General features: G+C 43.4%; 3 protein-coding genes across 3 annotated transcripts; all 3 read left to right on the forward strand.

The window, feature by feature from the left end:
- Positions 1-49,424: 49,424 nt before the first annotated feature.
- On the forward strand, positions 49,425-176,624 carry LOC106639825 (protein groucho). The gene is made up of 13 exons (XM_089594760.1): positions 49,425-50,846; positions 86,759-86,856; positions 92,983-93,046; positions 99,283-99,327; positions 128,344-128,481; positions 138,542-138,815; positions 145,903-145,928; positions 173,267-173,392; positions 173,486-173,774; positions 173,866-174,124; positions 174,298-174,894; positions 175,128-175,410; positions 175,487-176,624. The coding sequence occupies exons 1-13, from the start codon at positions 50,784-50,786 to the stop codon at positions 175,592-175,594; spliced, it is 2,370 nt and encodes a 789-aa protein (XP_089450886.1). The 5' UTR covers positions 49,425-50,783; the 3' UTR covers positions 175,595-176,624.
- Positions 176,625-178,641: 2,017 nt separating this feature from the next.
- Positions 178,642-180,763, forward strand: MBD-like (methyl-CpG-binding domain protein 2). The gene is made up of 5 exons (XM_014353585.2): positions 178,642-178,915; positions 179,108-179,249; positions 179,560-179,613; positions 179,747-179,992; positions 180,183-180,763. Exons 1-5 carry the CDS (start codon positions 178,773-178,775, stop codon positions 180,285-180,287), a joined length of 690 nt encoding a protein of 229 aa, XP_014209071.1. The 5' UTR covers positions 178,642-178,772; the 3' UTR covers positions 180,288-180,763.
- Positions 180,764-203,270: 22,507 nt separating this feature from the next.
- LOC106639799 (RNA-binding E3 ubiquitin-protein ligase MEX3C) lies at positions 203,271-272,700 on the forward strand. Its single transcript, XM_014353573.2, has 2 exons — positions 203,271-204,551; positions 268,132-272,700. The coding sequence occupies exons 1-2, from the start codon at positions 204,197-204,199 to the stop codon at positions 269,229-269,231; spliced, it is 1,455 nt and encodes a 484-aa protein (XP_014209059.1). The 5' UTR covers positions 203,271-204,196; the 3' UTR covers positions 269,232-272,700.
- The last annotated feature ends 15,658 nt before the right edge of the window (positions 272,701-288,358 follow it).

Below are 288,358 nucleotides of genomic sequence, written 5' to 3' on the forward strand. Positions count from 1 at the left end.
TTCTTGGATTGAAACGTTGATTCTTGCTTGCGATTATGCACACGCATGATGCATTGAAAGCCCGCGAGCTTTTTTCATTTCACGGATATACCCACGGACGAGTGTTTTATCCGCCCATACCCTCTGTTTATTTTTTTCTCTCACATGTATCATCGTTTTTATCGTCGCGGCTCTAAGGATTCTTTGCATCCATCAGTACAATTTTTGTGATTTTTACGGGAGATCTTTGTCAGCTTTTGTTAAACAATATTTTGAGGCTCGTTGTTGAGTGAAAGAGCATCTTCAAAGGTTATGATTTGATGGTGTACGAAGATAACGAGTGGGTGAAAAATAATCATTTCGTCGGCAGCTGTTCATCGTATGAAAGTTATTATCAAGAAATAAGTCATCCCTTATGCTTGTTTATCGATACTAACTTGTCATCTCTTTTACTGGCCATCATTACGTATTACCGATTTCCAAACAACTGCATAATTATACTTCATGAAATTTTCAGGGTCAGCAAAACAATAGTTATTATTGTCTCCGATGAAAATTATGCGATCCAGCCAGTAAAAATAGTTGTTTTACAACATAGTAAATTTTTGTTTAAAATTCGACTGTTACACAGGTGGCAAAAAAATTAATTAATAAAAATAGTAATTGAAAATAATATTTTTCGACGCAATCAAAATGTACACTTTTGAGAAATGAATTTTTAATTAATGCCTTCAAACATCTGCCCATGTACTGTAAAATTTAGCTCACTACCCCCGTTTTCTGGTAGAAAACCAGCAGTTCATGATAATCAAAAAACCTCACTCTCAAACCACTCTGCAACGAAAACAATATCTCATCAAAACTTTTACCCGCACAAACACGTCGGTTTTCAAAAAAAACTCGGGCACAAATAAAGCTCTGGCAAAACGCGAGTCACGTACAGCAAATCTTCTATTTCAGCACAATAGCACGTAGAGAGCGTGAAGATAAAAAAAAGGGCGAGGAGGAAGAATAAAAAAAAAAAAAAAAAAAAAAAAAAAAAAAAAAAAAAGATAGAGCAGAGCCGCTCGGAATATTGTCATTCGTAGGAATTTAAAAATACAGAGCGAGAAGGGAAATGCAAATAGAGCGTCTGATTGCAGTGATGCGAGCGAAAGTACGGGGGTGGGAAAAAAGCGGGTGAAAAAAAAAAAAAAAAGGAAGCGCGAGAAAAAGAGCTCGTAAAGAGAGAAGAGGGGGAGAGGGGATCCCTGGCGCAGCAGATTGGACGACGGCAGGGGGTGGCGTGGTGGTGGTAGTTGTGCTGCCATGGCACCGCCGAGATAAAAAGTAAATGAGGAAGAACAAAGGTCCCGCGCGCTTGCCAGCTGCAAACAGATATATATGTAGTGCCGGTAGCAGCGATGGTAGTGGTACAACAGAGTAGCGCCGGCGGGTGGAAAAAGAGAGGGAGTGCGAAACGGAGGGAGGACGCGGGGGATACTGTGGAGGTGTGCTTCCAGTGCCAGACGTGCCGGGAATAATGCAGGCCGGAATAGCGCGCGGTTGCCGCGAAAGCGCTGAGCTTTCGAGGACGTAAAACGAGAACGAGGAAAGAGGGAGAGAGAGGGTGGATGGTAGATGGAGAGAAATGGAGGGAAAATTGAGGAAAATTAATTAATGAAGCCTACACAGCTAATTAAGTTTTCAAAACGTCTGCCTTAATTTATACTCGACCCCTTGGCTACTGCTACTACCACTACTTCTACCTCTCACTCGCTCAGTGGCTCGCCTGCTCTGGAGAGGTTCTCGAGATTGAGACGAAAAAGATGGTAGGAGGCAAGGGGACTACTACGATCTCTTCTAGTGTTTCCGTCCCTTTTCACATGTAAATGAATCTCTGCTATGGTTTTTCATCGATTTTCTCTCTTCTTCTGCTGTTACGCTTTTCCGATGTCGGTGTGATTTTCGACGCGTTCAACTTCATGAAAAATTATAATGAAATAACTATATTGTAAAAGAGCTTATTCTTTTTAACCACTTGTGCGTAGCAGAAGCAGAAAAACAAAACGCTTTTATAACAGCTTTGCGTGTGGTCGAGTTTAACCAAGGAGCTTCACGGATTATCTTTTGACTTGCCAGAAAATGTCAAACAAAAAGTTTTACCTTTGAAATTTTTTTTTTTTTTTCATTTTTACATGAAGAAAGTTTTGCCTCTAAGTGTCTAGCTGGTGGATACACCAAAATGAAACATTAAACCTGAAAGAGCTTCAAAAAGAAAAAAAAAAAATACAAAGTACGTCAACTTTCTCAATTTATCCAGCAAGGGATAATTAGTCACTCGGTAATGGCACTTTGACGAGCGTATTAATTACCATAAAACTAATCCACCACAAGATCACTAATCAATTGCATTGCCAAAAAAAAGAAAATCTCACACCTCACGCGTATATGCACGAGGAGAGAAAAATAACCACCGTCCCCGATTACAGCTCAGCGGAGCATCACCTCTCCCAACCCATTGGAATTACAATTACAGCGATAGTGCATACAATCGAGGACCAACAATGGCACGACTGCGTTTTAACGATTGTGTCGCTGTGCAGTTAGCTGCAACAACAACGAGGAAGGCAAGCGACAAGTGGTGCATTTGCATACATCGATACACGGACGAGTCTGGCGCGCCCAAGCGGTAATGGCCGCGGATTACCATTATAAAGAGCAATAACGTCACTTCCCTTCCCCTTCCAGACACCCTTCTGAGGCTTATCCACACACAACATATACTGCCGCTACTAATACGTGTGTGGCTAACGACAGGGAGGAGGAGGAGTAACCGTGACGGAGTGGTGTACGCGGCTCGCTTATGCGCCCGAGTGGGTGTTGGCAAGCGAGTGTTATAGCAATTTGCCGATAATTGTCCGAGTTATGCTAATTCTCAATCAGAGCTGGGGGGCAGTTGCGAGGGCTCCCGCGTGAATGTAATCACACACAGGTACAGTCATTCGCAAAACGAGGACAAGAGGAGCACGTGGCTCTCCCTCTCTCTGTTGAATGATAATAGCGTGAAAAAAGTGTAACCACAGCGGCATGTTTCTAGCTTTTGCACTTCTCTCTTACACCCTTCTTCACGAGAATACCTCATGTGAATCTTCCGTGTGATTTACGTGGAAATGTGCATTTTTTCCACAGGTACACTACGAGTTTTAAAATGTACTTACGTAGCCTTTTGCCACATAAAGGAAAGAAAAAAAAATTTAGTTTAGGAAGGTCGAGAGCTTATGTTACAAAATACAAGGATGAGGGTTGAACTAATTAACTTATGGATCAGAGCATACATGTCTACCATTGAAAAATGCAAGGGTAGATTCATGGACATGAAACAGACGTAGAGAGAAAGTAAGGTCACGCTAGACAAGGGCAACATGTGCCGATGCTTTTGCAACTCAGCTTTAGGGATGGATGCTACATCCGTGACAAACCGCGACGATGCTACATCACACAAGTGAAACCTATCTTGATATGATGACGTTGATTTTGCTCATGTATAGCCTAAAGTTCCCCTTTTTCATCATCGCATCGCTACCCTGAGATCCGTACTCGTTTTATTTAATCCTCAACAATTTGAACGGGTACAGGTACTTTCTGGCGTGATGCAAATGGTTTTTTATTTTTATTTTTTTTTTTTTTTCCACTACTGGAGTACAAAATACAAAGAGGTGTTAGCTTCCCTGGTGCTCAACAGAGGCGCGAATCTCGTTAGCGGCAAAAATAATTAAAGCTCGAGTGAGAGTGCGGTCCTCGAGACTCGAGGAGGAGTGGTAGGGGGCCCTCCTCTTCCTCCTCCTCGTTTGTGTGTACGGTCCGCAGCCGCCACCCCACCGCCTAAACCATCGTGGCTCCGCACAGTAATCCCGCTCGTGCTTTTCAACAGTTGACGCGACACACTCGACTCCCACTCCTCTCGCCGGTAGCTCTTCTGACGCGATGAACGAATTTTCCAGTGGAAATAAAACAAACTCAAAAAAACAGTGCCAGAGCTGCACTCCAGCTGTACCCGCGATGCGAGAGGCTGGGCGATGATGCTTCTGATAGCTTTCGAGCGTGTACTTTCATGCACGTCCGGAATTTTCCGACAACGAGGTCGGAAGTTTGCTTTTCTGTTTCACTTTTAATACAAATGAGAGTTAAATTATAACGATTTTAGATCAATTATAATTTTAATACGTAATCGATGATGCACTTTTACCGTTCACAACTATATCTAATCGACTATGTTGCATAATCAAGAAGACGACGAGAACGACGCTTCAGTATAATTCGGCGAGAGAATGGTTAGTTTAGTAACTTTTTTTTTTTTTTTTTTTTTTTTCGAACTAACAAATTGTCAAGTACTTGAGCACTTATCTACGAGAGGCAAAATTACTGGTGCCCGCACGTGTACACGTACAAGCAAATGAAACGATAGAGGCTCTTGTGTCTCGAGGGCCCTATAGAAGAACTCTTGGTCATGTCCCGTCCACGCTGACGCCAATGAGGGCTTAATCTGAAAAAATCTCATCTTCTCTCCTTTATCCGGATATACTAGTTCTTTTACTCTTTTTTTTTCATGCTAACTGTTGGCTTATGTATCTAATCTTTTTCGTTTTGAGAATTCTAAACGTATCACAAAAACTTAGATACAGTCTTAACCTCAAGCATATGATTTTTGGGTATTCTTTTTTTATTCGTTAAGTTTTAACTCTAGATTATATCAATACGTGATTCTGTCCCTAGTCCTGACCTCGACATTCTAGTTCCAAAGATTTTATTCTACAATTAAAACAAAAAATGAAAGTTACCTAGGAGATAAAACTTGGAAAATGGAAATCGCACCTAGAGGCGTGTATCTACTGAGGCAAGCACCAGACCCGAGGGATCTGCAGAGCAGGCCCGAGGGTCCTCTTTTGCTTGCCTTGGTTAAATGTGCGCCAGGTACGAATGCTGCTTTTTCTACGAAAGGGGCAGCAAACAGCCTAAATAGAAAAACATTATTTTACAAGATTTTATCATCTTGGAGAAGATTTTTTTTCCATAAAATTACATAGGAGGGTTAATTTAGCCCTTAAACTAATTTTAACTTCAAATAAACGTAAATAAACATTTCATCAACTCATCTATAATATTTTCTAATCAAATATTATTAATCCCTAAAATCCTATTTTATTTGCTCTATGCTTTTCTCATCATTACCGTTCCATCGCTCTCCCTTTTTCACTTCGCATACCTACATCATCAAGCACATGGCCCTTATCAAATTTCTCATTCCCTCGATATCATACGGCTTCTCCTTGTCACAGAGCGCCCCTCCATGCAGACGTATTCCCTTCTCGATGATAGCATACACACACACACACACGCACAAATAAGCAGACAAGCGTGTTATCGAGAGTGCGTGCGATGCGTTTTGAAGTGTCTCTCTCTCGCTCTCTCTCCACGCGACAGAATACTCACTGGCTGGCTGGATAACCCTCACGCATTGGTAATAACCAGTCACGATTGAGGAATTCTCTACTATTGGAAGTTTTTTTTTTTTTTTTTCATTTCACGAATCTCTGATGGTACTATTGCAATACCAATTTATTGAAAAATCGATGCAATTGTTGCTCTTGAGTGCCTCGAGATACAGGGGCAAAGGAGAATGCGTTAAAATTTGAGTGCTCTGGACTGTCATTTCGCAATCCACAAACGTTTTATTCGACGCCAAGCTGCGTACGACCACACGAAAAGTGTGAGTGTCAGTTTTTTAAATTGACTGGCGTTTGATATTTGAAGGAAATATTTATTGTAACATGTTGAAATGACATTTGTCCTAAATAATATCAATCGAAACACGTCGATCCTTTACAAAACGTATAAAATACGTTTCATAATAAACAAGCTCTTATTAAAACTCCATTTTCAAAAAAAAGAAGCCCAACTTCACTCCCTCGTAATTTCCAATGATCATAATCCACTTAACCGCACTAATAAAAACTCCCTGTACAACCATCACGTTATACGTGTACAAAATACACACATAAAAATTGCTCGGAGGCGCCGGGCGATTCGTATAGTCTGCCGCACACCTTGTACACGAATTAAAATCAACCAAGTGCGGTATATATACACACGACTCGAGTCCCGCGGAGCACATTAAATCGAGGAGGTGTACGTATATACACACGCAGGTCCTCCCCGGTCTCCCTCTTACCCCGGCTCGGCTGTTATTACAGAGTGGGTTTATGCAAAGGCAATAATTATAAGATCGTGGAGCAGAACTCTTACGTGTGTGCGTAAGTATACGTATACATGTATGTAAGTGCACACAACCGCGCCACTATACTGACTCCCCGGTGAATTATTATTTTAACATTCGCGTCACGCGGGGCTATAAGGCACGGTATATACGACGGTGGGTAACAGAAGCACGTTAGCCCTTTTTCGTCTCCTCCTTCTCGCCCCTCTCCAACCCCAACTTTCATTATCATGCGAGAGCTGCTTCGCTTTCTCCCCCTACCCCTCGCACTTTGTACGTAGTACGCGTGTATCCGGGGGCCAAGGTGCCTGCGACAATTAAGCTGATTGCTTAAAGGGGAGAGCACTTATTAGTCCCCAGCTACTCGAGCCACAGCCTCTCCGTGTCTGTGTGCGTTTGTATATGTACACACACCTCGCTTCTGCACGTGATCTTCTCCCGCCGGATCGGGCGATGTACCCTCGTTGTTGTGTATGTATATGCTCACGCGTGTGTATCGACACCTACGGTACACTCCCCTATCGCCTAATGATGATGCTGCCTTGATTAATAACGAGGGTAGAGGGATAGAGATCTCCAATAAACGGTAGGCTGTTTACAGCCGTCCAGTCTTCGATCGATGATCGACGACTGAGTGGGAAGCAAGAAAATGTTGCCACAACGACGTATTTATACAAGTATACTCATGTGTATTTACATCATTGGCGACAGAGCATTGTAAGGGTGGCCGTGTGATTGATTCTAAAAAAGTATCTTTACACGTGTCCCTTACACGGTGAATGTTTGCATGAGAGGACAGTCGAGATGTATCTATTAATCCCTTTTGGGTCTTTATTTTATTACGTTCGTCACCGCGGACATGCAAGGATTTCGAAAGGGTAAAATCACCTTTCATCCTGCAAAAGGACGTATAGTACTGGGATTGCACGCAGGTAAGCTCATAAAAACCCAACGTCGAAGAGAAAAGAGAGAAAAAAAAAAAAAAAAACTGACAGTATATACAACGCACGAGCCTTTTGGAGAAAGGAAGAAGAGTTCTAGCCATACATTTTTTAAATTCCAACGAGAGAACTGGAGCAGAGAGAAAGCTCCTCGAGACGAAATGGAGAGGCTTCTGCCGTTAACCAGCCAATTATCGCGTTTTATTAAAACATAATAATAATAATAGCGATACAAAATAATAGCCATAATCCAAAAATGCGAAAGAGAGAGTGGTAAAGAGTAAGGGGAGATACGGTCGCTTTCACGCGTGTGCAAAGCCACGAGGATGAAGAAAATCGCTTAATGGTCGATTCATCTAAAGGGGAGTTGCTTTTATTGGTCATTTCTCGTCTCGAGGCGAGCCTCCATATATCCTCCTGTAGTTTGTACGTGATTAAAGTCCACAGTGATGGGCACCAGTGAGTAGATGTATATGCCCCCATGCGGATAAGCGATATTGAGCTGATTAACCGGGTATTAGTCCAAAGCCTCTCTACGACTCTAGTTTTTATACTTCATTGTTTGCGGATCGGTGTTATCTGGCGGTACAATTATTTTTGCACACAAAACTTTTTTTGTTATTGTTGCTGCAGATAACAGAAGTACAACAACATTTGATGGTAGTGATCGCTATTTCATTCGCATGATAAACTTCTTTCTCAAGCAGACGGCTGATATGCCTATAGCAGAGGAACTTGAGCGAGTCACAATTTTCTAGTCTGTACGGAAAAGCTCGGAAAAATTCAAATATTTTTATACATGGACCACGTGTGCTCAGGGGAGATTCATTTTTCTGCAAATGTGGACGCAAACTGTCTCGCAGCAGCGCGGAATGTACACCATCTGCAGAACTCATGAGAATACTGACTCTTGCAAAGAAAAGAGAGAATGGGAAAACATCACAACGTATAAAAAATGTCAATTATGACGATGACATAATATACGAACTTCGTACGATATTCAATTTAATTTTTTCACAAAGATTTAATCTCAATTATTAATTTTAGTAGGAAAAGATGTCATCTTGAAAAACGAAGTATACAAGAAATATATTGCAGAGGGATCATTAAATTGTTTACTCAAAGCAAAGAATTCAGAAGAAAAACTGTAAGATCAGAAAAAATCTTTGCTTGTATATTTCAATTAGCAAAATAAATGTATGCATATATGAGAGACGTCCACAAATGTAACATGGTACACCAATACTTTTGTGTAAGTTATTATTCATCTTCACACGCACACACTACTACTAGCCTGCTACATGCAACGATTGCACGTACCTTCTTATATAAATATGTTTGCGAGGAGCGCAGAAGTAGTCCCCAGGTGAGCAAAAATATGTACACGTGTATCGAAATCTTGTCTTCCTCTCACTCCCCCGCCCCCCCTCCTCCAAGCGCACACGTACAAATACACACGTACCAGCGTGTTCGTTATAAGATTGCACGCAGCTTGCAGCTTCTCTTTTTGCAAGATCATTAATTAATCGCAACGAGTGTCCCTCCACTCGAATAGCTTTCTTGCTCAACGACGCCGAGAAAAAGGATTGTACGTATATGTATGTAGGTATAAAAGAGGGAGAAAAAGAAGAAGAAGAAAACGAGTCGAGTCGGAGCGTATAGCCTTTTCTCGGGTTACCTGTTCGCCGGTAATGGGGCGATGAGAGGGAGAGAAAGAGGGTTGGGGGGGAGGTCTATAAATACTCACTGGTCGTGTTAATTCCACAAGCCAGCATGGAACCAATCCACTACTGGTATTAACGCTCGGAAATCTCGGGATCGACCCGCACTCACACCACGTGTGCTCCGTGTCCTGTGCTGCAGGTCTGTATATTGCTCGGCAAACCTTTTTTTTTTTTTTGTTTTTTCACCGGAGCGCGGCATTTTTTTTTTTTCTTGACCGTTTTTTAATGTTTTTTTTTTTCAGTTCATTGGTCGCTGGCTACTCGGGAGAGATACCTAGCTGACGTTTTTTTTCCCGTGGCTCGATTGAGTTCGATTTTCTCCTCGATCTCGGGATTATTTATGGAAAGGAATTTATCGCTGACGCGCCGATGGAATTTTCATCAAGTTCCGATATATTTTACCCGGGTACGTTTAAAGCTGCCTCGCAGGAATTACGGGATCTTTTGATTAATCATTGCAAAAATATTGTCAAAAACATGTTAGTCACGTACACACGTACATATAAAAAAATAAAAATGAAATTCAGTGATAAATCGACAGGATTTATTATAAGCGCGTAATCAAAAAGTCAAGCGTAACTCAATTTACGTTTGCTCGAAAAGCTCGGCTGTACACACATTAAAACTATATACGTGCAAAAGTACAGGTGCTCGCTCGTGCGTTAATTTGTCCGCACATATATATACGTGCTCGCGAGAGAGAAAAAGAGAGATGGACGCAGAGTGGCTCGGTCATTCGTGTATACAAAACAAAACATCGAAAGTGTTATTTGTAATTTGACTAACGGTATTAAAGCAACTGCGACGCGGCCCATTTGTCAAGCCAACGAAAATAGTACGGGCGTGCATGCGTATGTATATATAAATGTCCGGAGCGACCTGCAGTTGCTCTTTCTCAGTTTATACGTGTATGTATTTATACCGGCGTAAATGCCTCCACGAGCGAGTGCGTGTTGGTCGGTCGGTCGGTTGCCGGCAATCAAGCTCGCGCCCATGCAGCGACAATTTCGCCCGTGTATAGGCGCGCTACTGGCTTTTACACGAACGACGCGATGGTCGTGGTGGCGATGGTGTTGTTGGTCGCTCGATGATTTCTCGGGGCGAGATGGATGGAAATTGGCTTTTGCTCGCGTGTTCGTTCGACGTGTATCTGGGCGACAAATGGATTGAACAAACACGGCCGGGTGTCTTTTTCGTTTTTGTTTTCGGGGGCCAATATTGATACACTGAAAATGCACGTGATAAAACGTTATCTCCACCCTCCAAAAAAAAGAGGTGTATTAATAAAAAATATATTGGCGCAGTTGCGAAAGAGCTGTTGATCGTTTTATCGATAAAAATATTTATGAAATCCCGTGTGTTGAGAAATAAAAAACGTTGTTTTTAATAAATCCTGGTGAAAAATGTGTGACATGGTACGTGAAAAATTGTGGGTAGTAAAGAAAAGTCCAAAGTGTTGGAAAGACGAGACCTGCGAGTCGCAAAGTGATAAGGAGTACGCATTTTTTCACTCGCACGTCTTTGTTGTCATTGCATTTCAGGAATATCGTAATAAAATTTCTGTGACGCACAGTTGTCGTATAATACTTTACAGCCCGAGTCACCTTAAAAAAGAGATAAAGGACAGCAAGTCTCTTTGTGCCATCCATGACGACTCATCGTGCGTTCTCTCAATCGAGAGGCTAAAATCACACTTTTCGAATGCATCTCCTGCATTTTTCTGTGAGCTCAAGTGGAGGTAAAAATGAGAGAAGTAGGACTTTTATTTGGATATATTATGTATGGAATTTCGATTTTTATAATAAATTTAAACTTAAAAAAATGTTTCTATTAACTTTTTCAATACTTTGGTTGTAAATTTGTACATGTATGATTGAATTACGAGTTAAGTGCATTAATTAGGATCTGTGACTGTATGATTAAAGTAAAGGATGCACATTAAAAGTTTATTGAAATAAAATTTCTCTTAAAAAGGAAAATTAAATTTGTAAAATTTAATAGTTATATAATGGATATTACTTTTAAGTGGCCTTCAACGTTATTTCTTTTTCTCGCTCCATCGGCTTTGTCCCGTGTTATTAAATGCTTTGACTCTAAAAGTGGCTTCTCAGTGCATACTTTTATTTGTCGAAACTTTTATAACATTTTAACTGCTGACGCAAAAAAGTAGAGCGTTGGAGTAATAAATGCAAATTGCACGTGGCAAAGGCTTTTATATCGACGCATTAAAAGTTACGACTTTGCTATCTGAACGTCGCCTTAAAAAGGACGTATACATAAGAAATCAAATGGACAAAAAAAAAGTTTTTATCGTCACGACGACGTGCTTCTTGTTTTTGTTTAATTTTTTTTTTTTTTACTTTTGATGGTTGTTGGCACGTGTTTAAAAAAGGAAAATTAAGGTACCATGAATATTTTTGATGTTGGAATTGGCTTGCAAATGTAAAATTGTTTTTCTATAAAATAAAAGTTTCTTCATTTCGAGTAATTTATTTGGCAAACAAAAAATAAATGCTGGACTGAAAATAACCTGAAATTTTTCGAGACAGCCAACACTCCATGTAACTATAATTGTTCAAATTATACTAATATAGTATCAGGGTCAAGGCTAATAGCGAGCGAATGCATATTTTTCTGTGTTTCAGTATAATTACGAAAATAGTATGGTATCATCGTAACAGCGCGAAGAAGAGCCCAAATGTAATAAGCAACGTCGAGCCTGCAATTACAACTTGTTTGAATAATCGTTAACCTTGGCCAAAAAATTTTTTTTTCTTCGGAGGATCAGGACCCATCGAGATATTTTAACGTTAAACTATCCCTTCTTCGACCCAAAATACACTGTTTTTTCAAATTTGGTCGCATCTGACGGTATAACGATTCAGCACAGTAATGTTTTTCACGTACAACTAGACGAAAGCCCAATCGTATCATGGAATCATTTGGTACAACGTGCACTGTATCAAATAATCGTGCATAAATGTAACTTCAAGTCTAAAAATTTACAATGGAAAAAAAAAAAAATATCGCACGTACACGTATGTATATTTATGAAACGCCGCATACGTCGTCGTCCGCGTCAATAATATACAGCATCAGCCACAGCAGTCACGGATTTGCATGTTATTCCGATGCTTGGGATTTTCATGTGCTCGTCTACGCCGTCGTCCCCCGGAAAAACCACATTTCCGAGTATTTCCCCCCTTGCCTCCCGGTTCGTCTCTGTCTATACCTTTCTCCTTCGCAAAAGGTATTACCGATTCTCTTGCGCTCCGCCGAGCTTTTATTCTACAACTGCGTGCACACGCGCACACATCGATGCGCGTCTCTTTCTCTATTTCTGCAAGCCGATGTTGCTGCGAATACGTGTATCGTTTCTCTCTATACGTGACGTCTGCAGCTGCGAGTCGTCGTTTTGTATGCACGCTACGTTCGTTCGGTGCCGCATAGAAACATGTACAACTGAAATCATTGGAATGCGCTCGGGATAAAAAGTCCTCGATGAATGTCGACGGAAGAGAAGAAGCTGTCCGACTTTCTCAACCCAATAATACCCTTCGCTGAATTTGTTATCTTTTCGATGTTTATCGCAAAATTCAATAAATATCGGCGCATCGTCCGAAAAAGTTGAGACTCGTTTTTCTATGCCAGAGCTCTGGTTAATGGAGTATTTCGCTAACGCAGCACCAAGTCGTCCGTCACCCGCTAAACATCGAGAGATACAGAGGCTGGGAGGGAAAAGTTCCGCAACTGGTAAACGCCAAAGAAGAAGAAGAAGCTCAGGCACCTTATCGGTCCACATCTGTAATGGAGAAAAACGACGCGGGTACGGGAAATCGCGTGTATATCACCAACACATGCACACACACACGTACATATCCATACATACACCACCAGTGCCCGAGAATCGTTTCGGAAGAAAAGTTTTACGATCGGCTCTTCTTCTTCCTTCCTTCCTTCCCGTCCCTCCTCCGTTTTTACACCTTCTCTCCACAGATAGCATAGGCTATCTTTCTTTCCTGTACATTTCATGAGCAGTTCGGGCAACCACGCGGTACATATATACTTCCTCTTTACGAGGGCAAAAATAGAAGATCTAAGCAGACCAAGTCCGCGCCAGATAATAAATCGTTTGAGGCCAGCTATACGAAGCTATACGTGTGTGTGTGCTCGCAATCCGAAAGGGATCGCTGCGAGAATCTGTGCACCACAAAGAAGTAATGGAGACGCGGCGAAGGGAGTGGAAGAGATGTACTAGCTCTGATTGAACTGGGGAGAAGGGAAGAAAAAGACGCGAAGAAAGGGGTGCATCATACGCGCGCACGAGTGGGCTTTTACGCGGGTAGACGAGCATACACGCGCTGCACGCGAGAGTGTCATGTATAGATGCTCTCAAAAGTGTATCTCGTCGTATTATTCACATGACAAGTGTGAGCGCGAAATTTCGTGCGCGTAATTACGAGCACTCGGAACAGATGTGCACATGAAAACGCGTGCTCGCGCGTAAGTGCACAATTTTAATTGCACGAGGCGGCAGTTATCTCATCGCGAAACACGTTTGGATTTACGAACGAGTACGGGGAGTTGAGTGAAAAAAAAAAAAAAAAAAAAAAAAAAGAAAGAAAGAAAAAAAAGAAAGAGGTGGAGAAGTAGAAACGTTGCGGCGTGAATCCCGTTTGTTGGCGTGCCACGCCTCGAGGGTAGGGGATGGCATCGCTTTCGCGCTAATGCCCGAATTTACGATAGGAGGATCCCATTAACTCCCTCCTACCTCCTCGACGCGCGACTCTTAAGAAATTGACTTTCGCCACGCGGACTCCCCCCCTTTTTATTTTCCTCCTGCCTCTATCCTCTTGCGCGATATATATCTTCGCCTCGGCTCCTTTTTCAATGCCTTCCCGCTTGAACCTTTCGTGGCCCCCGTGTATACGTATACCCGCGTACAAAAGCTCCGTAAACGACTCTTAAATAACCAGTGGTACTACGTCGACGGATTATCTCTTTTTCTTCGCTGCGTAAAAAATAAGGGGGAAAAGTTGAGCCGAGTTGTTGCTTTTTACGATTTTTCGCGACTAAGAGGCGATAAGTTCGCGGGTATATATATATACACTTTAATGCGCGGCCTTATGGGCTGAGATATACTCGGCGATACCTACTACTTTTATTGGATCCCCAGTCGTCAATCCAGTCAAGGGGGGAAATAAAGTTGGCCGTTTTTTTCCAACATTTTCACAATCCTCGAGCTTTAAAAAAGTAGATCCAAAGAAAAAAGCTCTCGACAAACAAGCGAATCAGTGACACAACGAAGTAGCACACGTCAAAGCATGATTAAAGTCACAATATACGTACCTTTTAACGCTATATGAACAAAACAAGCTAAGAAAACCACAGACCTATATGTGTATAGCAAATGTATCGGCTTATTTCAGCCACCGTCTTGTTTCTCCTTCCGTGACGCCCGTGGAGCTTCTTTTCCACTGCGTTGCGCACTTTTGCTTGCTCCATCGATTCTATTGATTCGCGCGAGCACAAAGCTTTTTCATCAAAGACTTCCGAGCTTTACAAGGATGGACGGGGGGGGAAGAGCTGAAGAGCCATTTGCTCGACCGAGTTGCCCCCCCCCACACGCGTTCTGCTCCAATCCCTCCACCAATATACCATTGTCCAGATTCTCTTCTCACTTTTTTTTTTTCCTCTCCATTGCCCCAGTCGGTTGATACACACTTTATACCACCCGTATAACGTCCTGGGTGGGAGAAACAGCGTATTATAGGTGACGACGGGGTCTCAGAAAAATAAGAAAAAAATGAATCGTCGCCCTTTTTCCATCTCCCACGTCTATTATGTATATACACGAGACATCCAGAATCTGGAGAAAAATTGCAAGCACGACGCCTTGGAATCCTTGCCCCACCCCGTGTCACTTGGCCTCCTTAGTATTCTTCGCCGGCGTCGAGCAATCATCCGCACGGCGAGGAATGATTTATCACGTAGAGCGCGACCGTCTGCCTGCGATCTTACTTTTTTTTTTTTCTCTCGTCGGCTATACGTATGTATGGGACGCATACACACGGATATATAGAAAAGAGGAGGGAGAAAGAAAGACAATGCCGGCATACGTCCTGGAACGAGGAACGAAAATCTGTTACTTCCGTCCCCTCTGACTCTCGCTCTCTGCTCGCCGTGGCCGGATTTTCTCTTCTTCTCTTTTTAATATTCAATTCGTCGGCTTCCGTATCCATGACTTTTTGACGTGATATCGAAACTGGGATTGGAAATGTTGGGCTCCCATCGTATGGCTTCAAATTTTCACCACAATCGACAGAGATAAGCGCGTGGGTGGTACTGGATATGTTGGAGACATTATTCCAAAAGCCGTTACTTTATGTAAATTTATATCAAAGATGGGTGACTCTGCTGAGTTATACCGAAACTCCAGCAGTGCAAATGAACTATGAGTTATTTTTAATTGGTCGATTCTTGCAGTGTCGCAGGAATCTTGATTTTTCAACTGTTCTTATACTGTAGAAGCAACTTTTTCAAGGATCGTCTGAGTTCCTCCTTAATTTTTAATTTAACTTTTACCTATCAAGATGTACCCGAGTCCTTCAAATCTTTGCTCCAACTAAAAATCGTTCGGCCCACGGCTTACTTGACTCCTTTTATCTTGCACTACAACTCGTGAAGATACCCAGAAAGTTCAACAGCTGATATTTTAAGAACCGATATGCAAAACGAATCCACTGCATTGTAAAAAATAGTAATGATGAAAGATAAACCATCCTCGCAAAATTCCGAATTTTCCGAACAATGGGACCGAAATACCAACAGTTTTGGTTGAATCAGAAATTCTCTGGTCTGATAACAGGGTTTCACACTCGGAGCATCGGTTACATGCTCGCGCTGTTGCTATCGAGCGCACTTCCGGAATCGACTTGGCGGCTCCGTTACCAGCTTCCTATAATTCTACCGTGAACATGCACAGACCGCATATGCATATTAGTTCGAACGAGCGGATATGCTCGTTCGTGCACACACGTATAGGTGTACATAATACACACCTATACAAGGCACCACGAGAAGCGCACGTGTATTGTAACGAAGTGAGCTTCGACAAGAGTGTAGACACACAACCTACCTGTATGCCCAGTCCATGGAGGAGAGTGGCCATTATGGAAAACAATAGCTCTCCATTCTTTTTGCTTGTTTTTTTATTTTTTATTTTTTTTTTATTTCTTTGCGCATCGGCAGTTGTGCAAGCGAGTCGAGCCGATCCTTTTTGCCGATTCATGCTCGCAGGTCACGCTCGGCCAGAGATCCTCTTGTGTATGTACGTATGTACGTGTATACCCACAATCCACGCTCGATGGAATAATAAATCATTTCACGGAACCGCTCGGCCGGAAACGCGTTTCGCGGGATGTACATAAGTGTACATGCATATACATATACATGTGTACGCAGTGTCTGCCCATTGAGCTGGGAAACAATATTGCATATTGTGTACTGAGCCAGAGTGTAGATTTGATGGATATATTTATAAATATATACGGCTCAATGGGCGAGCTTTTGTCCACGATATTGGACTAGGCTTCTGTTTTTCCGTCCGTCAGTGTTGGGTGCGAGTAAATTGAGAAGTGTGAGAAGAATGTTGAGATAATTGCAATGGATATCGTAAAATGGTCCTTTAGTGGATTCGTACAATGGTCCCGAAGGGGAAGGAGTGATCACGAGGAACTTTAACCTCATAGTTCGATAACTCAAGATGTTACAACTCTTTTTCTGCCACGCAATTGAATCACAGTTCAACATCCAGCTTTGTATCTTGTTAATTCATGAACGACAAGGTGCCTGATGAACGGGTTGACCCCCGACCCCAATGTGTCTCGTTTAGCATCACGCAACATATGCGAAGTAAAACCTTATTTACTTAGTTTTTTTTCATCCAACATTTTTTTTTTTTATAGATTATGGGATTTTGATCGTTTAAGGACAGGGTCTATCAGCATTAAAATTATGGGTGGTGACGCAAATGAAATGTTGAGGTGCTGTATACCCAAGAACAATGAAAAAATTTTTTGTACAAAATAATTGGAATATGGATCTTATACGAATCTTTTATGATTATAAAGGTTAAGTAAACTTTTTATCCCTCATAGTACCTAAGGCATCTATTCGAAAAAAATCCTAGTTCACCACGACTGAAAAAAGTTTTTGACGCGATCAAATAAACGTACTTTCTTTTCGAGTAATTATATTTAGATTTTTGTGCTGATTTAGCGTCAGACTTTTATAAATCACAAAATCCCAGTGTAAATTCTCTACTCTCAAACTGGATCACCGATTCCGTTTCTTTTCATCCTTGTATATACATAACGCTCTTCGCTCCGCTCTTTTTTCTCCTCTTCTCATTTTATTGGCCGTGTCCGTGGGCCCCAGCACGCATGTTACACGCAGCCTGCAACCAAGAGACCACTCTTCCCGACAATAACAGCGAGGCCGACGACGACAAGAAGAAAAAAGAGACTCTTCTGATTAAAAATACATTGCGGTCGGACGACTTGTCCTTTTTTTTCCCTCCTCCTCTCTTTCTCTGTCGCCTACGTGCTTTTTTTTTCTCTTTTCGAATTTTTTATTATCCCTCTTACCATCGCTGAATTTTTTGCTGCGGCTGGCTGCTGCTGTTGGCAACGACGTCTCGTTTCACTGCATCGGAAACTATTTTACGGCGCTTTAAAATTTATACTGCGAATCCGAGGCTCCGAGCATCAACCTGAACCGTCGATCGCGCGCCTCACCGTCTCGTTGGGTAAAGAGAAGAAAAAAAAAAAAGGAAGAAAAAGATTGTAAATACCGTTTATATGGATCCAGAGAGGTGAGCAATATTGCTTTGATTTCCTGTGCGCGCCTTGTCGAGAGATACATGAGATAGGCCGGTGACGTTAATTTATTGGGTATCGGAGTGTACACGCGCGCACGCAGAGTTTGGCTTTTCAAACGTGTGTATAATTTTAGATAATCAAGTTTACACGTTGCTGCTCTCGTGAAGACGAGAGAGAGAGAGAGAGAGAGAGAGAGAAAAGGAAGAAAGAAAAAACGTTAATGAGTCGTTTTTAAAAGCTTCATAAATCAGCGTAACAGTTCAAGGAGCTTATTAATGCCACTTTTTTTCCCAAGTCGGGAATTTTTTTTTTTCGGACGATTAATTGATTGTACTTAGGACTGAGCCAACGCGATACGTCATGTGCGAAAATCCAATCTCGCATTAGCATCAATTTTGACATTCATCTACGAATACAGCTTACCACATCCATCCGCAATTTATTATCGGACGAAGAAAAAAAAAAAGTCGTAAAACACGAATACTGTATCGGACGGAATTCCTCGAATCCGTCGATAAAATAAAAAGCTCGAGACGTTCCAATAAAAAACAAGTTATAATAGTCCTCAGAGCCATTTGTCCGCGTTAACTTTAACGACGCAAACTTATATTAAAAATTATCCACTAGCCACGCAGGTCAGGCTTAATTACCTTGTTTTCATCGCTCGGCAGCAGCAATTTACAAAATCTCGAAGCAACGCGCCATCGAAGCTGCTTTGCGAACGCTCTGCTGGGCACGTTACGATTCGGGACGCGAATCAAACTTCATTAAGAGCGACGAGCGGTGCGAAAACATCGGTATGACCCTCGAGCGGGGAACAAAAATGGAGAAACGCGAGCTCCTTCGTTTTTTCGCCCGCAAATTGCTTTTCCACGTGTTTACTTACGTAAGATTAACTCGTTGGGCCGGGAGAAAAAAACCAGACGCGTGATTAATGCTCTTTTTATCAAACAACGGACAGGCACTGTGGCGCAGGAAACTGGCTTTTTACTCCTCTCGCAAAAGTGTCTTGAGAGAGTGGATATGAATTCGATATTAATGATCGAGCAATGAAATTTTAATAATAGGTAGTTTTCACGGCTCGCAGGAACGAGACTTCGTGCGCGCCCTATTGAAATATCACTTCTGGACAGGAGGGGCTAATTATCCGCAAAAGTGCCTACCTGCTCGCGATATCGCGTTTTCTCGAAACTGTGACTCATTAGCGCTGGAGTTTTCGATAGAGCTCTGTACTGCTGCGCACACCGAGACGTCGAGAGGACGATTGTTTTTTATGAGACGAGGTGTACAATTATCGAGCTCGAGTTGAAACGGAGGATAATTCCACTTTACGAGGCCAAGATTCTCGACAATCAGCCCGACGACAATCACGAAAGGAGGAAGAGGCAAAAAACAGCATCAACACGCGGCATTCCGGGTCATTTTTTCCCACGTCAGTTTTCAGTCTCTCTCTCTCTCTCTCTGCCTCCTGGACAACATTTTTTGACGGCAAGCCGAATGCCTTTAAATAGGCATGCGCGCGAGTATGGCAGTAGTGGCAACTGCAAAAACTCGTCTCTCGGACGCAATGCGGCGCATACGGAAGGCAGCAGCGCGTAATTCTTGCGGGGAATCGCGAGAAATTGAACCTGTCGCCGACCGCGAGAACACAGGGACAAAAAAATCGAGAGGAGTACGAGGATGGATGGAGGAGGCGCAAACGTGCCAGCCGGCATCCTGCGTGTTTTTGGATTTTCGCAGAAGAGTCGGTGAGATTTTTTTTTTTTTTTTTTTTACATCTCTCTTGATAACCGTAATGTTCAATAAACTGTTGGCAGCATGTAGAGCAACGCCAAGACTTTTTCCACGAAAGGGAGAAGAAAAAACAACGAAGATCGGGAAAAGTAGAGTTCCAACCCCATCCGGTCGTAGGAAGTCATGAAGTATAGACGAGGTTGATTAAATTATCAACGTAAGTACATTACGCGTATCGGTACACGCCAAGTGGAAAGTAGATACAGTGCTCATAGCAGTGGGACGCGTTATGTACACGTGCACACATACACACAGAGAACTGCCGTTGCTAATGCCACCACTATTCCTGCGGCTCGTACCACTTACTAAACACGCCGACCTTTTTTTTTGTCAGCCCAGAGGCTCGTAATTTTGCTCTCGTACACGTACACTCACGGTGATGCAATGTAGGAAGGGAGAGAGGGGTCCAGAGAGCATGTTTACGAGAAATTTAATTACACGCATCATCCAACAGCGAGTTGTTTATTTCCGATCGTAAACAATAATAATCACGGCGGCGTGCTTCTCATTAACCGTAATTAAGGGACGAGCGATTGTTTATCTCTTTTCGGAATCGAGTATATATACACATATATACGTACGTACCTACCCGTGCGACTCGTCAAAACACAATCGACAGCCTAACGAAGGAGCCTCGCGTACCTCGAAGGCGCCAAATTGCTACAGGATAGCAAAATCGAGTGGCTGAAAATCCAAAACCTCCCTCCACAACCGGGCGCACGAGAGCTCGAAAGAGAAATGTAAAAATGCCCAGATACGCGCGACCCGAGCGCTGAGGATTAATTAAAACCTCTCTAATTATTTATAAACAGTCATTTTCCTTGTGTCCTGGCGCGGCGAAACGCGAAGACAGTGTGTGTGTGTGCGCGCAGGATGTATTGTATATACATAAACACGCACACAGAGTCAACACAGGCGCGTAATGGCGGCACTCGGGGATTGGCCGACTTAGCCGAGACCTCGGCTCCCATTGGCCGTCGGGGCAAAAGAGTTCTCCACATTTTACGCCGTGTACAAGCTGCCAGGAGAGTCCGCGTGGACTCGAGATCCTCTCCACATATAGGTATATCGCGAAGCTGCTCCTTCCTCCACGCCTCCCGGCTTTTTCTTGCGCGCTTGCTCTCCCTGCCCGCGTAATCTGTAAATCCTTGTTCAAAAAGGAGGAAGAGGGGAAGGGGGAAAGGACGCGCAAAAGTTCAGTAAGTTGGTCTACTCTTGGCTTTCCTCCGAATATCCTCCCCCGTCCTACAGCTGGCACAAAAGTATCCTGTGTACATGTATTTCGCCTGTTTCTCGAGAAATCCTCGTATTCCGTATAAAGCTGGCTCCCGTTCTATCATTACACTCTCCGCGGCCTTTCCGAGTTTTGCGGCCGTCTCCTTTTGTTCCGCTTGTACACACACGCCGACGCTCCGGGTAGCTCTTCTCCGGCTCGTTTCCCGCGAGGCGAGCCACCAACCCCGCGCTTTCCGTGCCGTCTTCATTTCGGCGCAGAGAAAAAGAGGAAGGACGTGCCACTTGAAGACTCCTCGATATCTTCTTTTGCTTTTGCTCTCGAGTGCGTCTGTGGTGCTCGAGAAGAAAAAGGAGGACAGAGGGAGCGGGCGTAAAGTCGATGAAAGAAATATATAAGTAATGATAGAGAAGTGTAAAAAATTATAAGAGTAGCTCTCTCTCTCTCTCTGCTGACGGGAGGATGGTTTGTTTGACGCTCGGATTGATGATGAAGTCTCTCCAGGATCGAGAAACGCTTCGAGAGCTCTGCCACGCAAGAGTTAGTATTGAATGGTCCCCTGAGTAACGATCGATAAAATAGGCCTTTTGGATGGCGCTGGAAAAAAAGGCAAAGAGCCCTCGCGCATTTGACTGTCGTATAGGCGTGTATAATGTCACGTGTGTTGATTTTTCTTTTTAATAAAGCTCGCTGCCGCGACTCGTAATAGAGCTCGCTCGCGTATAATCCATGCTGATCTTGTCGGTGTACAAGTGTTCTTATAAACACGATCTTGGCGCGTTAAGGAACAAGAGAAAAAAAAAGGAGCGCGGGGCGAGCGAGTGCAAAAATAAAATAAGAAAATGAAGAGGGGAAAAAAAATAGTGGTCGAGAGATTAAACAAGAAGAGAGGGAGTAAGCAAGACGAATTGGAGATGATGAAGGAGCGGAGCGGCAGATTTCTTTTTTTTTCCCCTGCGTGGTGGGCGAGAGGGAGGCGAGAGCTTTTCTCCGATAAAAGCTCCGCTCGCCTCACTGCTCAATATTGATTCGAGCTCTAATCTGTGGCGAGAGCAGATAATACGGACCGAGGGGGAAGCAGCGATCCGAGGGATTTCTGATGCTCTCGTTGGTTACCTTAAACCGTACCCCCCACCCGTCCTTCCTTCCTACCGACCTGGAGTAATAATTTGATAAGCCGGGGAGAGGATGAATTTCATTTGGATTTTCGTATCTCTAGCCTGGTGATGAAAGTTTGTTCTTTTTTTTTTTTTTTTGTTCTTTCAGTAATTATCGCACGAGTGGACTGTTCGTGGGTTTTAATTTTCTTCGGGAATGATTGGATTTACCGAGGGATCCTGTGATGAAAAGTTTCATTCACCGGGAATCCTATGGCGATTGGCGCCCTGTAGTAGTAAATTAAAATTTTTGAAAACAATTTCCCCCTGTGATGAAAAATCGTGGCAAATGAAACAGCAATACCTCGAGGTATCAAAAATTCATACGTATGTAAATATTTCAAACGACAGCGGTGTAAAGTCGTCCTGGTGAAAAAGCTGCAAGCTCGTGCGAGAGTCAAATCTCGTACTCGCCGAGCCTGGGACTTTGAGTGTCGTGACTTTGTACACAAATGTATACATGCATACCCGCGTGAGTACACAGATAAAGGACATGAGATAGTGTAAGGGGTCCTTTATTATTCTTCCCTTCCTCTTGACTCCGACTTTTCTGTTATTTTGCTTTTTTTATAACGCCCAACTTTGGTCCAGCGTCTGTTCGCCGGCGTAAAATCACAAAAAGAAAAGAGAGAGAGAGAGAAAAAAAGCGCTCGGTTAAGTAGATATCTTCCTGCGGGCGACTACACTGCTTCCCTCTCAATTTTTTGCTCCCCCTCCCGTTCTCGCTCGCTCGTAATGTTTTTTCTTTTTTTTCGTCTTCTTTCTTGTTCCTATAGGCGAGATCTCGTAATTTGCCAAGCTCCTTCGTTAATCTTCTCGAGAAGGAGAAAAAGAAGAAGTCGGAGGAATGGAAAGAGCGACGGGTGTGGGGAGGGTGGAGGGTGAAGGAGGAAGAGAAAAAAGCTCGTCGAATGATAGAGACTTCCGTTGCAGAATTGAAAGGGAGAGGAAAAAATAAAGCGGACAAAGCGCCCGAGCAGGAGAACGCTCGGCTTCCGTCGCTCCCGTCGTTTTCTCGATAAGGGCGAGGGAGAAATTTGTGAGGAGAAAGGGAGCCCGGACTTATTATAAAGTTGACGAAAGAAACTTTCCTTTTCTCATTTTTTATTCGTCTCCTGTTTTTTTTGTCCTTTTTTTCTTAGGAAAAAAAAAAAAAAAAAAAAAAAAACAAAGACAATGAGAAGGAGACAGTGCAAAGAAGGAAAAAGAATGGAGGGATATTATACTGAATGAGAAAATATCGCTGTGGGGTGAGAAGGAGGGAGAACAAACTCCGGAGAAGAAATTATGTAATTAATAAATTATTTTAGGGGGAGGAGGAGTTAAAGTGTTCTTTTTATAAAATTCACTGCAAAGAAGCAAATGCCGACAGATATTAGATCATGTATGAATGAAGTACACAAGCTCCGAAGAAGTGTCGGAGCACATAATTTTGTCAGAAAGTGCTGTACGCTCATAAATTCTCACGTCAACCCATTGTCGTTTAATTTGCACGAAATGCCGGAGACATAACGAGAAACGAAGGGTTGTAAGAAATAAAAGGGACAAGGACTTAAAAAAACGAGGTAAAAGATAAAAAGGATGGAAATGGGGAGAATCCACTCGCGGCGGAAGCGAAATGTAAAAGGATTTCTTGCGACCAAATGAAAAATAATAGCTCGGCACGAGTTTTATCGCGTTCAGTGAACGAGGAAAATTCTATTTCCTCCTCTCCAACTCTCTGTACTCTTTTCCTCCTTCCTCTTCCTCACAGCAAGTGGTAATCTTCGTCCTCTTTCGAATGCCTGGAAAAAACAAAGGCAAGTGCAAATTCATATCGTAAGTGAGACGGAACGAGAATCGCACGAAACCTTTGCTTTCTTTTTCTCTCACTTACTTGTCTTATATTATTGCTTCAGTGGTTTTTTACTTTCTTAGTTTTATTTTATTTTTTTATTTTTTTTTTTTTTTTCGTAGTAATATAGTCGCCTGATAAGTTCCCAAGTTTTTAATATTCAGGAATCTTGAAACACCTTGTCCTCATCTTATGTGTAATGTCGTTTATTTTGGATTGTCTATTTATTTGACACAGTTTTTTTAGCCAATTATCCTATAACATGAGCTTATCAATCAACAGCCGAAGAATCATAAGTTGACGCACAACTTCGAAAATTTATGGAAGAAAAAAACAGAAAAAAAAAAAAGTAGAGAATTCGAAGGAACACGATACAGGGAGAAAAACCGGATTATCTCACTCGAATTGTAAAAAGATGGAAAAAAGAAACCGATGGTAGCGTCTCTACTGTATAGCGCCGGAAGATTGGTTAAATTACAGTCTACACGTTTTAAGTGTACACACTCACAGAGGCTCGCGTGACAAGTGTTGCGCCGCCATGTATACTTCCTTCCTCTCTTAAATCGATAATCAACTTTTTGGGATAATACCGTAGACGCGAGAGAAAGGGAGGGTAGGTAAATAGGGAGCTTATAATTTTTTTTTTTTTTTTTTTTTTTTAAAGGCTGTTCCACCTGGATGTTATTTCGAGAGCGCTTGCGCAAACATTATTATACGCTCTACGGCTTATTACGCGATGGGAGGAGGAAGCCGGAAAGAGGAGTGGGGGAAGATTGCTGAATTGATTTTGTTATTACGCGCCTCGCCGATCGTATACGCAAGCTCGGCCTCTCATCGCGCCTTTCCCATGATAATGAGGTACCCCCGATTTATTCGATCAATCAATTACCCCAACCCCTGGATTTTATGAAAAACTACTGGAACTTAAAAATGCAAAGCATCCTAGTCCAAGGAAATTTTCCACTTTAGTCGATAATTTGTAAATCTTTAAAAAAAAAAAACTTTGGTATATACTATATCTCACCCAAATTGCACGAGAAATAAAAAAGAATTCAATCAACAGAGCTTATCGCTCGTCCCCAGAAACATCGATCGAGTTTTATGATCGGATGAAAAATAGAGGCAAGATACTCGTCCTCGTATCGAAAATCAAACAAATAAAAGTGCACACACCTCTCCCCGATAATTCGTGGCTATCCGCCCAACGTGTATACGTATACGCTCTTATATACGCTTCCCCCGACTCCTCCCCGGCAAAGTATATATACAGGGGCCCCGACACGAGCAAATTGCACGATATCAGAGCAGGCGATCAACGCCGTGCCGTAAAATTAAGAAAACAACTTCAGCGAAAGTGAAATAAGAAAAAGAAGGCAAAATGAAAAAAAAGGGGGAGAGGGAGGGATGGTGATGTGGACCTCTACAGGTATACACTTCGCGGCAGTGGAGAGCAGAGCGGCGTAATTGAAGAATCGCATAATCCTAAGACACGGTGGCGCGCCAAGGCAAAAAGAAAACAGATGCCCACATACCGGAGAAAAGAAGTAGGGGGTGAGAGAATAAGAAGAAGAGGGACTTGCTGTGGACACGCGCGCCTGTGTAAGTGTGCGCGCACCTGCACACAAGCTGACTGTCCGGTCGGCTCTGGCTCTCGAATCGATTTAATGAGTGTAATACAGCGACGCGGGGCAACCACAGCCGACCGGTGCTGACCGCGGATGCTCGTAATAGCTGGCTGATCGCAACATTCCTTATTCCTTCTCCTTTCACTTTTTCCTCCTTTTTTTTCTTTTTTCTTTTCTTTCCTTTTCTTTCTTTTTTTTTTTTTTTTTTTCTTCTCTTCTTTACTTGCGGTCGTTTTGTTTTCAATGCTCAGGTATACAGGGCGAGCTACTGCCTCGCTATACTTACGAGGATAAGAGGGAAAAGATGCTCTTGTTGGGAACTCCTGTTTGGGGTCCATATGTACACAAGGAAAAGTAAGGCTGGAGCATTGCGTTTTTTTATTTGATTTACTAGTGCAATGTATTATGTGTACAGTTTGATATGGTCGCGTACATGCGACTTGGCAGAGAATTTCAAATGTAAAGTGGCGGAAGTTTATGGAAATGTTTGCCGTATGGTAATTTTGGTACGTTAGCTGGAACAAATTTCATTTTTGTCGATTGAAATATTTTGCAACGATCTGTATTTGGTGAATAAACTTTTATAATAGCCTACGTCGAAAGAAAAAGTTATTAATTTCCTTTGAGCTCAAAGCTTCTGAATAAACGAGCCGTGGACGAAGAAAAAAGGATACCATGAAAAAAACTTTCCGTCGATAAAACTGGAGCGAAAAGGGGGAAAAACTAAAAATAGCAACAATGTCAGAAAAACGAGACAAATAAACAGCGGGGCTTCTAGGCTGTGTATATAGAGTTGCAAACAGGGTTTTCTGGCCGTGCTGCTACAATACACACGGCTACGGTGGCCACATAATGTAACCTGGACACGAACGTACGCGAGGGTAGTTGCTGCTGCTGCTGTTGTTGTTGTTTTGCGAAGGAGGAAGCCGAGGGTAAGGCTACAGAACTGCTGCCGCGAGGTGGTAGGCCAATATAATCCTGAACGTGTGCTGTGCGCAGCTATACATGGTCGTTTACCCCCTGCCTCCACCTCGGATATCTATACCATCCAGCTGAACACATACATTATACATACGTGCACACGTGTACTTTCCATCCGCTTCTATTTGCCATCTTATTTACTCGGGTGCATACACATACACGTATACATATATGTACATTTTACCTACAGACTTGCACACGCGCACAGAACGAGTGGTAGTTTCTACTCGGCAGGTCGCCAAGAGCGTCTGCTCTCTTGGAGGAGAAAGAGAGAGAGAGAGACGGATGGAGTAGAGCGGAACTGTAAGTAGCAGAAAATTGAATTGTAATGCCACCCTCGAGTATAGTCGTCGTCGTCGTCGAGCTGTCTATGCACTTTGCCGAATACGTTCCACAAGATCTTTTTTTTTTATTATTGATTTTCCCATTTACGTTATTCTGGCTAGGTTGAATTTCGATCTTGATTATTTTATTCTTCTTGCACTCATGACATGTTGCTTGTAGCTATGTTTTCAAACGTTTCCAGAATACTCAAAAAGAATCGATGGCGTTCGATATAATCGTTTCTTTATGTCCTTGAGTGGGTCAAAATCGTAGGTGGGCATAGAATCCTTGTATAGGGTGCAAGCTTGCATTAGCTCGTGCAGTTTCCTTTGATTAACCCTTGGTAATTTACTGGAAAACACGCGTAAAGTCCACCCAAATGCGAAGGCTAAAAAAAATGATAGGGTTGTGGGTTGTTTTACGAACGCTGTGGGGGATTTTTTGTGTGCTCACCCCGCTTTTGTTCACTCGGCCAAACACGAATTTTCTCTCTCTCTCTCTCTCTCTTACGCGCCCCTGTAAAAGGGGAGGTTTTTTCTGCTGCTGTTTGTCGTATACATGAAATGGTACACTGCAGTGCACCAACTGATTTTTTAATCCCCTTGTCTCATGCAAATCACAGTACAGGAGGTGTGTTACACGATTTTTACGATGATTCGAGGTTGTCGTGATTTTTGGATTGATGTGTTGTGTGACTGATATGCACCACATTTGCATAATGCCTTGGACCAGAGATTAAAAGTACGTGTACCAAGTATAGTTTTTAACTTTTGGTTGAGAAGGACAGTATTCTCTTCAAATAAAGTCAAGTTTGAAGGGTCTTTGGTTGGTTTTGGCCAGGAAATTTGGAATTTTATTTTTTGGGGTAGGAGGGTTAAAAGTAACCCCCATATTGAAGTTGCTACAATTTGTTTTTTATCATTCCTAAGTGTATTTATAGAAATGATGAAAAAACATTCATTTGTTGACCCTTGAAACTGTAGTACCTCATGATTTGCAAAATAATATTTCGTCGAGTGATCAGTAATTAAAAAACAAAAAAGAAAAAAAACTAGCATCGCATGAAATTACGTAACACGCTCCAGTTTTCTTATCTCTCTAGACCCAAAACAAAATACACAAATCGATTAGTTATATTTAAATAGTAAAAACAGTCCGTTGCTATCGCGTCATCTATTTTTGAAACAAACGAGCACCACAAATCTAAAACTAAGTACCAACTTTAATCTACTTCTCGGTCAATCACATCTTTTATATATATATATATATATAGCTGTTACAGTACAACCACACTTCCAGTTAACAACTAACTATAACGAGTTTTAATATGCCGTCATCCAACAACGAGCCGCTACGGCTCGACAATTAACCTGAATCAATAAGAGATCAACCTACATATTAATGGGACTTTAGTGGCGATAATTAATCAAAACACCTCGTGCAGTTGCCTCTTACGCGTATTTGCTCATTAAACGTCGAGCCATCGCCATAATTAAACGCGCACAGTCAGCAGATTCGAAAAAAATAATCGCACGTGCTATAACATTGGCATCTCGTGGAGTAGCTGATCCTCGTACAACTTTCCAATTACCCAACTCGCTGGACTTCCAGAAAGAAGAAGAGGAAAAAAAAAACCAATCACCAGTCCAGTTCTCGAAAGCCAAACAAATCCTGTTTAGCAAATCAATCGCGAATTCTCATCCACTATGAGCGAAGAAATCAGACGTACCCGAGTCACGAACAATACCAATTACCGAATGGAAGGAGGAGGGGCCGGGGAAGCCGCTCATCGCCGATGAAATGGGCGGTAGAGGGAGACCTAATGATACTCCAGCCCGGGCGTTACGTCCAGGCTTAATGGAACAACTGCCGAGCACCCAGGCCTATATATAATATATACCAATTTACCTTCAATATCTGCGCTCTCTTCCCTCACTGGTGCGTGCAACACACGTGTATATGTACGTGTAACAGTACGCGGAAAGGAAAAGAGACGACAAGTGCGTTGGCGCACAACTCGAGGTCCAGTTTAACGCTGACACGACGAGACTGGCGGCCGTAGTGTCACGCGTGCTAAATTACCCGAGAAAATGCGCGCAGTCATGATTAATACAAAGCGCAAGAGATGCGCTGCACTGATCTTTTTTTTTTTTTTTTAGCTCTAGTCGACCGTATCACAATATACATGTGTACAGTGCGCGGAATTGAGTTTGCTTCTTGCCGGGGGTATTTACGCGCCGGGGCTCTCTCGCGCCTAATGACTCTCCTGCTCCGTGACGCGCCAATGTCGGATTTCTCCTTGACATAATAGCGCTTGCTTGCGACGTGACCGTTTCTTTTTCCCTCTTCTCCGCGGCCGGTAGTTTCGTACACACATTTCTCTCCGGCTTGAAATCAATTCAACTCAGTTTGGCTCTTTTGCTGCTGCTTCTGATTCAATTGGACACAGAAGCGCGTGCTTTATTTGCTCGTTTGGTTTTTTTCTCTGCATTCTCTGTCAAAAGTAATTCATCTCCCGCGCCACTACAATTTTTGGACCGTACACACTGCACTAAACAGATCCTGCAAATACACGCACGCGCAAATTAACACTTGAGCCCACGGATTAATTAATCGCGTTTTTTTTTTTTTTTTAAACTACATTAGGTATCCTCGGCAAACTGTAGCACACAGTTGGCGCTTTAGCTCGTAAAATAATCCCAGCATCGATTTGAATCAGGTTCTTTCTCGGATACACTCGCGCACGTATACTTAACGAGGCGCTTGTTATGCTCTCGTCCCGTGAGCCTGCGAGTGCGGATATTATGTACGAGCGTCCGCAGAGAGTCGTCCGACTGGAAACTAGTTGGTCGCTCGTCGGTATAACCAATAACAGCATATATTATGTCCCCATCATTGATAAAGCCATAAATAATAAGAAACGCGCGAAAGGCTACTGCCGCTTTGCACGGATTATCGAAGGGGAATGTGGCAGCCGAGAAAACTTAATCAGCAACAACTTCGAGCCGAGCGAATGTACATATATTTACATGCAACACTTTATTTACAAGTTGCGCTTTCACGAGGGTAGAGAAAATTAAAAACTCGTAGTTACGTTGCAGTTCATCCAACATCGGCTCGAAAGGTCTCAACCAAAGGAGACGATTTAATTTGCCAGTCGCTCGAGCAACTCGACAAACACACATTCGGACGACTGCAGCCACGAGTGATCACTCGCAGCACCGCACTCGCGAACAGGTGTAATACACGCACCATCGAGTCGACGATATCGACCAGAGGCTCTCCTCTCGCTGCTCTCGTGTGTGTACAATTCACGAGTAAGGACCAATCTGTCTCAGCGTTACCTTATGTATGTTTCTCTTTTGCGTGTATTACAAATTTGCATCGTAACACTAGAACAGTGCAGATCAAGTGTTGTAATGACGGAACGCTACGTGTAACCCTCGCGAAAAACATTAAAGTGTGTTTTAATGAATTTCGCGTACATTTCGGTTACTCGTCCAAGAGTTTAAGAGTTACGTTGAAATAACAGTCACGAGAAGGGGGGATTCGTGGGGGATCGCTTATAAAGTGGCGATCGTTTTCGAGCAAAAGGGGGGGGGGGAGGTGGAGTCGATTATACGGCTGTAAAAGCTCCGAGCCGTAGAAAACGGCTTCTCTCTCGTTTTCTTCGCCGGTCGCGGTCGAGAGCTCAATTCAAAAGGTTTCCGAAGTACTCCCCGACGAGGCCGCGAGATAACGTTTACGAGACCCTCTTCTGTCTCTTTCGCCTCAGCTGGAGGTTATTACGCGTTATCGTTTCGCGGCAAATTGCACTAGCCTTTTTCCACGGCCACCTTATTATTTTTCTTGCGTGTTTTTTTTTTGTACGGCTAGAAATTATTTGCAAGTGCATCCAAGCGAGGAAGCTAGGTTTTGCTGTCCGATGGTTTCCACGGACCGAGACAGGTCTTTGAAAAAATGGCTCACTGAAAGTACAGATGAAACGAAAACAAACGTGGAGCTTTATTCCGTAAACTCATACTGAGGCGCCAAATTGTATTGATACAGTATTTGCGATCGGAACGAAATCGTCGTCGATCTCCTAGAGCCGCAGCTCGCATTCCAGGTCGTGAAACTAAAAGAGACGTAAATGTACCACGTGCACCCATAAACGTCATTGGAAACCCAAGTGGAGGAATAACAGGCTCGAGACCATCCTCGGAACAGCTCAGCCTCGTGCTGAGGCACATGTGCAGCTTCTCGATATATAGGCTCAACTGGCACTGAAATTCAATAAAAAAAGAGACTCATCATCATCATCATCATCATCATCATCATCCTCATCATCATCTTCGTCGTAGTCGTTGCTCGCGAAATTGCCAGCGAACAGTCGAGCGTGTACACGTGCACACACAAACGCGTGCCATTATACACTCGAGCGGCAGAAGCAAGTGGCGAACACACACGCGAGTGGTGAGAGTTAGTGCTGGTGTATACATGGATGTGTTATAGTGTGCACGTAACTCGTGTTTACCCGCACGAATGGCCGAATTACGACGATTGAAATTCAATTCCGCGCGAGCGGTTGCCTGGCTAATTAGACACTACCTCGCTGTATACGACGCTGAGGTCTGGGAAAGAGAGTGAGAGAGGACGATGTGAGCGGCAGCGCGTTTAGAGTACCGCGAACGAGCGTGAGCCAATTGTCACTGATACCACTGCCACCTTATACCTTCGAGATTGGCTGCTGCAGCTGTGTAACGTAAATTAATCTAACGCGGCACCTCTCTTCTCAATTGGTTGGTAGCATATATTTTTTTTTCTTCTTTGACAACTCGAAAAAAAACAGACAACTCGAAATTACAGTGGAAAAGTAGCAAACTCTTTTTTTTTCTCTTATAAATTTCATTAGGTTCATAGAACGGATTGCACAGTTTGATATAAACTACAGCTGTTGTTCTCATTCCAGTTAATAATCATTATCAAAGTAATTTAATCATTAGAAGGTCTTTGTGTCGTATACATTTATATACTCGTCAAAAAAACAAAAATTAAATTAAACAATAAAATGTAAGAAAAAAAAAAATTCACTAAATTAGCTGTTTTATAACTGCAGTTTTGATTTATATTTTTTGCTTTTTCTTTATGATAAGTTTCAACTTTCAATGTAATTATTAATCGTTCGTTCACATTAAATTTCGTCGGATCACCATCAGATCCAGCGCAATCCTGTACATATCACCGACACCAACAATAGTATACATTACATAATGTCGACGCGTTTATCCCATTATTCTCCGTGACAAATCAGCAAGCCATAAATTCAGTACCTCCCACTCCCCTATACTTGTCCCCTCGTATAACATCGAGATGCGAATTACCATAGTAGTCCTGAACGCAGGCCTCCCTCCAAGCTAGCGGTGTGTACTCGACCAAGTGCGCTAATCGAGCTCAGTTCTGCCATCGATTCTGCCGAGTTTCAAAATTTTGCCGTACAAGTTCCACCATATCGGTACACAGGGAAATCATAAATCTCCATTCGAAGCGACGATGGCGATAACAATAATAATTTAATGTTCCAATCCACTTCTGCAACATTTATTGCATTTATTTAATAAAACTATTCACCTCGAATTGAGGCTCGCTCGATCATCAGGACATTTAATCCATGTACGCACCAGCGGATCGCGATACAACTTTTCCACGTGAGCAAATAGTTATCGATATCAAGGATACACGGTACAAAAGCTCAGTCATTCCACGAGTTAAATCGAATAACATTGTCTCGCTGAGCTTTTTTTCAAACACGCTTTTTCTTCGGCTCGAGCACCGTCTTATATTTACGATTTGATTTGACTCGAGCGCGCGAAGCTAAGCGATGCTCGTTGTTAAATTGATAAGCACTCGTGTACGTGTACGACACAACTTATCTCGAGCCCGTGAACTTATCGTTCGTCTTGTGTTTATCAATAAATTCCCAATGCAAACGGCAATAACAATAGCCAGAGAAAAGAAAAAATCCTCGCGTCTTACCAGACTTTACCACATCAATGAGAGCCGACGATGTAGCTATGGATTTCGCGAGCCAAAAGTATCAGCATGATCCCCTCGTTTGATGCAATGCACGGAGGAGTGATCGAAGTTGCGAAAACAAAAAATTGATAAGTCGTGAGAGCCGACTTTGTTGCTTCGGGAAGATTAACTCACTGGTATATTTGTCGTTTGCAACGTGAGTAATTCATCGAGCAGGTGAATGTGATAAGCTCGCGTTTTATTGACTAGATTGTTCTGACGAAATAAACGTATACAGAGTCAGATGGAGAAGGTGATTTTTTGCACTTAACGGATTTAACAAAATTTGGGACAAATTTGTGTTTTGTGCAAGAAAAAAAAAATTGTTATATTACACATTAAGTATCCTAAAGCTTTTAAATTAAAATTTATACACTTTATTGAATCATGAATCTTTATCAACTATTCCATTTACTATTAAAAAAAAAAGGTTTCATTAATTACGATGTCTTTCGGTGTTTTTACGAGTATCATTTACATAAACTTTACTTCGTTTTCACACGCACAAACAGACGCAAGATTGAGACTTTTAAATCCCAGTGAGCTCTCAGTATGTTCCACTACCATAGGACCCATGTGGACGAACATTGAGATTTAAAAACGTATGTGTTGTATAAGTAAATTAATTTTGAATTCGAAGCCTCAAGAGTCTCATTATACATGTAAAACTTGAGGGAAAAAGGATTAAAAGATAATTAATGACTTTCGTGTCAAACAAATTTTCTGAAGCAAAACAACAAAAAGAAAAAGATTTCTCGCAAGTAATAGTAATTTTATCGTCACCACTAAGTATAACCCTCGTCGATTAATTTACTCCTCTGTACCGAGGAAACAGTAAAAAAAAAAAAAAAAAAAAAAAAAAAAGTCGATCATCATTGTATGTGGCGAGAGTCGATGTATATTTCGAGCATCTCCTCAGGAGACAAAAAAGAGAGAGAAGACCGTCGTTGTGTAGCGCTATTAATAAATCGAGCTATCGCTACACGAGATCTCGATCGAGGAGATCTGATCTCCCTCTTGTTTCCCTTTTTTTTATTTTTACTCTCTTTGCTCGCTACACGAAAAAAAAAGAGCTGTGTGGTCGTACAACAAAAGAAAACGAAAAAAAAAAAGATTTGAGGCGAGCCAGTGTACGTACACATACATCCATACGTATATAGGGAGACGTGCTCGGATTACCACTCGAGAATAATCATCGTGAGCGTCTCTTTCGACGAGAGCTGAAAATGACTTGTCGCGCCTGTGTGCGTACACGAGAGTCTGTGCGTGCGCTCGTGTGTATGCTCTTTCAATGGAATAAGCCGACAAAAAGTCACTCTCCCGGACATCTGGGTAATCTCTCTCTCTCTTCTCCCTGGCTCTTTTGCTTTCGTGACGAACAACTCGTGAAGATCATAATTGCTTTTTACCCTGTGCGACCCAACTTTTATACTTCATGTACATATCATTCACGAGTATTAATTAATTTTGCTTTTAAAAATTGTTGTTAAAATACTACCTCAAGCGCAATTCATTTGTTTATTTAAATCATTAGGGGCCGCATTCAGGAAACAAAAATAGTAATAAAAAACCTTGGCAATGTATCATCAGACCCCGCAAAAACTTGTCCTGCAAGTTATCACTTGTAAAACTGGGGGAAGAAAAAAAAGAGGTACATGCGAGTATTGTACAGACCAGGGAGTTTTGACCCCCTGGTGTGTGACGAAAATACGTCAACACATGGGGCTATATCTCTCCCGTCCTTATTTCACGCGTGCACGTGTTTTTGCCCCGACGGGGGTAAACTAGCTCCAGCTTCGAAGGATGAAGAAAGAGTCGTGGTAGTGGTGTGGTAGCGGTCAAATCGACCGTTAAAAACTTCTGAAGGCGGGAGGGTTGACGTCGAGTGAAAAGGAAAGAGTACAGCGAGCCAAGGGTGAGTAATTGTATTAGAGATTGAAGAGGCTTACCGGGATGTGCCGAGCGTGACACTTCACCCTCTCTCCACTCGTTGATATTACTTCTTTTGGTCATTTTTTTTTTTCTTTTCCTTTTCTTGTTTTGTTGGCCTTCCCTCTCATACTTGAGTTGTTTTTTTTTTGTTGCACGTGGACGAAAGGTGAACCTGAAAATTAATGAAATGTTTTTTTTTTCATTTTGTACAGCAAGGATTGATCGTTTTATTGATAAAAGTTATTTTTACAACTTTTCGAACAAACAAATAATAATTATTATTGATATCGAGCTTCGGACTTTTCAAAGACGTCTAAGTAAATAAGCAAGACAGAAAATTTCGCAAATTAAACGCGACCCGAGCCTCGCTATATGATGACTGAAGTAAGTTTTGCACAGCAATCCAATACACGCTTTGCGCTTCGATTTTTCAACTACGAGCGACCTCTACCGCCGTAGCCGCCAAGCCGAAGCCGCCAACGACCCTCGGATCAAAAAGTTTCTCCCCGGCGAGCCGAGGCAGCACAGTGTACACGGCAGCTAGACCAGCTTTCCCGAGGCGACTGTACACCCCAGAAAACGGGGTGCACATCCTCTTTCACCCGTCCGCCACTCGACTGTACACAACGATCCTCCCCTCCGGCGTATAATCTTTCTCGCGCCGGAGTACTCGACTCTTTCTCCGCTACACTGCCACCACCGCTCCGCTCGCCCTTTGGCCAATATTAGGAATACACGGAAAGGGGGGAGGAGGAGAAAAAGCGACAGTGCCACTGTACACATACACCCCCGCGTGGGTACACCTACATTTGCGCCGTATACACGCCCACGCCCCCCCCCCCCCCCCCCCCCCCCGAGGGGAGGGTTGAAAAATCGAAGAGAGAGTTTCCAGCGACAGCCTTTTCAGCGTGTAATTTGTTACGGCCGGGGGCTGATGCTTATCACGATTTCGTGGCTGAGCTCTCCCAATGTCCTTCCGTACTCTCCTCGTCGGTGTCGTCAACGTCGGCCTTCGTATAGGGGGGGGGGAGACTTTTCACGCGACGTATAATACACGGGATATATGTTTGTGTTGGGTCGAGGGCTTGTCTCGATAAGTACGCCATTTGACCGCCGGTTCAGCCAACCGAGTTGTTATTTGCGTTAACCCTAATTCGGTGAGTAGATGGGATTAACGAGGGACAGCAGGGTAAGGGAAGGAAGGCGGGTGTTTGGAATCGTCCGATATATATGTTTTATTTTTATCGATGCGCGCAGGTGATAAGGGTTATCTGGTGTCGGGGTCTCGGTCATTTGTTCCCAACGGGGGGTTTTCGACCCGGAGCCCGAGCAATTGGACATAGCTCTTGATCCACTCGGTCTCATGAAATATGCAAAAAGCTCTTTCATGAATAATAAGAAAAAAAATCGATTAGGTATTGTATTTGTAACGATCTCGCGTGCATAGGGTCACAAAGTTTCACTCTTGAATTGATACCTGATACCAGCTGATACTGTATACGATACTATAGTTTTAATGCTATTGAAAAGAGAAATAAAGGTGAGAATATAAATGTTAGTCACATGTGGTGGAATCGTCGTAATTATCGCTCACTCTGTCTTGTTGTTGACTTTTATTATTTATATCACCGCACGATACTATCGACTGGCCTATTGAAGATAGTAGGTATGTATACGTTTGTAAGAAGTTGGGTAGTCATCAGAAAAACAAATTTAAGATTGAGATAATGGCAAAATTTTTATTTTTCTCTAATTTTATATCACACATCTCACGGAGATTAAGAGTGAGTCACTCTGATCAGAATGGGAAATAATTAAGAGGCTACAATATAATCTCAAGATTACCATTGATGAGTTTACAATTAATTTCATATCTTACTCGTGGTACGTATAATCAGTAGTATTTTATTTTCATAGGAAGTGAATCAAACTTTTGGGTAATTTCAGCTCTTATTTGGAATAACGTAACAATAAATAATGAACAATTATTCAATTATGCTTATAACATCATTATGAAGGTCAACAGTGAATGCATGCACACCTTTTTTTTGTTTCAGTAAAATTATGAAAATTGTATGGCGTCAACGTAATGGTACGAAGAAGAGCCACAATATTAAATAAACAACAAAAAGGTTTTAACGTCAGCTTTTCACCGTAATTATTATTTCACCCTTAAAGGATTAAGGTATTTGCATACCACACTCACTTTACTAAAGCCCAATCAATTTTGTATACTACAACCCTCCTGTTTCAAGACTACATTTTCTTTCAATTGGCGCCAAATTATCCTCGTTTACGAGAAAATTAATTCCTCCCCGAAAAAAAGAGCGAAAGAACCGAAATCCTGGACCACAAAAGAACGGATTTTCTGGATTCCAATCGGCGTCAGTAACTCCCACTTGCACCTCGAACCGCCAAGAATGAAGAGGAAGAAAGCAAGGCAGAGAGGGAAAGAGAGAGAGGGAAATACCAAAAGAGCTTTTAGGGGTTACAAGCAAGTTAACAGAAAAAAAAAAAAAAAAAAAAAAAAAAAAAAAAAAAAAGGAAAAAAAAGATCGCCGGGGAGAAAAGTGGCGGAAGCAGCAGCCACTAGTAAGGGAAGTGCTCGGCACCTACACCACGAGTATAACCGGGCGGGCCGATAAAGCCGCACGTGTGTGTATATAGAGAGAGAGAGAAGGAGGAGAAGAGCCGTGCAAAGGTAGAGCAGGGAGGAGGAGAGCGCGGTTAGCCACAGTAGCGGAGCAGCGACTGCCCCTCTCCATCCCTCTTTCCCTCGATCGCTTCCACCCTGTACCTTCTCGCCCATTTGACCAGAAGGAAAGGGAAGCTCTGGTGTGTGTGTGCACGACCGATAGCCTCACCTTTTCTTTCTTCTCCACTGGTCAGCGCTCGCGTGCACCAACCACCGATCCGACAAATGAAAAAGAGCCCTCGAGAGAGAGACAATCTTTGTACCATATCTGAGCTCGTACACAGTGTATACAATATACGTGTGGAACAGGGATGATATCATATTATAGGTAAGCAGGTAGGTATACACCCATACCCTCGCTCTGCTGTCGTATGTCTACATGACGATGACTGCTGTACCATCACTACACCAGTGCGCGAGGATGAGAAACAGAGGGGTGGGCCGAGGATAGGGTAAACCGGCTGCTCGCTGCGGCGACAGCAATTCTCTCGCGCATATACAACCACAGAAGCAGTAGCACCAGGGGCAACCGACCAAGCGCGACCGACAGCTTCGCCAACACTTTCCGGCTCGCGCCTCTCGAGAACTTCCCTCCTCCCCTGCTCTCGATCTTTCGTGCCCGAGTGAGCAACCGAGGCTTCCTTCCTACATGCTGTACGCGCATAAATGCATATATATATACATATGCACGCCTCCTCTGTCTGCCCCACATAATCCGAAGGAAGTAAGACGCTGCTCACCGAGTAAATCTGACCCGAACCGACTGACTGACCAATCCTGTTACCCGCACATGCATACAGTGTGTCTGCAGCTGACTGATTTATATACCCTTTTCCCCGTTTTTATTACACCCCAGTGCCCCTGCAACACGCGCTTGGCTTCTATCGCTTGTCTTTGCCTTTTTTACGCTATGTGCTCCCGCTACCGATTTAGCTGTCGATCGAGAAACGCGGTCTTTACTATGCTGCTGCAGCTCGTGCGAAGGTATAAATAAGAAGGTCGATGTAGTGGGCGATTTTTCAAGATTTGACGACGCTGTCGGTGCGGACTACTCAAAGTGTGTAGCGCCCGACTTTGATACCCCGATGGCCTGCTTTTGTATGTACCGTGCCAAGAAATGCAAGTATGGCGAGGTGGTATATTATGTATGTGAGACGGATCGTTTGAATTACTTTGAAAGCTTTTACTCTATAGTACGTGAAAAATTGTGTGTTGCAAGGAAAAAGCACAAATACAACCAAATTTTAACTATAATCACTGCCAAGTACTTGTCTAACACGTTTACAAGCTCGACTATAACTCAATTATACCGAGGCCTATTGGGGGAGAAAAAACGTTTCAGAGAGCGAGGCGAAGCTTAAAAAACGTACAATGCCGCAGCATCTAATTTTAGATTAAATGATCCGACACCGGATAAGCCGAAGATACAGCTGAGCTATAAGCATCAGCAGTCGTGGACCAACGCACCATCGACACGGACTCCCTTAACTTGATGTTTTGCGATGGGAATCAAGTAAGGCAAAAAAAAATTATTTTTAATTTTGGAGTGCTTTAAAAATCATCAAAGGCTTCGAGAATTTATCTCCAGATGATACGCGTGATGTGATGCAGTGGCATCGAAAAAGGGTTCAACGAACGCATTAACGTCACGTGGGTTGTTTTATACTCGTGTGTGCGTATATACATACGGACTCGCATAAATACCGACTGGCCTTTAATCCGCCGAATCGAAGCTCAAAGTAAGCGAACAGGACCGCAGAGGTAGAGAGAGAAAGAGCTGGGAGCTTATTTTGCCAATACTCGTGCAAAGGAAACGAAAGAGCTTTGCGTGCAGTGTACGTTTGTGCAGTGGTTTTTGTGCTCTTTAGCTTTGAATAAATGCGAAGGGAAAAAATATCAAGGAAACTTATAAAGCCAAAGTGAACGAGTAAGGTATATACGCTATATTGTGTGTATGGGATGCAAAAATCTGTTCGATTTAGCATTGGAATCGATAAATGCGAGAAATGTAGGGATGCCAAATTTATTATGGTAAACAATTAAATTTGTGAATTGATATCAGTCGCTCGTATTTGTAATGAGTACAGTATTTTGGGAAAATATAAAAATTTAAGAAACGTCTGCTCATCCAATACATTTCTTTTACGTTTAACTAATTTCCGGTGTCCATGTATTTTTAATCAAGCCAGTTCGTAAAAAAAAAAAAAAAAAAAAAAAAAAAAACAGCGCTCGAAAAACCGAACCGTCACGATCTGCAAACAAAAGTAAAAAAAAAGTTTGGCATGAAGGTATAGCATATATGTACACAATGTACACAGTCGACGGAGCAAACATTTACAAAATTGGGGATCAGAGCAGTTGATTTATCATCGTCACCGACGTCATCCACGAAATAACGTGTGCTCCGAAATTACATATTCGTACACATGACCACGAGGGGAAAGGTGAAAAACTCTACAGCGGTTGTTTGCGTTTACTAATATACCCAATACTTGATCCAAATCGCAAAGGCCCGTAATTTTTTAGACAAGTTTACGAGTTTCATCGTCTACGCGTGCATCATCGACAGATGACAAAAAGAGGTGAAATACTGGCTGTATTTTTAGTAAAAAGAAACAATAGAAATTGAGGTCTTCGACACAAGTATATTGAGATTATATCGTATAATGACATGCAGGGTACCAACTGTAGTGTTGTGTGAGAACGTGAAAGATCTTTTCTTGCGTTAGTTAATCAAAGAAACAAATGTATTTTTTTTTTTTTTTTTTTTTTTTTCAGTGCAGATCTCAATCACCAGTTGTCAATTTCATAAACGTAAGGTTACATAATTATATGCTCAAACAGAAAGGGAACACGCGAATACAGCAGTACATACAATAGTTAAAAATAACAAAGCTCTCGAAATGAAGCAATTGCGAGAGCTAAATTTGTTTACGCAGGTAGGTAATTAATTACGAATTTTGTACGAATAAATTTGATAACCATTGTGGCAGGATGAAAAATTAATTTCTAGCGGCAACTGATATTTCAACAACGAATTTGGCTATTAAAACAACTATTTATCAGATCGCACGTGCAAGGGTGTATTATAATTGTTACGACTAGTTAATTAATAAAGTGAATTGCCATTATTTGTTATCATCGTTATTGCTGTCATTGTTTTCGCTACAGCTTTGACAAATGCTCAATTTTCATTGTACATTAATTAACTTGCTGATCATTAAATCAAAACAAATATTTTTTTTACCTGCAAAATACTGTTTCCAATGAAATGCTGTTGATTGCATAGCTATTCTATTTTAGTAATGAATAATTTGCAAATTATCGAGGTTAATAATGTTTCAGCTTGAATGTTGCATCAAACACATGGAAAAAATTTAATAAATATTTCTTTTCAGTGATCCGTAAGGTTGTATACATAGAAAACTTTAACTTAGTTTCAACTTTGATGAAATAAATAATAACAATTCGTCCGAAAGGAAATATTTTAAGGCTACCCTTCGTTTTACGAAACAGTTTATAACTCAGCGAAACGGTGTTTCGCGAGGGACTAAAATATTTATACATGACGTGTCAAAGCAAACTCCTGGGGACCATTTCAGAGCAAATTATTTACAGTTCGGTACAGCCAGTAAATAATTTCACGTACAGCTGACAAAAACCGGGTTTTCATACCGACACGTGTGCACACGTGCATCAATACACATAATGGTCCGAGCATAAAAATTCTTCTTCTCTCTCCTTTTTTTTTTGCCGCATCTCCGCGTGTACATGGAAAAAATTTTCTGGTCCTACTCCACGGAGTAAATACAAGCAGTTTGCCAATCGTAAAAGGCTGCACATCGACGAAAATAATAGTAGCAGCCGAGAGTTAATAGATAATAGCTCGTGTACCGCCGTCGATGTATATGAAAAGTAAAATCGGGCAACTAAGTAAAATTACGCCCGAGATACTTTCGTCAGCTTTTGCAGGGGCTTCGACCTGTTCATTTTAATGACCACGTTGAATTACGACGGTACCAGATGCACTACCACCGACGTCGACGCTAAATTATTCGACTTTCTCGAGCAGTAACTTTCAAGTAGACCTATGAGATATTCGTACTGTTTGTCAGTACTGTTTTTCTGAAATTCTTCCATAATTTTTGAAAAGCTATAATTTAATTTTTTCTTTTTTCATAGTAGCTACGGTTCTGTGTGCCATTTTCTTGTCAAGTCAATGGATGATTAACCAGTTTTTTCTTCGACACGCTATCATTTACACGGTCAATGAGCACCTTTGGCCGGAAATAATAAACGTGGTGCAGAGCAGCATGCACTCAATTATTTTAAATCGAGTACGAAAATGTAGAGCAAATTAATAAAAAAAAATCTAAAGTACCAATACTAAATGTCACTCGTGTTCATTCATGATGTAAAGTACGGAATATATCTATCAATTGGATGCACAAATAATTTGAGATATCAGGAGCGAACTAAACTGTGCAATTGTCCTAAATTGCTAGAAGATATATTGTACGTGCTTTTAGAACGACACCTGTGCACAACGGCTGGTAAATACGTGTGTCAAATGGATGACATCAGAAAAAGCAATCGACAAAACTCGCATAACTACACGTAAAGGGGTATTCGCGTTATACGTGACGTACAAGCGTCTATCTTTTGGCACGGCCTAATCGCACAGGTGAGTTATCGCGTACTTTACGTGTCGCTTCGCTCTCCTCTTTTCTCTCGTCTTTTCTCGTACTCTGGTTATAATTAAAGTTTGCATATGCTATTTTAAGAAGCGAGATAAGGGTTCGTAGCAAGTGTAGAGAGGAGGGCAAGAGGGTAAGAGCGGGTTAATGGGCTGAAATGGGACCGAAGTTGAAATTACCGTGAATTTAGAGAAGTATGTACTTCTCACTGGGCTTAAACATTTTTTTTTCTTTCTACAAGACATAAAGAATCCAAAATATTTGAGGATTAAAAAAAAAAAATGACCCTGGCAGGTGTTGAATGAATGAGCGCGCAAACTCGTTTGTAGGCCAAACATCTCTGTCGACAATTCAAGATAAAATTGTGCTTTTAAATACACGTTCAAATGAAAGCCATATTTTTTTTCTTTCTCTCCCTCTCTTTCTTCAAAGGTCATTTCCATTTGAAAATGTAAATAATTCAGCGCTTGATCAACAATTCAAGCTCAGATCATATTATTCCTTATTTTTGAGAAATCGTGATGTTTGTTTTTACCTCATTATCTCTCAATTTACGAGCTTGGCAATTATCCAGCTGACATAATATCGCGAGTAAAAAAAGATTTTTGAAAAAAAAGGCAGCGTCCTAATTTTAACACAGGCCAAAAATTAATTCGATCAAGACAAGCCAGAAAAAAAAGCTACTCTGCATTTTAAAAACGACATTGGAACTAATTGCGATTACGGAATGACATTTTCAACAAACGCGTTGCGCTTAAAGTGCAGCTATTGCGGTAAAAAACCATCAGAGGAGAAAAAACTACATCAATTACGTTACCAGCTAATATCTCATTTGCATCGCCGGTAGAAGTAAATAATTACGCCTACTAGTTACCATTAAAACATACACAGTAGAAAAAAAACAATAATAATAGTAATAAAAAAAAAACACAGAAGACCGAGTGGAAGGCGAGAAGAGCGTGAAATGTTATTAATTTCACATTTTTTCTTTCCGCACCCACTCTGTACTTTTATACAGCTATACGCCAACACTTGATAGCTCAACTAGCTCTATGATACGCCTATACTGTTTAAGGAGAAAAAGAAGCGCGTAGAGCTGTAGGTGTACACGTATAGTAAAGGTATAGTTATACATCTGAAGGTTACGTAGGTGCGGGTGCTACGTGCATATAATAGGCGTGTATACACACGAGCTGCGAAGCATGACAATGGGCTTTTCTAATCCTTCTTGGATTAAGGACCGGCTATAACGGTCAGTTCGTGCTTACATACACAGGGTGTATACCCCTATAACCAGCTCGGCTCACTGCCACACGTACCACCAATACCACACGTGTGTGACCTATAACCGTCGTCAACGCCGCTTTGTATGCCCCTTGTGTGTGTACAACACAGACGTGTATAATACACAAGCTTGTGTCACGTGCAATCTATGTACGGAGGCACTTTTATGTGTGTGTGTGTGTGTGTGCGTGTGAAAAGAAGAGAGCTCTAGTAAAATAAAACGACAAAGAGAGAGAGAGAGAGAAAGGGGGGGGGAGCAGAAGAGACGATAAAAAAGAAGAGACAGAGGAATGAGGTCGAGCAGGCAGGGAGGAAGCGAGACTTCGGGTAATGGGATCGGCGTTCCGTTGTGTCGTGGTGGTGCAGGTGACCCTTCCTTTCAACTCTCTGTCTTTCTATCCTCTTTTCTTTTCTAAAATAATGCTTTCTAGGATTTGCAGATATATACATCCACCTTCGAGGGCACACTTCGCACAGGTACCTCCTCTCTCTCTCTTTCTCCCTCACTATGTTACTGAAATGCTTTCTATTTCTAGGATTCAGCGAATACATATTATCCACCCTCATGTATACACGCGCAAGCTAGAGGAGAGGCAAAGGGGAGAAGAAGAGGAGTGAAAAGATCTGCGCTTCGTCGTCGCCGCGTCCCCGTCGTCATCATCCTTATTCGTTGAGTTGCCGCTTGTACCTCTCTTCCGACTCTCTTCTTCCTGCGGGGAAAGGGAGAAAGAGAAAAAGTATAAGAACTCCCCTCGGCCCTCCACTCCGCCTCCTCCCTTGCTCCACCGGCTCGCTCTTTACTCTCTTTCTCGCTCCTCTTCTTCCTTTACTGCTGGATCTCGGCCGCCTTCGTGTTTTTCCCCATGTAGCCCCCTATTTTTCATGTTTCGCTGCGGCTTCGTATAGCACCTTCATTCCATGGGGGCACGCTCATTCTCCTTCTTGCTTGTTCGGCGAGTCGCGGCGTACGAGGCCGTAGGCAGGCGTGCGCACGTGTGTGCGTGTGCGGCATGTATAGCGCGAATCCGCGCGGACTCGACGAGCAAACGTCAGCGATAGCGAGCAGTTCAAAAATAGCGCGCCAGGATTGGCCGACTGAGAGCATTCATTCGACTCTTTGCCGGGGCACGGGCGAAACAAGTGGGGGATTCCCCGTGCCGGTTGGACAAGTCGGCCAGGGTGGACCGTTCATTGGATGACGCGAAGGTTGGTAGAGCTCGACAGTCCGCGCGGATTTTGACTGTGGAGCGAGAACGCCGTATCTGTGCGTTCTTGTCGCTCTTTCTCCTTTATACATGCCTCTCTGCACCACCGAGAGATCGCAAGAGTAAGTGAGCGAGCGAGCGAGCGAGCGAGCTACAGAGAAGGAAAGAGCGAGAGCGAGAGAGGCACACACAGGACGATAGCGGCAATCAAGTAGGAAACTGCTTGGGACTGTGTACCGCGCGATATTCACATAGGGGCACCCCTTACTACACACCAATGCATCCGTCTTTCTCTCTCTCGCTCACTCTCTCTTGATTCCAGCGAACTGCGCTGAGCCGCCGCTGCTGCTGCTGCTGTTGCCGGTATATATCTACCACCCGCTTTGCTTCGCGCACACATTTAACTTGTCTTTTGTGTGTCGGCGTGTGTGCAAGAGAGCAAGAGCCAGCACAGCCTCGCGCCAGAGAGAGGAGGCACTCTCGCACTCTCGGGGGGCTTTTACGCGTGTTGGCTCGCCCTCTCATCTCTCTGCTATCTCTCTCTTTCGCCTTCTCTTCCTCTACTCCTATACCTCCTTCCACCCCACCCCCCGCACATATTCTGTTTCTCCATCTCTCTTCAGCATCTATACCGACAATACATCGTTGCACCAACACGAGCAGCACCAGCAGCAGTCGTTCACGTTCAGCTTCTATCTCGCCCTCACTTTTGCGCTCGTCGCCGCACTATGAAGGGGTTGACGAGGGGGTGAGGTCGGGAAATACGAGGCGCCATATTTGTGGCATTGCTCTCCTCGCTCTGTGGGACAACTCGTTCCCTCTACCCCTTCGTACCCCGTTTTTCAATTATATATGTGGATGTGTATATACACACACACATATATATATACCCTCGAAATCACAAGTGAGAAGGAGTAAGAGAGGCGGGACGAATTACGTCAGGGAGAGAGAAGAAGGCCAAAAGGGAAGTAGAGGGTCGCTGAGGGGGCTTACGCAGACTACCTTTTCTGTCGAGTGTGACGACAACGATGACTCTGCCATGTTTTGTCGACGGCCATTTTGCGAAAAACTTTGCAACTTGCGTATGCGCACATGTGTACATATACATATGCGTATGGCGTGTGCGGCAGCTAGAGCTGCGTGTTATTTGCACGCTGCTGGGCTCTACGTTCCCCCAGAAAGGAGAGCAGGAGCTCCGGGAGGTAGCCACCAGTACCAGCAGCTCTGTAGATACATATGGGCAACCGAGCGGGGCTAATACCCGTGTATGCTCGTCACGTCGTTTCGCTCTTCTCTTCCTCTTTCCTACCCTCTTTGCCCCGCGTGCGCTTAAGCGGCTGATGCACACAGAAGGGAATGACTACTACGACGAGACGACGACAAGCTACCACCAGCTCCCCTCGCGCATGTGTTTATATACGTACGCGCTGGCTTCTCTCATCAATGCATATATACGATGAAGAGGGTTATTTGTATGTATATCGCGCTCGTTGTCCACGCCAACATGGAAATACTCCCACAATGACGCCGGAACATTTGTCCATACACATGTTTCTCTCTCTCTCTCTCTCTGAATATTCTTACCTCAGAATTTTCTTCTCTCAACTCGTTTGGACCAGTATCTGATGCACCAAATGATTTTATGCTTATCAATGTAAATTATACGCCACAAATTCATCGTGATGATGCACTTACAAGCTGCAAGGACTCGGGTAAACACTTGCATTTTATTTACTGCTCATCTTGTATTGTATGCAGTACCTACTTTGTTGTAACAACAAAAAGAAACTTGGTCCATTCCTCCACTTGTTCCGTCCGATGTTGCTGGATTTGATTGTAATTCGTTCGTTTGAAGTTGGAGAAGATTCGTCTTAATTCACGAGTGGCATTAACGGGCTTGTCGTAATATTCGGTTGGACGTAAATTTAAACCGGAACCGCTTAATCCAAACGCTTGATCATTTGACACTTTTTATTTTCATCCCACGCAACCTCGGAAACTTTTACCCACATATAATCTACTCTATTCGGCCAGACGAAATAAAACATGATAAATATTGTAGATGTGGGCGATATGGAAATATATATTGCCGAAATGAGTAAAGATCCATACAACAGAGGATAAATGAATTGTTTTGTAGTTTATATAGAAAAACTTAAAAGTTATTTTGACGATAATCAAGCCTACAACATCTCGAGCCTTTCAAGTTAAAAGGATTAGCACATTACCTACTGAGCTATGCACAATGATAATAATGTGTACTACTAATATTATCTTGTTATAATTCCATACGATAATTTTCTATTAGTTGCACCAACTTGCAGCGAAAGTTGTCTTTACTTATCGTCTGTAAGAATTGTTTGAATCATGATGGTTCTCATGATGAGAACATTCGTATCACCCACGTACACGGGGGTAAAAAAGCCAAGGTCTCTTGAGTTTGTTAAAATTATCGACAATACAGATCCAGAGAGTCAGATGGAGAATTTTCTCTAGTGAGAAACTTCGAACAGCGTGCCTTAAAGTCCTGGCTAACCACCAGTTTCTTTTCTTCTGAAAACCTTTTTATCCACCTGTTCATAGGATTGGGAGTTCTGAGGTTCCTTTAAGGCTTTTCTTCAAGTACTGACAGTGTGAAGTTATACCATTACTTCCACCATCAATATCCAATTGGTACGTTAGAAATACCATATCTGGCGAGATATCTGGCATCTTAAGCGTTAAGGACGTCTAATAGATTGATTGGTGATCCTTGGCTTACGAGTGCTGAGGTTTGAAGTTTGTTTGTCGAGACATTACTCTTTTATAGATCCTCAAACAGTATCAGATTTTCTGAAAGTCTAGAACTTGGGTGCAAACCTCAATGGAATACACCATACGGTTTTTATTTGACCTTTATATCAATAATTCCTTTTCTAAAGTTATTCTTCAAAGTTAATCTACACCAAAGATTTCAATCGAATGGGTTTGTTGGTAATAAGGAACTCTCAGTCTTCCTGTGATTACATTATGAACTTTGTTGAGCAATATGATGGGAGCTGGAGTCAATACCTAAAGAAAAAGCCCGAGATCCTTAATCTCGTAGTTCTATAGTAGCCCCTTCATACGTACAGGTGTAAAGAAATCCTTTGTATCATGCGAAAGATACGCCTTTTTCACTTTTTTTCAACTCTTAGTATTATGCGAAATATCTTTTTTGGTCTCAGCGTTGATTTGGTTTTTTATTTAGGTATTTTGTCTTCATCGACACAGTGAGAGAGAAACATGAAAAGGCATCGAAGCAAATAAAGATTACCTTTGGAACTTAAGTCTGAAATTTGGTAATACACCAACCAGGGTTCCAGGGTGACTTTCACCAAAACTCCTTTTAAGGGTTTTGCTGGGATTTTCTTGTTCCACGGACATTAGCCTAGATGAATCCTGATCGTGTGGAAAAGTGAAGAACTATTTTTGAGTACCCCAAAGCTGAAAAGAGTAAACGTGAACTTTATCCACGGCCTTCTACGAAAAAGTACCCTTGATCGAGTAGTGTCACTAGATAAGACCCTCCTGTACAAAATAAGAGTGGTAAGGTAATATAAACTCGTTTTGCGTATCGATAGTCAATAACGCTTCGTTCGTATGATGCTTTAACACTTTTTGTACAACTACCCTGCAAATTTCAACGGAAAGGAATTAAGTCTTTCTGAAACTCTCGTTTTAATGAAGAAGTGGTCGAAGACGAGGGTGAAGAAAAATAGGGCAAGGAGAGGAAAAGGGAGCCTGATTTTCGTTGTCACGTTTTGACGCGCTTGGGTGAAGGGGAAGAGGAAGCGAGTGCTTTTACGTAACGGAGCGACTAATTGTAAAGGTGCCGGTTAATACCCATGAAAGTTTGTGCCGGGGTTGCGCGAGCGCTAACCACTGCTGCGCCGTTGTCGAGACGACTATGTATACCCACCCACACAGTATCACGTGCAGTCACAGACCAGAGATATACAAGAGAAACATCGCTCTCGCCACAGAGACGAAAGACAGGGAATCCCCTATCCCATGTATGTACACGGGGTAGAGTGAGAGTAGCGAGACCCAAGCCGAGTGAATCACGGGGCAAGCATGTATATAAATGAAGAGAGAAAAAGTGTGTATACATGTACATGTATACACGTTTGCGCGCATATGAAGGCGGAGGGGACGGGAGACAGGACAGATAAAGAAATAAATATAGTTAAAAGCCTCGAGAGTTCATACGGGCAGGCGCCCATGTGTGCCCCGGTATACATTTATACCAACATATACGTGAACGCACGCACGAGCGCCAAGAGAAACAATTAGAGCTCTATCCGTACACATGGGCGTGTACGCATATATACACTTGGGGCGCGTGTAAAGCGACGAGCCGAGCGAGAAAAAGAGCGAGGCGTCGCGGCGTAGTTAGGGGTGTAACGGGGGCAGAGAGAAAACGAGAGCGCAGCAGCAGTAGCACACGGCAAGGGGGATAAGAGGGAGAACGAACGAGCATAGTGTGTATGTATATGGTGTGTGTCTCTCTGGTGCTTTTATATGTGAGCGCGCGTTTTATAAGCACGTAAAAAGTGCGCCTGTGCGCGTGAACGCCCGTTGGCACAGCATTGGCAGTGTTGGCACTCCGACGAGCGAGAGATATATACACGCATATCCGTGCGGTTGTGTCGGCGAACTAAAGCCGGGTTGCTGCTGTGCTGGAGTTGTTGGCGGAAGGGAGGAAAGAGAGAGAGAGAGAGAGGCGGGGGGAGAGCCATAGCGGTGGAGTTTGTCTCTTCCCCCACTACTCGGCAGCTCGTCAGTCGCCCCAAGTCCACCGACGAGTGAGCTTCGCTCCGACGAAAATTTGTCTCTCGTGTATTTTGAGCAACACCAACGTAGCATTGTAATTCTACATCCATTCACTTTTTTTTCTGTATGTCATATTTAATTTTACTTATTACCACGAGCTTTGACTTTTCTTCTGCAATCAATTTTCGAAGAAAGCTCACTATGATCTTGTGGTCCAGATTTGGTGCTGTGTTTTATTAGCAGTGCTTTCGTACCTGCCCATTGATTACACTAATGCCGATTGTTAAGTGATTATTGTGTGATATACATAATACACGATTTTAAGTGAGTGACAAGAGAGTGACAAGTTTACAATCGAGTTACTTTTAAAAAGTTTGTGTTATTGCTACAACGAGTCATTTTGGAGTCATCAAATTGAAAAAAAAAATTAGTTTAAAAGTGTAGTGAATTTTACATCTGTCATTGAGTCTTTCGTTTACCAGAGATAAAATAATAGGGTAGAGTCTAAATCTCTCTCTTCAGTGCATATACCCTTATGTATTCGGTAAAGTCGCGTTCATACTTTGCCGGCCGAGTCAACCCTTAAAGAGGCGGTACACTCATCCACCCCAATTTCTTAATGAACTCCCTCTAATGCGTAAGATTAAATAGTATTGTATTGTTAGTGTGTTTAAAAGTTTTTTGCAAAAGTAATCGTGCTGTCAGTAACTGCGAGAATATCGACGGATTAAAAAAAAGGTGCAGCAAAGCAGGCTTTGCGGCGAACAGCAGTACATTCGAATGGCGTTCCAACGTGGCAGGAAAAAGTCGCCCAACAAGTGCGACTGGGCTTACGGTCTTGTGCTACGGCAGTTCTATTCTAACAGTGACAGATACTTGATGTAAAAAAAAAAAAAAAAAAAAAAAAAACACGTGAGCTAAATTAAAGATAAAAGCACGTACAAGAAGAAAAAAAAAAGTTTACCCATACGACTGGCAACAGTCAACAGTTTTAACTCTGATGCTCAAGTGACCAACAAGTGGGTATGCTGTGCACTTTAAAAGTGTAGTATACTTAAAGTTGATCGAACCTCGCCGCCGCCCCTTTTTTTTCCTTTCTCGTTGCCCGTGTTGTTGGCAACACGGAGATTTTTCACAGTGAACGTGCACGAGGGTTGTTGCTAAACACCCGACCAGTGCCCGTAACAACAGCAGCATTGCAGGCGTTTAATTCAAACCTCATAAGAACCGACGACGGTTACCTCGTCGTCGAGGCGCAGCTGCAGCCGAGGGTACGAACTACCTCCTCGTCGCCGTCGTCGTCATCGTCGTCGCGCGACAGCCGGAGGAACGACGCTGCAGAGGAGCTGTCCTCCAAATCCAGGAGAAGCAGCGCCGCCGGAGCGGGAAAAATGTATCCCAGCGCAGGCATCAATGCGGCCGCCGTTGCCGCGGCTGCAGCTGCTAGGCATCCGGTAAGTCGATACTGTATACACGAAAACCATGTGAGCCGGCTTGGGGGAGGACCCTCTCGTGGTGGATGATACCCGGCTCGGGTGGTTTTCCATGAAATTGTTCAAGGGGTGAAAGAAGCACAATGGACGTCCTATATCATTGACAGGCCCTCCATTATTTGTATTTTGAATTGGTTGAGCCGATCAAAAATTCTTTCTCGAGAAATTACTTCTCTATTGAGATGTAATCTCACTTGAATCGTAATAGAAACCGACTGCACAAACTGCAAATGTCAATTACTTATTAGAGGACAATCTCCCCCATTTTTATAGCTGATACGAGTTTACAAACGACAAAAACGATGGTGGAAGATGATATAATATTTTTGCACATCACTTGATGCTGTTTGCTTATGCAGATACGAGTTCAACAATAATTTCTACATGAATTAAATCATTTTCTTAAAACGCTAATCCATTACTAACTATAGCGTAAACATTAACGTAGTCGTCACACTTGAAGTACGCTTGTTTAGCATTATTTAAAGTTCAATAGTACATTCGTTCTGCACTTGAAAAAAGGTTACACGTCTATAAGACAGTACACTTGAAAGAAAAATGACATGTTTAAAAAAAACGGAGCATCATCCTTAGTTAATATTTTCAGATTGAAAAATTTTTTTTTGCAGCTTAGAAAAGTTAATACGAGATCCATTTACTTAATATCTTTCACCTTGTTTTTACAAATCAATAAATAATATAAATTAATGAATCCATAAAACTTAAGTCGTAACACTGTAATCAGGTTAATACTGCATAAACTTCAACTAACTCATATACCATAAAGTAAATTAAAAACCTTCATGGCAAATGAAATTTGAATTTTTTTTTTTGACATTTTTACAATTGATGTTATTTTCTACGTAAAGTTTTGTTTAAACAAAATACAATATTCACAAATTTTTCTTTTCCGTGAGTTAAGTGTTTTATTAATATATTAATTTGTTAATCTTCGTTTATTAATTACTTAATTCAATGTACTTATTTTTTTCTGCATTGATTTTTTATTAGCAAGTTCCATTTAACTGAAAATCAAGGGATGATTGACAACCCCTTATTTCACAGGTGATTAAAATTTTTTTTGGACTAAAAAAAAATGTATGATGCAGTGCTATTGTTTGAAAACATGAAGTTGTTACTGATACTAGCAAAAATGTGAGGAGTGTAACTGCTAGAATAAAGTGATTTTCCAACCCCCAACGTATTTGTCCGATAGTCAATTTATATGCCACAAATGTTCAATTACTATTATCACAATCACAAATCACCTAAAAATTTATCAAAATCTTATATCTTTGAATCATACTAAAGCTCACTTCAACACATTTCCCGATTCATTGCTACTAACAAGCCTCATTGCGTCAACCGGTTTATCGAGCCAAAACATCTGAAACATTAAAAATTAGAGCTCTAAAACTAACTTCCAAGCGCGTATACCGGCATCGCGTAAAAGTAAGGCCTCCGAGGGGGTCTCTCCTCGCACCGTCGTACATCTTTAAGAGGCTGCTCCGTTTATAGCTCGGGATAAACACGCATTAACTCACACGTGGGGCTCTCCTCCCCCATGTTTACGCTAGTCGGTAAGTAAGCAGGAGAGAAACGAGGAAAATTTAAGGCTCGGCTATTACAATACACGTATATATACTTGTGTAGATAGTCAGAGAGAGAGAGAGGGAGGAAACGAGCGATGGATATTTAACCACGTGTGATATTATGGTCAGGCCGCCGAGGTAAACCGATACAGTACCTATACATTATGTGCCAGACTGGCTAGCAAGCCGGCGGCTCTCTCTCTCGTGTGCTAGCCATATAACCGGCTACTTGAATACGCGAGCCTGCATGTGCGTATATACGTAGGCATGCACGTTACGTATAGCGACTGGTTGCTGAGAGCGTGACAATTACTCGAGCGCGAGTCCGCGATGTTGCCTTGACACCACTACTATTAGGCTATATATCAGTATTATATTATGTATACTTGTTGGAATTCCTTCTTTTTATATATATATATATATATATATATTCTTTTTCTACGTCATTAGTGGTTACCTTTTTTGTTTCATTTTATATTATTATTAGATTGGAAAATATCACGCTTGGAAATCAAGTTTTATTATTCCTATTGGATTTTTTGTATCAGCGAGCATAGCAACGTTATTATAAATTTATTAGCTTTTTTCCACTCGAATTATTTTTTTTTTTACTTCGTGTATTATAAATTATAGTATGATGGATCATACATCTATCTTTTAGTATTATTCTTTATGTTCAACTGTTTTCAATTGGATTATTTTTCCATTTTTTTTGTATTTTCTTGCATTAAAGAATATTAGATATGTACATTTCATTGTACAAATAAATAAATTTATTTGAAGAATGAAAAAAAAAAAAAATATTACTGATGTTAATCTTGAACTTAAAGAACGTAAAACAACGTAAGAATAGCCGAATAAGAAAACACACTTGTATCAAGCACCAGGATAAAATATGCATGAAGTCATTGAGACCAAGTATTTTTTTTACTATATGTAGCTATATACCTTCAAGTATGATCACAGTCGAGTGCTCAGTTGCATAAGCAAGTTTTATTAATTTTACTCGCGATAAAGAAGTACAAATAGTTGTTTTTCAATATCTGTGTACCATTGACACTGATGCCTTATGTAAACACAGCTATTCACATTATTACCACTATTACTCAGTTATACTTGAGAAGACATTTTTTTATACATCGAGAAGAGTTTCCATTAAATTTTTAGTGATTACTAGAAACGGTTCAATGCTAACCAGTAGATACAATCAAACGTATATGTTTCTAGATTACCTCGAAAATCATAGATAACCAAGAAAATTTAATTTCTACATCTCGACACCGCAAAAAAAAAATTAAAAATAAAATAAAATTCACCTCTAATCTAGATGTGGAAACTTTTTGAATTATACGATTAACATGTTTACTATCGGTTGCTAACTGTAATATGTAATAACCAGGAAATCGTATTTTCAAGCATCAGCGTGCTTTTAATCATAACCGAGAATCAAATAAAGTCGAACGCCAACTCCACGCCCATTACATTCTCGCTCCAACAATATAATTTGCGAAAGTGCTGTGTAAAACCGCTGCACGACGAAAATCGATTCCACTTAGACTCTTTCAACGCGCTCTTCCCGGTGTTACTCTACACTGCTATACATGTTACGTAAGTGTACAAACGAGTGCGTCAAACGCGAGCAAAATTTTTTTTATTTCATTTGATTTTTTTGAGATATTTGTTTTGTTTTTGTTGCGATAACCGATACCGAGTTCCGCTCAATCGCGCTTCAACCGATCGGCGTGGAGGCTAACAGCAACCGCTGCTGTGATTACAGTGCATTATTGAAATTATAGGACACGGCAATTCTCGAACTGAAAATAAAAATAACTAGACGATAAGGCGAATAATTTAATGATAGATACCTTGCTACAAACTATACAAACTGCTGTGCTGACAATGTTTCTGGTTTCTGGGTATATAATACGTATCTTTCCATATACGGATTTCACCGAATTCAACAGTTTTCATCCAATATATCGATAAATCACTTGTGAATAAAAAAATATTTTACCTTGTAATTCATGATGTATATATAATTAAAGGTAAGTCACGACTGTTTTCAGTCGAATCTTTCTTTCATCAACTGTGATCGTGTACCAGGTTTTTGTGCCAAATAATTTCTTCAAAGTTCTACTCGATAGGACGGAACGGTAAATAAAGTGGAATACATTGATTGGAAAATCAAACAAGGGATCCCCCGAGCTATGAAAGTCAACAGCAGTAGCAGCTAACCCGAAATCGTGTATCTAAAGCAGCAGACAGACAGTTCGATGTATGTATATGGACAGACGAAGCGGGGTGCGGGTATACGAGTACATATATACGTACTAGTCGATTTATCCCAGTAACTCAATCACTTGCCATGCGAATAAGGAAGCGAGCGAGCGCACGTCAGCCGCCCCCCCCGAGGCATTTCGTGCACGTACAATATATACACGCATACGCGAGGCATTGTACCCCGAACCCCAATAATGTTACACTCGCCCACTCTCTCCCTTCTTGCAGGTATTATCTGTATCGGGCACAAGGTCACGTGACCATCCAACCCCTGGCCGAGCCATACGTACATATACCAACGCAGAGACAAAGACAGAGGGGGGAGATGGATGGTGCCCAACTTAAGTACGTACACATAGTACGCGCAATCCGGACGAGATCCGCTAAAGTGCTTGAGACACGTGTCTATTGCTCCGGGGGGCGCGAGCATCCATACATACACATAAATACACGTGGAGTCGTACACTAACGCGGGCACGTGTCCATTGAACTGTAATTGGTGCGTGTACTGTCCACGTATACGTTTACGTATAGGGTATGATTCGAAGCGACGATCGTCTTTTTCGATAAAATGAAATGTTACCGAGTAATGAGAAAATAAAAGGGGGAAGGTGACGTTGATATTCTTTCAGCAGTCGAACTGTCTTTGGGAGTAATTTCAGAATAAGACGAGCCGCATAATTACACTCATTCAATTTTCGACTAAGACTTGAAAAAAAAATTAAAATCATAATGCGCTTAAGAGGATCTTGTATTTTTTCTACATTGAAAGAAATGTTTCGAGGACGCAGGACCGTAAATTGAAAAAGAGAAGGAGCAACAAAAAAAAACAATTCAGATGGAGCCGTACTCTTTGTCGAGGAGATAAAAATAGCTGTACGTGAAATAAGAGGAGCAAGATTGAGATAGGACGGCTCGAGGAGTGTAAGACGGCCGACGCACGCGCACCGTGTAATCGGCAGATAAAGCCAAGATCAGCGATAGTCGTGTGTGCGCTGGCGCGCTACAATGTACATTATTGCTGGGGCGATGAATGGCACACGGATTACTTTGGGACACCGAAACGACCGCTGGAGGATCCCCTCGTTTTCTTTTCCCCTTGTCATTCTTTTTTTTTCCATTCTTTTAGCCTCTAGATTGCTCATACATAAAGAATTCATATATGCAAATAGAATCTGCCAACGCAAAGTGGGGTCGATCTTTTTTTTTTCTCCCTTAAAGGGCTGTCGTAACGAATTAGGGAAGTATAGCTGATTTTTTTGGGGATTAGCACGGCTCTCGGTGACTATCGAGAAAAATATTTTTGCCACTCTCTTTCGGTTTTATTTACTATTTATCGTTCAACTGCGCTCTCCACTTTTTTCGGCAAGAAAAGGTAAATGATCGGTATGGAAAAATAAAGCAAAAATAAACATTTACCCCTGCCGCACTCGGTTCGTCGATTAATCCGCTTGGACACGAAAAAGCGCTGAATGACTGCTCATAAAAAAAAAAAATAATAAAAAAAGTCGAATGAATATACAAACAAAAAAAAAAGATGAAAAATCACGTTCAATCAAATCCCAGAGAGTCACTTCCACATAAACCAGCAGTAGTCTATTGCGTGAAAGTAAACATCAGCTGTGTACGAGCGATGGACGGGGAGGCACGTGCACGCGCTGTTACAATAACGATAAAACCATGTTCACGACGCGAGTCAATATCCCTTTCTCACCCCCTTTTGGCTTTGTCTGTGTTTTTGCACCCCTACACGAAATTACTATACGGTCGCCCCAAAGGGGGACGAGGCAGGGTGAGCCTTTCTGCTCGTCACACGCGAGCGCCCCTAAAGTAGGGGATGGGCGTAAAAGAGAGAGAGAGAGAAAAAAAAAAGGAAAAAAAATCCAGCAACATCAGAAGAGAGAAATTTAAACGGCCTCGACTTAGCAGCTTCCTCGTGTTCCAGGAAGGCCCTTCCGCGTACAAATAATGATTATGGTAATAATGATGATAATAACGCCAACGAGGGTCTTTCCCACTAACCCTAATCGTGAGGCACCCCTAAGTGCGACGGCCAGATGTGAATCGGTAAGTGTATATATATGTATATTTGTATGGAAAGGGAGAGGCAGAAGGGCTGTTGCATCGCGATTAAAAAGGGGGGACAGCTAGCTCGGGCGATTAGTACAATGTAATGCACTTATGTTGGTGCGTTTTTTTTCTCCCTCCTCCCTTGCAGCGTAGTGCTTATAGTGGTCGACGAGGTAGTGATTTCGCAAAAACTCCAGCCTGTGGAGGTGATTATTCAACCGCAAAACAAATAGTATCCGGGTTTGTGTACATCGCCCAAATTAAGAAAATAAACAAACGAGGGTCGCATTGCGCAATGGATGAGACAAAAAAAAACTCGAAAATTCGCACTCGATGGTTGGCTTGAGGAGGATGTATGGTGGAACAAAAAAATTCACGAGCTGCGCATTCCCCAAGGCCACACACGAGTACAGAGCAACCGGTTGTGAAACAGCCGGTCTTTAGCGCTTCACACGTAAGAAAAGTACACAGACTCGTGGCCGGCCATTGTAGCGCCAAAGCGAAGAATAACACGAAGGAGAAGGAGAACAAAAAAAAAAAAAGGGGCGGCCAAGTTTGCGCGAGACTCCCCTCGATTCGAGCAAATATTGATACTTTTAATCGGCCTGTTTAGAGCGCCTCGGCCGTGCGAATTTCCTCCTCTCTCTTTTTCTCATCGGCCTCGCGATCCACGTAGCCAGCTAATGCGCGGAACAAATATGCACAGCTGAAAAAAGCCCTCGGCTTTTCTTTCGCTTCAAAGGAGAAATTAGTCGCGCTGTGCGCTCCTTCGGCCCGCTCCATCGGAGCTGAAGATCCGTTATTCTTTATTTTTTTCGTTTCCGCTCGATGAAATAGCCGATTTTCATCCACGTACAAAAAAAAAAAATAAATAAAATAAGGTACAGGAAGATAAAAAAATTTCTAGCAATTAACTTCTTTCGAGTATAGCTACGTGGATACGTGAAATTAACAGCCGGCACATGGATGTATACATACCAGACAGAACCTCAGCTGTACACTCAGTTAAAATCGTTTAGGCAAACACCAACGATGTTTGTACCAAGAGGGCAAAAAAACTTCTGGGAAGGAAAAGAAATAATAGTGGTGAACCCAACCATCCGTTCGTCCCGCAAAAGGACGAGAGGAGGCAAAAACCATCAGCCAAGGCACGGTATCGCTCGGGAGACAACGGAGCAACGTGACTTCCGCGCAGCGCTTTGGATATCGTTCGACATCGTGTTTCGTCCCTTAAACTCTGAGTAACTATCCATATACTCCGGAGAGAAAGAGAGAGAAACTAAACCAGCAACGGAAGAAGAAAGGAGGGGGGGGGGTAGATGAGAAGAACGAGGCGAGAAAAGGAGCCGCAGGCAGCATCACCGTAATACAAGTGAGAGATCCCGGAGAGCTGGGGCGCAAAAAAAATTAAGCTGGCTCAATGGCAGGTGCTGAGCCAATAAGCCGTGAGTGCTTGTCCCTCCATGTGTGTGTGCGTGCGCGTGCGCGCGTGCTTTTGTACACATATATAGGGGTGGGGAAGCCGAGCACTAAACGCAGGCCCGGCTAGAACGAAATCCCTTTTACCGCCAAAATAATCCCTCCGGCTTTCTTCCGCCCCTCTGTACCCCAGCCCTTGGTTGGGGCTAACACAATGGCCGGAAACGACCCCTCGGGTCCGCAACATCGGTCTGTACAGCCACCTCGACCCTCCACCCCGTGTCCACCCTGTATACGTCTGTAGGGTGTACGTCGTGTAGGGCTGCTGTTGGCGTACCGAGCCTAAGAGCCCCGTAAATTGGTCCACTAGGAGAGAGAAGAAGCCCGCTCCCAGACCGGCATGCCCACTTTATCCCCCAGTGGTTTCCCGTCACTCTCTTCTCCGCTACTCCAGATGCACCCCTGCCCTTCTTTGTCTGTTTTTCTCTGCCTTTTTTTTTCATTAGGATTGCTTTGTACGATTTACTTTTTTTTTTCTTTTTTTTTTTTTTTTTTTCATTGATTTATTTTTTCTTCTATGTATTTGATACTCCGACGATGAGTCACGAATCAGAAATTTATGTGCACAAAACGTGCAGGTATTTATCGTTATTGGAAGGATCTGTAAAAGTTGACTCGTTTCGCATCAATCGATGACCATCATAATAACAAGCGCACCATTCGCTTTCAAGTAGGTGCTTCCAGGCAATAATCTCATCCACTCTCCGTAAAATCCCCATTATATTCCGTGTAATTAGTACTTTTTTTTTTCCATACACAAGGTAAAAACCCTTTGAAAGGAGGGGGGAACTGTTACACACCGAGCATGATATCTTCCCCTCGAAAGATGAATCGAGTGTCACTCGAAGCGTCGAAGCCATTGGTCCGTCGCAGTTTCACCCTTCTCTATCCCCATTTTTTTCTCATTCTCTTTCAGGGCCACTTAAGCTCTTCTCTCTTTTACTCTCCGTGGGTATAGATATGTATACGTATACCTTTTTGCACGGCTTGCACAGCCTCCACAAATACTAATACAGAAGAGTGGAAGGGGACTGTATGTAGCGCGCACTTATAGTCAAGGGGTCTCTCTCTCTTTCTCGGCTAAGCATTCGGGCTATTGTACCCGCAGTATAGGGCGCAATTTATGCCCGTGCACGTTTGCAGCGGCACATGTGTACATTGTATAAGGGGCAAAGAAAGTAGAGAGCATAATATTATGTACCCAGTACGTGTATATGAAAAAGAGAGAGAACGAGTGGAGGAAGCTGACTGCGATATAGCTGCGTTTTTTTTATTGTCCTTCGTTTATATTTCGTAGGTATATGTATATTATATACCCGCGTTTAAATAGCTCTCAAATTACAGGCATCTAAGCTCCACTCTCCTTTACACCCCGCTTTTTCTTCCCACCTCCTTCTCGGCGTAACTGTATACTACGTTGGTTCTACTCGCCAGCCACCTTGGTCGAGAAAGAGCTTGGAAGGAAGTGAAATATAAACTCGAGAGAGCGCGAGATATATATTTTAGAAGGGAAAATATTAACTTAGGCGTGCGTGCGTTTGAGAGTGTAGAGCTCGTCGGCTTGCCTTCGCTCGTGTGTACAGCACACGCGGTGTAAAACATGGCATCCAGATGCTGGTGCGCGATGTTTGGGAGTTTTACGATGAGCCCTCCCTCCCTCTCTCTCTCTCTCTCTCTCTGAGGCCCTGCAGCCCGTCTTCTTGATACTTTTGTCGGTAAAGTGCTGTGTTTATCAAGATTGCCGGAGGTTTTCTCCGACACTCCACGTGTTTGCACAAATATTGTCTTTAATTATGTTCTCTTCCATATTTTTTTTTTTTTTCTTTCTTTTTTTCGGTGCTGCCTCAAGTTTCATCGTCGAGTAGGTTTTGTGCTGTTACGACGACGTTTCCGCGTAACTTTAAACCCCCGGCTCATCTCGAGTTTGGAAACTCGCGTAAGCAAGTTTAGCTGGAAGCAAAGGGGGATGCGGGTCTGAAAAATTCTACTCCCAAGGCTGCCGCTGTTGCCCACCGCTGGATACTTGGCAAAACTTGTACTTATTAATTTCGCGGTAAATCTTAATTGCCCAAGTTGTTGAATGCTGACCTCAATCCGTTGTGGGATAACAATGAAGCTTGCAAAGCTTTTCAAGTCTATTGACCCCGTCGTTGTACGTTTGGTCTCGTTCGTCGAGCTCTATAGAATATACCGATGCCAGTCACAACATATTATACACAGAAAGCCAGTCGTAACGAGTGCAAAAAGTATTATATTCCAACGGGGACAATCGCAACAATCATCGTAACCCAAGAGCGTTTCATCGGCCGCGCGATGTTTCGTCAGCTTTTTCGGGCGACACGCAATCTGATACGCATTTTTTTTTTCCACCCACGTCGCACGCGGCAAATAAATTTCATCGACAGCGTTTTATTACATCCACGCGAGAGAGTGTTTTTTTGCGCTCCAGTTTTCTTCGCCCTTTTATTTCCATGCGTGTGTACACGTGTTAACGTTATCGCTTGACGCACCAATCCCTCCACTGTGAAATTCACGGTTGGTCGTTTAGGGGATTTAACGGCTTGCGATAAATAAAAATCCCGAGCGGACGCTAGTGTGCGATCCCAAATCACGTCTCGCTCGATTGGAAATAACAAACAAATTTGTGCACGTGCGTACTTCCTCGAATTCTCATCTGGTTTATTTCAAGTATCAATGTCAAAGATTTTTCTTCTCGCGTGAAAGAAAAAAAAAAAAATGATTATGGATGTACAAGCTCGAACATTCTTCCAAGCCAAGCGGAGACTCGCTACCATTCGTTACGCACCGGATCTCCCAAATGCAGCCGTCATCGCTCAATCAAGCGTATTTATCCGCGTTGCAACAGCAGACAGACAGAGGCAAGCCACCAACAACGCATTATACATACACAAACACACACGTAACGCAGTTGCCCCTCGCTCGAATTACCCGACAATCAAGTCAAAAAGCTGCAGGCTAGGCTCCCCCTCTGATCGTCGATGTATACCTACTGCGTCGTATGTTTTCCCCCCACGATGTGTATACACTGTCACATACATATACGGAGTCACTCCGTTGCGCCCGCACACGCGGACGACACCACCATCTCTATATTCTATTCCGACGCGTCACCCATATATGGCATACACTTACATACGTATGAACACAGTCCGGAAAACGATCCGTTATTGATTTTTTTTCCCCCACGGACTGGCGAAAGCTGACACACACACACACAGTGTATATTGAGCGAGTATAAGCTTGTGTAGGGCTGATGCTCTTCTTTTATCCGCTCCCTATGGCCTATAGGGCGTCACACTCTATACTTTTTTTTTCTCGCTCGAGAGCCCACGCGTTCGCCCAAAATTACACACGCGTGTTTACCCAAAAAAAAGTCTTTATTCGCGAAGCCCGTGGAGAGAGACGTAAGCATCCGAAAGCCCGACTAACGATCCATGAAAATCGATAGCCTACACTGCTGCCGCTCTACTGTATACTCCTCCCCTGGACTTTGTATCCTGCTTACATACTTATACTTTGCACGTTTCTTTCTACCCCACGGCAGATGGGGTGGCGTCACTTTGGACATTACGCCTGTTGATTTTCTTCCAAGACCAGAGGCTGTACCTACAAAGGTTTATCACAGCCAGGCGTGTTTCAATCAGCACCAATCGTACAGTGTACAACGTGTCATTGATGGAAAGCAAAACTTTTCCCAGCTGCATGATAATACATGCATCGCGTGCGCTTAAAAAGCCTCGGGAATTCGTGCGCAGCGAGACGACGGCGAATACATAAATTAAAGCCCGAAGGATCGATTGGTTCGACAGATACAGCTTGTAAATGCACACGCGATTCGTTTGTATATAAACGTACCAACTTGCGTGCTGTTTCTAACGCGATGACGATAATAACGATATTCTCGCCGATCGTTGAGCTTTCCGTTTATCAGAGTTAAAATAATTTATTCATATCGTGTGGAGTACAGCTGTCAACCGATGTCGGTATCGCTACACCTACAGTATCGATTAATCAAGCTCCGTTGGGCCGCTTACGTGGGCCCACCCTCGGTTTTGTTTTCCCTCGTCAGAAAACATTATCGGCATTGGCCCGTGAAACAATAATCGCTATTGTCAAACGCATGGTATACACACATATGCACACGCGTGTGCGTACAACCAACCGAGCACGTCATTGTCATTACCATTCCGTGCTCGTCGGTGGCCGCGGTGGCGGAACATGGCATTTTATTTCCCCCGCACACGCGCGCGCGTACAGGGTATGCGGATAATAAGAGACACATAAACACATACGTTTTTGCTCCCGTATATTTTCTCTGGTTGTTTCTCTCAAGCTTGGTACGAGACCCGCCGCGAAACTCGATTGTATACAGTCCTCCTCCTCCTCCTCCTCCTCCTATCCGGTGGCTAGAAGAGCAGGTAATTAACCGGGGGGAGGCGAGTGGAATATAAAAAAAAAATCGCTCGTTTCGGGCCAACCGAGTGTTTCCGGCCCCACAAGAGAGCGAAAGAGGGACGGAGAGGAGGAAAGGAAGAAATAAAAGAAGCCCTTCGGGGGATTGTGCGTCGGTGCTCGTTGTATATAGCAGCCGAGCGGCAGAATGGCACTAATTGGCATTAGGACTGGCAGTTTGTCGTGCCTCGAACCCTAAGCGTTTTTCTCCTCCCCACCTCCCCCCCACTTGCTCGCTCTTTTTGTACACGTACACAGCTCGAGCTCCCGCGGCTGTTTTCGCTCCCTCTCTCTCTCAATTTAATCAGTAGGCGTCGCGCGTTCCTCTCCTTATACTTCCCCCCCCCCGCCACTCTCTTTCTTATCTTTTTTTTCTTCCCTTTTCTCTACTTGAGCTTCTTAAGATGTGACTGGCGCCGGCAAACAACGAAAATACCAGTGGAAGCTCTCACCCTACTTTATTTTCTCTTAACGAGAAAGTTAAGAGATGTATAGAGAGAGAGAGAGAGAAGGGTGGAAAAAGTCGACGATGGTATACAGGGGGTTGAGGGAAGAAGAAGCGAAAAGAGCCAAGTTGCGTGTCATCAATTACGCGGGGCTTTCCGGTTATTAAAATTTATAAATAGAGAGAGGACCGAAAAGCCATTCGTTTCGCCGTAATTCCCTCGGTATATTATACGCTCTTCCAACTAACGATTGAATTATTCACCGACCCGTTTGAGCCGCCTGTATTTAATTTGTGTTTATAATTAACGCGTCACATATTACGGATACTTTTCTCCTTCTTCTTTTTTTTCTTTTTTTTTTTTTTTTCACTCTCAATGAATACCGATTGCGTCAATAGGATCGCGTACATTTTACAGATACAAAAAAGGCTACTTTTTCACAGTTGTTGTACAGGTAATTTCGAGCGAACGAAATTATTACTCTCAACGCCACTGTTGCAAGAAGTGTACAATACCGATTTACCGATTTACCCTCCCTAATCATCGACGTCGGAGTATAAAATTCACTCGAACCACCATCGCCGATGGCGCGAGATTAAAGTATTGTAAATCAACGCGGTACCATAATGAGCAACTCGTCGTGTCCCACATATATATATACACGGCACAACGTCAACAAAATGAAAACATTCGCGTATCCTTCCCCGGTCGCGTGCATTACCGATAATTACAAGCGCTCGGAGCTAAAATAAACAATCCTTATCCTCGGATGGGATCGCGATGAAATGACGCGAAGAGGAAAAGAGAGGGAGATGGCTACCGTGTACACTCGCGAAGGAGATAAAGAGTATGGAGTCACGGCGCGCGTTTCCTTGCCACTGTATACTATGAGGCGGCGGCAGTATTCTCAATCAAATTAATTGACCGTACGGTGTGCTGTGGCTCTCGCAACCTCACCCTTTTAACGCTCCACGTGGCGATCCGCGATCCGTATCGCGCGAATGTATATATACATATATCGTTAAGAGCGATAATTGCACGCTGAAAAATGCACGACGAGTAAGTATATATATATATAAAATATATTATACATAGTACGCGTATACAAACACCCAACACACTATTCGAAGCTCCTCTTGTCGTGTCGTTCTATATAGCCTCTGATTTACGGTGCCCGCGCGTGGGCGACCACGGGCGGCGATTACATCGGCGATGCCGCCGGTGTGTTTATAACGCGGCCACAATGTGTATTCTCTGCTCACAAGCCCTGCAGTTGGCGTGAATGTTTCCGTGAAAGCGCGTATATAATGTGAACACCATGGGTATATATGTATGTTGGACTTGCACGTGTGTGAGTATAAGTATCCTTGTAACCACTGCCTTTGGCCATACATATACGCGCACCTAACGTACGCGTGGGTTGGCACGCGCTATTTTGCAGGCAGCGAGAGATAATTGAACACGCGAGCCACGCCGAGCTTAATTATACGAGCGTGAGAGACGTGCATTGATCGATTCGCGCAAATAGTGCCGATAGGTACACGACAGCTTCCGATTCACAATCTAGCTGCACCTCGGTAGCGACTACTTTGCTCTCTCTCTTTTTGTCTACCTTATGACTGTACACTTTACGTTAGTTATTTCCTCTCCGACTCGCTCTGAATGTTCACACAGCTTTGCGGTTGTATAATATATACATTGTACGGATGCACGTGTACGAAGCATCATTCATTGTTCTTAATTTTTTTCAATTGACTGGTAACCTACGGCGCGTATAATGTACGTACATCTCCTTCTCTTGCTCGCTTCAAAGAATCGCCGCTACATTACATACATGTATATACTTACACATGAAAGGCTCGCGGTAGAGCGACAGAAAGAGAAACTAGGAGGTCACGCTTTGATTTCTATTCAGCGCGTATAATATCTAGGCTAGACTGTATACAGCTGCGGTGCTTCTCTTCTTCTTCTGTATGGCCTTTCGACGAATTTGTTTCTTTGATGTAACACGAGCGTTTATATACACGGAAAAATTTATGACCGCTCGAGTGACTACCAACTATAACACCACCACCATACCCATGTGGCCACCGCGTTTGTATACGCGCGGGTACGTGGATGTATAAGCTAAATTAATTTATCTCTCTGATTTTCATCTCACCTCTTTGGGTCACTGACTTTGGAAATAATTTTGCATCCATGCGGTTCTTCCTCTTTTGACCCTTACGAATGGGCGAACAATTGTTTGCCCACAATGTATAGAGGGATAATAATTAAATACGAAACTTTGCGTCGTCTACAAACTTTATACCTACAAAAAGATTTAAGATCAAGTTCATTTTGTTGCAATTACTTCAGTCACCTCGTCTGAAACGTACCGGTTTAATGTGAAACATTTCTATCAAACAAAGTAAAAAAAAAAAAAAGGGGGGGGGAGAAAAAGATAGTGGATCGGTTACTCGCTATACCATCAGCAGCCTACAATGTACGTAGAGCCACAGCTTTTGTGCCATCCATTCTTTTCCTCTTGCCTGTGGAGCACCGTGCGATAGAACGACAATCGATCGCTCACTCCCTATATGTATATACCTCCCTCTTTCCGTGTGAGAAAATAGCTCTGTCCCGCAGCAAACGAACGAAAGAGAGACGCAGCCATAGATCGTCAGATAGATGTATACAGATACACAGATGGACGGATAGACGGAGAAAAGAGTATATTTTAGCGGGTACTGCAGCTGAGAACAGCCAATGTAATAATCTGCGGTGCTGTGTGGGTATATTATATACGTATACACCTGCATAATTTCTCGGCACCATATTACACACACACACACACACACACACACACACACACACACACATACACATACCTGCAACGATCGGCGCACCGATGGTCGAGCGTCGAATGGAAAATTGGCACGTAAACGCCGCGAGTATTATTCACCGCTAATGGGAAGATGAATGCCGGAGATATAAATTCACCGGGAGGTAGGGGTAACTATATACCCCGGCTATTATAGGCGCCCTCCCCATCCGACCCCACTCGCTGCCCTTCCTCACTCCCTCCTCTCTTATACACAGCTCCGGAGAATAATTCGAGTTTACGGGCTCGTGCGCTAAGCTGCGATTTCCACTCGCGCGCGTATATATACATCTCCGGGATGCCTTTTGTCTTGGGCTATCTCTCTCTCTCTTCCCGATTTTTGCGCGAAAAACGCCGAAGGATCCGATAACTCAAATTCAATTCGCCATTGACTCGTTAGGAGGGCTCAATAGACCCCTTCGTTGTACGAAAGACCGCTCGATTGTTTGCGCTGCATGAAAGATGAAGCTTTGCATTACAATCACGACTGACCGCGGTAATTTTACCAGATACACGTATATAATATTATATGCGTGTTACCGAGCTCTGTAACGCCTCGTCCTTTTCTTTGTTGCCTTTATTTTTTTTTCTTTTTTTTTGGGGAGAAAAAAATTCCACCCAGTCGTAAGGATAATGCTGGAAAGAAACAATCGCGAAGCGAATACAATTATCGGAAGTATACCACCGCGGCTGTGTACACACGACACACCCGCAGACAGAGGTACGCAGAGCCGCCCACATCGCGAGAGAGAGAGAGAGAGAGAGGATCTTTCTCTTTCATCGGAAAGTGCACACAACGGCAGAAGAGTAGCGAGAGCTGCACCTATAGAGGCTGCAGGAGAATCGAGAACGAGCAGAGAGAGAGAAAGGTGGAATTGGTTGGCCAGAGGGGGAGGTCGGGATGAGAGAAAACGACGATGTAGCCGCTACTGCTTCTCCCTGCAAATATTTGAACGTTTTTCGACGGTATCCATGACGACGTCGTCGAGCCTTGCTGCATCCACGTGTGTGTGTGTGTATATACACATCCGCACGCCCGGAACGAACATTTGGCAAATATTTGCACGGAGCTCTACTGCGGAAAGCAGTAGCACCAGACGACGAGGAGGAGAAGCGCCAGCCTCTCGAAATCCCGGTGCCGAAGACCGCGAATCGGCAGACAGCACAACGAGAGAACCTGTGTCCATGTGTGTGTGTATGTGTATGTATATACATCCATCTATTGGTGTACACGCGTGCAATACCACCGTAAGGACTCTCTGTTGCTTCGCTGGCCGGGTTGGTTGTATGGACTGCAAAGGCATCGAGTACTAAACTGTCTTTCTCAATATCTGCGTGTATACTTGTACGAAAAAGCGAGAGTGGAATGGCACGTTTCAATGGCGCTCCGATTGAGCTGCACCCAAGTGTATAGGGGGTTCGAAATCAACTTGGGGCACGATGAACACTTCCCTCGACGAATTTGTTATCTATGTTATCCGAATTACTACATGATAAGAGCCCCTCCTCCGTCCTGTACTTGGTCCAGCGGGTGATGTTTTGCTTTGGAAAATAAGTAAAATAATACCCAAGTTGTCCCACTCGCAATCACGTGTCGAATGTAATTGGACGACAAGCCTTTTATGCTGTACAGAGAAAAATCTACCGCAGCAGCATCGGTAAACGCTCAAGAGGGAGGGAGAGCAACACGTTATGTACGTGTGCACACAAGTACCCTTGTATTCGTCACCCATTACGCGAGAGTAGAGCTCATTTCTCCGAAAGATATTAGTCGTTATTGTCAGCTGCAGTGTGTCCCGCATATGGCAACCCTCGATACGTATTTATTGTACTTCTTCCCTTGTGTACAATGCGCGCTGCACGGGGCGCCCCACCCCCCCTCGACACGCACACGGTGCGCGTTTACGGCCAATACAATTTAATTTCATTCTATATATAGTCGTATAGTACGAGGTCTCCGTAGAGCAGGTCAATGACAGATCGAATTTAATCTCGTTTTTACATTGGTCGCGCGCAGATGAAAGAACGGCCCTTATCTTCGGGCTCCCTCTTGTTCTCTTTTTCGTGCTCGATTTCCCCCCTCCTCGTTGGCCTTTGTCGTCGTCGTCGAGCTCAAGGACCTTCTACTCGCGTGTGTTCGCCCCAACTCTCTTTCTCCGCCGTGCACTCTCTCGAGCCTCTCGTTTTTGTTCCCCTCCTTTGACGTCGTTAACAACCACTTGAAGAATCGCGCGCAAAAAGCGTACGTATCCATGCATCATGTAAGTGCGCGGAGAGAGAAAGAGAAAACCGAAACACCTACCGAATCGACTTTTGCCATTCTCTTCCGCGTCCCATTGTCAAGGCCCAAGTGGTATACTAGTAAATAACAGCTGGCTGGATCATGGAAAATATAAAAAGAGCGTGTTGCACTAGAGCTAGAAACAATGCGACGAAATGTACAAACGTGCAGCCGTTGTGGCGAATGAAAGATTCTCGAGGCTCGATAATATTGGCATAGAAGAGCAAATCGTACCGAGGTATGGAAATAAGATAAAAAAGAAAAAAAAAGATACGAGAGCAATTTTGGAAAATCGATGTCTGCTCTATAGGCGCAAATGCACACGGTGCATGTATACAGTGTATAGAATAGAATGCAGAGAACAGAGAATAATCGACAGGGGGAGAGAGAGAGAGAGAGAGGTGTGCCGCGTCCCCCCTTGGCTCTCGACGCTATACATAACAGCAGCAGCAGGGTCGAGTCGAGAGTCGAGAGGGTCTCGGCGGGCGTTAAGCTAAATTAACATAAGAGCGTGTGTGCAAACACACAGGAGAGCAGCAACAGCGGCACCGGAGCGTCGAGGGGAAGAAGCGAAGCGAGAGAGCGTAAGCTGCTGTATACACACACATTAGAGAAGAAGAGCGAGAGAGAGAGAGAGAGAGTGCCAGATAGAGATCACGAGCTGTTGGAGAGAGATGGCGAGGGCAGGTCGGGGGAAAGGGTGGGAACACGTGTCCCTCAGTGAGATAGTTAATTACTCGTTTGTGCGCCCATACAGCCGGGGAGAGATGCTGCGCCCGCTGGAGGAGGAAAGGGAGCCCAGAGATTACGTGGTCTCGTGGTGTTGGATGAGAGGGAGAGAGAGAAGGGCACGAGCAAAGGAGCGGGAGAGAAGGCCTGCCGCTGCTGCCGTATTAGATGAGCAAGGGACGCCGGATACGTGCTTCTGTCCGTCTGCCGGTGGATGAGACGGGAGAGTCGTGTGTGGCTTACACGATTTAGATGAAACTCGCTCGCCCAGGGAACAGGGTTCTTTTTTTTTCTTCTTTTTTTTCTATCTCTTTTTCCTCCATTCGGTGGTAAGGTGAGACTTTTTTTTTTTTTTTTTTTTTTTTACCAAACATGATTCATTATTAATTTAAATCGTGAACTGATCAAAACGCAACAGGATGTATGCTTTTTTTTCCTCAAGTTTCTACATTCGATTCCGAGTAAAACGTACTGATTGGTATCGCATTCTAAACACTTGACGAGACAAAAAAGAAGATTAGACAAACAAACGATTCACCGGAGCAGGAATCGAAAAAAAAAACCAGATGAGTCTAAAAAAAAAAAGAAATACAACCAAATCGCCGTATACCTGAGCTTGGCATATGGACGCATATGGACCGCAAAACTATTTGGCAGACGGTATACGGATACCCGCAGCCGAAGAGGCGAAAAACGAGGATGAGGTTAATGATAAACACGAGGGCTACCGTATACACGCACATAGGCGGCGATCCCATCTGCTCTACTCTCCCCTGGTGAGAAAAGGAAAAGAGAGATGGATATACAAAGAGGCCCCCCCGTATAATCTAATGCCCGCGTCGCTCCTTTCCTTTTTATCTCGCACCCCCCCTCCTCCATCACTTAATTCACAGCTTCCATCATACATCCACGTATAAATACGCGTATACGCGCAACAGAGCGGGGCTTTTGTGTGTTTAAGCCGTCACGCATTTATTTCTCTCCTCGCGAGCCGAGCAGTGACTGATTACCGAAAGATTTATCATTTCTCTCTCCCCCACCCTTTTTCTCCCTCTTTTTTGTCCCCTTTGTATATATACGTTTGCGTGTCCATTGTCCGCGGCACGGTCGGAATTCTCGAAAGTTTCATTGGACATTAACGCGCATGCGGTCTGGCGAATGAGTGCTCGCGAGTGTGGCGATTAAATTTTTAGTGCCGAGTAATTCCAAGGGATAGCTCCAACAACCCTTTTTTCGCCGCGGTGCTTTTTTTGGGTGGGGACCAGCAGTGCGGATCGTTATCACTGCTTCAAAGGGGATTCTTTCCTAAATCACGACAGTGATGATGATGATGATGATGATGATGGTAATTGAAGGAGAATATACGATTCTGCAGTGGAATGGGGATCTGCGAAAGTTTTAAGCTGCTCCACATTTTATTAGCCTCCGGCGTTAATTTGTAACGTGCGAAAGCACGCTTTTCAAAAGCACCGGGGAACACACAGGCAGCGGAAAGCTGTAAATTAATAAATGCAAATTGGCCCGCGTTTCGGGGAACAAAATCAGGCTTCCAACACAGCGCCAACAACTTTTCGCGCTTTCGTTTGCTGGTACGTATAGGTGTGTACGGTACACATCGAGCGTTGCTTTCCCCACAATATTGCCCTCATTCTGAAAGAAGAAGGAAAGGGGGAGGGGATGAGGAGTAGCGCATTTGCAAGGCATTTCACAGTCAAAGTTTCAAAGTGCAGGCTGAAGATTGCCGAGCAAGTCTTTCACCGCGAACGCTCGCATCTACGTGCACACGGAGGCTTGTTACACACAGCTGCGTTCAACAGTGGTTGTACCGGGTGATGGCAGGTGATGGTTGGCTAAATAGCACCAAGACGCAGGTGGAACAAAGTCCGGTGTACTCGCGATGCTGCTCCGCTGTTGTCAAGAGTCGCGCTATTGTAACTACTACTCGCGCGTACGCGTCGGAAAGGGAGAGAGGCACTACGGAGTTGCGAATATAATAAGGCCGGGGCGACGCGATTCAGCCACGGGAACAGGTACATGTATACTGTGTACAGTACAACTCGCAGAGCTCTCCGCGATTCCGACGGGAGAGATGTTTCCTGTCTGCCTAACTTCCGCCCTTTCTTGTCACCTGTATTCACCTCGTGCCTTTCCGTATCTCGCGCTCGACTGCTACATGGCGATGGGGGAGAAGGACAAATGAAACATACAGTTTGGGCGAGGTATTTATTACTCCACGGCTCCGCCCACCCCTATCCCCTTGCTGCCGCGAATTTCGAATTTTCGCTCTCGCGAGCTCATGTTTATGTATAGTATCACGCGTTTACCCCCGTAAGGTGACACGTACGTGCGATTAAACGGTATAACTTATTGCCACCCGCCCCGTATTCTTTCGGTGTAAGCAGTTCTGGGAACAATCGCGTTTTGTGTGTGTACTGGGCGGGTAACGCCCGCGCTACGTGACTCGGTCGATCTCGTCTCGTGATGTATATGCTTCGTGCTCCATCAAACACAACGGACGCCTACAAGAAAAAAGCACCGACTCACTTTGTCCATTAGAGCAACTAATTAACCCCCGCCCCCAACAACTCGACATTCGGGGCGAACGCGTCGGGAGCATCCTGTCCGTTTATTTTATTTGTTTATTATTTATTATTATTATTTTTTTTTTTCACGTCACTTGTATTGGCAGAAAAACCGAAAACAAAAAAAAGAAAAGAAAAATGGCAGAACCTCGGTTCGCTCTCGAGGCGACCAATAAACCCTTATCTCGCAACTCAAGCCCCTGTAATAATGAAATGCCGGAGCTCTCACTCTCTTTTTTTTCCTTTCCTTTCTTTTTCCTCTCGAGTGGATCCGACGCTGAAATTGCTGCGGATATTGTGCACACAAGTGTGTACATATACATGTACGTTGTACACGAGATGAGGTTGACGAAAAAAGAATAGACCGGACAGCGAGAGGAGGAGAGAGAGAGAGAGAGGGGGGACCTTGGCCCGGTAACGAAGGATAAAAAAAAAAAAAAAAAAAATAACAAGAACACAGAGAGAGAGAGGCAGGGGGATGGGTCGGATACCTGCATTAGCGCGCGGCTTGTACGCAGATAAGGGAAATGAAGGGGGGGGGGGAGTAGTGGGCCTCTTGAAGTCGCCTCGTTTCATTCGGAGAGCGTCGCCTCGTCGACGTCGTCGCCGGCAGATAGTGTCGATAGTGTCGTGACATCGTCTCTCGCTTTTAAAATTCGCCCTTCGTTCCTCCTTATACATACACAGCCCCTCCTCTTCATCCTCTCTTCATCGATGCAGATAGGTATTTTTTTTTTTTTCTTTCCTTTCGTGGCCACTTTGATCTTTCCATCTCGCTTACTTTCATTGATTTTTTACCCTTTGTTTTTCCCCCAAGCTTATCGTAAAACGTATCACAAATCGCAAAGGCTCCGAAACACCTTGACTATATACATTTTTTTTTTGGTACAATATGCATACGTGAGGCATAATAGATAAAGTATTATGCTTATCCATCAACAACAGCATCTCTAAAAAATTATGTCGTTTTCGCGCTTGCATCGTGAAAGTTATAGAGTGGAAAAACTTGAAATATCGTGGTTATGGAGTATAAGAGCTGACTTTTTGGTTCTATTGGACCGAAGAGCTTTTTTTTATCGGGTTTCAGAGATTAGAAGCTTTCAACGCAAGGATTGTGGGAATCTTTAGCCTCAGGTGTTTCCAAGTTCATTAGTTACAATATCGTCGATCAACTATATGGGGATCAGGGGGTGTTTGGAATGTATTATATTTACAGGCTACGGTGTATGGTCACTGCCACTGGCACAAACACCAAAACCTTTTTCATCAGTCAATTCACAAGTATTGTTCTCTCTCTTGACGAAGAGATGAAAAGGGAAAAGAAAGTCTTGAGTAATCCAAAGAAAATTAGAAAAGCAGAGCCTTGACTGAGAGGTAGGGGGGGAAGCAGGCAGGGGGAGAAGTAAAGCTCGAAGGCTCTCAAGCTCAGCTGCTCGAAGCAGATCTTAACAGCGTGATAGCCTCTTAATTGTCCCTGTCTCGTTCCTTCCATTCAGAGAAGAGGGAGAGCCGGTCGGCGTCACCGCCACCGACCTTTTTGTCGATCGCAGGCCGCTCACGCCCCGATAAGCGAGGGATCCGGTCCACGGACACAAAACAGAAAACGCCAGCCAAGCGTCCTCTCCGAGCGGGAAAAAAACGAGGAATCTCGAATTACTCGGACGCGGAGGGAGGAAGGTGGAGCAAAAACCACGAGCAAACAACTCTCCTCCCATCTCTTGGATTCCACGGATCTCTGGTAATCTTTTCCTCCTCCTTCTCCACACCCTTTTTGCCCCAAACTCTCGGGTGCGCCTGCATTGAAAAACTAAAAAAAAAAGAGAGAGAGAGAAAGAGATCTATGTCGAGAAACGCGAAGAATCCGCCAGATAGACCACTCCCCGTTCGGCACCGCTGCAACGTTTATCGCTCGAGGGGCTTTAGCGGTAAAAAATTAATTGACTGCAATTGGCCAAAGTGAATCGTCAGACGAGCTTTAACAAGCTCTCGTGCCCGAGCGCGCGCCCGCGTTCCTCCGCAACACCCGGACCCATACACGTATAGACACAACGCTGCTCGTTTCGTGCGGCTCTCGTGCTCTTGATAAATGATGATGATGATGGCGATGGCGACGAGGAGGATGATGATTGAATGAAAACAACTGTACGCCCGCGCGCGCTCGCCCGTCTCTCGTTGAAACGACGGATTGGGTTTTTGGTGGACCGAACTGGATTCCGGTGGCTACGCTGCCCGAATATCTGTCGTACTCGTTTCGATCAATTTTTTTTTTTTTTTTTTTTTTTTCACAATCGAGTGCTGCGTTTAATTGCCAGCCAAACACGTACGGGAAGCTCAATTGTATGTCTCATTGAAATTTCCAATGAGCATCAAACTTGATCGTAACATGAAAAAAAAAAAAGTTAAAAAATAAATTCAGCTCGTCGATTTTCCTGCAGTGTACAAAAGGACGTCCAATAGATTTGGGAGAGATAATAGGTACAACAGTGTATAGCAGCGCACTGGATTGATTAAACGGAATCGCCAAATGACTCGGCAAAGCAGTTGCGAAAAAAAAAAAAAAAAAAAAAAAAAAAAAAAGTAACATAAAAACGAAAACAATTTTACATCGATAACCATCGGTTTTTCCGTACAGCCGAGCCAAGCTCGTAAATACACACACGCAAACCATACACAGTAAACATACACGCACGCGTACGTGTACACTTGGCTGTGGTTTTCCATCCATATATACCCCTGTCAGCCGACCCTGGTAATTTGTTACGAGCCGCAAAAGCTCCCCCAACTCTCTCTCTATCTCGCTCTTGCGTATCAGGCAGCAAACTTTTATTATATACGCGCTCGCCAGCCTTTCTCCTGTATATGTACTGTATACGACTCGCACGAGGGCTTGAAAAGGATTCTACCCTTCGCTCAACAGCGGCCCCCCCGGGCGGCTTAATAAGGAAGATAACGAGATTTCCCGGGTCGTGGAGTTCACGCATTATGTCGACGATAAGGGTGGGACTGAGAAAGGGATGGCGATGACGATGTACAGAAGAGCCGGAGAGGAAGGAGGGGACTATGAGCTGTGCGATCTATGTATGGAGAAAAATATTTAGCTCCGTATCAGTGGCTGACGCCCTCTGCTCTGGGGTGTAAATACGCCGTTGGGGCTGCTGTTGTGTATCTCTTTTTCCCTCTTTTTTCCTCGTATTCTCATGCTCTCGGGGTGTGTGAGTAAAAGCAGAGGCGCCGTACGTGACGTGGCGCGAGTTTGCAACATTAAAATGAACAGTACGCGATCGCGGACGCTTTCATCGTTTCACCGAATCGGATTATATCTCGTTTTCCACGATAAAAGTGCAATTGGTTTTCATGTTGTATATATATTTGTGGCATGATCGCGCCAAAAATTATTATCCATCTCCAACGAAAACGAAAAAATATCTTTTATACCTGCGCAAGATTCGTTATTGAAATACCTCGTAAGATTACATTCTCCCTCGCATTTCGCGCCGCATACAAATTTTCAAAGAAAATTATCGGCTGCGCACATCTCGCGAGGAGAAACGTGGAGAAAACGCCAAAGGGCACGTATACAAGCACATCCCTCTTCTCCTCGCTGATGGTGACTCCATCAGGCGACGCGCGATAGCTACGCGCGGAAATTTCATTTTCATCCCTCCCCCCTGCCTCCGCACCCCCCCCTCCCCTTTTATTCACAACAAGTTTGCATGCACACACGGGCGTATATATTTGTATCTACTTTGCCGGGAGCGGCACGCCGCGGGACATCGTAAAAAGGTACTTGCGTCCCGGGAGACTTTGCGTTACACGTAGAATTTATTCGTGTGCGTGCGTGTACATGGGAGGGGAGCATTGTCGTAAGTGTCGAGCGCCATTTATATACGAGCGAAAGCTCGGGCTGTGAGCTTCGTTGCTGCACAGAGTTTGGTTTAGCGATAATTGCAACGCATTTGGGGGACCCACCCGTTGTGTGCATAATCCATGGGGTCTGAAGCCCCAACCCCCCGCCAACCTTGTATTTTTCACGGGCTGGCTAACTTGGATGTTGAGCCACTGCCGATGTATATAATGTGTACCTATGCCGTCCCGAGAGGCTTGTTCGAGTGTAAAGCAAAGGGGTCGCTCGTGCTGTGACACCCGATTGAATAAAAAGGTATAGGGGTACGCGTGTGGGGTTGGTTAGGGAAGATTAAAAATGTGCTCGCAGTGCGTGATTTCAAATGCAATCACCTACTTTGGATTCAAACGCTACCGATGCTTTTTTTTTTTTTTTTTTTTTTTCATTCTGAAACAGTCTGTTGGTTTTTAATAACATCTTATTAACTTTGTGACGAGTAAATATATACACATTGGTTTACCAAGCTAGCACTATTTCTACTACCAATGGATATCTTGCATCGAGGAAGAAGTAACGAGTAAAATTTCGATACTGATATGAAGACGATGTAATATTTTACAAGCAACGTGTACATCTCCTCGATTTATGACGGATCACCAAGTTTCCCCCCTTCCATTATTTTTTCCCTAATGCTTTTGCCAATACAAGCTAGTAAAGATTTCGTCGCGTGTATCACGCGAAAAGGGGATGGTTGACTGGGAGGGGGTAACGGGTTCGCTTTGTTGTACTCGAAATTCCATCGTTTCCGGAATTGCGCAGTCAGGCTCGAAAGGCTTATGCCTCCTCTCATCAGGATGTTTAGTGGCCAGTGAATACAATAATTCAAAAGGGGTCGTGAGCCAGGGGGAAGGAAGGCATCGCCGGGTAGTGAGAAAAGATATAATATATACACACCCTGTGGGGAGAGGGTGCGTACAAATATCGGCCAACTGTCGCTCCGAAGTAACCCTTCGTCGTCGGGCACCGTATCTCCATCGTCTCTATCTCTGCAGCAGCTTTTGACTAAAGGGGTTGTCTCGACGATATATATTATATGTATACGAACCGGGGCAGGGGGAATAAAGTATGTATACAAAAGTGGTGGCGACCACACACATACACACACACTCACTGGCAAACAACAGCAAGAGCACAAAGGGAGCTAAAGCAGGAAGCTACAAAAGCTTGCGCGGCGATAATGGGCCGCCACCGACAGGGGAGGCTTGGAAAAAGGAGAAGAGGAGAAAGGGTGTGTGTGTGTGTGTACGTATGCATATAATGGTAGTGTACTACTGCCACCGGGCGACTACCTAATCTGTTACAGTCATAAAACCCTGTTTTGCTTGCTCTATCTTTCGGCTCTGGTTCCGTGTACATCCGGACCCGCCTATATTTCACACCTCGATCCTCTCCACTTTGTTATCTCTCTCTCTCTCTCTCTCTCTCTCTCTCTCTCTCTCTCTCTATCTATCTATCTCTTAGTCTGCAGTTTTGCGTTTGCATAAGCCAAGCTTCTTCGTCTTGGTCCCACTCGAGCAGGTAGATTTTCGCTCGACTCCTGTTCAACGAGGGTACGGAAAGGATGATTACACGCAAACCGGGACTTGTTACTTGGAAATCGTTGCAAATGAACGTGTATGTATAAATTTATAAAAAAAACGACGAATTAAATGTACTTACTGCAACTGAAGGTCAAATTGCATCGGTTGTATCCTTGGAATAACATCCTAAAATGTTGAGCACCTGAAACAAAAACCAAAAGACAAACGACATTAGTCCAACATCATCACAAGTACAACGCAAGCAAGCACGCACAAAGGGGAGGTGGGGATTGAGCAAAATAGAAAAAAAAATATACATAGGATTGAATAGCAAATCACGTCACACGTATATCAGCTGGTCAGTTGAGAGAACGTCTCTCTCAATTGCCAGAGTGGAAACAGAGTGAGAGAGCACACAGCTCACCGAATGGTCGCACGCAGTAGAAGGAAGAGGAGGGTGGCTCGCCCGCAAATAGGGTGGCGGCAGTGGCAGTAACATCAGCCGAATAATAGCGGCTCGCGTCATCAAAACGGACGCTCCCTCTCCCTCTACTGTATACATCCGTACAGTCGGTTGGTCCATGCTTGCGTGCAGTCCATGTATATGTAAGCACACGTGACATATGTACACGTGTACGGTAGCTTCTACACCTTTGGCTCGGAATATATATATAGGGTTTGCATCGAGTGTGTGCCGAGCGGCGAGAGAGACCGGGAGAAACAGAGAACTGATACACGCAGAAACGAGCGACACATCCACATCCATTGCCGATCATTATATCATGCATTATTTATGCCATTCCCGTTCTCTCCCTCTCTGCGGCCTGGCTGGTACAATGTGGTGGTGGCAGTGGTGGCGCTACGCGAATCAAAATGCATTGCTTATGCAAATAGCAGCTCGCTCGTGTCCTCATCCCTTTCCTTCCTCTCTCTCTCTATCTATCCTCTTTTTGGTCCCCCGAGCGTATACGGGCCGATGAACGAGGCTATGCACGCCAGTAGACGGGGAAGAGGAAGTGGGAAACGACAAGAGCAGTCTGCTACTCTTGAGCTGCCTGCCGCAAGGGTAATCGCACGATCGTTATTGTTATGTACTTTTCAGGCTCCCACTCTTCCTCTATCTCTAGCGCGTTGATTGCTATGTTCCTTTTTTTTTTTTTTTTTTTTTTTTTATTTAAATAAGTTTTTAACTTTACTAATGAGTTTTTTTTTCTATTTTTTTGGTTATTTGTTGTATTATAAATGTTTTATGTAATGGAATACCTAAAAAAAGATCATTAATTCAAGCCACGGATTGGGGCACAATACTAAACTTGATTTTACAAGCCGAAAGCGTCAATTGATAATCACAATTACGTATTCAGTGCATTGCATAACGTATACACACGGACGAAAACGCTGGTTTATTGGACGATTTTTTTTTTCTCTCATCGTTAAATTATACCACGAATACCAAAAGCAGGGCCGATTCGTCACGTTTCGGATGGATTTGTAAACGAGCTTTTACATTTAATTGAAAACAGAAGAGACTATAGAAAAAAAAAAAACTAAGTAGAACATAGTATACGCATCACAACCATTATTTCCCGTGGACTATACATTCGATTCGCTCATCGGCGTACACGCTTAAAACACGATACCAAAATAGATCCATCGAGAGACAGGTTAACGAATTCCACTCGATTTCCTCCGCAGCTATAAATCATCGAATTGAAGCGCTATAAAAACACGCATGACGACAGAGTGCAGCTGACATCCATACCCCAGCGATGTATATTTCACTCGATTGTGTTTATACCTAATGCTACTGTCGGTGTTTTACGAAAAAAAAAATATATATATATATATATCCTCTCCCGCATACACATATAGTAGTCTGATCGATAAAAGCCATTAGGCATAATAAAGCTTGGTGGTATGATTATGCAGCATTGATATCGCGATACGAAACTGAAAGACAATCCGTCTCTACACGGTGGGACTATAAAAAGTACGTAAGTAAAGCTACTGATTGGCGATCGAAGCTGTACGTGGAATAAATAAAGTGCCTCTGCGGTCTGTATAGGTATACACATGACTGGCAAGGAAAGTAAAACAGCAAACGTGAAACAAGCCAAGTCTTCCGTCCGCGCAAGTATATAACTAGGAGATTCGCTCTCGAGGCCGGTATCCGTGTACCCGTGCACACGACGGTGTGCGCTTAGCTGTGGCACAAGAGAAGGAGATAGGGTCTCTCTTGGTCAGCCGATGCTGGTCATCCATGGCCATTCCGCGGTCGGCTATCCCGCCGCCGCGATTCTGCGGCTTTTGCGGTCGGGCGGAAACTACCAAGAGAGAAGCACCACCACCGCCGTACCCTCCCCTGCTCTCTGTCTGCTCTATCTATCCATCCATCTATTTGTACTAGTCCATTGAGTGTATACCATACACACGCGCGCACGGATAGTTATACATTGCGGGAGTCGCCGAATCGGTCAATATCAACTCTTCTCCGTTGCCGTCTCTGTCTTTCTTCAGTGTACCCTGCACCCGCAGAGAGGGTAAAATAGAGAGAGAGAGAGAGAGAGATAGTCAAGTCCGTCTGTTTCCCACCCACAGCACAAACCTGGTAACCGGCATTCGAGTAAATCAAGCGTTTCGCTCGGTCCTCCGCTATCCACCGAGTATACATGTATACATGGCTACTGCAGGCTATTTGACTATCTCTCCGTTCCCATACCTATAGGCGTGTGCGCGCGTGTGTTTGTACGGACGACGAGATTCGTTGGTTCGTTCTGCTCGGTGTGGATATATAGGTACAAGGAAGTCTATACTGCAGCTCTCGTTTTAGTTGGATATCGGGAATTGGCAATTTTTTTTACCTTCGTTTTTAGCGTTCGGTTTAAATGAGCTTTTCCGATCTACGTCTGTGGTTAGGGAGTTTCCTTTTTTTTATTTTTTTTTTTTGTTCCTCGACTCACGAAACATCGGCCGAGCGGATGCAGTTTCATGCATTTTTCCGCGAATCGTATTTTTATTTTTATTTTTCTTTTTTTTTCGGTAATTGAAACTGGGCTGCATTACCTGTACCTGAAAATATCTGAATTCCGTCCCTGATGGTTTTTTTCTGTGTACTCGAAAGTTCAATTTGGCAGCGCTTCGATCGCACGAAGGGAGGAAAAAACAAAAGCTCGTGTGCCCGAAACAACAACAGCGGCGCATCGGCAAAAGTGTTGATTGGAAGTTATTTTCACGTCGCTCCTACGCGAGGACGCGCCCAGGTATGAAAATGGCCGTAAAATTTAACGGGAACGTTGATTTTATCGGGCCGACGCGCAATGGGCGAATGAGTAGCGTGGCTTTGACTTTTTGACTTGGGAAAAAAAAAAACAATCCACTGGCAGTCGAAAGTTTCGAGAGCTCTCGACACTTTGTGCCCCATCCAATGTGGATAAAAATTTTCCACCCCGCTCGATTGGACCAAATGGTTATTGGCGCGTGTTGTGCTCGAGCCATCGAGTACGCCCTGCGGAGCGGTCGTTCAAGAATTATATTTGCGACGAAAGTATATGCATTGCACCTATACACGCGTACAGTTGATGCGAATTTACGGCAACGAAAAAAACTCGTTGCCATCGAAATCCGATGGAAAGTTATTGTTCATGGGCGGATACGTGTCCGATAAGCGAAGCGCGTGAAATAATCATGGTCGTCGAGCCGAAAGAGCTGTCCACCGAGAATAACTAATTTATGGTGCTCGAAATTCTTTTTTGGAAAATCCAACGGTGGTGAGCGGCAAGCGAAATAATTTAAATTTTCAAGAGCTCTCCATCGCTGTCGAGGGCCGGATGTACACGTATCTCGATTCGGGTATACTTTAGCGCCGCGTCACGTGTCAAACAAACAAGGACGGGATGAACAGAGAGGGCGAAAAAAGCAGATGGGAACACTGAAAAAAAAAAAAAAAAAAAAAAAGAGCAAACACGCGAATAAAAGCCCTGAGGGGGCGGCTGGGCGCGTTCGTTTATCGAATTATCGAGAAAGAGCGAGAGGAAAGGGATCGAGCGGGTAAAATTGACGCTGATTGAAGGTAGGCCCGACAGTTTTCTCATTAAACGTCGTTCGTTAGTTTGTTCGTTTTCGCATTGTTGTTTGCCCTCGCTTCGGAATTACCGCGTGAAATGCACCTACAACAAGTACATACGCAAAAGCTATGTGCTCGATATGAAACTGCGCGTTCACACGTCGGTCATCAAAGACACTGACGAACTTCTTTTTTTTTTTTTTTTTTTTTTTTTTATTGTTCTCTGATTATGTGAGAAAATGAAGAAGAAGCTCCTTTGCTCGCATAACTATATGTCAAAGGATTACGTATGCACACTTAAGTGTACGAACAATTCGATTGAAACAATACGCACGCGGTGGCTATATACTGTATCTGCTTCTGATAGGTTTTAGGTTGATTGACTGTCACCTGCGATGAATAATCAACTTGACCAATGCCTCGATAAATTTATGTAATCAGTTACGAGTACATTACAAGGCCATACGGAGGAACAAAAGGGGAAAAGCCATTGTTTTGATTACAAAAAGCTTCTATATTATTATTTATTCGGAAAAAGGTAATTGACCACGAAACAATAAATCAGACGCTCGCACTGTTTAAGTACACCGGTGGAGGAAAACACGAGCCCAAACAGCACCAGCAGGATAAAATGATACAGCGATGAGCGAGCATACAGAGCGTCCCAAGAGACTCGTCGAGGGGGCAAGAAAGGGCAAAAGGCAAGAGGGTTAAAAAACGGCTAAGAAGAAAAGAGAGCGAGGGAGGAAAAGAAAAAAAAAAAGGCTAGACATCAGTTTCGCTGAGAGTATATGTACAACAGGGTATGGTGCGCGAAGGGGAGGGGTAACACGGTAGCACAGAAGCAGCAGCAGCGAAAGCCAATAAATAAATTGGATTGGCCGCCAGTGAGCGGCTTTGGCACGGACAAATGGGATCAGCGATTCTGTCGATCAGCAGGCTTGCTTTTCTCCCCCAACCCCCTCTGCCCTTCCCCGCTCTTCGATCCGGCTAGCCACGGCTTTGCTCGGTCTCTCCACCACCTCATTTTCCTCCTCCACCACCTCATCCTTCTCGGCCACTTCTCTCATCGCGTTTGCTTGTGCTTGCTTGCTCGATGTGCTCAGCCGGCCGGAAGCGAAGTAGCGCGCTTTTACACGTGTTTGGCTTTCGATTCCTACCATCTCGCGTGTACACCGCGGAGATAAAAATACAGGCAAAGACCCGATAACGAACTTGTAGATATAGTTATGTACACATACGATGTACAGACGTTCTTGGCGCTGAGCTTCGAGAATCGCCCTTTGTACTAATCTTTTTTGCCCCCCTTCCCCCTCCAACTTCCATGCACCCCATCCATGCATCCACGATTGAATTTTCTTTCGCTTGATTTCGAGGTCGTATTTTTTCTTTTCTCCGGCCACCTACGTGTATGAATGGTAAAATACCTTCTACAGCCTTGTATAGTTGCATTTATTTGTGTAAAGGGGCAATGTATCGCAGGTAAAATTACTCAGAATCGGATACTGCAGGTATATATAACTCAATTAATTTTGACGTGCGATAATTAACGCGAAAACGAGCCCGTGATACGTCGTATCTGCGTACGAACGAGAAATTCCAGTATGAACTAGGTGGTTGTTTGGTAATAATATAATATATTTAACCACAACGATCGGTGTTCGGCTCGATGAAATTGATAATGAATGTACAGAGTGGCTGTTAAGCAACGCCAACTGCATTAATGAGCAAGTGCCGCGGTTGGTAAATAGATTATATATAGTACAGAGGCAGCAGCTACGCGTAGAGAGAGCCAGTGGAGCGTGGCGGCGTGCTAATTTCCTGTGCCCGTCGGTGAAAAGGAAAAAAAAAAAAAAATCGGTTGGAAAGCAGACAGGAACGGCCGATGGGTTTCGCGAGAATCAATTGGCCGATCGGGTAATAGCTCGGAGCGAAATCTCGCGCGAGTCGGCTGGTATACATCGGTATTGCCATCGACACGCTCAATCGCGCTAATAACTAGATCCGCCATTAGCCGAGTGAGCGGATATATAGGTGTACTATATATACATGTAGCGAAGTTGTTTCGCGCTCTACTGAATTTCCGATTCGTAACTGTACAGGTATTACATAAGCTGCCTCTTTGGTGTGTACATGTAACGATGGAAATCGATTTTGAAACCTTACTGTTCGTACATGCTTTTTCTTTTTCTTTTTTCTCTTCAGAGTCAATTAGCTGGTGTACAAGTGTTATTACCCGATGATCGGTATAGGATCGACAATCCTAATGGAAATCACCCTCGAAAGTCAAACGAGTTGAATCCTATAGATGATCTACATGTAATCAAGTTTATCCATAAATTCGTACAGTACTAATGAGTACGTGGTTTCCAGCCATAGGTCATGTCCTTAGTTACAGCAGCGCATCGAAGAGAGGCAGGACGGAAGAAGTGCCGCGATCGATATAACGCGGGCGTGGGTAACGATATTACCTAAGGCTCCGGGCGCACATTTCATCTACGCCGGCTCATCGCGCGTGCACCAACCTCGAAGAAGTGGTCTCTTTATCTATTCCCCCCCCCTACTTATACAGTGCACACACGCGTGCACGTGCAAAAAGACACAACTGTTGCTCATTTTTGTTTTTCTCTACCCTCCACTTCACACACACACACACACACACACACACACACACACACACACACACACACACACACAAGAGAGTTCAGTGTGGTGCGCACCAAGTATCGGCGTGTCGGAGGAGTCACGCGAGCGATCGCCAAATGGCTGATGTGCTCTAGGGTCCGCGTACGTGCGCGATGCTTATCTCCGATGCGGTTCCCTCCTCTTCCTCCTTTGTGGCTCCGAAGACGCTACAAATTATGGTGGTGGAGGGGCTGTACACGCGCTCGGGGAGCAGATACGGTCTATATGCTCTCTTTTGCACTGGTTCTCTCTCGAGTTTGCGGGACCGTTAATTTACGATAGAAAAGTATTGCTGAATTCGCGTGGCCCCGGGGGCTGCGGGCGGTTCTTCCTCCTCTTCCTCCTCCTCCTCCTCTGACCTTTTTATCTGATCGGCTTTGCAGATGGCGTATCAGCCGCCTTGGCTTCGCTTGTGTTGTGTGAATGTGATACTGTTGCGAGCACCCCCCTCCTCCCCTCAACTGATGTACTTACACTGGAATAACATGCGGGAGATATTATATACTTTGCGTACTCCTTTGCCGATTTTAATGGGAAGCTTTAACGTGTGCACCGTTCGCTCGTCTGGATTTCAGATAGGATGTACAAACAATCGATTATCAACTATTATGTCTGCTATGATGTTTTTACCATTTAAAAAAAATTTTTTTTACAACAGAATTGGTTTTTGAGCCCCATTTTGGCGCAGAAAAATTTAATAAGCACGATTGTACCAAAACAAAGGTACATACAACAGCATATTTATGCGATAATGGCCGTCAGCTATTTATTATATGCTAGCCCCTGTCGGTAAAATTATCGGCTCACGAAGAAAAAGCGGAAGAAGAACAATGGAAAGTTGGCTGCTCACGTGTGTGCGCACACAAGCAAAAAACAGAGAGACACACGCAACAATCAATAATATGAAGCTAGTCAGCGTGTAATAATTAGGTTAATACCACGGCATTACGCGGTAACGGTCGCTAAATTACACGCTCGGACTCCTTCTCGCTATTTCCTCCCCCTTTTCTCCTTCTTCTTCGACCATTAAACCGCACACACGCACCGCACGGAGTCACAATAAAACGCCATAATTTCCTGCAACTTGTGTTCCCTCGCTTCGCTCATTTCTTTTAACTCCTCTCTCTCTTTTTTTTTTTTTTTCTTTTTTCGTGCCACCGAGACGTTTACAGTTCAGTAAACACTTTTCACTCGGCCCGCTCGCTCGAGCGCTACTTTTGCTCATTGCTATCACGTAATTACAGCTCATTACAAGACGCTGATGCGTGGAGTGAAACAACCGAGCGGGGCACGAAAAAAAAAAAAAAAAAGTTGACCAAACGAGACCGCGGTTTTCTGTATTTACAGTATGGGTAAGGAATTTTTTTTTTTTTTTTCATAGACAAGGTATGGAAGCAAATGACCGCAAAAAAAAAAAAAAGAAAGTAGTGATTGTACGAGGAAGGAAACGATCATGCGAGAGACGAAGTGCGAATGCGTGTATAAAGGAAAAAAAAGGAGATCGAGAAGGAGTGTGCATTAAAACGAGTGTACGCGGTCTAAGGAGGTGGTGGAGGAGGAGGGCAAGAGGCGTAAAGACCGATCACTTGGGGTGGGAGATTTACGAGCGAGTCGCTTTTACGGCGTTTCCACTCGTTTTCTCGCGGGAGAGTTTTATCGCTCGCGTACGTGTGTGTGTATGTACACTGTTGGAGAAGAAAAAAAAAAAAAAAGGGAAATCAAGAGAGCCCAAAATACATACGTGTTACACGCATGTGTGGGGGTGAGCTCAGCTCGGATGATAAATATTAATACGCGGCTTGAGTCGCAGCTCACGCTCGATTTTCTCTCTTATTCGTCTTCCACTCTGTTTTTCTTTTTTTTTTTTTTTTTTGCAACTTGGCTTCGTACGAAGCTGAGGAGATAAGGCGTAGGTGTGGGTGAGTATGTGGGTATATTTTTATATCAAAATTATGCAGATGAGAGTAGGGAGAGGTGGTGATGTTGTTGACGTGCCGCGCGCGCTCGTGCGTGCGAAGGCTCGTTTAAGCGTGTGTACCTATACTATATATGTGTACGTATGTACGTACGACACATGGTTTAACACGATTTTCGCGTTGATGCGTTGAAAAATTGCCGGGGATACGTGGAACAGGGGGAGGGAAGGGATGGCGTTTTATTTTTATTTGCCAGCCGAGGGATATTCAAATTAGCTTGGCCGTATTTACTGTGCCGCTGCGCGCGGTGGTGACGGATTTATGGGAAAGCTTGTTCCTGGCTTTTTGTACTTTTATTTTTTATTTTTTTCCCCCCTTTTTCGCAGGAGAAATATGATAATACTTTGGTTGATATGTTGCATGATTATTCATGATTAGGGGTGGTTTTTTTTTGTAAGCTAACGTGATATATTTTGTTGAGGTGCTGAACCAATCGAAAATTCCAATTGAAATTTTCTGGTCAACATCACATGAGCGTGTATACAGAAAAAAAATAATATTCGTGTCTCCTATTGCAAATGTGCAATTCTATGTATTGAAAAATTAATTTTCACGTCAATGAAGCATTTTAATACAATAACAATACTGTAGTACTCTTAAGGAATGATAATAAATCAAATTTATGTGTGATTGGTGCTATTGTGAAATGAATATTTACTAGTTATCAAGTCGTGTAATAAAAAATACCATTTCTTTTACACAAATTTTACCCTGTTGCATTAAAAAATAAAAGGTTTTAGAGTAGAGGATAACACGAATTACCTGATAATCAGTAGGAACAAAAACAGCAAGAAAAATAATATTTTACCCACTTCTTCAGGAGGACACTAATATTCTCAAACAAGACGTTGAATGAAAAAATTGTATGGGTCAGGGTGGTGTTGATTTTGAGGCTCTGTTTAATGACCACGCTCTGTTTGCCTGTTGCAGGTACCACCGCAGCCCGGCCAGCCATACAAGTTCACAATACTTGAGAACTGCGACCGAATCAAAGAGGAATTCGGCTTCCTCCAGGCGCAGTACCACAGGTGAGTCTCTCACCCGTTTTTTCCTCTCGTACTCCTCTTCACTGGGACCTTTTTTTTCACCCTCGTCCCGGACAACGTTTTGCCCGAGCATTTTTGTTAAAATCCTGAAGATACGTGCGAGAGAATTTCACACACTCGCCAACTGTTATTTTATTATTTTTCTTTTTTTTCCATCCTAGTAGATAAAACAAAGCTGCGGACCGGCTTTACGTATATTCACACGGAAAAAAATATCGGATTGTTTTTTGATTTCCCACGGAAAATCGGTGAGTGATTTTTACAGATTAAATTGAATTTCATCCAACTATACACCAAAGCTTGTTATGTCAAGATTTTCACGCGAATACCGACGTTTCAATAGGGATACTAAAGAGTCCCAAAACAGAAAAATAATTGAAAAAAAGGGGGTGGCGCGAGTCGCTCCCTTAATTAACTCGTCGAGCGAGCCCTTTTTAAACACGAGCGAGATAAGATCTCTCCTCCCTGCCTCTATTTCGCCGAGCGCAGTTAAAGAGAGAGAAAAGCACACCCCTTTAGCCCATCTATTTCTCTCTCGTTCGGCACACGCGCCCACACATACACCGAACGACAAACACCTGTCCACCCGTGCGTAAATATGAGCCCACGATTCCGCCTCTCGTACGAGCCGACTGCCCGTTAACGTGGTAGCGATGGTGGTATAGGCGCGTGAGAGGGAGAGCCGAGTGAGCAAATATTAATTTATTATTTGCTCGAGCGGAAGCTATGCAAACTTGCGCGTGCAGCGCTGGTAACTCGCTCCTTCGGCCCTTCCTCTTTCCACCTTCTCCTCTGTGCCTCTACGTGGTTCTGCCAACGCTGTGGAGGCTAAAAATAAACCGCGACACGGAACGCGGTTGGTACATGTACAGGGTTTTTTTTTTTTTTTTTTTTTTTCTGCGAATTTTCAGAAAAGAAGAAGGTATAAATGCTCTGGGTTTAGAGGCTGCGTGAATCGTGATTTTGTACTCTGAAACGCGTGTAACAGGTCACTGGTGTTGTTTGCCTAGTTTCTCGGATATACGAGCCTATAACATACCGCCATAATCCTGACGATCACGATGTACTTCTAAAAGTACAGCTAAATGATTATTTCGACGCTTCGGTTTTAGGATGGAAATGGCTGGAGGCAATAAAGTCAGCAAATCGAAAGTGGAAGAAAAAAAAAGAATTGTCGGGAGGCTCAGGGCCCATGTACATATATTATATCGATCGTCGAGGCACGAGGGAAAAATACACGGCGCGCCAGTGGCAGCCGGTTAACAAGTTGTCGTACACGCTACCGCGAAATCCATCTCTCGTGTTCTCGTTGCCGGTGTTGGGATCGAGTAATTTCGAGCCCCCATCCTACCTCTTTTTTTTTGTTTCATTCCACCCCCCTTCCGTTTTTCTGTACACAACCAACAGCACGTCCTTCAGCTGCTGCGTATCAATTTGAAATACCCCTTCGCGGTATTTTTGACTCCGCGATACGTGTACCTCGCGTGTACAGAGCGGGGAGGGGACATTTTTTTTTCACCATCGACTCGCGCTCTGGCTTTTTGCAGCAGCCGCTCGACTACCCGCGTCCCACGGTATTTATCCTCGCTCGTGTTTTTATTTTTCGTTACTTCCGAGCGGTAAATGTAAATGTATACATGGCCCATCGGCGGGTGATTGAAAGACCGTTTGATAGGCATGTGCGCGCGTGTCCGAACATCAAAAGCTTGCTCTCCGGGTGATGTTTAATCAAGCGCATGACCATTTATTGTAAAAGCTGTTATTGTAATTTCCGTGTGCTGATAACGATCGAGGAATCAATTATAATGGAAATCGATGCCTAAACTGACGTTTCTCGCGGATACGGATAACTATGATGCGGGTTGTCGTACAGCCTTAGATGCTTCACAATATTATAACAAGTGAGTCGTTTATTTTCGATTCCTCGCTGAGACGTATAATTTATCGACTTATTGACATTGCGGTATCGATTGTTGTCGATTTGTTAATATTACTCAGTATTTAATGCGCTAGGCGAGATATACTAACTTTAAATTATGATCAATAGATATTAACACTTCGATAGCAATGAAATATCAGAATTCCTAAACTCGCCTCCACTCGAACATTAATCATGGCCAGGTTTATCCAATTCGAAACGAATAACACGTACTGCTGCAGTGACAAAAATTTCTCGTTTAAATGTACAACCTCAAAAAAAAAAGGGCACGAAATCGCATACGCGTAAAAATGTCAAGGCTCCGCGCATCATTCATTCCTCAGTCGTCCGCACATGCATACCGTCACAGCCTTCAATTCGGGCTTCGGCAGGTGGTTCATTAGAACCACCGGTCTGTGTGGCTGATTTACATCACGTTTGTCGCAGCGGCAAGTGTTAATTTATATACATCGGGCATACACCGAGGAAAGACGCGGAGAGAAAGTGGAGCCAACAAATGCACGGGGATAATTTGCTCTCGGTTCCGTTGGGTTGGTTTTTTCCCCTCCCCCCCTCGTCTATTTTTCACCGCCCAACCGCGCTGTCGATGCCCCCGAACGTTAATTAGTCCCGCACTCGCGGCTATTTCCTCCTCTCTTTTATATTATCTCCGGTTTCAAATGGACGAGGGGGTTTTTTATAACTCCGAACTCGCGTGTATGTACACGTGTGTGCATACCCGCGCGCGCGATTATAATTAATCGCGATTAATTCGATTATGAAGACGCGCTCGCTCGCCGGGACATTAATAATCCGTGACGAATCGAAATTTAATTACCTCGGGGGAATTTCGGTTTGTTGTTTTTTTTTTCCCCCCATCCACACCACATTCGCCATCGATCGTTAATCTTGCCTTTGGACGTCGAAATAATTCATGCAACCTCTCGCGGACGCGTGCGTTCCCTTTGGTTTCATTAATAAACTTCACGCAAGTCTTGTGTGGAGCAGCACCGAACGATTGGCATGGTTTTCGTTCTACGAAACCTACATGAGCTTTTCACAAACATCGCGTGGTTGATGAAATATTTGCGAGAAAAAACAAAAGAGATTCATAAAAATGTAGTAGCCGAAACGTGATAATTCGGGTGCCGAATATGTATGGCTCGACGTAACGGCAAAACGCACCAACACCGGAGAATATACGCGTGCGGTGTAAGCACTGTGCGCAAAGCGCAGAGCGACGTGTGTATTATATGTATACAAGCTCTCGCAAGCGACCGGTCGACCGACGGCGGAAACTTAAATTACGGTTTCGTGTCGCTGGCCTCGAGGGAGCTTAGCCCAGCCGTGCTTTCCTGCGCGTGTTCATATATACACACACTGGTCCACCCACCTACCCGCGCAAACACATGCACAAAGATATCAGCGCGCGAAGCGATACGAACGAGTACGTGTTTCGCTCTCACCTTCGGTGCAGCTATATGCTCTGGCGACACATGTACACGCGCACACTTCGGTATCCTGCTTTGACGGGGCTCTGACTCCATTATACACGTATACGTGGTATGCGCTCTAGAAGCGCCCGGCAGTCAAGTTTTAATGGATCAAGCGGGAGAGCCTCGTCGTGTGCAGCCCTCGCGTACAACTTATTTACATGGAGCTCGGATATACACATGGAAAGAGAAGCAAAGGAGGAGAGATCGCTCGAGTGTGTATGTATATGTGTATGTACAATAGCACCGCGTCGCTTTGACTTTTTATACCCGCATCGGCTTTTGCTCGTTAAATTTGCATTTTGACTCCCGGCAACGCGACGACGACGATACCGACTATTCGCTGCATATAATGTAGTACCCAACGTGTGTTTGGCCTCTCATCGCTCGTAAGCGCACGCGTTGAGGGCTCGCTCCTTTGTTCTATTTACTTTACTATTCTTTTTTTTTTTTTTTTTTTTTTCAATATTTCGCGTTTTGCCAATAAGATCTTGTATCAAACTCCTCTTAAATGAATTACATACCCACATTTTAGAATTTTCTTTTACTATGAACTTTCAAAGTATTTTTGTCCCCACAAGAAAACAATTAATGAAAAATAATTTTATTTAATTATAAAAATAATTTTTATGATTACGTAGAAGTAAATAAATAACGAAAATTAACGAAGCCACGATAGGCAATTGGCTTCGTGAGGATCGAGGATCTGGTGATACTATTAATCGATGATATTCTCATTGTTTTCGAGCAGCTTTAAAGTGGAGTTCGAGAAACTAGTCAGTGAAAAAATTGAGATTCAAAGGAATTGCGTTATGGTAAGCCGCTCGAAGCACATAAATTACAGTCAAACACGAATATTGTTTACTACACACAATTTTTTTTTCTAAATTATTTTTTCATCATTGTATATTACATCTCTTCATAAGTGCATTGGTACGAAAGTTGAATTAAGAAAAAACCAAACTAAATAAAAAAGTAACCTTGTAATCGTATTATTTTGTAAAAGTAATGTTACTGTATTTTTGAATGAATTTTCTCTTGATGTAAAAATTTTTTCATTTGATGCTTGAAGTTGAGAGGCACGTTTTTCAATGTTTTGTTGTATTTCCACGTAAAAATTTTAAGTATATTTGTTAAAAAAAAAAAAAAAAAAAAATACATTATACAATAGTTGATTAAATGTTCATTCATCTACGTAATAGCGATGTAGACGTAAATATTAAAAGTTGTTCTAGATAGCCGTACTCGTAATAAAATTCACGTTGTCTCTTTCATTTCATCAGACACAATAATTTCTTTTCTTTTTTTTTTTTTTTTTTTTAAATCACAAGTAAAAATCATTCATAAGTGTTTGCCAAACTGTATATACAATAGATATGAGTCGCTGATTTCTCATTATCGTATTGCAAAGTGTTTATTCATTGAATAATTGCTCGGTAAATCATTGCAAATCATATTCACATAAGTAGAAAAAGGCTTACAACAATCGATCGTTATAATTTTTCTCACATTCACTAAACATAATAATATTGTACATAATAATTGTTGTATAAATCAATGTTTGCTGCGGCTGCACTAATTGTGTGTTTTATTTGACGGCTTAATTGCAATTTTCGCATCATTTCATCGCCACGTCCTCGAGACTCGCAGACTATACACGTCATCAGCCTGTGGATCGTTCATTTTATTTATTTATTTATTTAATTTTTTTTTTTACTAATTTTTTCTCATCCCTCTTACATGCTTTAACCTCGATCAATAAGGCGACATCTGACGCTCCAAAAACTATGCAATTTACAGGATATCCAAGTAACCGTATACTCTTCTTCACATGGATATTATGCTATTTAATTTCACAATCAAAGAAAAAAAAAAGTACTTTTAACGTGATGTTTGCAAAGTTAAAAAAAAGAAGATATTCAACTATTCGCTTTTTGTATTGAGCAGAACCGAAGCTATCGTAAGCATCGCGCGAAAATCCAAGTTGCCAGTATACTGGTAGAGAAAACGGCGACAAACAAAGCGTGTCCATTGAGCAAACACATGCAAGCGCGGCTTTTACAATTCACGCGACGTTTCTATTATCTACGTACTTGCTTGCAACTCCGCGTGTACAATAAAAAACGCGCTAGTATAGTGAAAGTATACACGTATACCTGTGTGAGCGAGCGTAAAAAGGTCACTTCTCACGTCGGACATTTTCAAGCGATTAACAAACAATGGCTTCTAACCGTGTCTCGCCACACGACGGGTGTTTGCCGACGCGATTGCCAAGTTTAGAAAAGCAGCGCCAACAGCAGTTCGTCGATTAATATTTACGGCTCCCCCTGACTCTCTCTCTGTCTCTCTCTCTCTTTCCTCTGTTTTCTTCTTATATCATCATGACTAAATTGGCACCGAGAAAAACGAGAGAAAAATGCTACTGTGGACGTGGTTTCGTAACTCATTTGTATAAGAGTATACTATTGCTCGTTGTCTCCCATTCGCTTATTCGACGTAATTAAAAAAATATATCAGGCCTTTATATTATGCTAACTTGCTTATTTTTCCTTCGCGAGGATCAAAGTATGCATACGAATTTTTGACGCAGGTATTTCTCTCGGTGTCAGTGGTTAAGCAGCTTTTGACCGTCGCCTGCACATGATAATATCTATTAGCTTTTACACGTGCATTTTTTTCCTTGCTTGTTTCGTACAGTCTTAAGTTGGACCTGGAAAAGCTAGCCCAGGAGAAATCGGAAATGCAGCGGCACTACGTCATGGTGAGTACGAACCGACACGCCCATCACCTACTTATGATCGGCATCTCGTCATTTTTCACACTTTCACTCATGTACATTTATATACACGTTATATATGTTCATAATTTCACGTGCGTTTAGTTAAAATATGTATGTTGACTAGCACCTATAGATTTGATTATTTATTGTAGTATCGATGGAAATTTACGACTCATCAATCGAAAATTCATACATCAAAAGATTTAAAAAAGAAAAAAAAAAAACAACAACAAAAAGTCGTGCTGTATTAAATACGTAACACTCGCTGCAAAGTATCGAGAAGAAAAACAAGAAAAAATAAGTGGGGGATAATGTAGCTTTAATTGATTTCCAGCGATAATCAGCAGCAGCTCGAGTTGAATCAATTATTTACAGATGGCTATCGAGGGGGTCTGTTTACGATTATTTTTCGTTCGACACGGCTCGATTGGCCACAATAAATCAACCCATACAGACACAACCCGGTGATTTCCCCATTGCCGGCTCCACACAGGCGTCGATATGATGTAAATCAATCGTTATCCTGTTTGATTACAATTTATATCTAATTAGTTTGCTCCGCTCGAGAATAAATTAAGGAAGAAGGAAAAAACAGAAGTGGAGGAAAAAAATAAATAAATAAGCCTCGCACCGACTGTATTAATTGAGCAGCGGAAAGCAGCGATGGACAGATACGGACGGCGTGTATACAAGTATCTGGCCAACGCAATCACGGGCTCTATGATTCATCGATAAGGCAAGAGTGTTCCGACACCTTCGAGGAACAATCTCGAAATACGCGCTCCACTATTAAGAGAGATGGATAACAATGCGCCTTCCATCCCTCCTCCCCCGTTGTGATCGTTCATTTTAATTGATTACTATCTCCCGGGTTTGATCTACTCCATTGTTTCGAAGCTTTTGAGCCGGATTATCATCGCAACGTGGTAGGCGTGATCGAGCGCTGTAAAAAAAAAGAAAAAAAAAAAAAGAAAGAAAATACAATTGCACGGACGCCGAATAAACTCCATCTCTCTCGAGTGACACTTACGTGGTAAGTTATAACTTATTGTTCGTCGTTTAAAAATCTACAAACTAATTAAATCACAAATCACTGGCTGTGCGACTTTACGACTCTCATTATTATTACTTACTATTCGATTTTTCATTTCAGCCGGCACGTGATGCATATTTACTCTCATTATTTGCTCCCAAACTTTTACCAACAGCGGCAGCAGCATCATCATACACACGGACAAGTTATAAATAAAACCTTTTGCGATTTGTTGAACATTTGTTGAGCACATTGCAGATAGGTACGAGTCACGGCGTTCCCCTCGTACTATATTCCCATCACAATCCACGCGTGCGAGCGTATACGTCTTAATTAGCGATGCTGAACTAGCTTCGATCTCTCTCCTCCAATCGTGTACACACGTGTACACGGTCTCCTGCTGCTGTCACCTATCGCATCCAGCACGAGCTTACCCGTGTCTCGTCTCTCACGCCTAGCGTTTACACAGCCGGCGAGAAGATCACTTTCTCTCCCCCCCCCGCATCTCTGGATACACCTCTCCCCGTCTTCTCTATATCGAGTTTCCACTCTTCCCGGGACTGACAACGCGCGACTTGATCCCTGCCTGTATTAATTTCGCGAGATTGATACGCTCGATTACCTTATCTCTGTTCCAACGCGCGTTTGTGTACAACAACTGTCGCTATGCGTTGAAGCCTCTCTCGATTTTACCTGTATTCAATTCGAGTGTCGTGCACACGCAGCAAGTTACTTCCCAATGGCTTATCACCGATCGCCGGAACTCTGATTGTTTTTTCTCTCCATGACACTCCCCAACGTCCGACGAAGAAACGTATTATTTTTCTCGAGAGATTTGGGATCGACGCGTCTTACCAACCACAGCTTGTTCTACTTGAGAATCATCATTTGGTGATGTTGAGTTGGGTGACACTCATTTTCCGTAAAAGTACCAATTGATCGGCAATGCCAAAATAATCAATACTTCAATGAGTAAAGCACCAAATAAATCTTTCATGATTGAATTTTATTTTCCTAGGAATTAATAGACGGGTAATCAGTTGTGAAATGTTCTCGCTTCCGTTTCAAATCCATCATCGGACATCTATTGACAAAATGGAGGGAGAAAATCGACCGTTTCTCTCTCTCTCACGTCTTTCTCCAAGCTTCCTTCCACCGTAATAACGAGCTTGTTTTTCTTGATTAAATCGTCGACGCAAGCTGAGAGAGGCCAGCCAAATTTATCCCTCGCCGTGCACGTGTATATAACGGGTAGAGCAAAGGGTGGCGTACGAGAGAGGGAAGCCAATCCGGGTCGAAATTTGCAAGTTGCCGGGCCATCGGTTTATAGAACAGGAAGAGGAGGCGGAGGAGGGGAGTTGAGGTCGTGCCTGGGCCCCCGCAACAAGTCGCTTCGAGGTGCATCGGTCCAACGTGCTATTGTGTGGGTATACAACGAACACGCCCATGTGTATGTGTGTATATTGTCTGCGGCCTCCGCAGGTGCCTCCTAATTAAACAATCAAGCGCGGCTCTGTGGCGTGATTTGGCCAGTGTATACACACGCACATACACATGCTTGCTCTCTCTCCCTCTCTCTACCCGGATGCTGCCGGCTGTTTATACGCACGTGCGAGCTGAGTGATTTCGTTAGGACGGGGTGGGAGGGTCATTTGCGTTGATTTGACTGCCGCTTTCTCGCTTGTATTCAGGATGATGATCGTGCAAAAGCAATTGGCGATTTTGAAGGTTCGTTCAAGCGGTTTTTCACATGATTTTTTTCGAGACAATCTGTTGGTCTGGTTAAAAAACACTACCGCTTCTCTTCGGTGCGTATTGAGAAAAAAATGAAGAGACGGGCACAAACGCATCAGGGAAAAGATAAATGCAACTTTTGAAACAATAGCCGCTCTGCTGCAAAAGTTTCACTTCCAACCGGCTAAAGAGGGAATAAATAATTTGACACCCCTCGAGAGCCACCTCTGTTGTTCGCTCGCTGCTCACTTGTGTAGCTTTACGTACAAAGGCTCACCTGAGCTTTCGGAGGAGCAGCAGACATGGTGAAGAGAGAGAAGGAGGATTCTCGATAGGCATCTCGCAGGGAAGTTACGCCGGGAGAGGAGGTAAGGAGACAGAGCCTCCATTAGTCTCTCGGCTCTGATTACTCGCCCCTCCTCTGCCTCGCTCTCTTCTTCGTGCGGGACCTTCTTACCATCGCGACACAGATCGTTGATTGCTATCGGCGCCGATCTGTTTATTGCGAGAGAGGTAAGAATGAGAAAGGGAGAGACGTTCTCGATTTACCTTCCAGCGCGAAAGTCAATATTCTCCGCTATAAGGGGTGGATCGGGAAAGGGATGATATAGGGTCGGTCGAGGCTAGTCTCTGTGCTTCTCATGCCCATACGAGTGTATAATATATACATAATAGGTGGGCGTTCGCGTGTCCTAGCTGATTCCTTTGTGTTCCAATGGATTTTCGTGTCGTGGAATATTTTATTTGTCGTATACGAGGGGAGAAACAAAGTTTGTTTTTTTTGCTCAAAAGAGGGGGACGAAAGTTTCAGTAGGTTAAACGCGTAATTAAATTCCGTTTTTTTCGTGACGCTCTGCTCACTTACATCGTAAATATACAGAGATACAGGTGTATGATCAAATTGTCTCTGTGGGCGATAACGTGTCGCTGGTGTTAATACGGAAGTGTGTTTTTTCATACAATACGAGCGAACAGGGAGTGGTTATAGGTATACGTATGTAATTAAGGTTGGAACGAGAATTTTTTTTTTCACTCTATCCAGTATGCGTGTGTGTATTCATAGCCAAGCACGATTTTACTTACCCGTGTACACGCAATACGATCGAACAATCAACAGAAAAAAAACCTTTTTCGGTACCACGAATCATTTCACGGGGGGGAACAATCGGCCTTATGATTTATACCAGCGAGTATAACTTTAAATTGCGCACAGTGGAGGGAACTGCAAAAATCTCCTCCGGCTTCGGGGCGTGATTTAAGACTTGGCATTCGAAATTAGTAAGTACGAAAATTCAACTCGTCGAAACGTACATTATAGCAGCAGCAGCAGTGTATAATCAAGTCAAAGAGAAAAAGGAGGCGGGGAAGGAGGGCTCCGTGTTTTTCGAGGCGCCCCGCGGGTGGGAGTCCATTAATTAAGATCCAATTAACACGGCCAAAAGGAGGAGGAGAATCCGAGTGGTGTGGATTTCGCGCTCCGTCTCTCCGGGTATATTACACGGCCTCGGAAATAGTTGGCTCAACTTTACATCTTACGATCCCGCGCTCGGCTTGTCAGCAGCTCCGAGTTTACTGCATCTTCGGATCCGCAATGTTGTTGCCGTTGAGGAAGTGCTGTATGGCTTTCGCGAGGAGCTTATATTACACATACACACGAGGGGGGGCATTGACTTCTTTACGGTAAACTGCTGCTGCTCTGTAAGTAACAGATGTTGCGGGGATATTGTGCTACCGAGAGGAGAAAGTTGACTCGCGGAATTATTCGTTGGAATTTCGCGATGGTCCTTTTTTTTCCTCCTATGGATATGGGCTTTATTTGCACCGCGAACAATAAATTGCAGTTTACGGACATAACGGTGAACTCTGCCGATAAATAATTTTCACGCGGTCGCTCGGCTTTTTTTTCCGCAGCTGCTGAAAAAACAATGGGGGATTTATTTTGGAAAATCGCCGTGGATGCTCGGAGCTCTTTCGAAACGAAATTTAATAGCCTTTTTCGGCCGAGGTGTTCGGCGTGCAAATGCCAACGTACGCGTATGCGGTGTAAAACACGTATACGAGCCCAAAATACAGCCTCGGCAAAAGCGGAGGATGTTATTTTTACCTCGAAACCTTTCCCTTCTTTTCCAAGCGTAGTATCGAACGATCCGCAAATAGCTAGTGATTCCGAGTGGAGACCCCCCCCCCATTTGTTTGACACATAAACGCAGGGAGGGTCGGACGGAAATTGGAAATATTTAATTTGGCCTCGGCGACGCGGTATCGATTCAATGGTTTCGTCATCCTTGCAGTACAGGATCCTCCGGGAAAGAGGAATGCGACTCTGACTGCACTGTTGAGCTTCAGCTTTCGAGAAATGCTAGAGTTGGATGAAAAATGTATCGAAAAGAAAATGGAGCGAGCAAGGGGGTGAATGGCGAATCAATGGTTTATGCCATGGTTTATGGTTTATGGTTTATCAAAAAAAAAAAAAAGCTCATTCATATCAATTGTGACAGAAAAAGTACAAAGCCAGGCTCGTATCTCAGGGGAGGGGAAAAAAGAATATCAGAACGACGATACACTTGCAAAGTGGCTTTTCTCGCTCTCGGGGCACACGAGTACATAAGTCGCGGCATAAACCGTATGCGTCGTTTAAGCTACCGGCGTGCCCATGCAGTCCACGATTTCGCGGACAAGCCTCTCCTCCCCTCGGGCACTCCAACCACGGTGGCCGTTCATTTTCATTACGCGCCGGGCGCTGCTGTATACGCGTACATCACCTCAACAGCAGTAGCAAGTCGAGCTGCCTTTATGGTCCTCCCCTCTCTCTCGCCGCGTTTTCGCGAAACGCGTTACTGCACGACGTTTATGTGCATCGCAACGCCGCTGCAGAAGAAGAGCGCGGGTTTTACGAGCCGTCCGAGCAGTAAACGCTAGCCTGGGCCGCCGCTGACCTTAACAGCCAATGAGCTCGGGCGAGACCCAAGCCGTTAAAATCCTGCGTACTTGCTTGCTTGTTATCGTAAAACCGGCGATCGGTCCTCAATGTGTGTTGTATCGAACCATATGGTGAGGCTGGTGATTTTTTTTTATTTTTTTTTTTTTTTTCATTATTCTAAATTTTCTAAGAGCTGCTCTTGTATGCCGATAAAGTTATGATTACACCAGAGTGATTATTGTATTCCATACAGCACGACTTTTTTGTTTTTATACAGTAAATTGTACGCTCGACAAAGTTGGTTTTTATGCGTAGCTTGCTGTTTATTAATAATTCAAGGTTGCTTTTTTTTTTTTTTTTTAATGTGAAAGAGTACACTGCACGAGTTTTGCATCACGAGCACTTCAACACAAAGCACTTGTTACTTTAATTTTTTTATTTCTCAAACACACAACTACAACACGTACTCGTACTGTATGACAAACGTTGGGCAAAATATGTATTAAAATTGTGCTTCTTGTCTTTTTTCAGTACTACGAAATGTCATACGGCCTCAACGTCGAGATGCACAAGCAGGTAAATTTTCCTTTCCACGTAAAACGCCAAAACATTACATCATGTATGGTAAGATTTTACTCATACTGCACAATACGAGAAAATTGATACTTCGCCAACACCTTCATTCCATATTGATTCCCTATATTGATTTTCGAGCAAACAAAATGTACTAGCTCGTAGTAGGTACTTACACTATACCATACATTGAGTTTACAATTACGAGAATCACTTTGAAAGTTGTTTAAAGAGCTTTATACCCTTCTTTCGAACATATATGAACTATAATCGATCCTTATCGTGAGACATAGCAGTTTTTCGACCACTGGTTGACATTCAGTATATACAAATGTAAAAATTTAATTCCACGTTTTTGTCGAGCTTAAAAAAATAAAATAATTAAAAATTGTAAGAAAAAAAAAAAAAAATCTCCATCAGACGATGTGAAAGTGGTAAGTACCGCAACACCCATGAAATCCCAAATAAACGACAGGCCCGCAACAAAGCTGTGCAGAGGTGGCTGTCGTAAAAGCATCGGAACACGCTGGACCGTATGCCCCCGGACTCACCTCCAAGCGCCTCTAGCTTTAATACACAGCAGTGTACAGAGTGTACACACACACACAGTCGGCGTCACCCCGACAGCTCTGGCGTAACTTCTGTGCTCTCGCACCGTGTACACGTAGCGTTGGGAGAGGAGGTGGGGGGAGGCGCCTAATCTAATATTAAAGCCCAGAGCCCCGGGAGGAAGTTTGCCGTGGATTAGGGGGATGATTTCGTCGTGTGTATACACACTCCTCTCTCGCACTTTGTTCGAAACATGGAGCGAAACGTCGTGTCCGACCGTGCAAACTCTCACCTTCCTTCGCTCGGCTACTGCTGCCGGCATAAATATATGTAAACAAGGTAATAACATGCAAATGCCGCGACGAGCTTTTAATTCGGGACAAACTTTATTGGACTGTGTATTGGCGGTGCGTGTGACCGCAGGGGGTGTACCATGTGATACGATCGAAGAAGAGAAAATGCGATGCCGATGGAAAAACAATTACTCGATCGCTATCTCGGTTTCTATTACGACCGGTGTAATACTATTAACGCCCATTCAATTTGACTAATTGGGCCATTATTTGTGTATTTGGAGTACTCGGTCCACTGTGCCATTGCTCATTACGAAATTGTAACTGTGCTACTTTTTTCACTTCTACTATTAATGGTAACATCATGGACTAGCTGAGTTTCTTCTTTTAATGAAAATAAGTACAAAAAAAAATCTATTAAGGATTCAATCGATTGGAATCCCCTGGTGTGGCGACTACTTGAATTAGCGGCGTTTCTTTCGAGCTGCCTCCGCATTAGCGACTTGCGATTCACGGCAGCTCGCGTGTGCGCACTTCCTTTTATTTCCTCCTCCTCCTCCCCTTTTCTTCAAATTAGGCGCGCGCACTCGAGAGAAAGAGTATATAGCCCAATGGGTGCCGCCCGGCGTCAAGAGTAAAATAAACGACCCACCGGTGGTGGTTTATCGAGCAAATACACGGGTAAGCTTTTCGCGCGCGTTCCCCTCGATTTTTTCCTTCCCTTCGTAAAGAACAACACGACGGAAGAAGAAGAAGAAGAAGGAAAAAAAGTGCCAGGGTAGAGGGGAGTAGAAGAGCCGAGCAGGAACAACTTGGGATTCACGAGGCGGCCCTGTTACCCGTAAGTGCGGGCGTAACGAGAGAGCAAAGAAACGTAACTTTGGATGGGGCGAGTGGGGAGGGGAGGAAGAAAAATAAGCGTGGGACTTTTTGCTTCGTCGAGGCGCATGCATGCGTATTTATTATTCAGAGCCACGGGGACGATTTGAATTTTCCGCTCGTCGCTGTCGCGCTTATTGTAAATACATATATACCTTGCGGGTCTGATCGGCATTCGGTGAAATGGAATTTTTGGACGCGCGTGTAAAAAACTTTGGTGAATTTTTTAATCGACGCGGTGAAACAGTAAAAATAGAAACAAAAGAAAGACATTTAACTCTTACGGTATGAAAGAATAGTCGTGCAAATTAGACAAGTTGGGATTAAAGGGAGCTACTCCTGTCACTTATACCTCCTGACGCTTTTAATTGCAATAAATTGAATCTAGAATAATCCACAAATTTGTGTGAGTGTAATCCGAGTGTTGGGGGTAAGAAATACCATTGGCATTCGTACCGCAAGAAAAGGAGAAAAGTCTGGTATATTCCTACAGTGCCACCTCCGTTACCCAGACGCCAGCTCGTCCAGAGGGCCCGACGGAATAATTCAAGGAGACAGAAGCTCGGTCGGGAGAGAGGGAGAGACACGTACGCAATCGTCGAACTGTATATTTTTCCACAGATAGAAAAAAGAAAGGGCTCGCCCGGCGGATAAATAAAAGAACAGGTGTCTGCGTTGCGCGAAAACGCAAGGAAAGAAACTCTTGCGGTAGATACTCACACCGAAGCGAAGGTGCCCTCATTCTTACACAGCTGCCGAGAAGCGAGAGCAAATTACGGAATATGGATGCGCAGAGCCGAGACTTGTAATCCTGGGGGATAAACAGCATCTTTTCCCCCTCCCCTCTCGAGCTCAATCCCGCCAGCGCGAGCTTCTGCTACATAATGCACGGCGAGCCAGAGGAACGGAAGAAATGGATAGCCCCGAGACGCCGTGGGCGAGGATCTTTCTCGGGTTTGAATTTTATGCTTTCCCCCCTTCCGACTGCTGTTGTTGTGTATGTATATATCTATACGTACGCGTACTCCCGAGAAGCTTTTCCGACTTGTTTCTTCCCAGCTGATTCTTCTACGTGCACCGGGTAACAGCTTAATCGATATCGTCCGCTTGGATTTTGTGGCTCGTTGATCAACTTGATTTCTCGTACAAACGGATCGTCGATTTGTTTATTTATTTCGTGTAGGTATATGCACGCCTTCTTTTGTCTATAATAGTTGGGTTACAACAAAGCAACCATCAAGTTCGTACACTGTACGCGCAAAAAGAGACAAATTAGACCCACTCGTCCTCGCAATCTCTCATTTTCCTCTCTCGGTTCCCCGCCTACGACGGGGGGGCGTGCACGACGTGATGAGAATAATGGGCGCGTTTATTGAATATTTAGCAGAACGGAATACCGAGGGCGAGCCGGAGGATGGGTAACCCCACCCCTCTTCCCTACGCGATCCCTATTTTTCTGACCGGACGCGCCCGAATCGTAAATCGGATCCCACCGGTCGCGGAGGAACGGGAAAAACAAGCAGAGACAGAGAGAAAGCCAGGCGGCGGAAAGGGACAGAGCAAACATTGCTCCCTCTCGAGAGGGAGGCCCCCCGAAAGCCAAGGGCTTTCCTGCGCTTCCACCCCCTTGGGTCCCTTATTCCTCGTCTCTCTGCTGACTTATCCGATCCATCGTATTACAGTGCGCGAGAGTTGATGGGACGGATATGTAAGGGAGACTGACCGGTTGAATTTGCACTCCATGTGTGATATGTGACTCCAGAATCATCTGTTTTCTCACTTTTTCGACCCTTCCACGGTAGTTACGTTTTTTTATACGGTTCGAGGATGAATCACGACCCTCTCTTTTCCTCTCTTATGCAGCAAGTTTGGGAATCGGTAGTATGGGCTTGTGGATTACGATATAGTTTTTGTATGTGTATATACACGTATGAGAAAAAGTATTACGGAACAGTGAAAGAGTGTAGCTGACGTGAGCAAATCAGCTCGTAGTCCCTACACCCACACGCAGTGCAAAGTGTACAAATAGAAAGTTAAAAGTGTCCACAGAGCAGTACGTGACTGCCATACAGTCCTACCGTGCATGGAACAGCGCACGATTGTTAAAGTTTCGTGCTCTTTTTTCTGCTCGTCTCCCATTTTCATACCTCGCTTCCCTCCTCTCGTACCCTTCGAGGCCAGCAGAGGTATACTTACGCCTTCTTTCTTTCGAAAATTAGCGAATAATCCGAGTAAGTAGAAAATTCACGCCAATAATGCAAGAGTGAACAAAATCGTAAGATTTAAATTTTAAAAAAGAGTGATTTATTGTTACCTTGCGGTGGTACTGTTTGCACTTTTTTCAAGTTATTTATTTTACAGTAGTGATTTTCTCCTTGTTCATGAACTAAAAAAAAAAAAAAAAAAAAAAAAAAAAAAAAACAGCACTCTGTTACGTTAAAACGTGATGTGCAGTGCCCAAACTTGGTCTCAGAGCGGGCATAAGTTCACCACCACCGACTTTCTAAAAGTCAAGCCGAAAAAATTCTGCAAATGTTTTCCGTGGGAGTGAATTTCTATTTTCCATATCGAGCGCCCCATCTCCGACTCTATAAATCGCTCGGAGATTTGTGCGATCTGCCGCGTCATATTTCAGAGCTCGGGCCCCTGCCGCGTGCGCGTCGCGAGAGCAATATTGACGCGCGTGTACCTGCACAAGTTATGTGCGCGCACGCAAAAACAAGGGTCGATTTTTCGATCTTGGCTGTTTTATTTTTCAACCAGAGCACTGTACCGCCACACCCACGCGGTTGTTGTTTCTTTCGCGTCCATTCCACGGAGGTGGCTGCTGCTGGCTCGTCGTTTATGTTTACTGCGACGGGAGGAGGACGTGCAGCATCGCGTATGAATTGAATTCGGATGAAATTTATTTGACGAAGCGAACGAGGGGGCGGTGCTACGTGTTCTTTTTTTTGCTTTTCGTTTTTGAAATGATTATTCAGCGAGGCCGCTTTTGTTTTTCGATCGAGCGTGGGTGAGTTTGTCGGACGGGGATGAGCGGAATTTTTCGTGCTACTCTCGTCTGGGCGCCCTTCGATTTATGCTTCCCTTTTTTCTTTTCAATATTTGTTTGCATGTTCATCCCTAATGAGTTACTTTTTTCCTTCATATTTTCTGAGTTAAAATGTATCTATATCTTGTTATGACACCTGTATGTATAAAGATACTATTAATCAAGTTTAATTACCATTTTGTCGCAAAAACAAATATCAATACACGCAGAGCATAAAAGTCGAAACGATGGGAAGAAAAGGGCGAATAAAATGTAATTTAAAACTTACGTATAACGTGCTATAAGCTCACAAACTCGTTTTCACCATATTGTACCAATCAATCATCGCACAATACTATAGCCATCCAACTCGTAACCGCATTTTTAATGTAAGATTAAAAATGAAAATAATAAAAGCGAGAAATGATACTGCGCATACCTAAACTCTCGGCTGTAAGCTTTGTCCTGCGTAATCTGCATAAGCGCAGGTAGTAGTTCACGTGTGTGCAATACCATACTGAACAATTTGTATACCGCGTGCACGCTCTATACCACGATTGGCCTCATTCACACCAACAGACGGACACACTATATTATACACTCGCTGTTAAATCCGAGCTTTTCTCACTCTCTCTCTCCATGCATTTTCTCCCTCCTCCCTACCCTTAACAATCGATGATGATGTTGATGATGATGATGATTATACCGGTTCGACGAGCGACGATACAACGACATCGTGTCCGCGTGGGCGCACCGAACTGGAAAATGAAAGCGACGACTGCTGGTGCCGGTATAACCTGCATCGGTACACCAGGGACGAGGGCGTGACAGAAGATAGAGACACAAATGCAAATGTGTATTATAATACCCGTGCGCGAGCCCGTTGTCACGCTCGGACGAGCTCAAAATATTATGGCCCAGCGTACAATCGATTCTCATTGGTGGTTCAAGTTCCCCAACGTGCCGATTTATGCCGATTAATCGCTCGTGTGTGTGTGTGTGCGCGCGCACAACTCGATAATGCATCCCCTCTCTCGCTAATAAATATTTAGCGCACGGGTGTATTATAATACTTTATGCACAACTGCAGGGTACATATCGAGTGCATTGGTGATGGGTTGAGCGTCTGTGTTTGTCCGCAACGTGTATACGGCAAGGCAGACGGGAGGTAACGGGGAGGGTGGGGGTGGTAAAGCAGGTAGAATGAAATTTTAATCCGGCGCATGAGCGGCTCGTTTTTCGCGCGCGATATCCTCGCTTATGCAAAGCGCGTACGTGCTCCTTCCTCTCTACCTCCCCTTTTTCGCTCTTTTTGCCTTCGTTTGTATGTATAGGTGCAGCAGCGACGAGTAATTCCTACCTCTCTCACCCGTGTTTTTTGGTTTATCTCCGTCTCCCTCGGGCAGCTGTACCTTTCAGCTTTTGTTACTGCGAGCCCTTTTTCTCTCTCTCCCTCTCATCGTACTGTGGTCGATGTTGTTGTTTGGCGCCATGCAACTTTCGCCTGCTAATTTTAATGCACGGTGGGTTACAGAGCTACACTGCTGCTGTTGTGTTGAGTGTACACTGCGATCGACGATGTCGACCCCGACGAGAGAAAGCGTGTACATATTTATAACGTTTGCCAATACCTTGTGTTTTTTGCTTTCAACCAACGCAGATGGGTCGTCGTTAGAGGATTGAATTTTCGGTCATTATTCTCAGCTTGACGGAGTTTCGTGCAAAATAACAAAAATAATCATCGAATTTTACGAAATCCCTCGTCGAGTAATTGCTTATGGAAACAAAAAGGTCCGCCCCAAACTAACGAGAGTCCATGCACACGCTCTGTCGTTTGTCCACTCAGTTTTGGCGCGGCGATAAAAAAAATAGCTGTACAAAAAGTTTGCCGTCCTACTACTGCAAGAGAGAGAGCTTTGGTGTTTGTTGGTCGCGCTGCTGGGCGCAGGTAAGGACGACTAACTGCTGGAAGTAATTAACATGCGAGCCGTCGCTTTCGGGAACTCTGGCTGGGCGTTTTCTCGGAACCAAACGAGATCTACTGACTTTGTTCCGTGCTCGCATGCGCACCTCTTGTTGTTTTGCGTTCGTTTCTCGCAACAAAGTTGTTTGATTGATTTTTCACTTTTACCCGTGAAAATACAACCAGGGACTTTTTTTAATGAAGTTAACTTTTAGGCTGAATGGGGGAGGCTAGGTTTGATGAAACAATTATTTAAACGCAGGGGCAGACGAACGAGAGGAATTAAATTGCGCATCGTCATAGAAGCGCAATGAATAATCCCCGGCTTTGATGAAAAATTTCGATTGTCAATCTGCCCATTAATCTGAGGGGAAAGGCAACGATCAAATGCACATATAATTCGACTGAAATAAAAAAAAAAAAAGAGAGAGAAAAAACCTCCCGGCAGCTGTCGCGGAAAAACGAGAGGGTGGAGGCGAAAAACAGAGGGCGCGAAATGCATTATCATATATACGGGAAGAGATGGTAGGTACTGCAAAGCGCGTCACTGCGCACAGCGGCATTTATTCACAGCCGAGTGAAAAGAGAAAACGGCGAGGGGAGAGGGGTTGGGTACAAATACACAGAGGGCGGAAAAACACTGTTGGCCGCTCCCACTAGCATCCCCCTCTCGATCCAATCATTTCCGATAAACGGATTCGCCGGTTTGTCCGCCTGTATTTGCAGCTGCGGCATAAAATCCCCTTCCCGTGCTCGCGTACGTGTATGTATGTGTATAATCAATGAGCATATCACTTTTGCATATAACGACCAAAAACCGGCTCAGGGTGGCGCATGGCTGATTATACGAACATAAATACACCCCCTACACTCCCCTTCCACCACCGACCATCTGCCTTGTCGTCAATTGAATAAATACACGCACGGGCTACTCTCTGTACACGTATGAATTGGAAATTTCGTGTGCAGATTAAAATCGGGAAAAAAAGGAAGAAGCGAGGTGAGTGGTAAATTCACGCACGGAAAACAGCGATTGTTTATCAAACGAGTCTTGCCACAATTTGAAATATTTGAGGGATAAAACTCATTTCAACGAGAGGAAAAATTTCCATTAACAGATCGAATTCTCCCCAAGGGCAAATTTTCTCGAAAAATCGGAGCTACCCCGACCAACCCTGGAATTTCCCATCTGCGCGCGAACTCTGACGCTTCCCTTGTCCCCGCGCTCTTGCGACCAGAGAGCCTGAAAAAAGTCACTCCAGTCTCGAAAAAAAAACCAAAAATAGCGATACAAAAAGAAGCAGTGGCTAAAGGGACGCGTAAAAAAAAATAGCGGCATCGAGCACACGGACAAGGGAGGGAAGCGCAGAGAGGAGCGGAGGAAAGAAAAAACGAAAAAGAAAGCTCACGCGGCCGGAGCGCTCGGTCGTTCATTTTCCACACGGCGTTTTAAAAGACGAGAGCAGAATGGAGGGAAGCGAAATGACGAGAGAGCGAGAGAGGAACTGTGTGTGCACACCAGCGGCAATAAAAGAGGAAAAAGCGAGCCAAGGTATGAGGTGACATCGCACACATAGGGGTACGTATACATGTATATATGTGTACGTATAGGCGCGGCGGGAAGCTCGATTTTTCCGATAGCGAATTTTGCTCTTGGCTTTTTTTCCTGTCCCTCCTGCCCCTTTCCCAGGCCCTCCCCCAATCACCCCATCGCCATTTACTTCTTCCTCTTCCCTTCTCTGGCTTTTTTCCGCTGGCTGCCTTTCCCTTTACTCCCCGATTATTCTACTTCCCTCTCTTTTTCCCGTCCGTTCGTTTCGCTCGTCCAACTCTTTCTCCCCCGTCGCCCCCATTTTTCGATTCGTCTGGCAAACGTTGACTACCTACTGCTACCCTGCGAGTGTGTGTGCGTACGCTCAAAGCAAACTGCACCAGCTATGCATATACAAAGCTACTGGAGAATGAAAGTTCAACGAAAAGTGAAAAAAAAAAAAAAAAAAAAAAAAGATACCTTGCAGCAGCAGTCAAATTAGACGGCAAAGTTGACTCGCAGCTGAGTCAGGACACCGATGCGGAAATCCCTCTCCATTCCTGCACAGTAACGTCATCTCGGTATCCACCGATGGTTAGCAAAAAAAGAACCCATAGCCGAACGTCCATTGCCCCCATTTTTTTCACGCGTATCTCCATTTTGATTAATTCATTCTGACCGCACTTCCAAGCGCTCTCCTGATTACTCACTTTTAAGGTATCTCCCTGCGGCTGAAAATAATCATCACCGGAGCTAATTTCATTTCAAAGTACAGCTATATTTTTCCCCCACAGAATGGTGGGTATGCGCGTAGAGCCGGGAATCCCGCTAAATGAGCCCACCCCGAGGCCGGAGGCAATTCATCCGAATTTCCGAGCTCGTGCTTTTTTTAACACCCGAAATAATCACAATGATGGCCGTCCGGGGTAGTAATGAAAAAAGCCGAGCCGAACCTTGTTAATGCTCGATGCGCGAACCAATGGTGGATGGGAAAGGGGCAAAAATCGGTATCAAAGCCCCGCGGAGCTTTCACCTGTACGTACACGTGCGTCGGTGACCGTGTGATAATGTATATGTATACGCACGAAATGGAAAAAAGGAGTGAGTGGAAAAAAAAATGTCAAAGCGTGGAATGGCTATCGACCGGAGTTGGAGGGTGAGTGTGCGCGCGTACGTCGCTTTTTTTGCGGACGGGCTCGTTAAACCGGTAAATGAATAATGAACGAGCCGACGAGTACTGGGAGTAGGAGAGAGAGAGAGAGAGAAAAGAGACACTACTACTACTGCCGGACGCTGCTGCTGCAGCAGGTAAAATGGCAGATACGAGGAGGAGGAGGGGGGGGTTGAAAAAGTGGGGAAGGGCGTTGGGAAAGAGTGAAAAGGAGGAGGGACAAAAGAACGGAGAGAAGGGTGGGTGGATGTGAAGGGGAGAGTTTGATTGATTAAATAAGCGCGCGAAAGAGGAGCGATAACCGTTCGGATAATGAATTGAAATGAAAGCGCCGAGCCGAGCGCTGAGGGGGAGTTTTGGTTATTGGAACGTGACGAATGGAGCGGCTCTTTCGACGGAAATTACCTGTTTGAAGCCTCAGCCGTGTGCTGCTGCTGTTTCTTTGAACGATTTTTATCGATCAATTCAACGAATTACTTATGCGATGCAGCTGTTTTAATTATCCATATTCAATTGAGCCCTGGTGGTGTTGCTTGTTCCTCAACAGCATTGAAAAAAAGGGCATTCACTACTCATCTAAATAATACAAAAGTCCTCCAGTGCAGGGATGAGTTTACAGGGCACAGCAGTGTTTAAAACTTTCATCCGTAAAAAGGCCATCCATCCGCGTCAACACTAACACGGGCGACGTACACGTCAATTTTACTCTATTTCCCTCATCCCAATAGACCGAGAGAGGTTTGTGCATTTATTTATTTTATTTACGAGGGGACATTAGCGTTAACAGAACACTTTACTGGTGGCCAACGACGCCGCGGAATTGGATTGGGGACCGGTGAAGCGTGAGGCCTGTCCCTTCTTTTTCCGTGGATCGCGCAAATGGCTCTTAAAATTCTCGACAATATCGCCAAGCTCCCGCTTCTTTCACCTTCTTTTCTCTGCTCGGCTTCCCTCCACCAAGTGACACCGTAAAAACTCGGCGAGCCGGCTGCTCCCACGTTCTCTTTTAAATCTCATTTGCCTCTCTTCCCAATCCTCTTTATGCGCGCACATTCGTCGTCGGCGACGACGGCGTTTTTCGCAAAGTTTCATGAAGCACGAGGATGACTTAATGGGACGGTACTTTCAGGGCAGAGCCAAGAGTGCGGCCTACCATGCGAATATTTGCAAAGAATAGACGACGCGCGCGACAATTGAGCCGCGCCGGAGTTGAGGAAGTAATTTAACTTTGAATTGATTCCCGGGATCTTGTTTTTTTTTTCTACAGACGTTTGTCGTATACTATCCGAGCCCTCCTTCGAATGTACCGACTGTAAACATTTTTACCTAACTGGAATACAAATGTCTGACCAAACTCGACTATGACTACTTGTTTCTTTTTTTAAACTTACAACCAAGACGACTGACCAAATTTACGTATTACCACTTGTCTGTAAAAATTGATACAAATACAGTCGTGTTGATAAATTGAGATGCCTGACCAAACTCGACTGTAACTACTTGTCTTTTTAAAATTGACAACCAAGATACTTTACTAAATTTACATATTACTACTTGTCTGTAAAAATCGAAACAAATATAATCGTGTCGATAAATTGAGATGCCTGACCAAACTTTGATATTACTACTTGTCCATAGTTAAAGATGTTCACCAAACAGTCGTATCGACGAATTAGGATGCCCGATCAAACACGGTCATGACCACTTATTCGAAAAAATTCCACTAAATAATCCAATCGTGATGTCTGACCAAACTCGGAGACTACTACTTGTCCTTTTAAAATCAGCACTAAATAGTCTTGCTTTGTCCCTTGATTGTTAGTTAAATAATTCCACTAACACTCTCCCACACTAACAATCCACAAAAGTGGTTCTTTTTCTTGTGCAAACATATTCATTCTCCTATTTGCGCGCAAATGCACAAAGATATAAAAGGAACGACAGACCAGGGCGTTTAATGCTCTCTCATTTATCTTTCAACTTGATAAAGCTCACGTTTTAAGAAAATAAAAAATTACAAACAACTCGCCACGTTATAATCTCTAAACTCTCATTCTTTCTTGTTTTGCAAAATCGTCTTCGTGGTTATAAAAGTGGGGCTCCGTCTTATACGCAGTGATTTGAGAAAGGAACGGAGGAAGAAACGGCAGCGCAGAGAACGAGAATAAAGAAAAAGGAAGAAAAGCGTCGCGGCTCTTTGAAAGTCTTTACGAGCAACAGCAGCAGCAACAACAAAGAAAAAGTAAAGAAGAAGCTCCGCATGTCTCCTAAAAGAGTAAAAGAAAAAAAAAAAAGAATTGGTGTGACGCGCGCGCGAGGAGCAACAAGAGTCTTTTAGCGCTTTTACGACTTTCCACCGGAGAGCCGGTCGCCTTTTTACGACGCCCCTCCGCGTCACTTCGAGGCTTTCTGCAACTCTCGTGGCGACGCACATTCGTACGCGTAAAACAAAAAAGACGCACTTTGTGTTTTATCTCCACTCGAGGTTCTATTAGCAGCTCGCCTTTTTTTTCATTTTCATTTTTATGGCCACGGATTTTTAACGATTAATACAGGCAGCATTGTATTAAACGAGGGGGCCAAGAGATTCGAGACGAGCACCCTCGTTAACGAATCATAGCGGTGCTGCCTGTTGTCATCTTCCTGACTCCTCTTTTGTTATACAAGCTATTTCGATTTTATTTCGTCTTTCGTTCCCATTCTTATTTACCCCCCAGTGGTTTTGTTGCGCGATTACAGCAGCTTTTGGGTGCTTTTGACTTTTTATTGATTGTTAAGGATATCAAATTTAATCACGAATATCATATATGAGGTAGAACTGATTGAGGGAAGTTTGGATGAAATGATGATACTCCATGTATTCATTACTTGGGAAATTTAATCGATAATTTTACACAGCAATAAAAAACACTGGAAGTGTTGATAAATACACTGTATGTACGCAGTCGATGGACCAACATGCGTGCAATGTATTTACAAAACAAAATGCCATCCGAACACATTGCTGCAAACAACCAAATTGTTATCCTTTTGGGGGTGCAGTGAGTTTACGCTGTTTCAACTGACCAAACAAACGTGGTTAGGTCAATCCAGTCTTACGGTGGAAAACACTCGTATTGCGACAATAGAAAAAAAAAAACTCCGACTCGTCAAAATCCCCCTTGACAGTGCGATATCGTATTTTTGAACTGCTGCAACATTTTGCACTTCATAGGTGTTGGGGACAAGCGTAAACCTTTACGTTCCCCTTCCCCCTCCGTCTCGAGACTCCTTGCACATACATCGAGGAGACACCGTAATCCTTTGGGAGCATTAAATACCTCTACCTATTTTCACGCGTAAATAAAATAATACTTCATTTTTCTTCGAAGAAAGTCGAAAACGCTTCGTATAGTGAAAATCAATACAAAGTGTCGTCTGAGACATTACGCAAATTGGAATGTAAAAAAGCAATAACATAAAAGATCAGGCCAATCGGTAACAACCACATGTTTACCGTATAGCAGTTAACTGTCACGTTTCTCCTCTCGCGTGTAGTACAGATGGATATGTATGTACACCAACGATGTTCTCGCGGCGAACTTTTATGCTCATCGCTGTCGGGCACTTTTATCGACATTCGCCTGTGTTGGAACTACAGAGTAAAAAAGAGCCCCAGTGGGTGCCGTTAAGGGATTTCTCACGACCCTCTGGAAAAACCTTCGTCCATCCTCTCCGTTTTACTTTCCTCACCAAGCCTGTGTACCACTACGGCGCTCGTATATTTTTATTTTCTTTCTCTTCTTCGAGCTGTTCGAGTCTACGATTCAGTGAAATGAGAAATATTTCGAGAAGACCAAAGTATACGTCACGTGGGTGCAAAATAACTTTTACCCTGCGTTCATACATTTACATTTCGGCTCTGACGAATTCAATGAAAGTTTCACGTCTCGAAAAGCGTCAAACGTCACACGGTAATACTTTCTCCTCTAGCCCTCCTCTACACTTACAGCTTAAGCCACCAACTCGATTTGCTTTCTTTTCTCCGTGAGCGTGCAAAATAGATGCTAAAAAGAAACGTCACACTCTATATGTACGTAGACCTCCATTCGAACAAGGACAGGAGGGCCGAGCTCTAGAGCACACATAGGTATTGAAAAAAAAAAAGAAACGTCGGCTCGTCGTTAGGGACTATTTTCATACAGCACCGGTAAATTACCTCGTCGCGAGCCCAATGATCCCCCCTTTCCGGCCATTCAGTGGATATGCCCGGGACAATCGCGGGATTATTCCATTCGCCGTCGAGGGCGCGTGGATAGCACCGAAAAGAAAGGAAAGTTCACGGCTCGCACTAATTCTCCGTCGCCGGGGTCCCTTTTTTTTTCATCTTGTTGCACCGCTGGGGGTGACCCTCCCTCTAAGCAGTACAGCACAGGCAATAAAAAAATCTGGGGGTGCGGATCTCGAGCCCACCGATATTAAACGTCCCGGCTCGGCTGTACGCTATTTTACATTCTAGCGCTGGTGTTGCTCTCGTAGTATTGTACCTCTCTTTTCCGCCCTTTTTCTTGTGTATTACCACCCTGCCAAGAAGCATTTCGCTCGGCTCCCTTTCAATTTTGCCATTCGCAAAATTCTCGATTATCGACGTAGGAATGTGTGAGCAGGCTCGTGTTCGGTGCAGACTAGTTTTTATTCGTAAACGAGTAGAAAAAATAATAATTGGAAGCTAAACAAAAAAAGAGACGTAAGCTCCTCCACAACTCGTTTAAAATGCTGTTTTTCATATCCTGTTGGTTTTTATCACTTGATTTTGAATCGCGCGTATCAATCAGTATCTTCTTTTTACAATTTGTTTCATAACGAATCCACCTTGGGATTTTTTTCAGGAGATAAAAAAAAATGAAGCACGTTCATCTCTAATTAATCCAATACAGCCGCCAACAGCCGAAGGATCCGAGCCCTCGTTTTTATCGAGGACACAAATTTCACGGTGTCTCGGTGTCACGGCAACCACCCTCTCCTGTGCCCCGCCCCTTCTCTCCCTTAGAAAGCACTCGAGGGTTAGCAGCGCGTCAAGTGGGAAGCCGGCGATTCAAACTTGGTCGCGATGCCGAGGGCGTCAACATCTTAACGAGGAAGCCGTTGCGGGCAAAAGTGAGTAAGGGAGGGTTACTTGGACCCGCATTAATTTGGCTCGCTTCAGGATACACCCTATGGGTCGACGATAAGAGAAAGGTATAGGGGGGCAACTTTGAGCTTCGGGATTCATTTGTTAATGCCATGAATGCAAGCGCCTATACCACGCTGTTCCAAAGAAGAGGATGGGGCGGGGTGGCTTTTCACGCAATCGATCGTCGCCTCGAAAGACTCAACCCTTCGAGCGTGGAATGAATCATTATTGATTTAATTTGGGTAGTCCTACTTTATACCTTTTAAAACCTTTTGTATTTGATGCAGTCAAAGTCATTGAAACTAATAGTTGGAGTGTCCCAATTATTATCTTTCATATTGGAGTTTTTCAGGGTCTCCTACGCCTCGATGACAACTAAATCCGAAAGAAATGAAAACGTTAATACCCGACGGGGGAGAAAAAACAAGATACCCATACCGACGAGTAATAAAGAGCCGGGAAGGAAGGGGCGCACAATAAAAAGTAGCGTCGAAAGAGCAAGCTGGGGGTCGAGGTGGCGGGGGAGGGCAGAAGTACAAACTCGAGATGAAGTCACCGCCCTCCGAGTAAGCACCGTCGTGAAATTAGGAAAGCTCGAGCAAGAAGAGAGAGAGACCAGAGGGATGATGGAGGGAGGGAGGGGGGGGGAATAAAGAGCTAGGAGAGGAGAGGGCGTGGGGTGCCGCGCGTTTCCGCTCTGTGTTATACTACAGCCGAACGGCCCGCCCGTTAATTACGCCCTCGCGCGTACATTACGTACTAAATGAGCCTCGAGCTACTTCTGCCGGGGCTTTTCTTCCGCTGTCCGGGAGCGAGAAATGGCTGTTTTACGGGCCCGAGGATTTGCGACGAGGGGAAACTTGGCCGGGCGAACGATAATTTATTCCGTGGGAGGAGCTCTCGGCTGTATCGTTTTCACGCTTCGGATGCCGCCGTCGCTCCGCCACGCCGGGGCGAATTCAATGACGATTATTATTATTAGCAGAGCGGAGGGGGGCGTGGCGGAGCCACCGCTGCTCGCTCGGGCGTTAAGAGTAAGAGCTGTTCTTCTCGTTAGCGGGCCAAGGGCTGGATAATGGACGACAGTTCTGATTTTTTCGTGCAGTATGGGAATGCGAAGGGTGGTCCGAAAAAGCTGACCAAAAGTTTTCGTGAGATGGGTATCTCCGGATGTAGGGCAGCAAACAGACCGACTTACTGGTAAATGGCTGTTTACTCGCCATTAGAGGGGGTGAAAAAAAAAAAACGGGAGCGCTAGTGGCTTCCGCGCTCTTTCCATCGGGTTCGGAAGCGCGTCAGCACTTTTTTGCACCACCGCGCGCTTTAGCTGCGGATACGAGTGTGTTTACGGGTACGTGGTCCCCACGTATAGCCGCGGCTTATCGGAGCTCATGAAAATCCCTTTCCTCGGGCACTCTCTTTCTCCAATCGAGTCCAACTCTCATCCCTCCCCCCTGGGGCTCGAGATCGCTAATCTAGTGTGCAGTGTCTTTAATTGGCCATAGAACTTTGAATCTGCTGCGCTTATTCAAGGTCTTCGGATCGAATTAAAACAACAGTAAAAAAACTTCTCTTGCACGTGTTGCGAACTAACAGGAAAAAAAAAAAAAAAAAAAAAAAAAACAAAGCAAACGTAGACACGGTATGAAATTTAATCAAACAAAAGAGGAAAATCAATCGGTGGGAGCACAAGTTAGTTATCATCCCGAATGAATCAAAAGCGAGAGCGGGTACATGGAGTATCGCGTATACAGAGAGGGGGCAGCAGAGACCGCAATGAGCATCAATCTCTCCATCCAGTTCGCCCGGGGAGAGAGAGTCCGGCGATCGAAGCCCAATTAGCGTTTGGCTAATCAAACACGAAATCATACATCGCTGCTACCACCGTGGACTCGCCCCGTGCGATGAATGATGTGGGCTCGCAAGTGCACGAGAGAGAGATAAAACACCACGCGTGCACATTGGTGTACGTACGTATAGGTACACTCAGGCTCATCGACAGTGAAAGCGAGCTCACGTGCATGCAATAATCGCGTGACTCACAGGTGGTGGTGGTGGCGGCTCGTCGTTCTGCTAATACACATATGGAGGAGCGAAGCCTATATGTATATACCCTCGGGCTATTTCATACCAATACATACACGCACAAACAGAGAGAGAGGAAGGGTCAGTCCGTTAATGTTTAGCGCAATCAGCGATAATGGCGGTCTATGGCGCGTTTAATCAAGGCAGTAGCCCCGTTGCGGCTTGCGGTCAGCTGAGCTCCCAGGCAGGCTGCTACTGTGCCGTTCGGTGGCTCGGGTGCAAAGGAAAGGGCTTTATAGCGTGCGGGAAAGCAAGCGGTCAGACTAGCCGTAGCAGGGGGGGGTGCGGGGGGTGGTTGTGGAATCTCAAAGGAGCTTGGATACATCAGGTGAGCTTATAGCGGTCGGCACGTTGCCTCGCCCCCTCCTCCTCAACGCTCTCTTTTGCCATTTGTGTGACACTCTCTTTTTCTTTTTCACAGCTCCCACAATACGTGCTAATAGATGTACAGAAATATACCGATCGCGTCGTTTATGTTCAAAGATCGGTGAATGAAAAAATATATACCTACAGTACTTTGCTCGTTTCGAGCTCTCGAATTGATCAAAATAATCAAGCCAAGATAGGTATACCAACTATATAAATATATACATACATAAGGAATCTAACGTGCTATAATTAACTGCACACCAGCGAAGTTTGTAGCCGAGCGCCGTCATCGCATACACTGTCTCTACACACATACACATATACAAATATACATGTAAATACAGGGCCACCGCAAAGGGAAAGCTTGGCGAGCTTAACCCAAGCCATGCAGCGTCAACTCTCTCCTATAGTCGTTACCGGGAGTCACAGTGGCAGGAAGAGGAGGAGGCGAGTAGCAGCAACAGCAGTCGCGGATTTGCATTTGCGCAACGCGACATCCAGTAGCAGCAGCAGCAGACAAGCCTAATAAACAACGACAGCAGTACCGGAGGGGGGTAGATGGGTGGGTTAACCATGCACTGGTATATATATACATACGTATACACTATAGACTATGAGGCGCTGTACTAGCTATATATAATACTGTTACCACTGTGTTCTTCGGTCTGTCTGTCTTCCCTGTTTGCACCGATGCCGAGAGGAGAAGAGAAGAGAAACAAGCAGGGAAGAGAGACAGAGAGAGAGAGAGAGAGAGTACAAACTGACCGTACTCTTGCGGCCTGGGTCGTAGCGCCAACCCGTTCTTCCTCCTCCTTCTCTTCCCTTGGGTGTGTATATACGTGCCCGATTTGCAGCTCGGATGGTTACAAAGTGACGTTGAGAGATGCGGCGACAGTCCTGGCTTTGTCCTCTCCCTCCTTCCATCGCTCGTTTGCTCGAGGAGAGCCCTCTCTCTCCTTCCCGATGATCATGCCTCTGCGTATATTCGCGCTTATTATTCATCCCCCGAGCTAGGAGCGAATCAAACAGAATATATATACCACAGTTGCGGTGGGCTTTCGATAAACTCTCTCTCTCTCTCTCTCTCTCTGTCTTTCAACGTATGTATCATTGTACACTGGCACCTATCGATCGGTCCGACCTGCGTACTGTTGCTCCTTTTACACTCTGCGGGCGGCTTTGGGGTATGGGGTAGGCTGATATGGGCTTATGCTAATGGATTAATTGAACGCGCCCGGCCGGCACGATCGCTTTGATTTTTCCATAATTAAGCTACGCCTGTATGTAGATATACCCGTGCGAGTTTTAAATTTGGAAACCGGATTATAGGTTGCTTCATTTGGACGGACGATCTGTATTAGCGGTGGAGGACCGAGTTGTTGCTCGCAGCACAGATTAGTCGGGCTCTCGACCATATGTACAATCATTGCATGAGTTGGATCATGATGAACAGTATAGGGGAGGGGAAAAATCGTCACTTTAAACGCGATCGACCATGAGCAGATAAGGAAAGAAAAAAAAAGAGGAACAAGCAAAGGGCTCTAATTAGCTCTCGTGAGTTCGACTGATTAACTGATGAAAGTATACACATTACCACTGCCACCGCTACCACCATCACGAATAGCTACACATCGATTCACTTCGGGGATATACTTGGGTCGACTGGTGCACATCTTGCCTGTTTCTCACCACAGTTCCACCTTCCACTAAAGCTGATGGCATCCTGTGCTAATCGATCTTCGACACTCGAAGAGAGGGACTGAAGATGCTCGGGAGAAAGCGAGTGTGAAAAGATACACTTACTCGCTCGATGGGGGAGAGAATAAAGGACCGAAAGGCCAGGGTTTGAGGTGGGTGTAGACGATTGAAACTGTGAACAGTACATAGACATCAATTAGTTCTATCTCCGCAAATTCAAAATCTTTGCTCGAGGCTCCCATGGGCGCATTGTGCTTTTGATTACTTTAATGGTATTGGAGACTCGCTACTTTATTACTTGCGTCTCATAAAACGGATACACTAAGAAACCCCTCAAAAAGTCTGACGTGACCAACCAAACAACAAAGTCATCTTCTATTTTAAAATTTGTCGAAATTACAAGTAGCAGACGCCGTGTTTCCCAAAGAGACCTACGTCAATGAACTAACAAAAAAAAAAAAAAGGAATTCAAAGCATAGACATGAAAAAATGAGATGAACCGCACGATATGATTCAGCTAGGCGCCCTCGTGAAACGAAATATAAGCTCCCCGTACGCTCTGGCATCATCAGCCGAAAAATCCATCGCCACTCGATCGCAATATCATCCCACTCACCGCACTCGCTCGCCTTACAGACGTATAGTTGTTTGAAAGGGAGCACACCACCAGCACACCAGTACGACAAAAAAAATACACGAGCTGCTCCCCCGCAGTAGAGAGAGAAAGAGACGTAGCCAAAGCAGCACCTACGTGTGTGTATATGTATCCAGGGCCACTCGAGCGAGGCAGCGGACGACTCTCGAGTGCTGACGTAGCACTCCCAAGCTCAAACATCCAAACATCCCCGATCTTTCGCCGTCTGTCAAATACTCCTCGACTATCTCTTCCTCACCACCCGCACACACACACACACCCGCCAGGCTCCTCTTATTCTCCTTCTTTACCACTACCCAGCACCACATACTATACTTCTCCTCCTCCTTTTGCACTGCAAGCTGTGTGAAGGACCACTTATCCTCCCAGGTCCGCAGCAGCACGGCTCTTCCCTCCGCAATCTTCGGCAGCTGAGCTTCCATCTCTCTCGAGCAGTCTCCCTACTTTTGCTCCTCCAACTCTCTCTCTCTCTCTTTATATGTATATTGGTAATTGTGCTCCTCCCCTTTTCAGCAGCGATAGACCGAGAACGAGAGAGACTCGACGCACAAAATGCAGACCTTGCATTCATCTTCTCTGCTCCTTGCAAAATGGTACGAGTGTATAATATATATGGGTACGGCCACACTTTACTCGCAGTATAAGCTGCATATAGTTGTGAACCTATACGTAAACTCTGTTAACCTGTAACAACGCCACCCAGCCTTCGGTATTCTCGTGCGTCGTCGTATCCTCTCTTTTTAAGCCTCGTGCTTTACATATTTCACGTACTAGATATACTGTGCCAATGTTTTTAAATATATATATATTCCAACTTACCGAAATGATTGATTATCGAACTACATGACGCATAATTCGTGCACGTAACGGCACTGAAATAACGATAAACCGATGATATTCAACAACGAGAGCTCCGTGATCACATCGCTTACATAATGCATCGAGCAACCGCCGCAGCATGCGTATCCATGCCAATCGACGATGCGCTTGTAATATTGTTTTAATTTATTCAATATTCGCTTAACCCCACGTTCGCCTCGATGTTCAATTAATTAATTCAATTTTCACGTGTTCCTATACACAGCAGTGTATGTACACGCGCAAAACCGCGCAGTTTGTGCAACAATCGCACTGCACACAGTGGAAGAAGGGGTGGGCTAACGAGATGAAATCATGAAGCGTGAATTGTACATTTATCCACGAGTGGAACGGGGAATGGATAGGAAGGAGGTGGTCAATGATGCCACGTATAGGTACGTGGGCGACAAAAATCCGATCTCTGCTGGATGCTGGGATTATCGAGAAGTTTTCACCTCGCGATTTTGAGCATGAACTTGCGAAACGTTCAATTTCGCCGATCATTTGGCCGAGGGAGCGCTACAGTTGTTGCGGGGAAACCGGAGCGGACGAGCAGTTTTCAATTATCGTCGCTCGGTCTCCTCTGCCCGCCGAGGAAACAGAAATACCGGAAGAGCAGTAACGGAGCGGGAGTGTGAACTACTACGCAAGGATTTTCGCGACAATGGTCAACATTACTGATGAAATGTAAATTTTGCTGGGCTTGGCATGTCGCGTTATCGATAGGATTACAATTGCGATGGAGGGGGTGAGAAGGGTTTTTTTTATTTTATTTCCATTTTCAGGGAGGTGTTTGATGTTCAAGTGCCACAGAGACTCGTGATTCACCACCGAAATTACAGTTATGAGAAAAATACTTCAAACGATTGATTTTTCTGTGCTAACTCTTCTCTATGCGAACGCACTGATTTGTTTTACACGCTACGCGTATGTGTACAGTAATAATATGTGTTGAATTTTTATAAATGGATCATTCATTATCGAAAAATTTATTTGATTTACTTACCCGAGGGATAAACGCAGTTATTCGATGCGATTTCATACGGTCCTCTGGTGCATCCATGTGATTCTGAAAACAAAAAAAAAGAGGAATATTAAAAATTTATGAGCGAGGCAGTGGGATACGACAGCATTTCATATGATTTAATTGATAAAATGTAAAATGTAAATTTCAATGGAAAATTATGAAGATTAAAATATGCGGTGCGCAGTGTACATCAAAGTGTGTATACTTTGGCAAACTCGGGCATCTACGTGATCATAAAAAGGACGTTTCGATAAAATTAATTAATAAAAATTAAGAGACGCTGCACACAATGAATTAAAAAAATCATCCAGCTCCGAGGCGCGCGTCATACAAGTTTTCCACTAAATTAATGACCTGAAATCCGCAGCCTACGCGTTATCAAGCGCACTCAATATAATACCCCCTCGGGTGCAAATTCCCACCGAGGGTGCGGAAAATTTTTTAATTGCGCGCACGGCGATGAAAGCACGCGAAAGAAAAATGCCGCGGCCGGGAGCCCCGGTGGCGACAAAAACGCGCCCGGGGAAAAGGATGGGATCGGGTGCTCACCGTCTCTCTCTCTCTCTCTCTCTCTCTCTCGCTGATGCAAAGCAAAAAGAGCGACTTTTACTATTCATAAAGCATCCCCCTCTTCGCATCCTCACCCCTACAAAGAAATCTCAATAGAACCGTGTGTACATGCAGACGCGGCGCTCGGAAAAATCGCTATAGAGATACTATACATCGGGCGGAGGAAGACTCTGTCCCGAGTTTGCTGCTGGTGGATGAATGAAAAAAGAAAACCAAAAAAAAGGAGATGGATGAAAAAAAAGGAAAAACGTCAAGAGAGCGAATGCGTATATATACGTACGTAGGTGGATTCGGTGGGCACTGGTGCGCGTTTACGTACGGGGTGGCTGGGGGATTCTAGGCTATATGCAACAGCAGCACCAGCGACGACGATGACAGCAATGGCAGCGTATCGGATTATCGGAGTATCTGCCGGGGCTTGCCGTAGGGACGGGGGCTGGAGGGAGGAAAAAAGCTCCAGCGAGTCAGAGGAGGAGGAGGAGCAACAGCCAAAAGCATTCGGTTCACGTCAACGTTTTACAGCCGAAGAATTTTATCGGCGCACTTGGACACTTTTGCATTTTCATGCCCCGCCTCCATCTCCCTCTCTCTCTCTCTCTCTTGTCCTTCAATCGTGTGCTCTTTTGCTCTGTGTCCTTGCATCTATTTTATTTTGATTGTACTTTTCGTCGTGTTTGCCCTTTTTTTTTACTTATCTTGGCATCTGATTGCATTCTTAGTTTTTTTTTAGCCAGAAACTCGCGCTTACACCACCGATGCACCTTTGAAATCAAGTATCCAATGATCGACCACGACAAATCACTCGAAAGCACGTACGTCTCTCCCCTGAAACCTCAAAGCTTCCTCCACTTTTACAACACAGGCGGTAGCAAATAAACCCGCGCCGGCACTCGACGACACTCGGTGGCAATACATCTTTGCCCTCCCGTCGTTGTAAGCTCCTCGAGACGCGCATACGTAACGTATATATCTCTTTGTTGCGAAGGAGCACTATCTCTCGAGGAGCTCAATGTGCACCGTGCTACCTCTTGCGCATACATATATATATGGGTATGTCAGCGCATCACACGGTAAGGCACTTTGCACCCGGCTTCCGAGCTGCATTCCGGAAAGATGCCTTCTTCTCTTGCCGTACTCGCGCCCGCGCTTGCCGACACGAGTAATGCACACTCGACTGGAAAATTCTTGGGTGCGAGACTTTTTTTTTTTTTTTTTTTTTGTTCTCCTCTCCTTCCCTTCTTTGTTTTTCCTTTGTGCCGCTGCAATCGAGATGACGGGAGTGCATACTGCACACCTACGGGTATGGGTACGCGATCATTTGTCTTACGATTGCCATTGCCAGTCCACGACGATTTATCGACGTGTGCATGTTTTAGACGATAAAGAACAGATTCAAGTTTTTGTTTAAAAGGACCTCCAAAAGACACGTGCCATTTCGCACTTACCACCAAACTTTATTTTTATTTTATTTTTTTTCCCTCACATCGCTCGCTCGCACCTCATCATCTATTCCATTCCCTATTAGGTATATGTAACCTGTGCACCTTTCGCTAACTTTTTCCGTCCGCCGTTCAAGATCTTGAATAACGACGCGCCGGGGGAACGCGAAGAATCCCAGCAACAGCCAAGATTAATTCTCTTTCCATCCCCTCCTCCTCCTCCTCCTCCGACTATTCTCTTCTTCTTCGACGACGACGACGAGGAAGACAAAGGAACCGGAGAATTATACCCGGCGCTCAGCGCAAGCCAAACGCACGTACGGTAACATGCAGTGTACGTATAAAAGGGAGAAGAGAGGAGCAAAAGGAGTGTACATCGACGCGTACATAAAACATGCTCGTACCGATGGAATATTTATCCACCCGCCCCTATAACGCCTCCTCTCCTCCCAGTGCGCACTGCCAAGTAGGAAGACGGGGGATAAGATATGGTCTCCGATTCGTTGCTCGCTGTCCCCCCATCCTCTTTGTACTCGCTCGTTTTTTTCCCCCCTCATGCATGGACCGCCGTTTATTCCGGGTAGTTGCTTCCTCTTTCTTACATTTTCCCCGCTGCACCGCCCGTGCCCACCGCGAGTTTTCCCTCCCATTTGGCCATTAGGTTAAGCGAGGGCGGAAGGAAACATGATTTCCGCGTAAATCGCGACATACTCCCTCTCGGGTTTTTCCAAGTGTGCCGAAGGGTACTTTTGCGCGAGGGGCTGTCCACGTGATTCAAATGATTCAGAATCACGATTGAATCATTTTTCAATAATGAATAAAAATTTAATAATTTAATTCTAAGATGATTATGTATTGAAGCATCGGCGATTAGATTCCAGTCGACTGACCGAAACGACCAAAGTGGATTTTACGGTCTGATCGATAAGCGAAACGATGAATCATGAGAAACGATGAAAAGTTGCCCGAATAACGGGAGAGAATGAAGAGAGACGAAAATTTGATAAAGCTAAAGGAAGCAAAAAAGGAAAAAAAAAGATGGGGGTCAGGAGAAAGGAAGGAAAGAAAGGGTGGAAGGGGAGGCGTGCGCGAGGCGTCAAATCAGATGCTCTTAGAGCCCAAGGCAGCCCTCGTCGGGTGGAAGGAGGGAGTTGTTGTTTTAATTACCCGTCGCCCTCCAAGTGGTAGTCATTAAGCCACTAATTATAACGTACGCGAAAACGAGTCGAGCCATTCGCCAATTCCGTCCCGGGAACTCCACGGGCAAGAGCAAAGTGCGAAAACCCCCCCGGGAGGTTTGGGGAGGGAGGGACGATGGAAGAGAAATGTATATTATACCCACCAGCTGGAAAAGGACGCGAGGGACGGGGTTATTGCCAAGCGATGCAGAGAAGGATGTACCAACAGCGATGGGCGGTGAGGCAAAGGAAAAGAAAGAGAGAGAGAACGGGTGATTAAATGTCTAAAAGATAGAGGAGGATGACGCGATGGGTAAATATGAGCGGCGGTGGAGAGATAGGAGGGCGAGCGGAGAGATAAAGGAAAAAAAAAAGAGAGAGAGAGAGAGAGGAGCAAGTGCGGTGTGGGAAATCGTGGCTAAAGGACGGGTGGTGGTGGTACAGCTGGCAAGCGAATCGAGGGTGAAAAGAGCGAGCTGATGGTACCGCTGTGCAGAAGCAGCAGTACGGGCTACGTAATTGCGTTGCCGAGAAGTTTTCCCCGGGTGAGAGGTAACCAAGAAAATAATGAATGGGATGGAGCGAGGGGCAGAGGAGTACCGCTGCTGGCACTGGTGGCTTTTCAGAGCGCAATTCAGCGGCCACTCGAGAGCATCAGCAAGAGTGCACGCGGGAGAGCTAAAAGAGAGAAGAAGCGTATGGATATGGCACCGAGGCGAAGGGGTGGAGGGTCAGGGGTTTGGATATAGCGGCATTACCATCACCACCACCACCACCACCATCTATATACAACAGCAGCCAGCCCGACTTTTCCGGCGAACTAAACGAAATGGCCGAACTTTTCCGGGGAGCTCCTCCTCCGCCCCCCTCCGATCCCTGCTCTGTACTGTCGCTACACGCTGCTCCCCGATGTCGTTACCGTTTTCCTCTCTCTCCTTCCTTCTCGACAAGTGCGCAGGAGAGACTATACTACTCGCTGTTTATGCCCCGATCTGGTTGCTTCTTTTCCACTTCTACTTTGGTCTTGCGGTTTTTTTTTTTTTTTTTTTTTTTCAACTCTTTTTTTGCGCTCTGTGGTGCATATAACGAGGAGAAGATGCAGGAAACGCTGCACGCGATCGAATAAAAAAAAAAAAAAAAAGGAAAAAAAAAGGAAAAAAGGAAGAAGCAAATAGAAATAGAGCCCGGGATATTTCTCCCGACGGAATTTATACGCCAAGATGTCACTCCGAGTCGCTGGCTCTCATCCTTTTCCTTCCTTTTTCCCATCTCCCCTTCTTCGTCCTCTGGAAGCATTGAATTTTTATGGTCTCTGGACGCTATCGGGTGCAGAGTATCTTCCCCGCGTTCCTTTCTACTTCTCTTTTTTTTATTTTTTGTTTTTTTGTTTTGTTTTTCTTTTTCCCTCGAGCACTAGCTTTTCGATGCCGAATGAAAGAGCAATTTTGTCGCTCGGCTGGTCTCCCGCCGCGGAGATGGATCGCCATTGTTCCCACCGCCTGATGGAAAGTTCGCAGCCGCGAATACACCGACCCCCCTCGCCACCACTCGGTGCGTACACGAGGATCGATCGAAAGAAAGGGGGCCCTTGTACATCGTTGGGTACTATTTTTTCAGTCCTTCCATCGCCAATGGAACGGTAACACATGTCCGTATTTATCGCCCCACGTTATACACAGCCCGCTTTCCTTTCCCGTTGCATACATGTAGGTGATGGCCCGAGTCTCTCGGGGGAGCCGGTGCTGTTCAGGGAAACTTGCCAAGAATTCCCAAGCGCTCGCGCGTGCGCTGCATATGTTTCAATTAGCCCGTGCGAGTCGCGAATGTGGTATTATACACGCTGCCAATCGGGCGAGCGATACCTACTGTATGTATAAAATCGGCGCGGCGTTACGGGTGCCAATTTGTTGCGAGACCGCTGAAATCTGCGCGTGCACCGCCTAATTTCGCCGATAGACCTCGGCTATATACACGGTTGAACCACCGAGCTTTCGCGAGCCTCGTTTTCTTTACTCGCAGACCACTGTACATTGGCTCGAGCCAAGCTGTAATTGGAAAGCGCGTGTCAAATTAAAAGACACATCGTGAGCTTTCTCGTTTAATAAACGTCGGGATTATGGGGTCTCGGGGCGATAAATTACAAACTCGTTGGTAATGGAGCCTGGGCGCCGATGGGGAGGCGTTCCCTCATTTTCCAGCGATACAGGAGCGAGTGAAAGGTGGCGTTGTTGCGGTATGTATGACGCGATACTTGACGCTGCGCGTGTTATATAGTTACGCGTCTTTGGTGTGTATATATAAAATGATGAAGGAGAGTGTGCGTGTAAATACACGAAGAAACCGCTTAGCGTAGGGTATATATATATAATATGGGGTGGTGGCGGCGACGCGCCAAATAGATTAACATCGGTTCAGCGGCCTGGCAGAGCGAGCGAGGCAGCAAACTGCTTCCTGGTTAAACTGCGCCCGATTAATCCTATACTCGCTCGGTTATCGGGTATTTTATACCTGTTATGGCTTCCACCGCCGTGTGTGCGAGTATAAAGACGGGAAATGAAAAAAGTACAAGCGCCAAGTTGATCGAGAAGAGCAGTATACCGGTATACTTGTGAGGTGCGTATGACTCACTTTAAAGGACTTTTTTTAACATTGAGAGCCACTAATTTGTGTGCATCATTGAAATGTAAATGTTGAGCAATGTTGACACAAAAATTGGGTACATGACTGAGAACAGATAGCTTAGGCATTTCGGTTGTTTCTCTTTCCTGAAGTGGTAACATACCTAATAATAATTGGCACACGATTCTACCACACCATTAACAATGACATTGGTTTTAATTATTTCTTTTTTTCGTCATAAGATCGTGCGAGATTTTTTTCCTTCGTCAGTCCACAGGATATTACGGAATTCACATGGAAACTTTTGAAATCTCGTTTGATCGAGCGTGTTTCCTGTATACTCTCTCAAGCTTCTTGTTTTTTCTCGAGTCGGGTAAAATCTGGATCTACAGCGTGTCGGAGTCGAAAGACGAGTTTTCACTCAGCCGAGCGAGCTCGTTGCCGTCTTAATTATGATTTTACGTTTTATTTTCGCTCGCATTACCCGATAGTATGGTGCAACTGGTCGAAAAAAAAAAAATGTACCGTATAATTTTCGGGCGCTACACCGCTAGGTATAGAGTAACCGAGTTTTTGTACCCAATAGCTAATTAATGGCCATGGGAACGCCGAGGTTTACGATTGCGAAAACTCATACTGTACACATACAACCAGTGCGATTTCCTCTAATCGATTTCTGTATACACATCGCCAGCTCACGTACGTATACATTCCGTCCGGTGAGTCCAATCCAATCAAGTTCCGATTCATCGGCTCCAGATCCCCGTAGCTATATAAACATGCACAGCTCCGTGATGAGTATCGGTAACCCCCTCGTAACGCGTTATCCCTTCGAGCGATTATTGTATTTTCCACGGCTGGAAAAACTCGCGATTCGCACAGTTGCGAATTATAACACAGCCCCCAAACGCGATTAACGCCAATCAGGTGGGCGAGCGCCATGAAATTTTTCGATCGATAGGGGGTGATTATCTCTCCGGTTTTGAGCGACTGACAAAATATTTACATTAGCCGTGCCTCATAGTGGGTCAATCAAACTCAATTTCCGGGAGGAAGGGGGGTAGTGGTGGTGTTTCGCGTCGCGTGTTCACGATCGTTTGCACGGAAGGGTATATAGGCGGGATGGGCGCGGCTCCGAAGATTGAGCCGCAACGAGGCGAGCCGCAAATTTAATTCAATTCACGTCAGCCAAGTTGTACAGTTGTTGTTGGCTTGGCTTCGTGTCTGCCTTGCGCATAAACACTGCACGGTGTAACAAAAGTCTTTTCCATTCTGTTCTCTCCGGTGGCGTGTGACCCCCGTTTCTTTTTTCAACCGATGTTTCCGTTGGAACCCATAAGAGGAGGGGACAGGTCTCTTCTTTATTTTCCATGCTATAAATACGAACATTGAAAATGTTACGTGCAAGCAAATTGGGGAAGTGGTGATGCAAAATTGCATCGGAAATACATTTTTTTTGCAACTTGACTCGATGTAATGATATGCAAAAAACAATACTTTTGCACGATTAATTGCAATCGTAAAAAAACAAATAATTTCCCCATGGATAATATATCGTGTAAAATATGTAATGAATCCTTGATAGTGAGCAGGGAAAATGATCATTAGCTGTGATGTGACTCGAGAAAATTACCAAAGATAAATGCTCTTTAAACAACTTGAAAGATTATAGTGTGATGCATTACCTATACGCAGTCTTTTAAATGAACTTTACGTCTCATGTAACTGTAAAGTCGATTAAAGCCGCACGCCGTGCTCCTGTAAGCATATTGCGAACGAACTAAACCCACATATATGTATATCAAAAAACACACACACACACCTCTACATCCATACAAGTGTACCCAGAAAGCGAGATCCCGAGAGAAAGTGGCGAGTGGTATACACTGTCGATGTAGCGGCAGGTGCAGGAAGCGAGGGTTAATTTGTCGACGTTTCTCTCTTGATTGCAGACGGAAATAGCGAAGCGACTGAACGCCATCATCGCGCAAATTCTGCCGTTCCTCTCGCAGGACCATCAACAACAAGTGGCCACTGCAGTCGACAGGGCGAAGCAAGTCACCATGACCGAGCTCAACACGATCATTGGAGTGAGTATTAATCACTGTTTTACCCGATACAACTGTATAGCGTACATAATTAGCACCTTTGGCAAACAACGAGGCGAGTAATGATGATGAAAACGCGAAACTTTCATCAGATAAAGGATATTTTTTTTTTTTTTTTTTTACATGTGTCTCGATTTCCCTTTGACTTTTTTGCTCTGTCTGATAATCGTAACGTAGAAAAATTATGACTTTTCGTCAAAGTAAACTTAATCATGTACAAACAAATGACTCGCAATTTAAATTACACAGCTCAAAAGTCGGATGAACCTGTTTAAAATGCGATACATATATTTAAGTACCAATACATGATACTCTCTGCGAGTCCGAAGGAAAATTTTCAATCAAAACACAATTCGCGAAACGTGATTGAACCCCGGGCACATCGTGTACACAGGTCGAAGGGGGGACGGGGCTATAAATAGCATCCCATTGATTTAGTATAGGAAACCATCTTCCTCCGTCAGATGTGTCTGCCTGTACATATTTATACAGTCACGTGTGTGCACGTGCACGTGTTTATTATTATGCGTCGACACCTCCTCGGCTCGTCAAGCTCAAGCCAATCGGCGAATCACGTGCTGAATAGAACGCCGACGACAACGGCTACGCCCCACAGAGTCAATAATTCCCGTCTGATGTAGCTCCTACGTAGTATACTACTGCTGCTGCTGATGTGGTGTCATGTCGTCGTCTAGACTAGCTAAAACAAGGAGCTTCAGTGGTGCTGTTTCAACACCACACACCCGCGACATAAACTCGCTCCTGGGAGTCCTGGGTCCAATGAATGTTGTGTATACACCTATACACAGCGCAGTGAAGTCACTACGGCCGCTCTTCCTATACGTGAATCACTGCAGAGACGAGGACGACGAACTAGAGTGGGACGGCAAAGCTGCCAAGTAAGGGATGAGAAACGCAAGTAGTCGTGGTATATATATACTTTTGACGCGACGATTGAGAACCACTGATCGCACCACGAACTGGTAGTAGTGACACATACAGCGAATAGGTATACGAGAGTACACAGCGGCAGTGGTGATGGTAGTGGTGTAGGAAGCCGATGTGCACACTCGAGGAATTCGAAAGCGGCGGACGGATAGCTTCTCCGTCTCTCTATGTATATATATATAGCGTACGTCTGCAGTCAACGGAGCTCCTTGCCCCAAAGAGAGGGAGGGAGGGAGGGGATCTCTTGCGATTCCGGTGCTGCCGCCGCCGCGAACCCCCGAATCCTCCTTCAATATTGCTCGAGCACTCAATTTCCTCCCTATTAAGCCGCCGGCTTTCCTCAGCCCACCGCATCGTCTTCCGCTCTCTTTCTCCTTCCTCCCTCGCTTCGGCTCCCTTCTTATCCTTCCCAACAGCGGCGGCCCGGCCTGCCGAGGAACATGAAGTGGAATTGATAAGGACAGATAGCGGTGCGAGTGAGAGACTCTATCTCTCTCCTTCTCTTGCAATCTTCTCCCCAGACTCTGCATATGTATATACATATATATGTATATGTATAACTACCCTCTCGCTCGCTCGCGCGCTTGGATAAGTTATAATGTTACGGCGCAGGAGCACCGACTAATCAGCATTCCTTCCCACTCCCCCTGGCTCGCTCGTTCTCTATTACCTCGTCTCCTCGCGTTCTCTTTCTTGGCGCTGACACTGATGAGGAGATAGGGAGGGAGGGAGGAAGCGCGTCTCCGATGCTCAAACTTCCCTCGTCTCTCCAGTCTCGGATCTACGGTATCCATACTATACGTAGATGCGGGGACTATGTACGTGCGGCAAATCCTTGGCAGGATCATAAGGAGTTTCTCCGCTCCTTTTCTCTCCACCTTTGACTCCTCCGGCTCCTTCTTCGCCTTCTCTTCCTCCAGCTTTGAAACAGCTTTCACCCTCCTTCCCAACCCTCAAATCTGTTTATTTTTTGGAGAGCTCCGGGATTGCGCCACGCAAATGTCAGAGGGGACGGGGGGATTATTGTATTATTGTACCCCCTCTCGCTAAACTCCTCGGGTCGACTCGTCGTTATTAATGCAAGCGCTGTTGTTGATTAATTCCTCGGGGCTAATGGGATTTTCATTCGGTAATGATTGCTTTTTTTTCCACGGGTATATATATGGTGTCTCCGTGGAAATTTAATTTGACGTGTAATTATCGTTCGTAGCTAAGGTGAATTGTTATTATCTCCAGGTTCAATGTCCAGGATGATTAATTTTAAGTACAGATGTTCAATTTTAATTTTTTTTCAACTCAATTATCTCAGTGTGTAGGACGAAAAAGCGCAGTTATTCGTAAAATGGCCCATGTAAAAAAGCTTCGAGGGTTTGAAGATCCTCCTGCCCTGCCTTAGGTATATATTTATATGGATACTGAAAGGTATCTAAAAAATAGGCTACAATGAGATTTCCCATCGGATCGTCCGTGTCACTGGCTCCCGTCTGCAATACCTCTGCACCCTATCTTTCGCAGTGCTTTACCCATGTATACCGTACACCGTAGACCCTGTATTTTCCGCTCCCAACCTCTTTACACCGCGTGTATAGGTATCCATCTCCCTTCCCTGACCCGAGAAGGTAAAGAACTAGACTCGATAGGGGGAGGGGGGGGAGAAAAAAAATAAGGCAGAGAGTGGAATACACTCGGTAACGGAAAAAGGAAAAAACCGTACAGAGCTATCGTCGAGGGGAGCTTCGAAGAAAGCCCTTCCGCCTCTGTTTTTCTCTCGCTCTCGTCGAAGGCAGCCGGCGACGCCTTCGTCTTCCGTGTACGTATTTCTTCCCCTCGCCAATTGGATCTCTTCCCATTTTTGCTTGTCTCACCTGATCTTCCTTTTTTTTCCATCCCTCCGCTCTTTCCAGTAGGTGTGCGTATTCCTCTTTTTATTATTCGGTTGGAAGTGACTTTTCTTTCACACTTTTGGTATTGTTACCCATGAAAACAGTGATCCGTTATGTGTTTAACCGCACAATCTTCGGTAAATTAAACCCACCAGATAAAATGAAATCTCCGCCGCATCAAACCAACCATTATATTCCAATAATTGCGACTTTTCATCAGCTCCGGAGGATTGCAATTTCACCGAGAGGGGTGAGCGCAACCAGCGAGCAGAAAAAAAAAGCTTCCCTCCTAATACCACGTGAAATTTCATTTGGGACGGACGGAGTTTTATTCGAATCGGCGAAGAGAGGATATATAATGTAGGGTGTAGGGGGTATAAGATAAGGTCGCTCGCTCATTCGGATATAAATTCCGCGGCGCATCCAATCATCCTCTTCTTTTTTCCCCCACTCCCACATTCACGTCCAACTTTGCATTGTGTACGTATCATATATACGTACACGCGCGCAACGGTACACACAATACATCCGACCGAGGAGATATCTCCCTTTATCTTCCTCCTCCAACCCCGAAGAAGAAGCTGTACTGCAGTTTTCCCCTTCCGCGAGTAGAAAATACAGCAGCGACTCCTCGGCTACATGTACACCACAGAGGATATATATATATATATATATATATATATATATATATATATACACATATGTATATTCGAGAGGGAGCGAAAGGTGCATCCACTACACGTACCCTTGGGGGACGCGGCCCATCGCATTCAACGAATAAGTAGAACTTATTCCTCCGCGCGCTCCTCTCTCGCGTGCTATACAACGCAGAATCGTTCCAAGTCGGAGGGGGATCCGATGCCGCTGCGGAGGTGGAGGAAGAGGAGGAGGAGCAGCGTCTAACGTCGCGGAAACGGCTTAATCGCATATTCTTCTCTCGTCGGGCTCTGGGTTTGTTCATTCGTGTGTGTGTGTGTACTGTCTCCTCCACGGTTGTACCAACAGATACACGTACGGTATCGAAAGAAAGAAAAGGGGAGGGGGGGGAGCATTTGCGTGAAACGTGACGGTCTCGGTGGGACTCTTTCTTTCTCCCTTTTTTCCCTCTTTGCTTTCCAGTCGAACGTGCGCTTCCTCGTTACTTTTACCCCGTATAAGAGAGGAGGGGGCATTCTCTCCGTCCCTCGCGATCTGGAAGTATATTTGTGTGTGCGTCGCATGCATGTATGCACTTTGCATGGTATTACCGAGGTACACGGCTCGGGATTTTTCGCGCTGTGTGCAGTGCTCTGTTGTGCGCGCGGGAATGAAAAATGCATTTTTGTCGTATGTACCGAGCATAAGAAAAATGAAGGGTGAGGTAAGGATCGAGGTGAAATCGCGGCGCGTGTAGGAGAAAAATATGTCGCTTGGTGGCGCGTTGCTTTCTTTGCTGTACAAATGGGGAAAATCGAAAAATTGGTATACATACATGCGGGATTTCTATCGTTTCATGCTCATCCGAATCAGGCAGATGGTATAGGGTGACAGTCGTGGCTTTGGCAGCACATCTATAGCTTCGAGTTTCGATCAGTTCCTATACGTTTGAGGTATTCTTGATGATTGTAAATTATGTGTAAAAGGACTATGTGTCCGTACATAATGAGCAAATGAATTGAAATACATTGACCTCATTGGCATTAAATAACTACGCCATACTAACGTGAATGATTTTTTTTGCGCGAAATATGTTTATTTCTCAGCGTTGTACAGCAGTAACGATTAAAATGAGTATTATTTGATTGATCAACGTAAGCAAGGCTCCACGACCGGTTACGGAATTGTTGTCTCTTTGACTTTGAAAACACTCTGCCAGCACGTACTAAGACAAACAAGTGATTTTATAAATTAGTTTCGATTAACATATAAGAGTCGACATTTAATTAAAATTGACGAAACTGCAAAACAAGCACCGCGATTGTTTTCACTAATTAAGTAATGAAAATAATAAACTTTATGAGAAAACAAAAAAATGCAATGACTTCGAGAGAAAAAAATAAAGCCAACAAGTGACGCCGTGAGAGAGTCGGCGGCGAATCACATTAGAACAACATCTCGCAGTAGGTGTGCATAATAATAATAAAGTATACACAGCAGCTAGAGAGCGAGGGGCCAGCTCGTCCGACGAGACCGCAATCATCCATTAAAGTCGACAATGATCAAGTGGCCACTCGACGCGATTATCGCTCCGCATCCTTCGCCATTTCACCCCTCGGCACTGCACTGCTGCTAAGCCACAGCGGAATTCCCTGGCGGACCGTACGCCAGCGTGTCCCGAACATAATAAATTCTCGCGTGTACATTTGCCAGCAAGTAATCGAGACGTGGAATCAAAGTGCATTGCAACGACACAAACAACCTGACTGTGTTCGTATACTCTGAAATCCACACGTGCTTGTATACAACGAAAAACAGTTGCTATTTCCACTGTTGGAGATATGAATTAAAAAACAGGTCAAACTCAACCACCCCCTGTCGCAAATCTACAGCTGGTCCACAGCTGCATGAGCAAATGAAAAAAAAAAAATATCCATTCAAACTTGTGTGCGGGGAATAATGCGTCACAGGAGACATTAGTATATAATGGAGAAATTACAAGACGACATGCGCCCGATGCGAAACAGGAGAGATAGAGCGGCGCTGCCGGCCGGCGGCAATAATTTTCCACGCTCCGCGATCTCGAAACGAATTACAGAGGCGCATAATGTAACCTACATAGCTCAGAGCTCGTGCATTCCGCGCTGCCATACCTCCAATGTATTTATATGCAGAAACATAGCAACAAAAGAAAAAAAAAAAAAAAAAAAAAAAAAGAAGAAGAGCAAAACGGAGCGGAGCCAAGAAAATGCCCGTAATTATCGCGCACGATAATCGAGCGCGCGTGCTCGCTGACAAAGGTATCGCGCGGCCCGTGATTTTTCCAGGGGCTGGCTCCGTAGCACAAAAGGAGGAGGACCTAATTACCGGCTCTCTTCGCCCATCGGCTATAGACATGCATACACCGCTGCTGTTGTGTTGTTATCCAGCGCCGGTGCATTCCACTCGCGTTGAACGTGTAACGATTGTGCGAGACACACACACACATACAGAATCGGGCGTCCCTCATCAGTGAAAGGGACACAAAGGCAAAAGTCGTGAGGATAAGAATCGAGACGGAGAAGGAGGGTCTACTGCTTTGCTGTTTTCACTTCTGCTCTCTGTACACATATACCTATAAGTCTGCTCACTACCTTTGTTTGCCTCCCGCTGTGTGTACGTGTACGTATACACTGCCGCTGCTAATTGTTTTCGCGTGGTTTCTTCTCTGTCATTGTCGTCGTCGTCCTTGTTGTTTTGGCTACTGTTGTCGTCGTTGTCGTGTGCGATTTTTCGTGCATTTTTCTCCAGCTAATTAATGCTGTGCTCTTGAAAGCTCTCGTCGCTGCTTTTGCTATACCATCGTTGGTCGGTCGGTCGGTATCTCGAGGACTTTTGCAAATTTGATGCTACGATAGGTACACGAGGGCGCAGGAGTTCTCGGTAAATATTTTTCATGAGTTGCGAATGCTCACCGAGTTCCTGAAAGCTCGCGAGAAGAGCTTGGGAAAACTCGTTATCTCTTTTATGCAACGTAAATAGGAAAAACTGCCGCGGTGCCGGCAACTCGTTGGAAAGTCGACAGGCACTCGTGTATACATATACTTTATTATTTTTTTTCTTCTTTTCATAGGGTTGGTCGTTCATTATTCACATTAAATTTGAACTTTCAAAACCATGTGATTTTGTTGACGGTATCAATCAACCCTTCGAGTGGAAATTAAATTCACCCTCCACCCTTAAAATATGTATATATTTCTCGCATATAATCATAATAGTTGAACAAATTTGATATCGCAATTCATGCGTTAAAGCATTTCTAAATTAAAATAAAAAAAAAAAAAAATCATTTCATATGCCGAAAAGAAGAAAAAGTACAATCCTCCCCCAAGAGCCAAAGTATATAAGTAAAGGTGTGCACGGGTATAAGAGGGTATCAGCAGAGCTAAGCGCAGGAAAGATGTACGAAACGGCGAAGCGCTGAAAGCCACGGGCGTCCGTATTATGTATGTACTCGCGCTCTTATATACTATAAATTCAAGTGTATACATGTATAGCAGCATAACGCACACCCAACCCGTTATAGTTATACAGTAAAGCCAGTGCTGAAGTGGGTGTGGACGCGCGCGTGCAATCCAGAGAGAGGGAGAGAAAACAGCTCACAGCAGCAGCGCTGGGTTATTATATCGTTAAGCCATTTAATTATCTCGGCAAACTACTCCCTGGGAATATTCCGCCCTCCACCCACTTTACCACTGCTGCTACTACCACTATTACTGCGACCTCCCTCGCTTGTATTATCTCTCGAGGTGGTGCTGATGGTGGTGGTGGTGGTGGTGGTGGTGGTGGTGGCGGTGTCGGTGGTAAGCAAAGCCCTCGAGCAAGCAGCAAGAGCGACTGCGCCGGCGCTATACATCCACTATACACAGAGTAGCAAAAGAGAGAGAGAGAGTGAGAGCCACGGACGAGCAACAGCAGCCACTTTGCGATTTGTTTTGCACCGCCACCACCGACGCTCTGCTGGCTCTACCTGGGCGCGCATAATTTTACTCCTCCAACCCCTCCTCGCTCCAACTTTCCGACCCGCCTCCCCGTGCAAGGTTGGGCTCTCCGTGCAATTACGCGAGAACGGGGCTATACGCGATTTCCTCGTCAAAATGAAAATTACATTGTTGCACGCCTCCCCTCTCGCGCACTGCAGGCTCTCCGTGCCAATTACCCAGTCGTATTTTTTATTTTTATTTTTTTTTTTTTTTAATTTTCATTATTTCTTTTCCCCTCTGCCTAAGCGGTTGGTGTCGGTGATGGGTTTTTTATTTAGTTGTTCTTTAAAACTTGTTTCGTGTATTTGGTATTATTTTTTAGCGTCGGTGTTTATTTGCTGGTCCTTTATTCGCATCAATTTTCTATGAACCGTACATCAATGACTAGTCTCGTAATATGTTACCCCACAAATGTTGGAGTTGATATTACAATAATACATATTTTACTTTTTTTGATCAAACGCTTATTTAATAAAATGAATGTGTACTTTAAAGCTGTTAAAAGCCACAATTTTTTTCTTTATCAATAAATACTCTTCAAAGCTTACACATTTGAGTGAATGTGGTTATATTATTCGCTTGGAAATTATAATGAAGATAATTTTTGAAATGAATGTATAGTACGAAATAATTTACAATCTTTTTATGTTAATAATGAATCGTTGCAATAAATTAACAATTTATTCAACTCTTTCGGTTCACTCGATGAAACGTACCAATCGACGAAAATATCTATGTATCATAGCCACATTACATTGATTTAAAAAAAAATAGATTTCACGCGTCTACTATCCCCTAAAAAAATTATCCCAAGCTGTACGTATAATCTATCACCCTTTTTGCCTAAAAAAAAGGGAGGGGAGCAAAAAATACTCTGTTGAAAACTGCCAAAACAACGATTACACGAAGGGGAAAAAAAGGACCATCCTCCACAGTTCGCAGCAGTATAGTAGTACCACCAACGCCCCCGCGGGGCACGCCAATCCGCCCGAAATAAAACTCGAAAATAAACCGAAAGCTCGAGCCCCGGATCATCCCTCCCTCTCTAGTCCTCTCTCTCTTTTTTTTTTTTTTTTTTTTTTTTTTCATTTCATCACATGGAGCATCCGCGCGTACAAATACACGGGCCAACAGAGACAGAGAAAGAGGGCTGGGGGCGAGAGGAAAAGGATTCGTTAGCTCGGTGTGTTTAGCGAACGTGCCCAGCTCGCGGTGCCAGAGCAACGAGTAAATAAATGAAACCGCGAGCTGGTGTGTGTGTTTTACGTATACGTGCTCGCGCACTACCTACAAAGAGGAAAAAGAGAGTGCTGCTGTGCAGGGGCGAGCGAACGAACGGATAAATAATTTTATTTGCGGGCTGCGAAGAGGAGTGTACAGGGAGGAGGGGGAGGGGGAAAAAAGCACACAGGGCGTCACATTTGGGGGAGGAAAAAAAAATCAGCTCGTGAAAATGCGAGCCAACCAGCCGTGGCTGCGCGTGATCCTGCGAAGCGGAGTTAACGCGACCAAAGCCTGTGAGCTGGGAAGCAGAGAGAGAAAAGTGGGGGTTGGGAAAAAATCGCTGCGAGGAATTTTGACCCTTTTTGGTATGCGGAGAGCGGATTATTTGGCGCTTCCTTTTTTCTCGTACTCTAATCTAGTTTCGTTCACTCGTTACCACTCGTTTGTACTTTGGGTAGTCACATTAATGCTTTCGAAGTTGCTGATGCGTTTTATGTCATTCAGGGTTTGAAGTATCCTTTAATTTAGCTCATTTTAAAGTTTTATGAGTATGCAAAAATCGAGGCAAAAATGCTTATTTCGTCTCGTTTCGACTATGAAATGCTGTAATTTTTTTATTTTCTTTATACTCGATTAATACTCAATATTTTCTCATTCATTGTCTAATACGAACAGATCACTTTTAAAAATCGTGCAAAAATACAAATGTTAAAGTAACAGGTCTCTATTTCATGGGTTTCACTCCAGTGGGCTAATATTTTTCTATCCGTCAATTACATCAAATACGAATCACTATAAGAACAAAAACTCGCCCACCCGGCTGCGTCATCTGTCGAAACGAGGGTTCATAAAGTCTCGGATGGCTGAGAGAAAGGGAGACGAAAAACGTGGGAATTTTATCACCAGCGACAAAAATAGAATATTTAACATGTATACGACACAGCGAGTGAAAAGAAAAAAAAAAAAAAAAAAAAAAAAAAAAAAAAAAACAACTACAGCGTCCAATACTTTTTGTTGTGCACCAACACGTAAAAACTTTCGGACAGATAGAAAAAGCAGAGAGGACGTGGGTGACGCGATATGATTATTTACCTTCGTCATCTTGTCATATACGCAACGAACCCTCGAAATTTTTTACTCGCTCGAGATTTCAAATCAAGACCATCCGATACAAGCCACGATCGGATTTAAATCACCGAATCGATAGATATTTGTGCAGTGTGCATGTCCCATGAAATACTACACCGGAAAGCTCACTGTATAAACTTCCCCAAACAATGTCAACCCAAACACCGAACAAGTTAACGAGCATCCAAAAACTTGTTTCAGCAACAGAGGCCTGACTTGCCGAGGCTGCTACAACAGATGCACGCACAACAATTACCACCTGGCGCTGCGATGGGACCACATCCGGGTCCACTGGGCCTACCTGGATTGGGTCCCGGGGCGGGAATGCCGGTGCCCACCTCCGCCTCGGCCCTACTTGGCTTGGGACTACCTCCGGGGGCCGGCACTGCTCCTGGTGGCTCGGGGCATCCGCTCAACATGCTCGCCAAGCCCGAACTACACAGCAGACAGTCCGACGATCTTAAGACTAACGGGGGTAAAAGTCTTTTTTTTTTTTTTTTTTTTTTTTGTTTTGTGTGCTTATACCTGTTGTATTTCACTCCTGTGCATTGATGCTTTGTTCTACTGGTTTCTACAACTATGCACCTTCAATCTGAGATTCATTCTTGCTCTTTGTTCGCGCTGTAGGAAGATTTTTGGCTAATGCTTGAACATTACTTTCTTTTTTTTTGTTTTTTATTTAATAATGATATAAAAAATTGATATCATTGATCCAACGCGTATCACGAAAATTCACTAACGCAGGGCAACCAAAAATTGATTGATCCTCAGCAGTCTCGATTCCCTGGTTCCACGCGATTCGCTGTACGTGTAACTCGCACAAACGGCGCGATACGGGTGTAGGAAACAGAAATAAATGATTTGCGCTCGCGGGGCGTACGGGTAACAGTAGCAGTCGGTAAAAGTACAGAGGGAAAGAGAAGGAATTGGAAAAAGCAATATTTACCGTTTCCTTTTTCGCTCGCGCTGCGCGAAACTACAGGTATATGTACCCGGGTGTGTGTGTTTTTCCCCGACCGTTGTACGTATGTATGTATACACGCTTTGAAAATAAAATTGCGCACGGTGTATACCCAGGATTGTTATCGTTTTAAAAGGCTCGGCGGGGAGCAAAAAAAAAAAAAAAAGGAGCGCAAACCCTCCCCCTATCTTCTCTCTCTCTCTGTTTCGATTACTTTTGATGCTTCAATTTTTGTGTTTCCGATTGCCACGATTCTTCCTCTGTTTCGCTCTAAATTGTTTCTCCCTCTGACTGATTTTTTTCCCGCCAACTTATTTTTTGCTGTTGTCCGATAAAACAAAAACAAAAAAAAGGTTCCCAAAGCTACACATACAACACCACGTACCACTAATTTCCTCGCCCAATATGCAAATAACGAAGCCGAAAAGGATAAGTTTGCGTAATAAATCCCACCTCTAGATGTTATCTATTGTTTTACAAAGACGGACGCACACACAGACGCGCCAACTCCTCTCTAGATAGCAAGAGTGAAAAAACCGCGAGACGCAGAAAAAGAAGTGACGGAGAACGAGGCGGGCGAGGGAGGGGGCGATTAAATAAATGAACGTGCAAATGGCGTTTCAAACGAGCCGTGAATAATTTCCGTCAAGATTGCCGTGCTGCAGCGCGACCTCAATTCTTTGCCCCTCCCTCCCCCCCCCGCTCATCTGTCTCGTTCATCTTTTTGTGTCGCTCTCTCTTCGCGTCTTCTCTTCCCTTCTCGAGCCGTATATTCACTCGTTTCCTCGTGAGGAAGAGAAGAAGATGACGTACACATATATATGTATACCCACAGACACGGAAGAAAGAGAGACGGAGAGGGAAAAAAGAGCGTTTGCACTTGTCCGGCCGAGGAACGCTGACAAAGACTCGAGTGGCCTGTCTGCTTGCCTCGGAAGAAGAGGAAAAAGGACTTTCCGTCTCGCTTCTCATTGGGCTATCTAGCGCCCGGGCTCTTCTAGCTCGACTCCCTCCCCCTTGGCCTCTGCCCCCCCCCTCGCGACGAGAACTCTTGGAATCTCCTCTCGACACAAGGGCGCTTCCGAATGTCTTTCTCTTTCTTTCTTTTCTTTCTCTCACCTCCTCCTCCTCCTCCTCCTCCTCATCTCGCCAACTTGTGCCCCTTTTATCTTAGCCTCTCTTCGTCTCTTCTATAGCCACGGCTCGCGACTATCTCCGTCCTCGAGCTCCTTTTTTCCCTCGCCTCATATCTCTCCTTTCTCTCTTTGTGCTCTCACAACTCGGAGTAGTAACACAGAGCTTGCGTCGGATACATTTCTCATTAGATTTTCGAAGCCATGTGCCACATACCTATTCAAGTACATGGGAAGGTAAAAAAAAAAAATAAAATTATGCAAAAAATAATGTGCAAGGCTCCTTGTGTTTCGTATCCAATCCGAAGACTGGAGCGTGAAATCCCCGGTCCCCTCGGCCCTCTCAATTTGCCCGCCTCCCGTCGGCATCTCTGTCGAGCGTTTTCGTGGTAATGAAGCACGCTCTCTCGCGATACTGTACCCTACACCAGCTCGGGTGCCCTCCTCCAAGTTAAACAAGCTCCCAGCTGCTACCCTCCGCTGCATCATTGCGATCGTTGTCGAGTCATTAAGCCCCTGTAGTAGTATACCAGTGCGCTATATGTATATATACATGCATAAGCGAGCGTATCCACTTTCCGATGTCGCGCCCGGGCGTCGTGATTGCCGGTAGTTTTGCGCGATTATCGGCTCCCCCGCTCCGCCGTCGGCGAGATTCATTAACGCGAAAGCGCTGCCGTGCGGTGAAACCGGCCCTCCCTCGACCCCCTTTCCTCTCGATCGCCTCCTCCTCCTGTTTCGCCCGCCTTCCCACAAACGTGCGCCGTGGCTGTAAGTGATTATGCCCGCGGGACCGGATTAAGTATCACTGTATGTACAACCTGTTTGCCTTTTTTTTTTTTTTTGTTCCCTTTTTGCTCGTTCGAGAGCCGTGTCATGCGACGCTCGTACTGACTTTTGCGTTGTGTGTTCGTGTTGTCGTACAGGAAGCTCAATTTTCTCAACATTACCTTATAGATGCTTGTAAAGCGCAATCTTGGTCAGACGATACTTTTTTTTTGTATCTCTAGTTAAAAAAGGATCTTCCTGGGCGGAAAATGAAATTTTCCATCAATCTCGATTGTGTAAATTATACACTCGTGATCCGCTATAATACCACCGATTAACCGAGATGACAAGCTCCCACGACGAAAACAACACATCATCGCACACGAGCCACCGCTAAAGAGGAAGAGGAGGAGGAGCATCTTCGGATACACACATATATAAAATGGAAATAGCTTTTTTTCTCTCCCCTCTTGACAGAGCCTATTATTTTTAAGCTCAGCCGAGCATAACGGCCGGTATTTGTCATACACGCTCACTTACATGGGGGGCGCACGAAGCGCCAACCTTATTTCAATTTCCCAAATAGACAGAGACTTGATAAATATATACATGTATCCCTGATGGGGCCCCGGCTCCTTGACTGCTCGCACGTACGGCAAGATAAGGATCCTCCCTCTATTACTTTTTCTTCTCGTACGAGTATACGCATATATATGTTCGCCCACGAAACGACCTCTTTGCGTTTTAGTGGGGAGTTATGCGCTGGCATAGAGGCCCTCGTCTTTTTTCCCTTTACTCTTGGATACTCGACTCGTTTACGAGCGTAAACGCCATATTTACCTCGCACAGGGGGGATATCGAAGGTGGTTGTAAGCACTTCTCTGTTATATATATGTACTAGCTTGGGGAGAAAATGGGGTCGATGGTGTGTGTGGGGGAGGGAGTATCACCGAGGAGGGCCACTTTGATTGGTTTGTTAATTAATTTCGGTTTTCTTTGAACGAGATTTCACTGCTTTGGAAAACCTTGTTTGCCCATTTTTCGTGATTGGAAAATTTGGACTCGACGCTGAATACATTTTCAATATAAACCATATGCAGTAAAGTCAATTTCTGGAAAAACGTGTATACCTAACCCATACTGCGTTGCTTTGATGTCGATAAGGGGGGCAAAAGCGGGATCTGAAAATGCATACCGAACGCGACGTTTGTTTATCGAAAAAAGAAGAAAAACGCAAGCCAACACGTTTCATCCTTTAAAAACGAAATTGGCTTTGAAAAGAAATTTTGATAAATATCGGCTGCCGCGGAACACTCTATGCGCGATTTTTCTATAAATTACGCAACGTTGGAGCGTCGAGTTTAAAAAGAAAGAAAAAAAAATATATATATATATATACGTACTCGCGTGCACAGAGCAAACGTCGCGGAGCGCGTTTCACCGCGAGTTTTGCCAACTCCGGGCGTACGTATACTTAAAATTGTCGGCGTGATCCGTCCCAAAAGCCAGCGGAACTTTTGAAAAATTCACCCACGCTCTGAATAAATAAAAAAGAAATACACTCCCACGCGCTTTTTTTCCCTACGAAAGGAGAACTCCACGAGTAAATGCCGGGGCACGTAAAAAGCGAGATGTACACGTTTGAATGGACAGATACGGGGTACCGTGAAAGGGATATACCCTCGTATGAGAAATGGAGACATGCGTGCATCGGCATTTCGCGCCGGCGGGATTTTTCAAGAGAAACGAATGCCGTTGGGCAAATATGGGTGCGCATCCAAGTGAATAGAGCGGAACATCATCTCGTATCCATCAGCTCTCCGGGGTGGTATATCCTATCGTCGAGCGAAGCAGTGCGCGCGTGCTTTTTTGCCTTCTACGAATAGCGCAACCTCTACCCCATTGTATTCTCTCCCTTTTCTCAATCGAAAGAGCTCAACTTTTACATGGAACCGTAAACAGAATTTAAAAGTCGATTTTCCCAGTCTCGCTTTTTTTTTTGTTTCCACACATGCCCAAACAAACGATAAAAGTTTCACACCATCATGCATCAAATAACCCAACCCTTGTGGTTGAAAAAAAAAAAAAGTATGTCTGCACTTTGCTTCGTCGATAAAACATGTGGGAACAACGATCGGAAAATCGAAGAAAAGGAACAGAAAAGCTCACCGATGCAACAAATCGTCACCCCAATTCGCCGTCCCGTCTTAAACCCACCGTAACACGCAAGCCCGCCCACTCGACTCGCGAGAGAAATAGAGAGTAGTCGCACCCGCGCAACGCCCTCGAGCATAAAACAAATTTCCCTCGGTGGTGGTGGAATTAATTCCAGCGAGCAGGCAAAAGCCTCCCCCTTCCACCCCCGCTTCCTTTCCGAATCGCCGTCTCGGCTCTTTGCTTTTCCCCCGTGCGTTCCCCGCCCCTTCCGCGTCACGCGAAAGGAGGAAAGAAAGAGCATGATGTCGCCAAGTGCAAAAAGTCACGCATATATACACCCCATGCTCGAGAGCCCTCCTCCGCACCCCTGTATCTCCGCTGGTGTACGTACTCGAGCGTCGTATCTCTCGACGCAGCAGCTATCGTGGCATAAAGGCATTAGCTGACGTCGTTCTACGCCGCTCCACCCGCGTGTGTCATGTGGGGAGTAAGCAAGGGAGAGGTAGGGGGTGGTTGGATTGTATCGCGAGGGCGTATAGCCGCTAGACTGTAAATATGTACCGAGGACTGCGGGAGATAGCGCGGAAAGAAGGGGCTCGCGCTCGAGTGGAACAGAGCCGGCCGCTCGAGTGCGCCTCTATTGCTTGCTGTGTGTAAAAATCGCACGCGCCACGACGACCCTTCGGCTCTTTTATTCCCCCCCCCCCCACGGCTTTGCGGTGGCGGAGGACGCGACTAATGGTGTCTTTTCTACTTTCGGCGTGTGTGTGTGTGTCTTTTTTTTGTGACTTATCAGTATCGATTTTTTTCAACCCCAATAACTTGGCTGGCATGGATATCGAACGAATGGAAAAATAAATAAATAAATCACCACCACGCCATGAGCATCATCTCTCCTGCAACGGGAAATCAAAACCAAGGGAGGCATGAAAAATCGCGCCCGAGCCGGGCACACATAATTCACCCCGATGTACACCACTTGAGAGTCCCTTCTCCTCCTCTACCCTCCCCTCATAAATTATGCATCCCTGCATCATCTTCCTCAATCACGCTGCCTATCACTCAAGTAGCACCACTCGGCTACACTCTCGTCCGGTACAAAACAACGATCAATTTCGCCGCGGCTCAAACTCAGCTGCTCTCTCTATAGATGCTCCTTTGGACAAACACGAGTGAATCCCGACCCCCTGAAGCGATATACACAGTAACGTGCCACGTAACCACCGCATTATGGGGTTGTCGAGAGAAGCGAGCGCCTCTCTTTCATACCCTCCGCCCGAGCTTGTATCGCCGGGAGTAGGAGAAAATTGGGAGTAAGGGAAAGAATTTTCTCATATTTTCCGATTATTACAGAGCCCGCGATGTTGCAGCCTCCCTCCCACCAACGTGTTATGTACACGAGAGCCGGAAAGCTCGGCACGCTCCGGGCAAACTTGCGGCTAAAGCTCTCCCCTAGCTCTCGTCGAGCTTTACCGCGCTGTATATTACCACCCCGTGTGGGTGGGCTTCTTTTCAACGCCACCACCGCCGCTTCCTGAATGCGCCCCGCTTTTTTTTTCTCTCTCTCTCTCTCTTTATATCCTCCTCTAAAGTTTCTTCCCAGCCATCCTTTTTTTTTTTTTTTTTTTTTTTTACTCCCCCACCCTCTTCTTGGACTCTGTGCTCTTTTATGCCCTCTTTCCCAGCCGCTCTTCTTTTCCGTTCTCGTCGGTGTGTAGCTCACGGTACGCTGCGCTGCTCATGGGACCGAGAGAGTGGCGTGTACATACATACACACACACGGGGCTTTTGTTACGATCCCTCGAATGTTTTGGAGGCCAGGCTAATTTCCTTTGAAAAGGTGCGAAAGGTTATGAGGCACGCACCCCCAGCCGGTTGGGCGGTCGAGATTAAAGGGCTGTGGATGCGGTACAAATTTTACTTGTAACCCGCGTTTTTTTGGAGCATGCAAAAAGTTGTACGAACTTTCGTGAAACGAGTAGGCTTTTTTTTTTTCATCAGAACTTTGGAGGGTAATATCAGAGCCCACGAACCGAAAGAGCGGAAGAAAATGTTTTCTTCCCAAAAGCCGTATAATATGCGTACAGCAAAAAAGAAAGTAGGTGTACCTGCAGAGTTTCCTCCGCGGATAGCAGGAAGTTTTTCCGATATCGAAATCTTTCATCTGCAGCTCCAGCGGCTCGTCTGTTTTCCAAAAGATACTGCTCCGAAGAGCTCATCATGCACACGCGGCTAAAAGCTTCTTTTGTGCTTATTGTCGAGGCTCAAGTGGCCGCGCGCGTTCTCGAATAATCATTAGGGTCAGATTGATGTTCGACTCCCTATTCTTTTCACTCTGCACTCTCTTTTTTTTTCGTGCCATTGTATTTCCTCATCCACGAGAAACGCCTCCGTTTACAATAACACAATGCACTACACCTACTCTCTAATAAATAACTTGTATGCCTGCCTATACACTTATTACATAATGCATTTACGAGTAGGTGCTTACACGTATGGTAACTAAATTTCTATTTTTTTTTTTCTTTTCTTTTGTGTTGCAGGTCTGAATCCGGCGGAGGAGAGGCATGTGAGTATCGCAATTCTTTTGTACTATTGCGTACCGTTTCTCCCTTTCCTGTGTCCGCTTGTATACACTCCTGCCTGTGTCATTCACACAAAGTTTTTCTCTCTTTCCCTTTGAACTGTATAATGTGGTAAGGGTACACCCATGTGCGTTGTGTATTTCTTGCGGTTAAGAGGCAAATCCATTGTAACAGGGCCTCGAGGACGCAGGGGAAAGGAGGCGCGCATAACTGGCCTCTTCTAAACACACGTGTGCATGTGTATGCATACATAAAAAAAAAAAAAAAAAAAAAAAAAAAAAGAAAGAAAAGAAAAGGTAAGACCGAAAAAAAAAGTTCGCTCAGGGAGAATAGCTCGAGTGGGACCATGTGCTCGTACACACGCACAAAACCACCAAGAGCTCAAGAGAGTCCCTTCCGTTTTGTGTTTTGTTCGTTGCTCGTATACGATTGGCCGAACAGACAACTATTTTTTTTGTTCTTCCCTTCCACTCTATTTCTCGCGCGCGACAAACCCTCTATTATGAAGCTAATGCGATTACAAAGGGACGCTGAATGCGCTCGAGTATTGGATTACGATAAAAGGTTTTCACGTATTCCACTTTCGGATAAATACACGCCGTATCGGCCGCACAATGGCGAATAAAATTGGATTTTTCACTCCTGAATTTATTTTTTTCTTTCCTCTGCCTTGTTTTGGGTCCTACATAGGGAAGCAAACACCTGGACGAGGGGTTGTTTTTTTTTCCTTTCGACAAGTCGAACCATCGATTTGGAGAACCCATTATTTGGGTATATCGGTTATGAGAGGCTTAGCACGCGTGGCCACGCGTACTTGACTATAGTAACCTCGATACCCTCGTTTGTGAGCAATAACGCACTCTATGAAAAAAAAGACAAAGCACGCGCTAAAAATCACGGGTAAAAAGAGAACAGCTGGAACGAAAAAATGGACCATTTGGTGGATTAACGAGCAGTCGCGTCAGGTAACGAGGTCGTTGAGCACCAATTTATTTTTCATTCAGCCATCAGACGGCCCAAAACAATTTTCAAAAGATAGCGCCCATACATCATGGTAAATTTATCGTCGAGATACATCATTTGAATATCAATCGACCACGAAAGAAAGTACAATGGGATGGCAAAAAAAGAGGGGAAAAAAATCTAGTCACATTCGATAAGCCTTACAAGTGAGGGGGGAAGGAGACACACCCCTTTTTTTCATAAACGCGTCGAAATAAACAGGGAGAGAACAGTGGCGGATACAAAGTGGCTAACCCAGGGGCGCGACGACAACGGGGTCCCTCGTTCATTCGGTATACGTGTGACTGTACTGTAACACCCTTTTCTCCCTTTGGGTGTGTGTAGCAGCATGGCTCATTGTGTTTGAATATGATATGGGTGCACGTACAATTCCCCCCAATATAGCTGTACGAAAGTGAGACAGCAAAGGGGAGATGAGAGAAACGCACTCGAGAGAAGGAAGCAAGGAAGCGTCGTCGCGTCTGACGCCGACATCATTATATTGTCCTCGCGTACTGTGTCCTGCTCGGCTGCTGCTTGGCTTTTTACGCTCAATGCCTCCGTAATCTACTACACTGCTGCGTTCCTAATCTCCTACTCTCTGCGGATTTCGTAACTATTGCTGCCTTGGGGTGCGTTGGTTGCATCGTATTATACGTACACTTCCGCGCAGTGCTGTTAGATGAACGTCTTTACGAGGAGATGATGACTTTTTTACTTTTAATTCGAAGTAACATATAGATATATCAGCCGCGATTTTTAACAAACGCCACGCCCGTTTTGATGAGTTAATTTAGATGTGCGCAAGATTAGCGAAGTACATATATCATTGCTGGTTACGATTTACGGCGCATCGGACAAATAAAGACAAGATTCTGTTATCTACGGGTATAACCGGGAGGTTCATAATTCACGGCGTACAGATGCACGAGCACGTAACTGACGATAAAACAGCGATTCCTCGGGGGAGAACGAGTTATTTTCAGTTCGGAAAGGAGATATTTATGAAACGCAAACCGCTGGTATGAGTATACGTTCGAAACAGTAAAATATCCTGTTACCGCGCAAAAGGGTATGGATGGAGGTTTTCACTGTATACGAGTTTTTACGAGAACGCAGTCAAACGATACGTGGCAGTTATACATTTTTTAAGTAGATGAGGTCGTGTTTGGTCAGACGTAAAATTGGATTCAATTATTTTTGTACATAAAAAAAAAATTGCAGGAATATATTCTTTGTTGTACACAAATTATCACGCGTAGTAAGAAAGAGGTTGATAAAATAAATCACGCGAGCCATAAAATTACAGAGATTTGCGGAGATTTTTTTCACAAACTGCCGAAAGAAGTGTAAAAAAAAAAAAGAAAAAAATAAAATATGTGAAGAGAGAGAGGGAGAAAAAAAAGGCAGCTACGTTATACGATTTCACCTCGTAAAGCAGATTAGACGCGCGGGAGGCAAAGTGCGCGCAGTAAAATGTATTATACCTCTATATATACGTATAGCAGGGAAAATCTCACCCTCGAGGGATGGAAAGGTAACCTATAAGCGCCTTGTAGTAACCAGATCGCTCGGCGAGGACGACGGGGCAAAGCGAGCGGAGGTATATAAAAGTCGTTTGCGCCGCGTCGCTGGAAAGACCATAAAAGACTCTCCCTCTCCCCTTTTCACCCTATAGGTACACGTACACTTGTGTGTATCTTCGATTATAAAGCTCTGCGTCAGAGCTTTCAGCTTTTGAGCTTTTTTTTAGTTACTTAAAAGTCTCGCAGTACTAATACCTTTTACTGTCGCGTCGATCGTCAATTTGCTCACACGCACTCTGACACGTGAACACAGTACAGGTGCTCCTCCATGCGCAAATTACGGTATACATATAAGCTTAGATGACGACACGCGTATGGAAAAAAAAAAATTTATTTTTTCAAAGCCAGAACATACGACCTTAGCCTTTTACGCTCGGATAAAAAGCTCTGATGGCTATATCGGATTACCAAGCGCTCACCTCTATCTTCCACGCTCGATATCTCTATTACGACAGCAATGCTTACTTAATCCACCCGACGCTATAAACTCGAATCCTCAATTTACGACGGACACACTTTGAAATGCATACACCCACACGCAGACGTCACGCGATTACGAAAACATTAGCGTTGTAGCCCAAGGAAACCGGTATAAGTGCTCATATGTAAACTAACAACTCGGAGTGGCTTACTTTGGCTGCATCGCGGTCTTTTTTAATTAGATCAACCGCGCAATCTTCCGCCTCGTAGAGCACGAAAGTCACTTAACCGGCGACCGGATAAGAGGCACGCAATCACTGCCAAGCGCGCGTAAATCAAACTTTCGCAGATTAATCTACCGATCCGTTACAACTTGATCGAAAAAGCCCCGTCGAAGGTGGAAAAATAGACGCAATACTACTAATAATAAATCAGCCGAGCGTTTCGCGAAATATATCTCGGAGTTTACTTTTACCGGGAGCAAAAGGAGAAAAATCGATGTACGGCTAATCGAATCACGCGCGCGCCGGCCACTAATGACCGGCTGTCTGGATGACACGGATAGTACGTATAAATACGAGGGCAACTTATACTCGCTCTATCGGGTAATTAGAGTCCCAGCCGCTGCGGAGAGGCGCTCGACACGAGGGATTGATAATCACGCGTCTGCCTCTTAGACGCTGCGTTACATGTGCATTGTGTTGTGTATACGTAGGCTATACGGTATGGGGCTCGCGTGCCCGGATGGCTAAAGTGTTATGTATATGTGTGTGTGTGTGTGTGTATATAGGTACCTCATAATCCGGCTTCTGCCTATGCTATACTGGCTTTCCACTTGGATGAACTTCTCCTGTTGCGTGCAGCTTATAGTTATTTATGCTACTGGCCGCTGCAACTCGCCTTTGATGTACCTGAAATTGAAATACGGGTGTTAGTTTGATTGATTATGTTTTTCCGTAGTCTCTTCTTTTAATTGTACGCCACTTTATTTATAATACTACATACTCGTGAGTTAAAAAAAAAAAAAATAAACAAAAAAAAGCTCACACCAAAGTTTGATTACCGTCTTTCTACACGAGCAAAACTTTCGTTTATAAAAAAACTGACTTGTGGGAAACCTCAAGTATAACAATTAAAAACCCCCGATTTGTTCCAATGGGATAAGCCATAGGAGCTTTCAAGCAAATCCATGTTTTTTACACCTCCTTCGCCGAAACGATTAACCGCCCACTCGAAAACAATTTTACGCTCGATTAACTAACAATTACGCGCTCGATCAAATTGACGTCCGGCAAACTTGGAAACTCATAGCGTATCATTATGACCCGCAAATGGCGTAATAGTTGCCACTCTCTCGTAGGTGAAAACATCACACTGACACCAGCTAAAGACTTGTAGGCTATAGTATCGTGGGATGCCTATAAATAATGCAGTCCCGATCGAAACTTTACCGGTGCGCGCTGTGGAATACCGAAGTACAGGATATACGAGACTCTCTTGTGTATAACCGATATGCATGAGGGAAGAAAAGCCCGCAACAATAACTATCGGGTGGTTGTTTATCCTCGTGTGAACAAATAACCATACTAATTTTGACAAGTCCACGGTATCAAGTGAAAATCGCATCATCTGCTCTTGTGGTCGATGTACTCGCGTCAAGCCTCGTCAAGCCGTTAACACGAGCAGCTCAAAGAAAACAACTTATCAACGGCTCGAAAATCAGGACTAGAAGGAGCTACTTCTGTACGCTTCGTTCCACCAAAGATGCAGGGGGGGGTGGGTGTTGGTACAGCACGGAAACTTTCCCGTGTGTGTGCTCGGTAAACACGCGAGAGAAGCGTTACCGATGCACTTTAAGCTCGCCTTCTCCGCTCTTTATGTGTACTCGGTTACCCGTTCGCCTCGAAAATCGTCAATGTTATTTCCGCGCACGTTTGCTCGTCGAGCGCAATTCCCTCCCCCCCCCCCCTGTGTAAGCTCCGTGTGGCTTTTCTCCCTCTCTCTTTTCTTTCCTCCCTCGCTGCAGCAGCCGATACATACACTCGCTCGATACACGGGGGAGGAGAGGGGGAGCCAAGCTCGCTTGCGTTCGATTTCATTTTGTCTCGGCGTTTCCGCCACCGCGCCGGGGAATCTGATTTCGCTCGATTCGGCTGCGCCGCCACCACCACCACCGCAACCCCCCTCCACCCTTCCCCAGAGAAAGGAGCCGAGAGCGCTTGTCGAGCAGCCCCAGCGTTTCCTCTGGAATTTCACCACCGATCGAAGCGCGCAAAACTACGACGACGACTGTGACTACTGCTGCGGGGGTGGGGGAGAAGCTCTGAGGTCGGGACCGCTGGAGTGGGAAATTGAGAGCAGAAGTGTATTGAGGGAATTTTTCAGAGCGACGTTTTTACCGCGACATTGTTAGGGAGCCGCTTTTTTCCCTCGCTTTCTTTTTCTTTTTTTTTGTTGTTGGCTGGTGGATATCGAAGACTGTTTCTATACTGTCATCGTGATTTTTATTTCAACCCGAGCCCTAGATCAATTTGTATTAGCGGCCGTTGCTTTCCAATGATTTCTATCGTGTGGAACAAGAGGACTCGGTGCATTTGTTGTCGACTATCGTTTTGAAAGTATCACACGCGCACGGAACGAAAAAAGTTTCCAAGTGCTATCGGCAGAGGCGGAAGAGTAATTGAAAGGCAACGGGGGGTGGGAGCACACCAAATACGCGAAAGAAGGGGGGGAAAAAAAGACGGGCCCCTCGAGTATGATCGTTATTCGTGCGCCGGCGAGGAAGAGGAGTCTCGTCTCAAGAAGCCCCTCGACTCGAAGGGAAATATTTATCGCTCTCCTCGTTTCGTGCATTAGACTCTCGACGTAGCGGTGGAATCTTCGATCCGACTCTCGCGCTCGCTGGAGAACGAAAGTGCGAGAGGGAGGAGGAATAGAGAAGGAAGTCGAGGGAATGGCGCTCACTTTGCACTTTCATCTCGGCTGCAGCAGCTGCCCGGTAAATACCGCCGGAAAGATTTGCTTTTACGAGGGGGAATCGCTTTTGTTTGATGGCCTGGGAACGGGGAGGGGGGGCTCGCGAAAACACTCGAGGGCGTTGCGATTTTATTATTCGCACTCGACTGCTCCTCCCGCACTTAGGTCCAACTCTTAGTTTTTTTTTTTTTTTTTTTTTTTTATTCTTTCCTCCTGTTTGTATCTCAACGCCATATTTTGTGAAGATGCGTTTTTTAATTTATTGGTGGCATTTCACATTAGCCTCGTACTCTGCTCTTCATCGAAACATTAGGCGTCAATGCTCGCATTTGCTCTGATTACCGAGTAAAAAGCTCGAGCATACCAATGGACGCGTGGCACGAATGGAAATAAAGCGCGCTCGTTTCAAAAGAATCATCCACACCCCCTTTTTCGCGCTACAGCTGCAGTGTATGAGGAAACAATGGTAAGTATTGGCTGGGCTGTACTTTTTCCGTCGGTCGTGGTGGGCGACGGGGGAAAAAAGGGGAGGCGGTGAATTGAAAAAAAAAAAAAAAAACCGCGTGTACGCTTTTGCCTCCCTCGCGTCAATCACCGCTACGAGCGGGAAAAACGGGGGAGTGCGATCGATCGCCCGCTGCACGATTATCGATTACACGGGTGCGTGGCTCTGTTTTTCCGCAACGACGACTACGACGGCGATGATGACGGTGTCCGATGGTTTTTTTTCTTTTTTTCTGCTCGTTTGTTTCTATTTCTCTGTTTGCGCTAGTTCTACTTTGTGTATACCTTCGGTGTAGGTACACTGGTTTTTATTTTATTTTATTTTTTTTTTTTTTTTTGTCGCAACACGTAAGCCAACAGTTTTTTCATTTGACAATATTAATATGTACACACTTCAAAATAACTCGGTATACGAATTCGTGCCTTAAAAAGGTAGACTAAAAAAAAAAAAAAAAAAAAAAAAAAAAAATTAGAAGAGTAAAAGAGGAAAAGATTCCAGCAGCCAGTCCTTTGATCCGGTTAAAACAGCGCCGAGTTCTCGCCAGCACCCAATTAAGCCGCAATTAAGTGACTCTTCATAATACGCATCGGGGCTAACGAAGCTGTAAATACCCGCAGGCGGTGAAGAAGCACACCCATCGGATTCAAAGAAAATCACTCCCCCGCGCCCTCGGCCTCGTTTTCCCCTCCCTCCCCCCTTTATTTTTCACCTAAGCTGCCTCTGCCTCCCCCCGCTCGCGCGGTCGGGCTCTCTCTTTTATATCTTTTAATCCCATCGGCGCGGGCCCCCTGCCATCGTCAACGTCGTTGCTCGGCAAATAAAATCACGGCTAAAGTGCAAAGGGGAGCCCCGTCCCCTTTGCGCCGCTGCAGCAGAGAGTTGGAATATTAATTAGCGTCGCTACACCGTACAGCGCCAAAGGAAAAAGTTGAGAGCCGATATTTCGATCGCGCCCCCCTCCTCCTGTTTCTTCCGCTTGGCCATTAAAAAAATGGCTATTACTTTCAACGCCTCACCCCCGGGATTTAGCACGCCACGCGATCTTTTGACGCGAACCGCTCAAAAAAAAAAAAAAAGAAAAAAAGCAAAACACGGCACACAAAAAAAAATGAGCGAGGGGAGCAGCTCCCGTACTGTGAAAGTGCCACGAAGCGTGCGTATATATATACGAGTGGTGAAAAAATAGAGGAGGCAAAAGAGCAGGGGGGAGGAGGAAGGGTGCGCGAGCAAACAGGGAAGGGACGTGGGTTGGTTCGCGAAAAAAAGAGAGCTCTGGGGAGGAGGGTGATTTATTTTAATCAAAGTGGTCGTACTGCCAGAGAAATGTCACCAGCCGTGTTTATTCCTCTTTGCTAATTCGCTTCTGCACATATAGTAAGTGGAATTTTTAGTAATCTTTTGTTGACAAGCGGTGATTTTTGGGTTTCATACTCGCAGGTTGGAATTCGCGACAAGAACCACATCGATCCATTATAGGATAAACGACCGTATCGAAAGGGTATGAAAGGGGAAGAGAAAAAAAAAGCTCGCTGGAGTGGCCGATGAAAAACACGGGGGAAAAGAGAGAGAGAGACGTCGTCCTCTGGTTGTCGTGTACTGCACAAACACCAGAGAGCAAGCTCGCGCAAGAACCCTCCCCCCACTCACTTGGCGCGTCGTTGAAGCGCAGAGAAGGGCACTCGGGGCGACCCGGTCTCTCACTCCTTGCCGACACCTCTGATCTCGTTAGAGGCGCATTAATTAATTTACAAGATGAGCTGCCGTTGCTTCTGTTGTCGTTGCGCTGGAAAAGGAGGACCAAGGGGAAAGGGAGGGTCTACCCGTGTTGGTGTTACCGTCCTCACCTGCAGCTGCTGGGTTTCGAGTGGTTTCCAAGTTCATCTTGTTTTCATTGGTGCGAGAGAGAGAGTATGAAATTTATTTTTATTGCAAATTTCTCAGCAATGTTTTACACGAAAAATATAGGTACGCCGTTACATAGATTTCGCAGAGTCGGAAATAAAAATAACAGATGTAACGAATTAAGTCACCGATCTCCGAGCCGCTTTATAGCTCCTAAACACAATTTTAAACATCAGCCGCTCGTAGCTGCGTGTACGTACACATAACCCCGCCCCCCTCTTTAGTTATACCTTCATCCATGTACACACACACACCTCGAGTGTAATCCGCTTAGAAGCTATCAAATGTCAAAATAGCGGCACCAAGCCAAACTTCTACCAACCACTGCTTTACCATCGCCGGTAACGGCAGCAATACAGCAGCAGCATCAGTAGCCATGCAGCCGGCCTCTCGCCCCAACACGCGCATCTATACGTATGCGTATACACATAGAGCACTGGGAGCGAGTTCAAAGAGAGAGAGAGAGAGTCGGCGAGCCCCGCCGTGGCACGTTTTAATTACTAATTGAAACGCTCTCCCTCTCTTTACCGCTTCTGCTCGCACCCCCCGGGGGAGATTCAACTCGATTCCGTAGCTTTGCTCGGCTCGTTTCCTCCCTCCCCCCTCCTTGTCCGTGCCCCTCGGGGAACTCTCTCTCTCTCTCTTTCGCTCACTCGTTTTGCAAAGTACCTCGGAGAACTGCGGAGTATGTTCGCCGTACGCTTTCAGCGCAACCGAGTTGTCCTCCACCTCCTCCTCGGCGTCTTTTAATAACCCGAGAGCTTAGTTGTACCGAGGGTGTTTAATGTTTTTAAATATGAAGCCTGCGAAGAAGAAGAAGAAGAAGAAGAAGGGATTCTCCAAAGGGTGCGCAGTACAGGAGGAGCTGAAAGTGAGTTTTCGCGAGAGGATTGCGCCAGCGCTGTTGGCCGGATTATTTTGATTCTCCGGCGCTGTGCGATTGCAAGGGAGTTTGCGAGATTGTTTGGTTGATTTTTTTTTGGAGTGGGGAGGGGGTTGACGGTAATGGAACTTTTGATTATTGAATTTTGCAGTTGTTATTTTTTTTTCAGTTTGAGTATTTTTTAATATTCTGTTTGTCTGATCAAAGCGTTTATATTGATGCAGCTCGGTTTTTCAAGTGATACGAGTCAGCCACTGGTCAGACGTAACGAGAAATATTATTTTTTTTGTTTGTTTATATTTTCAACTATTTAGGTTGTATTTGCACTGTAAAATATACGATATTGAACCGAAAATTGTCTGTGTTAAACGGTCTTAAGTACCCCTGGAACGGCGAAAAGCCGAAAGTTAATCGCCAGAGACCTATTTATCCATCCCAAGAGCGACATCAGTGTCCCTCGTTTCCCTCCAACGCCGGCTTCTCTCCGTCTTTCTGCTCCATTTCTCCAATTTCTTTTTTTCTTTTTTTTTCGTGCCGGTTCTCAGGTCACTTTAGCGCGGTGGGTTGAACCAAGCGCAAGAATAAATGACGAAAATTCACGAGAATCGTCGCTAATTGAAACACAGTGGGGTTGAGGCGAGTGGATTCGTAAATTGAGATTGCTAATGGGTAGGGATGGAATGGGGGGGGGGGTCGAAATGTTATTGGAAGCCAGATCGAAGGGACTCTAATCCGTGGGACGCGCTGTTTTTTCAAGGGGTGATTCCCGGGTTGCCTACGCTAATGCGAGCTATTAACTACTCGGCTGTTTGAAGATTAGGCACGCAACCATCGTGATTGCTCTCTTTATTTCATTTTCATTGTCGTATTGTTGAATAATAAACGTGAAAATCACAGAAGGGCAAAGTGGGAGTTTTTTTAAAACGCGTACTTTAAAAAATAATCATTACTTATTGCTGATAAATGTAAATTGTTTTGAAAAAATATGTATATGTACAGATATATACGAAGAAATCCAAAAAAAAAAAATAATATCCTATTTATGTCTTCCGTTTTGTTAAAAAAAATTATTTTGAGACACACCTTCGAGATAGGGCTCATTTTACTCGTAGTGTGACGTACTAGGAGAAAAAAATTTTGAACACGGGTTTTATTGATGGTGACATCCTTTTTGACACCCTAACCGAAATTTTTTCCTCATAGTACATTTCACTACATTACATTTCACTACGAATAAATGGGGGACAAAAACGGGATATTTTTTGTGGATTTCCTCATGTACTAATATTTACACCAAGAGGATTCCAAGAACAGCGAGGAATAAATAAAGACAATAAATAACTTTACGGGCGATGCTGTTCAAACATTTCAAAGCTACTGCCACTGCCACCGTTATCTCCACGTGAACAACTAAACATCGTCTGTAAGTACGTGTAAAACATTTTCTGATGTACTCTGTCACCTATATCAAATGATAAACGGAAAGGGGTGAAGAAAAGACAAAACAAAACGAAATAACTTGCAGCTGTGGATTCTCGTTTCGCGAAACGCTCGTAAGTTGAGCGATTCAGGGGACTAATCGGCCGTGGTGGCTTGTACAAAGCTTTAAAATCCACGATCGCGTGTATACCTGTATACATCCGAGCCCACCGGCGAGCAACATCCGTTTTATACCCTATCGTCGACCTCCCCTCTCTGAACCTCGAACGGAACGAGCTCAGCGCGCGCACACACTCGAGTGGCCTATAACAGGTCTTTTACGAGTGGTCGCGGCAGCCTTTACGACCGACCGAACTTTTTAATAATCCTGCCGCGCGCCGGTAATTAGTTCGTAATTTAATGGACCCCTGCCTCCTCCTCCTCCTTTTGCTGCTGCTGCAATTACGCCCTTGTGTTCCAACGATAATCGCTCGGTGCTCCTTATATACCGAGCTCGAGTGCTCTTCCCTTTTGCCTTGGATTTCTTTTTTTTCTCATTCCACCGCTGCACTGCCAGCACTTGAAAATCGCGGCTTCGGATTTCTTCGCGATGGTGCTTGAATCGCGAGTGGAGTAGAAGTCGATTGTTAACGGCGTCCCGATTTCGTGTATTTCCTCTGATGGAAACGTGTAACCTGCGCCTCGGGCTCCGTTCAATGTTTCGTCCCCGGGGAAGCAAAAAATACGTGAACACTCGTTTTGTTTCACTCGTTTTGTCTTTGAAATACTTTTTTCAAAGTAAAAATTTTTCCAACTCCCCAAGTTTATCGATTTACTATTGTATATGTAAAACATTGTTCCGAATGAAAAAGGGGTAATGGGTACTCGCTGAATCTCGACGCGTCGAAATCTCAAATTATACAACACCTCATACCAACGTGAGCGAACAACCTGAGCTCCAGAAAGAAACAAAGAAGAGGGAGGGAGGAAGGGAGGAACACAAAAGAGGAGAGAGGGAATTTTATCGCGTTCGTGTTGAATTTTTGAGATACCTCGCGGGCACTGCCGTAGCAAAAAAAACCACAGGGATTATGCGATACACGCACGCACGCGGTCGGAAGCAGCGTATGCATTCACTCGTACGTGTAAGATTCTCCTCTTTACTATTCTGCGGACCTTTTTCGTTGCGGTTTTTCCTAACTCGAGCGAGCTCGCTCCTTTCTCCTCTTAATTCTTCGATTTTTACTATACAAGCCGGCACGTTTCGTGCTCCGATCCCATGAAGTAAAATTTATGACCCTCGAGGGTGAGAATTTCATTTTCAAACAATTGGCTATACACGTGCCATAATTTATAATACACGGGTGGCTGGATTTCATTAATTTCACGTAAATAATTTATCAACGCGTACGCCCAAAGATTGGCTCAATTGCAAATCCAGTGTATAAGTATACCGTAACAAATCGCATCTCTTCCCAAACGAGATTAACGCTTGCGAGAAAAAATTGACACCAAACTCGCAGATCAAGCAAAAAGTCGCCGTCTAAAAAAAGGGAAAGAGCAATCGAGTACGAAATTACTCGACCAAACTCAATTAAACCCAAGCAGATCGCGAACACGACAAAAAACCTCTATACATCGTGCCCTGATCTTCGTTAAAAATATGCGCCCTTAATGAGGGGGCATGAAGAAAAATTATAGAGGGGGAAAAAAAAGAAGAAGAAGAATAAAAGAAAATGAAGCTGGTACGAAAAGACATTCCTCGCCTGCTTTTATTCGCTCCACCTCGATACCACTATACCTCATCCGTATAAATACATACAAAGCGGAGAAGGAGCGAGTTGGGCTTTTGGAGAGGGAAAAAGAGAGCAGCTTCTCGTGTGCCTGCTGTTGGCGAGACCGCAAGTCCGCGCGCGTAAACCGCGAATATGCGCGAGAATGCGACCGCTGCATTGTTACCGCGCTCCTGCTGCTGTTGGGTCTTCAGCTGTGGTGTGGCGGGAATCTTTTTTCCTTTTTTCTTCCTCTTTGCAATAAAGTTTGTGTGTGTAAGACTGTAGGTACGTAAGTGTGTGCGGGCGAGAACTCCACCGCGGGCCTCCTCGAGTGGTCATTAAACGTGAAAAAGGAAACGGAAAGAGCCGGAGAGAGAGGAGCCTTGAATCTTGTATACGTTGCGTTGAATGCGAGTGGTACTACACTCCTCCGGTACTTCTTTCTTTTTTAATTGATTAGTTCAAGGTTGAGGGTTTGCTTGCTTTGTTTACCCGCTCTTGTGCCATTTTTTTCGAGCTGCCAGTTTTTTTTGCTTTTAATTGATATTATTACTATTAATGAACAGTTTTTCTGTTTCAAAAAGTAATTCCTACGTAATGCTTTGATATTCATGCGTCTAATTTTAATTATGTATAGAGAAACGGATCGTGGATTTTTTTCAGTAAAAATTTCTATGCTCTTTTGCTCAGACCGTGTCATCAGAGTGTCTTCGTCCCTGTTGACGTTTTATCTCTTTATTTTTTGGCATTTCAACTTTACCTCCCACGCCAGTCGATCAATATGTATAACCCCAAAAGCCAAACGTGAAAAAGCTCCCAGGTACACGCAGCGAGCGTCTATACATATTTCAGAGAGTCCTACGGTGAGCATAGAAAAAAAAAAAAAACCAGGTGAAAAGAAAAACCGTGGAGCAGTAGTAGGTAAAGATGAAAGGGCGGGCCGGGGAAAAAAGCGAGCGCGTCGGAGATAGAGCGACGATCGGAATCTCTCCTGGGCTTTTCAATTAACGTGTACACCCCTCCCCCCAGCCCCCTTTACACGGCAGCAGAGGCGCGCAAAAGCAGAAAAAAGTCTCGACGTTTCTCGCCCCCCCCCATCCTATACCGCTGGTCCCTTTATAACTCCACCTCGCCGCACTCCGATGCTAGACAATGGCGCTTTTTTCTCCTCACCCCCGCGCAAAGTTTTGTTTTTTCCTTACATATCTACCCACTCCGCCCTCAGACTCGTACAGTCGGCGCTTTTCACCTAATTCCATCCCTGTCTATTTTCCCTCGCATTTTTTTTCCAGTCCCGCTCTCTCTCTCTCTCGTTCGCGGCTTTCCGAGGAAGAGCGAAAGCTCTCGGTCTCTGTGCGCTGGTTCGTTTTTCCTCGGTTCCCTCATTCTCTTTTGCCCCCCATTTGCTCGCTTTTTCATGAATAAATTATTATTCAAATTCGAGCCAGCAGCTCTCGAGACCCGCTTTCCATCTCTCGCCGTCCGCGTTAATACAACAAAATCCACGCGGCTGCAGCTCCCCCCCTCGCCTAATTCGTTTTTCTCCACCTCCGCCGCCGCTTCCGTTCAGGAGCTACGTACCCCCCCCCCCATCCTTGGAGCTGTCGACGCTCTTGAGCGCAGACGGGTCGTGTTGTTTCTTTCGCGCGCGCGATTTCATAATTTCGCGTCACCGCTATACTGTCTCTCTCCGCAGCCGGCGCTGCCGTATACCTATGAAAAAGTTTTTTTTTCGCCCCGATTCTCGTCCTCGGGACGCTATTACCGCGCTTTCGGATTGATACAAGAGTATTTTTTTTTTTTTTCCTCCCACCCATAATACACGCACCTTTACAATCAGCCAACCGAGGAGACCACTGCTGCCGGGTGCTCTGAAAAAAAAAAGGATCCTGTTACGGTGTGTAAGAGCGCGGGAATTGCCGAAATTAACTCGTGTAAATCCAAAGCTATTAAGCCAGCCTGGCGAGGGAAGGAGGTGGGAGGGGGGAAGCTCATGCCAACGTCGTTATCACGCTCGCGCCTCGTACCCTTTGTAACGCAATCTGCAAGCTCGTCGCTCCGCACGCTCGATTTAATAAGGAAACTCCCAACGCCGGGGGGGGGGGGCAACAGACAGCAGTTCCCGAGCAAACAGCCGCGCTAATGATCGCAATCAAGCTGTGCTTCCCTCGGTCTGAACAAAAATTTATCGCCTCGCTCGGAGTGAAAAAAAAAAAAAAAAAAAGAGAGGGACTCGCACTGTCCCCTGACAAAACGAAAAAGCTGTGTGCAGAGAGAGAGGCTAACGAGGAGCTTTCAGAGGGGGGAGGATGATGACGGCAATAACAATCGCGAGCGTGGCCGTATCAGCGCGAGAGAAAACGAGGAACAAAAAAAAAAGAGCGAAGGAGGGGAGGAGGAGGTAACAAGCGCCCCGCTAAAGCTGGGTGGCAGAAAGCTCTTTCGCTTGTACGAGCACGCGGCTGCGGCGCCGTGGCGCATAAAATTTTAAAAAGCGCTCCGTAGCTTGTCCTCCCTCCCTCCCTCCCTCTCTCTGCTCACCCGCGCACTTCTTTCTCTCTCTGTGTGTACTCGGCGCCGAGATAGCCGAGCTGCAAACAGAGGCGAGTTAATTTAAAAATGCAAATTTCAGCGCCCGCCCACTCGCACTTTGTGCTGGGTGCTCTGCAGCGGGGAAACAAGTGAAAAAACGCGATGGCTCGTGCACGTATACCTATATATACCTACCACCAGACAAAAGATGAGAGCTGCGGGTGGGAAACTGAAGTATGAATTTGGGGTGGGTAGGGGAGTGAGGAAGAAAGGTCGGCTGCTTCGGAATAGTTTGGTGGAGGGCTGGAATCAATTATTTCAGAGCCTAATGGCGGATTTTTTACAGTTACCACGTTTTTTATGACGAATACACGTATACTTATGTTAAATTTTTTCTTCACTTACATCTCAAGTTATGTATATCAGAAAACGTAAAAGTGTATAGCTATCGGTATATTTCAAAGTTCGGATGAAAATTACCATTTCGCACAATCATACGACAATTGGGAGGAAAAAATAAAAGAGTACGTATGAATAAAAGAGAGGTAAAAGCCATCGGAGTTTCGTGAAATTGTTTCACCATTGAAAACGTCCCCCCGGCAATTATCTCATCTGCATTCATCCGCGAGCGGCGAACTTTTTTTGCTTTCGAAAAAACGAGATAAAGGAAAATTCAAAGGGATGGCTCGGACGGAAATCTTTGCGCAAAAAGTTACGCGTGAAACTCGACAAAAGAGAAAAGGAGGGGAGGACGGTGCTCTACGGGAGCGATAAAAAAGTGCTCCGGCGCAGGATGGGTTGTGAAAAGGAAAAAAAAAAAAAAAAAAAAAGGCAGCCGAACCAGAGAAACTCAGCCGCGGTCGGGGTAAAAGGAGCGGGGCGAGTAAGAGTAATGCGCGGCATTACCGGAATTGCGCGATGCTCGCGAAGTAGGGTAGGAGAGGCGAGAGAAAAAGAGCGGGAGGGGCTCGTATTTACGAGGCCTCGGCGAATCGTTGACATTTTACTCGCTCATTCCGCTCGAGTTTAACCCCCCTTATACACCGGCGCACTAACCCCTCCCCCCTTGTATCATATAAACGGCGTGACAGGTCGCGGGATGCGGTGTTTCTGGCTCGTCTTTCGTTTTTTTATTGGACAAAGCAGAGCAGCGGAGGAGAACCTTGGCTGTCCCGTTTTACGAATGATTTATCGTGGCGTATTAGAGCCACGTCGTAAATATTATTCGCACAGGCACCCCTTCTTGCCATTTTTGTTGTTGCTGTTGGTGTTGTTTTTTTTCCTCGTCTCTTTTATCTCTCGATGCATTTCTTGCTCTTCTCCCAAGGATACGTCTTCTCTGTGAGTAATGCCACAATTAGTCATCTTTATCTTTTCACTTTCCTAATCGACTGCAAAAGGCCGCGTGAACTTTCGCGTGCACGGGAAAGGGAAGAAAGGGAATTTCATTTCTTATATGCTACGATAAGATAGAAAAAAAAAAAAAAAAAAATCACACTCACACAATAACATCCTCGCGAGGAGAGCATTCCGACGAAAATACCGAACACGACGAGCGCGCAAACAATCGCGCAACAACAGAACATCTCGGAGGTGCGCAAAAGTAGCGCAAGCGACGAATTCCATTAATACACTGCGCACTGACTAGCTCTTCCGTGCCCTTTTGCGGGCACAAAAAAAAAAGAAAAAAAAAGTAATTTTCCGCGCATTCAAACGCCAACGTGTACCCGTAAATGCACTTAGAGTCACTTCTCCTCGCGTACCAACACTATGTGCGTGCATATGCCCCCTTTGTAAAGAAACAAACAAAAAAAAAAGAAAAAAAAGAAAAAAAGTCAAGGTATGCGAGCTCACAGGTATGTGTATACACACAAGTGGAAGGGAGCAGGAGCGGGGGAGGAGGAGCATTGTTTGCAGCTCGGTGCTTCCCCGGTAACCGCGCAATTAAGGAAACTCCCCCGGTAGACGGAGGCAGAAGGAAGAAGAGAAGGACGAGTCGGAGAGATAAGGATTGCAGAGACGCGCAAGGTAGGCTCGCACACGCGATAGAGCAATCGATTAGAGGCCCCTTTCCGCGAGCTCATCCGTCTAATCCCTTAAGCAAGCGCAATCAGTTAACTCCCTCTCGGTCTCCGGGTCGGTGGAGCGCCCTGGCGTGGTGGTAGTGGTGGTGGTAGTATAGCAAGCGACGCCTTCGTCAGTGCTAATATTCGCTTTACGGCGCGCCGGGAAATGCGAACGGAGCAAATAGAGGATCGCCGAGGCGGGAGCGGCCCTCCGACATGTATACATACGTACAACGGCGTAGTATGGCACGGTACCCATACACACCTATACCGAGAGACGACTAAGCTGTACGAAACTACGGGGAGTTGGGGCGCGGAAATGAGCGTCACTGGGGTACAATCTTCCCCGGCCTGGGATTTGCGGAATTCTCGGTGACACCGTCCTCGTTCTGCTCCTCCTCCTCCTCCTCCGTCTCTTCTTGATCATCTGTTTGCTCGCAGCAGCTCTCTCGTTTTGCCCGTTTTAATGAAACTTTCTGTTTACCCCGTTCACTTGGATTTATTTTACTTCCCTCCAACTTTTCTTTCCCTTTTTTCCCTCCTCTATGCTCTTCCTTTTCTCCATGACTAGCTTCAATCTTTCTCTTTCTCTATTTTTTTTTTTTTTTTTTCTTTCCACCGATAATTAAGTGGCTTTAACTATCGCGAATCTCCCAAATATAACCCACTTGCTTGATAATTTCGATTGGTTTCAGATTTTTTTTTTTTTTTTTTATTCATAAGCACCAACTTAAGCCTTATCCGATTGCTCGCAAAATCAATGTCATATAAATATGACAAATGCGTACATCGATTTTGCGCTATATGTGCATCGAGATTGAGGTCAAAGGTTAGCGCACACAAGTGTGTACCCATTGCAGGTATTATAACACAACAAAGGCGACTCGACAAATTTGATTATCAGCTTACAGGGTGTTTACATAAAACCCGGTTGCACAACCCGGCTGGAAAATTCACACAAAAGCCCGGCACAGCGTGAAAAACTTGCCCATCTACGAGACACTAGGGGGGATGCTTTTCGTAATTGTCACGGGGAAAGCCCGTTGCTTGGAATAAACAAAGTTAAGGGGCGCAAGGCAGAATCGATACGACGAAATAAACTCTCGGCAACTCCGGGAGGAGCAAAGTAGCTTCCACGCGTACACACAGCTTACCTCCATGTATAAACGGGCGTATACGCTGGTGTATTACTTATAAGAAGATTGGGCGCCGAGTTGGTTAAAGCACAACACACGTATACACGAGCCGTCAGACTTGAGAGGGAAGGCAAGAGAAAGAGGAAGACAGCGAGGCGCGTAAGAAGCTCTTACGGGGCTTCGAGTGGCGCGAGCTTTCTGCGCGTAATACATTCAAGCAGCGAGAGTATGTGTGTGTAGGTATATATATATATATATAACAACTTTGAGCGCAGCAGCTTATCTCGCCACCGAGAGACCCCATCTCTCGTCTCTTGTGTACTTGTACTCTCTCCTCGCGGCAGCCCGGAAAGATCGCTCGCCGATTATTCGAGGGATTATTTGCAACTGGCCCCTATTGTTGTTGTTGTCTTGTCGATTTTTTTCTTTCTCTCCTCTTGCTCGTACCCTGTTGATTGCGTATAAATGTTTTTTTTTTTTTTTTTTGATGGGAATTGTTTCTGTTCTCTCGTGCACGGGTCGCGCATTTTTGTTTACCACGCAAGGGATACTTATACAGTAGTGCGAATAACTTTTGTCACAAGTTCTGAATTCTTATGTACATATACACAGTATGTATGTCTCTGATGCAGCTCCAAATGGCTCCAAACGTAATGCACATGCCGTGGATGTGTTTTTTTTTTCCTGAGTATTGTTCTCCTCGGCTTACAGTGCATCGGGATCCATGGAAATCGCACGATCCCACACAATGTATGCAGTGTAGTTGAAAAAGTGCGAAATAAAAGTAAATGAAAGGATAACTGACGTGGAAAAAAAAAGAGACGACAATTTAAAACGATACCCTCCGTCGTCTCTTCGACTCGATCAATCAGCCACCTTTCCACGTGTACCTACACTATACACGCGGTAATCACGCATACGAGGCTCCAGCCCCTTTCAATCTCCCTCGTAGTGTATGTACCTTCTCTCTCTCTCGCCGACTCGTCTTCTCCCCCGAGCCCTTCGTGACGAGCTTCTTTCTTCTGGCGTTTTCGCACAATGGGAAGCTCCTCCTCCTCCTTCTGCCTCTCCCTTGGAAGAAGAAACTCGAGCCTGACGACGCAACGCCTCGTTCCTCTCTCTATCTCTCTTGTGTCGATTGTCCGTGTCTGCGGGTACATATACACACACATGCGTACGTGTGTACAACAGTTTGCGAGGCCGTTTCGCCGCCCTCCGGCTTTTGTCGTCGTCGTCGCCGCTGAAGACATAGTCGGTGTATAAACCAAGGGAGATAAGACGAGCGCCGCGTGGGTGTGGGTCTGTTGCTCGCTGCCGGGGCTTCGATTCAATACGAGAAGTGGAAAGTGGCGTATAGGTATACCGTATACTCGCTCGTGCAAAGGGGAAGATTTTCTTTAGTACTTACCTCCGCGTTGTGGGTTTTTGTTGTTACCGTTGACACAACTGTGTATATATACCTACCGCGCTATACTATGGGAAAATTGATTGGGAATTTTGGTAGATTTTTCATTGTTGTTTTCATTTTCTTTTCGCGTGAAATTGATGATGTTATCGGGTATCAGCGCACGGGTGAAAGGGCAAGTAAAGTGTCGTCGAAGGGAAGGAAAACAGCGTAGGAGGAGGGGAAGAAAAGCTGCGGGGCTTTTAGCAGCCAGAGGAGAAACAAAGGCGAGGGTACGGAGCTGGTAACGCGGTGGGCTGCCCCGCTAATAGGGCTAATCATTCTCCCCTGCCTGCTCTCATTTCTACTTCCCTTTTCGTCCCCTTTTGTACGCCTCGGCTGCTGACTTTTTTTTTTTTTTTTTTTCCAGCGTATCCGGCACAACGGGGGGCAGCGATTGTTTTAATGAAAGTATTATGTTTGCCTCGCCAGGGGAGGGGGAGTTTTGGGTTTCTTTTCTCTTTTTTTTTCGTACCAACCCTCGTTTCGGGTGAAGCTCGTTAAAAATCTTTATTTGTATTCGGTTGAAAGGGGCCGATTTTTGTTTTGTTCCGTACACCGATATCGAACACAACAGGGTTGTAATCTATCAACGTGGTGCAAATTTACCGGTACCCTAGAAGAAAAAAAAAAAAAAAAAAAACAGTTCTTTGAGCATTTTCTACACGCCCACCCGTCCGTCGTTACGTACACAGCGTCGTTTTCTCCCTAGAGAAAACTCATAATCTAAACGATAACACCAGCGACTCAAAGCCCCCGGCGACTATCCGGACTTTCTCGAGAGCACGGTATAGGTGGTGGTTACGTGTACACACGGAGAGGGAGAAAAAGGTCTCCGAGGCAAAACAGCCCTCGGGGGACAGGAGAGAGAGAGAGAGAGAGAAGTTGGGGCTCAGCGCGCCGGAAAAAGCCGATTTTAATGAAACGCGAGTAAAGAAGAGAGGCTAGGGCTTTTCCAGGGTGTCGGTACTAGGACTACGACTACATCAAAGGGGGAGAGATTATCCGTGGCGAGAAGGAAGAAAAGGAGGCCAGAACTAAAAAAAGCCGGGGAGGAATTGAATGTTTGAGCTTTCCGTGGAGAGGGTGAGGGTGTGTATACGTAGCTGCGTTATCTATCTACGCGAAAGAGAGAGAGAGCTTTCTCCGATGCGAGAGCGACAAAACTTTTTGCCAAAGGCGGCTTCCGCAGCTACGACGGCTTTTTGCGCGACGCTTCTTTTGCTCCTCTCTCTCTCTCCCAGCTTTCCCGGGCCCTTTTCATGGTATATACGTATAATATGTAGTTCGCGTCGCCGGATTGCCGGGGCGAAATTTTGTAACGCGAGGATGAGATGATACGTGGTGTGCTCGGGAGTAGTTCCTTTTTTTTTTTTTTTTTTTTTTTTTTTGTTTCTGTACTTTTCGCTCTTTTGGTCCTTCCGCTTTTATCTGTGCGGGTGAGTTTTTTTTCCCCTCGTTTCGGAGTTGTTTGGTTAATGCACGCCTCACTCGTGGGATGAAAGATTTTTTCCCCGTGTGGCTGGTGAATTAATATTGCGCAAAGCGACCGTCGCATTAATTTGATGGGTTTTCTTTCCCGTTATAGCTGTGCACTATCATATGTACCTATCTCACAAAAGAATATTTCGCTTTTTTTTTAAGTTATTTTAATCAATCGATTCAAGATCCGTGAAATACGTAAACAAATAAAATTTAAAAAAAATTTTAAATCATCAATTAACTTTGTTAACGTTTTATAACTAATTAATATCGAATTTTTTTCTTTAATGGGCCTTACATTCATCTCTTGAAAAATGGCAGAAAATTAAAACCTCACGTGGATGGATCAAGTTTGAAAATCTGAAAGCTCGAGTGAAGGTGGCGTGAAACATCCCCTCGAGCGCCACGGGAGAGAGCTTTCACTCGCCCTTTCGCCGTTCGTTTTGTCGTACGCGTTCATCGTCTCGAGATCTATTATATACGCAGTCCCGGAAAAACTTATTTCCCGTGCAGTCGCGCGAGTAAAAGGCGGTGGCTGAATTGAGAGGGAGAGAAACTGCTCCTCGATCCGATTAGAGCTCGGCGTCGGTACGAGCTTGCGGTGTCGTAGTCTGGCGCACCAACTTTTCCTCTTCGGTTCATTCGCTCACTTCCGTTTTCACGAAAGCTCTCGAAAGCGCAAATCACAATAAAAAAAACATTTTTTTTTTAAATGCATTTTCGCAAAAAAAGCCTATATAATAATAACACGATTATCGCTCATCGCATTTGACTTTTATGAGCCATCAGCGGTTCAGCAGCGCAAAAAGCAAGATGAAAAAAAAGCAATATCGAGCGAACGAATGAAATTACATTTAGCAAACCGCAGGCGCCGACAAGAGCAGTAGCTGTTGTATAAGCGAGGGGCGGATGGGGTCCGAAGAGTGGCATTAAAAGACGCCTCACGACGTTGAAAATCGATAATCACGCTCACGTATAGCAAAGCCATCATTTTTTTTTCTTTTCATATGTACGTGCATATCCAACGTACAAAAACCAACTTGCCCCTAAAACTACGGACAAAAAATAGAAAAAAAAATGGCGAGGGGGTGCCGTAACTGCGTGTACCACAATTAACTCGATCCACCTTCTGTCCTCGCCTCTTTGACAAATACCACGGGACAATAGCTAGTTGTAAAAGGGTGGTAGCGTACAAGAACGCGCCATTACACTACCACTCTCTCTTTCGAGCAATACTTTCCACACGTACGCGTGAGAGCGCGTGTGTGGGCATACCTATAAAGAATGGATGCGGGTATAAGAGCTATAGCTTGTACGTATATCTACAACGAGGGTCGAGTATAGGAAGAGGAAAATCGTCGGGCGCGCGAAAGCGTCGAAGTAATGGAGCGCGAGGGAGTGCAATAGCGAGCAGACAGAGAAGGAGAGAGACGCTAAGAGGTGGTTGGGGAACCACCACCGCTGCCGTCCCTGCTTGGAGTAGATGGAGGTAATTGAGAAGAGGAGATTTACTTGGGCGTCGAGTGGTAGTCTCCCATCCTCGTGCAGTAGCTCTTCCTCTCTCGTTCTTCTCCTCCTTCTTGTTCTTGCCGCGCCGTATTACCTTTTTTTTTTTCATTTCCCCACTGCTCCGTCGACTCTCGTAATTTATTAACTGCGACCGGATTTTACGCCCTCGATTTTATTAATACCCAGTGGAATTAGTTTTCCGCTCGCAAGTTTATTGCGTTGCCTCATTAACGCGGAACGAGTTTTATTTGGCTGATCGTTGGTACGACCAACAGTAGATACAGTCGAGAACGATCAGACGAGAAATTTCGTTGATTCGCCCATGTATTTGTTTTTTTACAACTCACAAAATCATGATGTATTTTTGGTCACGATTGATGGATCAAACAGTCACGTTGACGTATCAAGCCTTGAGTTATTAAAAAACAAATGGGCACCCTTCAAAAGTAACATGGTCAAGAGAAATTAATTTTACTCAGAAGAAAAAGGAGGGAAAAAAATGACTGTGTTACCCACGTAAAAAAGAAAGTTTTCTCAGCTCTTTCACTTTTTCACTGACATGTAGAGATGAGCGAATAAATTTACCGAGTGGGCGGTTCCTCCTTCTTTCTCTATACACCGCGAGGGCAAAGGGGAGGGAAGAAACCAAAGCGGAGGGGTTTGGTTTATGGGTGTACCGACTGCTCGCGCCCGCCTTGCGTTTACTGCAATATCTACACACTTGCACGTATTATGCACAGTACTACACGCGCCGAGTGTACATTATGTAGCGCGGGTATCGACTTCTAGACGGATGTATCAAGTATACCAACGCAGCTCACTAGTACCGGTATCTGAATACAATATACAGCGCACACATGCAGACACACGGTGTATACGTATACTCGTACTTATATATAATTCAGGGAGAAACGAGCGTCGAAGCTTACCGTGTAGGGTCAATAGCGAAATCCGAGACGAGTTTGCGCGTGTGTTGTCGGCAGTAGCGCGCTTTTCTCTCCCCCGCCTTCCTCCCTCCTCTTTCCCCGGATTGTATACCGCAAACCTATACAATACACACGCCCCCGCACACGCGGATAATATATCTCCGTGCACGTCTGTATACTTTGCTGATGCTCGTCTGGCTGCTTGCAACGCTATACACTAGGCATACACCTATATACTGGCTGCTGCTCGATAACGCGCGCGGCAAATCTGTCTTTTAAGACGGTTTACTCGCACCCTTCTCCAGACTCCCTTCTTTTCTTCGTCGTGCTCGTCCCTCTCCCTATCCGTCTTGGGTTTGCTCGATGCTACCGCTTTTTTTTTTTTTTTTTTTTTTTTTGCTACTGCTCGCCAGACTAATTTAATGCGCTCTCTGTTATTCCTCCGAGGGAGCTTTTTTCTTCATCCAAACGTCAACTGGGACTGGTGTATACATTCATTTACTGCCCCCCTCCCCTCGAAACATGTTAACGACATCTAAAACTTTCAATATTTACAAAAAAACGCGCGCTCATCCGAGGGGTTGGATTTTTCACTCCAACATCATTTACAATGTTCAACACTTCGAAAATCCCCAAAAGAAGAAGAAGAAGAAGAGAGACCCGAAGCTCATATTTCACGGTATGTACTTCGACGCGCTCTCGATCCGAACGAAATTTGTCATTCCAGCGTCGTGCCGTAGCGCATAGACTCGGAAGTTTGTCGGGTCCTCGAGTCTTCCCTGTCTCCGCCCCCTATCCCGTGACAAATAAGGAAAAGAATAAATCTTCGGTATCCCTCTTTTTACTCGAGGGCGAGAAACTTTGCGATTTGCATGGGCGAGCGCCTGTCTCGCTCCAAATTCGAGTGAACGTCCCAATCTTTTCGCTCTTTCTGAGTAATGCTTGTACATGCATAAATCCAACTCTCTTTCTCTGGACTATCGGAAAATTTTTGGGGTTAACTGGCTACTCTTGATATGAGCTCAAGTACGACGGGGAGTTTCTAACTTGTATTACCTTTTTTTTTTTTTTTTTTTTTTTTTCAAAAGCTCAAGTCAGAGGGAAAGGCCAAACAAGTAAATTTACGTCAGAGTAAATCTAAAAACTCCAGCTCGTTACGAAAGCGGAGAAAGAGGTGAGAAAAAGGGAGAGAAGGAAAAAAAAAGGGGGAAACACCACTTAGCGGCAGCGTTGAGCAGCTGGCTCGTAATTTCCTCGTTCCCTCGGCGGAGCACAAGAAGCGTGAAAAACAAAAATCAAAGGCAAGTTTGTAGCGAAGGCGTGAAAAGGAGAGGCACTTTGCTAACTCCCATAACTCTCGCTTTCTCGAGAAAACCGCCGACTGGATTTCCCGCATAAATACCAAGCGACTTCCCGAGCGAGACGCGAGAAGCCAGAGAGACCAAATTCAAGTAAAAGCTCGCCCACCCGAGTACTTAATTAAGTGCGATCAATGTAAACGAGCTCACTGAGGACCGTACTGGCGTGGAAATACTTTACGTTTTATTATCCATCGTTGAGGGGTAAATTCAATTGGTATCGGTTTTTTTACCAGCACGTGCAACTCCACCATGTGAGACAGGTGTATAAGTCCCGCAAAGTACAACCAATACTCGGTTCGAGTCTGTCCACCATTTGTTGTAATGCGTGTGAACCAATAATAGCACGACTTGTGAGTTCGTGTGGTGATACAAAACGTTCATAATCAAATGAGAAATTCTATAACTCCTTGTACTTTATCTGTACTAGTTTTTCTTTTTTTTTTTTTTTTTTTTCTTTCATGTTATTCGAATTGTATGAACGATTGCGATGATTTTACTTTGATACGATTGTTAATATATTTTACCAAACGATTAACTAACAATCGAAGCGTATCAACTAATCGACCCAGCTTTTACGAGATGAGTTTATAATACGGATAATTTAAAGTACCCGCCCAACGTAACAGGGGGGGGGGAAATAAGCGCCAACTAAATGAAAAAGTCTGTGTACGAGCCTGACCTTTGCAACTTAACTGGGGAAGAAGGAAGAGGAAAACGGATGCCGACGAGGCATAAACAAAGCAATCTGTCAACGGCGCAAAAACTGGGGGCTCGTTTTCTCCTTCCTCCTTCACAGCGTCGTCTTATTTCCCTTTCCCCGAGAATAAAATCCCGAACTTATTTATAGCTCAAGTTAGCCGCTCGATTTTCCCTCGTTTCGAGCGCTCTTCTCCTCCGGGTAGAAAAAAAAAAAAAAAAAAAGGAGAGAAACAAAGTAAAAGAAAAAAAAAGAGGGAGGGACGAGGGTGAAGTCAAGGAATAAACCAGCCACCCTCTGCGTCGCATTATTTTCCCTTCGAGACGTGCGTCGCAAGAGAAAAAAGGAATACGAGGAGGGAAGGGAAAGGGAAGCCCATCGTGGGTCTCTCCGCATTAGTAATTCGCAGGCGAGAAGCCGTTTTATTTAATCGGCAACGAGGGAGGAGCCTTTTTTTCACCCCCCACCCTCCCAAGCGAAGCTTGTCTCTCTCTCTCTGTTTCTCCCGAGGGACGCGAATTTACAATATTGGACGAGAGCGCGAATCTCGTCTATTCTTCTACTATGCACCTATGCTGCATAATCGCTCGGAATTGGGAGCTAACGGATACTTAGAAAATTGCATACTCAAAAGTAGGAGGCACGTATACATTAGACTATGTGCTTTGTAAAAAAAAAAATCCACATGGATGTTGTTCCAAAACGCCACATACATGTAAAATTATATGTATACGACATACATACATATAATTTGAAGTAGATGTGGCGTTTCTTTCAACAAAATCCATATCTATCCATATAGATTTTTTTTCCTATTAAGGACACCCTGTGTATGAAAAGAAAGAGAGAGATAATGTCTTTATTCGTGCTGGCGACGCAATGCGACATTACGTTGTAGTCTTTATGTAATCATGAGCTAGTGTCTTATGTGTTGGTACTACACTGTCCTTTTTCTTCTTCTTCTTCTTGTCCCCTTAAGTTAATAAACGCACAGCTGTAAGCTCGCAATGCCTGTTTTCGTAAGTGAATTAGGTGTAAGCTTCGAGCTTGGCTTTTAAAAGCTGACACTGTGTAATATTGTGTCGTTTTGACGTAATAGTGGAGTACTCTATTTTGTTTTCATTTTATTCATAACGTCAAATAAATGCACATAGCACATGGGAATCCAGTATAGTGGAAGTACTTTTATTTTGTACTGGTACAATTACCAACAGCAAACAAACTAAATTGCATTGTTCAGTTTTGTACCTGAATATTTGCCGACAAACCTTTTCTAAATTCAAATTGCGTCACGTTCGTTATTCTTATATTAAAGTTGAAGTAATTTTCTGATCATACGCCTTTATCATCGCGTACATTTGCAATGCCCAAGAGACCGTTTTACCTTTACTCTTGTACCTTTATTTATCAATGTACTAGAATTTCTACTTTAACTTTTGTCTCTATAAATATTGCTCTGCGAGCATAGTATGTTAGTTAGCGCGCCGCGGCGGCAGAGAAAGCTTCTCTCCGCTTGCCTTCACTTGAGCACATTTTCCTAATTTAAGCACTGTAAATATATTGTATAAATTTTTATTGCACATTTGCGTTACATTTATTTTCCGCCGTAAACCATTTCCACCTCCACACGACTGAACTGGATTGGGAGCAGCATAAAACCCCTTCCCTCGTGAACATGCATATAAATTTTTTGTCTTACAGAGGAGCTCAATATCGCCAGCCGAGCGTGAAAAGTACAGTAGGCCGCGCAGCACGCCAGACTCGCAACACCACGACCACATCCATCTAAAGAAGATGAAAAAGGAGCAGGACAAGGACATAAGCCACGTAAGCATTTTGCCATCGGCATCTTTCGATAAAACCATTTTAAATGTCACTGAATGGAATAATCAACGATCGACACCGCGTGTCTGCCAACAGCAGAGCGACGGTGAAAAAAGCGACCAGGACTTGGTTGTGGACGACGCGAGCGAGGACGGCCGAGTGACCAGTCCAGCGGCAAACGGGACGTCGTCACCCCGGGAGAACGGCCTCGACAAATTGGGTCCCTCGTCCGTGTCCCTAGGCGGCCAGGTGAAAAAGGAAGTGCCACCCCCATCGCCCCGCAGCGGTACCAGCAGCAACGCGAGCACCCCCTCGGCCAAAAAGATGGAAGACCGCGAGAAGCCCACCACACCGATCTCCAAGCCCGTCACCCCAACCTCCGCCGGTGAGTTTGAGACCACCTCCCTCTTTCTCGATAAATTGATATCATGTAAACTAACACCACCCCCTCCCCCCAATTCTGAACTAATCAACAGGAGGCAGCAGTTCGGGTTCAAGTGGCTTGAAGTCCTCGAGCTCGAGTAAGCCGCTGGTCTCGGCAGCAGCGATCGGCCCCTACCCACCTCATTATCCGCCACCCCATCACCCTCCGGCCGGACCACACGTTGACATGCTCGGCTACCCGACTGCCGCTCTAAATGGCTACCCAGCTCGACCGCCCCTCCAGCAGCTCTACGACCATCACGGCAACATGAGGGCGCCCCTCGGACCGCTCGCCGTTCCCGGAGGCAAACCGTAAGTGACCAGCCATTGGCATTGTTCATTTATTTACGACAAAAAAAAAGGCAATCAGTGGTTGAGTTGGCGGGGTTTCACGGCGACATCATGAAATAAAAATAAAAAAGGGAAGACGTGCCTTTTTTTTGTGCCACAGGGGTTCTTTTCTACAACACGCTTTGTCTTTCCAGAGCTTACAGCTTCCACGTGTCGAGCGAAGGGCAAATGCAGCCGGTGCCCTTTCCGCCGGATGCCCTGATCGGGCCGGGCATACCGCGCCACGCGCGCCAACTGAACACCCTGACCCACGGCGAGGTCGTGTGCGCCGTGACCATCTCGAACCCCACCAAGTACGTGTACACGGGTGGCAAGGGCTGCGTCAAGGTCTGGGACATCAGCCAGGCGGGCAGCAGCCAAGCCAAGCCCGTCTCGCAGCTCGACTGCCTCCAGCGCGACAACTACATCCGCTCGGTCAAATTACTCCCCGACGGCCGTACCCTCATAGTCGGTGGCGAGGCCAGTAATCTTAGCATCTGGGACTTGGCCAGCCCAACCCCGAGGATCAAGGCCGAGCTAACGTCCTCCGCACCGGCTTGCTATGCCCTGGCCATTTCTCCAGACTCGAAGGTCTGCTTCAGTTGCTGCAGCGACGGGAACATCGCGGTCTGGGACCTGCACAACCAGACCCTGGTCAGGCAGTTCCAGGGACACACGGACGGCGCCTCGTGCATCGACATATCCGCGGATGGCTCCAAACTTTGGACGGGAGGCCTCGACAATACAGTCAGGTGAGTAGTCATAACTCCATCACCAGACATTTCACTTGACATTTTGGGCTTATTGGTTATGACAAAAGTGGTCATTTTCAATGGGGAAACGTTTCGAGGTCAGGGACCTTTGGAAATTATTTTCTTTCCTCGGGGTCCATTTATCATATCGGATAAAAACTTTCAACCAAGGTTTTTGCGGTATATAATAGGCTTTTGTTTCGTGAGTTTTTATGAAATCGGATGTTTTGCAGATCATGGGATCTGCGAGAAGGACGGCAGCTCCAGCAGCACGACTTCACCTCCCAGATCTTTTCCCTGGGCTACTGTCCAACGGGCGAGTGGCTGGCCGTGGGTATGGAGAACTCGAACGTGGAGGTCCTCCACGCCAGCAAGCCCGACAAGTACCAGCTCCACCTGCACGAGTCCTGCGTGCTCTCGTTGAGATTCGCCTCGTGCGGCAAGTGGTTCGTCTCGACCGGCAAGGACAACTTACTCAACGCCTGGCGCACGCCTTACGGCGCTTCGATATTCCAGGTGAGCACTCGTTTATCCGTTCAAGGTACAACGCTTTTATGCATCAAAGTAATAATAATTTCACGTTTTGTTGCAGTCCAAGGAGTCCTCGTCGGTGCTCAGCTGTGACATTTCGACGGACGACAAGTACATCGTCACGGGATCCGGGGACAAGAAGGCCACCGTCTACGAAGTGATATACTGAAGCGCCTACGCGTTTGTTCATATATAAATAAAACTTAGAAAAGCTAAGCTTGTTAAGATATTTATCAAGAGGCATTGTGCGCAAGAACGAGGCCACGGAAAACAAATGTCTCGAGTACCAAACTTTTATGCTAAAATATCAGCGGTGCTAAGGAGGAAGACGCCGTCGATGATGCCATGTTTTACGGGGAGGGTTGTACGATGATATCGATAAGGGAAATTGCGTTTTGAAGATATTTTTTCTAGTACAGCAGTGAAATTTCGTTTCTAGAGCTCATATTTTTACTGATTTCAATCGTTAACTTTTTTTTTACAATACACTTTGTTCATCAATACTTAAAAAAATGTGTGGATGAAATTCTCAACATTTTTCAACGTAGCCATCGTTTGAGAACAGCAGCTCGAATTAGTTTTTTTTTTTTCCAAAAGATCGTAGGCATTTAGTTATTTAATATTGTATAAAAATAATAAACTTATGTACTTGTGTAAGTAGAAAGTGTGCATGAGATGTGATAATGTGATACAGAGAGCGAGAAAGTGGGTAAGCGACTGGATTTGTCAAAGAGAAATTTGTTTCTTTCGGCAGTTTTCGTGTCGCAACCGAAACAAATGAATATATTGACTTTGTAATATAGATTCAATTAATTTTTAGCTGCGATTGTGCGAATTGAAAAAAAAATAAAAATAAAAGTGTGCACGATGATATTGCGCGCGAGTGTGTATATTAATTATAAATGTGGCAAACACATTTTTGCTGATATATATGCCTGCGTGCAGTAGTGAGAAATAGACAGACGACGTACGATCACGAAAAAAAAGAAAACAAAAACAAAAATACAAAAATACAAAAAACAAAAAGCTCGCCTGCAAGCAGTGAAAGTCGCATCGCTTCTAAATTATTCGTATATATATATATAAATATGTGTATGTATGTAGGCCATTGCGATACGAATTACACCGCAAGGGTTTGAAAATTAAGTATATAGGGGGCAGCTGAGAGATAACGTGAAAGTAATCTTTAAGTGCATAAAGCTACGGTACGTTTACAATTTCTTACGTCATGGTGATTAAAAAAAATAAATAAATAATAATAATAACAATAAATACAACAAATGAAGTTTAAGAAAAAAAAAAAAAAAAGGAAAAAAGTACTACGATCATAGATCAACGATAGAGTATTCGCCGCACGACATCGACGATTCCTTGATGTATCTCAATGCAGCGGCTGTGCACGGGGATATACATATGCACACGTATACATACGTTCACCCAAACACACACGTACACAAACACTCACACATACTCAAGAATACAATATGTTGATGATGTACTTGATGAAAGAAATACTTAAATAAGGAAAAAAAATTAAAAAATCATGTAACGTCACTCACTGCGAGGTATTGGGCGAAATATTTTTGTGACTGGTCGTCGTGTAACGGCTCATTTGAGGCAAAACAAGGCTTCTATGCAAAGAAAAATATAATTTAGTAAAACTAAATCAATGATCCCAAATCAGAATCCATTAAAAAAAAAAAAAATTGTCGTTTACCTCGATAAAGCAAAAAGACCTTGAAGTGCCTCAAATCGAGCCAAAGGGCCTCTTATAAGATAGCGCAATATTGTTCGAAGCCAGCTGTGAGTCAGAACATTATGCAGATGAATTTATATTTTGTTACAGGAAGACATACCCACATACATTAACGAGAAAAATTATTAATCGCAAAAAAGGCTGTGATTGTCTCAAAGTCCCTGCCTTACTTTATTGACTATTAATAAAAATGGATTTTTTATTTACTGAAGACATATATACATACTTACCGATGATGGTAAACATCAAAGAGCTTATTTAAAGTGATGTGCGTGGGTGACTTTTAAACGAACGAATAAATGAACACAAAACGAAAGACGAGTGGCTTTGGACGATCACAGCCTCCGATGAATAGACCAATAGATGAAAAACGACTATTATACCTCAACAAGACTCAATAGATTTTATTAACCACTAATGAAACAACTGTACAAATCGATATTCTTTTACAGTATAAAACAGGGGATTAAAGTAAATAATTGCAAGAAAAAAAAAAAAAAAAAAAAAAAAAAAAAGTATATACAAAACTGACCGGTGAATAGGGGTATGAATGCAGCATCCATAAATCTACGAAACGATTATCGTTATTATTATGATTGTAGACTCACTCTGAACCGCATCTTTTTAATTGTCACCTATACAATAATACTACAAAAAAAAATCCTTTGTGTTATTTCGTATACAATTTAAGCTGTATCATTGTAACATCCTTTTATAATTAGCGTGGCAAATTGAACTGTTTTTAAACACCTTGTCCCTACCGTAGAGCGATTCTCGAAGCTGTTTTTTCGTTCATTTGATTTTTTTAGTAAAAAAAAAAAAAAAAAAAAAAAAAATCATTTTCCAAGCACACTGTCCATGTTGTTCCTATAGTTACGCGAAAATTGTTTTCTTTTTGGCAATTAAATTGTATACATGTACGTATGCATAGATGTGTCGGCTTACTCATTTATGTATATGTGGATGTATGATCGTACATATATATAAATATATATATAAAATTTATACAGTCTTATTTCTTTGACTCTCCAACATTCTCGATTAATATCCAATCCTTCCTCTCATTCATATCATAATAAATGAATAAATAAATGCATAAGTATATTCTGAGCTACTACAATCAATTATACAATCAATCACATATTAATATCTCGGGAAATAATTTATTATAGATTATTTTTTATTTTTTACTTATGTAATTGAATCCTAAGCACATGATTTTTTTATACTCATTCAAGCGATCAAAATTACCTGCCGATTCAACAAATAATTCATTTGATTTTAAAATAATCCATGAATAAACACGTTAGTACAACAGAGCGCATTTACCCACGAAAGAAGAATGTGGGAATTCAAAATTTCCCGCCACTAAAATGCACCGCGATAGGTGCTGCTGTCTACAGCGGGTTTCCGAAACCACGTGCCAACACACACACCGCCATATTGATAGCGTCCTCGGATCCAACATGGCGATTGACGGCTCCGGTTCTTCGTGACTCTGTCAGTTTCGTCTTGATTTTTACACGTGTTCAGCGATTTGACGACGTTTTTATTATAAACATTGGCCAGCTTGACATAAAACATCGCCAAAATGAATATGTCAGTGGAGAAGAAGAAGTACCCGACGTCTGCCTTGCCACAAAACTGGTCGACGCGCGACGAGCAGCAACACTTGCCACGCAAAAATCAACCACAGTTACCGTCCTCGGGAAAAGTGGATGTGTTTTATTACAGGTAATAACTAAACAAAATGTGTATAATGCATTTTTTACAATGTAAACAATCATGTTTACAAGTGTGACAAGTTTGTGGTGTTGTTGGCTGGTGATGTTTACAAACATCAATTGTTAGCTATAAAATTGATGAATTATATTTAATACACAAATCAGATGATTGACTAAACACTAATCATAAATAAATTTTTAGTCGAGGGGTCAGAAATGATGCTTCACTTGTTCCTCCCATCAGACAGACAGCATCAATTTTCAAACAGCCAGTGACAATATACAAAATATTAGATGGAAAAGTGAAAGAAATAAAACATGGGAACCAAGAAAAACCAAAGCAGGTAAGAGACAGACATGTGTATTAAAAATTTTTTAGAAGAACAACAAAAGATACTAGTCAATCATATGAACGTTATATGCTTATGTTACGTCAAAAAATTTAAGATTCCATTTAGAATTATACTTCTATTGAGTAACTCGTTATTTTATTATTTCAAGATTTTGTAAATGCATCAATATCTTTTTTGTCATTCATAAGATACATTGTTAATAAGAAGAAAACGATAATTTTTTTATAAAGATCCTTTTTACTCATGTTTTTTTCTTTTTACATATGATTTTATTTTATGCACGAATTCATCATTTATTTAGGAAGGTGCCAATAGAATAGAGAGCAAATACAATTCCAAAGAAAAGCCTAAACAGGTAATTCTACGTATTCAATACATACCACCATAACAACTAACAATTTAATCATCAACTAACAACAGTACACTAATTATTTTGAAGTTTTTATTCCAAATCTGTTAATTTGTTAACTTTCTTTTTTTATTTGCAGCTTTTTTGGGAAAAGCGACTGGAGGGTTTGCGAGCATGTGACCCAGACGGCTATGAATTGAGTGGGATGGATCTGCCAAAGATAACAAAACCAGTAGGGCCCTACATACGTGATGAGACAGTGTTACAGAGTATCGCAACGGCTTTGCACGTGTCAACACAACCAGTCACTGGACAAACTGGATCGAAAACAGCTCTCGAAAAGAACCCCGGTGTCTTTTTGAACCCTGAACAGCCACTTGTTCAGGTAATTCATTTATTTTTTGTACTAAATAAGTTAGGGGCAAATAATAAGTAAAATTTAACAATTACAATTCTTGGAGCATTTTTTTTTTTTTTTTACTTTGATTTATAACAAGTTACTGAGATTTCTACAGTCAGTACTAAAAATCAGAAATAGAAAGACAAATTGTTTACTTGTGAATACATTTTTATAGGCCGTGACAATCACGGATGATGACATCAAGCGACAAGAGGAACGAGTTATTGCAGCTAGAAAAAAACTGCAAGAAGTGATACGTGCAACATATGCGTCGATTTAACTTATTTGGTTGCTGTTCATTTAACTAGCTACTACCGATATTTCGACATACATACTTTTATGAACTAGACGTTAAGCGCGCAAGTGTAAGTAAATTCACCGATTTTATAATAAACGTTTTTTTTACCGAAAAAACTACGAATGCACGCAGTTTTTTTATAAACTATTGTATTCGGCTCTCACATTTAAGCACACATAATTGTATAAAATATTATATGTAAATGTTTTGTGAGATTAGCAGTATGATAAATGTACATAGTATTAAGATTCCGATTTAGGGAGTAATAAAATATCTATTGCGAGGTTTACGAGGATGAATATCATTCGTACGCTTGCAAAGACTGAAAATACAAAACTATATGTATTTATAAACGCGGGATTCCTTATTATTGATACATGTAAATGATAAAAGACGTGTCGGTTGAAATGTGTATTTTACTTTAACACGAAAAATGTGATCAATGACTGTTGGATCTTTGCGAGATTATTGTGTTCGTTTCAATAAACATTTGTACATAGAAATATTTGCGTATTGATTTTCAACATAACTTTCACAAACCCAGATTATGAAAAAGTGTTTACGTGGGTCTTTAATATAAATATTTTTAAATTTTTCAATTGATAACACTAGAATATAACTTAATTAATTATATGATACTAGTATATCTCTCTTCTGTGAATGCAACACTGTTACATACCCACGAATAGGGACCACAAAGTAAAGTGCCCAATCTGTGAAACATTATGTTTTAAAGTTATAAATTTTCGATGTCATCTCTTTCAATGGATTTTTTGACCTTATGTCCAGGTGGTAATCTATTATTGCCACATACTTCTTAAAACACAAAATAAATTTCAGCGTTGGTTTTTCCGAATTTCATAAAGCTAAAAACCCGATCGCCGCAGACCGACTAATTAGTATGCTCAAAGGAACGGGGAGGGGCGCCAATCGAAAGAGCCGGCTTCACGCCACGCAGCTGTCAGTCGTACAACTTTGGCGCATTCGTAGAGTTTTTTTTGTAAAAGCATCAATCTCGTTACGTTGTAGCCACACACCTCTCGTGCACACGACAGCTGCTCGCTATTTACACAATATACATAATGCGTTTGTATATACTTATGTACAAGCAGAGAGAAGCTAAAGAGTCTCGCGAGCTACACTTTATATATATATATATATATATATATATATATATATATATATATATATATATATACACTGGTCGAGTAAGTAGATATATAGACCTTGAAGGAAATGCGTGCAGGAAAAAGAGCGTGTGTATGTATGTGTACGGGTAAGGTACGAAAATATGTATGGGGTCAGAAACGAGGGGAGCGCGAAAGGGAAACGACAAATGTATTTCAAGTTAGCCAGCCAGAACATAGTACATTTGTGTACTTGTATGATGTTGGAGATATACTTCATTCGATGGGCATTCCTTCTTATACAGCGATTTTATATTTATTGTCAATTGTATTTGACGTTTTTTTAATTTAGACAACTATTTATTGAAAACACGTGCTTTTGCATTTGTTTCTGAATGTGGAATGTTTCTCAATAAATATTTGGAAAAATCACTTTCACTTTAAGACCGTTTCATTGTCCAGTGACTCACGGGAAAATTTTATTAGCACCAGAGATAAGAAAAGATTAAGTGCGGATCTCTTCTTTCCAGCATATTTTCGTTCGTCTCTCTGGGTAATTATCAAAACCGCTGTTTTTCCAAATAAGCTGTAAAATGTATAAGCCTACGTACTATGAGTAAAATAATATGTCACCGACATCATGCATTTATTACTGGTAAATAGGTACTTGAAACGCTCGAATCACACACAAGTAGATATATATTTATACCCTCTATTTGAGATGACAGAAAATATCGTTTTTGAACTAAAAATCATAATTACAAAATTCTTCAACGATCGACTTTAAGCTAAAAACACGAGATGACTCGTTTGAAAATATCAAAACTCTACAACAAAACGATAGTTACAATTTGATAGCAGATAACTCCAACACGCTAATCAAACAGTATAACATATTATGAAAACCAAAGAGCCAATAACTTCTCGTCACACGCGCCAACTAACTCCTCTCGCCAACTGCGACGCCCAATGTTTTCTCACCACCTAAAGGTAAAATCCGCGATTTGCATGAAAATCAAACTGATTTGCAAGTCTCACCCCTTTCTAAGAGAAAAAAAAATCTTCGTACGCAATACGTGTACGAGGCAAAAAGAGAAAAGAAAAAAAAAATGTCAAAGAGGAGAGAGCGAGAGGGAAGCTTTGTGTTGCGAGCAAAGGAAAGAAAGAAGAAACAGGATCAACTCGAGGGCGCAATAGATTTTCTGAATATACGTTACAATCTTACAGACAGAAGGTATGAAAAAAGAGAAGTGAGGATTATAAACGTATGAAGTGTAACTCGAGTGTATATATTTTATAAAAAGAGACGCGAGAAGCCGACGAGGTGGTATATATCTTACGTGATTCATAAAAATCACCATCGCCTTATTCACGTGCACATATGTATGCTATATACGTATGATGTAGGTTTAGAGAAAAATCTGACGAATAAAACGCGTATACATGTAGAGTGACAAGTTTGTGGTAGTAAAACGAGGTACACAATACGGAAGACCCATCGTATGGTGTCTTTTAAAAGGTATGATTCCCAAAAGAGTTCGTCGCACACGGCGGGAGCATCATGTGAGCACCAGCTCTGCTTTTCGAAAACTTCGGTGCTCCATCCCCTGCATGAGGTACCGATACGTGCAACACATAGCAACAGCAGACCAGTCATCCAGGTATATCGTGAATGTAGGCACCTTATATGTATACACCACCAGTAAAAAGTAGCAGCAGAAGCGGTGGTGGTTGGCAGTACAAAAGAACCGAGGCGTTCGAGGTCTGAAACTCAGCCCCTTGTACATATATATATATATATAGGCGCTATGTATGGAGAAAGGGAGGAACTCAGGCAGCAGCAGTGAAGCGTACTTGGACGGTTTCAGGTATAACTGAACGGGATCGGTCTAAGTATGTATACATACGAGGGGTTCTACAAAAAAAATAATCCATCGCAGAGTTCTGAAGGAAATTTAGCTCGAGTTTTTTCGTTCGCCTTTTGGAACTAGTCTCGTACGATGAAATTAAAACAACTTTCCACTATTTTTCTGTTTTTTTTTTTTTTTCTTTTTTCAATTTATCACATTAAACTATATGTGGAAGCAATTAACGATTACAGAAATTTTACTGGAAATGGAAAAAAAATTTCACTTCAGTCGATTTTAGATTTTTTTTTAGAAGTATCCAGTAAAACATCATCAAGTGAGCTTCTTATGCGATTTATGTATTATTTTTAGAGAGAAAAAGTAACCTCAAGGACAAAAATTATGAATTATATGTCAAATTTTATCTGATTTGGTCAACTTTGACGAAAACTCAAACGACAAATATTAATGACATGTAGCACTTTTGACCTACAGACGTTTCAGTTAAAAGCTCATCTCGCATGCCTTATGATCTCCAAGCAGCATCTAATAAACAACATTGCAACGAAAAGATGGCATTTAAAAAAAAATTTCCTACCATTTACCAGCTAATTTATAGCATACTTTTATGGTAATAAGCAACATACAACGTACATTTTTTTGTGTGATTACTCGCGTACGCCAGCCCTACCAAGATACATGTTTAATATGTTATATACATTCACGTGAAATGCGTATATACGGACTATACGGGGTCTCTCTTGTCTCTCACCTCTGCGCCAGGTGGTAACCTCTTTTTTTTCCGTCCCTCTCTCCGGTTCTTCTTCCCTCAATGCCTGCCACCCTCTTGTCTTCGCACACACGCACACATACGTACAAATGATTCCCGAGCCCTGGGGTCGTGTTGGCCAACAGCTGTTTCCCTCCTCGAGTATACATGCACAGAGAAAAGAACTGCTGGCTGGCTTTGGGCCCCCATTGTCAACCCGACGCGATCTTTCTTCCTCGCTCCCCTTGTGATGCTTGTACATATCTATACACTTACTTGTATTTTTAATGTCCCGTGATGAGAGGCGCACGCGACGACGTTTGAGAAATGCGTGGCCCCATGGCTTAAGCTTATAATATATATGTATATGTACTAAAAGGGCTCCGAAAAGAAAGCGGGATATATACACATTATTTTCGTGATGGCAATTTTTTCGAGTGCCACGCACCTTTCCTCCTTTTTTTTCATCCCTCTTCCTCCGCAACGTTCCCTCGATCTCGATCTCGTTGTTCCTGTGGTTTTTTCCTTCTCAGTTTCCGAAAGTGAGCGGCTGCCAGAAGGCTGGGAAAGAAGCCAAAGGATCGAGGCTTATCTCTCTCTTTCTCTCTCGTTTGTAACTGCAGAGGCAGAGAACAAGCCACGCATGGCTTCCCCAAATGCAAGAGGAAGCTCCTGCAATTAGGCAGTTTTACGCTACGCACGGTCATGATGGATATTCATAATCATTTTTTGAATAAATCAATTTGATTTCGTCTTTTGCCTTGGAGGGTATACAGACGCACGTTGTTATAAAATTTAAAAATAACAAGACCGCGAAAGCCATCCAATCGATTTTCATCGTTTCTACATACGCTGGTTGTGAAAGCTATTATGCAATATTGTACGACCATATGTTTCACGAGACCACTCTGAATTAATTAAATTCACCTTACACGTCAAATCGTATTACCATATAAAAAAAGAGGGAAGAATGTAGGTCAACGGAGTTATAGTAATCACCAGTCGCCTTAATTAATTTTGTCTTTTCCACCCCAAAGGCTGTCGGATGTAAAGGGCACCTCCTTAAATTCTAATGTTCTAATGTACGTTTTACTCCATACAAGAGTGAATTTCCACGCGGCGTACAGGTAATCCACGCCCGAATGGGCATATTGCCACCCCATATACGTAGGGTCGCACACACTCACGCGCGCACGTACAAAAGTGCAAGCTCGGCTCGGTGAAAGGGAGAACCGTTTCGTAATCGAAATAAAAACCTTCCCCCCTGGAAAAAAAAGGAACGGTACCAGTGCACGCATTGTACGTGTGCGTGTGCACCGTAAAACTCACCCTCTTTCGCAACGAACGTTACGATACGTGTGCACGAGGCGCTGATGGGGGATGTATGGCCTAGGGGTGAAGAGGCGGTCGTGACGCCATGTACGCTTTTAAATCTCCGCGGCTGCGCCTTGTATTTGCGCGGGAGAGCGTAAAAAGTGTTCACGTGCGTGTGTATATATATACACGCGTCTTTTACATACACACGTGTTTTGCGTACATCGGATATTATGGAGAATCGAGGGAGTATTACTTTTTTTTTTTTTTTTTTTTTTTTTTTTTGTATTTTTCCATTCCCAGTCGTCGGCTTTTATATTTCGTTTTTACGTATATAGACGTCGCGCTGCGTATTCGTACATGCGCCTATATGGGGGCTGTAGAACCGAGTGATTTACAGCGTAGCGGCCTTTCATTATATACTTATTTGCGCCAGCGAGAGTTTGGTGGCTTTTTTTTTTCTTTTTGCTTCTGCTCTCTGATATTGGGCGCTTTGTGATTTACGCGTCTACGAGGTGCAGTACATCTGCGTTCGGGTGTACCATTTTTCGGAGATGACTTTTGCCTTTTGGGAGGAAAAAAAAAAAGGACCAAAGCGATTCCTTTCGTTCTGTTTGCTCTATATTAACGAGGTGGCGATTCGGTGTCGTGGGGAGATATTTTTTTTGCGTCTAAATACCCGTGGCTCTTTTTTTTTTTTTTTTTTTCTTTCTCAACTTTCAACGTAACTTTATGGTGCTTTGGGTGATTTATTGTATTATTTTTGCCGCTTATGGCAATTCGTATAATGTACAAAGTCGTAAATGGCCCACGACTCGAAGACCTGTTTTGTAGGTACTTTCAACGATTCGGGAGCCGAGGGTTTTCCGGTGAAAATCCGAAGGCTCTCGAAGGATGATTCGCCGAAAGTGAAAATCTTGTTTTCAGAGCCACGAGGGTCCGTATACCTGTGCCCCTATACACACCGATTCCATAAAAACTCGACTGATCGACTCGACCACTGCCTCGTAATACAGTGTAGATTTTTCCTACCGCTTTTTCTTGCATTTTTTCGTGATCGGATGCGCTCTCGCAGCGGTGGCGAGATCTCGAGGCGAAGACGAGGGGGACGGGAAAAAAAAAAAAAAGATTTGGAGGTCCACACCGAAAAAAGGGGGCGTCTTCCGAGTAGGCATTTTTCGGTAAAAGCATCCTGTCGCTCTTTTGTTTCTCTTTCGCCTCCCCCTTGGATTATGTATGCAAAAGAGCTTTGCCGTCTTTTCAAATTTACGTGAAAAGTCGCACGACAGAATGAGGCGCCTATGCGAGTATACAACCCGGTTTTGTTTGAGGGAACATTTTTTTTTTTTTTATTTGGACAAAGTACCTACAAATATTTTTACAAGCTTATAGGTATAAGTGAACGCACATTTCTTGGAATTTTTTCATCCAAGCTGATTAACCACACGAATCTACATCCACACTATACGGTAGATAAAAACAAAAAAAAATTCACTACCGTGATCAGGTCAATAGAATCGAAAAAAAAAAAAAATTTTCCCTTCCAACATACGTACCGTGACGCGCTACAAGGACATGCAGCCGTAAAAATTCCCGAGCCTAAACGGCAGCTGTCCGGTATCACCAACTCGAGACGCATGGGTCCTTGCTTTTTCGGGGCAAAAGGGACTAATCACCCTCCACCGCTAACCCTGCCCTCGAGCCGAAAACGGTACGTGGTATAATAAGTACAATTTATCGAAAAGCGCGGCAAAAGTCGAACGCGCTCCACACACCAGTAGCCCCTCTCCGTCACCATCATCATGCAAGAGCCGAGAGAACGACATCTGTTCGTCCCCATGCATACACACACGTGCACGTGTTGTACATGTATGAAAGACGTTGGATCCTGTATGTATAGAGATTTTCGCTACTTCTCGGTCGTTTGGATGAATATTTTTCGTTGTCCTTGGCCACACGAGAAGTGGAGAAAAAGACCAATAGCCGTCTGTACGTCACAAGTAGACGGTAAGGAAATAAGGGACCTGTCATCGATCACCGAAATAGCATTGCCCCTGCTACACCTGGACCTGCTGGTATATACACACTTTTGAGCCGTCCCTCTCTCGCTGCACTCCCTGTACCTCCGCGCCGATTGCCAACTGTCGACGCCATGGACCACGTTATATACTTGTATATAAAATGTGTATTGACGTAAGGCATTTGGAGGATGATTTTGGGAGCGTGAAAGCTCCGCGTTTCTCTCCAGCCGTCGATTTTCGATTTCGCGAGGGTAGTTAAATCGCCGAGTCGACCGACTCGGAGATAACTTTGTTTCACGCTCCGCACGAGGGATTAAAGGGGGGCCTGCTCGTGAGAAATTGCTTGCTCTCTCTCTTTTTTTTTTTCTCGGGGCCCCTATACCTACGTTTTCTTTTTTTTTTTTTTTTTCTTTCCTTTCTCCGGGTGTCACGAAATTATTTGTCAGACAGATCGATAAAGCGTAATTACAGAGACCCTCTGTTGCGGACGGTTTCGGGGAACATAGTTTCGTAATTAATGCCTAAAAATGAGCCCGAGCGCGCACTCGTTCCAAGAACGAAGGCCTTAAATCACGTCGTCCGGTGGGTTTTTTTTTTTTGTTTTTGTTTTTTTGTTTTTGTTTTTTGCCTGGAAATGCGCATCCATTCCGACGTTTATTATAGATTCCTCAAATTGTGTACGATATACCTGACAATAAAGTCGACTCTATCAAAAAATCTTTGACTAACCCCGCTAGAGAGATATTAAAAAAGTACAGTGTTTTGCGTAAAAATAATTTCCACGACCGAGACAGCGGCCACATCCTCCCCTCTGGGGGCACAGAAATATCCCCCCCGGACGACTTTTCCCTCGTTTCGCGGGCATAATGCAGAATATATTCTGTACAGAAGGTCATCCCTCCGCCTCGTCTCTTTCTCTTCCACATCCGACAGAATACACAGAGCGAGAGAGAGGGAGGGGGGGGGAAAGAAGAAGCGCGCTGTACACGAGAGAAAAGACGAAGAAGAAGAAGAGCGGGAGCGAAAGCTCCGCCACGCACGTGTATTGTACACACGCATATATACACGGGGCTTCCGTTGTCGGCTTCCGGCCGATTTTATTGTGCGATCGTTCCTTCTCCGGGACACGCGGAGAAAAAATAAATAAAGAAAGAGAGAGAGAGAGAGGGGCCTACGTATGGTGGGTGTGCCTGGGTAGGACGAGACTATGGGGCCCACGCATCGGGAGAAAAAGAAAAAGGCCATCCGTCTGTGTATAATAGCTCGAGTTTGGTGCATACCTTCCGCCCCCTCCCCAATATAGGTATTAGTATATAGGTCCGACCGCCCGTGGCCTCGTTTTTTTTTTTCCCCCTCCTCCTGTTGCAGGTATAAGGCCCATACGAGCGATTTTTCGTGAAATTACGCGTGTGCGCGCGTAACTCGAGCTGCAGGATATACCTGTTTGTTTTTAGATCTTCAGTTTTTGTCTTTTTTCCTTTCCAAAGGAGGGAGTTTGCGTTTCGGATGTAATCGGATTAGGGGAGGGCGAAGCTTTTTGGGACTCTAGATTTCGGATGCGGTGTACATGTGGCGTCTCACATCTCTCGCGCTTCAGGCTCTACTCGCCAGGTGGCCAAGCTCTCTTGTGTCCAAGGCAGGGAGCACGTCATCAGCCTTACTGATGAGTCCTGGCGTGCTCTCGGGACGAAACACCTTTTTCTCTTTCAAGAAGTTGACAACGATTCCTACATACATACACGCAAATTGTACACACACGCGGTGGCTGGGGTTCATTCCCGGGGTTTCGTTAGACTGGATTAAAACAAACCGTGTGTACACAACAATTTAAGCCTACGAGCTTTGATTTCTCTCTTTTACCGGTAGTTTAGCTTGACACGAGTACACAGGTATACACACACAGTTTATTTACCTACAACAATCGGAGATCGAGTTATTGACATCGACCGAATAAGTAGGTATGTATACTGTACAGGGAAAGACGAATCAACGGGCTTATCAGTGACGCCGTGAACCAGCCGCGTTGCATCAGCTAAAAACCGGAGCAAAAGAGGTGTCCCAATTTTTTTTTTTTTTTTTTCCCTCGACAGGGCCCGCGTTAGACGAGAATAATGTTAATCCGGGAGGAGCAGCAACGGCACATGTATGGGTATGGGTAAACGCATAGGTACATACACTCGGAGGAAGCCGGAGGGAAAGAGAGAGAGAGAGAGAAAGCACAGAAGGAAACACCTTTTGTGCGAAGCCGACCGATTCTCTCTTTTTTTTTTTTTCTTTTTTCTTTCCGTTTGGTCGCACGCGCGCATGTTCACCTCACGTATAACGTGTACTATATTATATACACACACGTTTAAAGGAGTTGGCTCGCATTATATTCGGTTCGTGAAAAGAGAGGGAGACAGATGGGACAAGACGCACACGCGTGTGTATACTGTCTTTCACACTGTATACATACGGTTGGCGTTATATAGGTGGGATGAGAGTACAGGGGGGACCGGAGAAATCTTCCACGGGGCGCAGCGTGTCTGCGCCACTGGCCAATTATAGGCAGATTCTTGAGATCGATTAAAGCCTCCGACTCTCTCTCTCTCTCTTCGAAAACTGGCCTTTTGTGCGTATAAAATGCGAGTAGCTCCATACGCGAGTCCATTTTTCGTGTGTTGCAAGCAGCCTCTTGCCTATACACTCCGATTTCTTCTCCTCTTTTCTCCATCTCCCTGCCAAGCATCGCTCTTCTGTTCTCTTCTTTTCTTTTCTTTTTTTTTTTTTTTTTTTTTTTTTCTTCAAGCCAAAACCAAAAAATGTCAGACCCTCTGGATGCCCTTGAGCCGTAGTACAACCCTCCTTCTTATTCCGATCAGGACATTGGGCCCGTAGCTCGTAGGTACGTACAATGGAAATCTGGGCCACCTTTTCCAAACGGTGAGCAAAGTTTTCGAGCAATCGGAAAGGCCCGTGAATATATACTTGGACGCGTGGTGGTTTTCCAAAATTTCTTCTCGTCGGCTTGGGGGAGTCAGCGAGCGATCGAGCGTATATATAGCCTGTCTGCCACCGACGCGTGCATTATACTGACAGCTAATTGATTTATTAGCCGGTCGAAGCGACCCGAGACAGTGCGCAGTTTTCCTTTCGTTTCGCGTGCAGCCGTTGCCGGTTCGCTTAACTTTTTCCTTTTTTCGTTTCGTGTACAGGTTTATTGTCAAAAAACTCATTGTTCACGAATTTTTTCTCCTCTTTTCTTCTTATTTTCTTATTCAACACATTTGACCGATTTGTATGCACATGCCATTCACGTGCACGGGGAATGTGGTTCTCGATTTTTCGTTAAATATGGCTGGGCCCGGCACGTTGCTGTTTCGATGCCAATTATGCCCAACAGTATTTTTTTTTGTTCACAACAAAGAACAGGGGGATCGATGGGCATGGCAAAACAATAATCTTATATGGATGTGATAGACGTGGGGCTATACTAACAAGTATACTATTATAACAAGAGCCTCCTATGTGTCGAGTTGTGCGTCTCCAGCAATCTCGTGCGGGTGAAAACGCACCCCCTCCCACTTTAGCATCGACGAGAACGAGGTAGTAATTCAATTTGCGCGGGAATTGGATGTTTCATCGATTTATCGACCGTCGCGATTTGCGACCCATACATAAAGTGACGAAAATAATTGCGGTGCAACGACCCCTTTGGCTCGAAATTAGCGCACGAGGAAATGCACCAGCCCTTTTGCTCGTTAAATCCGACAAAAATCGTACAATCTTCTTCAAAAGTATCGAGTGGACAAACAATTTGTTTCATCAAAAAGTGGGTTAACATTTCAAGGAATAACAATTATCGTTTTTCAGCAAAAAAAAAAAAACAAATCAGACCTCGACTTTCTATAGAAACTCCGGCTAAGATATGGGTGTAATAACAGGTTACGAATATACACGAACGGCGCGTCGCAAGTATACACGGTGTAGCGGAGTCGTCGAAACATCGAATGAAACCGTGGCGAGTGCGAAATTTCAATTATTCCCACTTCGGAGAAAACCCGTGCCCAGGGAGAATTGCTCACCTGCTAACTTTTGAAATCGTCAAAAATCTCCTACGTATACATGTATATGTGCTGCGTAGCGCTGATTTCCAAAGTGCGTGTATAAATTTTTGGCAGTAAGAGCCGAGTTATCCCCTTATTTATTTTACGGCTTTGGGAATACTGCCCGTGCGTCAACTCTCTCTCTCTCTCTCTCTCTCTTGGAAGGCGCGTAATTGCAATTTTACAAGATCCCGTAGTCTGTCGAAGCGTTTTGAGTGACATCGGTTCCAGCAGCTCGACCTGTTTGTGCGAGAACTTTTGGGCCCAAACCAGAAACAAAGAAAAGGCACGGCTGGCGTTCATATCTTTATTACACGGGACTCGGGGGACCGGGAGAGGGTGCACGGCTCGAATACACGCACAATAAGAAAATAGTAATAAGAAAAAGGAAAAGTCCGACCCAATGGGCCGCACGTACATATACGGACAGGGTCTATTTATAGATTTCGAGCTAAAGGTATTCTATGCCGTCCGACCTTGCAAAGGTATGGGAACGAAGGGACTGGGATTCAGGGTCGGGTAAGTACAAGCTCGAGTTACAGTAAAGTAAACTTTTGAACGCTTCATGCGTATATAAATACACTCATTGTACCATCGGGTGTATACATCGATAATCTTGCAGTTTGTATCTAACGTCAAGAATTAATCAAAACACAGCAACGAATATTATTTTTCTCAATTTTTCCGAAACATCGGCAAGAAATCGGTACCCGCGTGTGCGCCGGTGCTCATTCGTTTCCAGTATTCCCATGTTGTCCGCATCTCCTCCCCACTCCTCCTATACATTATACACGTACATATAGCTCCGATCAACAATTTCTCATGAACAAAATAAGGAATCTCCCCCTGTGTACACCCGGTTCTTCTTTTTCTTCGATTCCCTCGACAGATCCACATTTGCCGGGCATATATTATTATATAGGTGCAGCGGCCGCCGTGGGGAAAGAAAAAGCACCGACGACCTCGCGCGTGGTACACCTAATAACAAACCGCGAGGGTTCGAGCTAGAGAGAGAGAGAGAGAGAGCGCGTGTTCTCCGGGTTCGCACGAGAGAACCGCGCATACGACAATGATCGGTGGCGGTGTGGTGCAGGCCAACCGGTTGCCCTCGCTAAAAATACGCATCCGAGAGGAAGCCGTGGCATTCTTACTCTCTCGATCTTGGGCGAGTGCAATAGTCAATATATATATATACATATGTACGTATGTGCCTACTTATCCTCGCTCGAGCGTACGTGTGTACTTGCGATCGAAAATATGACTATACACGTGTGCGTGAAACTGAGGCGCGGGGATGCTTTTCGCTATTGCGTGTAATAATAATGCGCGAAGCTTGTTTGCGGGTTTTACCCTTTTTTTTTTCATTTCCCCCGTACGAAGCGATCGAATTCGTGCATAATGCGCAGAAGGAGGCGAATCAAAATTACAAAGATTGCTTGTTGGCTCAGCTTCATTTGGGAGGGAAGGAGAGGAGAGGCCTCTCGATTGAACCTCTGCATCTGCAGGTGAGGGGGGGAAAAAGACGTGGAGCGAGTAACAAGATTTCGTTTTGTTTTGACGAAAGAGGTGCTTGAAGTTGGGCCATTGGTGCATGGCTGCAAGCTAATTAATGAAAACAAAGCGGACGATTGAGCACACCAAACGGAAAATATTGAAACAAACCGCTGCACGCGGGGGGGGGTTAAAAACCTTTTGTTCGTCGGAGCGAGTGTGTGTGTTTGTGTTTATGTAGGTAAAGGTAAATGGAAAAAAGTAGCAAGGCGATCAAGCCGCACGGAACATAACTCACTCCTTATCTCGAGCGAGCCGTTCGTTCCCTCGGAGGAGTATCATTCGACCGCGGGGTCAAAAATCGTTGGCTGAAAAAAAAAAGAGAGGAAAAGAAACGCGCCGAGAAAAGACGCTGTGAAGGAGAGAAGAAGCAGCAGCGGAAAAAGAAACAAAACGAGACGCGAGAGGGAAGGTAGGTGACCGCGGCGGCTGCAACGGCAGAGAGAGCAATACGTGCGTGACGTCATTGGGGGAGGGGGGCACTCTCTCTCTCGCGTGTTCAAAAAAAAAAAAAAAAAAAAAAATAGGAGGAGAGCGTACCTATAGATAGTTATGATGTCGTCGGCGTTTATTTTCCTTTGCAGTCTTTTCTCCCTCTTCCCCCTTGGTTTCACCGGTTGTGTACGTGCAGTAAATGCAGCTATTCGAAATTTTAGCGAATCGACATTGGCTATTTGCTCCGTTTGCAATGTTAATCCTCGGCCCAAAGACCAAGACTCTGAAACAACAGTGTGCATTGGGTTCATTGTCACCATCGTTTATATTTTAATACATTCGGTGTGAAAGAAAATTCACGCAGCTCGATTGAATGCACGAATAATATCGACAAATCTTACAACCAATGGCAAAAAAAAACGTATTTAAAAGAACATTAACTTGACCTCGGCGCAATCCACATCCCCTAGCGACAACCTACCAGAAACATATCCCCCCTTTCGCCGCATCCCTCGGCAAAGCGCAAATTAATTCGCAGCGATTAATCCGCACGCGTGAGCGCTGGCAGCAGCGCGGCACACAGTGTATATGGTACCTATACATGCAATGACTAATCGAGCGGTCATCGGCTATAGCGTCGCGGTTAGCGCATTATAGGTATAGGCTCTCTGGCGAGCATTGCACACATAACAGCCTATCAGGTGTGTATACATTTGTGTATCATACGTATGCGCGCGAATGGGTTTAACATTATATATACGTATACCTATTCCACATATAAAATAGTATCCGGAGGCATTCCGCTGTGCGTCACCGCTACCCGCTGCACGTAATATGTATGTATGGGCGCGTGTGTGTATGGCTGCGCGGCGCTGTTAAATGAAGAGGCAACTTTTATCGCTGGTACATTTATACGTTGGGGAGCGCGAGTGCGCGGTGTGAGATTTTAAGCCGATGTCGTTGCGTTTTTCGAAATCCTTTTAAGCGAAGCTGAAGGAAAAATCCAGTTAGTAACGAGGCACGTAGCCTTGAGGGATGGCGCGAATTGGATGATTGAAATTTCTAATCCATCCACCCGGATGTGTGTGACTCACGGGCCTGAGGATTCATTTGAGAATCACGGAAAAGCCATCATTGAGATTTTTGGATTTTTTCATGAATACTTTGAACGAGCGTCATAATTTTTTTGCGAGGATGATACCTTGCGCCCAACCAAGTGATATACAAACCAAGTTAATGAAGATCTTGCAAAGTCTCAAATAGGTGTATCCGGTAGCAAATAGTCGCTGATGCGTATGTTCAATCACGCGTTTCTAGCGAGCAAAATCAACAACGAGAAGCAACGCTTGAAAAACTTTTCCATCAACTTCTCGAAGCGACATCCATACGTCTCAACTGTACTAGACGACAGCACTCGCATGAGCACATGTTAATCCGCAATAGTATTTCATTAAAATTCGTTAAGCTCTCCCTGCATCACGCACAGCCTATGCACGATTGTCTTCATCGCTCACTTCCATGATTTTTTTTTCCCTTGGGCTGCACGACTGGACACTGAGAGCTGCGAGCGTGCAAACGAAGCCCGGCGATATTAAGTTATAGAAGCCCAACAATTAAATTGTTAAGCGTTTCTATGATTTATCACGCTATCCTTTAGGAAGTACGATTTATCGTCCCTGTAATTTATCGCCTCGCAACCCCCATCTCCTGCTGTATACCCAAGGGGGCCAAAGTAGAAAGGTTACGGCCAGTGTTCTTGCTTAAACTTCGATTATTAATATCTTGACCGGCCTAGCGCGATCGGAAACTCTTCTAGAAAAAGGCCATCATAAAGTCCAATTACGCTACGGGACAAATCTTTAGATCTATACACCTATTGTAGATCGCCAACTACAGATTAGCCTTTTTTTACCTGTGATGAACTCTCTCGTAACTTTTTAAAAAAATTTTATGCGCTGATTTCGGATATTTCGTTCTCTTAAAGACGATGAAATAAAAGAGACAAATTTATATAGAAATTTCAATGTAAAACATACCTGCACGACGCAGCCCCATAAATACGATGTCCAGGTAGATTGATAAGCCTATGAATTTTCACATCTGCACAGCATTACTATGCCACCAGCCTTGGGATTCAACCAGAAAATCTATACTTGTATGCATCCGTATGACAGGACCCTATCGTCATGGACCGCGCGTTTCTCCATCAGAAATGGAAATTATGACCATGACGAGGGTAATGTACCTAATGGTAATGCAAATGACCAAATGAGATACGAGTTTCTCATATTTGTCGAACTATTATTATGATATACGTACCTGATTAAATGTTTCATTGCAATACGCCTGCTTATATATATTATGCAATATGGTGCAAATGAAGTAGATACAGATGAGTGCTGGTTGAATCAAAAACCAAAAGGCTGACGCTGTACTTTGAACTTTTATGATGTATACCTATACATAACATACACATGCGTTTGATTTAAATTTTTTTGTTTATTGCGTGTCAACGTTGTGTATTGCTTTTATTCTTAAACCTCTCCCCCCACCCGATAACAGCTCATTTAAACTTCACTCAAACTCTGTCAACAAAATGCCTGTGAGATCGCTCACGTTTATACAATCAACAAAGTAGATCGTGGAGTTTTGGAGCGCGACGTTGAAAGCTTGATGAGTACATACAGGTACTATGTAGATCACGGGTTTCAAGCCTCCCTTCTCTCCCCAAGCCGCTCTGGCGTGTTACTTTGTTGTAACTGAGGTTTTTTTTTATCAAGTAAAAGACTGCGCTTGAGTATACTCTCTTTTTATTGCCTGTAAGTAAAATTCAACGACAAGAATAACAACCGTTCAACGAGAACCCGTTTATGTATATTATTAACTTGGTCAAGCGTTATCGACTTTAAATAAACATCAAACGATTGTTATTTAAAAATCTCCGTCAACACAAGTATTTTTTATACTATGCTGATGACAAAGCAGGGAACAAATTTAACATAATCTACAGCCATATAAGTATACATGCCCACACAAAATATCAGACCAGAATAAACAAGCTGTATGTAAATAACCTATAAATGGACTCCGAAACTTCTGATGGAAAGAAGAAAGCGAACCTTGGACGGAGGCTACTCTTGTTGCCTGGTCTTTCCGCGATGACGGAGATTATGAAAGCTCAGGTCCGTCTGGTCGCCTTCGTCAAAGCGTATGCTTTAGCACGACATGATGAATGACGTCGACACTCAGGTGAAGCCATGTCTCAAGAAGCAGAGCTCGCTGAAATGTTCACAAGCTCGCTCGAGTCAGTATATTTGATACCTAGTGCAAATCCGTGCATGATTGTCTAGAACGAAAGTGAGCTGCTCTTAGGTTAGGTCTCTCACTATGTCTGTACATACACACACAAAACAACACGTATAACCTATATCCGTCGCGTTACAAGACCCGACGAGACGATGCTGAATAAGTGTTTTTTGCGCGACGGACGAAACTGTGAACGCGACGATGATTAATAAACGGTTGGAAACCATTGTTTCAAAGCCTGTCTTACTTTGAACGTATAGGACTTGACCTATACACACAAGTACTTTAGCTGTTCTTGAATTCCGAATTTCAACGACTTACAGGCGTAATAACACCAAAAATGACAGTACTTAGCCAAGACAATACTTACGTAACAGTTTTTGAACAAAATCACTCGCGTCTCGCGGCAAACGAAATCTTACAGCATCGACATTCGACAACGAACTGTTTTTTCAATCGAGTACGGCGCTACTGAGGCTGCCTGATGTAGTCCGTACACCGGGAACCGTAGGATCTGGAATCTGAAATGTGGACTAGTAGTCGAACTGCGGAACAGTGAACAACGAGAAAAGTATAAACTCTACAATACGGCAATTCATCCGTTAACTAATGGTTCGCAATGGCTTGCATCATAAATAGTACTATATCAGCGATGGCGCCATATTTGCATTGGTTTATCAATAACAAAATGCTGCGGTATCTAAATACATACGTGAAGGAAGAGGTGTGCAGTAAAATAAGGGTGAGTATCGCGAAGCCATTTTTGTTTACGTATAAATCAAAGTACTTACTTATACGTTTGAATTAAAAACGGAGGGTGTACGCATATACCTTTAATAGCTTGTTTGAGGTTGTGTGCACATTAGAGTGTTCTAGTTTACAAATAAATGTCTATATGGCTTCGAGCACTGAACAATACATTTATTTCTCCCTGTACCGTCTATTTACTGGTTTCGTTATTTGAAGCGTTTCACATGTAATTGTTTTTATTGTGGGTGAGCTTACATTGAATTTTGTTGTTATGATTAATCGATTTGTCGATCAAAGCATGTTGATCAAAATATTTCTCTCCGTATGTTGAAACCATTGTTTTGGACAGTGGAGATTAGATTTGTTTGAAAAAAAAGTTTAGTAGAAATTAACATTTTTACCAAACCAATAACGAATTTAAATGTATTTCCAGACACAAGTAATTACACCCAATGCGACGTACCAGTGTAGAATTATCCTGATGGGGACTCGCAGAACCATCAAAAGGAAAAAGCTACGTACGGACAAGAGAACACACGAGCGTCATGTTCCCTTATATTCATCGCATTTAAAAGAGAAAAATCTCCAAAGTACTTCCAATCTTTTTTAGCCCGAAAGCTCCGACGAAAGCGTTTCTCCGGTAAATATTCCATCGCCACTGTAGTCGCGACTTTGCCGACCCTATAAAAGGCACCGAGGAAATAAATAAAATCCCAAGTTAAAGCGCCCACAAGGGATAAATTGTAATTAAATGCTGCTGCTTGGACAAGGCGCTTGCTAGGAACGATCGACTATATATATACTTACTTAGCATGGTATGTACGAAGACTCGTTTTGATAAGTATATATATACGCGTGGCAAAGTGCATTGTCGGAGCTTAACGGTTAATTTTAGTACCATTTTTTCCCATTTGTATATATATTTTCAGGTATAATTAGATTGTATTCATGGACCCATTGGAAAGATAACGCGAGTTGGTTGAAAATTATTTTTAGTCGTATACTTTTAAAACATGAATTTTTCCTCAAATTGTTTGATTGCGCAATAATAATGTAAGATGCGACGTGCGCAATTTTTGTACGACACATAAATGATTGAATTGCAGTTTTATGTTTCATGCGTTATGATACGCCAGTGCCGTAAAGTTACGTCATTTTTTGTAATCCCACGCTTTTTTTTTGTTTTGTTTGATGGAGCGGGGAGGAGAAAATCTTCATAGACACCCCAGCTAATCCAGTGGTAGTGTCGGATTCACCCGGTGTGCCAACCGACTAAAAACTAACCTCCCCACATGGGACAGGTCCGTGAGGACCACTCCCCTGGAAGACAAAAGGGCATAAGAGGAGAAAGAAGAAGGAAAATAACGGAGAATTTCGGAGGCCCGCTCTCAAAGGATGAGAGGAGGGGGGCACTTACGCATCTGGGCGAAACTCGAAAATCGGCTTGCGCCGGAATAGGTAATCCTACGCAAGACAGCCACTACTTACTTCGTATTAGTTGTAGATTTTAGCGATATAGATCCCAGAGAAAAATTTCGGCTTCTCAATCGCATTTATAAATTATTTTTAACGCCGTATAAGTATTCCTTTTACACCCACGCGCCTCTGATATTCTTGAAAAGCCAACGTATACGTGCAATCTTATATACGGGGCAGAACGGCGTAAATACACATAACATGCAAAAGCTCACGTGATGCACGTAATATTTATACGCTCGTTTGATCGCGAGGATATGAGCACCCCACCGCGTGATGTACAGCGTCAGTAGGATATAAAAGCAACGAAAGTACGAGCATGTATGGAAATATTATCGCGTTTATGTAGCTCATATTAAGTATAACACACCCGGTGCGCGATGAGAGAACCAAGTATGAGGTGATGGAAAAGAGGACGAGAGATGAAGTCCGCGTAATCTGTATTTTAAGTGTTAATAAAGGTGCGGAGAGTGTGACGCGTCAGCTTACGGTCGATCAAACGGCCGCTGAGTGAAGTCACTGAAACTGGTCACTACGTGCACATTTTAAATTATCACGATAAAAGGGGAATTTTATTCTCGGCCTCTCACTAATCATTCGTTGCTCGTACAAGTTTGACTGTGCACGTGAAAAAAAGGGGGAGGGGGGTATTGACATCATCGTTTTATTTATTTTTTTCAAAATACGTACACGCAGGTAACCTGATCAATTTCATTGTATAATTTTTTATTTATGCATTTCAGCGAGAAATTCGGGCTTTTCATAGTGATTGTTTCTTTTTCGTTTGGTTGATAATGGAAAATATAAATACTTTTTTGTGATGAACTCCGATTAAAATACTTTGTTTCATTGACATGGTTATGGATTCAAAGAAGTTCCAAGATATATTATTGAGTAACTCCACATTGCGATTATTATAATTAACAAATGATGATTTATGAACAAGTTTTATCAATTATTGAAATAAAAGTAATCGGTAAGTACATGGAAAACAGTGACTATTGCCGAAGCCTTTTATATGGATAAAAATCCATTGCGTAACGCCACCTGCAGTGACCAATAGATTAAAAAAGCACTTTGATCCCCCGACGTTGCAGCGCCACCCTCCACTCACCCACTACCCCGTCAGATGCAGTCACTTTCCGTACTTTTTGTACATAAGTATATGCTCAATACACGTCCATGCAGCCGGATTATTATTATGCAACAAATGGCCCACGTGACCATTTAGCGGAGCCAATAACCTATCGGCTGATGGCAGCATTGCCGGCGTCCGGTTGGCACATGGAGCTCTCGCGCACCGGCTGGGCGTTTAGCCTGCACATAAAATATATATACGTATAAAGCGCGAGTGGGGTGAAAACACCCCAATGTAATATTTGTATGTGTGCATAGTGCTACAACCCCTCATGTATACCAGCGCTCCCAAAAGTGGCTACCGAACTTGGGGGGAAATTCAAATTGGCTATATGGAGCAAGACGCAAAACCTCAGATAACTCGACAACATTCCATACACCATAACTTGATCAATTAATCCTAAGCTATTTAACCCAATAACCCAACGCGCCCATACGCAGTATCACGAGCATTAATAATTAATAAAATAAATTAAACAATAACGCAAGCGCCAATCCCCACACAACCCGGGGCGCTTACTAGTCACTTTAATTATTAAGAAAATTAATAAAGTAGAGCAAGCGCCAATCCCCACACAACCCGGGGCGCTTTCTGATCACTTTTTTAATGAATATATTAAATAAAATAACACAAGTGCCAATCCCCACACCACCCGGGACGCCTACTGGTCGCTTTAATTATTAATAAAATAACACAAGCGCCAATCCCCACACAACCTGAGGCGCTTACTAGTCACTTTAATTATTAACAAAATTATCAAAGTAGAGTAAGCGCCAATCCCCACAAAACCTGGGGCACTTGCTGGTCACTTTAATTATGAATAAAATAAGTAACATAACACAAGCCTTAATCCCCACACAACCCGGGGCACTTTCTGGTCACTTTGTTAATTGATGTAATAAATAAAATAACACAAGCGCCAATCCCCACGCAACCCGGGGCGCTTACTGGTCACTTTAATTATTAACAAAATTAATAAAGTAGAGCAAGTGCCAATCCCCACACAACCTGGGGCGCTTTCTGGTCGCTTTAATTATTAATAAAATTATCAAAGTAGAGTAAGCGCCAATCCCCACAAAACCTGGGGCACTTGCTGGTCACTTTAATTATGAATAAAATAAGTAACATAACACAAGCCTTAATCCCCACATAACCCAGGGCACTTTCTGGTCACTTTGTTAATTGATGTAATAAATAAAATAACACAAGCGCCAATCCCCACGCAACCCGGGGCGCTTACTGGTCACTTTAATTATTAACAAAATTAATAAAGTAGAGCAAGTGCCAATCCCCACACAACCTGGGGCGCTTTCTGGTCGCTTTAATTATTAATAAAATAAGTAAAATAACAATAGCTCCAATCCTCACACAACCCGGGGCGCTTTCTGATCACTTTGTTAATGAATATATCAAATAAAATATCATAAGTGCTAATCCCCACACAACCCGGGACGCCTACTGGTCGCTTTAATTATTAATAAAATAACACAAGCGCCAATCCTTACACAACCAGGGCGCTTTTTGATCATTTTGTTAATTAATATAATAAATAAAATAACACAAGCCCCGATCCACACACAACCCATGGCGCCTACTGGTCACTTTAATTATTAATAAAATAGCACAAGTACAAATCCCCACACAACCCGGGGCACTTTCTGGTCACTTTGTTAATTGATATAATTAATAAAATAACATAAGCGCCAATCCCCACACAACCCGGGGCGCTTACTGGTTGTGTGGGGATTGGCGATTGCTCTACTTTATCAACTTTGTTAATAATTAAAGTGACCAGAAAGCGTCGCAGATTGTGTGGGGATTGGCGCTTGCTCTACTTTATTAACTTTGTTAATAATTAAAGTGACCAGTAAGCGCCCTGGGTTATGTGGGGATCGGCGCTTGCTCTACATTATTAAGTTTGTTATTAATTAAAGTAACCAGTAAGCGCTTTGGGTTGTTTGGTGATTGGCGCTTGTGTTATTTTTTTTTTAAATTAGTTAACAAAGTAACCAGAAAGCGCCCCGGGTTGTGTGGGGATTAGCGCTTGCTCTACTTTATTAATTTTCTTAATAATTAAAGTGACCAGTAAGCGCCCCGGGTTGTGTGGGGATTGGCTTTTGTGTTATTTTTTTACTTATTTTATTAATAATTAAAGCGACCAGTAGGCGTCCCGGGTTGTGTGGGGATTGGCACTTGTGTTATTTTATTTATTACACCAATTAACAAAGTGACCAGAAAGTGCCCCGGGTTGTGTGGGGATTGGCGCTTGTGTTATTTTACTTATTTTATCAATAATTAAAGCGACCAGAAAGTGCCCTGGGTTTTGTGGGGATTGGCGCTTGCCCTACTTTATTAATTTTGTTAATAATTAAAGTGACCAGTAAGCGCCTCGGGTTGTTTGGTAATTGGCGCTTGTGTTATTTTTTTTTATATTAGTTAACAAAGTAACCAGAAAGCGCCCTGGGTTGTGTGGGGATTGGCGATTGCTCTACTTTATCAACTTTGTTAATAATTAAAGTGACCAGAAAGCGTCGCAGATTGTGTGGGGATTGGCGCTTGTGTTATTTTACTTATTTTATCAATAATTAAAGCGACCAGAAAGTGCCCTGGGTTTTGTGGGGATTGGCGCTTGCTCTACTTTATTAATTTTCTTAATAATTAAAGTGACCAGTAAGCGCCCCGGGTTGTGTGGGGATTGGCGCTTGTGTTATTGTTTAATTTATTTTATTAATTATTACTGCTCGTGATACTGCGTATGGGCGCGTTGGGTTATTGGGTTAAATAGCTTAGGATTAATTGATCAAGTTATGGTGTATGGAATGTTGTCGAGTTATCTGAGGTTTTGCGTCTTGCTCCATATAGCCAATTTGAATTTCCCCCCAAGTTCGGTAGCCACTTTTGGGAGCGCTGATGTATACCTACTCAAAACCTCGAGAGGGACGGAGAGAAATGCAGCACAATAATACAAGTACAGCGGAAGCGCACGCGCCGCCGTCGCCGCACATGGTACATATAGGTATATAGTACGTAAGTAAGCGACATGGGAAAGAGAGAGAGAGAGAGCGAGAACGAGAGGGGAAGAGAGCAGCTGCCGCCCGCCGTCACGAGAGGAGAGTAGCAGCAAAGTCGGCGCGCGCCGCAGTGTTCAGTCGCAGTGGTACTCGGCAAGCGAGAGGGTAGTCCAAGGCGTTGAAAAGCCTTCTTCCCCCACCGTTAAACATACCTACATACAATCATTCACGCACGTTAAAACACGCCGGACCGACGAGTGTATAACCATAGCACACCAAGCACATACCCATCAGAGGCACACCACGCGTTAGTTGTTCCGGCACCAACAGCAGAAGAAGTCGCCCGTACATAATATATACGTTTAAACGTCAACAACAAAGTTCACTTGTCGCGCCCGTCGTTTAATTCTCGAGAGGTTAAGAGAAACACTCGCGTGCTCTGTTCGTTCGTCAACATAACATTGGGTATTATACCTACTCGTACGTCCCATCTATTCGAGAGACTTGTATACTTTCGACGACGAGAGGACGAGTCATCGGAGCATTTATGTATATACGTACGAACACGCCGGTCGTTCCAAACTCGTCGGCACGTACGCGCGATTTTATCTGTCCGTCGAAGACGAATTTAATAGAAAAGAAAAAATAAATAGGGAAACAGTGAATAAGTGAGGATAACAACGTGTATTATACTCACATAGTGTAAAATAATCAGCCGGACAGCATAATATACAGTTGATAGACCACGTGTGCGCGCTGTGTGCAAGACGAAAGGAAAAAAAAGTATTCTAGTGTGTACGCATGTACAGCAATCGATTGTCGTCGTCAGTGTTGCGCCTGTTTACAGTGTTACAAATTATTTTAACGATTTATCATACTTGTCGCAAAACAGTGAAGTTGTGAACAATACATAAGACAGCAAAATATATTCCAGACCTATACTCGATCTCACATACACAGAGCAGAAGTGACGAGTGTGTGAAGAAGGAGAGAGAGAGAGAGAGAGAGAGAGAGAGACCGGCATCATTAAAACGTACGTGCAGAGTAGCAGCATAGTCGAGATGCCGACGAGCTTATTCCCGGAGATGGAGCGAGCCTCGGTTATGGCCGGGAACGGAGGTGGTGGTGGCGGCGGCCCCACGAGCAACAGCACCATCGAGGAACAGCGCGCCCTTCAGCTGGCCCTCGAGCTGTCGATGCTCGGATTAGAGCAGGGCGGGTGTTCCAACGGCGCGAGTCCCGGGGTCGGGTCCAACGGGTCGGGTGTCGGAACTGTCGTCGGCCAGGACGCGGATGGCATGCAGACCGGCCAGTCGAGCGTGTTCGAGGAGGCCCGCTCGAAGAAGAGCCAGAACATGACCGAGTGCGTGCCCGTACCCAGCAGCGAGCACGTGGCCGAGATCGTCGGCAGACAAGGTGAGATATCGTATGGTCACGCGTTTACGTATAGATGTGTGTTCATATTATGTCGGTGAAGAGCTAAGATGAAGCTCTTGATTTTTTTTTTTTTTTTTTTTTTTTTTTTTTTTTTTTTTATTGTATTTACATTGTTTCGTGGTATATTTATATGAGAATTGAAATCTAGTGTCTTACTGATATCGGAAAAGTAAGTTACGTGCTTGTTGACAAAGTGAAGGTGAACATGCGTGGGAGAGAAGATTTTAGGTCTTTCTGTATCGCGGGGGGGAGGGGGCGAGTTTGAAAATGAAAATATAACGTTACGTGGATCTATAAATACTTGATCGGTCTGTCTTGTACGATAAAGTAGTAAATATTGAGATTTAACGGATGTGCTGTACGTGTCAATCGGTTCTTTTTAATTTTTAATCGTGACAGATTGTCGTTCACCTTGTTCTTTACGTCTCTTGAGATATTAGTAACTATACGTGTATGCGGGCAGGTCGTGAAAATCGACGACGATTTTGTAAATTTATTTTCCTCCAGCTCGGACAAGTTTTCAAACGCAAAAAAAATAATTCTTTGCTCTTATCAGGACTACCACCTATATGTTCACAAAAGAAAAAAAGGCACACGTATTCTCGATAAAACGTCCGCTGATGAAAATTCAACGGCAACCCGGCGAACATTCAAGGCTCGTGTTTACCGATCAAAACACGTGTTTGTTTAAAAATAACCTCCCTCACACGTCTCGTAAAAAGCCAAAAGAAGAAAAAAAAAAAAAAGAAAAAAAAAAGGTGAACAACCGGATAATTTCTTTTGAGAGTGGCAACCTTCAAAAACGCTCGCAAAAACGAGTATCTTTGCTCGGAACCGGGTTTTCTGTCGCGTACACCAAGACTTGATATTTCACATGTACTCTGGTTTTCCACTTTTCTCGCGGTAAGAAGGAAAAGAAAGAAAAATGTTTCCACACGCACCGGCTTTTCCTTTATCTTCAGCGTATTGACGCACGCACGTAGACTATATGGGTAGGTATACGCGCGCTGCATGCTGCTTCGGTGTATTTTCCCTCTTCCATTCTTTCTCTCTCTTCTTCCTTTTGTCTTTTGGACTTCCAGCCGATTCAGCCTCTCCTATCTTTATACACGCGTTTATACGTGTAGAAAATAATTTATTATACATTGGACGAAACGGAGGTACAAGAGGTGTTGCTACTATACTCGAAAAGCTCTTGTACTCGAATGTGTGAGTTTAAATGATAATTCGGCGATAGAGGTAAATGGAATTTGCTCGAATTTGTTTACATTATGTTTGTTTTAACGCGAACAAAAATAACAATTGTAGTTCGTTTGTAGGTAAATCAATCAAAGGAGCAAGAATTTTAATTAATTTAGCGTAATCATCATTGCTCGTGATGGTGATAGTGACGTCCGGATGACATTGCTGACTCACGAGCTTTGAAAGCTTTTTTTTTATTGTGATTATCCACGTGCTGCTGCGAATGCCTCTATTACAAAACGATCGTTTTTTTATTATGCGTTTATTTATAATTTGACGAGATTTCTAATTCGTAATTTGATTGATTATCCACACCATATCTCGGAGCGAGATAAAATGTTACTCCATCCGTAACACAGTTCGTTCACCCAATTACGTTGTTTGAATTTTTTTTTTTTTTTTTTTTTTTTTTTAGAAATACAGAGACCAAAATCATTTGAATTTATATTTACGATATATTTACTTTTGGCGATTAGTTTTCCCAAACGATCATTGCATTATGATGTCGTAATGTACCTATAAAAATAAGGAAATCTCTTTTTTTTTCAGTTCAAAAATCCTTAGAGTACCAATCCTAATTGAAATGTATATACTTACATGTGATTCCTCTCATTAAATCTTGAATACCAATCGATAGTCATTACGCACGATCTCCCGATGATGACTGTGTCCCGTTAAAAATGTATTCATCTTCTCTTACTCTCCAAAACCAAAAGAGATAGACCGCTAACTACAAACGTAATTCCTACCACTTGAAACAATTTTATGAAAATCCACGCCCCCTCACATCAGTCGTGCACACCGTAAGCTTTCCACGAACCTGCTACCGGTGCCGAGACCTTTGGAATATCCAGTAATAGTAGTCGCAAGGAGAGGGAAGCCGAAAAAAAAGTTAAAATCGTCCCTTGTCGCGACATTGATCGGTACGCACGCCGGGTAAGTGTAAGCATACATATACACGAGGGGCTGTCCACGGGATTCAAAGATTCAAGAAATAATAACGATTCAATTAGGATTTGAATCTTGAATCACAAAAAAAATTTAATTTAATTAAATAACCTTTTGAGCAATCAAGCATCGGCGATAAGAAACCCAATAGTTTATCAGTATATTTATTAACAATATCTGCCTTGGTGAGTAAGCAGCGGTGATTAAAAACCCAACTGTTTTTTTGGAAATTAGATATTAAAATAATCTTTGAGGCGAGTAAGCATAGGCAATTAGAAACCCAACTGTTTACTTGACAATTAATTAAAAAAATAATCTTTGAGGCGAGTAAGCATCGGCGATTAGAAACCCAACTGTTTTTCACTAGATTTATTAATAAAATAATCTTTTAAACGAGTAAGCATCGGCGATTAGAAACCCAATTGTTTTCCACTTATTAATAAAATAATCTTTTAAAAGAGTAAGCATCGGCGATAAGAAACCCAACTGTTTTTCGCTAGATTTATCAATAAAATTATCTTTTAAACGAGTGAGCGTCGGCGATTTGAACTTCAACTGTTTACTTGACAATTAATTAAAAAAATAGTCTTTGAGGCGAGTAAGCATCGGCGATTAGAAACCCAACTATTGTTCACTGGATTTATTAATAAAATAATCTATTAAACGAGTAAGCATTGGCGATTAGAAACCCAATTATTTTTCACTGGATTTATTTATAGAATAATCTTTTAAAAGAGTAAGCGTCGGCGATTAGAACGTCAACTGTTTATTTGGGAATTAATTAAAAAAGTAATCTTTGAGGCGAGTAGGCATCGGTGATTGAAAATCCAACTATTAATCACTGGATTTATTAATAAAATAATCTTTTAAAAGAGTAAGCGTCGGCGATTAGAAACTCAACTGTTTACTTGACAATTAATTAAAAAAATAAACTTTGAGGCGAGTAAGCATCGGCGATTAGAAACCCAACTGTTTTTCACTGGATTAATTAATAAAATAATCTATTAAACGAGTAAGCGTCGGCGATTAGAAACCCAATTATTTTTCACTGGATTTATTTATAGAATAATCTTTTAAAAGAGTAAGCGTCGGCGATTAGAACGTCAACTGTTTATTTGGGAATTAATTAAAAAAATAATCTTTGAGGCGAGTAGGCATCGGTGATTGAAAATCCAACTATTAATCACTGGATTTATTAATAAAATAATCTTTTAAAAGAGTAAGCGTCGGCGATTAGAAACCCAACTGTTTACTTGACAATTAATTTAAAAAATAATCTTTGAGGCGAGTAAGCATCGGCGATTAGAAACCCAACTGTTTTTCACTGGATTAATTAATAAAATAATCTTTTAAACGAGTAAGCGTCGGCGATTAGAACGTCAACTCTTTATTAGGGAATTAAATAAAAAAATAATCTTTGAGGCGAGTAGGCATCAATGATTGAAAATCCAACTAATAATCACTGGATTTATTAATAAAATAATCTTTTAAAAGACTAAGCGTCGGCGATTAGAAACCCAATTGTTTTCCACTGGATTTATTGATAGAATAATCTTTCAAAAGAGTAAGCATCGGCAATAAGAAACCCAACTGTTTTTCACTAGATTTATTAATAAAATAATCTTTTAAACGAGTAAGCATCGGCGATTAGAAACCCAATTGTTTTCCACTTATTAATAAAATAATCTTTTAAAAGAGTAAGCATCGGCGATAAGAAACCCAACTGTTTTTCGCTAGATTTATCAATAAAATTATCTTTTAAACGAGTGAGCGTCGGCGATTTAAACTTCAACTGTTTACTTGACAATTAATTAAAAAAATAGTCTTTGAGGCGAGTAAGCATCGGCGATTAGAAACCCAACTATTGTTCACTGGATTTATTAATAAAATAATCTGTTAAACGAGTAAGCATTGGCGATTAGAAACCCAATTATTTTTCACTGGATTTATTATAGAATAATCTTTTAAAAGAGTAAGCGTCGGCGATTAGAACGTCAACTGTTTATTTGGGAATTAATTAAAAAAGTAATCTTTGAGGCAAGTAGGCATCGGTGATTGAAAATCCAACTATTAATCACTGGATTTATTAATAAAATAATCTATTAAACGAGTAAGCATTGGCGATTAGAAACCCAATTATTTTTCACTGGATTTATTTATAGAATAATCTTCTAAAAGAGTAAGCGTCGGCGATTAGAACGTCAACTGTTTATTTGGGAATTAATTAAAAAAATAATCTTTGAGGCGAGTAGGCATCGGTGATTGAAAATCCAACTATTAATCACTGGATTTATTAATAAAATAATCTTTTAAAAGAGTAAGCGTCGGCGATTAGAAACCCAACTGTTTACTTGACAATTAATTAAAAAAATAAACTTTGAGGCGAGTAAGCGTCGGCGATTAGAACGTCAACTCTTTATTAGGGAATTAAATAAAAAAATAATCTTTGAGGCGAGTAGGCATCAATGATTGAAAATCCAACTAATAATCACTGGATTTATTAATAAAATAATCTTTTAAAAGACTAAGCGTCGGCGATTAGAAACCCAATTGTTTTCCACTGGATTTATTGATAGAATAATCTTTCAAAAGAGTAAGCATCGGCAATAAGAAACCCAACTGTTTTTCACTAGATTTATTAATAAATTTATCTTTTAAACGAGTGAGCGTCGGCGATTTGAACTTCAACTGTTTACTTGACAATTAATTAAAAAAATAATCTTTGAGGCGAGTAAGCATCGGCGATTAGAAACCCAACTGTTTTTCACTGGATTAATTAATAAAATAATCTATTAAACGAGTAAGCGTCGGCGATTAGAAACCCAATTATTTTTCACTGGATTTATTTATAGAATAATCTTTTAAAAGAGTAAGCGTCGGCGATTAGAACGTCAACTGTTTATTTGGGAATTAATTAAAAAAATAATCTTTGAGGCGAGTAGGCATCGGTGATTGAAAATCCAACTATTAATCACTGGATTTATTAATAAAATAATCTTTTAAAAGAGTAAGCGTCGGCGATTAGAAACCCAACTGTTTACTTGACAATTAATTTAAAAAATAATCTTTGAGGCGAGTAAGCATCGGCGATTAGAAACCCAACTGTTTTTCACTGGATTAATTAATAAAATAATCTTTTAAACGAGTAAGCGTCGGCGATTAGAACGTCAACTCTTTATTAGGGAATTAAATAAAAAAATAATCTTTGAGGCGAGTAGGCATCAATGATTGAAAATCCAACTAATAATCACTGGATTTATTAATAAAATAATCTTTTAAAAGACTAAGCGTCGGCGATTAGAAACCCAATTGTTTTCCACTGGATTTATTGATAGAATAATCTTTCAAAAGAGTAAGCATCGGCAATAAGAAACCCAACTGTTTTTCACTAGATTTATTAATAAAATAATCTTTTAAACGAGTAAGCATCGGCGATTAGAAACCCAATTGTTTTCCACTTATTAATAAAATAATCTTTTAAAAGAGTAAGCATCGGCGATAAGAAACCCAACTGTTTTTCGCTAGATTTATCAATAAAATTATCTTTTAAACGAGTGAGCGTCGGCGATTTAAACTTCAACTGTTTACTTGACAATTAATTAAAAAAATAGTCTTTGAGGCGAGTAAGCATCGGCGATTAGAAACCCAACTATTGTTCACTGGATTTATTAATAAAATAATCTGTTAAACGAGTAAGCATTGGCGATTAGAAACCCAATTATTTTTCACTGGATTTATTTATAGAATAATCTTTTAAAAGAGTAAGCGTCGGCGATTAGAACGTCAACTGTTTATTTGGGAATTAATTAAAAAAGTAATCTTTGAGGCAAGTAGGCATCGGTGATTGAAAATCCAACTATTAATCACTGGATTTATTAATAAAATAATCTATTAAACGAGTAAGCATTGGCGATTAGAAACCCAATTATTTTTCACTGGATTTATTTATAGAATAATCTTCTAAAAGAGTAAGCGTCGGCGATTAGAACGTCAACTGTTTATTTGGGAATTAATTAAAAAAATAATCTTTGAGGCGAGTAGGCATCGGTGATTGAAAATCCAACTATTAATCACTGGATTTATTAATAAAATAATCTTTTAAAAGAGTAAGCGTCGGCGATTAGAAACCCAACTGTTTACTTGACAATTAATTAAAAAAATAAACTTTGAGGCGAGTAAGCGTCGGCGATTAGAACGTCAACTCTTTATTAGGGAATTAAATAAAAAAATAATCTTTGAGGCGAGTAGGCATCAATGATTGAAAATCCAACTAATAATCACTGGATTTATTAATAAAATAATCTTTTAAAAGACTAAGCGTCGGCGATTAGAAACCCAATTGTTTTCCACTGGATTTATTGATAGAATAATCTTTCAAAAGAGTAAGCATCGGCAATAAGAAACCCAACTGTTTTTCACTAGATTTATTAATAAATTTATCTTTTAAACGAGTGAGCGTCGGCGATTTGAACTTCAACTGTTTACTTGACAATTAATTAAAAAAATAATCTTTGAGGCGAGTAAGCATCGGCGATTAGAAACCCAACTGTTTTTCACTGGATTTATTAATAAAATAATCTTTTAAACAAGTAAGCGTCGGCGATTAGAACGTCAACTGTTTATTTGGGAATTAAATTTAAAAAAAATCTTTGAGGCGAGTAGGCTTTAGGGATCAGAAACCTAACTGGTTTTTAGGGAATTTATTTACAAAATTAATCTCTTAGGAGATTTCTGAATAAATATACTAAACAACTGTATGATTCCTTGTCGCCGATGCTCACTAGCGTAAAAGCTTATTTTACTAATAAATTCACAAAAAATATGTTGGGCTCCGTATCACCACCGCTTGCTCGCCCAAAGGCAGATGTTGTTAAATAATCCACTGGAAACCCATTTAGTGTCTTATCCCTGATGCTCAATTGTTTGAAAGATTATTTTATTGATGAATCCACTAAAAACTACTAGGATTTTACTCGCCGATGTTCACTCGCCAAAGAGATTATTTTATCAAAAACTGTTGGGTTTCGTATCACCGATGCTTACTCGCTTAAAAAATTATTGTAATAATAAATCCACTAATAAATTGTTGAGTTTCTATTCACCGATGCTTACTTGCCTAAGACATTATTCTATTGATAAATCCACAAAAAATCTCTGAGGATTCTAATCGCCGATGGTTACTCGTCAAAAAGATTATTTTATTAATAAAATCACCCAAAATCTGTTGGGTTTCTCATGACTGATGCTTACTCGCCTAAAGGCAGATATTACTGACAAATCTACTGAAAACTTGTTGGGTTCCAATAATCGCACGTGCTTATTCGCCCAAGAAATTATTTTTTTAATAAATCCAGTAAAAAATAGTTGGTATTCTATTCACCAATGCTATCTATTCACCTACTATCAATGTTGCTTAGTTGTAATTTAACTTGGATATTTAATAAAATTACTCGTAATGCCTGAATCTTTAGTACGGCTTCGAGTAACAGTTCGAGTGAATGGGGTCTTTATCTGTAGTCTGATAGATTCAAGATTCAAATTACCATTAAATGATGGTTGAATCGCAATTGAATTGCATTTGAATACCTTTTGAATCTTTTTTAAATCGCCAATGAAACTTTTTCAAAGACAGCCGTTGTTTAAACGTAAATCTCTGAACCTCAATTTTTAGATTCAAAATATTTTACCGCTCACATCGGTATATGCATTGGAATGCAGTAGTAAAAAAAACTTTATTTGGCCGGTTTGATATGAAAGTCTATTTTTAAATTCATTGACATTTATTGATCACGCCAAATAAAAATGACACATTAACAGTTATAAATGAGAAGTTTCATCGAAAAAAAGCATATTGCCTACTGTCAATGTTGCTTAGTTGTAATTTAACTTGGATATTTAAAAAAATTACTAGTAATGCCTGAATCTTTAGTACCATTCGAGTAACAGTTCGAGTGAATGGGGCCTTTATCTGTAGTCTGATAGATTCAAGATTCAAATTACCATTAAATGATGGTTGAATCGCCATTGAATTGCATTTGAATACCTTTTGAATCTTTTTTAAATCGCCAATGAAACTTTTTCAAAGACAGCCGTTGTTTAAACGTGAATCTCTGAACCTCAATTTTTAGATTCAAAATATTTTACCGCTCACGTCGGTATATGCATTGGAATGCAGTAGTAAAAAAAACTTCATTTGGCTGATTTGATATGAAAGTCTATTTTTAAATTCATTGACATTTATTGATCACACCAAATAAAAATGACACATTAACAGTTATAAATGAGAAGTTTCATCGAAAAAAAGCATATTGCCTACTGTCAATGTTGCTTAGTTGTAATTTAACTTGGATATTTAAAAAAATTACTAGTAATGCCTGAATCTTTAGTACCATTCGAGTAACAGTTCGAGTGAATGGGGCCTTTATCTGTAGTCTGATAGATTCAAGATTCAAATTACCATTAAATGATGGTTGAATCGCAATTGAATTGCATTTGAATACCTTTTGAATCTTTTTTAAATCGCCAATGAAACTTTTTCAAAGACAGCCGTTGTTTAAACGTAAATCTCTGAACCTCAATTTTTAGATTCAAAATATTTTACCGCTCACGTCGGTATGTGCATTGGAATGCAGTAGTAAAAAAAACTTTATTTGGCCGGTTTGATATGAAAGTCTATTTTTAAATTCATTGACATTTACTGATCACGCCAAATAAAAATGACACATTAACAGTTATAAATGAGAAGTTTCATCGAAAAAAAGCATATTGCCTACTGTCAATGTTGCTTAGTTGTAATTTAACTTGGATATTTAAAAAAATTACTAGTAATGCCTGAATCTTTAGTACCATTCGAGTAACAGTTCGAGTGAATGGGGCCTTTATCTGTAGTCTGATAGATTCAAGATTCAAATTACCATTAAATGATGGTTAAATCGCAATTGAATTGCATTTGAATACCTTTTGAATCTTTTTTAAATCGCCAATGAAACTTTTTCAAAGACAGCCGTTGTTTAAACGTAAATCTCTGAACCTCAATTTTTAGATTCAAAATATTTTACCGCTCACATCGGTATATGCATTGGAATGCAGTAGTAAAAAAAACTTTATTTGGCTGATTTGATATGAAAGTCTATTTTTAAATTCATTGACATTTATTGATCACGCCAAATAAAAATGACACATTAACAGTTATAAATGAGAAGTTTCATCGAAAAAAAGCATATTGCCTACTATCGATGTTGTTTAGTTGTAATTTAACTTGGATATTTAATAAAATTACTCGTAATGCCTGAATCTTTAGTACGGCTTCGAGTAACAGTTCGAGTGAATGGGGCCTTTATATGTAGTCTGATAGATTCAAGATTCAAATTACCATTAAATGATGGTTGAATCGCAATTGAATTGCATTTGAATACCTTTTGAATCTTTTTTAAATCGCCAATGAAACTTTTTCAAAGACAGCCGTTGTTTAAACGTAAATCTCTGAACCTCAATTTTTAGATTCAAAATATTTTACCGCTCACGTCGGTATATGCATTGGAATGCAGTAGTAAAAAAAACTTCATTTGGCTGATTTGATATGAAAGTCTATTTTTAAATTCATTGACATTTATTGATCACGCCAAATAAAAATGTCACATTAACAGTTACAAATGAGAAGTTTCATCGAAAAAAAGCATATTGCCTACTATCAACGTTGCTTAGTTGTAATTTAACTTGGATATTTAATAAAATTACTAGTAATGCCTGAATCTTTAGTACCATTCGAGTAACAGTTCGAGTGAATGGGGCCTTTATCTGTAGTCTGATAGATTCAAGATTCAAATCTCCATTGAATGGTGGTTGAATCGCAATTGAATCTTCATTTGAATACCTTTTGAATCTTTTTTAAATCGCCAATGAATTTTTTTTAAAGACAGCCGTTGTTTAAATGTAAATGTTTGCATTTTTTTTAGACTAGAAAAATCTTGTAGAAAAATGCTGGTAAATGTATGTGTATAACACGCTGAGAAAAAAAGATTATTTCGATGAGCCGTGATTAGATTCATATGAATGTTCAGTTTTATTGAAAACAAGAATTATTTGATCATTTCATGAAATGAAGGGAACTGAATTGATGTAAAAATCAAGGTAAATATGGTTTCTTTATTAAGGTAGCTCCCTTGTCTACTGCTCTAGTCAAGTAGGTGAGTTTCACTTGTGTATATATACGTATATACGTACATCAGTGTTCGTATTCTGCTACAGTCATTTATAACCATGAAGCTGATTTTTACATCTTCCTTGGCAAATATCTTTGAAAAATGCCTCATTACCAGCATTTTACATGACAGGATTGAGAAGAACAGGGATTTTTCTACAAGTACATCATAATTTGTCTGCTCAGATTTTTTATTGTGTGTTGGGAAATGCCTGTAAAGCTGATATTTTTATGCTCTGCCATTTGAGCTCGTGTTAAAATATTCAACTTTAAGCTAAAATATCTCGAGATTTGGCTCCACTTGTGGTATAAACAAGGACACCATTGGATTCAGTGGATTAAAATCTATTGAATGAAACATACTTCATTCCGTAGGATTTCGCAAGGGAGCTATCTTAATTAGTATTTTTACACCTGTCGATGTTTGTGTCATGTGATATACGTTCTAATTGAACTATATTTATCAATATTATTCATCACAGTAATAACAATAACAAACGTGTGTACATTAATAATTGAGATGAAAGTACTCCGATATAACCAACCATGTGTTATTTTAAATAAGTAATGGTGCCTATTACAAAGGCATACAAAACAAACTTGTATAATATATATGATGTGGGATCCAATTATTATCAAAACGATGTTTAAACATCAATATCTTGAAAAGTTTCTAATACAATTATACCATTTTATTATATATCGTAGGTCAATTTCACATTAATTTTATTAGAGATTCAAAAATGATACAAGATTCAACAGAGATTCAAATAAAGATTCAAATCTTTTGAATCCCGTGGACAGCCCCTCGCATATACATGCGTGTACTTACGCATGCAGCCATTCACCGCGGAATATTTTATCTAACAAAATCCTCGTATAGTTCAGTGGCGGTGTGTCTGTATTTCTTAGAAATTTTTAATTTTTTTGGCCATTTTGGGAGATTTACGTGCTCGGTCTACTTTACGTGGAATAGATTGCCGGCCAGATGTGCCAAGTGGAAGTCAAAGTCACGGGTTGCTTTGTATACCCGCGAGATGGATGATGGGACGCTTATCCTTAAAATCGACGAGCCAATGAAACACGCGGGGCTGGCCTCGGAAAGATCGTTAAATTCTCGGCGCGTATCGGTGCGCAGGAAACGAGCAATAAAGCAACGACCATACCTGTACGCATAAACTCCACGATCGGTTACATCAGCGCACGCGTTCTGTATACCATAGGGTATTGGAAATACGTTTGAATTAGCGCGAGAGGACACGTGACGATGAAGAAACGTAACAACGTCAGCGCCGGGTAAACGGGTCAACCGATCTCTTGCCGATTTTTTTATTTTTATTTTACCGTGAAATAATTTTTTGGAGTTTAATCGAGATAATTTCATCTACGATTGAATACACCCCATAGTTGTATCAAACGCACGCCCATCAACCCGAAAAAGAGAGATCGATCGCGCCGTACCCGCACGTATGTTTACGTTTAACGGATTACCAATCGTCCCCTCCATCATCTAACACACGTCCACGTATACACATATACGCGCTCAGCCACTTGATGGGTACATCCACGCCAGATGTCACATATATATGCACCTCACAGAAAAAACGAGAGCGCAACAACGCGCTGCTGCCGATTTTCCGTCTGCCTCAGCTCGATCGTATTTCATGGGTACAGCGCATAATAACGTGGACAACTGCAACTCATATTATCTAACGTGCGCGCGTATCAACCGGAATAATAATGTTACACAAGCTTACAGGCGCTACACGATTAATCGGTATACTTATTCGGCGCTCGTTCTCTCCCCGACACGGTAGTATATAGCTGCGGGAACGGTGTTTGATCGGCTGATTTCTTTTTTATCTCTCTTTCGGTGTACACGAAGGTGTGTGACTTAATTTTCTCTAATCGGCGTCTCACGACGCTACTGTTTTTTCGTGTACTTTGGCTCTCCATAAAATCTGTAAAAAAAAAAAATGAAAATAAAAGTATCGTGAGCATGATGCATCTGCCAGCGGCAGCAGTAACAGTCCAAAAGTGCGTGGAATGGAAATAAATAAGGGGGGGGGGGAAGAGGCACAGGTGCACGCGCCAATGCTGCTGCTCAATTTAAACATCGTTCTGTTGAAGCTACATGCAGCGAATGTCTTGGGCGTATCATGTACACACAACGTGCGCATCGGTTCCTCATTACGAAACGGCCGATTTCGCTTGTAATATCGTAAGTACGCCCGCGCGCGTGTGTGTGTGTATGTACTCGCGCGAAATCGGCAGATGGACAGGTTGGGCGCCTCCTGTGCCAACAGCACACCGGCAGTACAGGCGGCCTTGACGAGAACGGCGCGCGCGCCTCGCCTGGCCCATGCATGGACGGAATTAATTTTTTACCCATGCGCGGGAAACGCGTCTTCGGCAATTTTTGCCCTCCTTTGGTTCGTGAGTTACCCGGGTATACCCTTTCGTGAAATCGTTGGTCGCGTTGTTATGATCGGTATGGTAAACATTTTTTTTTTTTTTTTTTTTATAATATCGTACACACGCACATGTATTTGCGAAAATCAAAGAAAAAAAAAGCCGATTAGCCGCAATGTTGTCTTGAATCGAGATTTCTACTCATTGTGACCTTCTCGAGGCTGTAGTGAGTAATTCATAGCGAAGATATCGATGCATCGAAATAAACAAACGAGATTTATCGAATAAAAAATGACAAAAAAAAAAAAAAGAAGAAAAAAAAACAATCACACATTGTCGATTAATTGTTGTTTATCAATATTGTCGATGCATACATATATACGTATTGTCTCGATTGCGTCAAAATTCAAACTCGCCAAGTCTCTCGCGAGCCCGTAGATAAACATTTGTACAAAGCCAGCAGCCCATAAATATTCATACGACAATCACGATTCGGCCAATCGAGCGACTTTTATTGCTAGCCTAAATACACAAGCTGTATGTTTATCTCCCTCGGCGAGAGCGCGTGTATTGTAAACTCGCACTAGTGTGTACGTACACCTCGTGCGTATGTACACGCGTGAAATTGTGTATTGATGTAGCGGTGGTGTTATCGTGCTCATTTTACCATTAAGACCTACTGTCGCTGCTCGTATATAATTAAGCGCACTTTTCTTATCGTCAAGGGAGCGGGAGAGAGAAAAGACAAACGAAGCGAAAAGCGCGCAATTGTATTTGTGTTTTTTTCACTTACCACCAAAGACAGTTGGTCAATCGTGTGTGGTACGAAAGCTGCTTTTTCTTTGTAAATCAAAAGGGAAAAGATATATGATGTGTGCATATGTACGTATGTACACGCACGTATGTGCGCGTGTGGAGTGGAAAGAAAGGCTCGGATGAATATATGTATATACACTATATGAAATATAGCATCTGTACACCGCACACATAGAGCCATTGGACAATCCTACCACGTCGTGGCGGCGATGTCGTCTTTTCTTCCAGGCGATGACATCCGGTGTCGTAGTCGTCACCAATTTTCTCCCTCCCCATAACTCTCGAATCTTGACATTGGGCCCATAAGTTTGCTCTGTAAACTTTGACTCCACGAATCGGGACGACTTTTTTTTTCCACGTCATTATCGCCGCGTATTTTTATTGCGATAAACTTGCCAACCTGAATGAAACAGTGGGTACATTGTGTTATGAAATTTATATCTACCGTCGATTACGCTGTACCTACACACGCCGAATGATAAACTTTTCAAAGATTTATTCGCCGTAATATGTGATCATACTAAGAGAGTCGTTTAAAACTCGTATCAACTCGCTTGTAGTGCAGGTTGTAGTTGGGTGCTAATTGAAAATTCATAGCTCCAAACGTATACATACGTTTTCCGGGACGCATCTCGGTAAATCTACAAAAAAAGAGTTCTTCGCCTCCTCGCGGTGAACTTCCTCCGATAGTTTGAGAGAAGATCGTTGACCTCTCGTACAAACTCGTACATGTGTATTAGCGCATATACTTGCTTTTTCTCCTGTTTCAGCCTTTTTTTTTTTTTTTTTTTTTTTTTTTTTTGTGTGTGTTATTACGCAACGATTTTCGTCATTACACGCCTCGCAGCTTCTCCGTCGTCGGACTCTTAAATATGCTTGTAGTCACTAGAATTGGTGAATCCAACTTGTGAGTCATATGAACCTACTCGGACCTACAGCTACTTCTGGTGTAAACTAATTCTGACATCTTAAATTTAAACATTCTCTGCGTCTCCCTGATTTTTCTGAAGATCGGGTTACTTCGGTATTTTCTCTACTTGACCTTTTCTCGTAAAAAAATTGAAACGAGAAACAAAACAAAAAATGACGACAAAATTAAAAAATCATCAATGATGGTCCCTTGTGTGTGTGGAGGTAATCAAGAGCTGTATACCCGCACCGGCCGCACCAATATGTATACAATAAGAACTCATATACATTAACGCGAGTTTATCGTTCGGCAACAAGGTGAACTGCACGAGAGAGAGAGAGTGCGACGATATTTGAACAGCGATAGTAGGCGCGGACCGTTCGCTGCGCGCGCAACGCGTGTCGTTAGAGCGTCCGAGGTCCCTCTTCCTCCTCTTCTTTTAGCTTAACGGTGTCAACGTACGTTGTACCTAACGTGTGTATATAATAGGTACATCACCATCGCAAAAGAGAGAGAGAAAGACTTAGATTCGAATTCAAGCCTCGCTCGGGAATCGAGAAGCGTGATTTCGTACTTCCGCTCGACCTCGCGGGCGATACGTGTATTACTATATATGTGTGTATATGCGACCATTGCCGGCCGGCCGGCCGGCTTTACTTTGGCTTCTTCATCTCGCGGCGTGTCTCTTTTTTTTTTTTTTTTTTTCATCGTGCTCTTTCGCTTATAACTCATTTCTTCTTGTATTCTTTTTCCATTTTTTTTACCCCCCCTTTGAACTCGTGTGAGCGTCTTTATGAGGCAGTCCTTTCTTCTTCTTAAGGATTATTTTACATACTTTATGAGGCCGTTTGATGGCGCGTGTACATACAAATTGTTTTTTTTCCTTTCGCTCTAAACACGTTAGAACGTATTACGTATACGTTTACCGGTTGAATTGCACGTGCTTCGATGTCGAAAATTTATATTTCGCTTCCGTTTTTGTATTTCCCCTTGGTGCTTACTATGTATAACTGTCTCGAAGGAACAATGTCTTTCGAGTGAGTGTCAAATTTGAAAAATTGTTCCACATGAGCGTCTCAAATTCCCCAAAACCGATCGATCAATAATCACCATCATCATCGCGCCAAGTGTACGATCCGCCAATCCGCGTGTATATACGTAAGTTTATTTACATCACCAAGTATTCACTCTATGCACACGCGCCAATACCAGCAGCTGCAGCGACAAGAGACGCACACTGCAGCAAGTATACTCTATGTATACGTATACAAAGTGTCGTCGCTCCGATTCTCCCCCCCTCCCCAGAAGCTCGGCGCATGCCCCGCCGCGCTAATATTAACTCGCGAAAGTTCGACGTACGTTCGCGCGCCCCGACCGATCGATAGCGAAACTACCACCGCACTACCATCATCATCATCGTCCGTCCCCCTTTTGCAGATATACCCCTGCCCTCCCTGTACTTTCTTTCTCTCTCTCACCGCCCCCGAAAACTTTTTTCCCATGCGACAACTTTGTCTATCATCACGTGCGGAAATTCCTCTCGAGCGCATACTCGAGTATGCATATACAAAGTATACGTGATGTGTACGTTGCGCAAAGCGAGTGTAAAGAGTGTGTGTATAAAAGGAATGAAAGGAGGAGAACACGATATCGCGGGGACGGTTTTCGAGAGGGCCCCAAGGAGAAGGAGCGAAAACCAGTCCGCCGGTCCGATGAATCATTGGGCGCACGGGGTGAGCGTGTGTGTATATATATACGTCGAGGCGGGCTGTGCTCAATGGGACGGGCGAGCTGCAGGGGACCCGATTAAAAAGAGATGATGACGGGAAAGAAAGAAAGAGCGCTCGCGTGTGTTTTTTACACGATGTGTATGTGTGTGTACTTTTTGTTACACCGAGTTCCATAGTGCTTCTCGGTATACCGAGAGATTCATTTTGTTATTTTTTTTTTATTTTTTTTTTTTCATCGTTAACTGCTGTTGCGATTTTTTTTCTCCTTTGGATGGAAATTTTGTTGCTTACGCGACTCGGCGTAACAAGAACAGGAGTAGGCGTTTCACCCATACGTAGTCGCTGATAAATCTTTTGTTTTTCCCAAATAAACCATACGCGATGTGTCGGTTGTTTGAACAATAGCTGTACACGTGCTTTCAAATAATATATTTATAAATCGAGTGGGGGAGGGAAGTATTCAAGAGGGTACCAGCAGTGTGACCCCGCGAAAGGAGGAGGTTGCTGAACCCGCAAAAGTCCGCAGGATCAATCAATGCGGCGTGATATATATGTATAATAATAATACTTGCTCCGTCTCCCTACTGTTACACTCGCTTCTGCACTGCTTCTATTGTACCAATATTGTCGTATGTTGTTGTACCATTACCACCATCGCCACCACTACTGGTCAATCTTTAGTGTTATGACCCGTTAAGCTTTGCTGCAGTCGAGCTCTGCAATACAACATTAACAACAACAATAACGTCCATTAGGTACATACACGTACATACCGACTTTTAATGAGCTCGATGTACGCCGTTCTGTTATAAGGATGTGGCTGTTTATTGGGGATATCCCTCTCTCTTTCTCTTTACCTCTCTGATCGTCGTCATCTGCATATAATATCAGGGTTGTTTTTTTTGTTGTAGGGAATGAAAAAATTAATTTTTATCTCGTGCATCGAGACGTTTGCGCCTCTCCGTACACCTCGAATTCCCCGACTGAAAAAGTAGAAACAGGTCAATGGTACGCGCACTTTTGATTTGAAACACAAACACCGGTGCATAGCCGTGCACAGCTGTTGTGCACGTCCCGGTAACACAAATTCAATTTGTGAACCAAATGGCTCATTGGTTCGACCTAATCTTCCGACATTACGGTGCATTATAATTAGTACCTCCTCGTGTATGTCCGTTATCGGTGGCATGATAAAAAAAAAAAACATACGTGTGTACAAACGCGCACGTGTCCATTACACCGAGAAACGATAGCTCCTGCTTTTGGAGCACAATGGATCACGTGTGTATTTTTTAGCATATCGTGCGAGGGGAGTAGAGTGCAACAGTCTAGAAAGACGCTGACAAGTCTTTTTCCTCTCGAAGAAAAGAAAGCCGAAACGCGTGGGATGACTCTACGAATTATTTAAAAAAAAAAAAAAAAAATTACTGCAACAGGGTTGTATATTTTTGTTTTTCTTACTGAAGTTTCGGAGCGAAACACCAAAGAGGCTGTTACTGGTGCTTTTTTCGTGCGTTACGCTACTCGTAATCAAGAGGATGGAAAAAAAAGGAGCGAACCTCTCGCGTTTCCTTCGCGAGAGAAGAGATCAAACCGTTTCTGGGATGGATGCGCGCAATAAAAGGTGGAAGCAGAGGAGAGTCTCTTCCCCAACGCGATCACGTGTTGCTCCCGAGATCTTTCTCGACGCACTCTGTTAATGCGTGCATCAGCGGGGACCTCATGCAGAGAGACAGAGGCATCTCTCGCTCTCCTCGTTTTTTCCCTCGTACTTTCTCTCTATTCCTCTTTCGGCAGCTCCAACCAACACGTATAAATGCGCGCCACCCCTCTCGGGGTCTTTCGGTGCGTGCTCTTGTTTTTCTCTTCCTATATACGGCGGGCCGTCTATTTTTCGTCGTGTGAACTTTTGCTCCGTGCACTCGTGTGTCTCCACGTCGTGCGCTGAGCTGGGGATTCTTTCCTCTCCCCTCCCCCGGTGCAAACGCTGCGTTGACTGTTTTTTTTGTTTTTTTTTTCCCCTTTTGTTTTGTTTTGGTTTGGTTTTCATGCACCAAACACTTTGCTCGTCTAATTTTTCGTCGAATCCCGGTTCTGGCGTTGTTTTCCGGCCCAACTGAACTGCGTACAAACAGAGCTGTTTTGCTGCCGCTGCTGCACTTGCTCGGATCACGTGATCGGCGTTGCGTACCATCTGTCCTCCACTACGGATACCAACAAACAAAAAATTTATCGGAGCCTTCCTCGAGTTACTTAGTGACAGTAAGTGGCCTCCGTCATTTGGCTGGACATTATTTTATTTCTACAAGACAAACGGAGAGAAAAGAAAAAATTCTGTTCTTGCGGTTGCAACACGTTACGTATTGTTGCGCGTATTCCTTCTGCGGTCGCTAGCAAAGAAAAGAATCGAGAGGAGGACCCATGCCATTGGGGTATGATGTATAGGACCGCAATTGAAAGAAAGAAAAAAAAACTATACGTGCTGTTTGAACGAAGCGAGCATGGGGAGAGTTGACCTTTTTTTTTTTATTGTAGGGCTTTCGCGTGGAACAAACTTCCGCCAATTCCGCCGGCCTTGCCTCGAAAAATGACAAAAAGGAACTGATGGACGGCGCGACCGAACGGAACGCTCGTCCCGGGGGAGGGACACGTGCAACAGCTACCTCATGCATCTCGGACCGGCCGCAAAATTAAGTTTCCGGTGTGTCAATGCGCGCGGGGCTTCGCTGCTGCGAAACTTGTTTGCGGCCTCTTCTCCCCTCCCCCCCCCCCGATCGATGGGAATCGATCGCGTGCTTCCCTTCGCGGTTTCGCGTCAGGAAACGAATTCGAGCGGTCGTTTCGCCTTTCGGGTGGAATTTGGCCATTGGCCTTTTTTTCCACGCAGCACCTCTTTTCAACACCGACTCGCCGCGAAAGAGACACCTCTGGAGCGTCTCGGTTGATCACGAGGACGGAAAAGAGCTGCACGGACCCCTCCGTCCTCTGGACATATTACAAAAATAACTCGAACCCTGCTGTCGAGTGAAACTTCAATTTCCCGAGAGTTACTTTCGAAAGCCAGAAATTCGGGAGGAGGAGAAAAAACAACCACACTCGAGAGTTCTAGAATTCATCGTTCCCCCTGACCCGCATGTCACTCGAATGTGGGGGAGAATATATACATATATATATTATAAAAAAAAAACACTTATAATTGACGACACATGTCCTCGTTATCGGGAAACCTTTTTTCCGACTGCTCAGCGACACTTTCTCAATCCGCCGTATAATCAGTAGATTACCCGAAGCTTATCAATATCTCAGGCGAATGACGACGGCGAAGGTGGTGCAGCTCGCGTCAATCGTCTGGAGCTCTGTAACGCGCGTGCGTGTGGTGTATTGCGTGCACTCGAAAAAAAAAAAAAAAAAAAAAAAAAAAAAAAAAGAGGGCTGCTCGTCCTTCCTCTCCCTCCTCTTTCCCCGCGCGTCTCGTGCTATGGTATATGGTGTTCGGCGGCGACAGCTGGCCTAGAGTGCAACAACAGGCCCTCCTCTCTCGTCGAGGCAAAGTGCAACGTTATTGTAATGCGTGTGTGTGTGTGTGCCACCGGACGCCGTCGCTTATGATTTTTTTTTCCCCGTCTTTCTGTATAGCGCTCGAATTCTTTTTCTTGAAAATTTAGTTTGCCTCGCGCTCACAATACTTTTACACTTTTTTTGTTTTTCTTTTCCTTGGTTATTTACATAGTCGATCATTTTACTGGGAATTGATAGAGTAGCTTTTGCGTAGTATAAGTTTATAAATATACCAATGAAACTTTAATCACATGTAAATCAAGCAATAATCTGCTTCACACACATCTAAAATGAAAATTTTCTTCTTTTTTTGTTTCAGGTGAGTTGTGGCTGACACTGCTTTTTCCAAATGAGACTCTCGGTAAAGTAAGTCTCGCCTAACAATGTGCACGAAAAAGTTTTTTTTTTTACTCCAAAAAATGATCTCACTTGCCACGTCAAAGTAAACACGAGTCGAATAATGTTACAACTTTCGACCGTAAAACCGTATCCGTAGAGTAGATATCCGTGCCAGTATAACCCAGTAGTCTTACGTAACGCGCGCGCAGATTGATCGATTCATCCGTAGGTCACCGCCAAGTGGGTATACATTTGTTTTATTGTCATGCGGGAATGTAATTTTAGTATTATTGTCACTCAAGGAAGTATACGTTGTATAGATCAGAGTAATCGAATCGGGGCTGTTGCGCGTCAGAAAAGTTTATCGTGGAATATCGGTATACTTTGCCATGTCACGATTATTGAAGAAAATGTGCGGCTTTTTCTGTCACGGAAGAAAAAAAAAGGTTGTAGTGTTTTGAATAGTTTAATCGTTAATGTACACAAAACACAGACTCCTTTTTTTTTTTTATAAACACGGGTAAAAAAATACAAGTCAAGCGACAAGTACACACTTCTGCACCGCCAATAGCGCATGGAACGTAAGTTGAGAAGCACCGGCTCGAGAGAAAAAGAAAATGAGAGATCCTATACGATACACAGGGAAGCTGCATGCTTCGAGCAAATGTTTACAGGCTCCCGAACCGAGTGGTTTTTTTTTTTTTTTTTTTTTTTTCCCTCGTCCGCCATGTGCACCAAAGTCTCCTCCTCATCTGTGCCCAAAGACGAGCATCAGAGTGCCGTATCCCCTTTCAGCCCAAGTTTTTCAATGTTTTCCAGAAAAGCTCGTGCCCCACGGATTACACGCTGGCCCATTACCCACTCGTTTGAAACGGATGAGTAGTCTTTTTTTTTCCCTTCCTCGCCACTTTACTGGGCCTTGGCAATTACTTTTTGTTCCACTAATGGCTCCGAGTCAAAAATCGGCAATTGACAACGAAAAAACTCTAATTTTCTTATACGTCTCGTTGAACGAAAACCACCCTTTGCTGTATATATATAGACAAGCCCGGCAGCGTAAATTCCGATTCACGCGAGCAGCCTTTTTTTTCTTCGTCGCGACTCTGTCGAACTGCAAACTCTCGTGTTGGTCTCTTGGTCCCACATCCGAGACACGCGGAACACAATAATGACCCTCGAGAGCCGCCAAAGCCCCCACACAGCTGCAGACAGCAGCGTCGCGCCAAAGAGAAAAGAGAGCGCTCCAGCCACCGTTTCTCATTCTTACGTTTCATTTCGAGAAGCGGAGAGAAATGAAAAAATAAAAAGAGGGGGGGAAGGGGTCCTCGGAGAACTCGTCCTCGCTCGGTGGGCTTTCGGGGGGTGAGTTTGAACAACGAGAGAGCCGGGCGCGAGAAAAGCCCGTCGAGCGTGAGAACGGCAGCCTATGTGTTCTCCTTCCTTCCTTTTTTTTTTTTTTTTTTTTATTTTTCACATTTGCACGCGTGTATTTCTTCTTTTTTTTTCTTTTTCTACCCTCGTGTCTCTCGTGTGCGCGAATCACCGTTTGGAGAAAAGAAGCTGGAGGGGAGGACACAGACGGCAGGCAGACGCTACGTATATATTATAATGTACACTGTTATTAAACACCGGACGAGTTTCTTTTCAACGCTCGCTATTATAATACTCACTCGTGAAGGGTACCCGTGTACACGCAGCTTCGATTATTGCGCAAGTGAATCATCGTCGTCGTAGTCGTTGTTAAATTTATACTTGTGTGTGCACTTGCACTTTATAATATACGCGTACGTGTATCAGATGTAGCGATTCTGCACGACAAGTGTGTATGTGTGCGCGTGTCATGTATGTCTGTACGCGATGCAAATGAGGAAGCGGATACTAATAAATGGCAAGTCCGTTTTTTTCTTTCTTGTGCGTACATAATATATCTTCGCGAGTTGGGTACTCGAATGGCACGGACACGCCGATTTCCCGCGCTCGTGTGACTGTTGCGCCATAGCAGCTATAGAATTTCCAGAGTTTGTGTGGTCGAAAAAAAAAAAAAAAAAAAAGTTCCGAAAGAAGGATCGATCGGAAGTAAAAAGCTTCCTGCAGCATGGAACGCGAGCGTATACAATACCGTGCGAGTGTACGGAGGGCTCGGCGATGATGGGATTATGTATCGAGTGTCCATCAGGGGTCCCGGGAAGCGAGAACGTATTGAGTCTCCCTCGTCTCCTCCTCTTGCAAACTGTATAAATAATGCACTTCCTCTGCGGCTCGTCTGTCTTCGACATATTGAAAAAAAACTTGATGTACACCAACAATGTAATTGCCGAGTTGAACAAATTTTCATAAAGACCATTCGGTGCAAGAGTTCAGAGTCGAATATTGGCAAAGCAACCGAGAGTCATTGTATTGTATACTCGCCTCGTGAGAGAAAGTTGAGCCAGAGGACAGCGAGGCAACTCAATACGATCCAAAACGGCGAAACCTGCAGCAACGCTGATGGAGCGATCGAACGGGTTCTTGGTGGCTTATACCTCGGGGGGGAGGGAAAAAAAAATCGTACTTATATCCGGAGAGCCCAGCCCATGCAGCCCAGCCCAACAACAGAGTCGCCGCGAAACCCTGCGTTGGAAAGGCAAGGGGGGAAGAGAGAGAACCGGTAGAGGCGCCGCAGTTGCCGATCACGAGTGTGCGGGTGGCTGCTGCTCCATCGCGCACGTACACCTATAATAATTATACACGCGTGCACTTCCTCTCTCTCCCTCTCTTTTTCGCGCTCTCGTCGACGTTGTCATTGTGGGAGCAAAGGCGATGAGAGCACGAGAGAGCAAGTAAGTACCTACTTGTCGCACGCGTGCGGTCTTCTCTCTGCACAACTGTTCGCGAATCGGATACCCGTGCACCCGAGTCGCTGTTGTTGCGCCCCTTCGTCTCGATTTTCTTTTTCTTTTTTTTTTTCGACATCAGAGGCTGAGGGCAAACGGATGTTGCGCTCTCTTCGTGCGGGGGACTTTTTTCCCCTTCTTTTCGCGCCATTTGGCAGGTAGTGAACGCACAAGTGGAAGTTGTACTATATGGGAACACTTTTCGGGGAAAAAAATTGGTTGCCAAGTCCTTTTTCGTCTACTGGTCGTAGGTCCAATTTTAATTGCAACGTTCGTTTGATCAACAAATAGGGAATTTTTTGTGTAAATTAAAGTAACGGCTTATTAGTTGTAACAGGGGTGTGCTAGATGTTCCATCATCCGGAAAATTGGCCGATTGGACTTGGTGGTTGCTTCCGCTTGTTCGAGTCGGGTTTTACTGAAAAATTTTTCATTTTGGCCTCTTTTTTTTTGTACATAACTTTTACTGGATCGTCTATTTTATTACATTCAACGTACATCATAAAGATATTCGTCAATAAAGTACAAGCCTGAAATTCACGGATGGACCTGCCTCTGCGCCCGCGTGTTTATGTTTTTCCTTATTATTAAGTTACATCACGAGCACGAATTAATGTCAACAAGCGGCAGCAGCGTCTAAAAAGCGGACATGCTAAATCACAAGTGCAACGACCCAATTAGCTCCTAAAAGCTTACGCAACCGAGAATAGTAGTAACTCAAATCAGCAGCTGCCACGTATATATGTGCATTATAAACGACGACATGGCTCTCGCGACGAATTACTTCCACTGGGAGGGATAACAAAATGATTAAAGGCAATTACAAATTTAGATGATTCACCCTACAAAATGTATTGAAAAAAAAAAAAAGAAAAACTATAGAAAAAGAGAATTGAAAGATTCGCCTGTACCAAAGGAATACTATTCCATTGTGCTTTCACCTCTTGCCTCGTGACTTCTTCTTATCGCTGTTGCGACAAGGTTGTTGCTTCGGCGATTACCAATCGTCTCTCAAAGTTCAAAGCAACGTTTTTATCTCTCCTCCGTGGAATCCGAGTGATTTTTACCACCCGAAAATCATATCACAAAATATAAGTTGTAATCATCAATTGGTGTACACGCTACCACCACTCACCAATTAATCGCGGAGAAAAATAAATTGTCGCGCTTTCTCTCGGACCCCCACCCCCATCCGTGACCATTGCAGCCGTCCTCGAGTTCATTTTAATCTCGTCTGAGCAGACACCCACGCGCGCGAGCTCCCCCCTCCTCTGGATTGCACTCGTGCATGGAATTCAGTACCCACACTCGCACGTATTTACACATGCACGCATCGAGCAGGGCAGAGAAAGAGAAGATGTACTGTTTGTACGTTATACATACGCGATCGGAGCGCAGAGACCCGAGCACGTGTGAATGAACGCGCCGGCAACAATGAGTTTTTCGCTCCCCATTGGTTTACAAAGGAGGGGGGGGGGAGTTGAGACTTTATGCACATGTACTCGTGCTTTTGTCTCTCAAAGAGACTCGTTTTCCCTTTAATAGCTGTGACCCGTACGGATTATCGAGGCCATCATTTGGAGATTGCTATTCTCGTTTCTAGTATAAATTACCTTCAAAATCGCACACCTTCCGTATTCCCGATATAACGTGTAAATGACGGTGTAACGCGATTCCCAAACAACTCGTCATCGGCCGAAATCATCGAAATTAATTTGCATCCAAAATAGGTAGTCTGGTGTCTCGTGAGTCAGGAACCCATCGCAGAGACGTCTTATAGTGTATAGGTATAGGCGCGCGACGGCTCGCTTTCTTTGTGCGCTTGGAATCAAGGGGGAGGAAGAGAAGAGAGAGAGAGAAAAAAAATTAGATCCGAAACGGTCGATAAATTTTTTTGCCGGCCGCTCAGCCAAGGCCGCCATCGGTTCTTTTCGAAAAAACGGCGCCGGCAACGACGACCACGTGCTCAAGTGTGGTTATGTCGCGTGTACCCATATATACACACGCGCGAGTTGGCGCCTGTGTATACTATTATGCTTGCGCAATTGTCATAAGTTGATCGCGTTTTCGCGGAAAGTGATCGTGCAGATTTTATGTAAAAGAGAGAAGGGGGTATAAAAAACGTAAAAAAAAAAAAAAAAAAAATTGAAATCGCGTCAAACGATCGAATTTCTTAACCGTGTCAGGGTCAAATTTTAGTCTAAAAGGATTTATTGTGTATACCCGGTAACGTAGCGTTACGTAACAACTACGAGAAGTTGCGTGAAATGTCTGTCTGTAGAGCCTATCTGAACGAGCGAGAGAAAAAAAAAATTTTACTTATATACATGTCGGACGCACATCGTACCTATATTATCTCATTTATGATACCAAACACACACGCGCCAGTATACTGTATGAAATACGTATGGTTACCTGTACATAATATATATACGGGGTAGTAATGTAGAAAGGGAAAGCAGTATATGACTATCAAACCCGGCAGACAACACAATACATAACCTCGCGTCCGCGGGCTTGATGACGGGGCGCAATTTCTCCTCACCCTTCCTCCGCTACCATTACCGTGGACTGTTTTTTTTTTTTTTTTTTTTTTTTAACACGTCTCGTTTGATAACAAAAAGAAGAAAAAAAAATATTGTCAATTATTGTCGTCGCAGTCGTGCCGTTGATCTCGACATTGACCCACTTACAGCGCGTTCGCCCGTACTCCCGCGTATACCTGTATCTGCGCACCCAACACGTGCGCTTATACCTGCTGGCCTATATGTATATTGAACACACGTACTTACAAGTGCCGGCGAGCGCGCGATAACATCATCGACTCTTCTTTGTTGCTACTTATAATATATATATTGTTGCTCTCAGACTTTTTTTTCTTGCCCCTCAACGCCTGCATGTCATCGTGTGCGTCTCTTCCTCGAGAAATGTAAAAGAAAAAAAAAAAAAAGGAAAGAGGAAAATAAAAGGAAAAAAAAAAAATCGAACGCCGGTCGCGTTTACGAAAGATCAGAGAGAAATTTCGTGTACGTGGTTTAGTTGGTTAGCACGTGCGCGCTCGTAAAGATCCCGAGACCGTAACCCGATACGCCGTATAGCGCGGGAACTACTCTTTCTCCGTTTGCATACACGTATATATACACACGCGCGTGTATTCAGGCGCGAACGGCGCGTAAAAGGCTATCGGAATTAATTTTATTGGCTTGTTAATGAAAATTTTAAGGCTCGGTTTGTACACGCGAACGAGCCCCTCGGCGCGTATGTATATAGATTGTAACGAGTCGCGAAAACCGAAAGCACTGACGAAACAATGCCAAATGGCTCTATTATACAAGTGGGATCATCATCATCATTTTTTCTGCAAAAAAAAAAAAGAAAAGAAAAGAATAACAGTTTGCACCGTCGTTACGAAGGTATAATGGATGATCTTGGACTGTAATCTCAGGAGATAAGCCGTCGTGCGACGAATCGATAACAAGAACGACGTGTTTCTGGCTCCCTTTCCGCGATAGGTTTCAAAACAGTCGCGAGATAATGTATGCCCGGTCCGACTTGGCCCCTTTTCTCCCCTTCCTCCTGTTCGTCTTTGTTCGTTCTGTCATTTTGGTCAAAGGAGAGGGCGAACGAACGGATAAAACGGCCGCGGAGCCTCCTCGAGCCTTGTCCCAATTCGGGCGCAGCACCAGCGGTGGAGGGAACAAAAAAAAAAAAAAAAGCTAGGCTTTTTCGACCATTCAAGCGCTCGTCTCTCTACGTTAGCAGGCGCCAACACACACACACACGTAGTACATTATATTTATTTGGGGAATTAGCAGAGCCCCCCCCCACCGGCTTATCACCCGCGTGTAATATTTACACTCGTAGCTTTCAAATTGAACGTGCCAACCGGCTGATTCACTTCTTCTTCAACCGTTGCGAAAGCCTCGCCGATTTGGGGGAGAGAGAATCTCTTCCCTTTTTTTCCGTGATCTTCATCTTCCCGATTCTGTCGATCATACACGGGCAACATAGTATCCAATGCGTATGAACATGATCGTTTGAATTGTTTTCAAAATATCTTAAAATCGGCCTGTCGCTTGCAATGCCGGTGACAATTACAGTGGCAGCGGTAATCGTTTTCTCGTGTCCCTCCGATTATTCCCACGCGGGGTCCAGCTCCAAGTATATATAAACGCGAGCGGCTCTCGATTCATCTCTCGGACGGAGGGATTGGCTTTTCCGAGAAAACAAATTTGGGTTTTGGGTGTACTTTTTGAATCGTATCTGAACAATTTCGTGTGCGAATTTCATCGAGTTTCATTACGGTGCTTTGGACGCTCGTTTCTTTTTTTTCCGTTCACCGGTTTCTAATGCTCGTTTAGGCGTTTGCTCGCTAATTATATCACTTTTTCTTTTAGATTTCTTACACGTGTATCTACAGGCCTTTAAGTGAAAAAATAGTTTTGGTGGGAAAAAAAATAAAAAAATAAAAAAAAAATCATCGTGGGATGAGAGATTTCGTGTGCTTTAAAAAAAAACTTGACAACCTTTTTTTTTGACCAATCGATTCGTCTCGTTTTTTCGTTACGTAATCGGCTCTTTTTTTTCATTTCGTTCATCGATTGGTCATTCAACGCGTGAAGTAGAAAAGATGAGCGTTAAATGCGATAAGTGCGTGGCATCTCGATTATCCTATTCATTTCTAAAAAACCGATGAGCGAGTGAAAAAATTGTGGTAGCAAAGGTTTTGTATACGATATGATAATTTTTGCATATTAATTTCACGTGAATCATTGTACTAATGAGAATACAATTAGAGTCGAACAAGCGAGGTATATACCCCTATATACTCGAGAGAGCCGGTAAGGAGAGTCAATTTCACGCAACTCCATAAATGCGCCCATACGTATATATCCGCTCGTGATTTTAATACCAGCTCTCGTCGTCGACGGTTGCCGTATATATGTGTATTGTATACACGCACTATGTAGTACACAAGCATACATCACCATGCAGACGCGGAGCAGTGTAATATATATATATATATATGCATAGTTACCGTGTATATATAGCAATGCCGCGCGATATATAGCCTTCGCTTCTTCCTGTTTGCTTCACTGAAGAAGAAGAAGAAAACGCATGTGCTGCGCAGCAGTGCATCGGCGCGCAGGATATAATATTATCTCTCTCGGTGTGGGCGATGAAGCATCAGCAGCAGGGCTCTTGTGTGAATTAATTGTGCACGACGACAGCTAGAGGGTGCGAGCTTTTTTTCAAGGTAAATCAAGTGCATGGGCAAGCCCGACTCGTGCCAGTTTATGAGGTCCCGTACTTAGCTGCACTCGGGGGGTAGATTTTTCGTTTGCTGGAATAAGTTGGGAGTGCTGGTCGCTTCTAGAAAATTTGGAGGTAATGACAACAATTGTTATTTGATGGATTGTTTCACGCTGGTACGAATGGTAGCTAAGACCTCGGCTAAAACAATGAGCTCAAATGGCGTCTTATTGTTTCCTGAAAAACAATAAAACTCCCGATTGGAGGGCCCAACAACCCCATGGTTACATTAGTAGCACTTTACCTGAATGCAGGTACTTTCTCGGCGCGTAAACTTGGCCAAGGGTCAATTTGCTCGTACAAAGTTTGCCCGTACGCGCTCCCTGTTGGGCGAAATCGTGCCCCCAAACCCGTAAATTTTCAAACCCACGGGGAGCTCCTGGGAGAAAGAAGCAGCAGCGAGGCTGCAGTAGTCGTCCGTGGGCCCGGAGAATTTCTTCGCACGCTCACTTTCGTTCCGGCCTCCCTTCCCCCTCCCTCTCCTCTCCTCTTCTCTTTTTTTCCAATTTCATCCTCGTCGTCGTATTTGGGGCCTCCATACAAGCGGCAGCCCGGCTGTTGCGCTCTGGAAGAGGAGAAGCGCAGCTCGTAGTTGTCGGTGTTCCCTCCCCCGGTGCTTCTCCGAATCTCATCGCCCGGGGATCACTTTGGTTTTTCGTTTTTGCTCGATGTATTATTTTTCGAATGTCGTGGCTTTTTTTCTTTTCTTCCTCTCTCCCGCCAGTGTTTTTATTAAGAGATTCTGCGAGATTTGCCGGCGATTTACGAGATGACGCTCGAAATTTGATGCCGCTTCGGGGAACGAGATATCGCGGCCGATCGGCTCGCCGTATGGACAATTCAAAATCAGCCGAACGCGGGTTAAATGTCGCTCTATTGCAAATTCAAAACGAGAAATGGGGCAAAGTATGTAATTGCTCAATCGATTGAAAAAAAAAAAACTAGAGCTAGAGAAGCGACAAAAAAATGAACGGCCGAATGGTATCGGATCCTCGGGAGGTTATTCGGTAGACTAACTCGTTTTGGACAAAGGGAACGCACCGTCTTATATATAGTAATGCGATTCACATCAGCTGTCTGTATGTGCAGTGCTAATGGGATGTGTTTTGTATTGACTGTCGTATGAAAATAAAATGCAGGTACCCCTCTGCAGGATACAAACCATGATATGAAAAAAAAATTTCAACTTGAAAAAAAGGCACAGTACATGTACGCATCAGCAGCCTGTTTCTCTTGGCGAAACTTAACCACCCACGTACACCGAGACCGAAAACACTTCAGGTACTTTTTTCTCCAAAATTCATCCATCAAATCCTCGAATGACCCGCCACAAGTGTGAAACCTACTAGACCCTCTCGTTCTCGCCGGAACAGCAACAGCCACCACCTCGATAACCACAAAGGCTCGATGAAGCACCAGACGGGTGTGAAGTTTACGAAGGTCGACTTGTGGATTACTCTGCACTGCTCAGGTGGCTCTTGTATGTGTCTTTGCACGTGCAGGCGCGAGTCCTTGGGGGGCCCATTTCTCCGTGCAATTTGGAGTTTTCATTTTTCATTGCCATAGCGCTACGACAAAGTTATACATTATTTCGTAAAAATCAATGATGGTGAATCGTTGAGGGGGAAAAAAAAGAAAAAAGTAGTCGCAGCATAACCTTTGTTCAACAAGACCATCGGGAAGAGGCGTCCGAGGCGAGGACCACCGGAGAGAAAGAAAGAATGAGCTGTATGTTCGCTCGCTCGTTCGCCTTGAGACACACAGTGTTTTCTCTTGGACCACTGCTGCGGACATATACGCATTATTTGCCCCTGGAGTGCCATTGCCCGTATGCCTCCCGCTGCAAATATACATTATCGAAGCAACGCCGAAGCAAGGTGTACCTGCAGCTGTAGTTGCTCCGTGTGTCATTATTCTGCACGCCACTCGTCATTTTCGGATGGAATTTCAGCTCTTCTGGCAAATATTTATCGATCATTCCACCTCCCTCCTCCTTTTTGCCTTCTGCAAGCAAAGATTTTCGAAATACTTTGTCCGCACTGAATAATACTTCCATAGGTTGCAATAATGGTATTAGCACTTTGTCACAAAAAAAAAAAAAAAAAAAAAAAACATTTTTATCAGCAAAAATTACATGTCTGCTCGTATCGCTAAATAACCCAATAGTTCATGCAAGCTCTGCACTTGGCTCGAAATTTCCAGCCCAAATCTGCAGTCTCGTGCCAAACGTATCACTGATGCTCCTCGATTTAATAATTATAGTTTACCACACCGACTCTCATTTATATAATAATACGATAGGACGCCGGCGTGGCAAAAAATTTAGACGTATCAGAGTCCTCTTTTTCATCCTCCCGTCGTCGTCGTCTCCTCAGCGATCATTATTCATTAGCTGCTGGATCTACTAATCACTTTTTTTTTTTTTTTTTTTTTTTTTTCGGGCCACTTTTAATGCTGGCTTTACATATCGCCGGCAATCTTTCGGGGCAGGGAAAAAGGAGAAAAAAAAAGAACCTTGGTCGTTTCGCGAGAGATCGTGTTTGGACCCTTCGAAATGCATTTTGCTCGAGACCCGAGCTAATTAAGAGATAATTTATAATTTAAGTGCGTTTTGTCGTCCTCGGGAGCTTGAACGTCATTAATGTGTTTTGTCCTTTGTTTTGTCTTGTTACAGGTAAGCCCTGGGCTACACGAACCCTGACTCTGTCTTGGGTACCTTCTGTGTGGTTTGCACGCAACGCATCGAGCAGTAAGTACGAAAAACAAGGCCAACAACATTAATTTGTATTATTCCCACTCGAGAAAATCGAGAGACGAAAATTCACTCGCAAGCAGCGCAGCAGCAAAACGGTAAAGAGATGCTGTGGCGCGGCGAGCGCATTCGATCCGCGTGCGAGAGCGAGAGGGAAAAAAAAGAAAAGAAAAAAAAAAAAGGAAAAAAAATCATCACGACGGAGTTTTGCGAAATAAGCGGTGGCGGCACAGGTGCGGGAGTTTGAAATTGGACGCGCCGCCTGCTGCTGCTGCAGCCTGCCGCTCTCCCGTGTGTATCTCCTTTCTCGCTCTCCGGCGCATGCCTGCGTTGCCGTTGTTATATAGCCCCCCCCCTCCCCCCGAAAACAGCCAGCCTCTCCGAAGCATGTCCCTTGTTCTCTTTTACATCCTCCGCTCATCGCTGGCTTCTTCTTCTTCTGCTTTTTTTTTTCTCCCTCCTTCGATTTCACTCTCGTGCGCCCCTCCTCCTCTGCAGGGACGAGACGACCGTGAAAAAGTATATCTCCGCCGCTTTGTTCGAGAAATCGGGCCTTTTTTTCAATCTTCGCCCCCCACCCCTTACTTCTTCTTTCTCACACGAGACGGCGGCTCGTATACACAAAAGCGTATACATAATAATATGTTAAATTGAGATTTATAATTTTATATATCCCAGTCATTTAGCGTCTGGAAGTTGTTGTCGTTAATCATCGCGTCGGTCATCCCTTTTTTTTTTTTTTTTTCTACGTTTCTGTTGTTGTATACGTGGAAGAATGTTGATTGTTGTACAAAACGCTTATTAGTTTTGGAAGTATAAGTAATATTTTATTTCGGTCCAAATGAGCCAAAGACACGAGTTGGGATCGTTAATGTTAACGATGACACGTGGTGATATAATCTCAACTTTGACAAAATTCGAGGAGAAAAACTGCTGTTATCCTTTTCCGAATACAATGCCCTTGTAGGTATATCAAAAATTGTCGCGACAGAACACCTTGGAGTTGAAATCTCCCTCGCACGTGACAGGTAGTACAGTTTTTCCCCAATGAAAGAGAACAGAGAGAGATATCGGAAAAATTATTAGTAGTAAATCCGAGGGCGCTCTAGGGTCTTGGTCCCCCGAAAGAACGAAAATCCTCGCGCTGTTCCAGTACCTATACTCTTCGAGGGTGAAGAATGAAGACAGAGAACAACAACAGCTGTGTGTGCATTCACTGAAATTCCGAGGGCCCAATAAGTATACAAGCCATGCCCGGGGCTTTGGTTTCTCTCTCTCTTTGCAGCCTCTCTTTTGCATCGATGTTTGTACAGGCATATGATATACCTGCACGAAGAGAGAGAGAGAGAAAGCAAAAGAGCTCCTTTGTTCCGAACGAGGGACGGTCATTCGGGGCAGTGTAGGTATAGGTATCGTACATATATTATATGGTACAGACAGTTTTTCGGACTCGCAGATTTTCAAGGCCGCTATTGCGAGAATCGCCGCAAGTGGATCAGTAAATGGTTGTGGTGGTAGAGTATCCTTCGGATAAGCGGCTCTGCGGACTTTGGTGTGGCATTTCGTTCGATCGTAAATGCCGTGCCGGTACTTTAGCTTTTCATCGTTTGGAAAACATGATATCCATCTCGCTGCCCATTGCTACAAGCGTTCATGCGTAGTAGTCAAAAATGTGTACCCCACTGCAACAATAGCAAATGCATTTGACCGCATGTTACACACAGTTGTGTAACACTGCGCGAGAAAAGTATCGCTATCTCGACAAATTTACAAATTGAGTACAAAGAAAGGGGGTGCGGGTGCGCATATGATAAACACGTAAACGCAGCGGCTTGGCTTTTGTCTCTGGAAAAGCCTCCCGAAGCCCAGACACCGTGTTTACCGCGCACATATATATACACACTTGACCGTCAAAAAATTATAACCAACAGTGTTGGCTGTCACACGTTGCGCAATTGCATCCACGCATACATTTATGTTTAAAACAACACGATAACCGAGAGCTCGACACCACCACCATTGGGTCCGAGTCCGGTCCTCTGAAATGTTTCGCAATGCGTCCCATCGATTTGTCTTCGAAGGATTCCTGGGTTTTTTTTCCCCCTACTGGAGGTCATTGTAGAAGGTGTGATTGAAACAGGCAAATGAAGAACGAGGGAAACTGCAAGCTGATGATTCTTTTTCACTCGTGCACGTAAATAATGGTTCAATTTTCATTATGTAGCCAAGAGAAGAGTTGCGTATACAGTGTTTGCGAACGAAAGCTCATTTAAAACAATAATGACCGGGCATGTATAGGTGCACAGACGAGCCCGTAATGCGCCTCGAATTATAAAACCAAAATCACGAAGGGCACCGAGAGAAAGGAGCAACAACGAAAAAAGAAAAAGGCTCATTTTTCCAATCTCGCGTGCAACCGGCGGACTTTCGCTGCCTTTTGCATGTGTATTTATATATGTATGAGTGCGCCTGCGCGAAACGAGATGCTTCTTTTGTATTATTTCGCAATAAATACCAATTACGCGATCGTACGCAAAAAAGCGTAACGGGAGAGTGCAAACGTCATCTCGTAATGACACTTGTTGCAACCTCGTATATACTCAAAAACCAACCCACTTTACAATCCTATCCGAAGGTATAAAGTATTTTCACCCTGACCTCGAAGCAGTGAAAAATTAAGAAAAGAAATCCACTTGGCGTTAATACAGTCACTAAAAACGCACCGGCCCGAATCGTGCACGCGCGCCCGAGCGTATACCTTCATTAAAAATTCAGATCCATCGGCCGAAGCTCGCGTGGTGCGCTGCAATTCCCCCCCTTTCTCGAAGGCTAGAGGGGTCCCAAAGGAGACCGACAAATTGCCATCGGTACCCACATGAGCAGAGATAATTCCAGCGCAGACCGTTCCATAAGTACCTGCGATTTCGGTGCCGAATGCCTCTCGGAATGCCCACGCGAGACCCGTTATTAGGACATATGTACAACTCTCCGTTGGCTCACATGTGTTTTCACATTTGCTCGCCCGCTAGCCCTTCATGTGTCCGTCATACTTACAATCCTTGCCCTCGAGGCTCGAATAATCCATTGCACCCCCTCAATTGTTTCGATGATGTACCAAATGCACCGTGGAACATGTCATCGGTTACGTATACTCTCTCCACACGCCATCGATGCTTGTAACAAGTCACCAAACTTTAAAGTGTTGGGCTAGTAGAGTCACACACGTTGTACAACCTACAGGCACTTATCGAAGGCCATACATCGAAATAACTCGAGTTTTCTCTTTGACCCGACACTATCTTTGTCAAACTCGAGATTACAATTGTCATCTTTTGGTTACATTCCGAGAGAAAGCCTCGTCCACGCTTGGCTCAGTTGAAATCGACGCTACGGCACATTTTCCTTTTCTCTCACAGATCACGATGATGATGATGGACCTAATGGGTACGCGCTCTTTTTCCCTTTAATTAAAAGTCGCACCGGGTGTATGTACGTGTGGAAATTTTTCGGCTCTCGATTCTTTTAGCTTATTCATTACATGCCTGAGTGCACAGCTGCAGCACAAACAATTATATATCGTCCTCGAATCTCATCCCATTTCACGCCCAGTCTCTCTATATTGCATTATCTATTCCTAGGCATCGTGTACTTGCGACATTCATAATCCACGCAGTCACAGCCTGTGTACAAGAAAGAGCGGAAGAAAAACCCACAACGTCCACGTCAAGCGCATATATATACATATATACGTATAAACCCGTGCGCCGAATGCGTAAATCCGTGCGCGTCGACCGATCCTTCTTACTGCAGCTGTTTGCAACAAAACTCAGATCGGCCGAACCAAGAGACCTCGAGGAGCGCGTTTCCTCGAATTCGGGACTCTCATCCGCGTCTCCGTTCCTCCCCCAACTATACATACACGGCTGTCGATTCTCTCACGGACCTCCTCCGACGATTGTTTTTGCTCCTTTTACGGATGACTGCTTCCGCCTCGCTACGCGTTTACATTTTTTTTTTTTTCCTCCTCTACCTCCCCCTGATGGTCCGAAGGTGACGCCATTGACTTGAATTCGTCGACCATGGTGCCTATAAAACACACATCGCAGATAAGCATCTCGAGCCCGAGTCAATAGAGTTCGCGTTTCGGAAGAAACAAAAAAAAAAAAAAAAAAGTCCGTCGTCTCTTTTCACGCCGCGGTATACTTACGTATCCTGTTTCACGTGACCCCCGAGCGTTTTCTAGAACAAGATTACCCAATCGGGTGCGAAAGAGAAGGACGTTTCGTCTCTGTTTGATCGTATGCTCGTACTTGTCTTTGGCTTATCAGCGCTTCATTGCTCCGGCCGAGCTAGGGAGCCGCATGCAAAGGACCGCTCGCCCGATACGGTGTTTTTCCTTTGTCGTCCCCCGCGTGTCGTAAAACCTCCCCCTCCTCGCTCCCAGTTTTATTGCTCTCGAGGATTCGTGCTGCATCTTTCGCCTCGACACCACATGCTCCATGCATCACACACAGTGCGTATACTGATGAACTTGGGTATAATATACTCTCAAACTGCATTTTTCGGGTGCTCGAGACCTTTCTCCGGTTCACTCGTAATATCCCGCACACCGTAACGTAATTACTCGCTTTTCGTTCAAATCAACGTATAGCCGGGAGAACAGTGTGGGTTATACACTTTGTCGTCCGAGATATCATTTCTCGCTTGCAACCAATGTATATATGTATACGTATACACCCGAACGAGTTAACGCTCGACGTGGATGTGTGGCAATTGTCCCCGTTTGTATATAGTTGGGGTATGTATGAACGCGGTGGCGGTCGGTCGACGCGCCGCGCAGGAGTATATTGTATAAACGACGCACGTGAGTCGAGCGAGTGTATAACGCGCGTTGGAAGTTGGAGTCGATTTCGCGTGTGAATGACATCTGTTTGGATTGCTTCGGACTTGAAGGGAAACGAAAAGTCGATTATCCGTCTCGTTGATGTGTGTCACATTACTTATTTCTCGATTTTCCATGAGTTGGTATAAGCTATATGGCTCGTCCCTTTTGTTCCTGTGATTCATCTCGTATTGTTTTGTGCACTAATGTTTTAACGAATTGATTTTAAAAAGTGAGTGACGAAGAAGAGAAAAAGTGGAAACCGTCGCATTGATACCGATTTCTCTTTACACGTCATGTCGATGAAACGATTAGAAATCCATGAAATCGTGAACGATAAATCTCAGCAGGTCTACATTTATTAATCAGACACCAAATGAACCTTGCACTCATATTATACAAGTACTGTGACCACTTGAAAGAGGAAGAAAAGACAGGGGGAAAAAAAAAAATCACTTTCGCTCTCTTCTACACAGATCGTCGCACTTTGATTCTATACCTTCGTCCCTCTGTGTCTCTCTGTTCTTCCTAATCTCTATTTTCGCCCAGGGCCCCCCCACGCAAGTCATTCATGAAAAAACCCACGTTCTCTCGGGCGTGCTCCACCGTGTTCGGCCCCAGACGCAGGCACTCCATCAAACGAGCACACCATTCAACAGCTCCGAATCCCCATTCGTTCGGAAAGGTGGCCATAGGTACATACACCCAATGATATGGGTATACGTATGTATACCCATCATGTGCACGTATATAGGGGATAAAGAAAGACGTGGAGGCCCGAGTTGAGCGTCACTGCGGCATCGAATCGTTGAACCGCGGAGTGGTTCAGTGGCTCCAAGGCCGGCGGAAACCCCGCCGTATGGCCGTGCAACGGAGGCACCAAGCGAGCATCAGCCGTGCTGCATGTGTGCATACATTACACGTGTGTGTGTGTGTGTGTGCATGCGCCGCAGGATGCTCACGCGGGCCTCTAATATCTTTCGCTGTTGCTGCTGTTTCTCCGTCGTCTTCTTCTTCTTCTTCTTCTCGTTTTCCATCTCTCCTTCTCCTTTCGCTTGGCTCTATCCGTGCTGTGGCAGCCGTTCTCTCTTTTTCGCCCCCTCCTGCTTTATTTTTGCTCCCGAAGAGCGAACTTCAACAGCCGGATCGTGAGAAACAAAAGATGTATCGGCAGTTTCGCTCGTGCATGTAACTATATGTGTGTCTCGGGGAGGAAGAAGAAAATAAGAGGAGGAGGAGGAGTGATAAGGAGACTCGGCTTTTAATTTCGCCGGGGCAAGCCGGCTGGCGAGTGATTGCTTTCTACCGCCGCAGGAAGAGGAGGAGGACGAGCTTGCGGAGGCCCAAAAAGTTTTTCGGTGTATTTTGTTGTCCTTTTTTTTTTTTCGCCTGTTTTTTCCATACCTACATATATACCGAGAGACTTCTCATTTAACCCATACGTTTTCGGGGGATGAGAAATCGTTTTGGGATTAATTTCGATGTGACAGCTCTAATTGAATAAGTCTGCTAGCTGGTGCATACCCCCACACGTTTATGTACAATGTATGACATATTGATCGGCCTATAGCTGTGCTGGGACAGGTGAAGTTTAACCCTCATCGGCTAGCAATTGAGCGAAAAGTGTTTGTACGATTGAAAAATCTATGGTGCGAGTTCAACTTATATCATGTGTACCTATACGTTTGAAATCCTAACTGCAGGTATAATACTCGCGTGTGCATAACACGTGAAATGTATATACATATGTGTGACGTACACGTGGGCTTCAAACACACGCGTAATAAAGATACGTTCTCGCGTGAAATTTGATTTTCCGAGTGGCTAGTTTCCCAATGGGTGGTGGAAAAGCCACGCAAGAGGCATCGGGGGAGTTACGTACGCCCGTATACACTGTGTATATGCCCGTGCCACAAAAATCTATGGGCTCTACTATTATGTGCCGAGGTATTTTCCAGGCGATCAATCGGCATACCACTCGGACGGCATCGGGAGCGCCACGAGGGAAATCCAGGCAGACTCGAGTGCACGTGGGGGGGTACGTGCACGTGCAGCGACGCTTCAGCTTATCTTTTTTTACGTCCTTTTTCCCTCCGCGAACAAAAATGCCCAAGTATACGCATGTACCGATTCGCACACGAGGAAGAAAATGGGTGTTTGATTCGACTTTCTTTATCTGTGTTTTTCATACTCATCGCCACACTATATATGCACGCAATTGTTGCAGGTGCAGTAACGTAGAAAGAGTAAATTTTACGGTTGACAAGAAAGTTCTCAGTGGCAACAATTTTGTTGTCCTGGCACACCGTACCACATATCATAATATATGTATTATTTTATGTACTAGGTGTACGATTACGATGCAATTTCTCCAAAAGAGAGTGAAATGCCGCGTGCGCGCGTGTAACGCATCCTCCTTTCTCTGCCAAGTCGTCGTTCTTCTTCTTCTTCTCTTCAACTCTCATCGGTCGGTGCATCGTGTCGTCGCCGTGTGCTCTGCTCCCCACCTTTCTCTCCTCAGACGACGACGGTCCCCCGGCGAATTCCAGGCCCTCGTTTTCGCTCTCGTTCGGATGCACTGCCGCTGCGCACGGAACAAGAAAAAAGAAAGACGCGCCCGAGGCGGCAGGCTATATACCTCCGCCTCGGCTGCACGCACCGTGAGGCCATTTTAGGAACGAATTTCGCGAGATAATGCGCCTCGAGATGATACCTGATGCGCATTATGTTATCTTGTGGCCGATGCTGGTAGCAGTTGTCGATGGGACTTGGGAAGAAGGAGCAAGCTGACCACGGGCTTGTAAATATGAACTGTATGTACTCGTTCGCACGGAGTGTAGCACGGAGATAGAGTGTACTACGTTCGTTTTTTTTTTTTTTTTTTTTTGTCATCAATTTTGCAAAGTGACGATTGATTTGGATGAGCCCTCGTTTTTCACTGCCCAAATGACCATCGTCTATAAATGATGGGATATCGTTCGGCCAATGAGAAACACGGTACAGTCGGCAATGTACGTGGCAAAATGAACCGTACTCGCGTTGGTCGATTTCCGCCCGAGTGTCTCTTACCGCAAAGCCGTGGCTGCATGTTCCCCCTGCAACGACGTCGACGACGCATTTAGGCTCTTCGTACCGTCGCCACTACTGTGTGCCGGCCGCACGGTTTATTTTCGAGCAACAACCCCCCCGAAAGAGAGGAGAAAATAACAAGCAGCGACGGCGGTTTCGCGCCCGGCCCTGGTGATGGTAGTGGTCACTCCACCGTGTGTATACGCGCGCCCAGAAGAGCTCGTTGCTCTCGACATGGCATGAGCAGCCAAAGAAGCGTCGCCTCTGCACGGTCGCGAATTTCCTGGAAGTTTGATCTATTTCGACACGTGCAATGCGAGATACGGGCCTTCCCGAAGTAAAATTACCCCTGCCTCTGTTCCTTTATTTTCCCTCTTCCCTTTTTAATGGGAATATCTGCCGCGATTTGAGCCCGTGCCAACCGCCAGCGGTGCCGAACTTCCACTCGCACTGTACTCTCGTGGTCCCTGTCTCTGGTACATTATACCAAGTCATTGAATTATTTTCGAGATTATTTTACTATTCGTTGTAGTACCTATAGGTATTGAATTTGAAAGAAATTCAAGACAGAGTTTTCACGCGCGTCTACGCGTTGGGGAACAATATAATATATTGCACTGCGTGGGTCACTAAATGAGATAAAAGCATACATCACCTATATAAAGTAAGTGGTATGTATGTATGTATGTATGTATATGTGCGAACGAGTCGAGTACGTGTATACACGTTTGTATCATTCACGACGACTTCTTGTCGGCTCCATTATGCGAGTTTACGGGCGTCACGTTGACAAGTACTGCCGCCGCCATCGTCGACGCGACTAACTTTCCCAGAAAGTTTGATCCATATTCCCATGCAAAACCAAAGGCTCTTGGGTGAATAGATAATATTATTGTCGTGTCTCTCGGTTCACCATAAAAGTTTCTCGCTTCTGTTTTGTCTAAAAAATTAAGAAAAAGAGGGGAAAAAAACGAATTTGCCTCGTCTACACAAGGTGTACAACCCTTAATTCGGTCAGCTCGCCCCAAACATGATATCGCACGGCGCCTTTGTAAAGCATGTAAGGTACGAGGTGTATGTATATACATCTAAATATTATTGCACGTAACGAAGGACGCTGGCGCACAATAAACACATAGGTACCGACGAACCAAGAGAAAGACAGGGGGGGAAGCAATGCGCGCCTGGACCTCGTAATGGAACGAAATTACAGAGGAGGAGGACGTGGGTTATTACGCGCGGCAGCGGCATATCACGTGCCCGACTACGACGACTGTCATTTTCGTTGTGTATACCGACGATGAGCTTATACACGGTACACACAACGCCGCTTTCTTCGTCCTACACGTGGATATATTTTCTGCAAGTGCAAGCGTCCTACTGCGTAATGAGTATGTAAAAAAAAAAAAAAAAATCCCCACTTGACCAGGGAGGAGGGGAGAGGAAAAAAAAGAGCGAACGAAGGAAAAGTTGATGCGTTCGCGGGGAATGATCATTTAACGCCACCGGTGAAATTCGCAGAGCCGTGAAGAGAGTGCAAGGCCACTACGCCACGCCGTCGTGCTATACTGCAGCGATGCGTGAGTCCATTACGTATGAATTTTACTGTTGAATCAGAAGCACCCGTCTGGGAATATGTTGCAGGTATACCAGGTTACATGCGCCATCCTCGCAGATTTGAGACTGCCATGATGATAATTGACGATCATTCAAAAGTTGTAGCGGTGGTGTTATAAGCATAACAAAATACGTGGTGGGACAAAAAAAAAAAAAAAAAAAAATGATGGTTGCCGATGTTGCACAATGTTGTTACATGCCACGGCGTACCGGGAAAGGATGCGTTTCGCGCTGTCCAAGGCAAAGGCCTCTTCGTCGATCTTTAAAGTTTCTTCTGTTTTCCATTCGCAAGTAAAGTTCTTTCTGACAAAAGGGCCTGAGCCCCCGCATTTCCATAAATCTTGTGCGGCGTCGTAAAATCACCGGAGAATTTGTTTCGGCTCGACTTTTGCTCGGGACTGAAATCTCGATCGATTATTCATAATAATGTTTCCGTCTGTACCATCGATTTCAGTTGTTGAGACCTTGAAAATCGAGCAGAGGTTACTCGCACGCGTAGTTACGATAGACGTACGACTTGAAACTCAGAAAAGGAGATGGTTGCAAAAGAAGCAACAGGTGATGATTTTTTTTTTTTCTTCTCCACAAACACTTTTCTTCCTCGATCGTTTGCTCAAAAGAACGGAACGGACAGTGCAGTTTACGCAGAAGCGAGCCTCTGGGAGTAGTAAATTAGTCCTTCGAGTGTACACGTAAAAGAAACTTTCGCTCCGAGAAACATCAACAGGGGCAGCTTCTTCTTGAGCCTTCCCTTTTCTTTCCTCTTATACTTTTCTACACGCGCCATTGCAGATATCGACAAAGAGAGAACTCGAGCGATGCAAGAGTACACCGCATTCGTCTTATCCGCATTATCATCCTCTTCTGTATATATTTTTTTTTTTCCCCTCCCTTGGTACCGGTACACAATGCAAGTGGAGCCGGGGATTTGTGAAAATCCCTCTCTCGTGGAGTCCTCCCGACGAGCCGGGGTATGGTCTGTTTTCGCTCCCAGCGGGCCATCGCAGCAGCCCTCTCCCTCCCCTTCTTCCCGGCTTTTTCTTTCCTTTCCTCGAAAAATCTTCGAGGCCATAGATCCGTCCGAGGAATTTCCTTTCTCGCGTTGGCGAGCCCAGTGGTGTGGTTCTCCGAATGAAAAATCCATTGGCCACGTGAGAGAGGGAGGGATGCCAAAGGCCCGTGTTGTGACTGTGCAACGTCTTTGAAAAACGATCCGACCTGTCTCACACGCCCCGTATGAGGCGTACTCGCGAAAACTAACATTTCGCATTTTAAGATTCAGCTATGTACGCGTGTGAGGTACAGCCTTGACAATTACAAGATGCCTAATCGATCGAGCCCTCCGAGTCTGTCAAACTGAATAATTTCACCCCCACTGATCGGTGGTTGGGATGAAACACAATTGAAGCCATGAGAGTTTTCCGCAAACTCGATACCAACTTTACCGCCCAACGAAATCCCTCCTCTCCCTCTCGCGCGCTTTTGTTTCACCCTCCCTTCGGCCCTCGATTCGCGTATGATTCACAGTTAAGTCGATACTCCCGTGGAGCGTAAAGTCGAGGGAAAGGGAGGGAAAAAAAAAGACTTGTTTTTCTGTCTGTATCACCAGGGAGATCGGTACAACCCGTCACGCACTTCATACCGTTCGTAAAACTACACTTGCGGCAGTAAAAACGAGAGAGTGTATAGCAGAAGGGTTGTTGTAAATTACCTCGATTCTCGTGCTTTTGCGTATCGACGTAACTTTGAGGTAAACGCACGTGCTCGTTGTGGTAATACTATAGTTTGCAGTAACTGTTCTCAGCTGCCTGTTGATGTTACACCCGGCATGACCATTCGTAATCATAAAATGTGATCCACGGTGGCGAGAAAACCCAAAGAGCAACGAAACAAAAAAAAGAAATGATCCGCCAGTCCCGAGAAAGTTGGACGACGTTTGTTTTGTCGTCTCCGTATTATCGTCTCTCTCCATTTGACTCTCCTTTCTCCGGCCGGTGCGCATTATCGCCGTGATTCATACGTATACGCGAGAGCGAATAGATACGGTAAACAGTTCACGGGTAACCGATACCATACAACAGTCAAGTCGCAGTTTTCTCCTCGTCTCTTTTCCGTCACCCTTACGAACAATGATGCTGCAGTGCGGTCGAAAGAAAAGAAAATATCCAAAAAACGCTCCTATAGACTGATAGGGTATTAGTTGGAGATCTATCGTATTACCTGTATGCATGGGTGCAACAATCGGGCTCCGCTCTTCGATTTCATTGATTCGGTGTTGACGACCGACACGTGTCTGGCTAGCGATACCGGCAATAACATTTACTACACGTGTCGGTTCTTGAGTGCCATTGTACGTGGGCTGTTGATTGTTCATTTCGTTGACTTGAGCTGCCACATTTCAGTGTGATTGAAAAACTAACAATTAGTCAAGTTGTCCGTGAAAAACAAATTACGGACATATTTTTACCCTTCGATTAGATATCCTTGCTTGCCAATTTCCACACAAACTAGGATGAAAGAGTTTTTTTTTTCCTTTTTCTTTTACCATCTCGTAAAAGCAGACGGGTACACTCGCACACTTGCGTGAACAAACGACGAGAGAGAAGAAGAAACTGCTCCCTACTCGCTGAGAATGCAGAGAGTGAAATAATGATAACAATATAATGTGTTCACCACGTGGCTCTCTCGACCATCACGACGACGAGCTCTGCGTTTGTATTATATATTTATCTATGTCGTTTCAGCTGCAGCAACCCACAGTGTTACGTTCAATTTTCCTTATGTCGGTATGAACATTACCTGTAAATACCTTTGCGTAAAAGCGTTTTGCCATCTACTTGGCCACGTACATACAAATTGTACATTATACCCCCATGAGCTTACTTGTACTTAAGGAATCTTGAGCTGCTGGATAATTGAGATCAAATGTGGAGCGGTGCAGCTTCTAGTTTTTTTTTTCTCTCATTTCCGATCTATGCTATTGTTTGTTTTTCCTACCCACACGTAATTTTCCAACAGTGTCGTTCTTTTCTATCCTCCGATTGTAGTATCCTCGAGTCATTTTGTACGATTTTTCCAAAATACCCAAACTCTACATCAGCTCGCCTTCGCCAAGAGAACCATGTACATATATACATGTATAAAATAAACATAACGTAATACCCTCTAGTCGCACCCCCCTATAACGCGTAATCGCGTGTCGTCGTGCCAAGAGCTTATACACCATCATGGGGAGACGCCGGTGTACACGTACACACGTATACATGCACATCGTCACCCCCCAACAGAACACGCGAGCCCTATCGATCGCGACGAGGAGGCTGTTCCGACGCTTCTTTTCTCCCTTCGTTTTCCACTCTTCGTGGGAACGATTTCTTCCGTTCAGGACTTTGTTTTTCGTCTTTACTTTTCAAGTAAACGAAATTTTCCAAAGGAGTTACCAGATACGCGTGGTTACAAGGAAAAGGAGGAACACGATAGGCGTCCCTCGAGCTTCGTGGTAATTTCTTTCTCTGACGCAAATAAATTCCATATCAGAGGGTGTCATGTGGATGCAAAAAACACCGAGAGCTGATAAGGTTAAAAAGACGTTGTTGATCGAGGCGCGGGATGATGATTAGTCGGGACCGAGGGATCAAAATATTATTCAAATCGAGGGTTTTTCACTCGAACGGACAATAGTATCGGATGTCTCGAGCGCGCTTTCGTAGGCAGGTATCATTATGTACTTACGCGTAATCGAGTATTCAGGTCATTATCGTGAATTTGAAATTCGCAAGAGGATCCACTCGATTCTCGATTGTACAGCGCCTCTGAGCGAATTTTAATCGTTACCCTTGCGAATGATAAATAGCGCCAACGAGGCTAATCGAATTGCAATCGCTCGACGACAGAGGGAAAGAGCACTCAATTGGTATAGGACCAACGCCAAGAACAAAGGAAGAAGGTATGGTGGTCGTATCTCTCCTCCCGATCGAAACAAATCAATCATCACCTCCGACCTCGATTGGTCATCGGTCTCGTGTTTTTCTCTCCTCCGGAGCATCATTGGGGGGATAGTTAATTAATTTCGACAACGAGGTCAGCGGAGTCGGCTCTCGTTTCTCGAAAAAATTTCGAAAAAACCTCCGAAATCCAACGCTCAAAGCTCGCCGCCGCAACGAGAGACCACCTCTCGTGTTTCTTTCTTCCTCGCAAGCGCATAATTTACGACCAGCCGAATCCTTCGATCGAACAGCAGCGGTACCTAATCCGCCACAGCGTGCGAGCAAGTGACGACTGACCACTTGTCACTGCTCCTGTATATAATTACTATAATCAAAAGATCAGGGAACGAGGAAACTCGGACCATCCAGCCTTACATTTTAACGTCATGTCTCCACATCGTATTACAGGGTATGAGCGGCGGCGCCTAGTTTCTTTTTTTTTGTTCGCAGAATTATAGCGCGACGACAAAGAAATCGGCCGGTTCTACCGTTTTTTTTTTTTTTTTTTTTTTTTCTCTCCGTGAATATAAATACAATATAGCACGTATAGCCGGCGTAACGGAGAAGGAGGCGTCTCTAGGCTCCCCTCCAGCCCCGTGTACATTAGTAATAGCGCGTGCCCTGAATTTCGTAATCTATAACTAGAAGCATCGAATTTCATGACACCGGTGTCGCGCGGCTTACAATGATTTACACGATTTTCTGCGCGAAGAAGACCCGCCGAGCCTCTCGCGCGTACATGGGATGAATACGGGAGCGGGGCGAGGAGTGTATAGAGACGTCGGGCCCATCCCATACGCCACGGAGACCCGATGAATATTTTGGACGGTAACGAGGAGTAGCAGCCGATCGGCTCCCTCTAATCAAACGCGGAATCGCCGGGCTCCGCCCGCGCTTTGCATAATTCCCAGGAAATACGACGGCTCGCCGATACCGTGGTATATAATATGCTTGATGAAAAGAAAAAAAAAGGCTCTCTGTCCCTTTCGCACAATGGCCGACGACGACTATTAACAGTATTTATTGCCCACCACCCACAAGCTCGGAGCTCCGTGCGTGGGTGTTGGAGCACTTTTTTAACGAAAGCTTTTCTCTTTCTCCCCTCGACTCCGTCATTATTTTCATTTCCAAGCACCTTGCTATATCTATCGATCCCGCAGTGGCAAGCTCCTAGTCGCGCATTGCATAGCGACACTTTTGTTTCATTTCAACCCTGAGGGTCTCTTATTTTTTTTTTTTTTTTTCGGCTACGCGAGGGTGACTCACCATTAGGGAAGTTTTTCGTTCCTGCTGTATAGGCCTGATAAATCGATCCTATATCCCCGCTGCTGTTACTGCAGAGTATATAACGTACGCGCTTGCTTGTGTGTTATTAGTTACAAGAGTGACTTGTGCGCGAAGAAGGAGGGAGAGAAAAAATTAATTCCGTTCCGAAGAAAAAAGGAGCGCCCGAGTGGAAATGTAAGCGAGCTCCTGCGTATGTGTATATTTTATACCTGTTAGGATTTTTCTTTGAATGGGTGGACTAGAATTACCAAATATTTGTAAGCTGCGTGAAAATAAACTGTGTCACACTGTCCACGTGGTTAAGGTACACACGTGTACTTGCTAGAGCTCGAGTTTGGAGGTCTAATGCCCGTTTCTGGGTTGTGAAGGTGACGCATGTAAAGCAGCCAGCGGCTGATGAGAAATGTTTGCAACGATGACCAGAAGAGATGAGGAGAGACACGAGCAAATGAGGGAAGAAGAAAAGAAAGATAGGATGGCGCAGCCGAACAAAGAGGCGTCAGAGGAGGAGAAGATGAAGAGGAGGAGGGCCTCCTCGAATTTCATCTGTTCGCGCCGCCCTGTAGTTTCTCGCCCCCGCGCGTCTCCTCCTCGTAAAACAGATAGGGGAGCATTGTGTCTGAGCGAGCGAGGAGCTGGAGGCTGACGACGCGACCGCCCGCTACCTCTCTTCCCTCGCGAGACCGAGATTTCTCTCCCGCTACCGAGATTCCTCGTATTTTTCTACACCGAATCCCCTCCCCCACCTCGGCTATCGATAAGATCTCATCATCGACATCGTTTAGTCCCAGAGACTCGGTATACGTGACATCATTGGCAGCAAGTTGGCTCTTTTGCTAAAAAGTTCTTTTTTTCCCTTCCCTCTCCAACTCGTCCATATTTTTCGTTCGCGTTCAAAGAAAAAGGAAATCGATACAGCAGTGGCCGGATCGTCGGTATCTGCGTTAGGTCCATTTTACGAAAAGCCTATCCGGTGTGTAACGGTGATACACCGAAGGAGCTTTTCAATTAAAACTTATATCGCCCCTAGATCAATTAATTTCCCTCGACGAGGGGGAGGTTTCGAGAAGCAGCACCAAACACGCATATTATATACAATGGGAGGGGGAAAAAAAACCCCGAGAGCTTGCGTCGCATCATTGCCACCCTTGGGACGCGCTTTACCCTTTGCACGTAGCGTACTCGGGGTTAGCAACGAAATCAGCGAGCACCGATTCGACGCGAGGGGATACAAAAAAAGAAAAAGTAAAAACGGCCGGAAGTGAGTATTATGCGCCCGTTGAAAAAAAAAGTACACTGTTAGAAAGGAAAAGGAGGGGGGGGGGGATAAATCAAGACGGGAGAACCGGCCGAAGGGAGAGGAAGGAAGATTGCGTCTCGAGGCGTCTGGTCCCCACGGAGAAGGGTGGCTCTCTCGGCATGGTCGTCATCGTCTACACGCCGGGGGGGTTGGTACGAACAGTAGTGGAGAGAAAGAGCCTCGTCGTGGGTACGGCCGTTTTATTTATTCGCATGCCCAACAGGAGGAAGGGGGGGGGAGTACGAGCAACGGAGCGAAGGGGCGAGGAGAGCAAGCCAGACGGCCATCAGCCGACAATCGATGTAACCGGTTCAACCTAGCCCAACACATATACGCGTGATGCTTGTGTATATAGGTAGAGTCGACTGTAGGGGTTGCTTGCTTCCCCTAATACGCGCTCGTGTACGTGTTGTTTCTTTCGATCGGTCGCTGGTATAGGATATACTTGGTCCTTACAGCTGTTGGCACAGCTGATGTCCCCGCGAAGCCGGTCTCTCCTTTCTCTCTTCCCATGTAATACACTGTACACCCTTGGTTTATGCGTGTATACCTACATCCACACACTGGGCGCAAGTTCTCGTGGCAACCCTCGAGGCACGGGAGTCTTGACTTTACTTTTTGCAGTGTACTTGTTCGATTAAAAAAAAATAAACAAATAAATAAAAAACTACTGTCCCGTACAGTTATTGCACTAACGAGCCAGAAAATGTTTTGTTATGCATCCACAGCTTTATGTATTCGTTACAAGGGGCTGTGAGTATATATGGTTTATCGGCCCCACGAGAGAGGAGGGTGTGTACGTGTGTGCATGTGTGTGGATGAAAAAGAGCGCGACCCTGAAAGCCTTTTAAGCCGAGCCTTGTCGAGGCTGTTGTTGTTGTTGTTGTTGTTGTTGTTGCTCCTCTGTTGGTCTGCTCCCGCTGATTTCGATCGCGGATACAGAAAGGAGTAGGCGATAGATAGAGAAAGAGAGATGGCAAGAAGAAGGAGGCATTATGTGTACCGGCGCGTAGCACACACGGACAGAGTTGGCTGGCCCCTCTCTGCTCCTGGGAAACTTGGCTCTCGGCGAATTGGGGTGAGAAATGGCAGAGTAGAGTCTTTTTTTTCCATCTTCCCCCTTTTTTGTCATTGTTTTTTTTTTTTATTTTTTGTATTTTTTTTTTTTTTTTCAAGCTTTAAAAGCGCTGGACCGCAATGGCTGGGTTTAATTTGGGCTTTCGTCCGTGTAAAAATCACAGCAATATCCAAATGGAGAGAGATGCAAAGTTTGTGGGGGAAAAATTTCGCCAACTAATTAAGAAAATTAGCCGAGCTGAGTCATGCGCTAATTTTTTTTTTCCCCATCCGAAGACTCTCCTCCAGCAACCATTACGTGGATTGCGCGAGTTACGCGACCGAGCGCCGCTGCTAGTACACTGGAAAGTGGGTGGCGACTTCATTTTATTCTTACAGCAACAGCAGCCTCGCAGCCTCGTTAGTGTCGCGCCATCTAATCGCTTCTAATTGGCTCTCTGTGTGTCTCGGGCTGCATCGATGATGCTTAGCGGCCAAAACAGGGTTAACGCTTTCCAACTGCATGCATACGTGTTCTCGTGGTGGAGTAATACCGTAAATCGACGAGTTAGTTTGCTGGTGAGATTTTTGTTTTTTTCTTTGACTTTATATGAATAAACAATTGAACTCGAGAGTCTGGCAAATCATGTTTTTTGTATCCACCGCAGTGATCAACTCAATGACAGTTGATTACAGTTGTAAAAAAAAAAAAAAAAAAAAAAGAAAAGAAAAAAAAAAGATGCGTGCGGTGCCTCTGCATAACCAAACGTCGACGGACGAGGCGTTGCGAAATATCAATATCCTTACATAAATGTCCTAGAATCCAGCGGTGCGTTACAGAGAGGCTCTCCTCGACAGACGGCCGCACTCCTTCGTCTTCTCCCTTTCGAGCAGAAAACGGCACGGCTTTCGCAATTATAACTCGCCTGTAAATTATTCATTATCGCATCTTTGTCGCTTTTTTCTCTCTCTCTCTCTCTTTACTTGGCTCAACTGTTGCTCTCAGTGCACTTGGAGACCGAAACATATTTACAGCTCACGTGAACACACTGTCCCTCCACGTCCTATCGTTGTCGTCGCCTGTACATAACATACTCTCGACCTTCTATTGTGTACTTTATCTTGGAATTACGTAAAATAAAGAGAAAAATGAAAAAAAAAAAAAAAGAAAGTGCGCACGAGTGATTCTTGGACTCGGCGCCGTTGCAGGCATATAGGCAGGAAGCACGAGAGACGCGATTCCACGAGAAAAGAGAGGGAGGGAGCGCTGCTGCCGCTGCACTTTGCCTTGACGCGATTTTAACCGGTCAAGAGCGTTCGTACGGCTAATAACTCCGGACGCGATAGCTCTCTCTCTCTTGTATATAAATATAATCTGCGTGATGATGAATCAACTCGCAAAAAATTCCTTTGATACGCAAATGTATATACATACGTAGATCGGGCGTGTACGTAAGAGAGCACAGCTCCGGCGGCGGAGAGACTCGTTTTTCGCTCCTCGTGTTTGTGTGTAATCGGAATTTAATTGAATTAAATTATAAGTTGATACGTGCGACTTGCTTTAATTCGATTCACGTTGATTCGAGGGTTGATTAATAAATTAATTTAATTTCAAGATGACAGCGGGCGGTCCTCGTTGGGAGTTCTTTCTTGTGACGTGCAGTTGACGGGACACGTGTGCGAAAGAAAAAAAAAAAAAAAAAAAAAAAAAACTCAATCATCCCTGTTCGCGAAACGAGCAGCTTTCATTCGCGCCTACGAATCATCATAAAAGAGCAGAGGAGCGAACGAAGAGAAAGAAAGGAAGAGGAAAAAAAAAAAAAAATTTGCACACAAGTACCAACACGCGTCAGGGTGTCCCATGGGGGGGGGGAGGACAGTAGCTCTTCGATATGACTCACTTTCCTCCTGCCCTACGTCTTTCTCTCGAGCCTTAGTCAATGAGAATCGACTGAAATAACACGGACGCACAACAAGCTGCTTTTTACGAGCTTTCTCCTCGAGGTTATGTGCGATTTGCAAGGCCTCGCTCTCCCTTTGCCGCCACTTTGTGTGCGTATATATATATACACGTATAAGTACACACGTGATTCTTTTTTTTCTCCTTTTCTTGTTCCTTTCTTCTTGATCTCCTGTAACGCGTGCAGTCAAGGACACGCGTAAAGTCCCCCTGTACTCACCAATAATATATAATTCGCCGGGCAATGCCAGCAGTGAACATATGTACCTATATGTATGCAAGAGACGCATTGTTCTTATTCATGCTACTATACATCGTATATATAAAACAAGAGGGGTGATGTAGATCCATCCGATTTTCGGTCTCGGGGCGAATCAATCTCTCTGTGCTCGTGTTTTTTTAACACTCGAACGAATTTATTTCCCTCCGATAGGCACCCAGCTTCGGTTGTTATTTAGGTGCAATTCGTCATCAACAAAATTGATCGTTTCTTTATTTGAGCACCAGCTTATGTAGATGGGTATTATATTGATTGAATCAAATCGAGTGTAACACAAATAAAATCACCATTTGTCTTAAATAATAGAAAAATGACGCCGGTATATTACATTGTATGTGCAATCGAGACTGTTAGACGAGTGATGTGCGTTGTTACGAGCGTACATAGGTATACACGTGGGGCATACATGCTAAAAGAAAGACGCGGTGTCAGTGGAGTTCAATCTTAATATAGTGTGGCCCCCCACTTAAACGCCATCCGCTCGTTCGTTCTTTCGCGCGCGTCTTTTCCATCCCACTCTGTAGCTCAAAGGTATACAAGAAAGAAAGAGAGAGACCACGAGGTGGAGGAGCGGACGGTTATGTAGCTTGTCAGCGTGATTCGTCGCCGGCTACTAACTGCATGCAAGTCTTATAAATATACGACGTGCAGTGCACGAGGCCGCTGGCCCGCCGGCCGGCAGGCTTCCTCTTTTTTTTTTCTTTTTTTTTTTTTTTTTTTCATTGTGTTGTGTCCCCTCCCTTTTAAACCGTCTTTCTATTATGAGCAGTTCCGTTGCAACCTTCTTTGTTTCAATCACAAATATAACTCAAAAAGCACCAATGATGAAAAATAGCCCCGCTCAAATAGTAATGATAAGAGTAGCCAGTGTCCCTCCGAGCTTGCGCTAAAGCTCGATCAGTAGTAATAGCAGCAACGAGCGTTCGTCCGACCACATGTGACCACGACTACTAGAGTACTACCCCTCTGATGGTACAGCAGTGGATATCAAGTAAAGATGTGTGGGCACTCTCTCCACTACTTACATGGATTCTGCTAGAAGATGAGAATAGGCCAGTGAGGGAAAGCCGAGGGGAGAGAGAGAGAGAGTTGGATGGAAAGTGAAGCAAGTATACATACCCCATCAGAAGCGTGCAGGCTAGAAATTCCGAGTTCCCCGGTGACACTCCTCACCTTAACTCTCACGTACAAAGACAACACGTATACGCTCCTACACTCGTCTCGCCAACTTCCCTATCGCGTGTGTGTTTGTACTGCCACGTAAAGGCTATATATTACACACGCGGATAGAGCGAGGCAGACAGAGAGACACACAAGTGCAGTGCAGCGTATAACGTATATATATATACTTGCATTACACACTGACACAGACTTTCGTGTGCACGATTGTACCTTTGTATATGTGCGTGCACACGATCACGCTTTAGTCTCTCTGAAATAATCAAGCTGCTATGTGTACATAGTACACTGCAGCCACCGACGACGACGACGAGTAAAGCGCAAGGTGCAATGCACGCTTCGCTCACCCCTCGCTGCTTTTGCTGTCCTCGATGTATAAGTATACCAATGCTGCTTGTACTCTTCTTCTTCTACTTGCTTCGTCGTCTTTGGGTTTCTTTCTTTGCACGAGCGCAAGCTCTGTCGTCGGTCTCGGGGCTCTTTGCCAGCAAGCTCGATCTTGTGATCTTTTATGGTGCTCGTTGCGGATCGTCCCCCCCCCCCAAGTCCACAGTACAGAGATATATCCCTATTATTTAACATTAAAACAAATATCTGACGAATTATTATACATATCCACTTTTGTATTCTTCTGTCTATTTGGGCATTCGTATATACTATTGTGAAAAAATGAAAAATCTCTTGAGCTTACCGGTGAAAAGAGAAATTCGCCAACTACTCCGTTAGGGAATTCTCTTCTAAAAGATGGCCAAAAGATTTGTTGCTGTTCTTTTCTTTATTTCATAATTGTGCTGTCGCAATGGCGAGTGGTTAAGTATGTCTCGCATTCGGCGGAGTAGATAACAATTACGCAAAGATGCTGGAAAGGAAAGGGATGTGAGGACGAATACAAAGAGACAAAAGGGAGAACAAAAGCTGTGGACTACCCTGCTCGGTGTACCCAATAGACCACAGAAGTATGTAAATACGGAATAGTCATCTCTATTTCCGGTGCATCAGATGTTTTGGCAGCAATTTGGGTGGTGGTAGATGCTATTCCACATAAATATAGCCTTGAGCACGCACAATCATTATCTTGGATTATATTACAAAATAATCAACATGTAGAGTACTCGTATGGATAATATGTAGATGGGCCAAGCAGGCACAGTGTACAGAACCATATAGAGGAGATAGCTGGCGGCGCGTTGAGTGTATTGGTGTAACTCCCGCGATCGCATAAAGTATCATTACATAGGTATGCTCTCGAGCTTTTCTATACGTATACACGAACGAGAGAGTAGCAACGCGACTTTATCATCGGGGCTTACTCGAGTTTTCTCGGGTGTTTTCCTGCGTCGTCGTTGTCATCGTCGCTGCGTGCAGCCCAAGTATATATAGGTGTAGTCACGAGGTGGAGGAGAGATAACGCGTGGGGAGAAAGAAGAGCGGACGAGCGTTAATGCACCGCCTGCAACGGCAGCAGAGGAGTCGAGGGGAGAAAAAAAGAGTTTGTACGGATAGATGATGGAAAGATAGAGGGCCTGGCCGGCGAAGTGAAGGCGCGCAAAGGAGAGAGTGAAAAGAATGCGATGCGCCACGAGGCACGTGTGGCGATGCGCATTCCTCTACGGGAGGTGCTGTGTATATTCTTGTACAAAGTGGTTAGTTTGATGGAAAAAAAAGAGGAAAGAAAGGAAAAGAAAATAAAAAAAATAGAACGAGTGCCTGTGAAGAGAGTCGGGATTTACTTATCGATTTGAAGTGGGCTTTTCAAGAGTGAACTCTTGCAAGTGATGGAAAGACAGTAATGATTACAATTTCAATGTGGATGATTAATGGCCGTATGCTCTTGTTATTTTTTTTTTATGCTGTTGAATCAACTTTTTTTATTTAATTTATACACATGCCTTTTGATAGTTAATTTTTTTTTACAAAATTTACTTTTTCTTTAAACTTGAGAAAAAAATCAAGCATTTACATGAATGATACCAAGGGCAGAAATAATTTAGAATGTAACATAGTAAACCAATTAAAACGTAAAATGATGCACTGGAAAAGAAAAGAAAAAACAAATGTGTTTCACCTGCATTCAACCAACCAAGCTATTAGCGTTTTCAACATATTGTAAACCAACATAAACAAAACTATAAAAAAAGAGAGCAAAATAGCCAGTGCATAACGAAGTATTTGCGAGGGAAAAAAAATGGTATTAGTCGGTATGAGTGTAGGATCGGTGGAACGAAGTGCGAAGGAGATAAGAGGGAGATAGAGAAGAGAAAGAGAGAGTCGTGCACTTCCACGTATAGGTATATGTATATCTATACAGGGCAAAGTATACGTATACATAGTAAGAAGAAGAAGAAGAAGAAGAAGAAGGAACGAAGCGAGAGAGAAAGGAAGCCATCGCCGTCGTCGTATTAGTGGTAGTGGGGAGGAGGCCAGCAGCAGAGCGGCAAGCACGTTGCCGGCGCAGCCGATGCATTGTGGGGGTGTTGGCCTTCAACTTGACGGCGCAGTTTCACTGACCTGCCTGAGAAACTCGTATACTCGCTCTATCTCCCTCTCTCTTTCTTAGCTTCATTCTTCGCTCATCGTGTAAGCGCGAGTGTTTTGCCGCGCACGCGGATCGCGGACACATATCTGCGCTCTCCTTGTTATTGTTAAGTACATGGGGTACGCGAGCCTCAACCCGATTTTGCTAGATGTGTCATTTTGGGGTCAGAAGAGAAAATTATTAAACGCCTACTGGTAAAACGATGTATACAAATTTTGAATTAAATATGGGGTGCTCAGACAGAAGGGGTTTTTTGAGATTTCTCGCGCAGGTGTCTGCTTTACTGAGTTACGAACAAATCAATATTCCGATCAAATTAATATAAGCATCTCATGCATTAATATTTGCTACTCCATTATGCTCGATATCCATTGGTTGTACATAGACGGTAAAACTATCGTATGATATTTACTGGCTTTGTTTACTTATTAAAAATGGCATGACCGCATATTGATGGTCTTTTCGTGTACTCGTTATAGACCACGTTCGCACGAAGAATTTCTCAATCTCTTTTCAATAGTTGGGTACCACTAAAAAATCGGCCAAGTGATGCAGTGCGCATATACCCAACATCGAAGAATCCATCGATTTTATCTGCTGTTGGGATACATTCCGGTCGGCTGTGTTTCTCCACAGAATAGCCGTCCGATCCTCTCTGGCGAGAACCAGCCACACGTACCGTCGCATCTGCCTTTGAAATTTTCTAAAATTTCGCCAGTCACTCCATATTTTCTTCGTTCGGTATAAAATATACATGTATATTCCTATCGATGACTTTCAATATTGTTTAGTTGTTTTAAGAAAAAAAAAACACTTTGTCTTCTCGTGCAACGTTTTTAAACGCCGAGGTCTCATTTTTCAAGACAATCGTAAGACAAAAAATAAACGTCTCCTCAACAACTGTACCTACACACCCAGAGCTGAAAAACTTCAAAACGAGCGAGCCGACGAGATTGAAACAACAGTCATCGTTAACGCGTTACCGAGAAACAAAAAAATAGAAAAATCATCTAATTTCCATCCCCCCTTTCAAAGAGAAGGGAAGAAACGAGTCCCAAAACCTCCAGCTCCGTGTATCCAGGGTGGCCATATACCACTACTGCAGTGCCATTGCGGTAATTGCCCCAGGCTGGCAGATGGCTCATCGAGCACTGCACACGCGGACGGCCACGCACGCACAATGCATTTTCGTTTCCCCGAAAGCAACACTTGTGCTTTTGCCTCTGTGGTGCTGCCGGGGCGACTCTTGTTACCCACCTCTTTTTATTTCTCTCCTGTTTCTCATGCACACTATATAATAGTGCTCGATCACGTGTGTGTGTGTGTGTGCGTTTCTTTTGGCGGGGTCCAGCACGAAAAGACCGCGTGATTTAGTGGTGGCCACCTCACCCCCCCTCCACCCCTTGAAATAGGAGAATGCACGCGTTGGACCTCCTCCGCTATAGATGTGTTTTTTTTTTTGCTTGCCGATTTCTTTCTCTGCCGTTCTTGCTGCTCGAGCGTTTTTTTTTTTCTTCGCTCGTTCGGAAGATCGATAAATCCCTCGAGCGGAAGGATCAAGGCTCGTTGATGCTCTGAGAAGATCATCCCTCGGCTGGTCAAATATTACTTCGGATTAAGCTGAACGGCGTTGAATGAGGAAAAAAAAAAAAAAAAAAGAATCTCTGCTGTTACATAGAAAAGTATATCCCGTCGAAACTGCAACAATAACCTGTCCATTCGTCCGCGAATGCGACGCTCGAAACTCGTTTCTTCGGTCGAATGACCTGCGCTGATAATCGACGAGTGCACAATATAATATATATATATATTGTATACGGTATGAATAGTTTCGCGGTCGACGCGTCCATACAACGCAAAATCGATCCTCCCCCATCAGGTACGCGTGTTACGTACGTACAAAACGAACAATCGCAACGACATTAGTGGTAGTCAGTAGCAGCTTGTGTATGTGGCGCACGTGCACATATACGTATACGAGGGTGTGACGTATCGTGGGAATGACACGGACTGGCTGGTTAGCTGCCGCGTGATACATGTATACTTGCAGTGGAGCGGAGTGTATATAGAGGAGCTTCTATCGGGATGCATGTGTGTATAGGTATATGTGTATGATATTATTATGCGGTCGCGGGTAAACGAAGGCGAAAAAAAAAAAAAAAAAAAAAAAAAAGAGCGGAGCGCCCGGCGAGAAAGAGCCGCTGGCTGTGTTCTCTGTGTGCACCCATTCAGTTCGTCGACAACGGTGGTGGCGGCGCGGCGGCTCGTGTGAGAGGAACAACCTTTTTCGAGGCGCAGGTTCTTCCACGCTTGCTTATCCTTTCTTTCTTCCTTTCTTTTGGCTCGCCTTTTTTTTGTGTCTCTGCTTCTTTCTTTCTTTCTTTCTTTTTTTTTTTTTTTTTTTTTTTTATCGTTATTTGGGCCTTTTTTCCACTGCAGTACACAAAAGATCGCAGTAGTGGCGTGCGAATCGTTGAGAAAATGAACTCCCTACTTACTCTTTGTTCGAGATTTCGCGCGAAAAATAATCGGTTGTACGAACGCTCTTGTGCCCGATCGTTATTGATCATTTGTCATTAAAATATTGATGCAATCATACCGTAGGTAGATATGCCTATAAACAACTTATTGAAACTTGATAACTATTTTTGATCATTTCAATATCAAACATGTACCTGTGCATGTTGCATGATTTAAAGTATTACCTGTATCATAGGCACAAAAGCACACACATTTACAAAGAGGAGGAGGAGGAGGAGAAGGAGGAGTGAAAAAAAGACACGTATACAAATACGGAAAGACGAGCCCCATGCCAAACGCGAGCGGGAATCGCCAACTATCATATAGCTGATGCACGGATGTGTGTTAGTACTTTGGCCAAGTGTATGTAAATGTGCATCGCTCGGCAAAGTGCCTTATTAGAGTCAGTCGAGTATTAGCCACTACACCAGCACCGTCAAACTATAGCATCACATGTATACGTATCATCTATACTACCGTAGTGGCTGTTGGCACGGATTACGCAATGCCGCGACGGTATGAAAAGTCGGTATGTCTCTCTCGCTCTCTTCGGGCTGCGAGTCGCGCGCCAACCGAAACAATCGCTGCATGCAGCACCGGCGCGAGAATCGTGTACAACATACATGTGTAGGTACAAAGTATACGTGCACACACACTCTCAGCCTATGCTGCACTCCGAGTCCATTGACTCTCGTTCGCGCGCGCGGACCCCGGTGGGGGCGCCAAGGAGCCGGAAACTCCCATCCTCCTACAAGTACACAAGCATAGTTACCTCTCGCATCGTTACATCCATATATATATCGTGCACACGACGACGTGCTATCGCTCCTCCGATCGGGCGAAAACTCTCTCGTCGAGCTTTCGCGGGCTTTGACTATAGTGGAAAAACTCGAGCTCTCTCTCTCTCTCTGGCGTGGCTCCGTCACGTAGCCCTCTCCTATATTCGTTTGAAAATAAAGCACCCCGAGAGAGCGGGGCACAGAAATATCTCCTCCACGCAGCGGTGGAAGGGACGCCCGTGCACCGCGTTGCCGCTGCAACAGCCCCGACCCGCTGCTGAGAGGGAGGGAGAAAGAGAGTCGAGACAACAACAGCTGCGCGACACCGAAACGCGAGCAAAAAGAAGGGAGGAGAGGAGACGGTCGGGAAGAATTCGCCAAACGAACCGATCGTTCGCACGATACCTCCACGGAGAGCCCAAAGGACCTCTGCTTCTTTGTTCCCACTCGCGCTCTCTCTCCTCCTCCTCCTTGGTCTTTTCTCCGCAACACGCGCTTCTTCTTCTTCTTCTTCTTCTTCTTCTTCTTCTTTGGTTACGCGAGAAACCGTATATTATACTCTCGGAGGAGAGACCGAATTCGCGCTCGTGTGTACAGTAGAGTTTGTACGCGGATTAGCAGCCGATCGATCGACCCAAGGGAGACTGCTTAAACCATTGGGCCAGAGTTGGGAGGACCACCCCGATGCTCGGCATTATCGTTGCGTAACGCGACCACTGCACCGAGTGTTTACGGCACAGTAAATTATTTCGTTTGGGCGACTCTCTGCTTATTCCTTGCGATTCTTATGATGATGGAGATCCAATCGTTCCTTTCGTTCCTCATCCAAGTAATCATTGCCCGGTGAGTCCGAGATAACACTCGCACACATCACCTGTAGCCAGATGGTGAGGACCAATTGACAGTGCATCTATCGTTGGCTCGACGAGATAACGAAAAAGTCGATAACAAGAGCGGGCAAGGGGGAAAAAAGCACGTGAAAATAAGAAGCCAAGCGCGCGTGGCTAAAAAAGCATCGGCAGGAGTAGGAGGAGGTGTGCTCTCGGCTCACCTTGGCCGCGGCCCTTCAACTGTCTACGACCCACGCCCCCCCGCTGTATCCTCCCTGTACGTGGTATATATATACGCACACACACATACCCATACTCTTCCTTTCGCCTCGGCCAGACCGTCCGCCTGTATAAGCACCGGACAGCTATTACTTCTTCCTCCTCCTCCTCCTCCTCTGCCGGTGTTCCGCTGCTTATTTTCTACTTCTTTGCCGGTAACTCCTGCTTTCTGCTACTTATATATATGTTCTCCCACTGCAGCTCATTTCCTCTCACCTCGTTCGGATGATGTGCCCTTCCCATGCGGGTTCAATGGGACCTGATAGCACGTATACATGGAACAGCCGTGACGTAACACATGCGTTGGGTGAAATTAGAGCTAGAGGAGACCACCTGTCCAGTCTTCTCTACGGTATAATATTCATCGGGTACACGAACTTATCGCAAGGGATGGTACGGTGCATTTATACCATTACGCGAACGAGGGAGGAGAAAAAAAGTTTATTTTCTCGCACCTGCGTGACGGGACAAGTGAATTGTTAGGCTGGATAGTAAAAGAAAGGTTTTTCATACTTTCATAAGTCACAAAAAAAAAAAAAAAACATGCCGGTAATTCGCGCTGAGGATGTAAAGAGGACGAGGGGAGAAGCACTACAAACTGCGAGGTGACCACGGTATACAGGTGAAAGCTTGCGTGATGTTAGTATGTAAAAAGTGTCGTCGTCGTTGTCATCGTTGCGGGGCTTCTGAAAATTGAAAGGTGCACACCCCACGTCGCCCATCAGCATAAAAACCACGATAATAATGTAATTCAATTGATACAAAAAGTCCCCGCCGTTGCACCCCAGCTAATGCAGTTTGCAGAAATTAAAAAAAAAAATAAAAAAAAACCCATTAATTGTGTACGGCACACCATAGATGACTCAGGCACGCGGCATCAATTGCAATCTTGTAAAACATCCCCTCGGAGCTTCCAACAATCGTATAGTTGCACTAACGTAGAAACCCTCGACCAAAGCTCACTCGTCCGTGTATATGTCATCCCACTCGATTTAATATGTCCCGTGGGTAAAAACGCCAAGCAGCTCGTTCCCCTTATCTTGAAAAACCAGAAACCCGGCCTCGACACAATAAAAGCCAGCAGAGGTTGCACGACTCTGCCTGCCGCGTGTAAGCTCGACCCCCCACCCCCACCCCTGCTCCCGTGAGAACGCAAAACGACAAATCCAAGACTCTGTACCATCCTCCTCTATGGTACTGCGGTGTGTCGAGTCCTTATCGAGTAAAATGGCACTTTGGTCGAGTATAAGGAGAATCGCCCAACAGCCACGGCTCGAGAGACAAAAGAGCTAGCGTGCACGGCTACGTAGTTAATAATAATCAAAAGAGGATACCCACCCTGTGAGTGCATATATACATATAATATATATATATACTCGCGGGCGAGTGACCCTTTCAACCTAGGTGGCGCGCAATTGCTGGGGAATCGGTATTTTCCATCTCCCCCTCCTCTTCATACGTACACACCCAAGGGGAAGAGGTAAAAAAAAGGCCCCCGCGGCCGTATCGATGTCAAGATTACTGGCCGCGCCGGGGCGTTTTATTTGAGAAAACGATCGGCGGCGCTCCGAGGAGGAGCAAGTCGGCGATCCAGCCTCGCGATTCTCCATCAATATACAAGTGTGTGTGTGTGTGTGTGTGCGTTGGGATTGATTTTTTTTTTCTCGCGATGCCTTCATCCTTAATTGAATGTCGTCGACGTGCGTTGTATATTGGCTATATTGGTTCGAGTGTCCAATAGTGGATTGATCAAACAGATAATAAGCCGTCGTGCATTACTTGCGTTTGTCAACATTGTGGACACGGGCTATCAATGATATAATACCTGCGCTTCAAAGAATCGGCGAGAAAAACCACCCCTCGGTCGAAAACAAAACGTAAAACAACCATCCACGAGCACCACTTGGTGCGTGAAAAGCGAGAATGTGTATATACTTATATAGAGTAGGTAGTGCACACGTGCACGCAGGCCTATGTAGGTATATCTCTTTCTTTATAAGCTTGAGAATTTCCTCAAACGCTAAAAATACACTTACTCGCGCGGAGAGACGAGCAAAAGAAGAAGATGTATATAGATAGATGGATAGGAGGAGGGAGGGAGGAAAGGGAGAAAGAGAGTGCAAGTCGCGCGCGCGGCATTGCGCTCGAACGGCCCTGACTGTTGCCGCTGCGCTTGTTGGTATACGGTGTATATAACACATACATGCGCACGTATACGTACACACATTTACGCCGGCGAACGGCCCTGACATTGTCGCGGTATGCGCGCAAGGACCTCCCGTGCGTCTCTCTCTCTCTCCTTTCTCTCTCGTACTGTCTGCGCGTATGGTGCAGTGCAACAACGCAGTACCAACATAATATATAATACAATACTTACAGGGTCGCGGTTGAGAAAACTCTGGCGTCTGCCTGGCTTTCGTCCTCCTTTGTTTTCTCTCTCTCTCTCTCTCTCTCGCGCCTTGAGTTGGAAAAAAGAGGATTATTACGTTTCGCGAATCGGCCGCGCGCAAGTGTTGGAGCGCGTATATATACACAAGCGGAGGATAATCGCGTGCAGGCACGCCGGGAATCTTATCCTTCGATGATTCGTTGTTGCTGCTGCAACTATATCACGTATACCTGCAGCTTTGCCGCTTTACCTATATGCAACTCGTACCGGGTAGGTGTACATAATAATATACAGCAGTAGAGAGTCTCGATGCTACATGAGATGTGGTACGTAGGGCAGTTTAATGTACGCCTACTGTCTGTGTGTGTGTGTGTGTGTTTGCACCCCTGCATCGAGGGGGGTTCGCTGCTCGATGGTAAATATAAATAAATAAATAAATAATCGTCCGTCCGTGTCTCGATTACCGCGATAAATCAGGATCCCTCCTCTCTCTCTTGCTCGTGCACGGCGACTATACTATGGTCGGGTTGTTTTACAGCTGTTTTACCGTATACACCGGTGTGTTGGTTATTCCCAGCTGTTTCGCCCTCCCGCGAGACAAGAACTACGTATACGTGCGTAAAATACCCTATGGCTCTCTTGCGAGAGTTGTCTTTCTTTTTGATGCCCGTTTCGAGCGACAGAGTACCTCGTAATGCAAACTCTCCGAGAGTAAAGTGTACACGGCGATAAAACGTGCAATAATAAAATGCCCGCGGTACTACGACGACACGCGCTCGGCCCATTAATTTTTGCTCTAATGGGCGCCAAAGTGACCTGTACACGAAAACGTCTCGAAAAAGTAATTAAAAACCTGTTGTAATGTCGTGGTTGACGCGGTAGTTGATTAACATGTATACAGGCGACGCTAGTACAAATATGACCCTCATATAGGGCGTTGATCAACTTTTCGTCCGAGTCATTGGATCTTTTGCGTCAATGTTGGAATTTTGAGCCCACGTGAGCGGGAAAGCGTTTCGAATGGCCTGTAAATTAACGATCGAGGGGTGTTGGTGCAGCTGCCATCGTTGCTCCTGTACCAAACAGTCGTATGCAGGCAAACGGTAACAGATTTCGAGCAGATGGATCTCACGACGACTGGCACGTATTAGCTGGGTGGTGGTGGTGCACTTTGAAAGAGCGTCACCCAACCACCAGATGTCAAGAATCGTGCGTGGGGCACGTTTGTTTAAACAAACTGGCGAAACGTACAAGTCTTAAGCAATTATCGAGTTGAATTTTTCCATTTGTAGCATTTCAAGAGGAACAAGTTTACCGAGAAAAAAAATATATACATTAAATAGTACTTACTGTAAAACTATAATCCGCTCTCTTGTACAATGACGAAAATTAAATTTACATCGCTCGACAAAAGAAGAGAAAATAAACGCAAATTTCCTATCATGCGAGCAAAACAGCTGTGATTAACCTCAGTTAAAAAAAAACAAAAAAAAAAAAAAAAAAAACCGAACGCTCTATCCGTCCAAAGCACGAGTGCAGTCTCATGGGGGATACTAATACTAATAATCTCCACGCGGGCTCTGCAGAATCCCAGCAGCGTAAGGAAAGAGGAGGACGCCCTCCCTCTCGAAGCTCGCCCGGCGATACCTACATTTACCGTGTACACACGCGTGCGTACGTATAGTATATATATTATATATCCGCGTATAAGTTGGAGAAACGAGTTTCGCTCGCCATACGGCGAAGGAGAGAGTGAAGCAAAAGAGAGCGAGAAAGAGAAGTGGCGCGCGCGCACGCCCGAGTGGTTCACCTGCATTGCTAACATTGCGCTGAAACGACAACGAGGAGCCTTTTATTATGGGAGGGCTTCTCCATCTCGCTCGCGCGCTTCGCAAGGCCGGGTAGTCTCGTCCAACTACCACCCCTTGTTTTTCTTCCTCCTCCTGCCGGTCCGTCCTCTCTTTCTATGGATACTCGTGTCTTGGACGAGTTTCTTTTTTCCCCTCTGACCATCAGGAGCTTTTTTTCCGCTCTCTCTCTCTCTCTCTCTCTCTCTCTCTCTCTGGAGATACTTGCGGTGACCACGTGGTGGGATACTAGTGCTAGGTGATTCCTGTTTACGTCGATAAAAATAAAACGCCACTCTCTCTCTCTTGACTCCGTATCTTAAATTTGCCGTGCCTCGATGTAATGTACGGGTGATTGCTTTACTTCTGGTAAAAACCAGTGGACGAGAGACAATAACCACCTAGCCATGCTTGGGAATCTGCGATTGTATAGGCATAAAGAAACGGACCCATTCCCTTTATATATTTGTTTTTTCGTCCCAACGTGACGGCGCAAAAGCAAAGCTATGATTACATTCGTGATAATTATTACACCCACTTTTGGCCTTGTTTTTCCTACACTTGCACTTTAATTGATGAATTTCATAGTATTAATTGAATTAAAAAAAAAAATTGTAAAAAAAAACCACGAATCTCTGTAATGAACGATCCTCTGTTTTCTCTGTTACAGGCTGCAAGATCAAAGCGCTGCGCGCAAAGACCAACACGTACATAAAGACACCGGTGCGCGGGGAGGAGCCGGTCTTCGTGGTAACGGGACGCAAAGAGGACGTGGCCCGCGCCAAACGCGAGATTCTCTCGGCGGCCGAGCACTTCTCCCAGATCCGCGCCTCCCGCAAATCCAGCCTCGGCGCCCTCCTCGGCGCCCCACCCGGACCCCCTGCCTCGGTCCCCGGACACATAACCATCCAGGTGCGCGTACCCTACCGCGTGGTTGGCCTCGTCGTCGGACCCAAGGGCGCCACGATCAAGCGCATCCAGCACCAGACGCACACGTACATCGTCACCCCGAGTCGCGACAAGGAGCCCGTCTTCGAGGTCACCGGCCTCCCCGAGAGTGTCGCAGCCGCCCGCACCGAGATCCAAGCCCACATCACCCAGCGCACGGGCGTCTTCCCCATTTGCATGCACAACGAGGAGAAGGACCTCCTGGAGGCCCTCTGCCGGGGCGGTTTGACCTCGATCCTCGGCTGCCTCGACGCCCCCGGGGCACAAGGCACCAACGGCGCCAAGACCGGTGGCAGCAACGGCTCGAGCGGCGCGTTCTCGTCCAGCGGCAGCTGCAGCAGCTCGTCGTCGAGCTCCGGAGCCACGGGGCTCAACGACCTCGTGGCCATCTGGAACGCGGGCATGGAGCGGGACGAAGGCCTCGGGGAGTCGCCCAGCTTCGAGTCCCAGGCGGCAGCCGCGGCGGCCTCCTCGATCTGGAGCTTTCCGGGGGTGACGCTGCCCTCGCGGCCCTCCCCCCCGGCTTCGGCGTCGCCGGCCTCGCCCACGGACTCCCTGCTGGGCAACAGCAGTACCCTCGGTGGTGGTGGCGGCAGCAGCAGCAACAGCCTCCACGGTATCATGGCCACCGGGACCATGAGTCCTCCGAGCGTGCGGGAGTGCATCGTCTGCGGGGACAAGGACGTGTCGACCGCGCTCGTACCCTGCGGCCACAAGAACTTTTGCGCCGAGTGCGGCCACCGCATATGCGTGAGCAGTCCCGAGCCGACCTGTCCCATCTGCACGAAGCCGGTGCGCCAGGCCCTACGCATCATCAACTAAGTATATGTACATACACACCACAACAGCCAATACAGCGACAGCAACAACAACAACAACACCACAGCCTCCCCGCCCGTTCCGCGACCCTCTTTTCGACGACTGACCAATCGTTAGGAAACAACGCCAGGCGGCTGCTGGACCACGTTATTTTATTACCACGTTACTACCCACGGCTTCATCGAGGCGTCGTCGTACGTTGTACAATGTCCACGTATGTCGCACGTCGGATGTGTATACAATATAGATTGTACCACACGAAGCGCCCTCGCGCGATTTTATACTTTGATAACGACCGAGATACAGCGCCAGGAGAGGAGCTGTTGCTGCCACGAGAAGGACGATCCAGCGCGGCTGGAAGATATTTGTTTTCCTTGTGTTTTTGATTATTATTATTATTATTATTATTATTATTATCATTATTTTATTTTATTTTATTTTTTTTTTGTAAGTAATAGAGTTTTTTTCGTTTTTGCATACAATAATAATCATAATAGTAATTACCTATACTCTTCGGTTCGATACCGAAAGAGACGCGATGATGATGATGATGATGCTGATCATGATGGTTACGATGAACAATGTGATGATTGACTGGACTGATTTTTCGTTTTTTTTTTTTTTTTTTTTTTTTTTCGTTTTTTTTTCTATATTACTAAAATTGATGTGACAACGATGTGTATTTCGTGTGCGTGTATGTGGAAGACATGTATTAGACGGAAGATGAACATTTTTAACCAATTCGTGAAGAGAAGAATACGTGATGAGAGAAAAAGTGAAGTTTTGCATTTAGTTTCACGCTGGTTTTTTTCCTGTTTTTGCCTTTATTGAATTTGTTTCGCATACATACCTTGGACGCATTTTCACGGATAACGAAGAGAAGGAAAAGGCGTCGACAACCATGTACCCGATTTCATTTGCACGTGCACACACAGACACACTGACAAATACCCGAAGATAATGATGAAGCAAAAAAAAAAAGTTTCGATTCGTATTTGAAAAAAAAAAAAGATAATTATGATACAAAAAACTAAAAAAAAAAAAAGTAAAAAAATAAAGAAGTGTTACAGAGAAGAAGACGCGCACAAGTTTTCAATTTCACTGCTGCTGCTGCCAATATATTATAATCATAGTCTTTAAAACAAGAGAAAACGAATATAATATACATACATATATACGTATATATATATATATGCAAACACGTCTCTGCGTATAAATAGTTAAAAATACCCGATAGAGAGATGACGAGGGAATACGCGAAAGCTCGCGTGATTATGATTTAATATATGCATACAATAGTTATACATCAAATTTTTTCGAGTGACATTGATAAAAAATAAGACAGGACTGTCTGTTCGGGATCGCGCGGCTCTCGCCTGTTCTCTCGTTAAAAAACCGGATATACAACGAATCGATTTTAACAGAACATTTTAAAGATGTTGAAGAAAGATTTAAGAATAAAAAAAAATAAATAAAAAACCAAAAAAAAGAAAAAAAAATTACCAAGTAAATATATAAATTAGCAACCGTACTGATATTGATAAATGAGCAAAAGTCGAGTACGTGGTGAAGCAGGTAGAAAAAAAAAATCGGACGAGCGATATGTAGAGATTTGTGTTTTGTTACATTATTATTCCTGTTTGATTTTTAGTCTTAAAACTCTGTTTGTATTGTGAACGGGGCGCCTATCATGTAAATGTGAAAGAAGTATAGAATTGCGTATATATATAATGAGATTGAGGAAACAAAAAGAAAAAAAATCTTATATTTTGCGTAACAGTGTCGACGACCACTAAATCTTTCGGAACGTCGTCTCGAGTGAAGTTCAAGGGGCTTTTTCAGACACGAAAGCGCGACTTCTTCGAAGTATTATATGTGTATGATTATGGAAAAGATATATTGATGTACATAATTCGGCAAAATAGGCAAGTGCGAGAGGCGACTAGAGGAGACTGGAGAGAAATTCGTTCTTTTTTCTTTTTCTTATCTAATAAAATTGAGCGCCACGGTGTACGCGCGCTGATGAATTGTGATATTATCTGATATCCAAAATTGATTCCTAGACAAAAGACAAAGATTTTGCAATGAAAAATTGCCTGCGGGAGGAAAAAAAGGTCACGAAACATGTTAATGTGAATGAAGGGTGAGTGTTGATAAAAAAAATATATATATATATATATAAAATGCTAGTGTAATAGCGTATGGACCGTGGACGGTCGCTGATGTGGGAATTTCTCTTTGCTCCTAGTCGTGTTTTGCACTTATAAAAAATTCGACGAAAATGCTAATCTATTATAAATATATGAAGCAAATCGTGTAACGAATTGTGAATGAAATTTTTTACCTTGAGAAAAAAAAATATAATCACACCAACGCGTACGAGTGATGTATATATAATAAATATAATCGTGTTTATGCATTAAAACCGATGTGACGTACAGTGATGGTCATGGTGGTCGTCGAACCTTGGAGGTCACAGGTTCTGCGCCGAGATTTTATTTAAATGGAAAATAGCGAGACGAAAGACGGAAAATCGAGGAAGAATCAGAGTTACGATTTATTGAGAGAGAAAATATAAAAAAAAAAATAAAGAAAAAATACGATAGCAAAGAGCAAGTTGGAGTAAGGGTAGTGGAAGCAATGGAACATTGCGCGGCCGCATGCTACCGCTACTGGTAATAGTGCACTGTCGAGTATTAACGCGAAAGCTTCGTGGGCTTTGAATTCGCAAGAGCGTGTCTCGTTCCATTCGTCATCCCTCGCTAATAGAGTATTATTCTTATCTTTATATAAGCGACAGAGCAATTGAAAAAAAAAAAAAAAAAAAAAAAAAAAAAAAAAAAAAAAAAAAAAAAAAAAAAAAATAAATAATAACGATAACATATATTGAATAGATATACAAAACATATACGTGAAAATAAAGTATATTGTGTGTATATACATGACGAAGAGGAAGATGATAATGATATTTTATCGAGGAGACTTAGATTTTGTATTTTCGCGCGTTTGACGATGGATCGGCGTATGGAAAGGTCAAGCTCTCGCGACGGAGTGCCATGAAAGGGTGAAAGATAAGACCAACACGGTGGCACGCGGTAGGCGTCAATTTAGTGTATTATCCTTGAAAACTTAGTAATAATCGAGTAATAATTAATTTTTAAAGAAAAGCGCGATGAGGGGCATCGATTGTGTAACATTTGAAACAAAAGTAACAAAGTCAGAAATCGGGGAAAACTGCGTGCGCGACAGATACAAAAACACTTGAACACATAAACACACTCGAGAATACGAGCTGCACACCAATATCCACACACAAACAAACAACATTAAGATGCGTCTAAGTCTTTAAAAACGTCATCGTCGTATTTTTAAGGCTTTTTTCCTCAAAATAACGTATGATATTTTTGTAATTTATTTTATTTTTATATATATTATAGAGAAAGTGATTTAAAAAGAAGAAAAAAAAAATAAATAAATAAATAAATAATTGATTAAAAGTTAAAAATTACGAGATGTGAAAGAAATAAAGAAAAAGAACGAGAGAAAGTAAACTGGGCGAAAAAGTAATGGCATTTTATACCCCGTAGCCGGCGCGTCCTTTGTCACGTTGTGAGTTTTCCACGTGGAGCTTGCGAGATTCGCCAACATCTTAGCTTTTTTGAACCGATGAGAGAGGGAAGAGCAAGCTGAGTCCACAGATTCAGTTTGCACTTGTCGCTCTCGCGTGTGTCGTTTTATAAATTTTCCTTTCCATGTCTCTTAAGAATCTCGACCAACTCAGATTAGCATGTCACGAATCTCGACTCTTTGCTGGAACAAATTCAATATGTATGTACGTATTCGGGTACGGCCGGCGCACGTTTATTTATGTATCATTATATTAATTCTATGTTTGTTGTAGTTTTTGTCGTTCAAATTTTTATCGTCTTCTAAAGAAATTATTTTTAAAAAAACGGGATCGGACACCGGCCCGCTCTTATCAGACTTAGTCTTCTTTTTTTTTTTTTCTTTATTATAAAATTCATCGTTTTGTTTTGTTTTTACTTCGTTGACACGCAAAATTTTATGGTACACCGAATGACGACAGGGCGCAGTTACTCTCGTCTGCACTAATTCGTTCGTTCTAAAAGTAAACAATTATCCCATCGCGCGTCCCCATCGCCCATGCAATACCACAAAACTGTACAGTTTGGAAAGAGTCAAGAGTGTTTGTTTTACCGAGTTGAGTTTGTCATATTTTAAAAAGAAAAATTGTTTTAACGGTTTTTAATTTTAGGAGTTTTATCTGTTGGATTACAGCTTTGAAAATCTTGATTCTTTCTTAGTCTTTTTTTTTTCAATAGTCAGCATGAAAGCAGTATTGAAAAATAGTATATAATCCATTCAGATTTTTATAAATTTAGGCGATGAATCGGATGCGTAAGACAGGGTTTGCGCGAAAGGGCGCCGCGTCGCACTGTATAAAATAATGGTGTGCACTGCACTTGATATTAATATGATGAAGAAACGAACGATGCTCGAGAAAACAATAGGAGTAAAAGTAAAGATTATGAATGAAAAAGATAAAAAGATGTTTATTATACTTAAGTTCAGGGCAAAACGAATTCTATATTTTTTCTATGTTGAGTATAATAATAATAATATTGAAGTAAAAAAATTAATAAGATGATGTATATGTGAAGATATAAAAAATAACAGTGATTACATACGTACGTATATATTATATATATTTATAGGTATTCTCTTTAGCATCAATGTTCCGATTCGAAAAGAAGATAAATACGAAAAGTGAATAAATCAATTAAACAAACAATTATATGATAAAATAGATTTAGAAATAGAAGACGGGTAATATATATACATACATATATATGTAGATCGTACGTAGGATCGCGTTATTATCTTCAAATAAAAATGGAAAAAAAAATAATACAAGTCTGATCGAGAGTCGTGGCGAGGTGTATAGTTCTAAATCCGTATTACCAAAATGCGTGGGTGGTTTTATTGTTAGATGTGCAAAAAAATGTTTTCTTTGTCGGGTAGAGCGTACGGGGAACGGCGAGACATGAAAATAGGGAGAGAAGGAAAAAAGCAGATAAAGGTTCGATGGATAAAATGGAGTGGTAGCGCGAGTTTTTAAAGCCATAAAAGAGCAGGAAAAAGTAACGGACTAGCCGAAAAAGAATTTTTAATAAATAGACATGTAAGAATCCGTTAGAAGAAAATAATAGTAACGCATTAAAATATGAAATGTAAACAAGACTATGTACGAATATAAGGCACGACTTAGAACTGTGGTGACTGCACGAGAGAAAATCGTTCAAAGCTATTATATACGAAAAAAGAGAAATAATTACTGATAATCTATCAATTATGCTGTGAAAGCTCGAGAGTTTTTACGTGTGTAAACGTGAAAATAATCATAAAATAACAATAGTTAACGATAATCAGAATAAGACGGTACTGACATTAATAAAGAAAAAAAAAAATTAACCTCAATAGATGAGAAATAACAAATCAAAATGACGATACAAGGGCGGTTGCCGGTTAAAATCAGTTGAAAATATTTTCATTTTTTCCTAATTAATTGAGCGACATTTGAGTTTGAGTCCGTGTGAAAAAAGAGTGCGAGAAACAAAGTGTAAATCCGCGTCAGCGCAGGCAAGTAGTACAGATCAGCATACGGTCAGACGGTCGCGGCTAGTCGCGAATCTCCGCTAGACACTCACTTTGGCCGAGGTTCCGAGTAATCCAGTCGCTAATTCGTACCCGTTCAAATTAAGTCTGAACTCCTAGCTTTGTTCCATTTATTTATTTACGATTTTTCAGTATATAAGATGTCTTTTAACAGATAATCGTTGGAACAGTAATTGTTATTTCATGAATCTCTAATTATGTGAGTAATCAAAAAAAGTTTAAATACTTCAGAATCCTAACACAACAAATTTTAACAAATTAAAGATAATACGAGGAGCAATCGCGCGAGCCACGGGAATTGATGGACGAAAAAAGGGCATATATGTACGAGCGAAAAATTGGAAAATGTCCAACGGGTCAATTACTCCACTGCATTTACATCGCGATACCTTCGCTCGTTCGCGTTTTTCTTTTTCTTTTTCGATTAATCCGTCGTCAAACAATCGTCGGCCGGCTCCTTTTTTTTCTACCGTCACAAACAGATAAAACATCCAACTCTGACACACGCTTAGCTCCTCGTCTTTAAATTTAAATTTATTTTTATTTACTTTTATTGCTAATAAACAACGCGAGTTTTCTACAATAATTAATGGAGTACATGATTCTGGGTTATGCACGATATTATGATCTTTAACTACCGATAGTTTAAAAAGAGTTATAAAAAAAAATACATTAATAAAATGACGTAAACGATAGTCCTAACGTAATTAAGAGGTATTTAAGATTATAAATAGCCATTGGCTGTGACCGATAACTGCCATTTTTCGTATGAAAAAAAATTAAAGAGAAAATCAAGTCTTAAATAAAAAAAAATTTTCTGAATGCATTAATAATCGTGAATAAAAGTGGATAAAGTGGAGGTAATACGAAGTAACCAAAAACGAACGAACGAGCAGTCCAGTCGAGTCGTCAAAATTTTGGGAGGATGAGGTAAAAACGAAGTAAAACAGAAGATGAATAAAAAAAAGGGAGTCAAGGCCAGTGTTTTTTCAATCGTGCGCACATTATTCGGCTTTATGGGGAATCCATAGGTGTATGTGTATCATGTGAACGCGAATCGAGTAAAAAGAGAAGGAAATAATAGGATTTATGCGAGTATGCTAGAAAGAGATAAGATATATGATAATTTGAAATGTGAAAAAAGAGCAAGCAAGTGTTCGACCCTACTACATAATAACGATATGATATAGAGTAATATAATATATATGAATAGATCTATATTTAACTAGCCAACTCGAGCAAAGAGATTCTTCAAAATTTTTCATTATTTTTATGTTTATTTTTTATTTTTTGTAGAACTTTTGTAATAAAAAAAAAAAAAAAAAATGTATACACACATAAATATAGTTGAAAAAAAAAATAAAAAAAGAGAAAGTGAGAATGAACAAAGGATTTTCGGGTGTTCCTCTTTACGATGATATTGTGCGAAGAGACGCGCGGGAGGATTTTTATAATTATTAGTATAATAGGGAGTACGTCGCGAAAGAAATAAGATAAAATTGAAAATAATTAAACATGACGATACATATCTCAAAGAATAATAATTAAACTTAAGAGAATTATTAGAGATTTAAAAGGAGAATAAAAGTGAGATGAAACACGCGCGTGCGAGTGACTGGATAAGAAAGGGAGAAATTTAACTTTAAAAATAAAAAATATATATATATATATATATATTGTGTAGGTTCATAAATAAACAATTGATAAATAAACACAAGACGGAAATAACAAAGAGTAAAAAAAAAGAAAGGTATAGATATGATTGTTGCTTAATTTAATCTGTATTTACTACTATGTTATATTTATAATTCTATTAAATAGGTATATTATATTATTTTATAGTGAATGTGGTTAACGACTCTTATTATTTTATATAGCTTGTGGTTATGACGATTTTTATTACCAATTATGAATATTATTAAAATCGTATTTAAAAAAAAAAGTTTGAAAATATAAGCACAGAGATAACGCGAAGTAGAAAAAAAGAGAGACTGTTGTAATGAGCCCTCGACTTTTCTTGTAAATCTAGTGAATGCGGGTATTAGCGCAAAATACGATGACAGGATATTTGTTTGCTAGCCTCGATCAACGTTCCTTTATTAGTTTCATATTTTTTTTCGCTAAAATCATTGTTTGCATCACTTTTTTAGATGTATATGTATAGACTTTGAGACTTTGCTTGCGTAATCATTTTTATTTCAATATTTAAAAGTACGCTTTGACACAGACACACACACACCCACACACACAAAAGTTATTTTTTTGTATATTTTAACACGCTGATTATCATACAGAATCAGATACACACTTCATGCACTTGTACTTGATTCACATTATTTTTGTAACTGAATTTGCTTGAAACGCTGATTGTTTATGATAATCTTTCGTTAGAATCTAGTTTTTAATAGCCACTGTTGTTTTTTAAAAATTATTATTACTATTATCATTATTCTATCTCTGGTATTACAGTGAATTGTACATGTCAACTTGGTCGTGAAACCAGAGATGTAACGCCCAAATATCCGCTTATAGTGAGATTTCAAACATAGAAACAAACGTATCAAGGAGAGAAAAATGCTTTATATTATTTTTGTGAGCCGCTTGATTAGTAATTATTACAATTAATATCATTATTGTTTTCTCTCTTCGATCGAGTGATTGCTAATTCCTTTGTATTATTTTTTGTACATGTACTTTGTTTCAGACTGTTTATTATTTTTTCATATAATTCTCTTACTCGTTCGTAAGTTTAAATATAATAATTAATGATCGATAGGTAGTGATTGAAGTAAGAGTGAGAACGTCAGAATATCTAATATAAATATGATACATATAAAAAAAGAAATATATTATATACGTTTGTACATTGCGACTATACATAATACATATAATATATATTGAAATATTATACGAACTAATGGATACTCAAAACTATATTATTCTATATAAAGTTAAAATGACTTTTTCAGCATTAAAACTATTTGAACTTACTTACACCTACTTACTTACCTACTTAATTACTTAAAAAAAAAAAAATAAAATAAAAAAAAAATTTGAGACAAATATGATAAGAGATCGACAAAGGAAGAAACTGGCAAACGCTGGAGTTTAACAAACATAAATAAAAATTTTTTCGGAAAAGACATGTACTTTTATGATGAAATACTCAAAATTTCAGTTTACCAGCATGAAGACGTAGTTTCTTCCTTACTACTGTAGCGGATGATTTTTTTTCCAGTAACCGGTGTGCCAGCATGCTTTTACGTTATTCAGTCGCACTTGCACTATTCTCACTCTCAGTTTCTCTTCGTTTCGTCGCGTCGAAAGGGTAAAAATATCTATGTAATCCAAATATGTCTGTTTGTTTATTTTTATATTTTATGAATCGATTATATTTTTTGATAAATATAAACCAATTTAAAAAAGTATACAATGAAATTTTTATTTCCTTCATTTGAATAAAAAAAAAAAAAAAAAAACCGCTTGTAAACCAGCGAAGCAATTTAAGAATCAGCCCTTTCGGCCGATTCTCAACCTGAATAAGTAAATTATTTACTTTTCGAAATAAAACATTCTCTCAAAAACGAGTAATAGCCACGTATTATAAAATGTCATACTTCCATTTTTAACTTAATAAACTTGAAAAATAATTTTTTAAATTGTTTAAAAAAAAGAAATATACCTACGTATTTAAATTTTGCTTACTCGATAATTTATTTTTTAGTAATTTATCTTTGCCAAAAAGTAAAAACAAAACAAAAATACCACTTATTCAGATATTGAGAAAAAGATCGATGCGATTTGAGCAGCGTTTTTACTTAACACAGCCCTTCACTACTCGTATCTATTGCACACTGTAACATAACCATACTTAACTCTACTATTTCTGCACTGCACGATTGCATGTTTGATTTGTGATGCGGTCGCTTTTTCCTTACGAGAAAATGATCTATTGCTAATCGAGCATTGATTTCATGTTTAGTAACACTTTTTTTTTTTTTTTTTTATTAAATTTTGTAATTTAACGGAAAAATCTAGGCGCGACTATAGACGCTATAAACGGCTAACTCGATCTCAGAACTACGAATACGAAAAGTATGCCTCTACGAGAGAAAAGACGTTGGTCTCCCTTTATTACGATTAAAACCGTGTTTCTCCTCATCAGCGCCGTCGCCGCTTTTGCCTCTTATTATTTTGTTGTTGTAAGTTAAGCTATATAATTTATGTGGAATGGAATTTGTGTATCGGAGATGTCATTCTGTCTTTTGCATTAAAATAAAATCACATAACCAAAATTATTGATGATGGATAAATTTATACGTACCTAGTAGCTGTGAATTTTTACATCGAGGTGAAAGCGACGTCTACATGCTTTTTTTATCGTTTCTTTACATCCCGTGAATGTATAAAAATATATTTTTTCATAGTTTTATAATTTTAAGAACGTTTGTTTTGCTTGTGATTTATGCTTTGTTTTTAAAATGTTAGTATAAGTTTGAATCCATTACAAAAATTTATTCATACTTTTAATTAACTTTCTGACAGGTAATCTTAATGTGTGTGTAATAAAAATAAGATGTAAAGGAAATAAGAGATCAGAAGAATAATATACAAAATATAATAGGTCAAAGGTCATATAAATACAACTTGAGTATTGTTGAGATTGTATTTATAACCAATACTCAATAATTTCGGAAATAAAAACAGGAAAATGTGTGCATAAGACAAAGTGGGAAAACCAATTTTCGTTCAATATACATCTACGAATATATTTTTTGGCGCATAACCCGAAAACATGGCAACCGCCCAATAATGAAACTAAAAAAATCAGTATTTGAAAATGTAAGTAAGATTTTTACGAAAAAAATAAAATAAATAATATTAATAATAAAAAATTTAAACAATGGGGTATTATGATTTCTCGAAAAAAAGGTGCAAAAACATGGCGGAAAAAACAAAACAATAAAGACCGCTTTGTTCAAATTGAAAAAAAAAATGAGATAAAAACGAGAATTCGAAAGAAAAAAGTTAAACGATACTCGGCTGTTCTCAATTGAAAACATGAAAATAATTATTTTCATGATTTTTTCGAGAGTCTTTACGGCGACTTGATGACGAAATAAAATACAAACGATAAGGTGCGGAAATGAAGCCTTTTAAGACAAAAAGACGTATGATTGAGGCAGACATGTGACTGGAAAGACGGATGGTAAACTCTTTTCCCATAAAGTGAGATTCTCGTGAGGTATTTTAAAGGATGCATAGAAAAACGAAAGATGATTTTTAATTATTTCTAAAGAGAAGAGCATAGAAAGATTTTACGTATGATGGAATTCTATATTTACGAGATACGCATTATTATAGTTATGATTATTACTATTATTCCGATAGCTATTATTAATTATTATATTATTATATATTGAATGTTGTGCGTAGTATTGTTTCGTCAGATGCCATTTTGCAATGCAAAACATATTTAAAAGATGTAGGTAAAAATAAGTAGAAATAAACGAAGAATGTGACGAGCGCTTGTAATTAAAATGAAAAAAAAAAGAAAAAAAAGAAAATAAGAACAAAAATTGATACGAGCATTAATATATGTAGTGAAGAGTACTTTATATTTGATAATATCTATTGTATATCTGTATTTGAAAAGTGAATATTGCTCTGTTTGCCGATGTCGATATTACTAATTATGATTAATTATTATTCTTACTATTATTAATTAATTTTCCTTAATTTTCGCGATTGCGTCAACGCAAGCAGATGTTTGTGCATGAAAAAATGACGCGCAAAAAGCAAAATTAAAAAAAAAAAAAAAAACGACGTGAGCGCCAATGCCATCGTTACCAATGACAAAGTCTATTGAACATTTAATAATGATAAATTATATAAAGTAATATTATTGTTTTTTTTTTATATATATAGATATTAAAACATTTTTTTATAATTATAAAATGATTTATCTTGGCTGTAAGGTGCAAACGATAATAAACGCATTGCTGCTCGCGTCGATTGTATACGTGTTTTTTTATATTATCGCTAATTTTATGGCTATTATTTTTTCATATTTTTGTCTTTGAAACGTGTATATAATTTATTAAAAGTGAATCGCTAAAAAAGAAAGTTTATCGACTTTAGCTCACGTTATTCTCTATAGCTTCTTTTCTAAAGCATCTCTTGTAGCGCGCGCTCAATTTTTGCGTTTGAAAAGCCAAAGGAAAACACGATGTGACGGAAGCAATAAAAAAAAAAAAAATAAATAAATAAATGGAAAAAAAAATTACCAAATAGTAAAGGCAATGTCCTTCCGTCCTTTCGTGCTTCCCTTTTTTCTCAACTACCTAAGTAAACGTACCCCCGTCTGTGAAGTGTAAGCATTTTTTTCGTCGTTAATTCTTAACGCAGCGTGTGACATCGTAACTTTGACCGTATTTTATTATTTATCCGTAGATGTTATTTAACATTTAGTTAATCTCCATACCCGACTGAACAGTTGTGCATTTATTTTTGAAACAACCACTGTATACCTATTATGATAATGATATTCGTAGGAGCGTCGAAATTTTCAGCAAGATCAAAGAGAATACTTGGGCATTACCAGAAAATTCGCAAGTTTCGACTCTCTCCCGAAAATGAGATTCTCGGGAAACTTTCGAATTTCGAGTGATAACGAAATGAGGAGCCTCCTTTTTTTTTGCATTTTTTCCGAACCGAACGGATGCAGTCATTGACACACGATTTTAACACATTTTATAGATATACTTATTCACGCTACATCGATGCGAATATTCGACGAATTTTGTGTACTTTAGTTTTGTAATTCTAACCACACTCTTATTGTATAACTTTTTTCCTTTTAAGATTCACACTTTGTTTGCGATTATTTTTATTAGTTATTCATCATTTTTATTTTGTCATATGTAGAGAAAGAGTGATCTCTCGGGGTCACATACACACAATCCAGTTTACAGTGCATGTATACTGAAACAATCGCTATTACAATTAGTAACACACGTATTCGCGTATGTATATGGTTATAAATATATATATAAATAAATAAATATATGGCCGCCATTGAGAGTGCGCGTGAAAAGAAAAATGCGAGAGAGAGAGAGAGTGAACAAATTGTGTATACAAGAGAAGTTTTCATAGAGAAAAAAAAGATAATATATATTCGTGCGTGAATAAATAAATAAAAAAATAAATAAAGTAATATGATGACATAAAAATGAAAGAAAAAAAAAAAAAAAAAAAAAAAAGAAATCAACAAATGCGAGGTTATTATTTTCTATATTTTTTTATGTAATTTTACGAATATGCGATGATATATTATGACTATTATTATTAAAATTATTATTATGAATATTTTAATATATCATATGATTTTTGACATGTTGTGCACTTATTATTTTTTCGTTCCTTTCCTTTTATTTTCTTTTCTGGATTCATTTTTTTCCTTATTTCCTTGTTTTCCTTACTTTTTTTTCGTATAAGTTTAAAAAATAAGTTGATTATTATCATTTTCTAATACAGATAGAATGATCACTTGATAAAAATTGCATTATACTTTTCATTTGATTTTCATTCAATATTTGTTTTTGCTTGTTAATTTTTTTTATCCTTCATCAATTTAAAGAATTAAATAACAAAAAAAAAAGTTAATAAAATCAACAAATTAAAAAAAGTCAAAACAAATGCTTCGAAACACAATTAAATCTGTGAAATAAAGTAACTTGCAGCGACATTGTAATCTACGAAAAAAACTGAGTTGAAAAAAAAAAAAAAAAAATGAAGAACGAGACTGTTTTTGTCTAACTGAGAAGTGGCCAACGAAAAGTTGCCAACCGAAGTAGTAAAAGCCTCTAATTTGAACATGCGCCAGACGTGATCAGAAGAGAGACAGAGACTAAGCGATAAAGTGGGCTGGTGCAAGAACTAACGATATAGAGAGAGACAGAGCGATTACAAACACATAGTAGGCGATAGCCGAGCGCCCGTACGAATAGGGGTGAACAACCCCAAAGGGGGGCGGTAGAGTTTTGTACCTCGACGTTTACCGTTTCTCAACTTTTATCACGACATTGTTGATGATGAACAATTTTTTTTTTTTTTTTTTTTTTTTCAAATACACCGATCGGTGATGCCGAAAACTGATGCATAAACTCAAAGTTGTGTGTATAGTGCGTAAAAAGTGAAAATGCGAAGAGACTCTCGTAGCTGTTTGAAACGAGATAAGTATGTAATATTAATTTGAGTGCGCATTGAAATTGTAAACGTCTCGATCAAGCTTTACCGAGGAGTTCCGCATTGACAAACATCGTGGGCTCTGTTTCTCGGATCGCCCAACCAAAAAAAGCCATTAATTGCAAAAATTGCGTTGAGAAAAAAAAAAAAAAAAAAAAAAAAAAAGAGTACAATAGAGCAGGGCGTCCGGCGACCATTATGCGTAAACAAACATAGAGCAAACGTCGCCCGAAGAGACTCGGCGCGCTCGACTGATTTATGCAAAATAGAGACGAGGGAGGGAAAAAGCCGTGCGCGCCACGAGGATGGTTAGGGGTCGAGAGCGAGCGAGAGAAGGGAGCTGTTTGCCGTTGGGATGGCAACGTCGCATTGCAGCGCTAGGGGTGACTTGCGGTCGATGCCGTTGGCGTTGGCAATGGCGCGCTCGGCGCACCTCCTATACTCCCTCCTCCAACAACCTGGCCTCTTCCTATATTATACCCTCTCACTCTGTATTGTGCCCATGTTTGTGTATCGTACCCTCGCATACCTCGCCTCGTATACCCCTCCGTTTCACGTGTTTGCTACTGCAGCTGCGAGGAATTTCGACCTTCTTTTTAGGGCCAACTGGTTGACAAAGGGGAGGTCCGAGGATGAATGATTATCATTTTTAATTTGTAGCCGAGCTGTCGTTGGGGGTAAATTACACGACTCACCGATTTGTCTCGGGAAAATCAGAGTGCCATCACGTGACCGTGTGCTCTATCTTATGACACCAGATTGCTTGTAACTGTTGTCCTGTTCTTTTTTCCCTCACGGTTAACCAATGCAGCTTTTAAAAAATACTTTCAATCGGCTCGCGAGTACCAGCATCGTCATTTATTCCATTATTGATCTGCCCACACCTTTTACAGTGCGTATAATTTTCATCGCGCGTCAACGCCCGTAAAATGACCACCCATCCCCGTGTCAATCACACCGCGTACAGTAGTTCCCGAGTCGCAGCCAGCGCCCATCGTGATCTGCAACAGTGGCAGCCTCCGCTGCTTTTTCTCATCCCCTTTCCCTCGCGGCCCGAGCGCCAGCTTGTTCTCTCCCTGCTCTAGCCGGCCTGCAGTAGATCGATAAGCCGGAGAGAGCCCATGCCAAGCTGTATACGTATACGTGCCCGCGTAGATGTGCCGTGCCACGTATTCATGTACCACCACCACATACCTATTCATATACGCGTAAGGGAGGGAAAAAAAAGAGAGAGAGCGGGAAAGGCTGCGGTGTGGAGAGAAAAAAAAAAAAAAAAAAAGAATTGCGCCGGCTCGTATTCGGTTCGGTCTTGTGTGTGCGTGATGCGGTGTATCGCGAGAGAAGGAGGGATGAAAAAGCAGCGAAACGCGGCCGCCTCGCTATGTATACCCACTACTACTACGGCTATATAGCCACAGCCGCTGTATACACTTGTCCAACTATACCACCGCTGGTATCGCGAGCAGCACCGGGAGTTGCCGGGCTCTTCTCGCGCGTTCTAGATTTTTGACGCTACTTCTGTATATTACGGTCCGTATAGGTGTGCACACGCTATACGAGCTTTCGCGAGTACAGAAAAGAAACTCACGGGTTCGAAGCACTGGTGGGCTCTTTTTTTTCCCCACTTGCACTGCAGCAGCTGCTCTCGGCTGCCTCTTGTTTTTTTTGTTTTTTTTTTCGCTGCTATTGGGCACGGCTGTAAACGGGGGTAGCACGAGGATTTTTCAATGCTGGAGGATTATCCCGTTTCGTTTCGGGTCTGCGATTTCATTTTTTCACCGTCCGTTTTGAGCAGTAGGCGCTCGAAAGCTTCGCCCCCGACTCTCTCTCTTTCTCTTCTTCATTGCAAGAACTAGTCGCATCTCCAGGAGGTGGAGACGAATATTCCATAAAAAAAAACAAGAGGCAGAGAGAAAGGGAGGGAAGGAAGACCTCGTCCTCGCGTCATCAAAAATCTGCATAGCCTCTTAAACTTCTTTCCCCTCCGGAAGAAGCTCCATGGAGTCTGTTTGGCTCCTTCTCTACCGAGGTAATTTTTCTTATTTCTCGAAATAAAAGCGATAGCGAACAGAAAATGAGGGACTGGGAGGGAGAAAATTTCTCTATTTATCACCGGCTCCAGCTTTGTAGTTAAACAACCATCGCCGTCGTCAGTCCTACCCGTTCTATACACAACCTTCTAGTATGGGGGAGGGGAGGAGAAAAGAAAAGATCTTACCTCAACCCCGACACCAAAGTCCCTTCGTGCCCGTTCAAATCCCTCGCGGTCCCAAGTAAAACAACACACGGGCGCCCGTAAGAAGGAAAAAGCTCGGCTAATCGCATTTCGCGCGCTGTCTCGAAGGCTCTCTCCCTTACGGTCGATACCACCCAGCGTGTATACATGTATATGTATATATTCCGTATAGAGACGCGGCGACGCCCTGCTGCTATATAACTGCCGGCTTGGCCTCCCCCTCGCCCACAGAAGTGGTTCTCATCGCGAGCGCTTGCAGCGTGTGCAGCACCGGTTTACGGAGGTGTCATTGATCTGCTCGTTGCTCCTAGCGCCAAACTGCTTTCTCTCCCTCTCGTTTACTTTTTTTTTCTGGCTTTTGTTGATCCGTGGATTTACGACCTATATGACTTGTTTTTTCTTATGGGAGGGTCCGTAGGGGCAAGATTTTTCACTTCCTCTCTCGCACTGGTCGTTGCCTCCGAGTGTGCAATAATAACGTGTCGGCATAATCAATCTTTAAATAAACTATCCGAGTTTGAATTTATCGCGGAGCCTCGTGTAATTAATACCGGCCAACCACAGAAATACTTGTCAGAGGCGCTTTGGTTGTTCAACCCCCGAGAGCTCATTTGGTGCGAACGTGTAATCATCGTGCAATCGTCCTTGATGGCTATCTTTGTAAACCCCCCCCCCCCCTTCCCTCATGTATAGTTGTAATGCTTGTGCACGCGCGAGCGCGATTGTCGCGAAAATAGGTGGGACAGACGTGCAATAATTGAAAACGAGCTTTGGAGCTTCGTGCATCGCGCTCCTCGTAATGCAATCTCACGACACTCCGATACGTGACCGGGTTATGTGTATGTATTTTGCACACGTGAAGTTTATGTGTGACTTGGGGTTGATCAATAATCGGACGCAAACGCGAGGCCGTACCTTAATTCGTGCAAGCGAAACTGGTGGCAAAGAACATTGCTTCATCGAATGAATAACTGGAGCTAGACTATCATCGATCTGTCGAGTTGTACACATTTCATACCGACCACGTGTCAATGACTGCACTCCAATGTTCCGCGCATGTGGACTTCTTCTTTTTTTTATTATTATTACTTTTCCACTCTAATCATTAAAAAATCGTAAATAAACAGTATATTGTATACCATATTAAAAAAAAAAACAGGTTTATAAGATCACTTGACTATTCGGGGTAAACGGTAATTAAGATCAAGAAATGATTGATATTTTCATATTACTAATTGATGTGATGGTGTAATCGTGCAATACTTAGATATATCAGAAAATTACATTTTCACGTATGTTGGCTGTACATCATAATTGGTAAAGGCTAGTTTTACGATTCAAGGAAAAAGAATGAGGTAAAAAAAAAAAAAAAAAAAAAACAATGGGAAAAGAGGGGTGCAGACTGCAACTTGGGTTCGCGTGTCAGGCTGTCAGTTACTCACTACAGCGGATGAGAAATTTATACGTGTAATGATAAAAGGACACTGAACCGAGAACTGTTCGAAACAGGTAAACTTGCTCGACAACTCATTCGACAAAGCGTCAAATTTCACGACTATTTTTCCTTTATGTACGAATATCAAAAAGTGGTGCGGTTGGCAATAAACCTAATAGAAAAGATTGGATATGTGCACCGCGTTCCTCTTTTCATGTTAAGCAACAAAAAAAAAAAAAAAAAATTCTTTGGTGAATAACAATGGCAATCGCTAAATTTTAGAATTATGATAAGATATTAAATTTTGTATGTTTGTGTGATAAGTATTAAAAAAAATAGTAATCAATGTCTATTTGTAAAATCGAGAATTACATGTTAATCGATATTCATGTCTGTTTAAACTACTGTAGTTCATTACTTGTATGTATAATAATTCTCGCGCCTCTAGTGATTTAAAATTCTTCTATTTTCTTAACATCTATTGGAACGAAAAAAAAATGTGTTATCTGTTTCGCCAAAATTCGAGTTAAAAAAATATTAGCTATGAAAAAATTCGTTATGAAATACGCGCTTTCGCACACATATTAATACTGGAAAATAATGAATTGTGAATTGATAGCGGGAAAAAAATTCCATAAAAGTCGATTTTTGGTGAAAAATCGATTTTCATTCAGTCTTCCTATGCGAAAAGAAGAATTTAGATTTAAATAAAAAAAAAAAAAAAACATGGTTCGAAGAAAAAAATTTTGATATCAACCATTTAAGGGGAAGAACTAAATGTACAAGGAAGAGGGAAAACGTGGAAAACAAAATAAAACAAAAGTATTAAAGATAGAGTCCGTCGGATCCGTGCGTATATTTTTCATGCCAGCGGGACAAATGAAAAATCAACTTAAGAAAAATAAAAAAGTTTTTAACAAAATCGCTCGTCACATTGTCGATACCCTGTAAAAGGAAGCGGAAGAGTGTCGCGAGCTTTAAGATTGATTATTCGAAGGAAAACACCAATGAGAGAAAGGATTGAGTAAGGAAAAAATGAGAAAAGAGTATCGCGTTCGCTCGTAACGTATAAAAAAATGGAAATGATAAGTTTATGTATGAATACAAGAAGGAAGTAAAAAAAATAAAGAAAAATAATATGTAAAAAAAAAAGAGAAAATGGACTTTTCAGGCGCGAAGAATATTGCTGTAAGAAGGTTGAGTGTTGGAAAATCTAAAGATTGCGTAAGAAAAAAAAAATGGAAAGAAAAATGAGTAAAATGGAAATTATTAATACAAAACAAGAAAATATTAATACCTAAATGCCCGGTTTATTTTTATATTTATTTTTCAAACTATAAAACGTTAGAGAAGTTAAAAAGTAATAATATTAAATTGAAATATATATGATGTACATCATTATTACGATGATTAATATTATTATCATAATTATATTAATGAATCTAACTCCGCAATGCATATATAATATGATTATAACGATATTGATGATAATGTTTATATATTCTAGCTAAACGT

This window comes from Copidosoma floridanum, unplaced genomic scaffold (assembly GCF_036245765.1).
Source record: "Copidosoma floridanum isolate Cflo_tuat_1 unplaced genomic scaffold, Cflo_Japanese_pri ptg000001l, whole genome shotgun sequence".
Taxonomy (NCBI): domain Eukaryota; kingdom Metazoa; phylum Arthropoda; class Insecta; order Hymenoptera; family Encyrtidae; genus Copidosoma; species Copidosoma floridanum.

Excerpts from the sequence above, each read along its gene's own strand:
- LOC106639799 (XM_014353573.2), top strand. The coding sequence starts at position 204,197 with ATGCCGACGAGCTTATTCCCGGAGATGGAGCGAGCCTCGGTTATGGCC. Across the intron at positions 204,552-268,131 it reads CGAGATCGTCGGCAGACAAG|GCTGCAAGATCAAAGCGCTG; the intron begins GTGAGATATCGT and ends TCTCTGTTACAG.
- MBD-like (XM_014353585.2), top strand. The coding sequence starts at position 178,773 with ATGAATATGTCAGTGGAGAAGAAGAAGTACCCGACGTCTGCCTTGCCA. Across the intron at positions 179,614-179,746 it reads CCAAAGAAAAGCCTAAACAG|CTTTTTTGGGAAAAGCGACT; the intron begins GTAATTCTACGT and ends TTTTATTTGCAG. Across the intron at positions 179,993-180,182 it reads CTGAACAGCCACTTGTTCAG|GCCGTGACAATCACGGATGA; the intron begins GTAATTCATTTA and ends ACATTTTTATAG.
- LOC106639825 (XM_089594760.1), top strand. The coding sequence starts at position 50,784 with ATGTATCCCAGCGCAGGCATCAATGCGGCCGCCGTTGCCGCGGCTGCA. Across the intron at positions 145,929-173,266 it reads ATCCGGCGGAGGAGAGGCAT|AGGAGCTCAATATCGCCAGC; the intron begins GTGAGTATCGCA and ends TTTGTCTTACAG. Across the intron at positions 174,895-175,127 it reads GGCCTCGACAATACAGTCAG|ATCATGGGATCTGCGAGAAG; the intron begins GTGAGTAGTCAT and ends GATGTTTTGCAG.